The 288,358-nt window shown below is 39.9% G+C and overlaps 3 protein-coding genes across 3 annotated transcripts; all 3 read right to left on the reverse strand.

Annotated features, from left to right (window-relative positions):
* Positions 1 to 14,709: 14,709 nt before the first annotated feature.
* Positions 14,710 to 50,814, reverse strand: FAM83D (family with sequence similarity 83 member D). Its single transcript, XM_001381674.4, has 4 exons — positions 50,203 to 50,814; positions 21,129 to 21,296; positions 18,752 to 18,876; positions 14,710 to 16,228 (listed from the first exon to the last, which is right to left on the reverse strand). The coding sequence occupies exons 1-4, from the start codon at positions 50,671 to 50,673 to the stop codon at positions 15,226 to 15,228; spliced, it is 1,767 nt and encodes a 588-aa protein (XP_001381711.2). The 5' UTR covers positions 50,674 to 50,814; the 3' UTR covers positions 14,710 to 15,225.
* Positions 50,815 to 55,524: 4,710 nt separating this feature from the next.
* Positions 55,525 to 215,411, reverse strand: PPP1R16B (protein phosphatase 1 regulatory subunit 16B). Its single transcript, XM_001381679.4, has 11 exons — positions 214,516 to 215,411; positions 180,837 to 181,205; positions 86,730 to 86,800; positions 80,766 to 80,911; positions 73,882 to 73,985; positions 71,977 to 72,101; positions 68,630 to 68,755; positions 67,325 to 67,400; positions 66,454 to 66,583; positions 66,173 to 66,344; positions 55,525 to 62,505 (listed from the first exon to the last, which is right to left on the reverse strand). The coding sequence occupies exons 2-11, from the start codon at positions 181,138 to 181,140 to the stop codon at positions 61,918 to 61,920; spliced, it is 1,842 nt and encodes a 613-aa protein (XP_001381716.3). The 5' UTR covers positions 181,141 to 181,205; positions 214,516 to 215,411; the 3' UTR covers positions 55,525 to 61,917.
* Positions 215,412 to 234,087: 18,676 nt separating this feature from the next.
* Positions 234,088 to 276,140, reverse strand: ACTR5 (actin related protein 5). The gene is made up of 9 exons (XM_056811914.1): positions 273,845 to 276,140; positions 271,637 to 271,866; positions 268,065 to 268,234; positions 257,071 to 257,288; positions 255,841 to 256,023; positions 246,720 to 246,836; positions 241,852 to 241,991; positions 237,979 to 238,111; positions 234,088 to 234,726 (listed from the first exon to the last, which is right to left on the reverse strand). The coding sequence occupies exons 1-9, from the start codon at positions 274,214 to 274,216 to the stop codon at positions 234,469 to 234,471; spliced, it is 1,821 nt and encodes a 606-aa protein (XP_056667892.1). The 5' UTR covers positions 274,217 to 276,140; the 3' UTR covers positions 234,088 to 234,468.
* Positions 276,141 to 288,358: the final 12,218 nt, after the last annotated feature.

The raw sequence follows: 288,358 nt of genomic DNA on the forward strand, positions 1-288,358 counted from the left end.
ACTTAGTCGCTAAGACATTGTGTTAATCACTGGAGACATAAAAAAAATAACCTAAATGTAAAACAAAAGTCACAGTCTTCTAGGCTCTTAATAAGGAACTCATTCTATTAAAGAGGGCAACATGTAAAATAACAACATACATACAAAACATACAAGGTAACAGAGTGGAAAGAAAAGGGAGGGAAGGGGTGGAATGGACAACTGAAAAGAAAGGCTTGCAAAAGGTAGGATTTTTACTGTTTCTTGAAGGAAACTAGCAAAGTTAGAAGATGGTAGCATTTGAAACGGTCGATGTTTCTTATTGAAGGAACTCCAAATAGGCTGCTGTACTTGAATCACAGAGTACCTGGAGGGAACAAAGAGCACAAGACTAGAAGGGTAGAAAGTGTAAATCTTGAAATTTCTCAGACTTGTGAATGTTAAAAATTTCCACATTGGGGAATTCTCCATTGGAACAATTCCCTACTGGGAACATTCCACATTTGGATGTGAGAACTCTACTTGGATCAGAAATGGGAGGACCTCTACTCCACCCATACTTAGGACTGCTTTAGGGGAAAAAACTCCTCGATAAACAATGAGGGTACTTGGGCCCATACTTACAGTAAGGCAAAAAGTTCTTTAAGCCATGCCTATTTTTAGAAGTAATACAAAGGGGTGCTTAGTAACTATTAAAGGTCAGGCAACTTGTAAACTTGCCAGGAGCAAAGAGGTGAAAACTTATTCAGAAGTTTTTTCTGGTACAAACTTACTAAAGGGATTAGTCGACCCAGCAGTGTTTTTAGAATGGGTTGTCCTTTGGAAAACGTCTACTGTGATTGGTAGATGTAAGGATTTAGGGGAGGTGACATAGGAGAAAACCCCCTATATAAGAAAAAGCAGAATCTCTTATGAGGATGGCTTGAGGAGATCTCTTGAGAGAGGCTCTGGAGAAGGGAAGCTCTTGGAGGACAATCTCTAAGGAGGTCTTGCTGGAGCTCCTCTGAGGGCACTCTGTCCCTCTGGAGGCTCTTGAGAGAGGCCCTTTGAGGAGGACTCTGGCTGGAACTCTCTCTGGTGAAGTCAGCTGAGATGGAGCTGGCCTGGTGTCACTAGAATCCTTGCTTAGACAGACCTTGTGGTGAGTGATAAAAGACTGACTGACTGATCTCTCTCTCTTAAGACTCAGGTCTAGGCCATGTTATTTCCTTTTTCTCTCTTTCTTAAATTACTCATTGTATTATTAATTAAAAATCTCTATAAAACCCAGTTGACTTGGGTATATTCATAATTGGGAATATTTCCCTGGCGACCACCTTATATATTGATTTAAAAACAAGACACTGTAGTGAAACATATTTTCTGCCGTCACAATTTACTCATCCACTCTTTTACTCACTACAGTTTATGACCCCAACTCTTTTAACTGCCACAGTTTATGGCAGTCAAATATTTTAAATATCACAAAAGGGACCCGGTTGTGAAGGGTTTTAAATATCATAGAGGATCCTGGAGCCACCAGAGTTTAATGAGTGGGAGAATGTCATTGTCAATTCTAAAGTTGGGGGGGGGGGACTTCAGTTATTTTGAGGAGGCTGGATTAGACTGAGGAGACAACAAAAAGGCCAGTTTGACTAGACAATGGAGCATATTAGGAATAATGGGAAATCAGGTGGGTGGCAGAATTTGAAGGGCTTTAAATGTCAAAGAGAGTAGTTTGTATTTTATCCCAAAGCAATAGTATACGAGCAGCGATCAGGAACCAAAGTCTAATATGAGATTTCATTGTAAAATCCAGTCTTTGCAATATGTTGCATCTCTCTCCTCCACTATAGGAAACCTTTGAAGTTGCTTGAGCAGGAGAATCACAGGCTCATGATTCATGTCTTAGAAAGATCAGTGTAATAGCTATGTTGAAATAGATTGGAAAGAAGACTTGGAGGCAGGAAAGTTAATGCAAAAATCCAGATGAGACTGTTTGTTGGTAGGTAGAGTTGTATTATAAAGGGAGGTTAATTTGTAACTGAGGGGTTCAGACTTTCAGTATTGAGAGGGGAAAAAGAGGAGAGACCCCCCCTTCTCAAATCAGGGTTCAGGGGAGACAGCTGATGTTTAGGGTTGGCTCAGAGAGAAGAGAGGGGGTTTGAAGATTTTCCCCCTTCTGTTTTCCCTCCTTAACTAAAGCTGCTCTCCCAGATTCTCTCTTGTCCCTCTTGTACCCCCTCCACTACTTGAGACCAAAGGGTCTCCCCTTGATCAGTTCACTTACACTTGTTCACAGCTTGGGGAACAGATAACTATTTTAATGTCCACTCAATCAGGATAATACAAAGGAATAACTGGCAGGGAAGAATAGGAAAGGAATGTGGGGAAAAGGGGACCCTGGCTCTATCTAAAACCCTTTTCCTCAATACATGTAACAAGAATATTCATAGCTGTGCCTCTTTGTGGCGGCAAAAAATTGGAAAATGAGGGGATGCCCTTCAATTGGGGAATGGCTGAACAAATTGTGGTATATGTTGATGATGGAACATTATTGCGCTCAAGGGAATGATGAACTGGAGGAATTCCATGGGAACTGGAACAACCTCCAGGAAGTGATGCAGAGTGAAAGGAGCAAAACCAGGAGAACATTGTACACAGAGACTGATACATTGTGGTACAATTGAATGTAATGGACTTTTCCATTAGTGGCAATGCAGTGATCCTGAACAACTTGGAGGGATCTAGGAGAAAGAACATTATCCACATTCAAAGGAAAAACCGTGGGAATAGAAACACTGAAGAAAAACAATTGCTTGATTACATGGGTGGAAGGGGATATGATTGGAGATATAGTCCCTAAATGAACATTCTAGTGCAAACATCAACAGCATGGAAACAGGTTCTGATCAAGGACACATGTAATACCCAGTGGAATTGCACATTGGTTATGGGAAGGGCGGGGGAGAGGAGGGAGGAATAGAATATGATTTTTGTAACCAAGGAATAATGTTTGAAATTGACCAAATAAATTTTTTTTAAAAAAGGCAACTAAAAAAAATTTTTTTAAAGCCCTCATATTTGGGTTTAACAACAACAACAACAATAATAATAAAAAAATAAAACCCTTTTCCTCCCTTCTCAAGTTTGGGGGGAAATCAGGCCTTGGCAGCCTGAGCCCCCTGACAGAAAGTCAGGTTGACTCACCCTGGGTTTGGCCCTTTGGCCTCAGTTCAGACTCAGGGCAACAGGAGCCAAAGTAAAGTCCAACAGAGATTTAAAATATCTTTCTCAGGCTTCCTCTTCAGAAAGTCCCTTCAATTGGGAAGTGTTGGAGAGAAAGATTTCCAGTCACCAACAGAAAAAGTGGGTAACCCTTGGGAGAAAGTCTTTTCCCACCTTCTGTCTTTGGTTTCTCAAGACTGAGAGAGTAACTCCTCTCCCAGCCAGAATCTTCTCCTCCTCCAGATTCCAATCCCCTGGGGTCCCTCCTCCATAGAGGTGATCAGTTTCACACATTCTTCAGAATGGCACTTTTTCTTTTGTGCTAGCCTCTGTCACAGTGTGAACTGATTTAACCATGCTTACCACAGTGTGTTGGGTCTGGGGCAATACAAAGAGTGACCTGACCCACAGAATTTGCCAGGGTATCATTGTCTTACAACCTAGTACTATAGAATTTCAATCCAACATCCTTGGGTAATGGGAAATACTTATTGGATCAAAATACAAAACAAAACATGTAATACTGAAAAGTCCATAAACTTCTTCAAACTGACTCCCTAAAGGGGCCTATGACAAAAAAAAAAAGTTTAAGAAGTTTTAGTATAAATGGATTTTTTGTTGTTGTTGTTTTGCTGGGTTATTATTCTATGATATCTCAGATAATCATCTTTCTGGTCTAGTCTCTTTAATGCTAAAATCAACCTACAAATTTCAATTAGCTAATTTAAAAGGAGGAAGTGGTAGGGATTCTTTAATTATTATTTTAAAATAAGGATCTCCTAATAAAATTATTCTGTTTGTGTATTCATATCCCTTCTCTGCTCATTTCTGAGATATAAATGTTCACACCAAAAATTTAACAATTGGTTCTTCTAGTCTTTAAAAGTCAGCTCCAGCACATCATTGGTGCTATGCACTTCTCAAAAGCATTAAGCTGTTAAAAATCTCTCAAGACTTCTGTTGGAATGGAGAGACCATTAGACCTGAAGTTGAAACCTGTTTGAATCACCATCTGACACTTAATAGGTATGTGAATAGCCAAGTCAGTTGACCTCTTCAAGTCACAATTCAGTTCAACAAGTATTTATCAGTACTACCAAATGTAGAGGCATTTGTTCTATACTCTGAAGATAACAAAACAAAGTTGTCTGTCTGCCCACAAGGAACTTAGATTCTCTTGGAGGGATTTAGTATGTACTCAAGTAAATACAAAGTATATATAAAATAGTACACAAAATTTCTAGATAGAGATTAATTATTAGGGGTCAGGTAGGAATATTTCCAAGGAACTGAGGTCATTTTACCCATAGTTCACCTTGGTCTGCCTGCTTTATCCAAGATTCCTTCTGTTTGCCCACTGTGGGGAGTAAAAGCCACAATGTAAATGAAATGCTAATGATATGGTAAGCACCTCAGAATAACTTCTGGATACTTTTGCTGGATTCTGTACAGACTCCAAAGGAGGGCAGTGATTGTGGAAAGGGATCCTTGTTTGAACCTAGTCCTGTGTGACTAGGAAACTATACTAGCTGTTTGGAGATCCCCAACCAAAGACCTAGGTCAGTGATGGTAAACCTTTTAGAGATGGAGTGCTGGACCAGCCCCCAATTCCCCCCCAGAGGCCATGTGCCATGCCCCTTCCCCCAAACAAGTGTCAGGTCCACCCTGCCCCCCTTACCCCACACAGGGAGGGAGAAAGCATGAAAGCATTCCCATTGGACAGCTAGGCAGAGGGCCAGGTGAAGTGAAGAATGTCCTCAGTGAGTGTAGAGAGGGGGAGGGGAGCCACCAGATTTCTCTGCTCCCCTCCAGCTCTGCTGCCTGTGAGCACCCCCTTACCCCCTGTGCATTCCCACTGGCTGCTGGGCAGAGGGGCGGGGATGTGAAAAATTGTCATCAGATATGGTGGAGAGGGAGAGGGGAGCAACTCCACTCGAGTCCCTCTGCCTTTCTAGTAACCAACTCTGAGGGAAGAGGGGGTAGCTGCACACAGAGAGAGCATACTGTGTGCCATCTTTGGCACCTATGCCATAGGTTCACCATCATTGACCTAGGTTTTATCTAAAGACTGATGTGAATTTTTTCATAATTGTAAATCTAAGCAACCTATATATCTTATTTGAAAGGTAGCCTCATACTAATCAACTAATTATTGTTTCTATGTTCTTTTGATTGTTTATAGCTCCTTGGCATGGTTTGTAGGACATTTCAGCCCACATCAGTTTTATTCCTTTAATTAGTAACCTTCCATCCCAGTATAATTAATATAGTATTTAATATTTTGAAAATTAATATGCAACTTAATCAGTTAATATATCTTATATAAAATATGTTTCAATGATTACAGAAATACTTTGATATGGCAAAACTCAGTCATTTAGTAGAAAAAGTATTGTTATAAGAATGAAGAGGGCGTAACTAGGGGACTTAGTGGATTGAGAGTCAGCCTCACAGATGGGAGGTCCTGCTTTCAGATCTGATCTCAGATACTTCCTAGCTATGTGACCCTGGGCAAGTTACTTAACCCCCATTGCCTAAGCCTCTACCACTCTTCTGCCTTGGAACCAATACACACTATTGATTCTAAAACAGAAGGTAAGAATAAAAAAAAAAGAATAAAGAAATCCACACTCTAGACCACTCTTATACTTCTTAAACAGGAATGTGAACTTATTATTTCTAAACTCAAGCACACTCAATTATAAAACAGTAATAATTATCCTATTTACTTCAAAGTATTGTTTTGGGAAAATATATGTGAAAGCTGTGTGATTAAAGTGCTAAGTGGACTTCACTCTAAATTTGTAGATTTTGTATTTGAAATTACACTGCTAAAATAAGGTGTCATATTAAAAAAAACTGTAGATATTTATGTAGCTTTTTAAGACTTGCAAAGCACTTCATATATATACATTGTGAACTTTAAATTACTCCACCCTACTTAGATCTTACTTTATGATGAAGATAAAATTGTAATCTCCTGATTGAACAATGAAGGTACTTAGTTCTTTATAGTGAAGCTAGAACTTTAAGCTAAGTCTATTTTTAGATCTTACTACAAAAAGGTGTTAAGTAACTATAAAGGGTAAATTAATCACAAAAAAGGTTAAGTAACTAACAAAAGGCAAACTTAACAAAGAAGTGTTAAGTAACTCAAAAGATATAATCTAATCAAAGAAGATGAGAACTAAAGAATGGGCAGTCCTGGAGAAAAGCCTCTGATGTGATTGGTAGATGTGAAAATTTAGAGGAGGTGACACAAGAGTAAAAGGTCTATATATTTGGCTCACTTCCTCTCTCTGGGACCTTTGGCAGCGGAGAGGTGGCTGGTAGCAGTGTGCTGGGCCTTTCAGCATCTTGACATGGCTACAGCTATTGTCCGGTTCAGTGGTGAGTTTCTGGCTGAGTTTTCCTTCTTTACTTTCCAAACTTTATCCTCTTAGAAGCCTCTAATCTCCTTCAGAGACCTAGTGGCAGAGATCTTGAACTCCCCTTGGCACAGGCCAGGCGGGAGAAATCCTATACCCTCTTCCCTCTTTCTCCTTAAATCCTTCCCTCTATATTAATTAAAATTACCATAAATTTCCAGACTGACTTGGGTATTTTATTTGGGAATTTTTCCCTGGCGACCAATTAATTTAGATTTTAAGTCACAACCCTAAAATTATCATTACAACATATATATATATATATGTATATACATATATATATATGTATGTATGTTTTCTTATGTGATCCTCCCAATGCCATAGGAATAATTGATAGTCCCAATATACAGATATCAAAATTAAGACCCAGAGAGGTTAAATGACTTGCCCAAAGACAGCTAACTGATGGCAGAGGTCAAATTTGAACCCATTTAGTATTATAAAATCATTTAGTATTAAGACTATCTTAATTGAGGTGAGGTGAGAAGGCAGCTAGGTGGCTCAGTTGTTTGGGAGCCAGTTCCTAAAATAGGAGGTCCTGGGTTCAATTTCAACCTCAAATACTTTTTTAGCTGTATAACACTGGGCAAGTCACTTAATCCCCATTGCCTAATGTTATGGGTAATATTGATATTGTATGGGGTTTGGATATTGAGAGCTGATTGATACTGATCAGGTGGTAGATATAGGCTAAAGCTGGTAGGATAATCCAGTTAAATGCTATGGATGAACTGGCTAGACTAGCTTAATCCAACACTTATTTATTTATAATTATGAGGAGAGGCAGGGACAGGATAAAGGAGGTAGGAATAAAGCAGGAAATATCTTACCCTAATACTAATATTTCTAACTAAAACCCAGTACCCAAACTGCCCCTCAGTGGGTATCTTCTTTATCTACCAAAGTAGACACTACACTTTCATACACTGACTATAGATTAAATTCTATCTTATTAACCTATTTTAAAACTATGAACTTCAATTTAAAATAACTCCTTAAAATATCTATGAAAATCCACAAGTTGCCTTAACTAACTCTCAGATATGGCAGAAATTGCTCACCTGTCAGCCTCTCCCAGCAGGGAACCAGCCACTGAGGCTGTTCTAGTGAGAGGAAACTGAGCCCCATTCTGGCAGCTTTTATCTCTCTGGGAGAAAAGCTCTCACTCCAACCAACTTTCTTCAGCTTCACAGATGTTCATCCAACTTCTCAAAATTAACTCTCACAGAAATCACTCAAAGAATAGTCTCAGAGAAAATCTCCAGCAACCTGCTCAAGAAAGGGGGTTCAAGAGAAAGGCTATGAGTTCTGTAACTGCCTTCCCAATACGAAAATTTTCTTAAAGAGCCCTTGGTGATTTTCTCCCTGGCCTTGCCTCAAAGGGGACAGGGCAAAAATCCTTGCTCTGGTCTACAGCTCTGCCTCTAATTAGACTAGATAGCTAATTAATAACTAATTATAATCAAACATTGGCTCTTAATGCTCTTTTGCCTTGAAACCAATACACAATCTTGATTCTAAGATGGAAGGTAAAGGTTTTAAAATAAAATAATAGTCATAATATCTTGGTGAAATAACATATTAAAATGAGTTGAGGACTGAAATTTGAGAATCTCTTCATTTTAGAGATCAGAGATCCTTAGCCCTGGAAAAGACCTTAGAAATTACCTGATCCAACAGTATTTTACTGATTAAAAAAAAAAAAAGACCCAGAAAGGTCATGTAACTTGCCTGTAACTAGCCAGAATAAAGTTGAGAACCCAGGTGTCCGGACTTCCATTTTAGTCTTTGTTTCACACCATCCCCTATTACCTGACAAATACTTATTTTTACCTTTTATTTCCTTCTAAATATACTTGTTCCTCATGCTCCCTTCCCCCTTGTTTGTAGAGTAATGACTAAAGTGGTGAGGCAACTCCAAACCATTTTACATGGTTGACATCATGAAAAAATTAGAGGAACAAGAAATAAATTTAGATCTATGGATAGGGAAACAGATTATGACCAAACAAGGGATCATGGAATATAAAGTGGACAATTTTTATTATATAAAAATTTAAAATTATTGCAAAACAAAAGCAATGCAATTAGAACTAGAAGGGGGCACAGCTTTCTGAGAAAAAAAATGTTTCTAGCAAGTCTCTCTGATAAAGGTCTCATTTCTTTCTTTCTTTCTTTTTTTTTTTAAACCCTTACCTTCCATCTTGGAGTCAATACTGTGTATTGGCTCCAAGGCAGAAGAGTGGTAAGGGCTAGGCAATGGGGGTCAAGTGACTTGCTCAGGGTCACACAGTTAGGAAGTGTCTGAGGCCAAATTTGAACCAGGACCTTGTCTCTAGGCCTGGCTCTCAATCCACTGAACTTTACAGCTGCCCCCAATAAAAGTCTCATTTCTAAGATATATAAGGAATTGGTTCAAATGTAAAAGAATGAGAGCCATCCCTCAACTAACAAATAAATTGTCAAAGGATATAAATAGGCAGTTTTCAAGAGAAGAAATCCAAGATGTAACTAGCCATATGAAAAAATGCTTCAAATCACTAGTAATCAGAAAACTGCAAATTAAAGCAACTCTGTTATTCTACCTTATGCTCATCAGATTGTCAGATTGTCAATGTTGATAAAAAAAAAAGGAAGATGATACTTGTTAGAGGAGTGATGGGAAAGCAGGCATATTGCAATGTAGAAGAACAAATTGGTACAGCCATTCTGGAAAGTAACTTGGCACTATGCCCCAAAGCAGGGGTCCCCAAACTATGGCCTGCGGGCCACATGCATCCCCCTGAGGCCATTTATCTGGCCCTCATCACACTTCCAGAAGGGGCACCTCTTTCATTGGTGGTCAGTGAGAGGAGCACTGTATGTGGTGGTGCCTCAAAGCGTGGCATTGCTCACATACAGTACTACTTCCAGTGACATAATCTTTTGCGGGGCACCTTGTTCTGAGAGTAACTGAATAAGAACGAGGCACCACACAAAGGATTATGTGGCTGCACAATGGAAGACGTCAGCATGGTGAGCGGTGGGGAGGGGATTCCGCATTGTGTATACTGCTGCCCAGTATAGTGGTGGCAGTGATGGGCCTGTGCAAGGTGGGACAGGCCCATCACAGTCAGCACTGCAGCCTCTGCTATCCCAGACAGCAATATACAGATTTGTTTAGTTTTTTTTTTTTTTAATAGTTTGGCCCTCCAATGGTCTGAGGGACAGTGAATTGGCCCCCTGTGTAAAAAGTTTGGGGACCCTGCCCCAAAGGTTACTATACTGGGTACTACCAGACTAAATACTAGAAGTACCACTATTAGCCTAAAGAGATCAAAGAAAGAGAAAAAAGGATCTATATCTATATGTTCATTAGAAAAAGGAGAAATACGATTTCAAATCCATTCTTAGACACTGTGTGACTCTGCACTTAACCGCTATCTGCCTCAGTTTCCTCACCTGTAAAATGGAGGTAATAATAGCACCTACCTCACAGTTATGAGGATACAGTAAGATCATATTTTCAATGTCCTTTACAAACCTTAAAGTACTATATAAATGCTAAATATAGCAATTATATTCAAAGATTTTGAAGCAGCTCTCTTTTGATAAAGAACTGAAAACTAAGTGGATTCCCATCGATTAGGGAATAGCAGAATTAAGTATGGTATATCAATATAATAGAATTCTCTTGTACCATAAGAAATGAGAGGGGAAAAAAGAAATAATGAAATGAAAGAACGGTTTCAAAAAAATCTAGGGAAGTATTGTATAGACTGATGAAGAGTAAAATGACCAGAATCAGGAGAATTTAAAACAATAAAAGTACTATGAAGATGACCAACTTTGAAAGACTTAAGAACTCTAATCATTGCAATGAACAACCACTATTCCAGAGTACTAATGAAGCATGCTACTTACCACTTCCTGAAAGAGAGGTAATGAACTTAGGGTATAAGATGAGACACATTTTTGGAGTATGGCCAATGGGAATTTGTTTTGCCTGACTATTCAGATTTATTATGAGTTTTGTTTTTTTTCCCCCAGTGAGGGATAGAGGGAGAGAGAAGTTTTTCATTCATTGAAAATGTTTAAATTAAAAAAAAAAAAACTTTGCTATGTCTAAATAAATGGCAAAACTCTCTTTTGGGAGATATGATCATCTATCCATCCTCCTTGACATATAAACCCCTGTAAGAGAAATATATTCAGGTTAATCACTTCTCTAAACACTTAGTTGGCAATATTCATAACTTCCCAAGAGGGGCCCATCATTATAGATCAGTAATGGCAAACCTATGGCATGCCTGCCAAAAAGGGCACACAGAACCTTCTCTGTGGACACACCTGCAGTCACCCTCCAGAGTTCGTTACTAGAAAGCCAGAGGGACTTGTGGTGGAGCTGATCCCCTCCTCCTCTCCATGTGCTTGAGGACATTCCTTCACTTCCCCCACCCCTCTGCCCAGCAGCTCAATGGGAGCACATCCTCCCTCCCCTGTCTGGGGCAAGGGGAGGTCCAGGAAGATGGGGGGCAGTACTCAGTCTTTGGAGGCAACAGGGCATGGCACTTGATCTCTGTGGGGTGTGAGCATGGCACTTGGTCTGGGGGCTGGGATGGGGACATGGTCCAGCACTCCATCTCTAAAAGGCTCACCATCACTGGTATAGATGATAAGAATATCTGCCAAGGCAATGCAGAGCTAGAATAGATACCAAAGGACCATCCTACGAGCAAAACTATGAATGATAAAAAATGGATGCAAGGTCTCAAAGTGACGATCCCAAAGAAAGAAACAAGAAATGATACCTCAAATTCCCATCAAAGTGCTAGAAGGTCCAAAGTAGTTATTAAAAATTGAGGTTCAGAAATAGCAGCCCAAAGTGAAATATACATTAAAGAAATGACCATTTAGATACATTCTGCATCTGTTTATAGATGTGGTATCATGTATCAGCTTATAATGATATAAACTTGGGAACCTCCCCCAGAGAAATGAATCTGTTGGAGCCAATGGTAGCCACATTTCAACCATGCTACAATCAACAAGTTGTAGAGCATATGCTTTTGTGGATATTGCAGAATCAAAATGGAACCAAGAGTTTTTAAGTGTGTTCATGGGATGTTTCCATTCTAAAGCAAACAATATTTTACTAGTGAGTAGCTCTCAAAGGTAGGAGGTATTGATTACTTTGCTCACCTTGTTCAGTTTGATAAATGCTTGCCTGTTGCTCAAACAGATTTCAAGAGGGAAGAGATTTAGAGGTAATTAAGTGCAATATCATCATTTTTCAAGTAAAGAAATTGAACTCCCAAAAGGCACTATGAACCACCCTCAAGACATCAACCTAAATTGACTAAGTCAAAAATTTTAAGTGTCTTTTTAATATCTTCATTTATACCGAGAGGCAAACTCGTGATGTAGGTATAAGAGCACTAATTTTATTTCCAAAAGACCTAGAGTTTTAAGTCCCAATTCCAGAACTTATTAGCTTTGTGATTTTAATAGGTTAAAATTTCTTCTAGTTTCAATTTCTGTAAAATGGGGATAATACATTTCAAAGTTGTTGTGAGGAAAGTATTTGGTAGCCTTTAAAGTGCTCTTAGAAATATATATATATATATATATATATATATATATATATATATATATATATATAATTACAATGTCATAATGAGAGCCTGGGTGCCACAGGAAAAAAAACTTAAGTTTTGTTAAAATACTTTTCCATAGCCTATTTCTTTAAGGACTATAGGCATGTGATCATTTAAAAATTTTAAGAATTTATAGTCTTGCACTAACTATGGCATTCTCAAGGAAGCTCGAAGATTCATTTAGAAGATAACAAGAACCAATCTATCATTTACGTACTTGACAGAATCTCAGAGTTGGAAGGCATCTAGCCCACCTAGTTCAACATAAACTTGAACATTTAACATACAAGTACAGAGAAAAGCCGAGGACAATTGACAAGAATCTTCTCTACAATCTCATAAACAGACTCTTCTTTAGACCTTAGCAATAGACCAATTCCCTGTATATATGTTCACTACCTTCTTTCTATGTGGGAGTAAAGGAAACCCACAGCCCTCTTTCATCCCAGTCTAATAGAACCAATGGTCAGCCATGGCCTTAGATCTTCTACTCAGGTTTCAGGACTTGTTAGTAAAAAATTTGATTTTTTTGGTAGGTGAATATAGCATATGAAATTATCTACAAAACTCCAAAATTATTGAAAAACATGAGTGATGACTTTTATAGATTAAAACATTTTGTTTGGAGCACCTACATAACTCAGTGGAATGAGAACCAGGCCTGGAGATGGGAGGTCCTGGGTTCAAACTTGGCTTCAGATGTTTCCTAGCTGCATGACCCTGGGCAAGTCACTTGACCCCCATGCCTAGCCCTTACCACTCTTCTGCCTTGGAACCAATACTTAGTATTGATTCTAAGACAGAAGATAAGGGTTTAAAAAGTACCTATGCATTTGTCATTTTGTATTTTGTTCCAAGACTCTATAAATGACACTACTTTCCTATTGATAAATACTTAACCCAGAAGAGGGGCTCAGTAACTGTGGAAATGAAATTTTCGGTTCATTCACAATGTGACACTCTTGAGGATGTGGTTGAGTTTCAGATATGGATTAGTTTGAACATTATCTCAGTAGCAGGAAAAGCACCTCATAAAAACAAATTGTTCATCACAAAAAATTTGTTGTTGGTCTTGTGATCTCATTGATGAAGGCATTTCCTACAATGATGATTGCAACCATTATCATCCCTACCCACCTGGCAGGACTCCTGTATTTAACTTCCCACAATTTCTCCATAAGGGGTCCACCTAACATGCCAGAGGCCTTATATTGTAGATCTCTTGATCTTGCATGGATGCCAGTTGAGCCCAAGAGCTATTCATCTCTTCTCTCTTGTGTTTGCTACAAGATAAAATAACATTTTTTTCCAGACATACATTTCTGAAGAATGTATGGGAAAAAAAATCTCAAAATGTTCTAATGTTTCAGTAGCATTTTCTACGAATGGGAAGGAGTATAATATCATTGCTGTAGGTAAAGGAGGAAGTGAACATTTATGTCTCTTCTTCCTTTTTTTGTCTATCTAGTAGAATGATACTAGCCACCCCCCAAAAAATAAAAACAAGATTCCACAGCCATACCAATCATGATTAGCAGGGTGTAGAAACCAGTTGCATTGCCTACCACTGAAATAGGAATCTAGGATAATTGTCGGTGTCCTCGGCTTCCCCTTATACCTGAATGTAAATTGCTCAATCTGGATGTAACCAGTACACCCTTCTGATGAAGTGGTGCCTCCAGAGCCACTAGAGTTCAAGTCAGGTCTTAGTCCAGGAAAGGACAGTGAGCCCTCGCTGGCCAGGGAAAGGAAGCAAAAGGGAAACCTCAGACTCTTGTAAATTCAGTGTAGGAATCTAAAACCCAAAGAACCAAAGTGCACACACCTGCTTCATTTTCCTGGCAGGCTTTTGAGTTAAACAGCTTGCATATAGTTTTATAAGAGCTTATCTGGAGAGTGGTTTTAATCCTCCATTTCCTAAGGCTAATAAAGACCTTACCGTCATCTTTTACATTTTCTTATGACTATGGTAATGATAGCTCTCCAGGGTTTGGAACTCTTTACACATGAACTTTTATTTGAACCTCACAACTACCCCATGCTATTATTAGCCCCACTTAACAAATAAGGAAATGGAGGCTTGGAGAAGAGAATTGAATTATCCACGGTCACATGCCAGTATGTGTCTGAGGTGGGAATCAAACACAGGTTTTTCAGCATTCTATCCAGTATGCTATGCTGCCCGTCTTCTCTTTTGAACCTCCAGCCTACATTAGAATTCTCAGTTTATTTCCCCTTCACTAGCAACAAGTTTATTCATTAGTTACCTAATTGTTCATCAACTCATGAGATAGCCCCCTAATATTAAATGTATAGTTTCATTCTTAAAAATCTATGGCAAGGCTTTAGTTCTATATAAGCGTGCTCTTACAACAATGACTGATATGGATGTAAGTGTGCTTTGTGTAAAAATAAAAATAAAAAAAATTAAAATCTATGGCAAAGTAATCAAATACAAGTTGTATCCACATGAATATTTATTGATTTTTTTGAATACTTATTTAATGCTAAGATACTACAGTAATAAAGAAAAAATCATTCTAACCAAAGGAACAGTTTTTTCCCCTTAATAAGAGCATTAGATGTGTAATAAAAGCATTTAGTGTCTACAATAAACTAGAATAGTTATGCAACTATGCAAGGAAAATCCCTATGTGCATTTCTATACCTTGCAACCCCCTAAAGAGTAACCCTTAAAAAAATAATGTTCCGAGAGCAATCCGACAGAGTCAAAATAAAGTTATCAGCATTATTTAAAATAATGCATGCTATAAAGGATTCAAAGAAAACAAGCTAGCTAAATCTTATGCTTTACAAAGTAAAGGAAGGCTCTTTGGCATAGAAGGCATTTTCCGTCAAAAACACTGAGATGTTAGCAGCCTGCAGGAAGAGGGCCCCAGTGACAGGATGGGCAGCACTGCTGGCAAGAGCTCATTATGGCATCATACCCAAAGTCAGCTAACAGGAAGCCTCAGTCACCGGTACGAAGGGTACAGCGCAATATCCCGAATGCCAAGTAAATTGTTGCCACCCCCCAGTGGTGTCGTGGTGTGACTCCCAGGATTACAGCCCAGATATCTTTCGGCCAAAATTGTTCTCCTGGATAGCAAGGTCAGCATGTGATTGAGCCGGGACCGGATGCCGGTAAAGTGAAATGCTCTCTCTTTATTTAAGTTTCTGAAAGAGTCCCTCAGGCATGCTCCCCGGTGGGGGTTGCCAGAGTATTTGGGATACCCAGGATGCAGAAACTCGGTAGCCCTGGTGGAGGAATGGGAGCCAACAGAGCTTGCCACAGAGCCTTGGGAAGACAAAGAAGAAAAGGACTTCAGGCTGGAAGATGTAGATGGCGCAGTGGACATTTTAGATGCCGGGGATACATCTTTTGAGCGGGTCCCCTGAGAAAAAGGAGGTTCTCCAGGCTCGCCTACAGTCTGGGTGGTGATAGACTTTGAGAAGACCACCGTCTGGGAGCCGGTCACTCGGGTAGCAGTCACGGTTTGGGTGCTGCTACACTCTGTCGGGATGCGGGTTTGGGTCCCCACGTGATACGCCCTTATCGCCGGCATCTGCTCCCACGGCTCCGTTTGGGTGGAGACGTCACTTGCCTTTATGAACTCTAACTCAGCCTCTTGACTTAGGCAGTCCTCCTCGCTGATGGTGGAAGTCTCGGGATCATAGCAGTTGTTCTCCATCTTCTCTTCTGCGGGTACCTCTGAGTCCACGGCCTTGTCCGGAGTGCTGGAGAGTCTGGCCAGCCGCTTCCTCAGGAGGTTTCCCAGCGTGAGTTCCTTAGGCGAGGATTTTCTGTTGATCAGGTGGTCAAACTTGTCGCTGCTCCTGCACACGGAGAGGAGCTTGGAACTGATTGGCTTTGACTGGGCATAGAGGATCCGGAACTCTAAGTCAAAATGTTCAACCACCTGGCCTGACAGAATCACTAAGTTGCTGCTATTTAATTTGCCATCGGTCCAGGTAAAGCTAAAGAGTAAAAAAAGAAAAAAATCATTGAAAACAATTCAGTTAACTTTTATGTCTTAAGGTATGATTGTCAGTGGATTCTGCTATTAAAGTTTTGGTGGTATCAAGATCACCAGAAATTTAAATTTAACTCAGGTATGGATACAACTATAGAAACATATAGATAAAATCAGTTTTGACTATGAAATACAGTAATGGCTTTTTTTAAAACCCTTACCTGCTATCTTAGAACCAATACTATGTATTGGTTCTAAGGCAGAAGCACAGTAAAGACTAGGTAGTGGGGGTTAAGTGACTTGCCCAGGGTCACATAGCTAGGAAGTGTCTGAGGCCAGAGTTGAACCTGGGACCCCTCATCAATGCCTTTTTTTATAAACAAAAATATGAGAACTCATGCTTCTAAGAAAATGTTTTCCCCTTATACATCATTTTTGGCTTAAATGCCATATTTCAATTTTATCATGCCATATGTTTTCATAAGATTAAGAGCTTAAAGGAACTCTAGAGATCATGTAGTCCAGCTCTTCCATTTTACAGATGAAGAAACGAAGGCCCAAAGAGGTTAAATAATTTGTTCAAGGTGCATCTAGCTAATATGGGAGAACTGGGATTTGAACTCAATGCCTCTGACTTCTAACTTATCTCTAACACCTTTCTGGTTGTTCTTAAAACCCCAAAACTTCATAAAGGTCCAAAGTTTCCTATCACTGCAGAAATAAAAACAGAACATTCGACAGATCATGAAGGCAATTTCCAAAGAGAAATTCCAGAAAGACTTTGAGCATTGGCAATAATATATAGCTCTCTTTAAGTGTTATCCTGACAGGATAACACTCATGTGCTTTGCCACAATAATCGATACTCAAGTAGAAAGGTGGTCAAAAATCACTGCTGGAGCAGTCGCTGAAAGGTAAATGATTTTTATCTCCAACTTCTTTCTGTAACTTTGTTGTTGTTCAGTCATTTCAGTTGTACCTGACTTTTTGTGATCCCCATCTAGGTTTTTCTTGGCAAACTTAATGGAGTTATTTGCCATTTCCTCCTCTAGATCATTTGACAGATGAGGAAACCGAGGCAGAGTTAAGTGACTTGCCCAGGGTCACACAATTAGTAAGTATCTGAGGCAGCACCCTATACTGATAAAACTTTAAAATGAGGACAACGGGGATAAGCCCAACATCATACAGCAGATAAGTATCTGAGGTTAATGTCTTCTTCATGATTGTGGGCCCAGCACCTTATCCATTGTGCCACCCAGCTTTCCTTCACAGCTGCCCCTCAAAGCTCAGCCCCTAAATGCTGAATAGGCAAGCCAATGCTTCTGTTTTACAGCTAATGGTGGCTTTGAAAACTCTATCTAGTTATATAAGAAGCAAAATTGTTCCTACTATGTTCTCTCCTTGCTCTGTTCCCACTTTCGTAAAGGCTCAACCCGATCTCCTGAATTCCTCATCCCTGAGCACATCTCGATAATAAGAAATTCGATTCAATGGGAACAAGATTTAGAAAACAAAGGGCAAACACGAAAAGCGCTAAACAGCCCAAGTTGGCTTTTTATTCAAACTCTTTGCTTACCTTCCCATTAGAGTTACTAAGAGTTTGAGGTAAATAAGGGATCCAAAAGGCCAAAGGGGAAGTGTTGGGAGCACATGCAAGCATGGATGCTCAACTGCCCATCAGAAAGTATACTAGACCCTCACTGAGTGATCTTGGGGCCAATCACAACTTCTGGGCCTCAATTCCCCAAACTATAAAGAGGATGTGGAGGGAGAGCAGAACATATGATAAAAATAGCCGTCTTTAAAAATCAAAGCTTCCATATGGTAGACAAAGTACCAAAGATGAAGTCTAACTCCTCAGTGTGGCATGGGTGTAACCCTCGGGTCACAAAGTATCTACTCACAGTGTACAATCTCTGGCAAGTTTTCTATCAAGCTAAAAGTAGTCTGAGTATTGACCTTGTGATGGGCCAAATGTCTTCTGTCCTAGGTCCAACCTAAGTATGGGAAGGTATAGAAGCAGAAGGCTGACCATCAGGGGAGGTTGTATTTGGGGCCACATCAATTCACAAAACTCTAAGGTGTGGAAGGGCACCAAGCTGTATTAGTAAAGTTATTAACCACTCTCAACAAAACTGCAGGGTTTTTTCTAAAACTTTTTTTTTCCATTGCAGGAGCAGAGGATTGGGATGGGGGTGGATCAGACTCATGACGTTGGTATAGAAGAATCTGGTGAAGAAATTCCCTTTCTCAAAATAAATCTGTAACATACAGTTTTAGTAAGTTTTCTGGGCAGTTATGTAGTCAATGTGTGCCAGCGGCAAGATTTGAAACTAGACCTTCCAGATTCTAAGGTCAATATTCTCTATGCTACTCCATGCTGTCTCTGTGTCCTAGAACTAAATAAAGTCATTTCATTGAATGAAAGTAACTAGACGGAGGAAAAACAAACATATTTGAAAAACAAACAAACAAATCTTTAATTCAGAAGAATTTGTAGTTAACTCAAGAGTTTGACACTTACCCATAAGAGCCGGTTGCCACTCTAATGCCATCAATTAACATGAACTTTTCATGGATCTTCCCAACAATTTTAGTGCCTGACCTTGTATAGTATATATTTCCAGTAATAGTTCGAACTGTCATAAGCTTTTTTAAAGAGAAAAAGGAATAAAATCTTAATAAAACTTAGTAAGCACTATTATCCAATGATATAAAACAAGATTCATTAATAGTTGCCGGTAAGGCCTACTTGTTGGCAGATAAATGGCGGGTAACTACCTACACTCACCTGGTATAACTGCCAATCTACACTCCAGGATCAAATCTAATCTCTCACTCATATTGCCATGTGCCACCTAGATTCTCCATCTAGAATAGTGGTGTCAAACTCAAATAGAAACAGGGCCACTAAATTGTACAGAAAGATCCCTGCATACTGAATATTGCCTTAGAAAATCACATTTTGACATTATCTATCTTCTGTTGTATTTTTATTTATTTTTTGTTAAATATTTCCCAATTATATTAAAAAAAAACCCAAAACCAAAACTCTTCCCTTCTGTCTTAGAATTGATACTAAGGATTGATTCTAAGGCAGAACAGTAAGCATGAAATAGTTAAGTGACTTGTCCAGGGTCACATAGCCAGGAAGTATCTGAGGCCACATTTGAATCCAAGACCTCCCATCTCCAGGTCTGGGTCTCTATCCACTGGGCCACCTTTCCTTCTTCCTTCACCAAATTACATTTTAAATTGGTTATAGCAATACTTGGAAGTGTTGTGGACTGCATTCTAATGTTTCAGACCATTCTCTTAATACTCTTATTTCTTAAGTCTACTTGTAAAGCACTCAAACAAGGTATTAGAACTTTTGTATATCTGCTTCATCATTAACAAAAAGCCCAACCCCAAAATTAATTTTGGAACAGATTTTTTTGGTAAATATGGAAAAACTTTTAGAAAAAGCTAAAAATAAATAATAGAAAGTCATCATTTGGGAGCCCTTTCCTACCTTCCTCTCCCAAGCGGCAAAGTTAATTCAATACCATGTATACTCCTTTGAATCCTATCTACACTGACAAAAGAAATTTACTATAATATAGCTGTGAGTTGCCTACCACTAAGGTACAGCAGCACAGAGGTCTGCTCCATAAAGAAAATGGCATGAGCAATGTGGTGCAGAATAGAGTTTTCAATTCTATTAGCTAATGCTACACTTGTCCTCATCAGCTGCAATGTTGCCAAAAGAACCTTAAAGATGGGGCTGGCACTGCTGTAAATTGTAGATTTGATCATGGTCTTTCCAACAGCATTATTTTCTTATTTTCAGACTTGATGTCAATTTCCTTTCAAGCTGTGTGTCTGGGATTATCTGCTTGGCTGAGTAAAAGGACTGGAAATTTAAGACTTTCATTAACACTTTAATGGCAACACAGGCAATCAAAACCGTTTTAATAGTCTATTCTTAGTTTCTTTATCATAGAAGAGGGATATGGGGAAGCAGAATGAACCTGAGTTCCTGTAAAAAAAATGCTCCAAAAACTGCAAAGAGAATTATTTAATAAAAAGCAGTTATATTTGGGTCTTAAGTAGTAAACAACAGATGCCAGCCAAAAGCTAACTTTACTAAATTCCAAGTGCTCATGTATTATACAACTGTTGCTCTAACTTTATTTATTTTGCTGGCAATAAGATTTTTTCTGAGAAACATATGGCATAGTGAATAAAGGTATGGCCTCCAAATCAGGAAGATCTGGGTTCCAGTCTCACCTCTGATGTGTACTATTTCTATCACTCTGGGCAAGTCAAAACTTCTCTGATCCCGAGAAACTCCAAGACTATACGCTGTAGAATGAACAAGTAGCAATTTCTCTTGGTATAGGGAGTTTCCTCATTAGGAGCTTGCTGTATTAATAAAATCACAGGTCTGGGCCAATGTCCTTTTCCATTAACATCATGAGATGAATATAGTTATAATTAATGTTAAATTCAAAATCAGGTCTTGGATGTTTACTGGCTGTGTGACTCTGGACAAGTCACTTAACTTTCACCTGCCTCAGCTTCCCCATCTATAAAACGAGAATAATAATAGCACCTATCTCCCAGGGTTGTCGTGGGGATAAAAAGAGTTAATAGTGTTTTGTAAACCTTGCCACATATATTTTGAAATTGAAACATGCATTAAACTTTAATCATGCTCAGAATAAGGGGGGAAATCCTCAAATTTCACATGAAATTAGAAGTCTATTGAATGTAGAAACAAGTAGCTTACAGGACAATGGCTCACTAAAATAGCTATAGTATTAATCCATCTCCAAGCCAATAAATCAATAAAATAAATGAATAAATGTAATCAGTGACAATCTATTCTCCCTCAACATAGATACTTTGGTACAAACCTTTTCCTGTTCAGGATGAACTCTTAGATTCACACACATGTCCAGGAAGTGACGGATCAGAGCCTGGTCCAAAAGAATATACACGGCCACTCCTTGCTTCCTACATACTTCCTGTAGGTCTCTGAAGATGTCAATATCTGTGAATGACTCCATAACCACAGCAATAACCTATGGCAAGGGGGAAAAGAGAGGGAACAGAACTGTTACTTCACAGCAAGAGAGATGTACACTTAGTTGCCAAGACTGAATCTCCTAAATGAGAGCAGATGGAGAAGACTTTAACCCCACTACCCACCCACCAGCATTATCTATTTCCTCTTCCCAATTTCCTAATCCCAGTATCTCCCTTGCAATTCATTTATTAAATATGTTCAAACCATTCTGATCTTCATAGACAATTATTGGATGGTCTAGGTTATCCTTCAATTTTCTTTTTACTTCCAGATTTCCCCAAATGTAATTTATGGCCTCCACCTCCAGTTCTAATAGATGCCTTCTGAAAGCCTTGCAAACTGGATTCGACTTTGACTCCCTTCCCAAAACCACTCTCTCCAAAGTCGTCATGTCAAATCCATCAACCTTTCTTTAGTTCTCATCCTCTTTGAACTCTGTGGCATTTAACATTGTCAACTTGATTAGACTTTTCCCTTCTTTGACTACTGTGACATCACATTTTACTGTTTGTCCTTTTCCCTCTCCAATATTCTTTTTTCACTTCCTTTGCTGGCTCTTCTCCTTTCTTCCAATCTTCCACTTGGGATGCTCCCCAAGGGCCTGACTCTTCCTTCTCTGCATTTGCTCCTTGATTTAGTGCATCCTTTATCAGAAGTAACATCCTTTTAGAAACCTGGGCTTCATTTCCATCCCATTCATCTCTATGCAATGACATCAACTGTACAGAGAGGCAAAATGGTAAAAGAACACTACATTTAGAGTCAAAAGTCCAAGGCTCAAATTACAAGTAGCTCTACCATTGAACTATGTAACCTTAGTCAAATTATTTCCCTTCTCTGAACTTGTTTCCTCCTCTAAAATAAGAAGAGTGGACTAGATGATGTCTAAGGTCCTTTCCAGCTCTAAATCCCAAGATCACCTCTAAGAGGATGACTTCTCTATAGGGTCACAGATTTAGAACTTGAAAGGAAACTCAAAGGTCATCAAGGCCAATCTCACTTAACAGATGAGGAAATTGAGGCCCAAGGAGGTTAAGTAACTTGCCCAGGATCACAGTAAGTAGTACCTAAGGTTAGATTCAAAACCAGATCAACCAGAAACTGTAAACCTTATAAAGGTACATATCATCATTTGTCTATCTTTGCATTAGCCCAGCACTCAGCAAAGTATTCAGTCCAGAATATGTATAAAATATATCTGTATAGTTGGCTTCTAACATAGAAATTCAGCTGGTTCATGAGTAGCATATATAATTCTCTAATTTGGGATTTGGCCCACCCCATCTCCCAAGAGGACAATGATTTACACTTTTGTGGGAAGCAAGAGGAGGATTATAGCTCAGTACTCACTCCTTCACCCCCATTTCCCCCCTTCTAAGATGCATATAAGGCTAGAATTATATCTACCTATAATACCTGTAAATTTTAGGGTCCAAATTAGTTAAAAATCACAGCCCATAGTAGCTGGGGGCAGCTGTCTATACAGAGACTGGAGGTCCTAGGTTCAAATCAGGCCTCAGACACTTCCCAGATGTGTGACCCTGGGCAAGTCACTTAACCCCCATTGCCTAGCTCTTACCTCTCTTCTGCCTTGGAACCAATACATAGTATTGATTCCAAGACAGAAGGTAAGGGTTTAAAAAAAAATCATAATGGCTTTCCCTGGTTGCTTTTAAGGGTAGGTTAACACTTAGCTTAAACTCTTGCCAGTTCAGCTATGTCCCACAAGATGCTGGTTACACAAGAAGACAATCATGGATAGCTAGATAAATCTCTGTCAAAGAAGCAATAAACAAGTCAAAGAAGATATGTGGATTAAAGGAAGTGACAGAATTCAGAGACACAAATTAGTTTTTCAGAATGAGACCAGATCTAGGTTCAACCAAGGAAAGATGTCAAAGTGGAGAATCTGTTCTTAGCAATCGTAAGGGAAGGAAGGAAATAGGCATTTATAATATGCCTACTGTGTGCCAGGCATTATGCCAAACAGTTTACAAATATTATCTCATTTGATTCTCACAACAACTCTGCAAGGTAGGTGCTTATTATTTCTATTTCTCTTTTACATTTGAGAAAAAAAAGCTGAACAAAAGTTTAAGAGACTTTCCCAGCACCACACAACTAGAAAGTATCTGAGATTAATTGAATTTGAACTCAGGTCTTCCTGACATCAGACCCATTCCTCAATCTGTTGGACCACCCAGTTTTCTACATTTACAGGTACTTAGAATCAAGGGACCAATTGGGATCTGACTTCCTTATGTCTCCAGTGCTGGGGAGATCTCCCATTTGCCATTCAAAAATTTGTGCTTGCCTCTCTCTACCTCTCTCCCACCTCCCAGTAATGTGAATTTCAGAATCCAAAGAAGCCCCTTCTCCACTTGTACACAGTGCCATGGACTCAGAGATCTCTCAGCCGATTTGGAGTCATCTTTCTCCCTCCCATTCCTATCACCTGCAAAGTACACAGTGCCAAAGGGCTGTCTATCAGGGAACCGTCTACCCTGCCTGGCTAAGGATTTAAACAGTCGCCCGACTAGACAGAGGAGTAACACACATCTTGATTTGATTGGAGACATATCCTAAGAAACACCTCAATAAACTTCCTTATTAAGTACATTGTATGCAAAGTTAGATTATAGATTGCTAACAGAAGGTATGTATTCTTTGACTCTGATACTATTACATGAACAAGGATTACTCCATTTGACCAGTTTTACATCCTCTCCACATTGTCTGTATTTACATTATTGTGGTCATGTGTATTTTTTTGGCTCTTTATTCACCTTGCCTCACTTCATACAAGTCTTCCCATGTTTCTTGGAATTCTTCATAGTCATCATTCCTTATGGCATAGTAATATTCCATTACATTTACATAATATAGTTTGTTCAGCCACTCCTTATTCCCTGGGCACATATTTTGTTTCCATCTTTTTTGTTACTACAAGTATTGCTCCTATGAATATTTTTACTGGTTGGTTTCTTTCTTTAAACTTTAACAGTATCATTAAAAAAAAGATTTAAAACACGAACTTCCAAATAAATATATTCTTCCCTTTCACCCTTACTCAAACCATCTCTTATAACAATGAATTTAAAAAGGGGGGGGCTAATTTAAAACTAACCAAAATAATGAGTCATTACTGATGTTACATATCCATAGACACCCCCCTTTTGTAAATAAGGAAAGTGGATTGCTTTCTCCCCTATTCTATGCAGCAGCCTGGCTTTGTTATTAATTTCATAGCATCCAATTTGGATTTTTGTTGTTCTTTCAGTTTACATAATTATAATCAGCATTTCTGTTTCTATTTATTTGCCTTTGTCAGTTCATGTACATCTTCCCACATTTCTCTGTTCATGGTCATTTGTTCTTGGGGCACAGTAATTTTGCATTTCAATCATATACCACAATTTATTAGCCATTGCCAATTGATGGGTATCTACTTTGTTTCCAGTTCTTTCTTACTAAAGGAAAAAAGTGCCATTATACATATTTTGGCAGATATGAAACTTTTCCTTTTACCTCTGACTTCTTTGAATAAGGTATAGACATCAGGATAAATTCCAATTGTTTTTCAGAATTAGCAAACCAATTCACAGATCCAATATTATCATATGTGAACATAAGAGTCATATCTGTCAATAATCTCTTTGGGCAGATAGTTTCTAGCAAAAGACTTCTGGATGGAAAAGCAGATGAACAATCTGATTAATTTAACTTTTCTTGCATAATTCCAAATTAATTTCCAAAATAGTTAAACCAATTCATAGTTTTATATGCATGTTGGGGGGGGGGGGAGAAGAAAAAGGCTAACAGAACAGGTGGGGGGGCAGCTGGGTGACTCTGTGGATTGAGAGCCAGACCCAGATCCAGAGATGGGAGGTCCTGGGTTCAAATCTACCCTCAGATACTTCCCAGCTGTGTGACCCTGGGCAAGTGCCTTAACCCCCATTGCCTAGCCCTTACCACTCTTCTGCCTTGGAACCAATACACAGTACTGATTCTAAGACAAAAGGTAAGGGTTTAAAAAAAAAAAAAAAGAACAGGTCCTAGACCTGTGGTTTTAGCCACAGGGTATTCCTAGCATAGAAACTCCTTTTAGACATACAGGAGATAATTTGTCCTTAGAGAAAGGATTTGCTTTTTTGTTTGTTTTTTTAAATAACCCTTACCTTCCATCTTGGAATCAACACTGTTCCAAGGCAAGAGTGGTAAGGGTTAGGCAATGGGGGTTAAGGCACTTGCCTAGGGACACACAGCTAGTAAGTGTCTACAGTCACATTTGAACCCAGGACCTCCCATCTTTGGGCCTAACTCTCAGTCCACTGAGCTACCTAGTTGCCCCCTAGAGAAAGGATTTGAATACTGAGAGATTAAAAGTTTTGCCACAAATCAGAACCTGACCCAATTCTGCCAAATCTTGCCCTAGAGTTGGAAAATGTTAGAGGCAGGAGTTGAACTTGGGCCTTCCTGACTCCTGGGTTATCTACTGTACTCTGCTGCTTCTCCAGAGGGGATATGTTAACTATCCCCCTATGTTAACTAGACTTAGCACTGATCCTGAAGTTATTAGTCACGTCCTTTGGGGCCGCCACAGGAACAATACCTGGTGGCATACGATTACTTTCCAACAAGGCTGTGTAGGTGCTGCTTACATGCCAAACACCCTTACAAGTCCATACAAAGAAAGCTAACTACTTGCCTAAAGCCAAAGAAAGACTTAATGCTGCATTTTCAGTACAGTCATTGGAAGCTGTAGGTCTTGGCTGCTTGTCTTACCAATTTGCTAGCAAAAACAGAGGCCTTTTGTCTACTTTGGCCATGTGCCTAGAGTTTCTTGCTCTGCCCAGGTCTGGGAAAATCGAGCATTCTCTTCAGTCATCTTCCTCCTCACTACCTCTTCCTAACTGGACAGTTCCCTAAAAAGCAGTGGTTCTAGCAAAATAGAAGCCAGGACTTAGAAATGTGTGAGTAGGAAATGGGATCATATTGTTAAATTGGGAACAACTTCTCAAGTTTCCAATTGCAGCCTTTAAATATCTATTATGGGATCAAAGTAAGGACCAAATGTCAAAATTCTGCAATCTCTTATTTCCTACCTCCTCACTTAACTACTCCACCACCTCTCTAATTCTCCTGTGATGCTATCTAACCAGATCTTCTTATCCAGTTAATAAATGCTTGCTGAATTGACTTAAAGAACACAGGTATGTTATTCCTGGATCACTGCCTTAAAACACTACCATAAAAAGCTTTATTCTTTTTAAAAAATACCTTGGAATTGGGCCTTGCAGTACCAACATCTTTACATCACTTGAATCTCTTGGATGTCATTCACCCATGATCTTTTGAAAAGGTAAATCAAGTTCCATTGCACTTGGTCATAGGTTTTTCTGCACCCTCCCCCCCCCAAGCAAGGAAGGGACCTGAGTGGCTTCGGATTCTAATCTTGTAAGAATAACTGATTTCCTCAAAGTGAAATAACTGCCAAGTTTCGAAATGAACTGGGAAATAGTGGGGCTTCTCTAAAAGTGATCTAAGGAGAAGTGCAAATTCTTTCGAAATCAAATATTGACATGTCATTTAATAGAACAATGGCATGAGTAATGCCATCATGTTAAATTAAGCATTAGATTCTTGCTCATTATTAATTTCATTGACTTCATAAATGTTACACCCTCTCCCATTTGGACTGTGAAAAAAACAGATCTAAAAGTCAGCCCACACACTCCACTGGGACTCTTTGGGGGTCTTAAAAGATTTCTTCTTTCGCCATTTTCTCCTTAAAACCTAAGCATGAAGATGTCTAACTGAGTGGCAAATTCTAGTCTTAGAGATTCTACTCATTAGAAAGTGATCTATTTCTCACGAGGGGTGGTGTTATTTGCTGGTTGTCTAGCTAGATACCTATGAGATAACTCATGCCTGACCAGGATATGAAATAAACTTGGCCCGGTGTTTGTAGAACCTTGATAAAAAAAAAAAAAATCTTTATTTCCCTACAGCCTCCCAACCCTATCATGTGCTCTTAGGAATATCTGGTCATATTGCTTCAAACTGTTTGACTAAAACCACATGAGAAATTCTAGGCTAGAATGAAAATCAGACATAATTCCCACTACCTGAGGTCTGACAAAGACTAAGGAAGAGAAGGAAAAGGAATGCTCCACCCTAAAGAGTCTAGCACATGCCGCACCCCACTCTGAGAATACACTCCATTTTCCCATTTGCTCATACAAGCTAGAACCCGTTCTTTTAGGTCACAGAATCATAAAATGTTACAGCTGGAAGGAACCCTAAAGATCATTTAGTCCAACTCCTATTTTGCAGATGAAGGATTGGGATTTTACGATTTCTCTAGAAAAAGAAACAGATTTACAAACATCCGTCAAGATATAACTAAAATTGGCTGAACTATTTACTGATCTATTTTTAGATTTGATTTTAGATCTATTTTAGATCAAGGACTCAAGAAGGCCTTGATTTTTTATATGTTTAACAATGAAATCTGAGACTATTGTTTTCTTGTTTGTTTCGAGGTGAAAGTTAAGGATTCTGACCTTTATTTCTAAATTACAGTAAGTTCCCCTTATCAGAAGTTTCACATTCTGTGGTTTGAGTTAACTGCAATCAAACCAAAGTGCTGGAGATCCTCTTGTGAAGGGCTAGAAGTCTACCTGTGGCAGCAATCTGCCCCAGCAGAAATCTCTTCTGCTTCCACTTTCACTTTTTAAAGGTTTTTTCGGGGGGGAAAAGAGGGGACTCTTAGATGGGAGGAACCACATAGAGGTCAGAAAATGTGAGGTTTCTGCCATCCAAGGTAGAAACATATCCTCCTTGGAGAATGCAGGGGCCCTACTGTAATTATTGGATAACTCTCACTTCAACCCAGATGAAGAGATCAGATGATCGAAAGAGTTACAGCCTTACACTAGAAATCAGAAACTACAGAGTACTGCAATATTGCCGTGGGTTTTTAAAATTTGTATTTAGTTAGTCAATTTAGAACATTTTTCTTACTTACAAGAATCATATTCTTTCCCTCCCCTCCTTGGATAATGTTCTTTCTCATAGATCCCTCCAAGTTGTTCAGGGACATTACACCACCACTAATGGAGAAGTCCATTACATTGGATTGTACCACAGTGTATCAGTCTCTGTGTACAATGTTCTCCTGGTTCTGCTCCTCTCGCTCTGCATCACTTCCTGGAGGTTGTTCCAGTCTCCATGGAATTCCTCCACTTTATTATTCCTTTGAGCACAATAGTATTCCATCACCAACAGATACCACAATTTGTCCAGCCATTCCCCAATTGATGGGCATCCCCTCATTTTACAATTTTTGGCCACCACAAAGAGCGCAGCTATGAATATTCTTGTACAAGTCTTTTCCCCATTATCTCTTTGGGGTACAAACCCAGCAGTGCTATGGCTGGATCAAAGGGCAGACAGTCTTTTATCACTCTTTGGGCATAGTTCCAAATTGCCCTCCAGAATGGTTGGACCAATTCACAACTCCACCAGCAGTGTATTAATGTCCCAATTTTGCCACATTCCCTCCAACATTTATCACTTTCCTTTGCTGTCATGTTAGCCAATCTGCTGGGTGTGAGGTGATACCGCAGAGCTGTTTTGATTGGCATCTCACTGATTATCAGAGATTTAGAACACTTTTTCATGTGCTTATTAATACTTTTGATTTCATCCTGTGAAAACTGCCTATTCATGTCCCATGACCATTTGTTGATTGGGGAATGGCTTGATTTTTTGTAAATTTGACTTAGTTCTTATATATTTGGGAAGTTAAACTTTGTCAGAGAGTTTTGTTATAAAAATGTTCTCCCAGTTTGTTGCTTTCCTTCTAATTTTGGTTGCATTGGTTTTGTTTGTACAAAAACATCTTAATTTGATATAATCAATGTCATTCATTTTACATTTTGCAATGTTCTCTATCTTTTGCTTGGTCTTAAATTCCTTCCTTTCCTGCAGATCTGACAGGTATACTATACTAATCTATGTTCGTCTAATTTATTTATGATTTCGCTCTTTACATTTAAGTCATTTACCCATTCTGAATTTATCTTGGTGTACAGTGTGAAATGTTAATCTAAACCCAATCTCTCCTATGCCGTTTTCCAATTTTCCCAGCGATTTTTGTCAAATAGTGGATTTTTGTCCCAAAAGCTGGGATCTTGGGGCTTGTCATAGACTGTCTTGCTGAGGTCACTTACCCCAAGTCTATTCCACTGATCCTCCTTTCTGTCTCTTAGCCAGTACCATATTGTTTTGATGACCACTGCTTTATAATATAGTGTGAGATCTGGGACTGCAAGGCCACCTTCCTTCACATTTTTTTTTCATTATTTCCCTGGATATTCTTGATCAATTGTCTCTTTTAAAAAATATTTTGTTTTACCTCTGACAAAGGTATAATTACTCAAATTTATAAAGAGGTAAATCAATTGTAGAAAAAAATCAAGCCATTCTCCAATTGATAAATGGGCAAGGGATATGAATAGGCAATTTTCAGATAAAGAAATCAAAACTATTAATAAGCATATGAAAAAAGTGTTCTAAATCTCTTATAATCAGAGAGATGCAAATCAAAACAACTCTGAGGTATCACCTCACACCTAGCAGATTGGCTAACATGACAGCTATGGAAAGTAATGAATGCTGGAGGGGATGCGGCAAAGTTGGGACATTAATGCATTGCTGGTGGAGTTGTGAATTGATCCAACCATTCTGGAGGGCAATTTGGAACTATGCCCAAAGGGTGCTAAAAGACTGCCCTTTGATCCAGCCATCGCACTGCTGGGTTTGTACCCCAAAGAGATAATAAGGAAAAAGACTTGTACAAGAATATTCATAGCTGCACTCTTTGTGGTGGCAAAAAAATTGTAAAATGAGGGGATGCCCTTCAATTGGGGAATCGCTGAACAAATTGTGGTATATGTTGGTGATAGAATACTATTGTGCTCAAAGGAATAATAAAGTGGAGGAATTCCATGGAGACTGGAACAACCTCCAGAAAGTGATGCAGAGTGAAAGGAGCAGAACCAGGAGAACATTATACACAGAGACTGATATAGTGTGGTACAATTGAATGTAATGGACTTCTCCATTAGTGGCAATGCAGTGATCCTGAACAATCTGGAGGGATCTATGAGAAAAACCACTATTCATATTCAGAGGAAAAACTGTGGGAGTAGAAACACAGAAGAAAAACAACTGCTTGATTACATGGGTCGAAGGGATATGATTGGGGATGTAGACTCTAAATGAACATCCTAGTGCAAACACCAACAGCATGAAAATAGGTTCTGATCAAGGACACAAGTAATATCCAGTGGAATTGAGTGCTAGCTATGGGAAGGGGTGGGGGAGGAAGGGAGGGAAAGAATGATTCTTGTAATCAAGGAATAATGTTCTAAATTGACTAATTTAAAAAATTTTCTCAAAAAAAAATATTTTGTTTTAAAGGTGTTGGAAACCACCTTGTCATCATCTATTTCAACTTGCTTTCCTCAAAAATGAAATTAAGCCAGAAGAAGTGAACCATATACAGTAAATGGCATCTGTAGATCTTGAAAGTGGAACTTCTGAATGATCAGGGCTCTGATGTATGATTCCTGAACCTCAGTCTGTCCCCAAAACACTTTCAGGGGCCATAAAGTCAAAACTATTTTCATAATAATACTGAGATGTTATTTGCCTTTTATAATATTCTTTCCTTTCCAATTATATATCTGTGCAAGGCTAAATTTCTTCACATACTTCAACCAAAGACCGACTGAAGAAACAATTATGACAACCCAGGTGTTTTCTATTAAGCTAGATATTAAAGAGATTTTTTTAAAAATGTGTCAAAGGATGCTATTCTTCTCAATCATTTTTTTTAATTTTGGAAGTTCTTTTCATAAATGTATACTTGTGTTGATCTGTAACTTACTGTTTTTAACTGAATAATTATTTTAAAATTTTACCAGTTTGGGGGCAGCTAGGGGGAACAGTAGATAGAGTATCAGGACTGGAGTTGGGAGGATATGGGTTAAAATGTGACTTCAGACACCAACTAGCCGTGTGATACTGAGCAAGTCACTTAACCTCAACTGCCTAGCTCTTAGCACTCTTCTACCTTGGAATTGACATTTTGTATTGATTCTAAAATGGAAGGGAAAGGTTTAAAAATAAATAAATAAATAAAAATGTACCAGTTTCATTTCTAAGATGAATAAAGCATATAAATCAAAAGCTCTTCAGGGTCTTTAATATTTTTAAGACTGTTAAAAAAGGGTCCTGCAGCCAAAAAGTTTGAGAACCTCTACCCTATGCCAAGATGCTTATAGCATATTGGTGCCCATTGAATTATTTCAGTCGTGTCTAACATACAACTATTATATGAGTGAAAAAATGGGTCTGACAAGTTCAAAACTGGTTTCTGAATTAATGAACATACATACCTACCATCTGTATTAGTACCATGACAATTACAGAAATATTTGCTTTGTATGTATTTTTATACAGTTCATGCCTCCTAAGAGAAATATAAACTCCTTGAAGGCAAAGACTGGTTTTATTTTTTTGTAATACTACTATTACTACTTATTAATACTAAAATGAATTACTATTAGTAATACTACCAATTGTATTACTACCAATATACTTGAAAGTATAGTGTGTGAGGGAGCAGCTAGATGGCTCAGTAGATAGAGAGCCAGGCCTGGAATCAGGGGGTCCTGGGTTCGGATTTGGTCTCAGACATATCCTAGCTGTGTGACCCTAGGTAGTAGGTCACTTAACCCCTATTGCCTGACCCTTATCACTCTTCTACCTTGAAACCAATACTTATAATCGATTCTAGGCAAGAATTAAAAAAAAAAAAGTATATATATAGTCTGTGCAATATTAGTACATAGTAGGAGCTTAATAAAGGTGTGTTGAATTTAAAAAATCATTCTGGGCTCCGTTCAAGGGATATATTACTTAAATCCAATGTTATGGGTGTTTAAATTATTCTAAATCCAATTCTTTCTCAGGTTATTGTTGACAGGAAGTCTGTGTCAGTCATTTTCTACTTCAGTGCCTCAGTTTCCCCTCCCACCTCATAACTTTAAAACAAGTATATATACAAATACACTTGGAATTCTGCCATAGGAAGGTGTTTAGTCAAAGGTAGAACATTAATTTGTGTCCTACACTCAACATCCTGTGATATGGAATGCTACCTGTTGACTAACCAGGGCCCCAAATTCTATTTCCTTAACTTACCAAAGTTTACTTGCCCAGGAGCTTTCCTTTTGACATTTAACATATGAAATACATACAAAGGGCAGATGAGGAGGAAGGAATCACAGAATCTTAGGCATGAGAAGTAGCAACGTCAGGATGTGTGTGGTTGGGGAGCAAGGTTTTAGTCAGTTCAACTGCCCACTTACTGGAGGAATCCCTTTTATAGCATCCCTGATAAATGATTGTTCAGAATCTCTCTGAACCCTTCTAGGGACAAAGAGGTCATTGTCTCAGATTGTGGCCATTCTGATAGCTATATTTGTTATAAAACTCTTCCCTAAAATAGGTATCAAGTGATAACATTTGTACAACCCAGTGGAATTGCTTGTTGGCTCTGGGAGGAAGAGGGGAGGGAGAGAACATGAATCATGTAAACACGGAAAAATATTAAAAAAATAAAAATTGGGGGAAAAAAATCTTCCCTTTGTCAATTTCTCTCCTAAAACATGGCACTTCTTATAACTAAAATCTAAGATCCTCCAAATGGGGTTTTACTGCCCAAGGCAGAGTTTTGTCCAGCTATTACCTCCATGGCCTGGGATCTGTATGCCAATTACTGAAGTTCACTTGTTACTTGAAGAGAACGAAAAACTCAGTTTTAATTTCTGTGCTTTTTACCTTGGGCTTCTAATGTATTATTTGTGAAATTGTCTGTCTTTGGAGTTAAGGCACTAGAAAAACCTTTTCCCACAGAGAAGCTTCGTAACTTTGTGGATCTGCAACAAAGCCTCTCCATTATACCTTTCACAAAATTTCTCTAATCAGCTTTATACAAATGACAAGTCCAATATCTTGGTGAAGGGCTGACAGCCTCAGTTCAAATAGGGTGGTACAACCTCACTCCAGGAAGGCACAAGCTACTCAGTGGGTGGAGGATTAAACAAATTGCTGGCTTAATAAGAGAGGCTGACAGTGCATGAATACATTTCCCTTAAATTATTCCAGCATAAAGTATATAGGTGGGATGGGGCTTTTTAGAACAGGAAAATATATGTGTAGCAAAGGGTTTTTTTTTTTAAACCTGCAATTTCTATTTATTTTTAATGTCAATAATATGGAAACACAAAGCTGAGGCAACGTGGCTTATAGGAAAAGAAAAATCAGGGCCTAGGTTCAAATCCTGACTCCACCTGAATGCCTTTAGGCAAAATTACTTTACCTCAGTTTCTAAAATGAGGTTAGACTAGATTATCCTTGAGACCCCTTCCAGCCCTCAATTCTATGGTCCTACGATCAACCCAGAAGCTGGTTCTTTCTAATTATTATCTTCTTCTCTACTACCACCATACCACAGCATACAATATTTGCCTTCTTTCCCACCAAATTCAATAGAGATCAAAATTCTTTGGAACTTCATGTCCAAATATTTTCTCATATTTCCTGAAATGTTTTTTTGTTCATGAATAGGAAAATACTGGGAAGAGGAGTCTCTTTCTAGTCTATGATCTAGGATCACTTGGGCTAAAACTGGAAATATAAGGTCAATTCCCATGAAACCTAACCTATTCCATGTAGATCTGTTTTTGAAGAAATCTACTCTCAGGTCACACAAGTCCAGACCACAACCATGAGAGATTTGAGGACAATGCTCTGGGCTAGGAAGATATCATGGAACAATAGCTAACATTTATATAGATCTTGGTAAAACATTTTATTTTTTAATGAGCATCTACTTTATTTTGAGGTCTTTAATACCAAAAAAAAGTGCTGCTATAAATACTTTGGAATATATGTGATTGGTCTCCCTTTTTATCTTTGACATTTTTTGTTTATTATCCTAGTAATGTGATTTCTAGGGTCAAAGACTGCGTACATTTCATTTATTTTTTTTGTTGTTGGCAAAACATTTTAAATATGTCTTCATTTTAGCTTCACAACTATCCTATGAAATATATACTAGTGGTATTATTATCTCCATTTTACAGATGAGGAAAATGAGGCCAAACATGCTAAGTGTCTTGCCCATACACATGCATGTTCTGAACCTGGGTCTTCCTATTCCTTCATGCCATGATGCATCCAAATCACCCCAGCACAACAGAACTCCAGGAGAAAAGATTAAGCCAAGGATGGAGCCAGGAACTGGGGTCTATTTAACCCCTAGCTAAGCCAGACTCTGAGGCTCCTGCTTGGCTTCACTCATTTCAATGTCAGAAAAGCTTAGAAATGACCTGGTCTCTGGTGGGAAGAAAAAGTACTATTTATCAGAACAACAATGCCTGGGGTCATCTCAGTGTTCGCTCCCAAACCCAGCTGTATCCCAGCATTGCTCAATAGCTTTTCATCAATCACCAGCCAGCAAGCAGTTAAACAGATGCTCAATAAGTAGGTGTTGATAATGATGATGACAACCTACTGGCACCTATAATCTCAGTCCTGTTGGGAGGATAAAAGGTCCCTTCCCTTAAAAAGCTTAAAAATTAAATCATTTTATCCATTAAATAAATCAGTGAAATAAGTGAGATTGATCTTCACATCTCTTAATTCTTCTAGGTCTTTAAAGATCATTCCTCCCCCCAGCCCCACCCCCTTAGGCCAGATCTTCTACTTTTTTATACAAATAGGGGGTACACTTTATTTTTTGACGGCTCTACACCAAGGCCAAGTTTTGGCACAGCCTACCCAAACTGGAAAGGCTTCAAGTAGAGGTTGGGTGGTAGATTATATGTCCATCCTCTGAGGACCAGCCGAGTGAGTGACTGGCAGAGAGATTTGTGTCCAAACTGAACACAGGGGCCCCAGCATCTCTTAAATACCATTCACTGAGTTGTACAGGAGTTATAATCTTGTCCAAGGAGGAAGTATCCACGGAGACTCATGATTCCTCATAGATCCTTGAAATACTCCAGTTGGGACAAGTACCTAAAAAAAAAGGTGACTGGGAAATGTAAATGGAATCTTGTCTATAGGAATCAAAGAGCAATCGAGTAGGTACGTGAATATCGAACACAATGGGAGGGAAAAAAGATGGGGATGATGGCTAGGAACTGTATAAGAGCTTTGGGGAATAGACAAGTAGCGAATCACCAATGAATTGTAGATTTAGATTGTAGTTTTTGTAAATTGTACAAAATAGTAAGTTTTGTAGAAACAAAAATAATGGTTATATTTCAGTTCAGTAGTTAACCTTACCATCGTGATGCCATCTCAAGTGAATCACTTGAGATCTCTAGGAATATTTTATTCAAAGAGTAACTAATAACTATGCTCAAATCCTGTTTTTGTGGTTTAGAGGATCAGTTGTGTAACTTATAGGAGGCCTCCAACAAGATTCCTCAATAGCTACTCAACTGGTCTGTACTCTTGCTTACAGCAGTAGATAACTTGCTCATCAATAATTATCACTCCTACTAACCCTTAAATTATCAAAAGGATCCTAGATGCTGAGGTCATAACAAAAGGGCCCCTTTTGAAGAGGAGCACGTGGCTTCAGTCAGACAGCTAAAGACTGACCACATGGACATGATGAGTTCAGATGTCACCCTTCCCCCCCCTCCCCAGGATTCCAGTGTTCCAATAGTTAGTTAGGGACCTACATAACCAATACATCATTAGAATACAGGGCTTCCATTCAGGGTTCCCTAAGTGGTAGGCACCCTGAACTTAGATCTCTACTTACATGATGAGAAATATATTTTTGTGCAACAAATACAATAACTTTGCTGTAATTCAATTGAGCAAAATACAAATGTACTCTGTGCCAAGAGCTAGAGATACAAAGACAAGAATGCCCTCAAGGAACTCTTTGGAGGAGGGAGAAAGAAGGAGGAAATGGGAATGGCACAATCCATGCACATTTAAGCATAAGGAAAATTGAGGAAGGAGAGGATGCTGACAACTTGTGGAAAGAGGGAAATCATGGAAGCTTTCACACAGTAGCATTTGATCCAAATCTTGAAGGAAGGCAAGGACTCTAAGAGGTGAAGATGAACAAGGAACTCCTTGAAGAAGTGGTTTGTGCAAATACACAGAGGAGGCAAGAGATGGGAGGTTTAAAGTGAAGAACTTATAGTAATGGCCAAAACAAATCTGCAAAAGGAAATAGTGTGAAATAGGGATAGAAGGGTAGGATGGAGTCAAACTGTGAAGGGTTTTAAATGCCAGACTATAATCTGCATTTACTTAAGGGCACTGGGGAGCCATTGTCCATGAGATATGTTGCTTGAGGGGAAAGATATTCAAAGTAGAGATTCATGAATACATTCTGGTTTGCATTTCACCAAGGGGATGGACCAAAATAAGGGGTGAAAATAACAGGAAGAATTCTGTTTCACTCTTGTTTAGGTTTGTTTGTACAGGTATGACAGATCACCTCTTTCTTAGATAATTCTCTGATGTTTTCTTACCGTAGCCCTGTATATAGTTCACTGGGGATATATGACTAGATGATAGAGACTGTTTTCTATCAGACTTCCTTCTTTAAGATTATACCATTTCAGGGGGCAGCTGGGTGGCTCGGTGGATTAAGAGACAGGCCTAGAGACGGGAGGTCCTAGGTTCAAATTTGACCTCAGACACTTCCCAGCTGTGTGACCCTGGGCAAGTCACTTGACCCCCATTGCCTAGCCCTTACCACTCTTCTGCCTTGGAACCAATACACAGTGTTGACTCCAAGACTGAAGGTAAGAGTTAAAAAAAAAAGGATTATACCATTTCAAACTGTTAGTTTATACTCTAATTCTATCAAGAGCATATAAATATGAGGGAATTCTCACATAACTCGGTTACTTCCTTTTTAAATTTCATTGCAGGGTAAGGTGGCCTATTTTTCTTCTGGCCTTGATCTCATCCTTCCTATCCCTCCTCCTCCCAAACTACAGGACTAGACTTTTATCTTTGATCTACATTCAGCCAGACATCCATAAAAGAAATTTTGCATTTCTAGCACACTTTTCTCAAGGGAGGAAAGAATGGTATTAATTTCATTAAACTGGTCCCAAGGTTTCTGAACACTAACAACTGGAGGTAGAGACATAGGGAAACACTGGAAGGTGACTGCACCTGGCCTGAGCCTTAAAGGAAGACAAGAGATGGATGAGGAAGAAGTACATTTGCTAGATGGTTTGTGTAGATGCAGAGGCAAAAGATGGAGTGTCCAAACTGTGAGGAACAGGAATATGACTCCTTGCTCATCTTCATCTTTTAGAATCCTTATCTTCCTTCAAGTTTTGCCTAAAAAGGAGGCTCATTTCTCAAGACTATATAATGCATAAAAGCCAAAGCTGTTTGCCAGTTTAGTTCGATTCCACAAGCACTTTTTAAGGTACCTACAACATGCCAACCTCTGTGTTAGGCACTGGAGGCACTGAGGCAAAAAGAACAAACAAAAAAGTTAACCAGTCTCTGACCTCCAGGAATATACATATTACTTCCTAACAGTTCCACTAAGGCTGGCCCAATTTAGTCAATGAAGCTGGCACTCAAATGCTTCTTCTGATTCCAAGCCTAAGCTTATTCTACCACACCTAAGGACCCTAAAGAATGAATTAAGATTTTAAAGAAACAGAAGGTAAGGCTATAAATGTCAGGCAAAAGAAACAAAAGTGTGGCATTGGGAATAAACAGTGTATTTGAAAGATGTGAGAAGACCTATATTTGTCTAGAATAGGCAATACGGGTGGAGAGGCAGGGAGGGGTTATATTATGGAGAGCCTTGAATGTCAGGGCAAAGTTTGGACTTTATGTTCAGAGCAACAAGAGGGAGATGAACACAAGTTCTCAAACAGGAAAAGCAACTTAATGAAAACAGCATTTTTAGTTGGCTGGACTGACAAGGATACAGGATCTGGGATAGAGACTGGAAAACTCTTGCAATACTGCACATAACTATAAATTTTCTTTACAAGGTTCTAATCACGTGTTTCCTTTACAGGGAATCCAAAATATCCTCTTTTTAGGTCACTGTATTCCACATTTAAGCATTTTTCAAAAGAAAAAACAAATGTCACCAATGACTTTACAAAGTTTTCCACTTCCTTCTTCTCCACGGTCTACATTCTTTCTATTTCTAGTTTTTCAGTAATTGACTGGCATCTTCCCATGCATCAAAAAACCAAACCAAACCAAAAAATAAACCTCTTAACTATACAAACAAAAATGAGGATAAACAGGGTATGTATGGGGTTTAAGAGGTGATTAGAGGAGAAAAGACTTGAGATAAAAATAATCAATATGCTACCAAAAGAACAAAATAGATTTTTGTATAGTCATCCAACTTCCTGTCCAAAATCTATTATAACAATAAAATCCTGATATTTACATAGCACCTTTTAGTTTACAAAACTTCTACACATAGTTTCTCATTTGATCCTCATAACTTTATGAAGAAGCCTCCTGGTATCCCTTTGGTAGTTAATAGAGATGCTTCAATGTGACAACAAATTTCATAGAGATTCCTGTCTTAGGTACAATGATTTTATTGATATTGGACAGAGAAATCTTGCAATCTTAAAAACCACTTGTTTGTCTTGGACCCAACATGAGAAATTATGTAATATTTTCCTCTAGCATGTAAGCCACAAAACTATAAATGTAACCTGATAAGATCAGGGCTTTTATTTCTGACACTTTACTAATCCTAAGAATGAGAAGTTGAGGCAACCTTAAAATCCTCTAGTGAAGAGAGAGTGGTTTTCTATGTGAAATATGGACTGGAGGGACCAAGTCATCATAAGAGGGAATAAACTGCCACTCAGTTAACATTCTCAGCCCCATTGATGCCTTTAGAAAACAGCTGTGGAAGCTGAACAGAATAATTGTGGTTTGAATAAGAAGGATAGAATTTGAGATTCTGCTACTTGTACTACTTCTCTCACTGTTTATACTATTGAGTATCAAATGAGATCACACAGAGTGCTTTCTAACCAAACACTACGTGAAATCATGATTTACAGCATTATCATATTTTATCTCCTCTATGAAGCTGTCTCTGATTTAGAAGGGAGAAGTGATTTATGCTAAATAAGTATTATTTCTTTAATTTAAAATATTACATTTTAAGCACCTTCCATATGAAATGGACAACAAGGATCCAAAGAAATATGGACAGCGGCACTAGGCAGGTAGTACCTCTCTCATGTGCCTCACAAAATAGCCCAGGTCTGGTAAAACAACAAAAATTAAACCACCCAACTAGGCGACTACAGATACTCCTCTTCCCAAGTAGCTGCCCCTAACAGCAATTTATTTCCCTCCACAACGCTTCCCTTCATTCTCATTGTTTTAATCCCATGATACTAAGGCAACTACCTTCCTGTTAATCCCACACACACCTTGTTTCAGTGCCAAGTGAGTACAGAGTCTGCAGAGGCAAAGGAAAAGGAAAGAGCAAGTCCTGGACGCCAATACACTTTCTCCCCTTCCACAGACCATTACCATTTTTGAGAGATAGACTCCTCAGCACTGTTCCTCCATTTCTGCTCCAGTACTTCTTTTCCTGAATATGAATCCATAGATCACCCCCAAATTCTAATACCATCAATGAAATATCCAGGGTTGCCTGAATCCAATTTCAAACAGAGATGAACCTTAAAGTCTGTCCAACTTGAGTGTCAATGACTCTATAGTTGTAGAGGGTCATCCCTTTTAACATTCTTCCAATTGCAATTATCCTTTTCACAAAAATCATACTGGAGAGTCATAATGGATACACTGATTTAGAAATAAAGGGTGAGACCATAAACAAATTAAAGAAGCATGGAATAGTTTTACCTGTTGGACCCATGGATAAGGGAAGAATTTATGTAAAATAGATAATACTGATGACATTAAATTTAAAAGAGTTTGCACAAACAAAACCAAAGCAAAAAAGGTTGGAAGGAAAACAAATAGACAAAAAAATTTATAGCAAGTATCTCTGGCAAAGGTTTCATTTCTCAAATATATAAAGAGCTAAGTCAAATTTATAAGAATACAAAAAAGCATTCCCCAATTGACAAATGGTCAAAGGATATAAACAGACAATTCTCAAATGAAGAAAGGAAAACTATCTTTAGTTATATGAAAAAATGCTCCAAAACCAATATAGAGAAATGCAAATTAAAACAACTCTGAGGTATCACCTTGCATCTATTAGATTGGCTACTAGGACAAAAAAGGAAAATGACAAATGTTGGAGATGTGGAAAAATTGGAACACTAATACAATGTTGGTGGAGTTGTGAACTGATATAACCATGATGGAGAGCAATTTGGAACTGTACCCAAAGGACTATAAAATTATTCATACCCTTTGAACTAGCAATATTACAACTAGGTCTGTCATCCAAAGAGATCAAAGATAGGGGAAAGGAATCTACTTGTATGAAAATATTTATAGTAACTCTTTGTGTGGTGGCAAAGAACTGGAAACTGAAGGGATTACCCCATTGGGGAATGGCTGAACAAGTTAGAGTATATCATTATAATGGAATACTATTTTGCAATTAAAAATGATGAATAAGATATTCATAAAAACCTGGAAAGACTTATATGAAGTGGGTAGAACCTGGCAAACATTGGGTACAGGAACAGCAATAAAGTACAACAATCAACTGTGAATGACAACTATCATCAGCAAAGCAAGGATCCAGGACAACTCCAAGGGACTCATGACATAAAAGACTGTCAACTGAAATAGGAAGAACTAATAATCTCAATGCAGATTGAAACATACTATTCTTCACTTTATTTCCTCCATGAATTTTTCTCTAGAGTAAGTGATATGTGTCTTTCATAATGTAACAAACAGAAATATGTATTATGATAACATATGTACACAACTTATATTCCCTGCTGTCTTGGGGAGGCTGAAGGGGTTTGGAGGGAGTGTGAGAATATGGATCACAAAATATCAGAAAACTATTACTAAAATTTGTATTAACATGTAATCTAGAAAAAAAAATTTAATTAAAAACAAAACAAAAACAAAAACACCTCACCATACAGAATGGCTGACCAGCCTCTGCTCTAGCACAGGGAGCTCACTTCCTCAAAATAAGGTACTTTCCCCACCACCAAATAGTTCTAATTGGGTGGGTGGGTGGGGCACGTGGGACTGGAAGAGAACCACATAGGGAGAAATGGATTCATTATTTCAAATTAAAATCTTTCTGTATTTTGTTTTTAAAATTATGGTAGAAAGCTGGCAGCAGATAGTTATATTTGAAAATAAATGTGATATAAAATAAAAAGTATTATCTTAAAGAAAAAAGAAAAGATTCCACATGTTAATAGAAACTTTTTTGTGGGGACAAAGCACTGGAAATTAAGATAATGCTCATCATTTGGGAAATGACTGAATTCTTATTGTGCTATTAAGAAACGACGATAGGGATGGTTTCAGAGAAACTTGGGAAGACATATGAATTTATGCAGAATGAAAGGAACAGAAACACAGGTGGACAATTAAAAAAATAACAACATTGTAAAGACAAACAACTTTGAAAAATTTAGAACTCTGGTCAACACAATGACCAGCCAAGATGCCAAAGGTACTTTGATGACACATTCTTTACCTCCTGACATTCAAGATGCAGAATGTGGAATCTCTTTGGGTATAGTCAGCATAGGAATTAGTTTTGGGTGACTATGCTTTGTTGTTGAAAGACTGTGTTTTTTTTTTCTTTTATTTCTAAATGAAGGTGAAGGTTGGGGATGTAGGGAGAGAAAGCAGATGTGTTAGGATGAAAAAAAATTAAAACCCCAAAAGGTGTTAATAAAACTTTACTTAAAAAAAAAAATTTGGCCCTATAACTTCAGTCTACTGTTCTTACTCCTGCCCTATAGAGAAACAGAAAATAACCTCAATTCCACTTTTATATTGTAGTCCTTCAAATATTTGAGAATGGTTATCAGTTGTCCACCACCTTCCATCCCTACCCCCAAGTCTTCTTCAGGTTTTTCTAGGCTGTCTCTATGGACACAATGAAAGCCTAGAGTAAGGAAGACCTGAGTTCAAATGCAGCCTCAGATACTTACTAGCTGGATGACCTTGGGCAAGTCATCTAACCTGTTTGCTTCAGTTTTCTCAACACTAAAATGAGGATAATAATGGTACCTACATTCTAAGGTTGTTTGTGAGGATCAAATGAGAGTATATTTATAAAGCATTTAGCACATTAACTGGCACATAATAGGTGCTCTATAAATATTTGCTATTATTATGCTATGTTTTTTAGTGTATCAGCATTCTCATTAAACATCCCAAAGGGACCACAATATTCTAGATCTGCTCTAGATACTACATTTCTAGTGGCCTTTCTACCTTATACATATTATTACTATGTGCTTTCTCATGTATTTTCCCATTTAAGCCTCCAAAGATTGGGAGAGCTTTTCTACCACCCAGTTGGCTAGTTCATTTTCTAAAACCTTAGCTTTTCTTCTAATTGCTGTCAAGTTTTCTACCACTCACTGTTCATGAATTTGACTTAAAACAACAACACACTTAAACAACTGACTAGGTTTATCCATGCTAAATTTTGTCTTACTGGTCTAGGTCCTTGGTTCTCGTCTTTTGTGAGTACACTGAATCCCGATTCTGTTATTCAGTGTACCATTTTTCCCTTCCAAATTCCTAACATCTCTAAAATCTAACTAGGATCAAGATTTAGTGCTAAAAGGGACTTTAAAGGTCATCCATGAAACTGATCCCTGCAGGCAGCCTATTGACTTGGAAAACCACAAATTAACATTATCTAGAGTATAATAAATTATTCTATGTCTGTGGCATTCCCTATTCTACCAGTTTAAAAACCGGATTATCAAAGGAAATAGGTTATTTTGGAATGTCCTGCTTTTTGTAGGCCTCTCTTTATGTCCCAAATGTTCATTTTGAAAATGACGACATTGCTCTATCTCTGGTTCTTCTATATCTAGCCCACATGGGCTCAATACAGCTGTAGCAGATATTTTGACAGGATCGTTCTCTAAGCTCTAAAACTCTCTATTCCCCCTCCCACCCAAAGAGATTATAAACTTCTTATAGGTCGAGGACAAAAGCCTAATGATCTTCTGTGGTGCCTAACTCAAAGCTGGGCACACAGCTGGCTTTTGTTAATTGCTGAATAGGGTCCAAAGTATAAATAGATGAGTTCTGAAAAGGACACAGAGAAGGCAAATGTGAAGCTGGGAAGAACAAGGGGGACGGGAGACTCCCTGTGTGCCAGTACCTTGTAAGGAATAGAAAGGTTTGGGGCATATGTTGTACCTGCCAGCCTCCCATCTGGGCATCCCGTGGGTTCATGCGCCTGCATGTAGGACTAGGGGATCTTTGACCACTAGTCAAGGTCAGAGCTGTGCTATCTGGATCCATGAAATAACTTTTCATGTGCTCAGCTAATGAGAACAAAAACCCAACTCATCAATAACCAAATGGGAATCATGGCTTTGGTTTTACCGGATGGAAGGAATGAGTTCAATTACATGTAAGTACCTGCTTCTGGACACTCTTGAAGGGAGCCACACAACTGTACAAACTGAACTGGCCACATACTCGTGCTATTCATGTTATCTACCTCACTGCTACATGGCAATCCTATGATTTTTCTCCAACTGATTTTATTTTTTTTTTAGTAGGGATCAGGAAAGTAGAAGATGGTTCAGACCTGAGATTTTATTCCTATAGGGGAACTCTCAGTGAGGAAATCCCTTTACTGATTATATTATTAACTGCCTTATATGTTACAAATCTTAAATAATTATTCAGAGTTCTGAGAGGTTAAATGCTTCGGTGATTAATTTCTATCAATCACATTTGTTACAATAGCTATCCTAAATCCTCCCCCCACTCCCCTTAAGCCTTTTGTACTACCTCTTCTCACTCCCTCCATGCAGAAGATCTGGCCTCCTACTGAGAAAAGAGGCTGGCCATCCTTATAGACTGCCTCTCCTCCCCAAATCTATAATTCAAACCCTTATGTCATCTCTCACTCTCCCTTCCTTTGCTCCAGTCTCTGACAAAGTGCCATTTCTTTTTATCTGTGCCAACTCCTTTACCTGGGCCCTGAAGCCTGTCCCCTCTAAGAGTTTACCTCTTCAGTCCTACCCATTGCTCTAATCCATTTCTCTTTCTATAAGGCTCTTTTGTTTCTATTTATAATATATCTGGGTCTTTCCTATCCTTAACAACTTCATAACATCCATTAGCCATCCCTACTCATTGTTTCTTCTTTCTCTCTCATTTCTCAACTCTTTGCAGGGTGGTTTCTGACCTGACCACTCATTTAAAACTGTTTCCAATCAAGGATATCCAGGGAAATAATGAAAAAAAAAATATGAAGGAAAGTGGCCTAGCAGTACCAGATCTCAAGTCATACTATAAAGCAGCGGTCATCAAAACAATTTGGTACTGGCTAAGAGACAGAAAGGAGGATCAGTGGAATAGACTTGAGGTAAGTGTCCTCAGTAAGCCAATCTATGACAAACCTAATGATCCCAGCTTTTGGGACCCAAATTGGAAGACAGTATGGGAGAGATTGGATTTGGATCAACACCTCACACCCTACACCAAGATAAACTCAGAATGGGCGAATGATTTGAACATAAAGAAGGAAACTATAAGTAAATTAGGTGAATACAGAATAGTATACATGTCAGATCTTTGGGAAAGGAAAGATTTTAAGTCCAAGCAAGAGTTAGAAAAAAAAATCACAAAATGTAAAATAAATAATTTTGATTACATTAAACTAAAAAGGTTTTTGTACAAACAAAACTAATGCAACCAAAATTGGAAGGGAAACAACAAATTGGGGAAAAAAATCTTCATAACAAAAACTTCTGACAAAGGTTTAATTACTCAAATTTATAAAGGCCTAAACTAAATCAATTGTACAAATAATCAAGCCATTCTCCAATTGAAAAATGGGCAAGGGACATGAATAGGCAATTTTCAGATAAAGAAATCAAAACGATTAATAACCACATGAAAAAGTGTTCTAAATCTCTTATAATCAGAGAAATGCAAATCAAAACAACTCTGAGGTATCACCTCACACCTAGCAGATTGGCTAACATGATAGCAAAGGAAAGTAATGAATGCTGGAGGGGATGTGGCAAAGTCAGGACATTAATGCATTGATGGTGGAGTTGTGAATTGATCCAACCATTCTGGAGGGCAATTTGGAACTATGCCCAAAGGGTGCTAAAAGACTGCCTGCCCTTTGATCCAGCCATAGCACTGTTGGGTTTGTACCCCAAAGAGATAATAAGGAAAAAGACATGTGTAAGAATATTCATAGCTGCACTCTTTGTGGTGGCAAAAAATTGGAAAATGAGGGGATGCCCATCAATTGGAGAATGGCTGAACAAATTGTGGTATATGATGGTGAGAGAATACTATTGTGCCCAAAGGAATAATGAATTGGAGGAACTCCATGGGAACTGGAATGACCTCCAGGAATTGATGCAGAGTGAAAGGAGCAGAACCAGGAGAACATTGTACACAGAGACTAATACACTGTGGCACAATCGAATGAAATGGACTTCTCTACTAGCAGCAATGCAATGATCCAGGACAATTCTGAGAGCCTTAGGAGAAAGAACACTATCCACATCCAGAGGAAGAACTGTGGGAGTAGAAACACAGAAGAAAAACAACTGCTTGATTACATGGGTCAATGGAGATATGATTGGGGATGTAAATGATCATCCTCATGCAAACATCGACAACATGGAAATAGGTTTTGACCAAGGACACATGTAAAACCCAGTGGAATTGCACCAGTTATGGGAAGGGGTTGGGGGAGGGAAGGGAAAGACTATGAGTCTTATAAGCAAGGAATAATGTTGTAAATTGACTAAATAAAATTTTCCAAAAAAAAAAAGTAAATTAAAAAAATAAAACTGTTTCCAAGATTATCACTGATATATTAATCTATAAATCCCATGTTCTTTTTTCAGTCTTCATTCTTCTCACCCTCAGCTTTGAGTACTATTATCCACTACGTAAGAGCAACTAGGTGGTGCAATGGATAGAGCACTGGCCTGGAGTCAGAAATCCTGAGTTCAATTCTAGCCTCAAATATTAGTTGTGTGACCCTAGGCAAGTCATTTAATCATGTTTGTCTCAGTCTTCTCTGTAAAAGAAGTTGGAGAAGGAAATGGCAAACCACTTCTATTATCTTTGCCAAGAAAACCCCAGATGGGGACATGAGTCAGACAGGACAGAACAATAATAAAACCACAACCTCCTCTGGGACATTGTCTCCTGTTCAGCTTTTTGAAACTGCATTCTCTCAGTTCTCCAACTATCTCTCTGATTGTTCCATCTTAGACTCTGGGGCTGGATCAAATAAAAGTCATGGGTGTTCCCCAAGAATGCATCCTGGGCCCTATTTTCTTCTCTCTTTATAAAATCTCTCTCTTGGTTACTTGATTGACTCTCATAGGTCCAGTGATCATCTTTAGGCAGGTGACTCTTTGATCCATATATCTGGATCTAATCTTTCTCTTAAACTTTAGTCCTAAAGCACAAACTGTTAGATATCTCTTAACCAAATGTTCTACGGGCACCTTGAACTCAATCTGTCCACAACAGAACCCAATATATTACTCCTTTTTAAAGCAACATCCCTTAAGTCAAAACTTTCCTGTTCCTGTTGAGGACATTAGCATTCTTTCAGTTACCCAATTTCTTAAGGTGAGGCTCATCTTTGATTTTTTCCTCCTTCCTTATACCCCACACCTAGTCATTTACCAACTCTTGTCAAATCTATCTCTAACTATATCTCCTCTACCCTTCCTCTTCTCTCTACTTCCTGGCCCTCAACCCTAGCTCAGGTTATCATCACTTTTCACTTGTATTTACTGCAATGGTCTCATAATTAGGCACTAACTCCCAAGTTCTTCTCTTGTCATTCTGTATTCCACACATCTGCCAAAATAGCTTTCCTTAAAGCAGGCAGGACCACACTCCATTGAGATGCCTTTTAGATAAGAACCCAAGGGATTTTCTGAAAATGAAAACCTCAAGAAACAAAACTCTGAGAGCTCATGATGCTCTTGCTAAAAAAGACTGGCAAGTCTGAGCACAAGCTCTCATTTGAACTGGCAGGTTAGTTCTTGTTCACAAAGAGCAGGGAGGGCACCCAAAATCCTGCCACAGAGCTTGGTCTAACCTTAAGGAAAGAAAGACTCACTAAGAAATGGTAACCTTGCAAGTTTAATGGGCAGAGAGGGAACAGCTCACTTCTCCCATCCTCTAATTGTTAGCCTGTTTAGCCCCTAAAGAGCATAACATCAATGATACTAGGGAAGAGACAGAACTCTGAAGTCACGTCTGGCTACTGCAAATCACATAAAATACACAGATTCTATGGAAGGCAGGAAAATAGCCCTCAAGAAGCAGGAGGAAATACTAAAAAGAATACTGGATTTGGAATCTAAAGATTTGGGTCCAAATCCTACCTTATTAGCTATATGATGACAGGAAAACAGATTCAGAGCTGAAAGGGATCTTAGTAATACAGCCCAACTCCCTAATTTCAGAGAGGAGGAAAATAAAGCCCAGGGAGTTTAAGCAACTTACCTAAGGTCACACAGGTAGTAAGTGGCACAGGTGAGAGAACTGCAGACTTTTTTTTCTTTTTAATTGACTAATTTTATTTAATTAATTAATTTCGAATAGTTTTTCCATGGTTACATGATTCATGTTCTTTCCCTCCACTCCAGTAGCCAATGCGTAATTCCACTGGGTTTTACATGTGTCAGTGATCAAGATCTATTTCCATATTATTGATTAACTGCATCATTTAGAGTCTACATCCCCAATCATATCCCCATCAACTTGTGAGAACTGCAGGCTTTTAACGACGATTTTACAAACAAGTCTCAGAAGCCTAGGTATAGTTAGATATCCAATTTATAGGTAAGAGTCCTATGTACTTACATATTTTAAACTTGACCAATATTTCCATTTACCCAGGATCCTGCTTCACATTCCCCCTTCCCTCCATAGAAGACATGAAGTTAGTAGGAACAGTTGCCTAGGAAGGACTCAGGCCATTCTTGGTGACAAACTCAATTCACTGATTTTCACCAGGGTCTAGGCAAAATTGCAAAGTTTTAACTCTTTTCCCTCTCAAAGCTCCTTTTTTTTGTAGCTTTCTTTCCCATCTCCTGCTACCCTTTGCCCCTTCTCCCTGATTGCCTTCAGGTTACCACAAGTCTCTTACCAATACCTCCCCCCTTCAGTTGAACAAAGCAATTAATATAAATATGTCATCATCTGATAAACAGAGGAGGGTGTGTGTGTGAATTGAGTTGTCCAGGTAGATATCTAACTGATGGAAATAGGATGGTTGTATAGGGAAGGGCTGGGGAAAAAAAAAGGCCCTTTCCCTTCCTCTCTTTTGCCTCATTTTCCAAAGTGGAAATTTTTCTTTTATTTTTTTAAATCCCTACCTTCTGCTTTACAACTAATACTAAATATTGGTCTCAAGGTAGAAGAGCAGTAAGGAGTAAGCAGTTAAGCTAAGTTACTTGTCCAGGGTCACACAGCCCTGAAATATCTGAGGCTACCCTGTGCATGAAAGTTATGGAAACAGCTTTCATCTATCTGGCAGAAGCCCCCCTATTTTTTGAGAAAACTAGTATAGTAACATCATTCATTCTATTAAAGTAAGTTTTACTTTTTTAAATGAAATATCATCAATACTTAATGATGGTTCCCTATCTCTAGACCCAGGAACCCAAGTTATTACCAGATATCCTCATTTCAAGTTTATCTTTGTATCCTCAGCACGCAGCACAGTACCCATCACATAACAACACTTAAATGCCCAATGATAGATTGGGGTTTGAAGGAGAATGTGTTAGAATGGTTGGAATTGGGTTTTACTTAAATAGCTAAAAAGGTAAGAGACCCAGTTTTTCCCATAGGTTCTTCTTCTCCATGACCCTATCACCACAGGGAACAAGGACAGGCCCTTGAAAGGGCACATCAGTGGTCTAGAAGTAGAAAGTAATGTTAACCTCTATTCACTTAGGGGAAGCAGCAGTTATTAGGGGCTGCAGAAGAATCACACTTTCCCTGAGGGAATCAGTGTCCTCCCAAAATCTGGTTCTATTGAAGAGTGACCAGAAATTAACTGAACGCAAGAGCCAAAAATCTCCATGAGTCCCGCAGGGAATTCCAAAACCCAGAGTGGGAGCAAAGAGTGACAGCTGGAATATTACCAATACATGTATACAAGTGCTATACAGTTTTTGAAGTGTTTTTCTCACCAACTCTGTGGGGATGGTATTATTGTAAATATTAGTCCTCTCTTACAAGTGAAGTAATTGAGGCTCGGAGAGGTTGTGATTTGCTAAAGGTAAATGTCTAAGACCGGATTCGAACCCGAGTCTCTCATGACTGCAATGTTCTGCAATTTTCCTCTGTCTCAAGCCTCTCATCAACCATTCGTGAACATAAATAAGGTGTAGGGAGCAAAAGCAAAGCCCCAAAGGCCAGAATTCCTGAAAGAACCCCTGAGGTATTAGTCCTCGGATTCTTACAGGAATGACTCAAGCCCAGGTAACTGCTTCTGTAGCCCTAGACCTCAGTTTCCCTTCGTGTAAAGAAAATCACTACTTCCAGCTTTACTCTAGCCCAGTGGCCCGAGACGACGGGGCTGGAGGGCTCACCTCCTTGGCCGAACGGATCTGCTTGCGCACCGCGTCCTTGCAGCCGTATGGCGAGTCCTGGAAGCAGGGTTGGAAATGCGCCTCCACCCGAGTGGCACCGCGGTACGCGCCACGGTAGAAGGCGGGCCAACCCAGCTCCAGAATCGGCGGCTCGATGTCTGACTGCTCGGGAAAATAGGTGAGCGAGGAGCAATCCTGGGATGAACTGAAGGACTCGTCAGCAGCGCTATCTTCCCCCCGGGCTCTGGGCCGCTCGGCAGACTGGAGGATGCCCTGGATCTCCTCCTCTGAGAGGAAGCAGGTAACGTTCTCCCGCCGCAAAAAAGTGAGGAAGGCATCGCGGCCCCCAGCCACCAGCTCCTCCACCGCCAGCCGCTGTGACTCGCTATACAGCTCGGGCAGATTGGGGGGGCCGCGCGGGGACAGACATGAAGCGACCAGGTCATCCAGGAACTCGGATGGAGACGCCATGGCAGGCCAGCCGGTAGAAGAAAGGGGGAACCGTCAGGGACCAAGCCAGGGTAGCGTAGCGACACCCGGTCCACATTTTATAAGGGGGATTTAAATTCAAACTTGGCCCGACCATTGGTTAAGGAAAACCCCGCCCAGAGCGCTGCAGCAAAGCCCCGCCCACAAGGAGCCCGCGACTGGTTCGCCAGTTTTAAACTTTGCTCTTACTTAGTCTGCGCGTGTGAAGGGGCGGGCACAAGGCGGGGCCTGGCCCCGCCTGCAAACGGTTCCGGGCTGGGAGTCCATACTTAGGGCGTTCTAAAGGCTGGTTTTGGGGTCGGCCCGTGAAGTGTAGGGCTTACTCCTTAAGTTTGGCTTGGCCTACTTTTGTCCTGTGCGGGAGGAAAGTGTGTAGAGGAGACAACCTCTGCGCTTGGAACCCAGAGGACCAGGCTCTATTTGGGCCAGTAGCTGACCCTCTCCTGCAAGCCCCCAGAAATTGGGCTCCAACTAACACTGAGCTATCGCTCCGGAGAGGTTACTCTCGGAGCTCCCGGCATCCCTGGGCTCGTCCCAGAGAGTGGCTCTGGGGCGCCCCCTGCTGATTCCAAGGTGAGTCTTCAGTTCTTGCCCAACCTAAGTAGGAAAGGACGCGCTCATTGTCAGCGTGAGTGTCCCTTAGGATCCTCATCTGCACAAACTGGATATATGGAGTTACATCTTTAGTGGACAAAGACGTATTCAGAGGACGATTCGAAGACATACACCACTCCTAACTAATAATAAGTGACATTTATATGGCGCTTTAAAGTCTGCAAAGCACCATGGGAAGGAATCAGAGAGATAACTACAGAATAACAAAGAAGGGGTCTTGAAAACCCTCTGATCCGGTAGCGCAGAGCCAGATCCGGAGTCAGGAGGACCTGGGTTCAAATTTGACTTCAGACACTTCCTAGCTGGGTGATTATGGGCAAGTCACTTAACTCCGAGTGAAGGATTAGTACTGCTAAGTTCCTCAAATCAGGGAGTGTCAGGGGGTCCTAAGGAGTCATGACAAACATTCGGAGGTCGAGAAGGGATGAGGGGAATGAGAGGCGGTGAGGATGACAGGAATCAGGAGGGCCACTGAAGCTGGTAACAATTAGAGGCTGGGTTTACTGATCACAGAGTTTTATAGAGAAAGTGATGCAGGCTAAGGGATTAGGGAAGCTTTTTACATGGACAACGGTTGGTAATGCTTTACAACCTTAGTACAATAACTTAGTTTACCTCGCCGAAGCTTAGACTGAGAGTTCTATAGGATAATAAATCTCAAATATGTAACCATCTAGCCCAGATTCTCAGGGAAGTACAGTGGGTTTGTCAAGAACAGCCAGTTATTACCAAGTACAGTAGAGGGGGAGTTGGAAAGGAGGGGTTTGGGGGCCTCATCTGAGGAGTGATTCTTACCAGACCTTGGCTTTGATTTTACTGGAGTCCACTCACTACTGGGGGCTACAAGGGAGGACTTGTCCTGCTGCTAGCATTCAAGGCTCTCCTCAATCTAGCCCCAACCTTAACTCTTACAATTCTTCCCATACTCTGCATTCCAGCCAAACGGAACTATTCTTTATCCTTGTTTAGATATAGAGTTGAGGAGACCCAAGAAGTCACTGAGTCCCATCCTTTCATTTTACAAATAAGGAAACAGGCTGGAGAGAGGTTGAATAGCTGCAGAACCAGGATTTAACACAGGTTCTGAGTTTGTGTTGAGCACTCTTCCCACCTCACCCTACATTAATGCTCATACCTGAATGGAAGTCTTCTTACCTGGGCCAGCTGAAATCTGGATCTTCATTCAAAACAAACTCAAGTAATCAAGTAATGTGGAAGAACCAAGAGTATAGTCCATCCTACCTCTGATATACTCCTGAAACCAGCTCCCTTCCTCCCTCCCTCCCTCCCTTCCTCCCTCCCTCCCTTCCTCCCTTCCTTCCTTCCTTCCACCCTCCCTCTCTTCCTTCCTTCCTTCCTTCCTTCCTTCCTTCCTTCCTTCCTTCCTTCCTTCCTTCCTTCCTTCCTTCCTTCCTTCCTTCCTTCCTTCCTTCTTTCCTTCCTACTTAATTTAGATGGGGTGCTCATACACTACAGAGCTCCAGATATAAGCAGGGTTACCCCATATGTATATTAGTCATGAGGACATCATTGTCTCTTATAGGTGAAGTTCCCTTCTGGCTATGACATATGCATGTTCTCCACAAACGTTTTTTTTCTATTATGTTTAGACCCTTTGCTAAGCGCTGTGTGGGAATACAAAAAACTTTAATACAGTCCCTGTTCTACAGAGAATATTCTGACATGTTCACAGCTAAGTGTAAATGTGGTGTGTGATAGTATAGAGAAGAAATTTAGAGCTCAATGCAAATTTGAGGAAGAGAATAGTGGGAGAATCTGAGGTGACTTCATAGAGGAAATTGCACAAGCAATTGAAGAAAAGAATTCTGAAGAATAGAGATGAGGAGGGAGCGTTTTCCAGGGTGGCCTGTGTAAATGCACAGAAGTGGCATTGAGGTCAGGGACGTGCAGGGTCTATGAAATAAACCAAAAATGTAGGTGGAGGAAGACTGTAGGACCTAAGTAGACCGACTGACCTGGTCAGACCTGCATGATAGGAATAATATTTTGGCAGCTGTTTGAAGAATGGATGGGAAAGAAAAAAGGCAGGGAGGCTAATTAGAAAGCTGTTACAATAAATATAGGTAAGAGATGGCAAATGCTTTAAACTAGGGTGGTGGCCTGAGTGGAGAGAAGTGAACATTTTCAAGAGATGTAAAGGTCAAACAGCATGATTTGGTAACTGAAAAGATGTGGGGGCTGAAAGAGAAGAGTCAAAGCTGAGTCTCAAGTTGTGACACTGGCTCCTGGGAGTTTGGTAGTGGCATTAGGAGAAACAGAGGGGCTGGAAGGGCCAGTTTTAGGGGAGAAGATGGTGAACTCAGTTGTAGACACACTGAGTCTGAGATGCTGTTGGATATCCAAGTGATGTTCAGCAGGCAGAGGTAGATGGGGATTGAATTGAAATGAAAGCGAGATTAGGACTAGTTATATAAATTTGGGAGTCATATCAATGAATCTCAGATTCATGGACATAGATGGGAGAGTATGTAGATATAAAGGGTACAGGACAATGCTTTGGGGGATGGCTAGATGGTATAGTAGATAAAGTGCCAGGCCTGGAGTCAGGGAGATCTGAGTTTGAATTCAGGTCCAAATACATTTTCTGTGTATTTGTTTATCTGTATGACCCCAGGCAAGTCACTTGACCTGTATTTGACTCAGTTACTTTATCTGTAAAATGAGGATAATAATAGTACCTACCTCAAAGGGGTGTTGTTGACAGCATCAATTGAGATAATAATTGTAAATTGCTTAGCATAGTGCCAGACACATAGTAAATGCTATGTAAATGAGAGAAGGAAGAAGAACCAGCAAAAGAGATTGGAAATGAGCAGTCAGGCAGGTGGGAGAATTTCAGGAGACCAATGTCACAGAAGACAAAGGAGAAAGTAACCAGTAAGACGAGAGGGTCAATAGCATAAAATGTCTTAGAAAAATCATGGAGGATAAGAATGGGGAAATAACTATCGGATTTAGCCATTTAAAAGGTACTGTTGAATTTTTGGGGAAAAGTCTCAGTAGAGCAATGGGGTCAGATGATAGATTGTAAGTGGTTGATAAGTAAATAGTGAGGAAGTAGAGGCAAGGGGTATAGATTTCCTTTTCTTGGAGTTTCACTGTTAAAAGTGGGGCAGAGATAAGTTCAGAGCAGGAACTAGCCTGGGACAACTTGGGCCTTGCCCCTCAAGAGTGTGGAAATTTAGGAGATCCCTTCCATTGCACTTTCACTGCAAAATGAAATAATTGAGTTTATTGCTAGCTAACAAGAACAATTATCTCAAATTGGAAGGCTTCCAGCTGGCTTCTCCCAGATTTCATCCCAGAGGGATGCCCCTTTGACTTCCTTAGCAATAGCCTTCCAATTGGGGTCCTTGGTGATATTGGCACTATAGGAGTGTCCTGGAGTCTGTTCCACCAATGGGCCATGTTTCCTGAGCTCCTACTTCCCTCTTCCTTCCTCATTTGCCACAGGCTGGTGTTATGGAACTTGCTAGGGTACCAGAATTTTGGATTTCAGATCAGCACAGGATCAGCTTGGAAGGCCTGGGTGGGGATGGACAGGATCGAGGGAATGTTTTTTTAAGGATAGGGGAGACCAGAGTAAGTTTATAGATAATAGAGAAAGAATAGATCATAGGGAAGGAGGAGATTGATAGGTAGAAACTGAAGATGAAAGAGAGGAAAATGAAAAGGAAATCATTCTACCAGAATTTCTCCCAGTTTTGAGGACCCCTAAAGCCTCATTTTATTTTGCATTACAAACCACCATAAATAATGAATCCTCCAGGTGGAGAGAGCAGCTGGCTAAATTGGCAAGTAGAATAGAGGCTTTTTAAGAAGACGGACTATTTTGTCTTTGTGCCCCCATCTCCTGAGACCTGGCCTTATACATAGTATTCTTTTATGTTTGTTGACTTGAGTTATGTTGCTTTTAATCCATTCCTTGATGCAAGGAAGGAACACTAGAATTCACCGAAGCCCCACTTTTGGTCCATGAGGCCCAAGAAAAATGACTTGAGTATGAATCACCAGATGTTCTATCAGTTGTCACTGGTTGTGAAGAGGTGGGTGAGTGGGAACAGTGAAAGCTAGAAGGCCTCCCTCTCCAACCATCTGCCAATTTGTCCCTTTAGTGCCCTCCCTCAATGAGTTCCCAAATCCATCTCAGGCCAACTGAGGAGACTTCACCCTCTGAAATGAAGTGACAATGACAGGTGTTATTAAAAGAAATTTAATAGTTTTAATTAAAAAAATCCATGTCCTGTGAAGGACACTGCCTTTTAGAAGCTGCTTTTGTCACAGGTCCCCATCTGACATGCACAGTGCCCTGGGGACCAGACACACTGTCTCCATATAGTGAGAAACCACCAGTTAGACTTCAAGGTATAACATTAAGCCACCTTCATACAATATCAAAGATTGGTGGTTGTCTTTAAAAAATGTTTTAAATATATTACTCTGTTGATTACCAATTTTTTTTACACAAAGTTGCTAATGCAATATACAGTGTTCATACAATTATTTTTTCAAATAAAATACATTTTGTTAAGTGTTTTATATACATCAGTGGCTTCAGGCCTGGTGAATTATTTATTGCAGGGGGCTAGGTATCTTCCAACTCTACCTGGATGCTCATATCCACACCCTGCCAAACACTGCTCAATATGCCTCTCTATAATAGGTATATTGTACTCCTGGAGTCCATTTCTGCACTCACACTCCTGTTAGAAAGGCTTCTGTGGTTTCTACATCAGGCCTAATTTCACTGCTTGTGTAGTAGCTCCATTCTTGTACTTAGATGTTTACTGGATGCCAAAGGAGTGAGGAATAGGCTTGATTATAGATGATGAAAAATTAAATAAGATACCCCTCTAGTATCTTATAGGGGTAGCCCTTGTATAAATATTCCTTGGACGATTCTGAAAAATACCATCATGTTCTGCAACAAATCTAGTAGGAGGGGAAATCTGGAAATGATATATATAGTTTAATTTTGTACATAGCAAACTAAAAAGAAAAAAAGGTTCACATTAAAAAATTATGGCTTAAAACCATTGATTTTGGTCAACCAATTGGCAATACTATTTTTTTCTTCTAGTGAAACAAAATTCAAATTTAACAAATGCTTATTAAGTGTCTACTCTGTGCCCAGCACTGCATGGGGGAGATAGATATAAAGATAAATAAGATGAGGTACCTGCCCTCATGGAGCTCACAATCTAGTATTAAGTTCTAAGGTCTTAGTAGTTGACTTAGGACTCCATGAACAGTTCACATAACTGCCAGCACTAAACCCAAGGCCTTAGTGGCTGGTAGTCTGTGACTGTGACCTTGACAAACTCTCTCAGTCTAGCTCCTGGCCAGATGAGAGCTCATCTGTCATGGGTTAAGGGGTGTTAGAGAAAGGCAGATTGTTTCTATTTCTCAGTTATCTGCTCTAAAACAAATGGTTTATAAATGTTTTATAGCAGATAACTGAGAATAAGAAACAACTTGTCTCATATATATATCAGCATGGATAATCTATAAATCTCTTTTGGCTTTGGGGTATTCTTTTTGCACCTATGGTTGGATGTGGGTGTTTCTGGTATTGGGAGAACTCACGATTTCACAATTCAAAGTAAATAATGGCGCCAGTGCTGTAACTTGGAAGGATCTGGTAAACTGTCCAACTTCTCCATCCTTCCCCCCATTCCTTACTCCAGGAGAGGAGGCAGAGTCATTTCTCTGATGACAGGAGATGCATCCTTGGCAAAGATGAAGAAACCTTTGTTCAAACTCCTGCTAAGTCATATTAAACAAAGATCCTCTGTGTTAACAGGAGCAAGAGACGGTGTAGGCAAGAATTTAGGATCATACTTTTAGAACTAGAAGGGGCTTTTGAGGTCATCTGGGACAAGGGCCTCATGTTACAGAGGAGGGAACTGAGGCCTAGAGAGGTTAAGTGACTTGCCCAAGGCCACACAGGTAGTAAATGTCAGAGATGGGATTCGAAATCAGGTCCTGTGACTCCAAGTTGGAAATCTCCTTCCAGAGCTGGCTGCCATCGTTGAACTCTTAGGTACTGTTCTGATCCAGACACTGTCATGCCGAACCCACTCTAGGAGGCAGCAATGGTTTTCCTTGTCAAGCTTGAGTTGACTAGCTCAACATTGATTCTAACGTGTGAGAAACAAAAGGAGAATGGAGAGAGAGAAAGCCAAATTGACTCAGGTGAGGCATTTGTGAGTCTGGGGCTGCAGCTCTGGTTGGCTACGACATAAAGAAGTCCTCCATTTGGGAAGAGTCCAGCAATACAATGAGCGCAGAAATCTGTGAGGCTTCCCAATTGGGGCAGAACTGAAATGATGACACATTGGGTGGTTCCCAATAAGGCCACATTTAAAGTTAGGCAAGCCTCATCCACCTGCAGCCATGGCTTGGTATCTCTTTGAGCACAGCAGTGTTCTTTGTTGTATGCCCTACAACAGGAAGTTCATCAGAGAGCCCATCTGTGGGCTCCTATCTCCCGATAGGCAAAGGCTCTGGGTATTGATTTGCCCAGCTTCCAGGGAGACAACAGGGCTCTGAGTGGCTCCATTGTGTTCAAGGGTTTCTACTTTGCATTGATTAGGCACAAGAAAAAACTAGGCTTGGGGGTCCTTTGACTCACCTGGCTTTTTGCTAGCATCACATCCCCCTCCTTCCTGACACACTTATACCAGAAGCTGGACAGGGACACTTCCTCTACTAATGCCCTTGAAAGAAGGAGGTCCTTAATCCCTGATGGAAAGGATAGGGTTCAGAGCTCTTCCTCTTCAGGGAATTAGTGTTGTCCCATGGCAAGGGCACACTGGAGAAGGGCCCATAATAGCTGCCCAGAAGTAGATGTAGGAGGTAAGGTCATTGTTCTCTCCACCCCACAGTCTGGCAGAACCTTTCCTGTGCTCCCCAACTTAAGATTCAGCCATAGCCTCTTTCCTATCAAAGGACAGGCACTTCTGCAAGTCCCCCTGGAGAGTGGGGGCCAAGGAGACCCTTGGAGAGCCTCCACTGCACACCCAGGGACATCTTACATGAGAGGCACTGGACTAGTCTCAGACCAGGGAGTCTAGAAGTGGACACATAGGATAGCTATGCCTTAGAGACCCTACACATTCAGGACTAAAATCATCCCTGGCAGCTACAAATAGAGGTCAGATAGGGTTAACTCCTGTCTCTCTGCTACTATACATTTTGCCGCCTTCTCACCCAGCATGGAGGTCAGTCTGGATCGAGGCCATCTGTCCATTCTTCAAGACTAGTCTGCAATGAATAGTATCATGAAGCCATCGATTTTGGGTTAATCCCTTTCCTCTGGCCACCTGGATACTTAAATTAATGCCACTCTGCCCCGTCTGTTCTAAACCACAAACCACAAAGGTAAAACTGATGAATCCCAACTTGTGGGATAGCTGTGGCTATCGCCTCTGCCTCGTCTTTCTTTGAGATGCCCACTCCAAGCTAGTCTCTTTGGGGTCAGGGTGCTACCCACCTCCCTGGAGTAGCAAGTTGTCAGAAACCCCGAGTTCTCCCTATCCAGCTCTGACTTGCTGAAAGGCTTTTGCCAGCCCCTGACTTCTACCTCCACCTTTGTGTCTCTGCCTCAGGTTCCTGAAGACACGGTCTCGGCTTCTGGAGTAGTCTGGGTTGTAAGGGCCAGCTAAATCATGATGGCTAAGGGCTGTTAACACAGAAAACACAATGCAAAGCCTCTGGGCCTCGCTGTTTCATGTCCAGGCTGCATATAGGGATGTGTTGGCATACTTGCACACATGCTTATACACCTCTGGAACAGCTTCTTTCTCTTCCTTTTTTTTCCCCGGAGCACAGGACTCCCCATCTTTGCCAGGCTGAATGTGAAGCAGCCATTCATTGCAGATGGCAGGGCTAATCAGCTTGAAATTTTGACCTGCTTGGTTTTTTTTCCCTCACCTGGAACAGTTAGCTCCTCTTTAGGCAGCCTGGCGGGCCTCTGTTCCAGAAGACTCGCCATATTGATGTTAGTCTGTGGGTTAGACACCCAAACAGCTTAGCCCACTAGCCTCAGCCCCTGCACTGCCACTACCCCATGGCCTGGAACTGATCTTTAGTAAAACGCTAGTGCATTGGCTTGCAGAGAAATTTGTTCACTGACTCAGGAAATGATGGTATCTTAAATCCGGAAGGACTCTTAGAGGACCTGAGGCCCAACCTGAGTCTAATGAGGAATCCACTCTACGACATCTCCAACAAGTTGTTCTGTGTCCCCTGTTTGAACACCTCTAGTAATGGGAACCCTACCACATTCCACCTTTATATCACTCTCACTTATGGAAAGGGGAAGCTATAAAGGGATAAAGGTACTTGTTCCTCAAACCCTGGAAACTAGGACTTGGACACCTCCACAGAGCTAAAAAGAGGTAGTTTTAGGATAAATAAGTCTTTCCTGCTTACAGAGTAGAAAGGAACCTTGTAAAAGTCCTTGTCTCCTAACCCCCAAGGGTTGACTGAGATTGCCTATACAAACAGAGGCATAGCTGACCCTCACATCAGGGAGAATAATCAAGAGAAAGAAGTATGGACTGGATGGATTGTGGAAATGATGTTGGGGTGATTTCCCTCCATTTTTGAAGCCCAGATTCCTTTGGGACACAGGCAACCTAGCAACTCCAGCTCTGCAACTAGGTAAGTCCCTTGTTGCCTTCCTGCATGCTGTACTTCCTGAAGAGCCACTGAATAAATGGCCTTGTCAGTCATATGCACCACACTTGCCTCCTACCCACCTCCTGCCACCTTCAATGAGAGCCAAACACTTTTCTACTGGGATGAATACCATCAGTCCTGCCAGAGACTCCATCCGTGCAGAACAGTGAGTGTCTGTGTCTCCCCAACACCCTCCATATCCCATGCTTATGGTTCCCTAGGAAGGAAGCTCTGTCCCCAGAATGCATGGGCCCCAAAGTAAAGCATTTCAGAGTCTTGTATTGACCATTTACCCCAACCAGGGACCCCATTTTTGTTACCAGCACCCGAAGGGCTGGGGACATCAATATTTGTCCTTTTAAAAAACTAAAGGGGTTAGTTGGGTGCTTTAAACTGAATCTCACTCCTACAGTGATTTTTTAAAAATAAATTGGCAACATAAGCTCCTATTTCCCTAGGCCGGAGTGTGGTGAGGCAGAGAACTCAGTAACCAAAAATTGGTCCCCGAGTTTCCTGAGATCCAAGTATCAAGAGCTGGAAGGAATCTTGGAGATTGTCTAGTTTATCCCATTCATTTTATAGATGAGGAAACAAGTCCAGAGAATTTCACCAACTTGTCTACGGTTACACGGGTAATAGAGCCAAGATTCAAGGTCCTCCAAATACAAATCCCAAATGCAAAACCTTACACAACTGTGCCTTTTTCTAATACCGTACCCAGCCCTTGGCAGACAGGAGCAATATGAGCTGTCCCTGACTGGAGACAAATATAATTTCCCCTCGGTTTTTAATAGTCTCCAAAGATTTTCTTTCTTTTAAAATGTTGACTTTGTAGCTCTAACTAGCAAAATTCAATGGGAAGTTTAAAAGACCTAATGAGATTGGAACAACCTAGTTTAGTATCTCTGACATTAGACTCTCAGGGGGCCAGTACCAGTCTTAATGGAATTAACAGGGGACCTTCTCTGGGCAGTTTCTGTTATCTCACCCTCATGGATTTTTACCTGCCTTGGAACAATACACAGAAAAGAGCCCCTACTGCCAGCAGACCCTGACCATGGTTATGAAACCTGGCCATTCATCTAGTCGCTCAACAAACACCAAGCATCTACTGTGGGCGTGGTGCTGGATTAGGTGGCTATTAGTCCTCAACTTCCAAGATGGCTCAGGGTGGTTGCTTTGATTTTATTAAGGGGTATTCCTAGGGACACCCCACGAGACACGAACACCCTCAGTCACCGCCGCTGAACGTAACCGTGGACTCATCCATAGGTAGGGCCTTGCCTCCGTCTGGAGTTGGACCTCTCTCCTGCCACGTCTCGAGCTGCGGTTTGGAAAGCAGCTCCCACCTTGAACCATCTGTGGCTGTCCCGCTCGCATCCCGGGGCAGCACCGGTTACTCACAGATGAAAGTGAGCAGCTACATTCCCAGGGCCCAGCTGGACATGCTCCTTCCTGTTTACAGCCACCCACCTTGGTCTTTGGCACAAAGGGGAGCACAAATGGTTTGTGCATGTGTGTGTGTGTATGCACGAGTGAGATGTGTAGGCGTTCCGACACTAGGACAGGCAGGTGCTCCACAGGATTCCTCATGCCACATGTCAGACATCTGGCAGTCACTCATCTGAGGCTAATAACTGGGACTCTTCATTGCAGAATGGTGATAAGGGCAGTCAGTCCAAGGTAAGCCCTCAGGGGTGGGCAGTTCAGAGTGACCAGGATTGAGGACAACTGTGGAAAAATCTTCCTCTCAGGAAAAGGAGAATCCACCTCGTTCTATCTGCTTTCCATCCCACGTGGCTGCCCCTTGGGTACTCATCCCAGGTCAGGCTCAGGAATGCCCAGTGCCTTGACCATGACCAGGTCCTTCTCCCTCCTGGGTCCAGGGGCACGGCTGCAGCAGGACTAAGAAATCCGGCAACAGCCCCGGACTTTCTCCTCCATCTCCTCCATTGGAGCCTTGAACTTTAGGAGAGGGGGGTCCCCACTGGCCACCGTGTAATATACAGAAGTCCCATTGGCACTGTAAGGAGAAGTTCTTGTTCCGATCAGGGGGGTCTTGCTCTCACTGCTGCCCTCCCCCACCCCTGCCACCCCACCACCTAGGTGGGGGTTCAGAAAGGGGTGGCTGAGGAGCTTGGCCGCTGCCCTCTGCCGCTTCAGCTCTGACAGCGTCTGGTGGCTGGATTCTTTGTATACATTCCAGGGCTGCGGCATGTCCCGGAGGCCAGGGCTGCCATAGGGCAGAGATGCACTCAGGCTGTAGTCTGGGACCTCGTGCACCTTCCAGATGTCGCCATTGGCTAGAGAGTATTGGTGGGTGGTGGCCGGAGCCCGGAGTCCATTCTGGATGGGCATGTCCCCATTAGACAAAGAGTATGGGTAAGGGCTGACTGGACCCCGGAGGCCATTCTGCATGGGCAGGTCTGTGTTCCCCAGTGTGCTTTTGGTCATAAATTCAGAAAGAAGCAGTGGCTTTTCCAGCATGGTGTTCTGTGAACAAGGGAGGAAATTACCAAGCGTTAGTATCATCCAATTCTGAAGAGGCTTTGAACAAAATGGGATTTAACTCTACTATTGCTCCTACATGCTGGGAAATGATGAACAAATGATGAATTAAGTCCTGATGCTATGCAAAGAACTGTGCTGAACGATGAGGGATACAAATCACAAAGTACGACGGTATCTCGACTTCACTTTGAATCGGGGAGGCTCAGCCAAGGCTCTACAAGCCCACCAGTATCTTTAGGAAAACTAATCACAAACACCCCAGAGAACAGAGAGCCCAGGCAGCTCGGTAGATTCAGGGTGACTGCCCAGCTCTGTGAGCTTCTCGGCTTTTAGTCAATTAGAAATGCCCAAAGAAAAATTCCACAAAGAATCATTTTAGGAGACTATTCTTTGCCTTAGAGAAGTGCTCTCCATTCATCTAAAGATCTCGTGCTGGATGGCACCTGAGAGTGTCTAGCTAACTCCATCATCAACAGAAGCCCAGAGAGGGGAGATGATTTGCTGAAGATGTCAAAGATAGTAAATATGAGTCTTGAATCCAGGTCCTTTGACTTTAGGGTGATATACTTTCTCCTATATCCGTTTCCTAAATGTTACCCTGGAACAAACTGACTAATAATGAGAAATACCAGATGGTCAGGCCAAAATGGGACTCTGAGAATAAATTAGTGGAATGGACACTGGATTTGATTTTGGAGGACCTGGGCTCAGATTCCAACTTTGCCAACTTTGCTGGCTGTGTGACCTTGTACACATCACAGAACCTTTTTGGGTCATTTTCTTCATCTTCAACATAAAGGAGGTGTACTTGAGGTATTATTAAAGGGTTATCCTTTCTCACATTTTTGGTTTTTAAGATTTCTTATACTCTAAAAAGAGCTATTATTTATATGAATTATAGCTATCAACATTTACCATATTAGAAATTTAAATGGATACATTTTAGAAATATTTATTCATTTAAAAATAATAAGCCCATTACAAGTTAACGTAAATATTTTTATAAAAATAAAATTTCCAAAACAAAAAATGTAGTGACCAAAAGGGCATTGTTTTCCATATTTGGTCTCTTTAATTTCTAGCTTATTAAAAGACAACTGGATTCTCATAGCTGCTTCTGTAGTCAGTTTGTTATGATACGTTTTTTTTAAATTGAGTATATAAAGAAAATCTGGCCTCACCTGGATATGTAGATGGAAAAGAGGTGTATTTTAATAGACAAATAACATCTTAGTACTATGAGGAAAATAGTTTTGACCTCAGGAACCACTTATAGAGTCTTGAGGATGCCCCAGAGATCCTGAGAGCACAAATTAGGGAACCACTCTATTAGATGATCCTTAAGCTCTCTTCTAGCTCTAAATTTATGATCTTATAACCTTATTAATTTTTGTCAAATATGATCTGGCATGGCCTAGTAGACAGAAAGTCAAGAAGTCAGAAATCTGGGGGCAACTAGGTAGTCCAGTGAATCAAGCACCAAGCCCAGAGTCGAGGACCTGGGTTCAAATGCGGCTTCAGACACTTCCTAGCTGTATGACCCTGAGCAAATTATTTCACTCCAATTGCCTAGCTCTTGATGCTTTTCTGTCTTAGAATCAATACTAAGACAAAAGACAAGGATTTAGGGGAGAAAAAAGACAAATTTTGGATTCAAGTTTCCTCTGACACCCACTGCACTCTGGGGCAAATCACTTAACTCCCAAGTACCTCAGTCTCTAGGACTCTAAGTGGAACCCATTCCTCCTGGGGAATTCTCATCATAAGTTGAGTCCAAGGGGGGAAAGATTCAATCTGAAAATGTTTGGTCTAAAGGTAGATCTTCTATAGAGGGTCCATGGGAGCATATGGACATGGAAGGAGTGCCATTAACACTGATAAAAGTACCCAAGCCAGTGAAATTTCAGACCTTCCACCATGTAAAAGTAAAAGCTTGTTAGCACACATCTCTTTCGGAAACAACAAATTACGACATTTTCCAAACTGTTCTACCTAGCTTCAGTGAGATAGGACTAGGAAGAGACAGAACTAGGTTTCCTTAAGAAAAATGGCAATACCCAGAATATTTTCCCTTCTAAAATGTTAAATGTGAAATTATATATACCAAAAATGCTTATTACATGTTGCTTCTCCCTCACCAAAGAATGTCTTTAATTTCCTTTATTTTGCTCTAAATTTCTAAATTGGGAAAAGCCTATGGACTAAAAAGAGAAAGCAAGAATGGCTCAACACCTAGAGAAGCCATATTGTAGGGCAGACAGCAGGGGGCGCTGTCCTCCTGCATTTGCACACCTTCCAGGTGGTTGGTCTGTGTCCTAAGTCCAGCAAACCAAAGCCTGGAGATTCATTTGCCCTGTCAGAGCTTAGTTTTTTTATGTTTATGGTATCCTACCTAAGTAGATTATCCAGAGCAGAGCCCTGTGGAGACCCCCTGTCCCTTATACTCTTCCCAATTCCTCCAACAACTTCCCAGAGCCAATGATCATTGAAATTAGTGTTGGAAGAAATCTGTCTTCTCAGATTGGCAGTCTCAGGTGTCCTAAATTTTACTAAAGGGTGATACGTGCCCATTAACCAGCTCAAACTCATCCCCCTTCATCCGCCTCAGGTCTCGGCCCTTATTCTCAGCCCTTTACCCTCCATTTTCTTCATAGACCATTATCTCTAGTTATTATTATTGTATATTAATTTTTAAGCTTACACGATGTTACATATCATCTGCAAACAATTCTTGTCTCACTTTTCTGTTTGTATCCCTAGTGCTTGACACCCAGCATTAGTAAAGGCTTTCTCATTCATTCATTCATTCATTCACCCATCTATCACTCACCCTCATTCTGCCTCTCTCTAACTTTCTCATTCTATTTCTCTATTCCTCCTCTCACCCTTACCTTTGGGCACCCTGCTCCTGTCCTTTTATCCCTTATCCTCCTGGCCTTATCTATATCATTTTCTCATCCTTTGTCCTCTCTCTTCCTCAGTCTCACTCTAGTCCTCACAAACCATCCTTACCCATCTTCCATCTCTCACCCTGATTCTCCATCCATTTATCTTTTACTTTCACCATCTACCCTTCACCCTTCATCTTTTATCACTTAACTCTTCCCTTCCATCCATTACCACTCCAATTACTTTTTTAAAAACCCTCACCTTCTGTCTTAGAATCAATACTGTGTATTGGCTCCAAGGCAGAAGAGTGGTAAGGGCTAGGCAATGGGAGTCAAGTGACTTGCCCAGGGTCACACAGCTAGGAAGTGGCTGAGGTCACATTTGAACCTAGGACCTCCCATCTCCAGGCCTGGCTATAAATCCACTGAGCTACATAGTTATCACCACCAATTAGCTTTAAAAGGAAACTGGAAAAGAAGCCAGGAGAGCAGTAAATTGAAAAAAAAAATGGATTAAGGACGATTCAGAGTAGTTCTTCTATCGGAGAGTCCCAGGACCATCAGGTAAAAGTTATAGGGAGTCGGAATTTCTCTCTAACCCTCTAATCATGGTATAGTTGTCATGAGGAAATAGCTCCCCATGCCTGGAAATGTTCGAGCAACTATCAGGAACAGTACAAGAGGGCATCCAGGCAAGAGCGCTGAGTGCATACTTTCTAGGGTCTCCTCTAACACAAAGGCTCCAGGACAGTTCTCCTCACCGGGTCCTTGTTCTCTTGATCCGAACGGGTCTCTCTGACATCCCCGCTGTAGATGGAGTTTCTCTGCTCCTCAGCAGCGGAGGCCCTCTGCTGCCACACAATGGCCTCTTCCTCATACTCCTTCCGGTACAAGTTGGTCCTATCCGAGAGGCTCGCCCGTCTTACCACCTTCCTGAGGAGACAGAGAGAGAGCCCCTAGCCCTGGAACGCTGGGAGGGTAAGATGAAGGGTGTGAGCCCCCACAGGCAGTCCCCGCTGTGCCCAATCAGGGCCCCACTCACCCTCGACTCCCTGCACTGGACGTTCGCCGACTCAGGGAGGACTTGTGCCTCAGCTGAGACTTCATGATCACGTCGTGCTTGTGCTTCAGCTCCAGCAGCAACACCTTGAACTCCTCTTCCTCACAGAGGTCTAGAGGAAAACCAGTGAGAGTCAGGCTGGGCACAAGGGATGGACCTTGAAAAAGCTAAGGGACCAATTGCTCAATGAAGGAAAGGGGTGACAGCAATGAGACCTGGAATACATTCCTGTAGAAGCATTCTGGGGCAGGCAGGGACTACAAAGGGAGGAAAGAATGTTGGACTTTGAGTTACTCAAAGACCTTGATTCAGATCTTAGCTTTGCCTTCTTTGTTGTGTGATCCTGTGCCACTCACATAGCTTCTTTATTTTTTTAAACCTGTAAAATGGGTATAATGATACATGTAATAGCTGCTACCTCAAAGATTATTATGAATATGAAATAAGATCATACACATAAATTTTTAAGTTTTGTTTCTCTCCCTCTTTATAGAAAGCATTTTAAAACCACAAATACAATGAAAATGCCAGTTATCATTATTTAAAGGCAGTTTGATATAAATGGAAAGGATTAAAGTCTAAGTTCAATCTCAGCAATGCTACTGGTGTGACCTAGGTTTCTTAGGCCTTTCCAGGTTTCCCATCTGTCAAAAGAAGGGGTTGAGGTCTCTTCTAGTCCCTTCCAAATCCTATGTTCTAAGTTCCACTAGATGAAGAGATTAGGAGGCAGAGAAGTAGGAATAAACCATCAGGTAACCAGGACCCTCCAGAACTGACAGCATTTAAGGGGAGGGCAACAAAGAGTCCATATGATCCCAGAATGAAAGAAAAAGAAGAGCTAAGAGAATCTGACCTATTGGCATCTCATCCATGGATGTCCGAGCACTGAGACTGGCTCCATGAGACACCAACAGCTCTGCCATCTGCATCTGAAACAAAGAGACAAAGCCACACTGACAGCCAATTCCAAGAGCTTTCCCAAAGACCACACATGGGGCAAAATCCTGGGCACACAGAAGGGACCCATGGGAGTCTTACATTGTGACCAGGGCTTGTCCCCCTCTGGAAAACTTCTCCTCTCCCTTTTCTGCCCAGGGATCAATGCATTTTAAACAAGGATCTAATGAAGAAACACTGCTTACTCCAAAGAAATAAGGGAAGAGTAGAATGTCAACCAGGATAGACAGTGTCAGAGTAGGGGATGGTGCATAGGGAAGTTATTCTTCATAGAACTCTTTAAATTCTCCCTAAGCTGCCACCTACCCTTAGCTAGACCTTCTTAAGAGCAGATAGGGGACTCGGGGATTGAGAGCCAGGCCTGGAGAAGAGAAGTCCTAGGTTCAGAGCTGGCCACAGACACAGACACATCCTAACTGTGTGACCCTGGATAAGTCACTTGACTTCCATTGATTAGTCCTTATTACTCTTCTGCCTTGGAACCAAAACATAGTATTGACTCTAAGATGGAAGGCAAGAGTCTTTTTAAAAAATGCAACAAATTTGAGACTGAAGAGTTAGAGAATTGTTGCTCTGTAGAATTCTGAGTGCTGACTTCCAAGTGAGGAAAAAGGATCCAATCATAAACTATCACCAAGGAATAATCGACCATATTTTGGGAATACAGAATGGGGGGTGGGAATGAGAAGGTTCCCCTCCATATCCTTTCAGCCACTGGGACATAGTAGGTGTGTTTGAGGGAGGGGAGTCAGTTTGCCTGCCAGTTTTGGTGTGTGTCTTAAATGCTGTTACTACTGGAGGTCTAGGACAGAGTGGGCATCAACACCAGGCAGAACTCTCCAGATCCCTGAAACTCCACCATTTATTTTTACTTTTATCCTTCCAATACATTTAAAAATTAACAAATGTCTGCATGTAAAATATGTTTCCTCTAGTTTCATTTAGCCAGATGGCATTTCTTTAAGACACAGATATATTGAGTAGAACTGAACATGCTCAAAAATTCAGTCCCTACTACATTGGGATAATGGGAAATTGAGAGAGAAAAGTAGACATTTAAAGGTTGATAGAAGCTGTTAACAGTGGTATAAACATCCATTTCCATTACAAACATTAGTTTCCAGTGGACTTGATTGGAGGGGACCTAAGGATGAGGGGCCATTAATTCCCACCATGCAACAAGGAGAGTTGGGGGATGTACCTGGCCCCAGAAAGCAGCAGCATGGAGAGGCTCCCAGCCATCCCAGTCCTTGACGTCCACTCGTACTCCTTGGTCAAGAAGGAGCTCTGCTGCATGAAGGAATCCATTGGCCCCAGCAATGTGCAGCTAAAGGAAAAGGGAAAAATTTATGGATTATTGGGCCTTGAAACACTTTAAGGAGAACATGACATCACAGTTTCAAGGATTCTTAAGTGTACCATCATATCATTTGCAAAGAGTGATAGTTTAGTTTCCTCTCTGCCTACTTTAATTCCTTCTATTTCTTTTTCTTTTCTAATTGCTACCACTAGCGTTTCTAGTACAATATTAATCAGGAACAGGTGGCATGGTGAAGCATTGCTGACCTCAAGATATTAGTGGGTAGGGGACCAGAGACCCCAATGAAAGAACCTAGTTCTCTGGCCCCAGAGGTAGAGGAGCCAGGTCATAGGAATTGAAACCCAAGCAAAGATGTCGGGGTTGCAGACAGTGAATGGCCAGATGGCAGATGGCAGAGCCAGAACAAAGTGACTCATCATTGGGAACCAGGGCCAGATAAGAGAAAAGGCCCAGGACGACTGAGGGGGAGAAGAGCAAGTCAGATCCTGGACTGGGTAATGGAGCAGTGGGGACTAGAGAACACTAACCATGTTGAATGAAGGCTGCTGCTTTTGCCTCTGCTCAGAGCAAGAGCTAAGAACAGAAGTGGGCTAGACTAAGCAGGAAGATGAGCCAACTTGTACAGAGATATGGAAGTAAAAATCTTGGCTATTCCCTCATTGGAAGGGGATGTCATCAGAATACAATTTTGTGACAGTTCTCCTGTAAAGCTCCATTGTGAAGATTTTGGGCTCTCAAGGGCCAGTTAGCATGGAGCAAGTGGAACTTTGCTTCAGGGTGCCAATATCTGCAAAGATAGGGAGACATACTTCTTCCCTGAAGGACGGACATTCCTAACATCTTTCTCTGAATTGTGGCAATGCATGTGACAACCAGCCCTAGACTACCATTTCAGGGTCTTTTTTAAAAAAATTCTTACCATCCATCTTAGAATCAATGTTGTGCATTTGTTCCAAGGTAGACAGGTGGTAAGAGCTAGGCAATGGGGGCTAAGTGACTTGCCCAGGGTCACACAGCTAGGAAATGTCTGAAGCCAGATTTGAATCTATAACCTCCCTTCTCTAGGACTGGCTCTCAATCTACCAGGCCATCTAGGTGCCCTTCACCTCAGAGTCTTATAGCATCCTTCTTCGGTGTCCACTTTCCCTAAGCCCTGTAGAGGGACAAGGGCTGGGCAGTCCAGAGGAAGGACCACAGCTCTCCCAATCCAGCTGTACTTGCAGGTCTTTATCACTGCCACACCCTTCCTTTCCCCAAATGCATTTTCCATAGGCACAGTTAAAACAATTAAGAGGATGCCAGTAGAACATATACTCTAGAAAGTCCTATCAAGATCAAAAAGCTTCTAGTAGTGAGCCTAGCAACAGATTATATGTCTGTCATTTGATAATCAGCCTAGCTAAGAGAGGTCACTACCAGGTTGAGAAGGCTGAATTTATTTGGCAATAGAAACTCAGAACTCTACTAAGGCCTAGAAGGGTTTTACCCCAGCTGGCATCATTGATAAAACATGGTTTTTGAATGTTGAAGTATGAACTATTTGGGCACATGTTTCTCTTCTCCCTTTCCCCAATAGATTGGAAGCTTCTCGAGCACAGGGTCTGTGCCATATTTAGCTTTGTATGTCAGCAGTGAGGGGCCCTTCCCTATCTTATAGCCCATTAAAATGCTAAAGGGCTTGGTGGAGGTAAGGCCATGGGGTGCTCTTCTCTCCTGTTAATGCCCTTTCCCCTTCTTGGCTGCTGAGCCCCCTATCCCCATCACATGTCTGTGAGAAGGAACCCAGATCCCAAGGACCACTCATTTCCTCCCAGTGGTGATTGACAAGGTCCTTGGAGTAGACATATCTGTTCATACCACTTAGACAAGTAACATATCCCAAACTACAATCCTTACCATCAGATGGAGTCCAAGCAGGGCTAAGGTCCTCTGGACCTCACCTTCTGCCCTGCTGTTATTACCTCCAGATTGCTGGGCACTGACATCTGACCTGCTGATGTACCCTAAGGACACCCAGACCTTGCCATTCACCCTGCTGCAATATTCATAGGATTTTTGGTCCTTTTCATCCTGCTCTGCATTTGAACCCTCTTTGTGTTATCTCTCCTAGTTAGCTCGAGCCCTCCAGAGCAGGGACTGTTCTCAATTTTTTATTTGTGTCCAAAGCACAAAGCACAGTATTTCTGCATAGTAAGCACTTAATAAATGCTTTTTCATTCATTCACTGATTCGGGACCTAGTACAGCATCTCACACATACGAATGTTTAATAAATATTTGTTGTTTGTTGATTCAGCATGTCTCTCACCCAAAAGCTTCATGCTTTCATGTTAGTGGCTGAGATGAGACAGGACGGCTGCCTGAATTGTTCACACTGTAGGAGGAGATGCTGTGGAGGTTTGGGTTGACATTCCCTGTGAGCTCGAAGAGAAAGGGCTTGTACACATATCGTGCCAGCAAACACTTCAAAGCCCAGTGTGACTGGTGCTTCTCTTATGTGGGCAGGAGCTACCCCACAGTGCCAACAGCTTCCCTGCCTGGGCATCAGACCTTTGAATGCACTTTCATTTCAATTATCTTATCTAACCTTCACACCTTTCCTGTGCAGGAAATAAAGAGGATAATAGGATTTATAACTGGAAGAGAATTCAACTCTCTAATCTTACAGATGAAGAGACTGAAGCCCAAAGAGAAGGAGTGACCTTCCCAGAGCTAATGCCCAAGCTGGGATTTGCATTCAGACCCATAAGGAAACTGAGGAATGAGAAACAGGATGCTACTGTGGAATGAGAACTATTCTAGGAATCAAGAAGCCTCAGACCTAATTGCAGCTTTACCACTAATTAATTAGCTGTGTGACTTTGTTTATTTTACATCCCCTCTCTGGGCCTCTGCTTGCCTTATCTGTGATATGAGGAAACTGGACTACAAGATCTTTGAAATCCCTTCCAGATCAAAATATTCTATGAATACATAACTTAATCCAACCAAAGTCATGCAACCTAAGATTATTTTTGGCTTCCCTGCTGAGAGCATTGTAAAATGCTTTGTATCTGTATAGAGAGAGTTCATCTCACATTACAAAATCCTCCTGTTATGCATGGCCCTGGCATCAGCCATTGTGGCCAGCATGGGCTGTAGTTTTCGGGATCCTGATGGCCCCAGTCCAGGACTGCCACTAGTAGAGACAGATGGGGCTCCAGCTTGGGCTGAAACAAATCTGCTCACCAGTGTGGCTCCCTGAGCATCAGTCCAGTCCAGGTCCTGACCTGCCGCAATCATACAGTGGATGTCAGTGATCATTTGTTGTTCAGGAGCTGCCCGCATCTCATTGATTTTCTCTTGAGTGATGCCTGAGAGAGAAAACCAACAACAGACATATTAAAAATGTTCTAAATCACCAGGAAACAGAGAAATGTAAATTAAAGAAGATCAGATTGGTTTAAAAAATGGTACTGTGGGAAGGGCAAGAGTACTAGAGTATTTAGATACTCTAATATAGTGTTGGTGGAGCTACAAATTGGTCTTGTCCTTCTGGTAAGTAATTTAGAACTATATCACGAAATTTCTAAGCTGTGTATACCTTTTGACGCATTGACACCACTACTAAGCGAGAGAGAGAGAGAGAGAGAGAGAGAGAGAGAGAGAGAGAGAGAGAGAGAAATAGAGAGAGAGAGAGAGAATGAGAGAGAGAATGAGAGAGAGAGAGAGAGAGAGAGAGAGAGAGAGAGAGAGAGAGAGAAATAGAGGGAGAGAACCAATATGTATGATATGTATAAAAATATTCCTAGCTGATCTTTTTGTGGTGGCAAAGAACTGGAGACTAATGGGAGCTCATCAAGTAGGGAATTGCTGAACAAACTATGGCATATGAATGTAATGAAATATTATTGCACTGTAAGATGATGAAAGGGAAAATTTCAAAGAAATCTAGAAACATTTGCATAAAGTTGTGCAGAAGGAAGTGAGCAGAAACAGAACAATTTATATAATCATGCCATTAGATAAATGAACACTTCTAAAATACTTAAGAACTTTAAATCGATGCAATGACCAATCATGATGCCAGAGGATCAATCATGAAGAATGCTACCCATCTCCAGTCACAGAGGTGATGGACTCAGGTTGCAGAATGAGATACATTTTTGGATATGATCAATGTGAGGAGCTATTTTGATGCAAGGGTTTTTTTTTTCTTTTATTTGGATGTGGAGCTTTAGGAGGGAGCAAGGGCTACAGATAGGGTTACCAAAATGAAAAGAAAGAAGAAAAGTAAGAAGAGCATTTCAGCATTTTTAAATGCATAGAAGAGAACAGAAGGCAGGTCAGTAGGAAACAAAGGCAAGCAGATCAGATGTAAAAAGAACATGTTGAAACCAACAATATGTGTAAAAAGAAAAACAATTTAGGTGTAATTATACATTTGCAACTTATGTATGATTCTTTTTGCTGTTTTATTTTCTATATGGGTGTGCTTATCATATTTGGAGTTGGTTAAAAAAGTCTAAAAAGAGAAAATCAGGTTCATCCACTATGTCCATTTGATATCTAAACCAAATCAATCTAGCTAGAGAACAAGTAAGAAATCCCAAATGGTCTAGTCTCTCCTCTTATCATTGGTATTATAGTGATTTGTGAATATCCAAGCTAATAATGTCTTGAGCTCACTTTTCATAGTATTTTTTTGTCAATCTTATAACATGCCTAACAACATCCCTAAGAAAGAGATAGCTTAGGGATTATATCCTCACTTTATAGATTAAAAAATGGAGGCCTAGAAAGCTAAAGTTGCATGTTCAGGGTCCTATAGTGTCATCAAAAGAGCCAAGTGGGATTAAAACCCCAATCCTCTAGTTCTGTGTTCTTCATTAATTTGGTTTCTAATTCTCATATAATGCAATTTTTCATTTTAAGGAATCTCTTTATACACACAAACACTAAGCACACACAGGAAAAGACATAAATATAATCACATTCACAATCAAAAATAGACTGGTACCTCCTTCAGGCTCAGAGATCAATGCATTCTAGACTTGTTGCCATTGTATACACATTGCTCTCTTCTCTGTAACCACCCTGCCATATACACAACAAGGGAGCTGAGAAGAATTTCTGCATCTCCCTACTCCTCACCCTGATATGCCATGCAAGTCTCAATCACATCAAGGGTTGGTTCGTCTTCACAGAGGTCATAGGGCATGTTTCCATCTGAGTTGACTGCAAGCAAATCTGCGCCACTGTAAAAAGAAGTTTTCAGATGAGGACCAGATGTTGGGAATTATAAAGGAAAGGCTCAGTTTTCCCTTTAAGCATGCCTTTGCTTCCCTTCTCTCTCCCCATACTCCCCACTTCAGATTTAGGGAAGCAGATCCTAAAGGAGTGGGTCATTTGAAATCTCTCCAAAGACACTGTCTATGATAGACAGCTTTCTTCCTTCTAGCCTTTCCCCTCTCTTAGGAAATAGCTATGGAAGACTGAGAATTTACTCTTACAATAGCCAAAATGAAGCTATAAGGCATCATTAAAAAAAAACAACCTTACCTTCTGCCTTAGAATAAATACTAAATGTTAGTTCGAAAGTAGAAGAGTGGTAAGGCTTAGGCAATAAGGGTTAAGTGACTTGCCCAGGGTCATCCAGCAAGGAAGTATCTAAGGACATATTTGAACCCAGAACCTCTCATCTCCAAGCTGGGCTCCCTATCCATTGAGCCACCTAGCTGCCCCAGAAAGCATCATTTTTAAAGGTTATCATTATTCTTAGTTCTTTATATGTTTCTGAGATGGTTTTTACAATGCTTCACTGGGGCTAATGATTGGCATCTCATAGGTTTGGTTTCTAATGCCCTTAGAAATGGGTAGGGATCAAGCTCCCCATTAGATTCCTTCTTTATTCCATCCAGTACGTACAGGCTAGTTATTGTCTCCAGCACCTCCCCAAGGTAGACCACGTCAAGCCTACCACTCTTCAGTGAAAGGTCTCTCCACTCACTATTATAAGTAATTAAGAATGCTTGTGCTTGGGTTCAGGGTTAGGGACAGAGCAGGATTAGCTGGGGGTGGGAGAAGTTTATATGGGATGTGATCACTTGAACTCTGTGAAGGAAGTTCACCTGGGAGTATGATCAGATTTCCATCTTGCTCAAGGAGTATTGTTATTAGGGAAGTGGCTTGGGTTCTATGGGTGCAGCCACCAGGGGAAGGAAATACTCAGGGATAGTACAATTAGTGTCCTCTAAATTTTAGTGTTCTGAGATCAAGCCTTGGTCTCCCTGCCCTAGTTATGGCATTAATGTTTACCTAAGCTATAAAGAACAGTAGGGTATAATGTTGAAAAGGAATAATGGCGGCAGGTTGGAAGGGCTGAAGTTTGGAACAAAATGTAGTAGGGTAGAAAGAGAACTAGATTTGGAGTAAGAAGATCTAACACCAAATCCCAGTTCTGCTGCTGCTTATCTACTTATGTGACAGTAGGCAAGCTATCTCCCCTCTCTGGGCCTCAGTTTGCTCATCTAAAAATGAGAAGATCCAACTAGAGGAAATATAAAGCTATTCCCAACTCTAAATTTTATGTGCATGTGATGACTGCCAAGGAATCTTGATCAAATGATAGCTGACAAAACATTCAAGGACTGCAACTATGTAAATGAAAAGATCACCCAAATAAAACAGAACTCTGAGTAATTAAAAATCAATAGTGGCTTTGGAGAACTGACAAGGAAACATGGCTCTCTCCCCTGGGCAGGGCATAAAATGGCATCCATTGTTAGATACAGTCACTACTTTTGCTTGATTATTTTTCTTTGTTACAAAGGAATAGGAAGAGGACAGGATCTGTCCAGAGAATGAAAGTGAGGTAAAAACAAAAGGTGTCCATAAAGTTTGGTTTTAAAAAGCAATGTTTGAGAATGGATAATCTGGCAGCACAGGTGATATAAACTTGAATGGATGAATCAAGTTTGGCAGCCACAACCCCTGTACACACACATACACACACACACACACACACACACACACACACACACACACACACACACGTCCATTCAGGCCTTGTGGCAGGTGCATGTGAGAACAGATCCACCCTGCCTAGGTGTATGCTAGAGCCATTCATCATCCTCTTGTCAATGTGACATCTGCCCCATTTTTTGCTCATCCTGCTGTTAAGTGCCTACAGCAACTCAAGGGTTATGCCTCTCTGGGCTGACAGGTCCTCTTGGCACTGGGATTCTGCATGTGCTAGGCAGAAGCACAGAGCAGCAGCTCCAAAGGACATGAGGTTGAGTTCTGTTTCTTTATATCCTTCATAAAAAGCTCTGGATTCTAGAATCTCTTCCTCAGGTGACTGTGAGCAGCTTCTCAGATTAGAATTTCCAAACACTTTCTGGCTAAAAAGCAGCATGGAGTTCACATCATGTGTCCATCTTGTTTCTTTCAGCCTTGACAAATCCAGTGTCATTTTTCAGTCTGTAACCTGGGGAACCTCCACTGCACCCATTCTCCTTTGAGGCCTCATTTTGACATGAAAGATAAGAAGGTGCTTGAAAAAAGGGCCCTGTACATAGATTTATTTATTTAATTGTACCAATTATATGTAATAACAAATTTCCACATAAGTTTTCTGAAGTTATATGATCCAAATTGTCTCCCTCCCTTCTTTCTCCTCCCCTCCCCCCCGGGTCTGGAAAACAATTCAATCTGGGTGAACCTACCAGTAGAGTCCAAGCTCTGGAAAGGCCTTTGGATCTGGACAGATTTCAAGTATGAACTTGGTAGTAGATGATGCACCAGCCATTAAAAAGAGTATAGTCTAGGTGACTCAATGGATTGGGAATGAGGCCTAGAGAGGGGAGGTCCAAGGTTTAAATCTAACCTCCAGTACTCCCTAGATGAGCAACCCTGGGCAAATCACTTGACCCCTATTGCCTAGCCCTTACCACTCTTCTGCCTTGGAAACAATACACAATATCGATTCCAAGATGGAAGGTAAGGGTTTTTAAGGAAAAAAAAGAAAAGAAAAAGTAGAGTTAATTTCATAGAGCATCATCATCACACAAAGATGAATTTGTTCAATTATAACAATTCATAAACAATAGTCTATCAAGGTGTAAAGAGAAGTGGCATCCTCCATTATAATATAAGCTTCTTGAAAACAGCATTGTTTGGGGCATCTAGATGGCTTGGTGGATTGATAGCCAGGTCCAGAGATGGGAGGTCCTGGGTTCAAATCTAGTCTCAGATAGTTCCTAGCTATGTGACCCTGGGCAAGTCACTTAACCCCAGTTGATTAGCCCTTACCACTATTCTGTCTTGGAACAAAAACTTGGTATAGATTCTAAGGAAGAAGGTAAGAGTTAAAAAAAAAAAGGAAATAAGACTGTTTCTCTTCCTCAGTGCCTTTTATAGTATCCACTTTATAGAAAGAACTTAATCAATTCTTGCTGATTGATTCATTGAATAGAGGGAACACCCACATAAAAGAAATCATAATGTCTTTAAGTAACATAGGAATAAAAATCAACCAACCAATCAACAAGCATTTTATTGAATTTACTGTGATAAACACTGTGCTATACCCTAGGGATAAGAAGAAAGGCAAAAACAATCCCTTTCCTCAAAGTGCTACATTCTATTGGGGAGATAACAATGTAAATATAAGATATATCTCCATCACCACCATAATCCCCTGCATGTATATATTATTTTTGAAAATTAATGTTTGGAGAGTTTTGGAGGAGTGTTATTCTAATTGCAGACTAAAGAATCCAAGGCACTTGCAAGAGAAAAGAAAATGTCTACCATGGACAGTTCCTGGATAGTGCCTGGCCTCCTGGGTGAGTCTGAATGACATGCTCTCCTCCGAAAATATGCATGCTTGAATCTGTATGGAAAGGATCTGGCAGAAGCAGGGACTGGTATGTCTGAAATCATCTGAAGATACTAAGAAGCAAGCAGTTCCTTTCTTCTTCTGCTACTGCTGGCAAGCTCGTGTGTCATAGACTGTATTTATTGTAGTCTTTGATTCACAGTGACCAGACTTGGACAATTAGAAATGTCAAATAGGGTTTAGCCAAGAGGCAGGCATTGACTTCCATACACAAGGCGCGATGCCATCTAAGATAATTCACATTTCTAGAAGGGTTTTAAATTTTCCTTTCACTAACAAGTCCTGTGAAATAGTTAGTGAACATATTTTATTTAAAAAATGAAAACACCGAATCATAGAATAACGAGGAGGCTTTAATGATGGTTGTGGAACTAGGAAGCCCCAGAAGTAGGAATGGAAATTGGGTATCCTCACTCTTAGTTCAAACCCCATCTCCCCTTTTTTCCCTGTTATATCATATTGTCTCTCCTTAACATTTTTATGATGAAATAAAAATATGAGTATTGAGAGATTATAGTACTGCTCTGTAATAATAGTAGCAATGCTCTTCACCAAGTTATTGATGATTGTGGTTACAAAACTTAAATCTCTGCATCATGACTGAAATACTTCTCTGAGAGAACCACTCTACATCACTCCAGTGTTGATGATACATCCACTTCCAATAACCCCACAAGTTTGTTTTAGGAAAGAAACAGGGGCTGGGGAGGATGAGTCATAAATGTTGGAACTCACAAGCTGTGAGAAGTCCAGTATTCTGCTGTTTAGAACTTCTGGTTCCATAGGATAAGAAGGTTTTAGAGCTGAAAAGAGGCCTTGAAAGTAGTTCAAACCCTTCATTTGATACAATTTGTATTAATACATTTTATTTTGATATAATGGTCAACCACTCAGTCAGTAACATTTATCAACTGGCTACTATGTACCAAATACTTAAGTGCTGAAGATGAAAAAAGAGGTAAAAGACAAGCTTTGCTCTCAAGGAGCATTGTAGCCACTTCCCAGTTTAAAACCTGCACCATATCATGGTCCTATAAAAATTAAACAAAACTGCCCGATAAGGTGCTTTTTGAATGACACATTATACTACTCATTTTTTAAAGTCCCCAGCTTCTGTCTTACTATCACTTCTAAGATAGAAGGGCAACGAGGGCTAGGCATTTGGGGTTAAAGTGACTTGCCCAGGCTCACACAGCTAGGATATGTCCAAGGCCAATTTCAAACTTAAATCCTCTAGGCTCCAGACCTGGCACTATCCACTGCGTTCACCTAGCTGCCCCTGTATCACACATTTTTGAAGTTTACTATTTCATAACAGAAAGGAAAGATATTGCTTTAGTTTCATTAATTTTCTACCAATAGTGGATCTTATTCAACCTAAATTTTGTTGCTTCCTTGTGCCATCTTCATTCCTATGAGTGGAGTCATTGTGTATATTATTCTTCTGGTCCTGCTTCTTTCTGCATCAGTTCATATATGTTTCACCATTTTTTCTTTGAATTCTTCACAGTCATCACTCCTCATAGTGTAGTAATATTCAATTCCATTTATTGACCACAGTTTATTCAGCCATTTTCTAATAGCTGAGCACATAGGTTGTTTGCAGCTTTCTGCTACTGTAATTAATACTGCTGTGAATATTTTCACACACATGAAACCTTTCTGTCATGAAGTTCTTGAAGTATAAACCCATTGGGACTGCTGAATCAAAGGGTATAAACAGTTTGGCAACTTTTTCTTGCTTAATTCCAAACTATTTCCCAGAGAGGGTGCATTAATTCATAGCTTCATTCACTAGCAAGGAATGATTAGCTCTTCTACTGAACAGTTAAGGAAACTGAGGTCCAAGGGAGAGAAGAGTCTTGCCCAATATCACACATAGTAGCTGAATTCAAATCCAGGTCTCCAAATCTGGAACTTTTATTTTGTCTGTTTTGTGACATATTACAAGCCTCTCAATGGATGCAAGCTGGTTGACACTCAGTGTACACACAAGGTCAGCCTGGCTCACTCACAGGGTGAAATCATATTTGAGAATTTCTGGACAGTATGTTAGGGTGCCTGCTGCTGCCTAGTTTTTTAAAACACAATCTCACTGTCAACACCAAAAAGGGGTATTCTATTGGACTTCAGTAAAAATGGACAAGGGATGATCATTTGCCTTCAACAAGACAATCTGTTGTTGCCATAAAAACACTCTAGGGGGCAGCTGGGTGGCTCAGTGGATTGAGAGTCAGGAGGTCCTAGGTTCAAATCTGAACTCAGACACTTACCAGCTGTGTGACCCTGGACAAGTCACTTAACCCCCATTGCCTTGCCCTTACCACCCTTCTACCTTGGACCCAATACACAGTATTGATTCCAAGACAGAAGGTGAGGGTTTAAAATATATATAAACACTCTAAATCTCTGGAATCTGCAAACTACAAGCCCAAAAACAGTAACACTAAACCACACTCCCAGGCACACATAACACCTTTCTTCTGAGACTCAACATTACTTTACAACCAGTAAGCTTGATCATCGCAGGTGAGAAGGAAAAAATGAGTCAAAGCCTGCTTCTTTATTCAATCATTGCATCAGAACCACAGAATACCAGAGCTGGACAGAACCCATTTAGCCACCAAATTATGGGATCCTGCAAGTCTGTAGTTGGAGTTGGCCTAAGAGGTCATCTGGTTCAGCCTCAGAGTTTTATAAAGGAGGAAAACTAAGGTTCAGAGAAGCCCAGACCTGCTGGAGATCACACAATAAGCAAGGGATAGAGCCAGGGTTCAAGCCTTCTAAATCTTCATAAAAAGGAAGCTTTCTCTCTAGGGCACTAACTATTCTTTCCCTTGATCTCCCAGTCACCATGAGCTTGAGCTACAACAGTGGCCAGGGCTCCCTCTAGGTTCTTTCTGCTGGGAAGAATGTAGGTCAGCTCCCAGTGAACACACAGACCAACATCCTCCTGGAAGTGGTGCAACCCAGAGTTTCCTCCCATTCCCAGAAAATGGAGCAGTGGAGTTGCTGCCCTCCCCACTCTAAGTCCCCCCCCACTCTCCCCCCCCAATCGTAGCCCATGAGCTTATTGTCACATGCCTCTAGAGTAAAGGAAACACCAAGAGGCATTAGACAGAAAGGAGTCACTTACTACTGAATGAGGATTTTGACCAGGTTGATGTGGCCACAGGTGGCAGCAGCATGCAGGGGGGTCCACAGCTCGTTGTCCTTGGAATTCACATTGGCCCCATGGCTCAGCAGAAGCTTGACTATCTCCTCAAAGTTGTCTATGCAGCACTTTGGAGGAGCAGGGGGTGAGGAACACAAAAGCACAAAAAGAAAGTCAGGCCAAGGGAGAGACCAAAGCAGAAACCACAGCGGCCCAGAGATCAACAAATTTTTAGCTTATGGATTTTAGAGTTGGAGGAAGCATTAGACATCAACTTCAATGACCCCATGCCACCCCCTTCTTGTAGGAGAAGAAAATGAGCTTACAAGTAAGACAGAGCATATATAAAACAATTTTGAAATCTTAACATATAATAGAAATGTCTGCTATTATTACTAGGATGTCTTCCTTGAGGCTTTACCAGTACTAAGTAGCAGAACTAGGACTCAAACCCAGGCCCACTGACTCCATATCCAATATTTTTGCTATAATAGCCCAGCTTCACCTCACTTTTGTTCTTCGTTGCATCCAGAATTTACAGGGACCAGATCAAGGGCAGCAGAGCAACAAGAATATGCAGTTTGATGTCAGAAGTCCTGGGTCTTTATTCTGGCTTGTTCACCTGAAAACTACACATCCTTCAGGAAATCCTCTCCCCCATCCTATTTCCACTTTTGTAAAATGAGGGGTCTGGAAGAGATCTCTATGGTCTCTGCCAGCTCTAAATCCTACTATTCTGCCCAAAGGGTTGCCATTCCTCACCCGAGCCTTAGAACCAAGGTAAGGATGGAGAGAGTGTGCTAGGAGGGCCTCTCTTATCCCAAATATCTTCCTTAGCTATTTGTTCTTAAGGTCTGGAAACTAGCCATTATAGTCTTATTCCTTTGAGTCTAGGAAGCTTTTAAAAGGTCTTTCAGAGTCAACTATTAATTTCAATTTGATTAAAAAAACATTTTGTTGTTTATTTGTCTCAGTTGAATCTGATTCTTTATGACCCCAATTGGGCTTCCTTGGCAAAGATATTGGAGTGGTTTGCCATTTCTTTCTCCAACTTATTTGACAGATGAGGAAACTGAGACAAGCAGGATTAAGTGACTTGGCCAGAGTCAGAATTGAACTCAGGAAGATGGGTCTTTCTAACTCCAAGCCTAGCATTCTCTCTATTGCATTACTTAGAATCCCCAGAACAAACACTTATTAAGTACCAACTACATTAAGCTTTGTTGTGGGACATAAAGATGAAAAATAGCATAGTCATTTATCCTTAAAAACCTTATAGCCAAACAGTAAGAATCACACATTAACACAGATAAGTATAATGAAAGTAGAGTATGGTAGGTACCAAAGAGGTTTCTAGAGGGAGAAATCACTTTTGGTTGAGGGGAGCAGGTAGAGAAGACAGAAAGAAGAAAGGAAAGAAGGAAGGAAGGAAGGAAGGAAGGAAGGAAGGAAGGAAGGAAGGAAGGAAGGAAGGAAGGAAGGAAGGAAGGAAGGAAGGAAGGAAGGAAGGAAGGAAGGAAGGAAGGAAGGAAGGAAGAGAGGGAGGGTGGAAGAGAGGGAGGAAGGAAGGTAGGATGGAAGGAATGAAGGAAAGAAGGAAGAAAAGGAGAAAAGAAGGAAGGAACAAACGAAGGAAGGGAGGGAGGGAGGATTTATTAAGAATCTACTATATTGACCTCAGACACTTCCTAGCTGTGTGACCCTGGGCAAATCACTTAACCCCCAATGCCTAGCCCTTATTGCTCTTCTGCCTTGGAACCAATGCATAGTATTGATTCTAAGACAGAAGGGGAAAAAAGAATCTACTATGTGCCAGACACTGAGCTAATAACTCTTTTAAAATATTGTCTCATTTGCTCAATAGCAACCCTGGGGAGGAGATGCTACTATTATCCTTATTTTAAAGTTGAAAAAACCAAGGGAGACAGAGGTTAAGTGACTTGCCCAGGGTCATACAAGAGGCTCAGGCTAGACAGGAACTTGGGTTTTCCTGATCTAAGCCCAGCACTGTATCCTCTGGGAATTATCATTAAATCATTATGAGAATTATTAATAGTAATAACCTCCATGCAATAGTGTGTAGTAGGGAATAGAAAGACTTCCTTGGAATAAGGCCGACCTCGGTTCAAGCCCAGTCTCTGATACAGGCAAGTCATTTAACCTAACAGTAGCCCAGGCAATTCCAAGATTCTAAGTTGTAAATTATTGTTAGTCTGCATGGACAGATGGAGTTTCTTCACCAGGGAGGTCCCTATATTGATGACTCACAAATTGGTTCCATTCCCATCCTCATTCTCATCTCCAGTAAACATTCACACTCCCCTAGCATAACAGCCCGTGAGGTTGGCAGGCCAAGAAATAGCCAACATCTTGCCCTTCCCATGAACCCCTGATGAGACAGAAGAAAGAAGCGTTCACAATAACAGCCAATCCCAGGGCAGGAAGCAGGTCTGGGCCCCTGGCTCTTCCACGTCCCTTCATCAGGGGACAGACTCTGGGCCAGCATATCCAGAAGTTTAGGCCAGGGACCCCTTTCCTGGCTAGGAGCCGTGGAAGCTACCACTGCAACCCAAGCTTACATCATGGGTCCCTCGGTTGGGAAAGTGCATTCTCATGAACAAAAAGCCTTTCTTGTCAGTCTAGGCACTAATTTCTCTGTATATTTGACACTACAACAGGCAGCACCAGGCAGGGGTGAGGGCAGCTGAGAGAAAAAACTCATCTGGGGAGAGAAGGGCAGTCAATGGGCACATTTATCATTGTTGGACAAGCAGAAGTTGGAGAGATGAACTGTCTTCAGATGGCACTTAACAACCCAGCTACTGTTCCCACCCCCACTCCCACCTGCTGTAGTCCCTGTCCCATCCTCCCAGTAAGCTTTTTAACAAGCTAAAGCTAAGGATAAGCACCGAAGGGCTTAGAAGCAAGCAGGAAAACCAGGCATTTCTTTCTTTTTCTTTTTTTAAACCCTCACCTTCTGTCTTGAGTCAATACTGTGTATTGGCTCCAAGGCAGAAGAGTGGTAAGGGCTAGGCACTGGTGGTTAAGTGACTTGCCCAGGGTCACACAGCTGGGAAGTGTCTTGAGGCCAGATTTGAACCCAGGACCTCCCATCTCTAGGCCTGGCTTTCAATCCACTGAGCCACCCAGCTTCCCCACCCCCCCAGGCATTTCTTTTTTTTTCTTTTTAGTTTTTTTTTAAATAATGTTTTATTTGATCATTTCCAAGCATTATTCATTAAAGACAAAGATCATTTTCTTTTCCTCCCCCCTACCCCCATAGTCCAGGCATTTCTAATACTATCACAGTGGCAATTTTTACTGGGATCACAGAAGCAAATAGCAGCTGGTTAGGGAGCAAGACCCCAAGGAGAAAACAGATGTTTGTCTATTCTGGACACAGATTGTCTGTTCCCCTCTCCTGGAACATGTGGTAAACTGAAAACAAAAACAAAAACAAAAAAACACCCCAAAAAACCCAACTCTGGCTCTGGAGTCAGAAGACTTGGGTTCAAATTCCATCTCTGATACCTACTACCTGTGTGACCTGGGGTAAATCCTTTTTAGGACAGCCTCAGTTTCTTCATCTGTAAAATGAAGGGGTTGGCAGGAGAACAATTTATACAATAATAATCACATTGTACGGAGAGGCAACTGTGAAAGCATTAAGAACTCTGATCAATGCACTGTCCAACCATGATTCAAGAAGACCAGTGGTGAAGGATGCTACCTACCTCCTGTGAAAGAGGCGATGGACTCAGGTTACATACTGAGACACATTTTTTTGGATATGGCCAATGTGAGATTTTGTTTTGCTTGACTATATACTTTTTTTACAAGAATTGTTCTTTTCTTTTTTCAATCAGAGGTGGGAGTGGGAGGAAAAGAAAAGATGTTTTATTAATTTTTAAAAATACAGACAATATTTTTAAAATTAGAGTTTTGGACTAGATGGTTTCTGAAGTCCCTTCCAGTTCTGAATCTAACATCCTATAATGGCACTGTAATGAGTCTCTCCTGGGAAATAAGGGTTACTGAAGGTCCCACTGAAAGGGGTCACAGAGAATGGACAGCTTCCTCAGTTACGGTGATGCTGGCTAGAGAAGACAAGAGGAAGACACAGGAAGACAAGAGTTGATAGAGATTAGACACACCAAATCTCAGAATTGGGTTAAGGCTGTACATAGGGTTTATTCTCTCACACAATCCCATGCGTGTACACACACACACACACACACACACACACACACGCCCTTATCTTCCACCCTGTCATGTCTATTCTTCCCTCAAACGTAAACCTTGGTGCAGAACATGCTGCTCCATGAAATATAGTTATAGTTTCCCAAAGCTGTTTTGTGCACCTAGAATGAGCCTGTCAGTGCCCTGGACACAAATGAAAGAAAGTCCTTTCAGACTGAGTTTTAAAACTGCCAGAACATAAGGAAGTAACACACTAGGAGATACACACAGTCTTTCCCATTCCCAAAGGGCTGGACAGGCTCTCTTTAAAGTCTTCTTAGCTCGAGCTGAAGGACTTGGGCTGTGATACTCCTTACCACTTCATTGGTAAAATGAGGGGATTAGACTAGATGACTCCCAAAGTCTTTTCCATCTCTAAATCTAAGATCCTATGATGTTGCCACTGGGCAAAGTATTAAAAAACCACAAAGTTTCAAGTTGGCCAGAATATTGAGTAGCCTAAAGGAATGTTGTATGAGATGAAGATAGAAGAAATCGGACTAGATTGGGGGGCATTGAATGCCAGGATAAGTTATACATTCTTTGGTAGGGAATTGGGAAATATCATATGATCCCATCACCTGAGGTATGTCATTATCCACAAATAGAGATGATAAGCTGGGGCAATAGATTGCTGCCCCAGCTATTCACTAGCTAGAAGCTAATATACCCATTTAAAGGCAAACTCTCAGAAGCCACTGTTCAAGTGGTTGATTTTTTTTTGAATAGCCTTAAAATGGAAAACTCATTAATATCTAGTCACCTGAACAACTGGGAATGACTTAGCTATTCTCAGCAATACAATGATCCAAGACATTCCCAAAGGGCTTAACATGAAAAATGCAATCCACTGCCAGAGAAATAATGGAGTCTGAATACAGATTGAAACCAACCACTCTTCATTTTATTTTCTTTATCGTTTTGTGTTTAAGTGTATGTGTGGGTCTGTGGATTCTTCCACAACATGCTGAATATGGAAATATGTTTTATATAATCACACACATATAACAAATATCAAATTGTTTATTGTCTCAGGGAGGGAGAAGAGAGGAGGGGAAGGAAGGAGACAATGGGGAACTCAAAATGTTAGAAAATGAATAATGGGGAAGTTAGGTGGATGAGTGGATAAAGAGCCAGGCCTAGAGGCAGGAGATCCCTGGTTCAAATCTGGCCTCAGACACTTCCTTTGAGATTTTGTCTTTAAATTGGTATATTAGCTTCCAGCTAGTGAATAGCTGGGGCAGCAATCTAATGCCTCAGCTGGCCTTCAAAGCACTAGTATCATCTCCATTTGTGGGTGATGACAGACTTCAGGTGACAGTATCTTGGGCAAGTCACTTAACCCTAATTGCCTCGCCATTACTGCTCTTCTGACTTGGAACCAATACTTAGTAATTGATTCTAATCAGAAAATAGGGGTTTGAAAAAAAAAAGAGAAAAGAGAAAGAATGCCAAAAATTGTTTTTACATGTAAGTGGGAGGGGGGCGGATAAAGCATTATTGAAGGGGAAAAACTCTAATCATCATAATAAATTAGGACATATGCTTTAGTCCTGGAAATGGCCCTAAGTGACTAGCTGGAATGTGAAATAAAAAGGAAATCCTGGGTCCTCCAGAGTTTCTAGGATTGGAAATTAGAAGAGGGGATGCTTTCCCTGCCTCTCTCCTTTGCCAAGACACCAGGGTCTGGTATGCCTAGGCTCTCACCTGATGCAGTGCAGTGAGTCCATCCTCGTTGCATAGGTCAGGACTTATCTTGCTCTTCAGAAAGTAGCGCACTGCAAAACAAAGGATGGTGAGAGATGAGCCTCTTGTGTCTGAGGTAGGCTATGCCACTTGCCTGCCCTTTGTTTTTTCCCTTCAGTTTTTGTTGCTTTTCTTTTTGTTATTATTATACCATTTCTTTCTTTGTTTCTTTCTTCCTTCCTCTTCCTTCCTTCCTTCCTTCCTTCCTTCCTTCCTTCCTTCCTCCCTCTCCTCCCTCCCTTCCTTCCTTCCTCCCTCCCTCCCTCCCTCCCTCCCTCCCTCCCTTCCTTCCTTCCTTCCTTCCTTCCTTCCTTCCTTCCTTCCTTCCTTCCTTCCTTCCTTCCTTCCTTCCTTTCTTCCTTTCTTTCTTTCTTTCTTTCTTTCTTTCTTTCTTTCTTTCTTTCTTTCTTTCTTTCTTTCTTTCTTTCTTTCTTTCTTTCTTTCTTTCTTTCTTTCTTTCTTTCTTTCTTTCTTTCTTTCTTTCTTTCTTTCTTTCTTTCTTTCCCTTACCTTCTGTCTTAGAATCAATACTAAATATTGATTCCAAGGCAGAACTGCCCTAAGGGCTAGGCAATGGGGGTTTGAACTCAGGACCTCCCCTCTCCAAGCCTGGCTCTCAATCCACTGACCCACCTGGCTGCCCCCTCACCATACTTCTTTTACAAACTTAAAAGCCAAACTCTTAAGTTTTTTCTCTAGAAAACAGTAAAGTTGGAATAAATTGTTGACTATGTAAATCCAGGCAAGATATTTCACCTTTCTAGCCTCTATTTCCTCATCTGTAGAATGGGAATAATAACATATTCCTGTTGAATAGGGTTATTGTAAGATGTTGCTGTAAAGCACCATAAACCTGAGAGCTCTTTCTACTACTTATTCTTGTATCTCCTTCAACAAACACTTGCTTGCCCAGTATATGTGCAAAGGTGCTGTTGAAGATACAAAATTTGGATAAGACATGATCTCCACCTTCATGGAGTTCACATTTTACTTTAAAGATTAGACACAAGGGGCAGTTAGAGAAGTAGCACAGTGGACAGATTACCAGGCCTCACCCTGGGTTCAAATCTGGTCTCAGATACTTCCTAGCTGGATGACCCTGGCCAAGTCACTTAACCTCTTTGCCTAGCCCTTGCCCTTCTGGATTAGAGCTGATACTAAGATAGAAAGTAAGTGTTTGAGAAAAATAATTTAAAAATTAAGATAAGACCCAAGTACAGATAACTCAACACCTAACATTACATAAGAATATGAGAGAGGTCTAAAGATGAAGGAAGGGATCAAGGAAGATACTGCACTAGAACCCCAGTAGGAAGGATCCTCCCCTGAGGGCTCCTCAATTTGGCCCACAGAGTAAGATATTTAACTTTTTTGTGCCTCCTTTCCTTACCTATAGAGTCAGGACTTCTTGCACTAGATCAAGAATTCTTAACTTGGGGTCCAAGAACTTGCTTTAAACATATTTAGGTAACAATTTTAATATATCTGGCTTTCTTTGTAATCTCATGCATTTTATTTTATGCATTTGGAGATATTTTTCTGAGAAGGGGTCCATGCAAAGAAGGTAAAGAACATGGAGAAAGGCATGGCTAGCTGACTAAGGTCCCTTCCAGCCCTGAAACTGCATCTTCTGGTCTAAAGTCCCTTCCACCTCGGGCATTCTGTGACGTCAAGGATAGCTGATTTTCCCTGGAGGCTTCTCCCCCCAGTGATTTGGGTTACAGACCCCGGACAGAGGATTTCAACATCCAGGGAAAACCTGCTGGCGCCCTTGCTGGAGGAGTCCTCACTCCTGCATGCCTGTGCCTGAGGTTCTAGACAGAGCCTCAGGTTCATGTGGACTGCATCAGGCTGGGCAGAAGCAGAGACCCCGATGTCATTAAGATCCAATACTAGGGGCAGCTGGTGGCTCAGCAGATAGAAAGCTACACCTAGAGATGGGAGGTCCTAGGTTCAATTGTGACCCCAGAAACTTCCTAGTGTGTGACCCTGGGCAAGTCACTTAACTCCCATTGCCTAGCCCTCACTGCTCTTCTGCCTTAGAACCAAAACATAGTGTTTATTTTAAGATAAAAGGTAAGAGTTAAAAAAAAAAAGATCCAATACTGAACTTGAGACTTAGGGACACAGAGTGAAAGCCTTCCCCACCCTGCTCTTGCTTTGATCCCACCTTTCTGAAGATTCTCCAAATAGAGAGAAAAATTAATTAGAATTCTTGGGTAGTAGGGAATGGCCATGATCCAATGCCCAAAGGCAGAAGGAGCTAACACATAACCCTCTGTTGAACACCAAAGCCCTTGAAGGAAGCAACTGTGGGAACTTCAGTCTTCCTAAACCACCTTTAGGCATCACCCAAAGGTATGGTAGATAGGTCAGACCAGGGATCAGGAAGACTCATCGGCCTGAATTCGAATTTGGCCCCAGACACTTACTGGCTGTGTGACCCTGGGCAGGTCACTTAATCCTGTTTGCCTCAGTTTCCTCACCTATAAATGAGCTGGAGAAGAAAATGGCAAAGCACTCTAGTATCTTTGACAAGAAAGCCCCAAGTGAGGTCACATAGAGTTCATGCAACTGAAACCGCTCAACAACAAAGGACTCTAAAAGACCTGAAACTCCCGTTCACATGTTCCCTGAAGGCTTACAAATCACTTTTCAAGCAACAACTCTACAAGGTGGGTAGGACAAGTATCATTCCCATTTTATTGAGGGGAAAGTTGAGGGTTAGAAGTGGTCAGGTGGCCTATCTAATGTGACAAGACTAGTCATTGTTGAAACAGAGATTCCAATCTAAGTCTCTCTTGAATCCAAGTCAAGTAGGTGATGTAAGTATCTTTATTTCTACTCTATAGGTAAGGAAACTGAGGCTTATATTCACTTGGTCATGGTCCCACAGCTAGTAGCTAGTACTAGGCCTTTGGAAGCCTTTTCCTATAAGCTGATAACATGTACCAAACTCTGGAGCAAATTCAATTTAATTCAAACCAATTGTTTGACCAAACCAAACATTGTTTAAGCATGCACGCTATGTTTGGAGCACTGTTCTAAGCGTGTAGGCAAAAACCACTTAGGTGCTTGTCCTCAAGGAGTTGATATCCTGTTGAGAGCAGAGACAAAGCATGTACACAACCAAGTAAAATAAAATTAAAAGGAAGAGGAGGGGCAGAGAGGGGGCTCAGTGGATTAGGAGTTAGGCCTGAAGTCCAGAGGACTTGGATTCAAATCTGTCTCACACTTCTCAACTGTGTGACCCCAGGCAAGTCACTTAGTCCTAATTGCCTAGTTATTGCCCTTCTGTGTTGGGATATTGATCTTAACATCTGAGACATAAGGTAAGGGTTTAAAAAAAAGGATGATAGAGGATGAATCCTGTGTATATCCATCATACTACATAACATAGAAGCTAAAATGAAAAAAAGGAGGCTACTTGATGAGACACTCTTTTGTTCACAGGGGGAAAAAAATCCAAGTAAAAAGCCAGTATTTTAAAAATCACTTCCAGTATGCTCTGCTCAGTTAATAAGCAAAAGGCCTAACCTAACTGCCCTGCTGTTAGAAAGTAAACTTGACCTCATAGTTATAAATGAGACAGGTGGGACCCAGGCCTGGGCAAAGGTTCCAAAGAGGCATGTTTTATTCAAAGGAAGAGAATAGGTGAAAGGGGTGGGAATTGCATGATTTATGAAAAAATACACTTGTGTGAAGCAAACAGGAACCAGAGAGGGGATAGTAGATACATGGTGGAAAGCATTTAGGTAAAGAAAAATGGAAGGAGATATTCTCATTAGAGTATGTTACAATACCATTGGGGACAGAATAAGGAGTAAAAGGGGGAGTTTGGGAGACAGATCAGAGACCTGACAGGTTATGTTAATAATAAGGAGCCTCAATTATTCAGATGTTCTGAATCTTTTCTCTCTGACTTCCTCTCCTGAGTCTCTCTCTTTCCTCCTCAGTCTTTCAGTCTTTGTCTCTCCTCCCCTCCCCTCTCCTTTCTTCTCCTCTCCTCTCCTCAGTTTTTCTGTCTCTCTCTGTCCACACACATATACACACAAATTGGAGCAGCTAATAACAAATTGACTTGCCTTAATGGCTATTTCATCCTTCCCAAAGTGAAGGAAACCAACTTGGGGGAATTCCCAGTTGAATTTGATTCTTACAGAGAGGAACTGATCACTAGGGTGAAATTGATAGGAATCATGGTGGAGGAGGGAACAAGAAGGAAGTAATCATTCCTTTTTACAATTTGTGATTGAGGAGAGAAAAATCAGGGATCGTATGGAATGCACCCTAGATTTTTAAAAGCAGATTTCAATGGGTTTAGAGGAATGATAGACAGGGTCCATAGAATTAAAATTCTACATGATAAGTTGGTCCAGGAAAGGTAAGGCACTGTTGAGGATGAAATTTTGAAGACAGAAAGGAAAACCATCCTAATGAGGAAAAACGGGAGTTATCTGAAAAATAGACACATACACACACACCTCCTTGAATCCTGGGAAATTTCTATAACAGATTATTTTAAACCCTTACTTTCTGTGTTTCTAATAGCTCTAAGACAAAAAAAAAAGCTAATATCTATAACTGGCTACATAAAGAGAGACATAACTTGTAAGGAGAAGAGGATCTTGCTGTACTCTACCCTGATAAGACCACATCTGGAGTATGAATGAATAAAAATAATTATTTATTTATTGTTTACTATGTGCCAGGCACATAAAGTGGCCCTTATTGTGAGGGAAAACTCTCTCTGTGCACAAATGATCCCATTCCATCCCACCTTCTTCAGCAGAGAGCTCCTCTCTTTTATTCCTGCTCTCTTGGTTATCTTTGGTCCCTACCAGGCTACTGGCTGCTTCCTTACCAATTAAAGATGTGTTCACATCTTTCCCTTCCTGAAGAAACCCTCACTTGATTCACTAGCTAAGGTCCCAAATCTCTTCTACTTTTTCTGGTGAAACTTCTTGGAGCCTCCATCACATTGGGTGCTTCCATTTCCTTTCCTCTTACTCTTAACTCTCCAGGATGTCTCCTAAGCTCCTCATTCAACCACAACTGATCTCCAAAGTTACCAAGTTTCATTGCTAAACCTAATTACTGGCTTCTTCTCAATCCTCCTCCTTCTTGACCTCTCTGCAGCCTTTGATATTATTGATCACTCTCTTCTCCTTGATATTGTTCTTGGTAGGTTTTCATGATATTGTTCTATCCTGTTCTTCTGCCTGTCTGACCACTCCTGAGTCTTCTTTGCTGAGTCTTAATCCAGGCCATGACTGCTAACAGTGGGTGTCCCACAGGGTCCTACCCTGAGTCCTCTTCTCTTTTTACTCTATTATTTCACTTAACAATCTCATCAGCTCCCATGAATTTAACTATCACCTGTATGCTGACGATTCTCAACTATCTATCCAGTCCTAATCTCTCTCTTGACCTCCAACTACCTACTAGACATCTCAAACTAAATGTCCCATACACAGACTAAAGCTGACCTCATTATTTTTGATCCACAAACCCTCCCCTATTCCTAACTTCCTGAGTACCATAGAGGGTACCATAATCCTCCCGGGTATTTAAGCACACAATTTAGATGTTATTTTCAACTTTTCCTTCTCCTCTCTGCCATATTTAATCTGTTTTCAAGGCCTGTTAATTTTCACAAAATCTCTTGTATATGGGAGCAGCAAGGTGGCTTGGTAAATTGAGAGTTGGGCCTAGAAACAGGTCTTGAGTTCAAATATGGCCTCAGACACTACCTAACTGTGTGACCCTGGGAAAGACCCCCCCCCCCCCCATTACCTAGCCCTTACCACTCTTCTCCCTTGGAACCAATACACAGTAGGGATTCTAAGATGAAAGGTAAGTATATAAAAAATTATTTCTTATATGTGTCCCTTTCTCTCCTTTGACACTACTACCACCCTATTACAGACCCTCTTCACTTCACAACTGGACTATTATAATATGATAGCTCCCTGCCACAAGTTTCTCCCCACTCCAGGCCAACCTCCCATCATCTGTTAATGTGATCATCCTAAATCACAGCTTCTTCCATTTCCCCCGGTTACTCAGTAACTCCAGTAGCTTCCTATCACTTCTAGGATAAAAAAAAATCATCTTTTTGGTTTCCAAGCCCTTCAGAACCTGCCCCAGCCCTCTTTCCAGTCTTCTTACATCTCACTCACCCATAGATACTCTGTGATACAGTAACACCAGCTCCCTGGCTATTCCTCAAGAAATTCTATATCCTGACTCTAAACATGTTCCCTGACTTCTCATGCCCAGAATAATGTCCTTCCTGATCTTTGCTTCCTGGATTTTCTGGTTTCCTTCAATTCTAAACTAAAATCGCATCTTTGACCAGAAGCCTTTCCTGGCCCACCTTCATGCTAGTACTTTCTCTCTATTGATTGTCTCCAATTTTTCCTGTACATGTCACATTTGTATATAGTAGTTTGTATATCATCTCTCTCATTGGACTATGAACTCCTCCACAGCAGGAACCATTTTTTACTTTTCTTTGTATCCCCAGGGCTTAATAAATGTTCACTGATGGACCAAGAGGCACTGTGGTAAGGGCTGCGATTACAAACACAGAGCAAAATCATTTCTGATCTCCAGGAGCTTATATTCTAGTAGGAAAAGACAACACACAATGTCACAAAGATGGTGAGTGGTGTCAGAGAGAAATCAATAGATGCATGTCCTTTCCAGGAGTGGGAGTACTCAATTGAACACTGTTCTAGCGTTCAGTTCTGGGTGCTATCGTTTTTTGGAAGAACATTGATAAACTGGAGAACATCCACAGTAGGGTAACCAGAATGGTGAAGGACACGAAGTTCATATCCTAGGAGGACTAGTGGGAGGGACTAGGGATGGGTGGTGCCAGCATAGTGCCTGGTACATAGAAGGCACCCAAAATGTTTATTGGTTTGGCTTAGATTGGAGAAGGCAAGACATTCAAGACAAGACAGAGTTGTGCTCTGGGGAAGCACGGGGGATAGAGAGCCGGCCCTGGAGTTGGAAGGACTTGGGTTCAGATCTGACCTCAGACTCTTCCTGGTTATAACCCTGGACAAGTCATTTAACCCCAAACCACTTTCCTATCTTAGAATTGATAGGAAGACAGAAGGTAAGGGTAGGAAAAAGTCATAGTTGTGCTCAAGTTTTGAGCTCAGAGAGACCATTATGATCTGTGAGGTGTTTTGTACATATTTTACCATTTGGTCTTAACACTCCCCTATGGGGAAACTAGTTCAGTGTTTCTGTTTTTGTTTTCATTTTCTTAACCTAACTTGTGATTTCTTTGGCTTGGGGAGCTCTGGGTAAGGAAGTCAAATCTACAGACATTATTAAGTACTTATTGTATTCTAGGCATTATGATAAGCACTAGAACTCCCTCTACCAATGTTGATCAGCACCTTCTCTGGAATTCTTAGTCTGCAAGGGTTGTCTGGACACCAAAAGGTTAAGTGACCTGCTCAGAGTCACACAGGAAGGAAGTATGTATGCCCTCGAACCCAGGACTGCCTTACTGAGAGGCTAGCTCTCTCTAAACCACAATCAAGAAGGTCATATTATTATTCCTATTTTTATGGATGAGGAAATTGAGTAGCTAAAAGAACCCAATGAACTGGGCTCAAGTCCTGACTCAGTAGTTACTAGCTATGGGGCCGTGCCCATTATTTACCTCTATGAACCTCAGTTCCCTCATAGAGAAACTTACACCTCCTACCACATAGGATCTCTGTGAGAAAACACTTAGCACTCAATGAGGGCAAGTTAGTAATATGAAGTGAATTACAAAAGATCATAGGGCAAGCAAATGGCCAGCCTGGGTCCCAAATCCCATCCTTGTGACTCCAAACCTAATTGCACTATACTACGGCTACCTCCATCTTCCATGTTCTAATTAGCTCAATGGCCTTGGACCAGGCTGAAAAGACTCAACAGAACATATAAAACTCTGGGGTTATCAGCGGTCAGATGACAGAAACACATCTGCAAAGGCAGCAAAGTCCAGCTCTCTTCAGAGGAGGTCAATAAGAATTATGGGGGTGCAAGAGAAGGGAGCCATGGAGGGACCGGCAAGTCTAAGGAGAACAATACTGGGTGATTAGGCAGCTGATACAGAGCCATTGTGCTGTGGTAGATAGAGTGAGAGACTTAGAATCTAAGGACCTAGATTTAGATCCTGTCTCTGCCACTCACTAGCTCTGGGACTGTGGGAAAGTCTACCTTCTTGAACCTCAGTTTCTTTTTCTGTTAAATGGGATAGAGGTACAATGTGCTGGGTGGCACAGTAGATAGTGTGATAGCATGTGGGGTCTGGAGTCAGGAGGTCTTCCTGAGATCAAATCTGTCCTCAGATACTTCCTAGCTGTGTGACCCAGAGCAAGTCACTTACCCCTGTTTGCCTCACTTTGCTCATCCATAAAATGAGCTAGAGAAGGACATGGCAAATCACTCCATTATCTTTGCTAAGAGAGAGTCAGATGCAACTAAAAAAACTACTGAAAATAATGTGCTACCTATATTGCACTTAGTTTTATGACATTAATTTATTACTTGTAATTATTAATATAAAATTATTAAAATATTACAATAACATTACATTTCAGTTTAAAAATTAGTTTATATTACATATTAGATTAGCTTAAAGAAAGCATCCTATAAACTGTGAAGTACCATAGGAATATAAGTAATTATTCTCCATCCCTGGACTCTCTATAGTCACACTTTGACATTTAAAACAAAACAGAGAAAGGAGCCTAGAACAATGGACAGAACATAAGAGTTTGGGGCTGGAGCATCTCAGTTCAAATCTGGGCCTTGTTGCGTCTTACCTATGTGACATAGGGGAAGTCACTTAACTTTCCTGGGCCTCATTCTCTTCATCCTTTAAAAAATCTGTGTCCTCTAAAGTCCTTTCCTATGATCCTATGATGACAGCCCAGGTGCATGAGCCAGAGTTTGCCAAAGGGAATAATCATACCATCCAGAATGAAAAGAGCACCCCAATTCCACAAATGGAGCAGCTATGCAGTGACTCCAACTAGGAGTGCTCCTGTGATGCAGAGAGGAAGAGACTAGGCCTCTTTAAGTTACAACCACACTAACCAGAACCCAGAGGGCTAGCAAAAACTACACTGAGTGAAAGTTACCAAAGAGAGATTTCACATTTTTATGAAAAATTGTAGGAAGCTGGGCTTCTGGGTAATGTGAGTTAAAGGAAGGAGACACATTTTCTAGTCAAGGTGGACTCTGTAAGTTACAAAAACAAAAAAGTCCCAGGCTCTGGTCACCACACCTCCCACTTCTATAGTGCAGGGATTTGTTAGAGCTTTATTTTCAAGAGGTGCACAATGGGACATGCATCTTCAGACACAGTTCCTGTGTTAATTTGCTTCGCTTGACTGATTTATTTGTTATAAGGGAGAGCTTTTATGCAGGATTGAGGGGAGTTATAGCAGGGGAGATGCAGCAACATTGCTGCAAAATAAAGAAAATATTAAACACTAACAAAACCAGGAGGGGGGCTTCAGGAAGGTCAGAGGGGGCATGAACTTTTAATAATTATTTTACAGAGGTTTATCATTTCACATACAATACTCTTCTGTTCTTTTTTAATTGAAATGTATATGTTTATTGATGCTTAAGTTCATTAGAAAAAAAGACAAAAGTTCTCTAATTTCATTAATGTGAGTGGCATTTTCCAAGACAGCCTCAGTTCTTAGCCCCTCCACATCTCAGAGTTGCTATGGCCAAAAACCAGAATCAGAGGTAATTTCAGAGGTAAGGGGAAAGGACCCATCTGTACCAAAATATTTTTAGCAGCTCCTTTTTGTAGTGGCAAAAAAACTGGAAAGTGAGGGGTTGCCTATCACTTGGGGAATGGATAAACAAGTTGTGGTATATGGTGGTAATGAAATTCTATTGCATCATAAGGAACAATGAACAAAGTGAGCTCAGAAAAACCTGGAAAGACTTTTGTGAACTGATCTAAAGAGAAGTGAGCAGAATCAGGAAAACAATGTATACAGTAGCAGAAATATTATGCAATGATCAACTAACTGTGAAGGACTAAACCATTATCAGCAAAGCAAACCTCCAAGATAACCACAAGGGATCCATGAAGAAAATGCTTTCCACAGCCAAAGAAGGAACTGTTAGAGTGTGAGTACAGATCAAAGCATGCCATCTTCCACTATAATTTCCTCCAAATTTCCATTGCCTCAGGGAGAGGAGTGAAGACAGGAAGAAAATCTGAATTTGAAAATCTCAAAAACATTTTGTCAAAAATGTTGGTGATGTAACATCACATGTAACAAAAATTACATGTAACAAAAATTAAAACATAAAAAACAGTTTAAAAAATAATTTTAAAAAACTGAATCATTGGGGCAGCTAGGCAGCAGAGTGGATAGTGCCAACCTGGAGTCAGGAGGATCTGGGTCCAAATGTGGCCTAAGACACTTCCTCCTTGTATAGCCCTGAGCAAATCACTTAACTCTGTTTGCCCAGCCTGTGCCCTTCTGTCTTAGAGTTGTTTCTAAGACAAAAGGTAAGTATTTTAAAAAAAGAATCATCTTCCAGGAAAACTGTTGATGATCCTAAAAAATTCAGTTACTTTGCTTTTTAAGTGACAATCACTAAATCAAGAAGCATTCATTAACCTCTTACACAATGTCCAGGACCACTGTGTCAGGTGCTGGAGATATACAAAAACGAAACAGCCTGTCCCTTCAAGGGTCAATATTCTACCAATTCAGCTCATATGTGCATTCCCAAGCTGGCCACCATGGCTATCATCCATGAGAGCAGCTCCAGGAGAGCCTGCCATCCCTACTACCACCACCTATATTAACTGACAAGCAAATGACCAGAAAAGATAAGCCCAAGAGTCCTGGGAACTGCAGTTTTTCCCCCTTCCCCACCCCACCAACCTAGCTACCCTATTCTTGCCCCCACTTCCCCCAACTTCACCATCCTAGAAAAATTCTTAACTCCAAAGTGGTTGGACATCAGCAAATGGTACTGCTATGGTTTGAAAAATGGAAAGCTCCTCAGGAGTTCACCTTATTCCTGGTCTATTGCAAAGACCTCCCAACTGGTGTGTCTACCTCAAGTCTCTCCCCAGTACCCGCCAAAGGTACTCCAAATTCTCTAAAGGGATTTTCTTATAGTCTGTCCATGCCACCCCTTTCCCCTACTCAGTCAACTCCAATGGCTCTCTCTTGCCTCCAGGATCAGATATAGAAGTTCTTTCTGGAGCATTTAAAGCATTTTGCAACCTGTGCTCTTCCAATATTTCCAGTCTCTTACTTCCCCTTCAGCAATTGGGTAATCATGGCTTACTTGACCTTCCACCTTCTACATCTGTATCTTGGCACTGGCTGCCCCATATACTGGCATGTTTTCCATCTTTATCTCTAAATTTTAGTTCTACTGGTTTCCTTCAAATCCTATCTTCAGCCTTTCACCATCCCTGATGGTACCTTCCCCTCTGTGCATATTATTCTGTATATATATATATATGTATATATACATATACATATATATACACACACACACATATATATATATTCTGTATGTATTTTGAACATACTGAATGAGTTGCCTGTTGCCTCCCCCATTAGACTATGAGCTATTCGAGGGCAGAGACTATCTTTTGCCTTTTTTATTACCAGCACTTAGCATAGTGCCTGGCACATGGAAAGCTCTTAATAGATGCTTGTTGACTGCCTGTTGACTAGAGAAGATGCATCACCATCTGTGTTGCTGTGGTACCCTAAGGAGCAGTGGGCCTTTTCTCTAAACTTGCAGCTCAAATATACTATTTGAAGTATAAGTTCCATGAGAACAGGTAGGTATTCTCTCTACTTTTCTATTTGTATCCATAGAATTTTGCAAAGATTAAGCACTTATTACATGTTTCTCATTCATTTAATTTCATTAATTAATAAATACTTTGTTCCTATGTGCAAATCTATGTGAAAATGGAAAAATAAATACAAGGCAAATTGAGGGGACACAGGAGACATGCCAACAGATGGAAGGGTTCAGGAAATGTTGGATGTGGTAGATGACATTTGAGCAGAGCCACTGAAACAAGGGATTTTTGTGAGGAGGAGGATGCCTCCCAGGCATGAGGACAGACAGTGTAAAGTCAGGGAGCTGGGAGATAGATGGGATGTTTCAGGTAAGTAATAGCAAGAAGGCTAGTTTGACTGGGCAACAGACACACAGTACATTGGAAGACCTGTGCTTCCTAGCTTGGTAGGACCTGCCAGAGCTCAGGTTTCAGTGGTGATGTCTTTAAGAGCCCAGGGTCACCTTCTGGCCATGATGAGGGATAGCAGGATGACATTAGCAGAGCCATCTTAGACTAAGCCCTTAAAATGGGAGAGTTGAAGTATCACTCTAGACTAGTGATAGCAAACCTTTTAGAATCCAAGTGCCCAAACTACAACCCTCATGCTGCATGTGAGCCACCCCCTTACCCCAGAAAGGGGAGGGATCTATTATGCAGAGGGGTGAGTCATGTGAGAAATGTCCTTCAGGAAAGGGGGAAGGGAGCAGCCCCCTCTGGCACATGTGCCATAGGTTTGCCAACAAAGCTCTAGGCCATTCTATTTGGGACTACAAAGGTTGCCCAGAGAGGAGACAGTTTCTACCTCTCAAAGTCTCATTGGACCTCAGAGCTCTGCTTGATTCTACTCTATAAGCCCCAAGTCTTGGAACCCAAGGACTCATATGTCTGAGGCATGTGCATAGCTAGATGAGTTATCTTGGGTGGCCAATCACTACGACACCAGTCTATCAGAGTCACTCCATCAAGAAAATAACTCCAGAGCATTCTGTCAACTGGATTTTTTGGGAGCCCAAAGTCTGCCCCTGCCCCCTGAGAATTCACCCTGAAGAAAGATCCATACTTACCCATTTCAGACTGAACAATAGACTTTAAAGTACTTTATGATCCCAGCTTAGATGGGGTTAGTAGACCCAATCAAATATTAAGTATCTTTTCATTCTTAGAATTTCCCCCCACTGTATCAGGGATCCTTTCCCAAGAAGACTAACACCTGTGCAAGAACTATCCTTTTGGTATCCATTGTAATAGACCACTCCCAGTTACCCTAGCCTCTGGCTACCTATGCCTGCTTACAACCTGTCAGTGTAGGTTTGATATCCTGAGTTCCCCAAAAGGTATACAAGATCCCTGGGTTCTATTATTCTTTGGAGAATCTTCTAGCATGTTGATCCTCCTAAAGATATTTTCCCAGAGTCCCAGGGTTTTGACTCTGTGCAGTTTTTGGTACTTGACTCTGTGATAGTGACTAATTATAATGGACCTATCTCTTTCCTGATTAAAGTCTTTTTTCTGACTAATTTAGTAGTTTTGTGTTTTTCCAAGTTAACAGTTCTGATGTGTGTCAGAAGCAAATTTCTCTCTCTCCAATGTTGCCTTTTTTATGTCATCTTCCAGTGACTTGGAGGTCAAATACCACTGAGTAAATTCAGGTATAGATGAGCCTCAGAAGAGGAAGTTAAAGAACCAACAAACTAAGAAGACAGAAAACAATTCCACAGGCACTACCCCACCTGGGTGGCCCAGGCAAATTAAGAAACTATGATGGTTCCTGTGATGTGATGTGTGAGAGTTAGTGGGTGGAGAAAAAAAGCTTATAAATTTGAACTGGAGGCTAGTCTTGGTCTTTTGTGTGTGGGTGGAGGAAAAGAGGGGCCCCTTGCTAGGTTGTAGCTATGGTGTCTGCAGATTAGAATGGTTAAGTATTTTTCTACCTCTCTCCTATTTTTTTTCTCTCTTTACTACTACTTTTGATTTAATAAAGTTATTAAACTACAAACAGCCTCATAATTTTAAATATTACAGTGAGACCTTCCCTTTACTTTTTTTTAACCATTACCTTTCCTCTTAGAATCAACACGTTTATATTGGTTTCATGGCAGGAGAGTGTCAAGGGCTAGACAATGGGGTAACTTGCCTAAAGTTACACAGCTAGGCAATGTCTGAGGACAGATTTTTAACTTAGGCCCTCCTGTTTCTAGACCTGGCTCTTAATTCACGGAAGCACCTAGCTTCCCACTTCCCTTTCATATTTTAATGTCATAGATCTTAAAAATTGGACTTGTCAAAGAGAATGTTAGCCCTACCCAGGAATCACCACTTTAAAAATATCGATACTCTGTGTGGATATTCATCATCCCATTTAAGTGGGGGACAGGGAAAAGGATGGGAAGAAGGAATCTACATAGGAGCATGGTGGGGAAAGAAGTCTGGAGAGCCTGAGCACTTCCCTAACATGGAGGTTCTAGAAGAAATTGACCAGTTAAAGGAAAAGGGCCTGGAGGAGATCAATAAGGTTAGTGAAGGACCTTGAGTCTAAATATTTAGAGGATTAGCTAAAGCAACTAGAGATATTTTGCCCGGAAAAGACAAGGTTGTGGGGTGGGGCAGTGATAGGTGGACAGGAGGAGGTTATCTGTGCTCAAATATTTGAGTAGATGCCCCATGGAAGAAAGATTAGATTTGCCCTATTTGACCTTAAGGAGCAGAATAGGAGCAACTCATAGAATTTTCAAGGAGGCAAATTGAGGCTTGATGTCAAGAAAAGCTGGCTAAGGATTAGAGCTGTCCAAAAGTGCAATGTGCTACTGTGGGGAGTAAGCATGCGATGGGGTGAGAATAGTAGGGAGTTCTCTCATTGAAGGACTTCAGGAAAAGGCCATTTTGTCTGGACATTTGTCAGTTACATAGCAACTGGATTTTTTCTTTTTAGGTTGTAGGTGGGATAGGCTGAGGTCTCTCAACTCTAAAATTCTGTGATTCTTTCACATTAAGTTTTATTGCTACAATCTTGGGCTGAAAACCCCAAGTGTTTACCCACCAGTGGGTCTATCCCCACCTCAGTCAGCTAACAGGAAGTCCCTGATCACTTCACTTTAGAGATGGGCCTCTTTCTTCATCTCCTCACCATGAGTAAACCAGTGACTCAAGCAGCAGGCTCAGACTCCCCACAGCTCCTCCTACCCTTCCTCCCTCACATGAATAATGCCCACCTACATTGCAGCCCACATCTCTTCAGGGCAGGACAGGCACTTACTCTGGATGCCCCAGGGAGGGAGCAGGGTAAGTATAGGGTCTAATAACAAAACAGAAGGAAGGCTTTTCCTTCAGAAAGACACAGGCTTTTCCTCACTTCAGTTAAAGGTAAAAAAACATGTGGCCTCTGTGATGTGTGGGTTTGGCAAAAAGGGTTTTTTTTTTCCACTCTATTTTGTTTTGTTTTGTGGTATGCCTGTTTGTGTTTTCCTCTTTCAGACTCTCATTATAGGCATTTACCTACACAGATGAGAAATGAAAATAAATGTTGACAGCACCATTCTCTAAAAGTCTCAAAACTAGGGGACACCTAGGTGGCTAGTGGATAGAAAGACAGTTCTGGAGACGGGAGGTCCCAGATTCAAATTTGACCTTAAATACTTCCTAGCTGCAGGGCCTTGGGCAAGATACTTGACCCCCATTGCCTAACCATTATCACTCTTCTGCCTTAGAACTAATACTTAGTATTTAGGAAGGTAAGGGTTTAAAAAAACTCAAAACCCCATGAAATCATTTTCTCTCTAATCCTTATAGGTTTTTTAAAATTGTTGTTATTTAAAATAATTTTAAGGTGACTAGTAGGCAGGCATTGCAACAAGTGGAGAAACCAAGATCCAGGCAGGGCAGTCAGTCAGTCAATAAGTGTTTATTAGGCAGTTACTGTGTGCCAGGCACTGTGCAAAATGCTGAGATGCAAAGACAAGCAAAAAGAAAGGTGGCCCCTGGCCTCTAGGAACTTACATTCTAGTAGGGAGAAGCAGGGGATGAAAGGTACAGGGCAATGGGCATGACAGAGAAACTGGGATTACAACCTGGTGGCAAGTGAAGAAATGGCTGGCCTGGGCAGCCCTAAATAAAAGGAGGGGTTTTCCAACCAGAGGGAGAGACATGAGGGTATTTCTGAGGTGTGAATGCTAAGGCTGAAATGATCTTCCAGGATGAAGAGTTTTCCAGGACATGATGGGGAAGTATAGAAGCCTAGCCTGGTGAGAAGGGAAGAGGTTAGTGCCCAGACTGTCCTCTAAAGAAGACAGGAAAAGGCCTCTGCCTTCTTCCGTTCATACTCTACTCTCACAAGGCCAGACCAAATCAATAACAACCAGTCACTCAGTGAGAAAGATCAGGGAGATATTATTGAGCCCATTTCTAGAGGATGAACTGAGGTTCAGAGGAAGAGTGACTGCTCATAAGTATTAAGAGTCAGCCAAGAAAATGCACAACTCCAGTTTTCTTTCCACCACACCATCTAATTCACCATTATTCAATTTAATTTTACTTGAAAAACATTTATTAAATTTCAGCTATAGTAAAGGCTGGGCAGCTAGATGGTGCAGTGGATAGATTACCAGCCTGAAGTAAATGAGGTCCGAGTTCAAATATGGCACTTTAAACACTTATGAGTTGTGCAGTCCTGGGCAAGTCATTTAACGGTGTTTATTTCCATTTCCTCATATGTTAAAGGAGCTGGAGAAGGAAATGGCAAATGACCACTCCAGTATCTTTCCCAAGAAAACCCCAAATGGGGTCATGAAGAGCCAGACATAACTGAAATGACTGAAAAACATGTTAGAGGCCAATCATCAGATTGCCATAGGAGGACAATTTTTGGTCATAAAACTGAAATAACTACAACACAGATTTTCATCCTGGGCTAGTAAATAATAAAATTATATATCCTTGACATATAAAGAAATGTGAAAACTCAGCCCCCCCCCCAGGACACAAAGAAGGGGGGAAACAGTCCTGCCTTCAATATGTTTACAGTCTATTAGGGTGCTTAGCTTATAGCTTCATAGAAAATTACAGTCTAATCTGATAGAAATACAAAGAAGTATTTCAAAGCCCCTCTTTAAATAGTCCTTTTATTGATTTTTGAGATCAATTTGTGATACAGGAAATTTTCTCTACCAGTGCAGATTTTCAAATAACAATCTGAGTGAGTTCTGCCTGGGGATACTGAAAGGTTAAGTGAGTTTAGGGGGGTCACACAGCCAATACCTGTCAAAGGTGAGACTTGAAACAGGTCTTCCCAACTGATAGATTAGCTATCAATCTAGATAATTCCAGATTATTGTAAACATAAATAAGCCATGTAAAATGAATAAGCCATGGCAATATTCAAATTCACACTGCATATTTCCAATGGGCTGGAACCAGTGACCACATTTGACACATGATAGTAACTTCAAATAGTGTGAATTTGAATAACGCAACCACTCATTCATTATGCCCACTAATACAGGTCTAGCTTTATTCCTTGCTGCCATATAGATGAGCATCATTTTGTCTTGTTCTCTCTTCTCCTCTTCTAACTTTCTACCTAGTATTAATGCATAAGTATGATTGAGATCAAGTGATATGAGAAATTTGAGAAAGTAGAGATCACTTTCCCCTGAGGGGCAGGGAAGCTGGTAAGGAATGGCTTCTTGGAGGAGGCAGCATTTGAGTTAGGCCTTGAAGGAAATGAGAGACCAACTGATAAAGACTGAGGAAGACAGAGAAGAAGTCTATTCCAAACCTGGGGCAATAGTGTGAGAAAAGACACAGAGATGAGGGAAGATGGGGAGAAAAGGAGACAGAGTAGCCTAGAATGACTAGAACAGAGGTAGTGTTGAGGAGAGGACCTGAGATAAGGCACTGGTTCCTAGATGTTGGCAGCTGAAGGTGTTTTACAGTCATCAACCCCAAGACCAGTGATGGTGAACCTATGTCATGGGTGCCAAACATGGCATGCAGAGCACTCTCTGTGGGCACACAGTTGCCCCCCTCCCCTGAATTCATTGCTAGAAAGGCAGAGGGACTTGGGTGGAGCTGCTCCCCTCCCCCTCTCCACTGTGCCTGATGACATTTTTTTCACATCCTCAGCCTCTCTGCCCAGCAGCCAATGGGAGATCATGGGGGTAAGGTGGGCAGCTCATAGACAGCAGAACTGGAGGGGAGCAGAGCACTCAGGCCATTTCCCTTCTCCTTTCTACACTCCCTGAGGACATCCCTCACTTTATCTGCCCCTCTCCCAGCAGCCCAATGGGAGTGCTTTCTCCCTCCCCTGTGAGGGGTAAGAGCCTCCCCCCCTCCCCCCCCCCCAGCACCTGGGGAGGGGAGGTGTGTGGAGGCGGAGCTTGATATTTCATCTCTTAAAGGTTCACCATCACTGCTCTAGACACAGCACCTAGAAAAAGTGAAGGACAGATTCTAGATCCTCCTTACCTCTCAAGGCAATGATATGATGATATATTTGGGGGCAGTACATTTGAAAACTTCAGGAATTTCTGATTTCAATTCTAACTCTTTTCCAGTTTAGTAGATGATTTTAAAGAGTTAATGGGGAGGGGGGCAGCTAGGTAGCACAGTGTATAGAGCACCAGGTTTGGTGACAAGAGGACCTGAGTTCAAATCTGAACTTAGATATTTCCTAGCTGTGTGACCCTGGGCAAATCACTTGATACTATTTGCCTAGGTCTTGCCCTTCTATCTCTGAGTTGTTACTGGAACAGAAAATAAAGGTTAAAAAAATTACTATGGGCAAAAGATTAATTGACAGGGGGCTCAAATTGGTGATTAGCCACTTGGACCTTGGATAGGCTTGCTCTTGGACTTGGGGCCATCACCATACCTAAGGTCAAGTATTTTCTATTTTCTCTGACCTTGGCAGAATATATATCCCAAAAGAGAACTCCGAAGCCCTTCACACCACAATGAAGAGAATTTTAGGAACATTTGAGGTTAAGTAGGCTTTTGTGAGCTAGCCTGGGAACTTCACCACTGTGTTTCACATTGTTTTGAAAGGGAAATGTGTTTCAAGTTCCAAACAACTGGCTTACAAATGAACTTTTGGAACACAACCTGTTCATAAGCTGGGGGCGGGCTGTACAGAGAAAAATTCACTCCAACCCACCAGCCCAGAAATGAATCACAACTGATCTATGAAATCAGTACAGTGTGAACAAAAGGGGGGAAAAAACTGGGTCGGAGGAAAAGGTATATTATATCAAGCCCAAGGCCTCTTGAAATCTCTCACAAAGCCTTACCTCAGCTACTCTAGCCCTTCTCTGCAACCCCAGAGAACTCAGGATCTGAATCACATAATTTGATTACAGATTATATACTGACTTGGATTTGTGTTTTGTGTGTGTGCCCTTCAGGTTTCCAGAGCTCTGAAATTGGGATCTGTGTTACAGCTTTCTATCTCTAGGACCTAGTGTAGTACCTTATATGTAACAGGCATTTACTGAATCTTTGTTAAATTAAATGGAAGTTCTTCTTCTCCCATAATCACATACCCAACACATTGTACCTGGTTCAATGCTGGGCACTCAGAAGTCACAGTTATCAAATTATTGATCACAGTGATCAATTATTAATTAAGAATCAATTTGCCAGACATTGTGCTAGGCAATGGTGATTCAAAGGCAAAAATGAAACAGTTTCTACCCTCAGGGAGTTTATACTCTTCTAGAGTATTATAACATGTAAACAGACTGGATCCTCACTGCTGCTGGACAATCCTACTATGCTTCCCTTATCAATTCACTTTCTCACTTGGCTTTTTCATCCCAACTCAAACCTCCTATAGCTCCCACTCCCCCATTTTTGAAGTTGAGAACATTGCCTCATATTCTACAAAAAGAAATTAAGGCAAACTTCCCATGAGCTCCCTCTTTTCTCCTCTTCCTCATTTCCCATCACTTAGGCACATTATCTTGCTCTCTCCTTCATCCCTGTCTCATGTAATGAAATGGTCTTACTCCTTGCCAAGGCTAACCTCTCTGCTTATTCAAGTGATCCCACTCCACCATGTCCCCTCCATCAAATCACCCCTTTTGTCATCTCCCCTCTTTTACTTATTTTCAACCTCTTCCTCTACTGGCTCATTCCCTAATTACAAATGTGCCCATGTCTTTCCCATCCTGAAGAAACTCCCATTTGATCCCTCCATCCCTGTTATCTTCCTATATCTCTTTGTAGCTAAACTAAAAATTGTCTCCAATAGGGACCTCCACTTTTCTCCTCTCATTCATTTTCTTCTCAATTCCTTACAGTTCTGCTTCTGTCCTTATCATCCACCAAAACTGCTTTCTCCAAAATTTCTACTGATCTCTTACTTGCCAAATCCAATAGCGTTTCCTCAGTCCTCATATTCTCCTTGATCTCTCTACAGTCTTTGACACTATCATTGATCACTCTCTCCTCCTTGATAATCTCTCTCATGGTTTTTAGGACACCACCCTTTCCTGGTCCTTCTACAAGGGAAAATAACCCTCTCAAGATCACAGAGCTAGGATGTGGCTCCCTAAGAAACCAGGTTTCCTATTCTGTAGCCAAATCAATTCAGGAAATAATTATCAAGTTTCTACTGTGTACAGAATATGTTGCAGGTGTTAGAGAAGACAGAAAATTTAGATAAAATGAAAAGTCTTCCTTATCATGAAGCTTGCAATTCAGTAAGGGGATATTACACATATATAGAAAGTTATAATACAAAATATTACATGAGTTGGAAAAAAAAAAGTCTCTTCAGGAGCTGGCCCAAGTTTTTTTTTTTTAATCAGACCTCAGAGAATCAGAAGACCTTATGCATTCCCACCTCCATACTCTTTCTACTGGACAATGAAACACTAGGACTTCACTCAGGAATAATAAACAACAATTAGAAAATGGGAACCAGGCATCTGTTTCAACCCTGGGGAAGAAAAGGAATGGCCAACCCAGAATAATTCTACATTAAATGTGTTCACTGCACACTCTGCTTGGCTCAAACACTGCCTTTGACAGCTGCTCTTTATTTTCTCCCTCAAATACTGCCTGTATTCAAGGGAAGAGGGCTGTTTCATCCCCCACACCCACACCCACAATATTTAATCACTCACCAACTACAAAACCTTCTAAACTCCAGCCAGCAAATCTAACTTAATGACTGTCTCTTTAGCTGCTTCTGGCTGACCCATCTTCCGCTCCCCTAATAGGATCTCACTGATAGAGACGTCAGTCACTGGAGGCCTGGTAGTCTTTTATTGACTCTGGACATGAGATTATGGAGCTTCAGTCTATATTGTGTCCTATGGGGGACAGTGTCTGTGCTCTTTTACCCATGTGGTCATGTGGTCAAAGCAATGGCTTCATCTCTCATGACACCCTGCCTCTCAATCTCCAGACCCTATGTAGGGGATGTCAAAAGTCAGGAAAGTGCTTCTGTTTGATATCTTTCTTCCTCCCTCCCTCTGTCCCTCCATCTTCCTCCTCCTCCTTCTCCTCCTCCTTTTCTCTTTCTCTCTCTCTCTCTGTCTCTCTCTCTGACTCTGTTTCTGTCTCTCTGTCTCTGTCTCTCTCTGTCTCTCTGTCTCTCTCTGTCTTTGTCTGTCTGTCTGTCTGTCTGTCTGTCTCTCTCCCCCCCCCCCCATCTCCTTTCCCCTCCTCAATATATTCCTCTCTGGAACCTGCTTCCCACCAACTTCCTCTGCTCCTGTTTGAATGTTCAGTAGGTTCCATTGCCTCTAAATTAAAATATTATTTCTTTTACTTAACATTTAAAGTCTTTTCTAATCTAACTCCAAGCTACATTTCTAGGCACATTTCACATTACTCCACTTCATGAGGAATTCTATGTTCCAACCTTCATACTTCCTATTCTCTGACCATGCCTTTGTATTAATTATTCCTCATACTTGGAATATACTCTCTCTTTATCTTTGCCTATTACCATGTTGGCCAATTTATGGCATACATGCCGGGATATGCCAAAGGAGGCCACTCCTCTCCCCCTCTCCACATGCACTTGAGGACATTTCTCACATAACCCACCCCTCTTCCCAGTAGCCCAATGGGAATGTTTCTTCCCTTCCTTGTGTAGGGTAAGGGGGTGGCTCACATGGGTGTGAGGTGCAATTTGGGTGCTAGGTCTCTAAAAGGTTTACCATCACTGACCTATTAGAATCTTACACTTCTGTGTAAAATAAGGCATACATCCATTCATTCAGTAAACATTTATTATGTACCTTCTATATGCCAGGCACTGTGCTAAGCACTGGGGATTTAAAAAGAGGCAACAGACAGTCCCAGACCTCAAAGAGCCTGAAGTCTAATGGGGAAGATAATATACAAACAAATACATACAAAGAAAGCTATATACAGGATCAATAGGAAATAGTCAAAAGAGGGAAAGCACTGGAATTAAGAAGTGTTGGAGGAGGCTTCCTGGTTCAAAACAAACTAACCTAGTAGTTTACTATCTGATAAACCAAAGAACCCCAATTAATGGAGTAAGGACTCACTATTTGACAAAAACTTTTGGGGAAACTGGAAAGCAATCTGGCAGAAATTAGGTTTAGATCAATACCTTATACCATATGCCAAGACAAACTCCAAATGTATGTCTGACTTAAATAAAAAATTAGAGGGGCAAAGAAGAAATTACCTTTCAGATCTATAAAGAGAAGAACAGTTTATGACAACAAAAAAAAAAACAGAAAGAATCACAGAAGACAAAATGAACAATTTTGATTACATAATAAACAAAACCAATGCAGCTAAGATTAGAAGGGAAATAGTTGACTGGGGTTGGGGGAGATTCTAGCATCTTTAATGAAGGTCTCATTTCTAAAAAAAAAAAAAGGTCTCATTTCAAGATATATAAGTAATTGATTCAAATTTATAAGACTAAGAATCATTCTCCATCTGATAAATGGTCAAAATATATGAATAAGCAAAGTGAAAAAAAGTCAAGCTATCAATATGAAATATTGTTATGAAACAATGCTCTGAATTATTAAACATCAGAGAAATATGAATTTAAGCAACTCTGAGATTCCAATTCACACACCTCAGGTTGCTGAAGTTGAAAAAAAAAACAAATATTGGAGGGGCTATCGAAAAATGAGCATATTAAAACATTATTGTCAGAGGTGTAAATTTGTATAGGCATTCTGGAAAGCAATTTGGAACCAGGCCCAGGATCCTGCTAAATTGAGCATAGCTTTTGACACAGAAATAGCAGTACTAGGTCAATGCCCCAAAGAGATCAAAGAGGAAAAAAGGCCCATACATATGAAAAAAAAATGTATTGCAGTTCTTTCTATAGTGGCAAAAAAATGGAGAATGACTAAACAAATTATGGTAAATTAATGTAATGGAATATCATTCATTGTTGTATTAGAAATGATGAAAGGGGTAGTTTTGGAGAAACCTGGGAAATTTTATATGAACTGATAAAATGGAAAATGTACAGAACTAGGATAATGATTTTTTCTTTGAAAACCCTGACCTGTTTTAGAATTGATATTAAGTATTATTTCCAACTAAAAACTTATAGACCCCTAGAACTAGCTCTGACAATAGCAACATGAGAATACAGAAACTTGGACAGTACCTGTTCCATCCCAGGGGAAGTGCCTAACTTTAACACAAACATAACAATCAAGAAATAGGCTGAAAAAATGAGTAAACAACAACAAAAAAAACCCTTAAGCATATAATGACACAGAAAATCAAGGGACAAACCCAAGAAAGAAAATAAGATCAAAGCAACTAAGCCTCAAAGAAAAGTGTGAATTGGTCACAATCCCCAAAAGAATTTCTGGAAGAATTCAAAAAGGATTTTTAAAATTAAAAAAGGGAGATAAAAAGAAATTTTGGGAAAATAAATGAGTGATGCTAGAAAATCATTAAAAGAGAGATAATAACTCTATAAAAGAGGCACAAAAATCCACAGAAGAGAACCCCTTAAAAAGCAAAATTTTTCAAATACAAAAAGAGACACAAAAATTCACTAAAGAAAAGAATTTGAAAAGTAAAATTGTCTGAATGGAAAGAAAGGTACAGAAAGAAAACCATCAGCATAATTTACCATATCAATAACAAAATGAACAAAAATGATAAGATTATTTCTATAAATGGAGAAAGACACTTTTGACAAAATACAACACTCATTCCTATTTAAAAATAGCCTATGAAGCATAGGAATAATTTGAACTTTACTTAAAATGATAAGTAATATTCTCAGCAAACTTTATATGTAATGAGAATAAGTTAGAAGCTTCTCCAGTAAGATCAGAGGTAAAGCAAGGATGTCCATTATCATCACCATTATTCAATATTGAACTAGAAATATTGCTTAAAGCAATAAGACAAGAAAAAGAAATGGAAAGAGTTAGAATAGGCAATGAGGAAACAAAATGAATACTCTTTGTAGATGATATAATGATATACTGAGTCAACTAAAATTGAAATAATTAACTTCAACAAAGTTGCAGGATATAAAACAAATTCACATAAATCATTAGCATTTTAACATATTACCAACAAAGTCCAGCATTTAAAGATAGAATAAAATTCCACTTAAAATAACAGTAGACAATAAAATATTTGGAAGTCTATCTGTCAAGACAAATCCAATAATTATATGAACACAATTACAAAACACTTTTCACACAAATAAAGTCAGTCCTAAACAATTGGAAAATATTAATTGCTCATGAATAGGACAAGCCAATATAATAAAAATTATCATTCTACCTAAATTAATTTCCTATTAAGTATCATACCAATAAAATTATCAAAAAATATTTTATAGAAATAGGAAAAATAGTAAAATTTATCTGGAGCAACAAACTGGGAGAACATTTTTATAACAAAACTCTCTGACAAAGGTTCAATTTCCCAAATATATGCAAGAACTAAGTCAAATTTTCAAAAAAAATCAAGTCATACCCCAATCAACAAATGGTCAAGGGACATGAATAGGCAGTTTTCACAGGATGAAATGAAAACTATCAATAAGCATATGAAAAAGTGTTCTAAATGCCTCCTGAGGGGGGCAGAGTCAAGATGGTGGCTTAGAAGCAGCAAAAGTTCAGACCTCTGAAAACCCTTCCTTACTGATCACAAACTGAATGCTCCTAGGGGACTGAAATTCAAACAACAAAAGGACAGAGGCAGGGAACCCTCCTTCTGGACTCAAATCAAAAGGTATGCCCCCCAAAAGCCAGAATCTGAGAACACTCAGGTCTAAGGGGGAGGCAGAGGGAAGGTCCCAGGACCCCACCACCCAACCCAGAGGGCTGAGCCCCCAGCGGCAGTGGGAACCTCTGGGCAGGCAAAGGTGCTGGTTTGGAGGGTCTACCTTGTGAGCAGCGGGAAGCTGGGCTCGGAGCATCTAGCGTGGACAGAGGGGAGGAAGCCAGGAAGAGACTGGGCCAATGGCTGGGTCCTTCCATCTGGCTCCAGTCTCACCAGGAGGTTTTTGCCTCGGGGTACATCTAGACCAATCCAGTTGAACATAATCCCATCAGGACTCCTCAGAGCTTAGGGAGGCCAGGACCCCTCCCCCCTAGAGTGCAGGGCCTCTAGCAAGGACAGGAACCAGTGCAAAGGCACTGGGGAACCTTGTGGACAGCGGAGAAGCAGCTGGAGAGAACTGGAGAGAGCCTGGGCGGCCCAGCCTTCCAGGAGTCTTCGGCCTCAGAGCACATACAGCCCAACCCAGTTGAATTTAATCCGATCAAAAGCCTCCAGAGGACAGGGAAGCTAACATTCCTCTCCTAGAGACTGTACCAAGAGATCTGACAAAGCTCCAAGAGGGGAGACTGACATCCCCCCAAAAAATGAGAGGAGCAAGAGCACAGACAAATATGGGGGGCAAAGAAGGGGTAAACTTGAGCAAACAATAGAAAAAGAAGAAAGAAATTACAATAGACAGCTCCTGCACAGGTAATGAGCAAAGAGCGAAAGAAACAGAGGGGGAGGGATCAGCAAAGGAAAAATCAGAAATCCCAGCAAATTGGATACAGGATTTGGAAGAACTCAAAATGCAATTCAAAACGCAATTAAGAGAGGCTGAAGACAATTAGGAAAATAACTTAAAAACTAAGATAAGTCATCTGGAAACAGAGGCACTTGAACTAAAACAAGAAAATAGTGTCATGAAAGCCAAAATCAACCAGAAGGAAAATGAGGCAAAGGAGATGAAAGATGAGGCAAAGCAGATGAAAGATGAGGTGAAGAAGATGAAAGATGAGAAAAAGGAGATGAAAGATGAGGTAAAGAGGATGAAAGATGGCCTCCAAAGAAAATCAGACCAAAAAGAAAAGAACAACCAAAAAGCCAAGGATGAAATCCAGTCTTTAAGAACCAGAATATAACAACTAGAATCAAGTGACCTCACAAGGCAGCAGGACACTGTAAAACAAAATCAAAAGAATGAAAAAAATTGAGGAAAATAAATGCCTCCTGATTAGAGAAATGCAAATTAAAACAACTCTGAGGTAAAACAACTCTGAGGTACCACTTCATACCTAGCAGATTGACCAATATGACAACAAAGAAAAGTGATAAATGGAGGAGATGTGGCAAAATTGGGAGGCTAATATACTGCTGGTGGAGTTGTGAATTGGCCCAGCCATTCTGGAGGACAATTTGGAACTATGCCCAAAGGGCTTTAAAAAACTGTCTTCCTTTTGATTCAGTCATACCACTACTGGGTTTGTACCCCAAGGAGATAATAAGGAAAAAGATTTGTACAAAAATATTCATAACCTCACTCTTTGTGGTGGCAAAAAAATTGGAAAATGAAGGGGTGTCCATTGATTGGGGAATGGCTGGATATATATTGTATATTGGGTATATATTAGTGATGGAATATTATTGTGCTGAAAGGAGTAAATAAATGGAGGAATTCTATGTGAACTGGAATGACCTCCAGGAACTGATGCATAATGAAAGGAGCAGAACCAGGAGAACATTGTACACAGAGACTGATACATTATGGCACAATCAAATGAATGACTCAGGATAATCCAGAGGAACTTAGGATAAAGAACTCTATCCACATTCAGAGAAAGAACTGTGGGAACAGAAATGCAGAAGAAAAACATATGATTGATCATGTGGTTCAATAGGGATGTGATTAGGGTTTAAATGTTAAAAGATCGTTTTATTGTTTTAGATTTACTCCACCCTGCTTAGTCTTTAGAATTTTAGCAACCAGGAATGTATACACCCCCACTGAAGGATTAAGTGTGGGGGAAGATGGTCTGTGACCTGCATGTGCTAGCAAGTGACAAATCAGAAATGACTGACTGACCCCCAGGACTGTCCTAAGCCAAGTTTAAGCCACCATTGGTACATGTGAGACACAGGAAGTGATGTAAAGAAATGCCTTTATATTTCACAACACTTCCTGTGAGAGGGGCTTTTGTGGCTTTTGCAGACTTGGGTGGAGCTCTGAAGTATGGGTCCTGAGACTGCTTCCCTTAGGCGACCATGTGATGAGTGTTAAGGCTGACTTCCCTTTCTCTTGACCCTTCTAAAGGTTCCAGCCTCCAAAGAGGCCCCTTATCTTAGAGGAGGCCTCTTAACTGGAAGCCAAGCTAGATTTAATCTTCTGGGAAGGCCCCTTGGCTGAAAGGCCTCTGAATTCTCCCTGGCTCAGGCCAGGCCAGAGTAGATCTTTCCCCCTTTCCCTCTTTCTCCTTCTTAATTTCTTCCTTCTATTGTAAATAAACCACCATAAAATTCTATTCTGAATTGAGTATTTCATTGGGATTTAGAATTTAAGTACCTGGCAGCCACTAAATGATATATTCAGTCTCAACCCAAAAATTTACCCTTAACAATTGCAAATATGAAAATAGATTTTGAACAATGATACATGCATAACCCAGTGGAACTGCTTGTCAGCTTTGATGGGGGGAGGGGAAAGTGTGTGTGGGATCATGAATCATGTAACTGTGAAAAATATTCTAAATAAAAATTTAAAAGAAACAAATGAGGAAAAAATTATCTGGAAGAACAAAAGGTCAAGAATATGAAGGGAATCAATAAAAAAATGCAAAGGATGGTACCAGATCTCAAACTGTATTACAAGGGGGATAACCTCAAAAGAACCTGGTACTGTCTAAGAAATAGAGTAGTGGATCAGTGAATTTGAGTAGGTATGCAGTAGTAAATTACTATAGTAACCTAGTGTTTGGTAAATGCAAAAATCCAAGCTTTGGGTTCAAAAATTCACAATGTGAAATAAAAAATCATTGGGAAAACTAAAAAGCAATTTTGCAGAAACTTTGTATAGACCAACATCTCACATCACATACAAAGATAAAGGCAAAATGGGTTTAAGATTTAGATATAAAGGGTGATATCATTAGAAAATTAGGGAAACATGGGTATTTTACCTGCCAGATCTATGGACAAGAAAAATCTATGACCTAACAAAAGATAGAAAGTATTATGAGATGTAAAATGGATAATTTTAATTACATTAAATTAAAAAGATTTTGTACAAACAAAACTAATGTAGCTATGAATAGAAAGAAAGCAGAAAATTGGGTTGGGGGAGGGAATTTTACAGTATGATTCTCTGAACAGCCTCATTTCTCAAATATACAGAAAATTGAGTCATATTTATAATTTGAGTCATTCCCCAATTGCTAAATGGTCAAAGAATATGAACAGGTGGTTTTCAGAATAATTCAAATTTATCTATAACCACATTAAAATGCTCTAAATAATTTCTGATTAGAGAAATGCAAATTAAAACAACTCTGAGTTACCACCTAATACCTATCAGACTGGATAATATGACAAAAAAGGAAAATTATAAATGTTGAAAGCAATGTGGAAGATTTGAGGTATTAATGCACCACTGGTAAAATTGTGAACTGATTCAAGTATTCTGGAGAACAATTTGGAACTGTACCCAAAAGCTATAAAACTGTACATATACTTTCACCCAGCACTATCACAACTGGGTCTATATCCCCAAGAGATCAAAGAAAAAGGAAAAGGACCAATTTGTACAAAAATATTTATAGCAACTCTTTTTGTGGAAGCAAAGAATTGAAAATTGAGGGGATGTCCATCAATTGGGGAATGGATAAATAAATTGTGGTATATGATTGTGATAGAATACTACTGTGCTATAATAAGTGATAAGCAGGATGTTTTCAGAAAAATCTGGAAGGACTTACAGGAACTGATGCAAAGTGAAGTGAAAAGAACCAGGAGAATACTATATATAGTAATAATATTATATGGTGACCAATGAGGAATGACTTAGTTTTTCTCAGAAACACAATGATCCAAGGCAATTTTGAAGGATTTGTGATGAAAAAATGCCATTTATCTCCAGAGAAAGAACTGATATAGAATGAAGGTAGATCTAAGCATACTTTTTAAAACTTTATTTTTCTTGTTGTTTTTTTTTGTTTGTGTTTTCTTTTGCAACATGGCTAACATGGAAATGTTTTACATAACTGAGCATGTATAATCTATATCTAATTGCTTACCATCTCAGGGAATAGGAGGGAAAGAGAAAGAGAGAGAGAATTTGGAACTCAAATTTTTTAAAATTAAAGTTAAAGTTTTTCCAGGTAAATTAAAAAAAAATTAAAAACAATAAAAATAAAATGTCTTACCATATACAACTTTTAACCTACAATAAAGATGTACCTGTTACACCCATGCATAAATATCTAACATTTCAAATTTAAAAAAATATTATTAAGATTTCTAGGAATATTTTATAACTCTGAACTTTTCTTTGTAGATAAGAACCATGGACTACCTCTTTTTTCACCACTAAAACCCTTACCTTCTGTCTTAAAACCATTACTGTGTATTGATTCCAGGACAGAAGCACAGTAAGGGCTGCCCAGGAACTAAGAGACTTATCCAGGGTCACAAATCTGAAACCATATTTGAACTCAGGACCTTTCACCTCCAGGCCTGGCTCTCTGTCCACTGAGTCACCTGCCCCTTAAAAACTACTAATGACTGAGAACTCACTACCTGTTCATTATTTGGACAGCTACAATAGTCAGGAAATTTTCCCCTTTTTTAGAGTCACCTTCCAGGGAGAACCCCTATGTCTTTTTCACATTGGCTACTACCTATCCATGTCTTCTCCATCTTAGACTTGTATAATTAATTTTAATCCAAGAATGAGATTTTACATTTACCTCAATTACATTTCATCTTGTTAGATTCTTCTATTAGATTTGGCCCATCATAATGTCTTTTTAGATCCTGACTCTGTCATTACACATAAGTACCCCTCCCAGTTTTGTGTCATCTTTGGATTTGATGTATGCCATTTACATCTTTCTCCCAGTAATTGGTGGAGTTGGGGAATGTTGGACAGAAGAATATGGGCAAAGGCAGATAGATGCCTTGAATACTTCACTAAAGATTTTTTCCAACTTGATCTCAATTAATTAATCAAGAACTCTGGGTTGATCATTTACCCAATTTCAAATTCACCTCCATAATAATTTATCCCTATGACAATTCACCTTCTCTCATGATAAAATAATAATAATAGGATTTATATAATATCTATTATGTGCTAAGCACTATGCTAAATACTTTGTGAATATGATCTCATTTGATCCTTATAAAAACTCTGCAAGGTAGGTACTATTATTATCCCTATTTTACAGTTAATGAAACTGGGGTTAAATGACTTGGCCAAGGTCACATAGTAAGTGTCTGAGGCAAGATTTAAACACAGAGCTACCTAACTTTAGGCCCATGGTTCTATCTAATCTAGTTGCTTCATCTAGTTCCCATATCTCTCCATGTTGTTCATAAGGCTAACGTAAGATTGTTGTTGGATGCCACACCAAAACCCAAGTATACTATGTATATAGCATTTTCTAATATAGATATTCTAATCTAGATAAAAAGGGAAATTGGGTTCGTCAGGCACATGTAGTGTCTTTCCCACATATATCACCTAATAAATATTTGTTGAACTGATTTGTTCTCAATGACTCTCTATTGGTTCCTACTGCTCACTTTCTGTGAGTATTTCTAAATGCTTACACAGCACCATAATGATGACAATTAAAGGGATGTCCATGAACTAGGGAATGCTAAAGAAGTTGTGGCATATGATTGTGATGGAATACAAATGTGCTATAAAAAATGATCTGCAGCAAAAACATGGAAAGATCTACATGAAATTATGAAAAATGAAACGAGTAGAACCAAGTGAACACTATTTACAACAGAAATATTGTGTGAAGAATAACTTATGCATGTCCATCTCCAGAGAAACAACTGATAAATAGACATAAGTAGGACATAGTTTTATATATACATATAGCTTTTTGTCAAACGATGCCTTCTTGAATGGGAGGAGGGGAAGGAAGGAGGGAGTTAACTGGATATTTTAATATAAAAAATTTTAAATATGCTTTTATACCATTCCAGATTTTTGCTGTGAAATGTTGTGAATCATGTTGGCATATATTTTTTAGTTTCTTTCCCTTGTTTCACAATCAGAACATTTTCTTGTGTATGGTATTGTGGTTCTTTTTTCCTGTTTCATGATTCCTCTAAGATAATCAATCATCAGTGGTTCAACAATTAAATCTTCAAAATCCTTCAGTGCTCTGGGGTGTAATGAATGATCTGGATCAGGGAACTTGAACTCATTTTTTTAAACCCATAACCTTCTGTCTTAGACTCAATACTAAGTATTAGTTACAAGGTAGAACACTAAAGGCTAGGCAATAGGGGATTAAGTGACTTGCCCAACATAGCTAAGAAGTGTCGGAGGCCAGATTTGAACCTAAGACCTTCTGTCTCCAGGCCTGACTCTCTATCTACTGAGCCCCTACTTGAGCTCATTTTAGACAACTTGGTATTTCCAGAACCCAAGACTTGTGGAGTGTGCATGTGTTCTTCAAGAAGGGGAATGCTTCAATAGGGACTGTCAAATAAGCAATAGATCCCTGAGTCTGTACGCATTCATCTTGTGCTCAGTGCCCATCACAACTTAGCATTGCATAATAAATGTTTGTTGACTTGTGATGATATAAATGTAAGCAAAAGGAGATTCCCTGTCCTCAAGGAGCCTATATTCTAATGGAGAAAGATAACACATAGAGAGCTGAAGGGGAGAGACTTGGTCATGATGTCAGAATCTATACAGTGAAACATAGATTCTCTAAGCCCTTCAGCAAAATCAAGGCTATGCTGGTATCATCTTCCTCTGATCCAAGAAAGTACCAGATTTATTTCCCATAAGTCTCCTGATTCTTTTAGAGCCAGGTATGAAACTGTGGTTATACAAGCAACCATGAGCAACTCTTTAACTTTTGCTGAAAACAGCCTTGTCCTCGTTAGGTTTGAAAACATCCTCTGAGCAAATGTAGGGAGTTTTCGAGGCTCTGTGTGACACTCTTTTTTGGTTTTAAAAAAAGTCCCTGAGTTGCTATTCCCAGAGCAAAGCTTGGCTTTCCCTAACATAGCTGTCCTCCCCCTATCACCTCCCCCCCTCCCCAACAAGCTGCTGACAGTCTTGCACTTTCTTGGAAAGATCTTGCAATGAGAGTGAAGAGAGGGTGGCACTAGTTCCTAAGCTCTGAGCCAGACACTATCTTAGATGCTCAAGCCCCAAGGGCCAATCCCAAGTTCTAGCTGAGAAAGTTCAGAATCTGATGAGTTCCCCCCCTCACAGACTCATTCTGCCTCTCCCCATCTGACTCTGCTACTACACCCACACCCGCCAGGCAACATGGCCAGCACCCGAGCCAAATGGGTCCATCTGCGCTCTCTCTCTCTCTCTCTCTCTCTCTCTCTCTCTCTCTCTCTCTCTCTCTCTCTCTCTCTCTCTCTCTCTCTCTCTCTCTCTCTCTCTCTCTTTCTCTCTCTCTCTCTCTCTCTGTCTCTCTGTCTCTCTGTCTCTCTGTCTCTCTGTCTCTCTCTGTCTCTGTCTCTCTCTGTCTCTCTCTGTCTCTCTCTGTCTCTCTCTGTCTCTCTCTGTCTCTGTCTCTGTCTCTCTCTCTCTCTCTCTCTCTCTCTCTCTCTCTCTCTCTCTCTCTGTCTGTCTGTCTCTCTCTCTCTCCCTCTCTCCTGTTCCCCCATCTCTCTCATTGGTATGACACTGCCATACATTCAACTTGATTGCATTTTTTCAGAGGGGAAAAAATGTTCCCAATTCTTGTGAGGTTATTTTGGTGACCTAATATTCTACCAAAAAAGTAAATATTCCTACAATGGGTCTTTTATAGCTTTCAACTCCAAATTAGAGACTTTGGGGAGAATCTTGTCTTCAGAATGTACACACATGGCCAGAAAGAAGGGGATGGAAAGTCTTGGGAAAAGGGAAGCCTTGTCCTTCATAGATTTCTGGGGGCAATGAACAAAGAATAATAATAGTAATAGTAATTATTGGTAATCATTATTAATAATAATAGCTAGCACTTATATAGTGCTTAAATGTTTGCAGAACACTTAACATATATTATCTCATTTGGTCTTCATGAGCATATTGTGGGGTAGGTGTGATTATCATCTCTATTTTATTGATGAGCAAACTGAGGCTGAGAGAAATTGAATTATTTGTACAGAATCACACTAGCTAGTTTTTGAGACTGGATTTGAACTCAGTTCTTCCTATCTCAAAGTTCTGTGCTCTATCCACTCTGTCACATTACTCTCTATCAGGGGTAATGATTCCCCATCTAGACTGTTTGATTAGGGGCTGCCCCAGGTTTTTAATTCTTGCTGGTGTTCCCAAAGCTTCATGTTATTTTATTGATGTTGAGACAACCTTGTTGCTAAGCTGGTTCTCAGATGCTAAGCATGCAATTCTTTGTCACAGAACCCTAGATCTAACCCTGGAAGGGATCTCAGAGACTATTTAATCCACTCCTTTTATTTTACAGCTAAGAAATTTTGCCCAAGGTTTGCCTAAGGTCACACAGTTAATAAGTACCAGAAGCAGGATTTCAACCCAGGTCCTCTGACAAAGAGCCAGTGCTCTTTCTATCTGTGCTGCCTCCCTGTCCTATACTAAAAATCTTTATGATATGAATGGAATTGCTAGATCTAGTCCCAGAGAAATTAAGGTTACTTCTCATTATGAGGCATTGGGACTTTGGATGATGGTGGTGGTGGTGGTGGTAGATGGATGATGGTGGGGGAGATGATGATGATGATGATGATGATGGTGGTGGTGGTGGTGGTGGTGGTGGTGGTGGTGGTGGTGGTAGTGGAGGGGGATAATAGATGATGGTGGGGGAGATGATTATGATGATAGTGGGGATGGTGGAAGTTTAGTATAAAGGTTAGAATACTAGTCAGGAAAAACATCAGTTCAAGTCCTGACTCTCACCCACACTGGACATGTGACCCTGACTAAGTAACTTCTCAGTGTCTCTAAGATTATAAGTTACAGAAGAGTTGCTGATTTGCATTGGTAGAAAAAATTTCCTTACCAAACAGTTCCTTATACAAATTAGATCATAAGTCAAAAATAAGTATTTACATTATCATTTCTAACCTGTATTTCTATATCACTTTAAGTTTTAAATAAAGACTTTTCCTCTAAATGATTATGTGAAAAAGTTATCCAAATTTGCAACAGGAGCTAAACCCAAGACCAGCTTCTCTCTATGCCATAGGGCACTGTAGAATTCTAGGTATAAACAAATTATGAAAGTATTAAAGATGCATTCAATACTTGACTCATTAGCAGTATGCTCATGTACCAGACTTACGGATATATTATTAATATTTCACATAAATGATTTCTGGATCCTTGCATTGAATTGGGACTCAAATCTTGTGGTATTCTGACCCTTCCCCATGCCTGCAGTCTGAAGGTCAAATGAACCTCTGGGCTGGTCACTGGCTACTACACTGTCTTAGCTTCCATCTCTTTCATCTTGTTGTGGTTTAGCAAGCTGATGCTAAATTCTCTACCATGCCACATGTTGATTAACTATCCTCAATTCTCCATTCCTTGAAACTTCAATAAAAATGTTTTCACCTGTAGTTAACTCTCTCATATCATCGGAGGAGCATTCAACAGGCTGGATGCAATGCTGAGGAATCCTGAGTCTTTGTGCTTCATTTCTCTGTCTATGTCCTACCTCCCTTAATCTTTAAACCCTTCCACCTATATTCCTTCAATCCCCAGCTTCCCTTTTAGGTGGTCCACCCACACAAGAATATTTTGTAGCTGCTGGTCAGCTACAGGCACCTTCCCAAAGTCCTCTTTGATCTCTACCCCAGAGTCATGCCCCACTCCCTCCCTATCATAAAACAGGCAAAATGAGAGATTCATAAACTTGAGTTTCTATACCTCACTGTCCCATGTCCTTGTCATTTCATTTTCCTGAGTCTGACTGATAAGCCACAAATCATGTAAATTTTATCCAGGCAATGGCAATACTCCATACAAATTTTCTCAAAGCTGCCCAAATAGCCCTGAAAGGAGCCCATAGGCCACACAGCAGGATCAGCCAGGGGAATCTCTAGAACATGTCAAAAATAGTTGACAGTTATACTATTTGTCACATGGGATGGCTCTGTGGAATGAGGTAAAGGAGAGATAGTGGAGAAAACTATGGTGATGTACAAGAACAAAAATTATCAAATAAAAGTTATTTAACAAGAAAATTGGGAGCTATCTCTCCCTGTGGACCCGCCAATAGGGTAGGCTCTATCCAAGGATACTTGGGCCACGTGTTGGTGTCATGGTTGGAAAATGAGCTAGTAACATCAAACTCCATGAGATCAAAACCTATATCCAAACTTCCTTGCTGTGATTCTCAAAAAGGTCAAACCTACATCTAAGCCACTCACACTTTCCCTTCTCAAACTAAAGCCTCTTAAACTACTCCAGAGCTCCCAACCACCCCTCCTTGTCCACCTCTTGAATTCAGGGAAGATATATCAGTTTGGACCCTGTTCTGGACCTGTCTCCCCAGGTAGTGCTACCAGATGGGAAGGTCAAGTTGAGCATCAAAGCATCATTGGGAATGAGCCACCTGGACTTGTCTCATAAATAAAAGCAGTGGCAGCACTTATTACTTGCTGAACCTCCCAAAATAGTCCCAAGGAGAATTTTTATTCCCACCCCCCTACATAGTCCACTCATCCAAACATTCAGAAATAACCCAAAGGTTGGGAAATGCCCGCCCACATCAGTGAGTTTGTTAAGGTTTAAACCCAGTTTAAGGAGCTGTTCATGGGACTCTGACAGAAAAGCTAATTCTACCCGTTGGTGGCAAATTCCATCAGTGTGCAGGGGAACTATGAGTCAGCCCTAATTAGGAGGTACAGGCTGGAGGATGTGGGCTCCCCACTGACGCAGATGTAGAGGGCAGGCCTATTTTAGACTCAGTGAATACATTTTGAGGAACCTCCTTCTTAATGGTTTAATGCCTACAAATTTAACCTCTGAGGTCAAGACAATGAACATCAGCTCCTAAACCACAGATATTGGGAAATTTGTGAACAAAGAAAAATGCTCTAGGATTCTCCTGCTCAGAAATCATTATCTGAATCTTTAAAGTTATATGAGGAAAAGACTTGAGAGACCCCCATCCCTAAGATGGTTTCTAATTGGTGGGTAGGAGTGTGATAAGTTAGTGGCTGTTGATGCAGGTGCAAGAAAAAAATACATTATCATAAAAAGTTTTTTAAAAATATACAGAAGAGAAAAAAATTCAGAAGATAACACAGTTTTGCTACTGGGTTGTTAAATTTAATATATACTTTAAGGTAATAATAATGAAGAAAGGGAGAGAGGGAAGGGAGTAAAGAGGGAAGGCACCCCAAAGCAGGACTGCCAACAAGTCAGAGCAGACAAACTTCAGGTCCAAGGGATTTGTCAACAGAAGAAAAGAGACTTAAGGATCATCTAATTCAGTCATCTGATGTTACAGGTGGGCAACTGAGGCCCACAGAGGAGAAGTCACTTGTCCAAGATCACACAGCTGGTAATATGGAACAGGGCCAAGATTTCATTTACATCTCCTGACTCTCAATCCCACCCCTTGCTGTCTCCTTTTTGCTGATGAGTTCCATTTTTGACTCAACCCCACTCTTTATACTTTGGCAAGGAACCTTGTTTCTCTTTTCAATTTCCTTTTGGTAATAAATAGCATGTTGAAAAGATTATAAAAGACAGAAAGCATCAACAGTGGAAGAGCTGTGGGAAGACAGACACACTAATAATATCCTGTTGGTGGAGCTATAAATTGGTCCAACCATTCTGGAAAACAATTCAGAATTATGCAAGAAAAGTCACCAACCTGTTTATACCTTTTCACTCAATAATGTAACAGTGCCAATAAAGTCAAAGGTCATGTGTGTATATTATATGTACGTATATAAATGTACATTTATATATACATGTATATAAACTAATATATATATATATATATATATATATATATATATATAGAAAGTATTCATAGCAGCATTTTGGTGGTAGAGCAAAAACAGGAAATAAAGAAGGTGCTGTTATTGATTGAGGAATGGATAAACAAATTGTAGGGCATGAGTGAATGGAATTTTTCACGATAAAAAATAAGAAATTAAAGCAAACATGAGCAGACTTTGGTAAACTGGGACAGAGTGAAGTAAGCTCTGAGAGTTTCCTGGAGATAAGGTACTCTTTTCTCACTTTTATATTTGTCTCTCTAGGGCATGGTACACAGCAGGTACTCAATAGAAGCTCATAAGTGAAGTAGAAGAGCAAGTATACACAATGACTGCGACTATGTAAATGAAAATACCACCAGAAGGCAAAAGAAGTTTCCTTAATTATAAAGACCAATCTCAGTCCTGAAGAATAAATAATGAAATAGACCTCTTTCCTAATGGTAGAGAAGCCTTGGAGGAGTACAGGGTGTTGTATGCACCGCCGATTGAATTGACTTTGCTGAGCTGTTTTTCTTTGTTATAAGAAAAGAGTCCATGGAGGGAGAGGGGAGTGTATCATTCAGGAAAAGACCCAGAAGACATCACTAAAATTTAATAAGTAAATTAGCATATTGGTATCCAGCCCGAGAAGGTTGAAGCCCTACTTCACTTTGCTCTCAGTATGAGATGCAGGCCAAAGAGCCTTGGATTTCACTTGGGTTCCGTTAATTACAAGCTGTCAGACCTTCAATATATCACTTCCCTCTCTGGTCCTCACCTATACAATGAAAGAGTTGCACAGGTGTTCTCTAAGGTCACTTCAACCTCTCTCATTCAGTCAGCAAGTATTTCTTAAGTGTCTAATATGTGCCAGGCATTGTGCTAGGTACAGGGGATACAAAAATGAAGAATGAAAGAATCCAAACTCACTATTCTAATGAGAGACAAGTACATATAAAAATATAGACAGCATAAATATGAAGCATATTTATGTGAGAGTGAGAGTGAGAGAGGGTCATGGAATTTGATTTGACTAACATTTTTAAGGCACCTAACATGCGCTCAAAGAGTTATCAATAGTTATTGAGAGGGGACAGCAAGGTGGCTCAGTGGATTGAGAGCCAGGCCTTCAGATGGGAAGTCCTGGATTCAAATCTGGCCTCAGACACTTCCCAAGCTATGTGACCCTGGGCAAGTCACTTGACCCCCATTGCCTAGCCCTTACCGCTCTTCTGCCTTGGAACCAATACATAGTATTGATTCTAAGGTGCAAGGTAAGGGTTTAAAATAGTTATTGGGGCCTCCATGAAAAAAACGACATAATCTCAGCTTTCAAGGGGCTTATAGTCTAACACAAAAAGGACAAGTACTCAGAATAAGCACTGAGATGTAATGGAATATAATAAGTGTAAAGGAGATGTTCAAGCCAAAAGCTGTAGGAAATCTGAGGAGGGAGAGATCACTTTCACCTTGGAAGCTACACATAGAAGATGACACCTGAGTTGGACCTTGAAAGAAGGGAGAGATTTTGACAGGCCATTTGTGGGGTCAGGAGAAGAGCACATTCCAGGCTTAGAAGACTCAACAAAAGCACAGAAAAGAGAAGGTAGGATAAGCATGGGCGATAGGGCATGACTAAAATGAAAAGTTTGTGAAGGAGCCGAAAGCCAGATTGGGGAAGGCTTTGAACACAGCTAGGTGGCACAGTCATTAAGAGTGTTGGCCCTAGAGTCAGGAATGACCCCAGATACTTCTTAGCTATGTGCCCCTTGGCAAGTCACTAAACCCTGTTTGCCTCAGTTTCTTCATCTATCCAATGAGCTAGAGAAGAGAATAGCAAACCACTCCAGTATCTCTGTCAAGAAAACCCTAAATAAGAATCAGACACAACTGAACAACAGTAATTAGATGTTTATGGGGCAGTGGATAGAATTCCAGTCCTGGAGTCTGAAGGACCTGACCTCAAATCTGGGCTCAGATACTTCCTATAGTTGTGTGACCCTGGGAAAGTCACTTAGCCTCAATTACCTAACCCTTGCCACCCTTCTGTTTTAGAACTGATACTAAGACAGAAGGTGTTTTAAAAACAAGTTTATATTATTTGGTAGACAGTAGAATAATTTAAAGGATTGGGAAAACTTGGGCAGGAGAAAAAAAGCTTTTGAATGGAGACTGCAGGATGGCCTGGGACACATATAACCACAATCTTAAAATATCTGAAGAGTTATCATGTAAGACTGGATTAGGCCAGCTTTGTATGGCCCCAGAAAGTAGAACTGGAAAAAGTGTGGTACAGTGTGTGTGTGTGTGTGTGTGTGTGTGTGTGTGTGTGTGTGTGTGTGTGGTGGGGGGAAGCACAGGCTGTGGAGTCAGAGGACCTGGGTTCAAATCACATCTGATACCTCCTACCTCTTGACCCTGAGCAAACCACTTACTCCCATCCCTGAGCCTCAGTTGTAAAATGTGGGAGCTGGGTTTAGATAGCCTTTGGGGGTTCCTTCCAGCTCTAGGTCTATGATATCAGTGGATGGAAGTGACACAAAGTAGATTCCAGTTTGATATGTGCAAGGAAGAACTATGAACTGAACAACTGGAGCAGGTCTACAATGGCCTGGCTGCCCAGGGAAGTGGTCACCTGTCCTGCCCTGCCCTGGGTGCTCCAGCAAGGGCTCTCCTGGGGAAGCTGCAGAAAGGATTTCTGCCCTGCCGAGGGGCGGCCTATGAAGGTTCTGAGATTCTGTGAGCCTGAAGTTCCAGCTGGGAGGAATAGAAATGACTACCCACCCCCAGCCAGCCTTGATTCCTCTCTCCTTAAGGCAGCTGGCCAGGATGCATGGCTCAAGGCGGCCATGATTTATAGAATGGACAGTAAGAAAGCCCAGGAAAGCACACCCTCTTCCAAAAGCACTTGTCCCTGCCGCCTGTCAGTCAGAATGGACTGAAAACAGCATTTCCTCTTCTTAAGAACACCAACTTCTGAGGTGGAGACACCAAACCGAAAATACAGAGAGAGCATTATTTTTATCCAGATGTCATTTCCTGTTTACCATCTGTGGTATTTGGGGTGGGGGAAGGGATGACCATTTCCTACCTACACTGATCTGAGATCAGATATTATATCAAAACAAAGCAGACTGGAATTCCTAGTGAGGACCCTAGTGTTGCTTCTGTCCTTTCCCCCACACAGTGAGTTTCTTCCTCTGTAAAGTGAGGGGAGGGATGATGGGGCAAGAGGATGGGATTCTTAACCTGACATCTGTGAATTTTAAAAAACATCTATTTTGATAACTATTCTAATATCCTTGGTTTCCTTTATAATCCTATGTATTGTATTTTATAATTTATAATATTTAAAAGCATAATTCTGGGAAAAAGTCCACAGGCTTTACCAGACTGCCAGAAAAATCCATGGCGCCACCTACTCAAGCCTCTTGGCTTTTCTGGCTCCCTTCAAGTCTCAGCTAAAATCTTGCCTTTTACAAGAAGCCTTTCTAGATCTCCCTTAACATCAGTGCATTTGGGACAGCTAGGTGACTCAGTTGATAGAGAACCATGTGAGAAGATGGGAGGTCCTGGGTTCAAATGTGACTTCAGACACTTCCTAACTGTGTAAATCTGGGAAAGCCATTTAACCTCCACTGCCTAGCCTGTGCTGCTCTTCTGCCTTGGAACCACTGCTTAATATTGATTCTAAGATGGAAGGTATGGGTTAAAAAAACAAAACCATTAGTGCCTTCCTTCTGTTAATTATCTCCAATTTGTCTTGTCTACATTTTGTTTTCACATAATTGCATTAGACTAGTGAGCTCCTTGGGAACATTAGACTAGTCAGCTTCTGCCTTTTGCTTTCTTTGTCTCCCCACCACTGAGACTTTGTAGGTGCTCAATAGATGTTTATTGATTGACTCAATGACTGACACAACTTAAGAACTCCTGATCTTAAGGATCTCTCAGGTCCCCTTCAGCTTGGAATCTTGGTCAATTAATTCAACAAGCACCTATTGAGAAGCCTGTGTATAGCCTTGAATTTATCCTTTGCCCCATTCTCCAAGTATCCACTCTGTTTCAAGAAAAAGGATTGGATCTGTCATTTCCTTGATCTGGAGAACTCCCCATAGAGAAAATTCCCTCTACCAATGCAGATCAGCACCTTCCCTGTCTGGAAAGCAATGAGAGGTGATGATTATCCCAGGGTCAGATTGCTAGGAAGTGTCCAAGGTCAGATTTGAGCTCAGCAAAATGTATCTTCTTACCCCAAAGAGATAATAAGGAAAAAGACTTGTACAAGAATATTCATAGCAGCATTCTTTGTGGTGGCCAAAAATTGGAAAATGAGGGGATGCCTTTCAATTGGGGAATGGCTGAACAAATTGTGGTATATGTTGGTGACGGAATACTATTGTGCTCAAAGGAATTAAGTGAAGGAATTCCATGGGGACTGGAACAACCTCCAGGAAGTGATGCAGAGCGAGAGGAGCAGAACCAGGAAAACATTGTACACAGAGACTGATACACTGTGGTACAATCGAAGGTAATGGACTTCTCCATTAGTGTCAATGCAATGTCCCTGAACAATCTGCAGGTATCTAAAAAATACTATCTACAAACAGAGGATAAACTGTGGGAGTAAAAACAAAGAGGAAAAGCAACTGCCTGACTACAGGGGTGGAGGTGATAGGACTGAGGAGAGACTCTAAATGAACACTCTAATACAAATACCAACAACATGGAAATGGGTTAGAAACAGAAACACATGTGATAACCAGTGGAATCATGCATCGGCTATGGGAGAGGTGGGGGGGGGGGGTAAAGAAAATGATCTTTGTTTCCAATGAATAATGTTTGGAAATTACCAAATAAAATAATGTTAAAAAAAATGTGTCTTCTTGTTTCCAGACCCAGCTCTACCCACTGTACCACCAGCCCACCTTCATGTACACAAGGATTGAGAGAAGGGGAATAAGTATTTGTTAAGCACCTACTATGTGCCAGGTACTCTCTAAGCTTTTTAATATATATATATATATGTGTGTGTGTGTGTGTATACATATATATATATACACACACATATATGTATATATAACCCATACCTTCTCTCTTAATATCAATTTTTTTGGAAAATTTTATTTAATTAGTTAATTTAGAATATTTTTTCATGGTTACAAGAATCATGTTCTTTCCCTTCCTTCCCTTCCCCCTCCAGTAGCCGACACACAATTCCACTGGGTTTAAAATGTGTCCTTGATCAAGACTTATTTCCTTATTATTAATATTTGCATTAGAGTGATCACCTAGAGTTTACATCCCCAGTCCTATCCCCATTGACCCATGTGATCAAGCAGTTGTTTTTCTATTGTGTTTCTACTCCCACAGTTTTTCCTCTGAATGTAGATAGCGTCTTAATAGCAATTCTAAGACAGAAGAGTGTCAAGGGCTCAGCAATCAGGGCTAAGTGACTTATCCAAGGTCACACAGCTAGGAAGTGTCGGGACCCCCTGTTTCCAGGCCTGGTGTTCTATCCACTGTTGTTTAAGCTCTTTACAAATACTATCTTTGATGGAAGGAACCAGGCAAGTTAATTCCTTCTTTGAAGGCAGGTCAGAAATTTCTCTCCAGCTTAGAGTCTTAAAGAGTTGTCTTAATTAAGTGACATGTGAAAGCTCACACAAACAGCAGGCATCAGAGGAGGAACTTGAACTCAGACCAACTTTGCTTCAAGGCCAGTTAGTTCTCCCTCTGATATGCCACACTCCCTTCCAGATGCAGAATATCAATAAAAACTAATTTTGTCACTCCATCAGTAAGCTTTGATCCAGTGCCAGGCTAAGTTCTGGGGATACAGAGGAGCTCGGAGAGGGACAGTGAGGGAGCACAGTGGATAGAGGGCAGACCTGAAGTTGGAAGGAGCTGGGTTCAAATGTGGCCTGACTTCCTAGCTGGGTGACCAAGGAGAAGTCACAGCAATTCCCCAGCCCTGTCTGTCTTAAAATTGATATTAAGACAGAAGGTAAGGGTTTAAAAAAAATCAGGAAGAGAAGAGAAGAATACTAGCTTATAATGCATTAAAGCACCTAGGGGACTGCCTTTGGAAGTGGAGGGGTTAGACTGCCACATCATTAGTGGAAAGAGTGGTTTGGGTGCTGGGGCACTCGGGTTCAAATCTCAGCTCTTACTGTTATTACTACTATTGAGCAAACTGATTCCCCTTTCTGGGACTTTGGCACCAAGTCTGATGGATGGCACAGGCTGTACTTGACTTTCCATCCTCGGCCTCCCTTTGCTCCCAGCCTATCCTCAAGCTGAGGGAAATCTCACAGGATAGAGGGCCACCACTTAATCACATAGGGCAAAAGTGAATGGAAACAATTTTGCAGGAGGAGATAGAATTCCTCAGCCTCTTATCTTAGAGAAACAGGCCACTGTGTGTGGAATAAAGAGAGCTGGCTAGGAAAGACACCTGGCATCTCAGGGTCCTGATGCCCACCATTTTCACATCTTCTGGCCTAGGTCCTAGCCAGGCCTTTGAAGGAAAAAAAAACCCAATCCTGCTGATTCTGCCTCTGGAATCTCTTTCACCTCTGACCTCTCTGCAATGGCCCTAGTTGGGATTCTCTTTAGGCCTTGCCTAGGCCGTTGTGTATTGTAACAGGCTCTTCTGACACAGGGATGCCCGGAGGATAGGAAGGCTTTGTAGAGGACACAGCTGTGGCTGACCTGGGAACACAGCCATCCCTGCTTAGTCCTATGCTTAGGACCTCAGGAGAATCGGACTTCTCTTGGGGACATCCATAGCACAGAGTAACAGAGACACAAAGGGGAAAATCATCTAAGGAAATCTAGCTTCCTGGATTCACAAAGAAGTCCCAAAGTACAAACAATTCAATCAGTCAACAAGCAGAGCACTGTATTGGTCCATCCCAATGCCAGCCTCGAGTCCTGATCTCCCTGTTTTCACCTCTTTCTTAGGAAGGACCTCTGAGCAAGAGAGAGTCTGATGCTCCCTTAGGGCCACCTTCTTGCCCCACAGATTAACTGCCTCGTCTTCTTGATTGTAACAACACTAGCTCATCTTTCCCCTCTCTACTCCAGTTTATTCCTCCTTTCATTTATCCTCCACACTGCTCCCAGAAAATTCTTAGACTGCTGGGATGAGCATGTCACAGTTGACTTAAAAATCTTCACTGGCTCCCCAGTGCCTATAAAATGTGGAGTCCTTATGAACCCCTGATTCTAGCATTCAAAGCCCCCCAGAATCTGGCTGCAAATTTCCTTTCCAGCCTTAATCCACACAGCTATCCTTCCTGTTCTCCGTTTTAGCCAAAATGCACAGTTCTCTGTCGTGTTTTCCTCTTGCACTCTTCCCATCTCTAGGCCATTGTTCATGCCAGCCCCAATGCCTTGGAAGGGATGCCCTCTCAGCTCTACCTGCAAGTCTCTCACTTCTTTGAATGCCAAGCTCGGATGCGACCTCCTTCATTAGGCCTTGCCTGACTCTTGCAGTTAAGAAAGGCTTGAATTCAGATTTTAATACACACCAGCTATGGGACTATGCCAAGTAATTTAACCTCTCTGAGTTCCAGACAACTCTCTAAGATATGCTGAGATCTTCCTCAATGAAAGGTTTTCCCATATAGCAGAACTCACAGGTCCTTGGTATTAATCAACAAGTATGTTGTTAGGTATTAGGATTACAAAAATAAAAACTAAATAATCCCTGAATTCAAGGAAGTCACAGTCTTATGGGGTAGAAAACCAATATAGCTATGTACAAGGGAACCTTGAAGGATAAGACACTATTAGCTGGGGCAGCTAGTTGGTTCAGGGGCTAAGGAACCTGGTCTGGAAATGGGTAGTCTTGAGTTCAAATCTAGCCTCAGAAACTTCCTCCTTGTGTGACCCTGGTCAAGTGTAAACCTCAAATTTCCTTAGACTTATAATTGTTGAAAATTTCACCATTGGGATATTTCATACTTGGAAAATTCCTTACTGATAGTCTATTGGAATGGGAACCCCATTGGCATGGGAGGTTCCTTCTCTTCCCTTCTTAAGATTACTTTAGGACAGAAACCCTTTGCTGAACAATGGAAAGGACTTTGACCTATGCTTAAGCATAGAACAGGAATTTCTTTGAGTCTTGATTGATTTTAGAATTGATACAATGGAGATACTTGGAATAAATCTCCACCCTATTCAGTCCTAATAGGATTGAGTAAGGGCTGCAGCCTAGATCAAAATTTAATTATTCCAATCTCTACCATACTCAAGTTAACAGGATTTAGAAAGGGCTGTAACAAAGGAGTAAAGATTTAATCATTTGAAAAATATGACCTTCAACAGACATGTGCAAAAGCCAGAAACCTCTGGGCGGTCCTGGGTTAAGCAAGAGCCTCCATTGACAGGGAAATTGATGAAGAGTGATTGGTAGATGTGAGGACTGAGGGGAGGCAACTTGGATGGTGTCCTTAAAGATAGGAGGGTCTGGAGACTGGAGGGGGTGGAGTTTTTGGTCAGTGTGGTTCCTGGGCTCTGAGGGGAGCTTGCTCTGAAGGAAGCTGAAGGTGGGGGCCTCTGAGACTGTTTCTCCATTTTTGGACACGTGAGTAATAGGGACTGGTCTCTTTTCTTTGCTCCAGCTATCTAAGGGCTTGGGCCTTTTGGCCCAGCCTAAACAGAAGGGGTATTTAAGCCCTATTCCCTTCTCTCTCTATATATATCTCTAATTCCTTTCTTGCTCCTATTGTAATTAAACTCCAAAAAAGGCTGACGGCTGACTTGAGTTTTTCATTTAGGAATTACATAGCTGATTCCTTGGCGACCTTAAATTAATATATATCAGTCTTTTAAAGTGATTCCCTTGTAACACAAGTCACTCAACCCCATCTATCTAGCCCTTATGGCTCTTCTGCCTTAGAACCAATACATAGTATTGATTCTTTTTTATTCTTTTTTTTTCATTTTCATTTTAATTTCCACAGTATTGATTTCAAGACAAAGGTAAGGGTTTAAAAAAAAGAAAAAAGTGGTCCTTCAGTTTTGTCTTCAAAGAAACCAGGGAATCCAAGATACAAGGAGCAAGAGCATGCCAAACTTTGGAGAGTGCCAGGACAAAGGTTCAGAGGTGGACAATAGACCATGATGTGGGGAATAACAAATAGGCCAGTCTGGCTGACCTGTAGACTAAATGGATGGGAGTATTGTGTTAGGAGGCTACAGAGGAGGGAAGGGGCAAGAAAACAAGAGGCATTTCTGCTTGATCCTAAAGCAGAGGTTCTTAATCTGGATTCTGTGAGCTTCTTCCCCACCAATAACCCAATATCTTGATACTGTATATCAATATCTTCCCCACCAATGCCCCAATATAATCAATATTATCGATTTTGTACAAAGGGCTTAGTACTTTAATGAACTTTGTACACTAGCTACTTATTGAGTTATTCTGAAGAGAGGTCTGTAGGCCTCACCAGCCTGCCAAAGGGGTCCAGGTCTTGGCAAGAAAAGATTAAGAACCTCTATTAGAGGTGATGGGAAGCCACTGGAGTCTGTCACGTAAGATGGGGAGGAAGCAGGGAGGGGGTTGCAGGGGCAGCCTCTGCTTTAGGGAAATCATTATGATGGCTCAGAGGTGTGTGGATAGGATCTGAGGCCCGGTAAGAAGAGATGGGGGCACGACGAGTTTGGATAAAGGCTTTGCCAGTGGACAGAAGGGGAAGGCATCAAGAGATGCAGAGATGGACATGACAACATTTGGTAACGGAGAGGATGTGAAGTGAATGAGAGTCAAGGATGGCTACAAGGATGGTAGAAACAGACAATTCCGGGGTCTTTGGTTCGCATTTATGTCGGTCTGCCTGGCATGCCATTATTCGGGTACCCCGCCCCCCTCCCCTCCCCCTCCAATCGCGGGCTTCTTCAGAGAAGGGTCTGTGTTGTAGCTAGGTTTGTGTCCCCAGGGCCCTGCATATTAGATGCTTAATGAACATTTGTTGAAATGGAAAAAAATGAACTGGGAAAACAAATGAATCCAAGGACCATCTGGATGTTATCAGAACAGCCTTCGTCTGGTTTGTCTGCAATATGGAATACCCTGAGAGGCGCAGAGTGCTGTATGGCCGTGCTGAGGCAAACCCCACGATGACTTTGATGAAGAAGTCTCTGAGAAGCGCTGGATTTCCATGGGGGCCCGACACTCCTCTGCTTTGTTGTTGTTCAGTCAGTCGTGTCTGACTCTTTGTGATCCCATTTTGGGGCTTTTTCTTGGCAGATACTAGAGTGGTTTACCATTTCCTTCTCTAGCTCATTTGACAGATGAGGGAATTGAGGCAGAGTTAAAAGCAACTTGTTGGGGGCAACTAGGTGGCTCAATGGTTGGAGAGCCAGGCTTAGAGACAGGAGGTCCTAGGTTCAAATCTGGTCTCACACACTTGCTAGCTGTGTGACCATGGGCAAGTCACTTAACCCCCATTGCCTAGCCTTTACCACCCTTCTGCCTTAGAACCAAAGGTAAGAGTTTGTTAAAAATAAATTAAAATTTTTTAAAGTTAAAAAAATTAAAGTGACTCGCCCAGGGTCACGTAGCTAGCTAGTGTCTGGGGCCAGATTTGTACTCAGGAAAATGTCTCCCTGACTCCAGGCCTGGCTCCTAGCTGCCCTGCAAAAAGAAAAAAAAAAAGAAAAATCTTCTGTAGCTCTCTATCTCTTACCAAGTTCAAACTTCTTAACTTGGCATTCAAGGCTCTCTGGTTTGCTCTAATACCACCTTATCTTTTCATTTATTTTATATTGCTCCTTGCTGTTAGACTATGAGGTCCGGTCCTTGAGGTCAGGGACTATTTTTTGCCTTTCTTTGTATGTATAGGGCTTTAACACAAGGCTTAGCACGTGGCAAGCACTTCATAAATGTTAACTGACTGTGGTACCCTCTCCTGGGCTTTCTTACCTCAAAGACTTTCCTCACATGTTTCCTGCCCCCAAAATGCCTTTCTGTCTCCTCATCCTACTGCATTACCATTTACCCTTTAAAGCCCAATTCAAATGTTGCCTCTGTTGCAAGGCCTTTGAGGATTCCCCATCAATAGCCACCTTCTGGCTCTTGCCTGTGTTGGTATCCAATCCCTCATCTAGACTGCAAGCTCCATGAGGGCAGAGGCCATTCTAGTCCTGTTGCCTCACCTGTAAAGGACGAAGTTAGACTAGAGATGATCTAAATTCTATGATCCCATGCTATATTAGGTGAAAAGATTTGCTCATGGTCACCCAATATAAAAGCCAGGATCTGAAGTATTCCTTTGGATATGGTTCTCTTCCCTATAGTTAGGGAAGGAAGCCCTATAGTTAGGAAGGAAGGAAGGAAGGAAGGAAGGAAGGAAGGAAGGAAGGGAGGAAGGGAGGAAGGGAGGAAGGGAGGAAGGAAGGAAGGAAGGAAGGAAGGAAGGAAGGAAGGAAGGAAGGAAGGAAGGAAGGAAGGAAGGAAGGAAAGTACTGGACATAAGATGTGAGAATTCCAGCCCTTACAGAGTCTACAATATAAAAAGGAAGTTGGAGGCCAAGGATGTTTTGGGCTGGAGAGTCACAGGAATGATAAATGGAATCAAAGAATAATAGATCAAAAGCTCTTTTCAGAAGCATTTGTGGTATTGATTTGATTACAGTTCCTAGAGCAAATGTTAGGTAGGGAAAGGTGCCTGCACAGTGTCAGGGCAGATGATAAGAAGACAGTTGGGTAATTGGGAAACACTAGCTGATAGTCTGCTGCTGGCTAGGTGTGGTAGGCTTCAGGAATTTGGCTAACTCACCTTGACATCCAGACCCCAAGACAAAAATTCCAAATTCAAGGATTAAGTCCCCCAGGGCATGGACTCTGAAAATCAAATGCCCTGGAGGGTATGTTCTCAGGCAAGATGGCAGGGTGGAACACTGGAAGCAAAAAGCATTTCCCATGCTTCCCAGTTGCTTATGATGTCTCCATCCTCAGAAAAACTTGTATTATACTTGCTGTACTCCAACAATAAAATGTAATCACTGAGTGAAAGGATTATTTCCATTTTAGAGTCTCACAGTAAAAGGCATTTAATCCATATGTGTTCAATTAAATTGACTCTCCTTCTCTTCCACCTATCTAAAGTTCATTATTTTTTCAAGTCCTATTTATTTTAGGAAGCTTTCTCTGACCAACCCAGACCGGTGACTGAATTTCTAAAGGACTTGTCTATAGTAATAGTGACACAACTTTTTTCTCTCACATAGCCTACTTAAAAAAACAATTAAGTATTTATCCCCATGTTTATTTACTTACAAGTTATATACATTCTATATTCATAATCACACAAATTATAAAATTTACATAAAAATAAGCATTTTAAAGGATGATGTAAAGATGAAATAATACGAGATTCCAGAGTCAAAGGGGAGGCAATGGAGTTTATTAAGTGGAATAGTTGGCATGGTCAGACCTGCCTTTAAGAATAATCATTTTGTCCTCTATGTGGAAAATGATTTGGAGAAGAGGATATTTGAGGAAGGAAAACCAATTGGGATCCAGTGGTCCAGGTGAAAGATGATGAGGGCCTGAATTAGGGTAAGGAGTAGGTGTGTAGAGAGAAGGGAACAGATGTGAGAAATGTGGAGGCTGAACCAACAAGATTTGACAGCTGATTGGTGGGGGAAGAGCACAGAGTCAAAGATGACACTGATGTCATGAAAACTTAGGTGACTGAAAGGATGAAGGTGTCTTTGACAGTAATAGAGAACTTTCAGGGAAAGATAATATAATAATACCTTCAATCCAGATCACAATCCATCAATGTGTCCTCATCCTTTGTGATTTCCTGGATCCCATCCAAAATGAATGAGGGATGGATGGAGCTCTTATTCACCTCTCCTCCTGCCCCAACTATAAAACCAGATTATTCTTTGAGAGACAAGAGGTGGGGATGGAACTTTCCTAAATGTTACCTGCAGCAGCAGCTATGGGAAAGTTAGATTATAATATTTTATAATCTATTAGTCATAACAAAATGGGGAAGTTGGGAATTTAAGATTCCTCCCAGTTGTTTGTGCTGTCTCCCTCCTCAGAAAATCTTATATTATACCTATATTCCTACAGTAAAATGTAACTTGCATAGTTGTGGTTCAATTGTGTCCAACTCTTCATGATCCTATGAACCATACTTCCATGGGGCTTTCTTGGCAAAGATAATGGAATGGTTTTTCATTTCCTTCTCCAGTGAATTAAGACAAACAGAGGTTAAGTAACTTTCAGCTAGTAAGTATTTGATCCAGATTTGAACTCAGGTCCTCCTGACTTCAGAGGCCCAACTTTCTTCTATCCACGGAGCCTTCTATTTACCTCCTAACTTGCATAGTAAAGAGGGGGAGAGGAGAATGATGACAGGATGAACAGGAGCAATGTGGTTGTGATGGAGAGAAGCCCTCCAAAGGGCAGGATGCTATTGATCTCTTACTGGTCAATCCCATGCCCCTTGGAGTCTGGAGTCAGGCCCCAGGCCCCACTTTGAAGATGACTGGTCCATGCCATACCCCTTGGCATCCTGCTTACAGCCCTACGTCTTGCAGGCTTCACTTCTCCACTAGACTACATTGCACCTAGCACAGGCTGGGAACATAGCAAAGACAAATAAGGGACAAACTTTTGAGTTAGAAAAGGCCTTAAAAATGGCATTATCTAATCAAAGGGGAAAAAAGATCAGCTTTGTGAGGGCAGGAACAGTTTTCCTTCTGTCTTTGTCACCCCAGTATCTGGCATATAGGACAAACTTTAAAAATGCTTGTGTGCCTGCCTTCACGCCCTTCCATCTTACTGAACAGCAGCCCAGAGAGGAAGTCACTTGACATAGCTGATGGGGCCATAGCTGATGTCTGATTAGACAGAATCTAATTTTTTGCCCCTAAATTTCCCCTATAACATGCTACTGGTTGATTGGGATACACCAATGTCACAATTTGCCTTAGGGGACAGAAGGAGGGGAAAGAGTCAAACTGACCAGAGCTTAATCATATAACTAGAACAGAGAAATGCCTTACAATGGAGTTTTCCTGTAATTCCATTTTCACTTTATATTCCTCATAGAAAATCATTATCCTAAATCTTCCCAGGAGCGCAGCAGACCCAGGAAACAGAAACCCACTGGCGACAGCAGAAAGGCAAAAGGTTCATGTTTAGAATGTCAGGCTGTGTGGAAAAGGCAGAGGCTGATCAAATTAACAAAGCCTTATTGGAAAAATAATTTCACTGAAATGTTTCCTGGCAAAATGCCCTTTCCTAAGGGTGGGAACAGCCCACCTGTGGAATGAAGGACCTCAGTTTTATTCTTCATTTTATTTCTGACCAGTCGGTAGACTCCTGGCACTTTCATTTCACCATCCATAAAACCGGAACTGGAGGGCTTTCTGCTCTCTCCTGAATTCACTGCATCTCTGTGACACAGAGGGAGTGTCTCTGTGAAGTAAGAGGGTTCCTCCAGGAAATGGGCTCTATAAATAGAGTCAGATGGTCCAGGGTTATTTTCCATGCACCACACTGCTTCTCTCCCTACAGGGCTACAGAGATCTCATCAGCAAAGTGTACATGAGGACCCTAATGCTCCCAGCAAACTCAGGCTGATGCAGACACATTTACAAAATGAATGGATGGTAGATTTGGAGTTAAAGAGCCATTAGAGATCATCTAGTCTAACCCCTTCATTTTTGCAGATGAAGAAACTAAGATCAAGAGAGTGAAATGACTTGATCAAGGTTAAACAGGTAGGAAGTGACAGAGGCAGGATTTGAACTCTAGTCCTCCAACTCCAAAATCTAGGAATCTTTCCATTTTACCAAGATCCCTCCCTCAGAAGTCAGAGGCATCCTGGATGTAGAAGTATAAGGGTCCCCAAAGAGCATCTAATCCCACCCATTTATTTTTTTAAACTGTGACCAAGAGAGACAATAGCTTGCCCAAAATTATGCAACTAATAAGTTACTTCCCTCTGCTAAATATTTTCTCTTTATTCTGTATGTAACTTGCATTGTATAAATTTGTTTGCATATTGACAATCCCCAATAGATTGTAAGCTCCCTGAGAACAGAGATTGTCTTTTGCCTCTTTTTGTACCCCCAGACACATAATTTTTGTTGTTCAGTTGTTTCAGTCATGTCAGACTCTTTGGGACCCCATTTGGGGATTTCTTGGCAAAAATATTAGAGTGATTGATTCTCCAGTTCATTTTGCAGATAAAGAAACTGAGACCAACGAGGTAAAGTGACTTGCCCGGGGTCATACAACTAGTAAGTGTCTGAAGCTGGAATTGAACTTGGGTGTTCCTGATTCCAGACCCAGTGCTCTATTTTCTATATTACTTTACAAATTTTTAGTGATTGATTGAAGTGGCAGAGCCAGTATTTGAACTCTGGTCTTCTGATTCCAAATCCAGTGCCAATACATATTTTCTTGGACACATCCACACAGTTTCTAGGACATCACTATTACTGAATGTTTTAGGGCAGAGGTAGCATGGTGTAGGTTTCAGTCCTGGCTTTGACACATACTTCCTGTGGGATCTTAGGTTAAGTCATTTCGTTTCTCAGTAACTCTAATACTCAAAACTCTAGACTCTTAGACTATAAGTTAAAAAAAAAAAGTTGACTATCCATAATAGTAGATAAAATTTCCTTGCCGGGGATCTTCCTTCACTAATGAAATCACAGTTCTAGGACAAAAAAAAATATTAAAAATAATATCCCCAATTTTCCTCAATTGGGAAATGGCTGAACAAACTGTGGTATATGATAGAGATAAAATACTATTGTGCTGTAAAGAATGATGAACTGCTTGATTTCTATAAGAATTAGAAAGACCTCCATGGACTGATGAAGAGTGAAATGAGCAGAACCAGAACACTGTACACAGAAAACGAAACATTGTGGGATGAACAAATGTGATAGACTTTGCTATTAAAAGCAATGCAATGATCCAGGACAATTCAGAGAGACTTATGAGAAAGAAAGCTATCCATGTTGAGAGAAAGAACTGTGGGGGTAGAAACACAGAAGAAAAACTTATGATTTCTCACTTGTTTATATGGGTATGTGATTTGGGGTTTTGGTTTTAAAAGATGACTCTATTACAAAAATGAATAATAAGGAAATAGGACTTTAGAGATAATGCATATATAACCCAGTGGAACAGCTTGTGAACACCAGGAGTAGAGAGGGAAGAGGGGAGGGAGACAAGAATTATGTAACCATGGAAATTTTTTAAAAACAAAATTAATAATTAATAATAATATCCCCACTAAAAGGATTCCCACTATATCCTGTTAGAGGTAACAGACAGTGCAAGGTGTGCTACCTGTGTATAATAAGGAGATCTCCTCCTGTGTAACCCTGAGTAGAGGGAACAGGGATCCACCTGCAATTGAACCAAATTTCTGGGTCACAGAGATGTTTCATTACATGGTCTAGTTATACAAGGGAATTTCAAAAATAAGGTGATAATGAAAAAGCACCTGCTCCCCCACTCAGAAGCTGACTCAGGGCCAGCCATGAGCTGGACAGGGCACCAGGAAAGTAGCCTCAGTCTCTGCACAAGGCAGCCACATGAGCATTCCCTAACCCAAAGGTGACAGCGCAGTGTCAGGTATTTATACACAGCAGTGTCTCAAATTTACATTTTCTTACAACAGTTTGTTCTTACTTGGTGAATATTTGGTTACTAAAAGTCTTGCAAAAGCACTGCTCTTTTGAGGCCTAATTCTCTACCTGCTAGATGCTATTAAGGAAGAACTCCCAGATTTTTACTATCTACTGATTTCTGATGCATTTTTGCTTCTGTGTTGGGTCCTTTTTTTTTTTAATCCCTTTTCAAAACAATCCATCACTTTGGCGCCAAGAAACTGAATATTAAAACAAACAAAAGTCTGAGGCAACAATACCTCCCCATTCCAGTTGACCTGGAGCTATTTCTGTCTAGTGGAGGGAAATACTGATGGAAAGAAACAAAGCTAGTACCTTCCTCTCTCCCTCCCTCCCATTGCTAACTTCACACTCAGAGACCAACCAGGAAGACACAAACTGGGCAAAGTCATGGAAGGGACAAAGAGGGGTGAAGAGGAGATAAAGGGCGTAGCCTATTATAAGTTAAGGAACAGAGAGGGTAAGTCATAGGAAAGGCTGAACTGATCACAAAAAAGGTCATTTTTAAGTTTCAGTTTTAAATTAAATTGGTGTAATAAAAGTATACATGGAAATCTTTCCATTTAAAAAATGGAGCAGAGAGGGTAGCTAGGCAGCACAGTGGATAGAAAGCTAGATGGGAGGTCCTGGGTTCAAATTCGACCACTGATGCTTCCTAGCTGTGTAACCCTGGGCAAGTCACTTAACCCTCCTTGCCTAGCCCTTAACATTCTTTTGCCTTGGGACCAATACACAGTATTGATTCTAAGTCAGAAGGTGAGAGTTAAAAAACAAACAAACTAGGAGAGCTTAGAACACTGGACACAGAATGTCAGAGCTTGAAGGGACTGCAGAACATAGGATGTCAGCAATGGAAGGGGCCTTAGAAATCATGTAGCCCAACCCTTTGCTTTACAGATGTGGAAATTAAGCCCTACAAAACTCAAGTGATTTGTCCAAGTTCAGTCAATTAGTGAAACAGTCAACCACATTAACCCAGCTCTCCTGATTTCCTTCAGGAGAATCAAGCACTTACCCAGTGCCCATAAGCCTGCACACCATTTGAGAAAGGGCGGAAAAGCAGCAATGCCTGCTATGTCTGAGATGCCCAGCCTAACTGAAGGTGTTCATCTCCCAAACCCTCTCCCTTGCTGACCATGCAGCCCATCTATCCTTATCCCTCAGCCACAAGAGTAGCTTAGCAACTTCCACCCAGGCGTAGTCAGCAAAGCATTCACTGGAGGCAAGAGGGTGAAACAAACCTGCTATCTATTCCCAATTCTCCTCCACTGAAGATGCCAGAAGAGTCTTGGGCCTAAAGTCAGAATTTCCTGAGCACAAGGAACGAATGAAGAAACCATAGAGAATTCAGGGCATCTTTAAAGAGGCCAAAATTCAATAAATTCAATTCAATATACATTTATTAAATGTCTAATGTGTGCCAGGTCCTGTGGGGCTGGTGGTTAAGGAAAGGTTCAAAAGACCAAAGAAGCCCTAAATCTCAACATTTGGAAGAGACTAGATAGAGATCATTCATCTAGTCTATCTTCCTTCCTCTATATCAGCCCTGACTGCCTCTACCCCAGCACTGTCAGTGATGGGGAACTCACAACTTTACAAAGTTGCCGATTCCATTCGAGAGCACTTGTTCCTCTAATAGCTGAGCCAAAAACTACTTCCCTAAAGCATCCATGAGTTGGTCCTAGTTCTACCCTGTGGAGATGTGAAGAATACAAGTTTAATCTTCCTCCCACACAAGAGTCCTTCAGCTATTTGAAGTCAGTAATCAACTCTCCTACCACCCCTTTAGTCCTCTCTCCAAGTTAAATTTGGCAGTGGGCACATTGATGGGATTAGGTACACATGACTAGAACACAGGCCAGTATAAAAAGCCCAAATGCTCTCTCAACTAGATCTGGAAATGAGCTTCCTCCCTCAGGATGGACACAAGGTCATGTTACTTCTAGTGGGGTTTGCCAAGGGGTTCATGGGGATACTTTAATTAAGCCAGGATGCTTCACCCTGATAGGGAAGTTTCACAGAACCATAGATTCCTCATTAAACCAGTCAATCTTTAACCATCAAAGGGACCCCCTCTGCTGTTACCCTTCTCCCCACAAGACTGAATATTCATGAGATAGCAAAAGCTTGGGCAGAGAAGGGCAAACTGGACTGGGGCAGACCTGCTGCTGATGGAAGCCTCTTTCAGCCTAACCCGTTAATTATCCACTAAGGAAGAAAGGAGTTTGAATGGGTCAGTTTGGCTCAATGCCTGGAGGAGATGGGTAGCCAGCTCAATAACTAAGCTCTGTCCCCATGGATCAGAGCATTTAGAGTTTGAAGGGACCTTTAAAATACTCCAACCCTCTGCAGTTTGAAGACAAGAAAGCTAAGACCTACAAAGATGAAGTAATTTGCTAAAGGTCAAGGCAGCCATTGAGAAGCAGAGCCAGGTGGGAACTCAGGAACTCTAGCCCTAAAGTTAAGGTCTTTTCTCCTTCAAACTACACACAGAGAAACATGGATAGATCTATAACAAGCTCTACTCAGGGAGGACAGACCAGCCATGGAGGCTCAGTCAATCAGTCAACAAATATGTATTAAGTGTTTCATTTCACCATGCCCAACTCTTCATGGCCTCATGGGCCATGATGGTGCATTTATGGGGTTTTCTTGGCAAAGATGCCAGAGAGGTTTGTCATTCCCTTTTTCAATGGGTTTCAGCAAACAGAGGTTAAGTAACTTGCCCATGATCACATAGTAAGTGTCTCAGGCTGGATTTGATCTCAGATTTTCTTAACTCCAGGACTCTTACTCCATATCCTCTGTCATCTGGCCACCCAGTGTATAAGGTAAATGGAAAGCTAATCTCAAAGGGTTCGATGGCATAGTGCATGGTATGAGGAAGAGTCATCTCCTTGAGTTCAAATCTAACTACAGACACCAGCTGTTTGACCCAATTCGTTTCAATTTTTGTCAAATGAACTGGAGAAGGAAATGGTAGACCACTCCAGTGTCTTTGCCAAGAAAACCCCAAAAGAGATCACAAAGAGTTGGACACAACTGAAATGACTGAACAACAATCTCAAAGAGAAGGCACTAATGGTGACAGAAGGGACCAGAGGGTGGCAACTAAGCTGAGTCTTGAAGACCACCAGGAAGTGGAAGAGAGGGGGACAGTTAGTGAGAAGGTATGCAATTGGAAAAAAAGGAAGAATAGTACAAAAGCCAATGTCACTGGATCATAAAGTGGAGGAGGAGGACTAAAGTGTAAAGAAGATAGGAAGGACCAGGTTATGATGTCTTAAACCACAAACATAGGTCTTCAGATTTAATCCTGTAGATAATGGAGTTTATTAAGTGTGTGTGGAAAGGAGGGGGAGTCAGGGTGAAGTGGTCAGAGCTAAGTTTTAGGAAAAGCCTCTTAGTGGGAAATGGAATAGAGATGGAGGAGGCAAGGCAGAAAGATCAGTTAGAAGGCCAAAGCTATCACCCAGGTGAGGAGGGCCTGTATCAGGATTAGAGAAAGGGTTAAGGCAAGTAACCAACACAGAGCCTTGCCAATAATGAGAGCTTAATCTTTGTGATGTCATTTTAGGGGCAAAGATACTGGTTTGCCATTTCCTTCTCCAACTCATTTGACAAATGAGTTGACAACTCATTTAACAAAACTAAGGCAAAAAGAGTTAAATAACTTGTCTAGGGTCACATAGCCAGTAAGTGTTTCAATTCTGAGGCTAGAATTAAACTCAAGTCTTCCTGACTCCAGGCTAAACACAATCCATTGGGCTACTTATCCATCCCAGCCCTGGCCAAGAACTTGATAATTTGACTTCCAACCTGGTCTGTTCAGTTCTTGAAGGAAGGACCTATCTTTGCCTCTTTGTACTTTTAGAGCTTTTCATAAGGCCTAACATACTTAAAAAAAATTTCAATAACATATAGAAACAATTTTTGATAATTGTTTTCTGATGTTTTAGGATCAGTTTTCTCCCTCCCTCCCTTCCGTACCTTGATATAGATTATACCAGTGCTTATTGCTCAACACATAGTAAGATCTTTCCTAAGTGATAGCTCTCCCAAAAGAGACAGGCAATGTCTGTTTTCAAAGATGGAATGGGATAAGGGATGGGGTTTCTTGGTTATGCATCCTGGGACTGAAACATGGGTCCTTGTTTTGTCAATTAACTTGACCTCGACATTTTCTTCTTAAGTACAGAGTCATCCTGTAGCTTTTCTAAAGGGGAGAAGAGGGGCACACTTATCCCCCATTCCCTCTTTTGTTCTAGAAGCTTGTTTTTCAGTTTAGCATGTAATAATTAAAATTTTAGGAAACTGAGGCAGGTAGAAATTAGTTTCTCTCTGCAAGGAGTATTATATTTTTTGCGGTTTATTGAAGATTAAGGATTAAAGAAAATACAGGATAAGCAAGCATGTGTCTAGGCCCAGGGGCCTAGACAACCTCACCTACATTATGAAAAGAGCCGAGTCTGCTTGCAAGCGGAAACAGGAAAAGAAAAGAGACCCAAAAGCCTTTGCAATCAGGTTAAATACCCCATCTCGTTCTCAGCCCAGGTGAGGTTTTCAGTGAGATTACAAAGCATTCTGGGGAAGTGGAGCAAGGGCTTCTGGGGATTGAAGTCCTGGATTCAAGTCTATTTTTTACAAGCCCCCCACACTCTGCTCAGCTGGGCATTATCTAAATAGCACTTAAAGCAACCACTGCAACAAAAATCCAGGGGCAGAGGAACATCTCTGGAACAACTTTGGAAAATATTTCTGAGGGTAGGAAGCAGGCTTCCTCTGCCCTCCACTCAAGTCCTCCCATCTCTTTATTGTAGCAAGGGGAACTTGAAGTTCTAGAAAGCAAGGTCTATAGAGCATACTCTGATATAGCCTACCGAACTGGACTGGTTTCAAATACAGACTCTGTAATGGATTTCATTCTGTCACTGAAGACCAGCTGAGGGGCAGGTAGGGGACACAGTGGATAAAGAGCCAAAACTGCAGTTGGGAGGACCTGGGTTTGAACCTGGCCTCAAGATACTTCCTAGCTGTATGATCCTGGGCAAGTTACTTAATCCCAACTGCCTAGCCCTTACTGTTTCTTTTGCCTCTTCTACCTCTCTCAACCCCCATCCCTTGGGACTTAGAGGGTCAGAATCCCCTACCCCGGTATTCTGAATGCAGTCCTGAAAGGTGCCCCCCCCCAGGGGCCAGAATTGCACCTTCGCATCCAGGCAGATGGAGGTTCCATTTACTTTGAATTGGGAGGCTGGAGCTGAGCAGGAACTGACATATTTTGAGTTGTGTGTTAAAATAATAAATAAAAAATTTACTTTACAAAAAAGGTGTAATCAAGAGTTAGTATTGATACTAGGACAGAAGGTAAGGACTGGGAAAAAAAGATAAACTCCTTGAGGGAAGGGACTGTTTTTGATTTTCTTTGTATCTTTAGGTTTTAGTGCTTAGTACATTGCCTGGCACACTGTAAATGCTTATTAACAAATACTTATTGATTTGACTTGATTTGATCTTAACAACTAGCCTGTGGAGTAGGTGCTAATATTATTATTATCCTCATTCACCAGATGAAGAAACTGAGGCTCAGAGAAATTAGGTGACTTGCCTAAAATCATACAAATATTGTGTGGAAGATTCAACCTAAGCCTTCCTGATTCCAAGTCAACTCAGTCTCTAAATATAATATAGGCAATAATAATATCTGTCAACGTGAGTCTCAAAAGAGCTAATGTATATAAAACACTCTGCAAACCTTAAGGGCAATGTAAGCAACAACAATTACAAATAATTGTTCACATTACCTCCTTTCTGATCTTGTTATGAGGAGAGCATTCTGTAAACCATAAAATAATGTAGAATGCTATTATGTTATAAAGCTAGCTTTGGCCCATGAAGCCACACAGCCCTTGTGTGGGTCTAAGCACATGGGCTTTGTTGGGGACCACACAAATGAAATCATGGGTCTTTTGAAGTCTTAAAAAGGAAGCAGGACCCAGCAGATTGGGGCTTGGAGGCCATTGTTCCGGGAAGTTGGATGTCATGGGATTTGGTTAATAACACAAGCAAAAAATCCCAGAAAACTAAGCCCAGAAGTAGGTCATTGAAATGAGTAGTCTGCTCTTGGAGAAACATTCACCCTATGAGTCCTTGCATTTGAGGGAAAAGTCTCTTTCTCTACAGGATTACCCTGTTAACCCTTCATGCCAAGGGGCAGAAGAGAACTTAAAAAGGAGAAAGGATTTTTGACAAATTGGAACACAACAAGGAAGGGACTAGAAAGCATCAGCTGGCTCTCTGATCTTATCCCCTCTCATAATCTCTAGGAGACTGCCCCTTCTGTCATCCCCTCTCTCCTTAATTTTTTTTGAACCCTTAATTTCTGTCTTTAGTAACTTGCCTGGGGGTCACACAGCTAGGAAATGTCTGAGGCCGGATTTGAACCTAGATCCTTCCCAACTCCAGGTCTGGGACTCTATCCACTATGCTCCTGGCAGCCCTTCTCTCCCCTTAATTTTTAATTTCTAACCTTGCCTTGAAGCCTAGAGAAGTTAGGTGATTTACCCAAGATCACATAGGAAGTATCAGGGGTAAGATTTGAACATAAAACCCAGTGCTCTTTATTGCCTGTGTTAATTGACTTACCCAAAGTCATATAACAGATTCATGGTAGAACTAGAACCTGGGTCTCCTAATTCCCAGATACATGATAGAATCAGCAGTATTTTATCTGTCTCATTCACTATAGAAATAGAGTGGATAACAAATACATGTTGCCCAGTTATGACATGCCCAAGTGCAAATATCTTGGAAAGGGACAGTGGGTTGGGCTCAGAATTGAACAGGAAGAAGATGGTAGGTGGAAGGTCACATGGGAACCAGAGCTGTGCTTTCAATGATCTCGTTGCTTCCTGCCAGAAAAGCTTGTTTCTTTAACTTCTCTTTTCTCAGTGAATTCTCATTGACTGTGAATCATAGTGTGCCATGATTGCAGAAGAGGCACAGTGCAGGTGACTCAAAAGGCAATGGAATGGCATGGAGTGGGTGTGAGTAGGTTGCAGCACATTGCCAAGGATGACTTGTGCATGGGAAACAACACAAGAGACATTGTCAAGGACATGCATGAAAGGAACAGGAGGTGGGATGGTTACACAGCGCTGAGTAAACAGCCGGAGCACTGCACTGGGTACTCTGGAGATGTTCAAGTACCTGAAGATACCGACATGTTAATTAGGAGAACCCTAATACGTAGGGAAGCACGGTCCAGTCAAAAGCACTCACTATATCCATGTCATTGAGTTTGTATGTCAACAGAGATGTGTGGCTCTCAGGGAAAGAAACAAGATATTAAGTATTTGAGAGAAGCTGGTGGAGGGGAGAAGAAGGTGGGTTGAGGGAGGAATTTACCAAGGTTTGGTTTTTTGGGGGGGGGTATTAAATTTGTATGATTGGGGGCACATAGGTGACTCAGTGGATTGAGAGTCATCTCTTTCTCAAGATGACTAGAAATGAGAGGTCCTGGGTTAAAATCTGGCCTCAGACACTTCCTAGCTGTGTGACCCTGGGCAAGTTATTTAATACCTATTGCCTAGTCCTTCTTGCTCCTCTGCCTCAGAACCAATACGCAGTATTAATTCTAACACAGAAGGTAAGGGTTTAAAAAAAAATTCATATGAGACTGAAAAAAAAAGTCCCTAGATTTGGAAGCAATGAATCCCTGGTTTCCCAGCTCTGTCATTTACTACCTGTGAAACCTCAGGCAACTCACCTAACTCTTTAGCCCTCAGTTTCCTCACCTGTAAAATGAGAGGATTGAACCTCAGATCACTTCAGAGGCCCCTTCTACCTCTAAATCCATGTTCCTATGACTTTCTTTGGGAGCCAGGGACAAGAACAGAACAAGATGAGAAAATATGGTGAGTTTAAAATGTATGTTAGCAGAAAGACAATCCTTGCTGAGGAGACCAAGGATCTCTCTAGGTATTTAAGTATATGTAAAACCAGATATATATTACCATGTTTGGCCATCAAGAGATGATACTTTTTTTTCCCTCTTAATAGGAGCAATTCATAAACTCTACCAAGACATTAAGGAGTTGCAACCAGCAGGGGTGGAGGGGCTGCACTGGGGGTGCCCACATTGATGAAGTCATAGGTTTCTGAAATACTGTTCATGTAGTAGGAAAAAAGTGGATCAAAGGTATCTGCATACACCAAGAAAGGCACTTCCTTTCCTGTGTAGGAGTCCAGCTAATCCCACTCACACAAAGTCCTGGCCTGTTCTCCCTCCCTGCACATGTCAGAGCCTACCCTTGACTCCCCAATTACATGTACACATGGGCTATGGCCATACTGAGCTGAATCTATCCTCGAACAAAGATCTTGTCCCCAGGGAAGAACAGTGTTAGGGAGAGGGATTATGGTTCTCTGTGGTCATTTATAGTGTGTGGTTTGGGTGTGGGGGAGGAGATGGACATTCTTTGTCCATTTGGGATAGGATTTGAATATGAATATGGAGTTAATGTTCTTTATTGCCCCTGTTTAAAAAAACAAAAGGAAGATAATTCTATGGGGAAAGGGTTATTGGGAAATATCTCTTTATAAAGCAAATCAGAGACCCTGATATTTTTCTGGACTTGGGCAAGAGGACTGGGCCATTTTAAAAAACATTTATTATTTATATTAGATGACAAATTCCAAGCTAGAAGGGACCCAATTTGACCCCTTAACCTTGCAAGTGAAAAAAAATAAGCCCCAGAGATCATTTCATTCACCTGGCTCTGAATTTATATCTTGGGCCTTTTAAAATGTCCATCTGATTGAGAATCCAATGTCCCAAGTAATTGATATTCCTAAGGAGTCTCACCATGAGAAGTCAACAGCAGATGCTAATAATCATCAGAAAATCTAAAACACTCTCAGGTTTACAAAGCATTTCCCTTTCACATTTCCTGTAAAGTCGATAGTTTGAGTATAATTATCCTTCTTATTGGATGTTGGTGTTTTGTTGATTAAACTGGTTCTTCATGACTCCATGTGGAGTTTTCTTGGCAAAGATACTGCAGTAGTTTGCCATGTCCTTCCCTGGCTTATTTGACAGATGAAGGAAACTGAGACAAACAGGGTTAAGTGATTTGCTCAGGATCACATAGCTAGTAAGTATCTGAGGCTGGATTTGAACTCAGGTCTTCTTGACTCTAGTCCTAGTGCTCCATCCACTTTGCCACCTAGCTGTCCCACTTCCTCATTGGAAAAAGGGATCCATCAGGATCATAGCTGCTTGTATCTGAGACAACATTCAAACCCCCAACCAGATCTCTTTCCACACCACATTACTCCTACAAAAGTAGACCACTCAGACAATACTCTATCCTGGGAAGCTGAGGTGGCCCTAACAAGCAGGATTTTAGGTCATCTCACTCAAATTTAGGCAGGGGGAGAAAATCCATTTAACTACAAGTGGAATTTTCCATTGGTCAGAAAGAGGACACGCTAATTAAGAGGAAATTGACAATTTCAAAATCCTCTTTCTGATGTTGTTAGTCAGGGAGGGGCCAGGAGCTCTCAAACTGGGTCACTGCAAAGTTATCCTCCACTCCAGTTCAGTTCTAATTTCCCAAAATTCTTATGGAGAGTGGGGTCACTAACAGATGCGTTCAGGCTAAAGGACCCACCAATGGGGTCACATGCAGTTCTTACCAACCATTCTCCAAGCATAGATTTAGAATTCAAAAGGACGGAGGAGAGCATCAAGCCCTTCATTTGAGAGACAAGGAATCTGAAGCCATGGAAGGTTAATTCCCAATTTTGCTCAAGCACACAGGCAATGCTAAAGCAGGATTTGAACATATAGCCTCTAACTCCATAGTCCATTTTTTTCCCCATCTTAGGATACTATCTCCCAATTTCTTTGTTTGAAAAAAAATTTTGACACTTAAAAAACTCCATTACTTTCCAATAACCCTCCCCGCCCATAGAATTATCCTCTGGGGGCAGCTGGGTGGCTCAGTGGATTGAGAGCCAGGCCTAGAGACGGGAGGTCCTAGGCTCAGATTTGGCCTCAGACACTTCCCAGCTGTGTGACCCTGGGCAAGTCACTTGACCCCCGTTGCCTAGCCCTTACCACTCTTCTGTCTTGGAGTCAATACACAGTATTGACTCCAAGATGGAAGGTAAGGGTATAATAAAAAAATAAAAAGAATTATCCTCTGTTTTTTTTTAAGTAATTAAGCATAATAAATTGTCAAGGAAACTAAATATGAAGTAGTATTCAATATTTTGTTTCTGACATCAGATAAGGATGGAATAAGTCACCTTTCGGGGCTCCCTAGAAAGCTCGGTGACACAGTGGATAGAGCAATGGGCCTGGAGACAGCAAGACCCAAAATCAGACCTGGTCTCAGAGACTTACTTTCTGAATGACCCTGGGCAAATCGTAACGTATAACCTCTATCTGCTTCAGTTTCCTCAACAGTAAAATGGATGTTATAAGAGCACCCACCTCCCAGAGTAATTGTGAAGATCCAATAAGAAATTTGTAAAGCACTTAGCATAGTGCCTGACACACAACGGATGTTTAATAAATGTTTGTTTGCTCCCTTCTCTTCCTCCCTCTCTCCCTCTCAATCTCATCCACTCCAGTTCCCCCATTTAAGAGCAGAGTCCAGTCAGGACACCTGGAAGAAGGAGTGCTATAAGCTGGAATGGGGAACAGAACAATTTCGTACACTTGAGACAAAGAAACTCAGGAAGTCATTGGGCAAGACTGATCCTGACACAGCCTCACTGCCCTCACACATAGGACAAGGACAACAAAGGAGGAAGGAAAATACAAGGATAAAAACCATGAGGGGCAGCTAGGTGGCTCAGCAGATAGAGAGCCTAGAGATGGAAGGTCCTGGGTTCAAATGTGACCACAGACACTTCCTAGTTGTGTGACCCTGGAAAAGTCATTTAACTCCCATTGCCAAGCCCTTATCACTCTCCTGTCTTGGAACCAATACCCAGGCTTGATACTAAAAAGGAAAGTAAGGATTTTTTAAAAAAGGATAAACTATGATACAAGTCCAAAATGTGGCAATGAGGACAGAATGTAAGCTTCTAGAAGGCAGAGGCTGTTTGATTTTTGTCTTTGTATCCATTAGATTGTAAACTCCTTGAGGGCAGGGATTGTCTTTGCCTTTCTTACTAGAATTAAGACAAAACTAATTTGGATAATTAACAATAATAACTGGCAGTGTGGCATTGGGGATAGAGGAAGAATTGGGATTAAGTCCTGCCTCTGACCCAGCAGCTTTGTGACCTTGGGTACATCACTTCACCTTGGTACTTCAGGGAACTCTCTAAGATCACTGGTGGTTGTTGTTCAGTCAGTCTGACTCTTCAAGGCCCCATCTGGAGTTTTCTTGGCAAAGATACTGAAACAGTTTGCCATTTCTTTCTCAGCTTATTTGGCAAATGAGGAAACTGAGGCAAACAAGGTTAAAGTGACTTGTCCAAGGCCACACAGCTAGTAAGAGACTGAATTTGAACTCAGGAAGACAAGTCTTTCTGACTCCAGACCTGGAGCTCTATCCATTGTGCCCCCTAGCTACCCAAGATCACAGGTAAAGAATTTCTTCATCTAGGGGTTCTTGCTAATGAAATTGCAGGTCCAGCCCCCATCCCTAACACTTCAAATAGCTCACATTTATATAAAGCATTTTAAGGTTTGAAGAGTGTTTTGTACATATTGCCTAATCTCACTGATATGAGATTGGGATGGATGACACTCTCTATCTCCGATGGGGGGGAAGAGTCCTTTTACTTAATCTGTAAAGAGAAGGCTGGGCACCGTACCCAGAAAGATGCCCAAAGACTGGCAGGAGGGAGATGAATACTAGACATGAAATCACAAATTTCTATCCCTGTTCCCTAGCTGAGTGACCTTAGAACCTAGTCCTTTCTCCTAGAAGAGTAGAAAGGTTCTCTGGGGGAGGGAGGAGTGGCACATTTGCAATTGAAAATGTTATAGAAAACAAACTTCTGCCAGGGTAAAAGTGGGATGCTAAAGAATATTGGTACTACCTACCTCATAGGGCTATTGTGAGGCAAGAACTGTGTGAGCCATTCAGTGCTATAGAAAAGGGAGCTGTTATTATTCCTTAAGAAAGAAGGCCAACAAAATTGCATTTAAACATCCCTTTGACAGCATCATTTCCATAGAAACAATGAATGCTCTCATACAAATTACTCATCTATTTTCCAAGGCATTTACAGAATTTTCTGTGGCATACTTTGATCCATGTGGTGACTGTGTACATGAAGATAAACGATGAAAGGCGCACAGTGTATAGAGAGCCAAGCCTGGGAGTCAGGAATGAACGAGTGAGTGAGTGAATCAAGAATTTTATTAAGCACCTACTATTTGCAGGTACTGTGCAAAGCACTAAGGATATAAATATAAAAATTAAGACAGTTCCTATCCTCAAGGATCTTATATTCTAGTGGGAGAAGTCAATACATAATGGGTGGAGGTAGCCAGAGTGGTTGTGTTTTTGTATTGAAAGACACTGTACTACAGAATGGCACCAGAGACAAAGGACTGGCATACCCCTTGGATTGTGTGTGTTTTTTTTTTTTTTTAATAAACCCTTACCTTCTGTCTTAGAATCCATAGTATCAGTTCTAAGACAGAACAGCAGTAAGGACCAGGCAAATTTAAATCCTTACCTTCCATCTTACACAATACTGTGTATTGATTCCAAGGCAGAAGAGTGGTAAGGGCTAGGCAATGGTGACTTGCCCAGGTTCACACAGTTAGGAAGTGTCTGAGACCAAATTTGAACCCAGGACCTCCCATCTGAAGGTCTGGCTCTCTATCCACTGAGCTATCTAACTGCCCCTGACCAATCCTTGCTAGGAAAAGTATTACTAATTTGCCTTTTCCAGATCAAGACTACATCCAAATCCCACCTCAAACACAAAGTGGTTTATGTTCACTTTGCCTCAAGAAATCCTCCAAGACCATAAATTGCAGAAAAAGTATAGATGTGTTGGTAGTAGAAATTTCCTCACTGGGAATTCCCTATACTCTTGAATCCACAGGTGTGGGCTAAACAAGTTTCTACTTCTAAACTAAAAGTTTCTACTTCTCTTTCCTCTGCAACACAGAGAATTATTATATTAAGTTGTTATTGTGAGGGGCAGCTAGGTAGTGGTAAGAATACCAGGCCAGGAGTCTGGAGGTCTTGGGTTTAAGTCTGGCCTCAGACACTTCCCAGCTGTGTGACCCTGGGCAAGTCACTTAACTCCCATTACCTAGCCCTTACCACTCTTCTGCCTTAGAATCAATACTTCTAAGACAGAATGTAAGGGGATTTTTTTTGTTTTGCTTTGTTTTTTAAGATATCATTGTGAGTATAAGCTTTAAAATCCATGAAGTCGTGTAACTGGAACCCTAGACAAACCATCAGGATACCTGGGTTCCAGTTCCAATCTTCCTTGGAAAAATCATATCTCCTCTGTGGATCTGTTTCTTCACCTCACCCATCTATATTTAAGGTTTACCAAGGTAAAGCGTATAAATATTGTCCTCATTGGACAAATGAGTTGACCAAGGTTTGGAGTCTTTCCCATTGCCACATAGGTAGTACTGGATCTGGAATCAGGAAGTCTTGAGTTCAAAAACAGTCTCAGATATTTACTGCTGTGTGTTCCTGTGCAAGTCATTTAACTTCTCTGTCTGTTTCAGTTTCCTCATCTGTAAAATGAGGATAAGGCTAACACCTATCTCCCAGGGTTGTTATGATGATCAAATGAGATCATATTTTAAAAGTACTTTGCAAACCTTAAGGCACTATGTAAATGCTAACATCTACTTAATAGTCATCAGGCAAGATTTGGTCCTCCTATCTCCAAGTTCATCCTTCTTTCCATTACAGTTGTTCCTCGATATATCAAAGTTCACTTATCACGTCTTCACTGTATTGTGGGTTTAAAAAAAAATTAATTCTGTATCCTGGAGTTACACTTATCGCAGCACACTATGGGCTGATGAAAGGCGACCAACCACAGCACTGTGTTCTGTATCCTGGGTGCTGATTGACTCAGTAACTGTAGGTTAATAAAAGTATGGAAAGGGTCTATAGAAGAGTGAAAAGGGTTTATAAAGCCTTAAAATAGATATAAATAATAAAATAAATATAACATCTCTACTTCATGGATTTTCACTTATCGTGGGGCTCTCTGTAATATAACTCCTGGGGCAGGTGAGGGATCACTGTATACTATTCTGTTTTTCTTTAAAATGGGAGAAATGGAGGGTCTCTGTCTGGACCTCCCGCCACCTAGCTCTAGAATCTATGACTGGATGAATTCAGACTAGATATGACCAAGCAGTATGATAGGCTGAACAGTGACAAAAAGCTGACAGAGAAAATTTCTGATTTCTGACCAAAAAAACAGTTATAGCTTTTATGTGCCTCAATTTTATTTTTTAATTAAAACATTTTATTTTATTGAATTTTATTTTTCTAGTTACATGTAGAAACAATTTTTTACAATCGTTTTCTGACATTTTGTGATTCAGGTTCTTTCTCTCCCTCCCTTCTCACCTCTGCAAAGTGGTAAGTAGTCTGACATAGGTTCTAGCAGTGCTTTCATGAAATACTCTTGCCTCAACTTCTATAGATTGAAAGGGAGAATACATATGAATAAGATAATGAGTCTATAAGACAGGGGATTTGAGATGTGATAAAAATGGTCCATTATTATGATTATTGCTGTTTTTCCAATTTATTACTCAAATTGGGTGGTTGTGATCTTGTTTGAAACCATCTTAGCTTTGTCCAACCACCTCACAAGAACCCAGTATAATGAAGAGTACACCAGACTTTTGAGTGAGGAGGCTTGGATTCAAATTCTGGCTCTGATAGTCAAGGCAGTGACCTCTCTGGGTCTCAGTCTGCCCATATGGGTAAATGGAGACAATAATACTTGTACTAAGAACACAGGCTCGGCTAATGTGTAACAATAGGCAAGTGTCTTGGGTCTTAGTTTGCTCATATGTCAATCATCAGGGTTAGACTACCTGATCCCTAAGTCCTCCCAGCTCAACACCTAGTAATATCATAGGAGCTTGTATTTGTAATTGTCGTGAATATCTTCACAACATTACAGCCCCTTTAATATCTAAGAGGAACTTAGACGGCTAAGAGGCACATACCTGTGGTGGGGCTGAGCTTCCTAGGAAGGGAAAGGAAGGGAAAGGGAAAGGGAAGAGGAAGGGTTAATTAAGCACTTACTAAGATAATGGGCATTGTACTAAGTACTAGAGATACAAATACCAAAAGACAAAAACAAAAAACCAGTCAAGAGAATCACTGTCCTCCGAGACCTTATATTCTAAAAGGGATAAACAGCAAATCTAGGGAATCGATAGCTCAGAGGTGATATTTTGACCTGGGAAATCACAGAGATGATGAGTATAGTCAGAGGACAGTCATTCCCAACTGGTGAGTTTCAGTGGGCTCCAGGCTATGGGACTGTCAGGAGCCTCGGGTGCAGGGGGCACCAGACAAGCCTTACGGATTCTACAACTTCATTGCTCCTCAAGAGCCACAGACTCTTTCTACCCCCCTTCCTTTGGCATGGTTTCTTCCCTGACTGCCCAGGAGCCCAAGGATTCCCAACTCCAGTTCAGGCTTCCGAGAAAGAAGATATGGGTCGGGTTTCAGGTCTAAATGCCCTCATGCCTGGCCTGGACTCCTGAAATAGGAGCCAGGTCACTCCAGGGCAGGGAGCCTACTTCCCAACGGTGAATGGTGTGTGGCTCCTGGGTCCCAGGGGCCCAGTGTCTACAATACTAATAATGCAAGAAACACTTGTTGAGTGCTTGCACACAGGAAAAAAAAAACCCAACTACTCTCAAAACTTATTCTAACAAGAGAGACATGTATACAGAGCTATGATACAATATATATAATAGGTGTGTATTCAGAACCATAATACAAGTTAGAAAGTAACACATGACAAATGCTTAGAGAGTTTAAAAGAGGATCCTTACTCATAGATGGAAGAGTAATGACTTCAATGAACTTAGGTTCTGATATTGAGGGCAATAGGAGACAGGTAGGTGGCTCAGTGGATAGACCACTGGGCCCTAAAGTCATGAAGACCTAAGTTCAAGTCTCAACTCAGACACTTACTAGTTGTGTGACCCTGGACAAGTCCCTTAACCCTGTTTACCTCAGTTTTCTCATCTGTCAAGTGAGCTAGAGAAGAAAATGGAAAACCAATTGGGTATCTTTGCCAAGAAAATCCCATGGAAGTATGGTCCATGGGGTCATGAAGAGTCAGACACAACTGAACAACAAATTATTTTTTATTGTTGTTTTAAATTTTTTTTATCATGCAAAACACATTTCCTTATTGGTCATTGTTGTAAGAGCACACTTATACAAAGTCAAAACCCCCCAATAAAATCATAAATACACTGATGTGAAAGATAATATGCTTTCATCTGCAGCCATACAACTCCAATAGTTCTTTCCCTGGAGGTGGATAACATTCTCCCTTCATAAGTCTTTTAGGATTGCTCCAGATCATTGCATTGCCGAAAGCAGCCCCATTTTCACAATTAACAAATTATTGAGGGAAATGGTTGGAGCAGTTGGAGAAGGGAAACTCATAGGTTTAGCATGATATAGTAGATGGTCTTGGAGGCAGGAAGAAATGGGTTGGAATCCCACCACTGACATACTTCCCAGCTATGTGGCAATGAACACATCACCTCCTCTCTGAGGCTGTTTACTTACATGCAAAATGAAGATAAGAGTAAGCCCTGTTTTTAACTCATGGGGCTTATTATTACCTTATGTCATTTGGTTAAACGACATAAAAAGAAGAAAAGAAGCAGGCAAATGGGAAAAAAATCTTTGCACCAAGTTTCTCTGAAAAAAAAAAGCCTCGTTTCTAAGCTATAAAGGGAACTGATTCTAATTTATAAGAATAAGAGCCATTCTTCAACTGATAAATGGTCAAAGGATTTGAATAGGCAGTTTTCAAAGGAAAAAATTCAAGCTATCAATAACTCACTAAAAATTAGATTAACTGAAGTATGTGAAACAGCTGTAAACTTTAAAGTATACTAACTATATAAATGTCAATTACTGTTATTGCTTCTTTTAATTACCTGATCTGAACAAAAGCTCTCAGCTTTACTCAGAGTGATGGACCCAGTGAGTTAGGATGACAATAAAGCGCCTTCTCCAAGCAGAGAGTCCACATCAGTTCAATCCAATTTATTTCAATTTAGTTCAGTTTGACAGATGTATTTATCAAGTGCCTACCATCACGGAGCCCTGTGCTATAATGTAAGATATATAGTCTGTGCTGTCATTTAGAACATTGCTCACATCTAACCCATCTCTTCAGAGCAGAATAGGAGTAATAATAAAAGCTAACATTTATACAGCACTTTAAAGTATACAAAGAACTTTGCAAATATGATCTCCATTTGTCCATGCAACAACCCTGGGAGGAAGATGTTTTTATGATTACCATCTTACAGAGGAAGCAGAGGTTACAGGCTCTGAGCCGGTAAGTGACTTGCCCAAGATCAAAGAACTATTAAATGGGGGCAGATGGTTGGCTCAGTGGATTGAGAGCCAGGCCTAGAGAGGGGAGGTCTTGGGTTCAAATCTGGCCTCAGACAGGCTCTGAGCCACACAGAGGGTAACTGTCCTCAGACATTCCCTAGCTGTGTGACCCTGGGCAAGTCACTTAACCCCCCATTGCCTAGTCCTTACTATTCTTCTGCCTTAGAACCAATACACAGTATTGATTCTAAGACAAGGTAAAGGTATTAAAAAAAAAACAACTATTAAGTGTCTGAGGTCAAATTTAAACTCAGGTCTTCCTTTCTGATGCTAGGTTCAGTACTCTATCCTCTGTGCTACCTAACCTCCAAATCTCCAAACTTAAGCCCCAGGGTTCATTACTGTTTGTTTCTCAAAGTCTAGAGTTGCCTTCAGTATTATTGCTTTTGTTGTTCCATCATGTCTGACTCTTTGTGACTCCATGTAGCTTTCTGGCCATTTTCTTCTCCAGTGAGTCCCCATTTTACAGATGAGGAACCAAGGCAAACACAGCTGGTGTCTGAGGCCAGACTTGAACTCAGGAAGATGAGCACTCTACCCACTGTGCCATTTAGCTATAGTGTTATATGCACACCTAAAACATCTCTAATTTACCCTTTATATGTCCTTAAGGATCTTTTTATTTATGAGTTTATTCAAATCCCCTTAAACTGAAAGAATAAGATAATGAGTCCAGTGTGGGATCAAACAATAGACTCTTTAAAAAGCACCCCCTCTGTCTAGAACACACTGCTAGGTTCTGTGAGGGAGACAAAGTAGTAATGTATTGTTCCAGATATAGATCATCCCTGAATACGACACCCCAATCAGGAAAGCACTTTGAAAAGAAAATATGTGAGTCTACATCAAAAGAAAACACAAAATTACCATACAGAAATCTGTATACACACACTTACAAAGGTATTTTTCTCTCCATTACTTTAATTCAAAATAATGATTCTTTTTTTATTACCCCTGGTCTTTTTGTCTTCCTCACAAAGTTTAAAAATAACTAAGGCTATAATTATGTCACACTAAAGTTCTGGAAAAAAGATTCAACCTTTATTTGGAACAATGTTGAGACAGGATCTCTGGGGATGGGCACTGAGCCTAATCAGGCTGTTGAGACCCCCAGATGGCAAAACGGGGTGTTCCAAAAGTCTTTGGGGAGTCTGAGGTTACTAAAACTGCTTGAAAGGGGCAGCTGGAGTTGGGAGAACCTCACTCCAGATCTGGTCTTGCCACACTGGACAAGTCCCTTAACCCTGTTTGCTTAGCCCTTGTCCTGTTACTGAGGGTTTAAACACACACACACACACACACACACACACACACACACACACACTACACAGTAACTGAAACATTGTGGAAAGATCAAATGTGATAGACTTTGCTACTAACCGCAACACAATGATCCAGGACAATCTAAGGGACTTAAGGAAAAGAATGTTCTCCACCTATAGAGAAAGAACTGTGGGAGTAGAAATCCAGAAGGAAACCTCATTTATCACTTGTTTATATGGGTACATGATTTGGGGTTTTGGCTTTAAGAGAGAACTGTATTACAAAAATGAATAATAGGGAAATAGATATTGAGTGATATAATACATGTATAGCCAGTGCAATTGCTTGTCAGCTCGGGGAGGAGGAGGAGGGAAGAAGAAAGGAAGAGAACATGAATCATGGAACTTATCTGTAAATTTGTTACTGGAATAAAACAAAGAAAAAATTATTTAAAAGCACACACACACACAAAGACTTTGGGGACATCCTGTATATCTAACAAAACAAAGCTCTTTGTGATGAGGGTCAAATAAAAAATACAAGCAGATAAGGGAGACAGTGTGGTATATTAAATACTAGACCATGAGTCAGGATGGCCTGGGATCAAATCCTATATCTGACACTCAATAGCGGTTTGACTAGAGACAAATTGCTTCCTCATCTGTAAAATGGAGATAATTACTACCTGTAGTACCTATTTCATAGGATTATTGTAAAATTCAAATAAATTAATGTAGGTAAAGTACTTTGCAATTTTTCAAATGCTCTTAATTGGCAGTGAATTATCAAATGCTGCTGGAGCTCAGAAAAGGAGGGGAGCAGAGGCTATCACAGAAGGCTTCCTGAAAAAGGAGGCAGGATTTAGGTTAGTCCTTGAAGAATGAACAGGATTTCCACAAGCTAAAGCAGAAGAAAGAGAGAGCATTCCAAGGCAGGTGAAGACAACAAAGAGGATATCTTAGCTAATAGGAACCTGAGAGATCAAACTAATCCGAGGACTGTAAACTCTGACCAGAGACAAACTAGCATTCCCAAGGGCCAGATGCCAGCAACCAGTTTTTGTTTTACATTTTTTATTTTTTTTAAATGCCCAACCAGCTGGTGTAGGTTGCGTTGGCCCCCGAGTGGCACTTTTCTGACCCCCTGACCTAATTCAAGCCTTTCCATCCCTTTAAAAATGAGGAGGCTAAAGTCTAGAGTGATTAAGCCTAAAGGCAGTCATCTAGTATTTATTAAGTACCTACTGTGTGCTCCAGACTGTGCTAAGCCTCATGGACATGAGGACAAAAAATAGTACATCATCTCAGAGATCACTACACAGAGTTAGAATAGAAACTTAAATCCTAAAATCCAGGAGCCTTTCAACCCTCTCCCTCTACACAGGTGTGCTGAGATAGGCAGGAGACCCATCTGGGCTGGTGCAGAAGTAGGAGGGCATGTAATAAAGAGAAACCCAGAAAGATCAGTTGGAGCCACGCTATCAAAGGCCTGAAACATCAAGCTGAAAAGCATGGATTTTGTCCTGTGGGCAAGGAGAAAACCAGTGAAAATGTAAAGTAAGACTTCCTTTACTTATCCTAAAATGAGACTACATGACAGTTCTAGAAGACGAACTGGATCTGAGAATCAAGAGCCGCTGTTTTGTTTTTAAACCCTTACCTTCTGTCTTAGAATCAATATGAGGTGTCTTCCAAGATAGAAGAGCCACAAGGGCTAAGCAATGGGGGTTAAATGAGTTGCCTAAGATCACACAGCTAGGAAGTGTCAGAGGTCACATTTGAACCCAGGACCTCCCATCTCCAAACTTGGCTCTCTGTCCATTGAGCCACCTACCTTCCCTGACTCTGTTTTTTAAACTTGCCCCTGAAACTTTTCCACCAATGTGGCCATGGATAAGTCACTTTCCTGCTGTCTTATTTCCTCATATCTGTGGAATGAGGATAATAACATGCTACCCTCCTCACAGGATTATTGTGATGAAAGTGCTTTGTAAACTTTAGTGCTCTGGAAATCAACCAAATAAGTGTTTATTGGCCCCAACTATACTCCATATTCCTTGGGGATACAAAAACAAAAGAAGAAATAGTCCCTTACTTCAAAGAGCTTACACTCTATCAAGAGGATGGGGAGTTTAAACAGATAAAATATCTATAAATTTGAGGAAGAAGGGAGTACTAGCCACTAAAGTGATCAGTAAAGCCAATGAGTTATTATTATTATTAATTACTTTCTAGAGAGGTCCCTTCACAATAATTTCTAGGGCTTGTTGAGCAATTCCATCTATTTTCCCCTTTCTGGGCTCATTCCATTTTTATAGATTAAAAAAAAAACAACCTTTACCTTCTGTTTTAGAATCAATAAGGGCTAGGGAATGAGGGTTAAGTGACTTGCCCAGAGTCACACAGCCAGGGAAGTGTCTGCAGCTTGATTTGAACCAAGGACCTCCCTCTCTAGGACTGCCTTTTTAGGCACTGAGCCACCTAGCTGCCCCACTTTTATAGATTTTAATCATACCTTCCCCCTCTTAATCTCTGACACCAGGTGCACAAGAATAAAGAGTGTGGTCCCTGAAATAAGAGGATGTGGGTTCAAATACTACCTCTGGTGCTATTTACTTATGTGACTGTGGCCAAGTCCCTTTGTCTCCCTTGGCTTTAGGTTCCTCATGAATAAAACAAGGAAGTTGAATTGGATGGTCTCTGAGGTCCCTTCCAACTTTATAACTATGATGCTCCCCAGAAGGGGAGGGGGAGGTGACTGATGAGTGAGAAAAGGAAAAAACCATCCAGGTCAGGGAAGTCCCAGTGGAGCTTTGCATCAGCAGCCCTTAGAAGATCAGAGCTATTTCAAAAGAGGAGAATGCCAGTGTCTGGCTACAAAAACTAAACTCTCCAGGGAATGACTTACAGGCAGCAGCCAAGTGAGGGTCAATTGATTTATTCCTAAGGAGCCCAGGCAACCCTCTGGGATCTGACCTCAACCTCACCCTCTTTTCCCACTTTTGGAGGAGCAGAATAAATATTGAGGCCCTGACAGAAGTCCCAGAGGCACTGGCCACAGATTCCCACTGATGACTGGGGAGCCTGATTTCCTTGCCATATTGAATCAGAAGTAGTTTCACCATCCTCTTAAATGACAGCTCTGTCACCGCCTATAACTAGATTAAAAATACATGCACAGGGGGCAGGTAGGTAGCTCAGTGGATTGAGAGCCAGATGGTCTAAAGACAGGAGGTCCTGGCTTTGAATCTAGCCTCAGAAACTTCCCAGCTGTGTGACCCTGGGCAAGTCATTTAACCCCCATTGCCTAGCCCTTACCACTCTTCTGCCTTGGAACCAATACATAATATTGATTCTAAGACAGAAGTCAAGGGTTAAAAAACATACATAACATACACATTTTAATATACATATTTCTGAGATATATTGTCCTATATAGGGACATGACTTTTTATCTATCATCAATCTATCTGAGACGACTGGACCTGGGATCAGGAAAATCTCAGTTGAAATCTGACCTCATGTATTAGTTGTGTGACCCCAGGAAAATCAATTATCTTTTCTGCTTGTCTCAGATTCCTCATCAGTAAAATGGGGATAATAATAGCATCTCCTAGAGTTGTTGTGACAATCAAACAAGATGCCACCAACATTGCTTTACAAACCTTAAAGTGCTGACTTTCTTAGACATGGTTACTATTATTAGTGGATGAAGAGGGGATCGCAGAATCAGGAAGATGTGTGACCCCATGCCAATCCCTCAACCCCTCAGCTCTCTGGGAAGCTCTTGAACATTTTATAAATTGTAGAGAAGGTGCTGATTTTTATTGGCAGAAAAAGTTTCCACTAAGTGTTCCTTACATTGATGAAATCATGGGTCTAAAAAAGAATATGTAAGTCTATATGTATATATATATATGTGTGTGTGTGTATAGATATAGATGTTATTTCTTTGGAGCCTCACAACAATCCTGGAAGGTAGATGCTATTATTATCCCAGATATATGTACATGTATATATGTGTATGAACATATAGATTCAGGTGCGCCATCTTTAGAATGGGCGTGATAATAATGGTACTCTCTACTCTGCTGGGTCATTGTTTTGCAAGTGCTTTTTAGAATCTTAAAGCACTCAGGAGGTAGGAATTAGTATGTGTCTCCACTTATATGACTGTATAATCATAAGAATCAAGAAGGTTTGAGGGTTGTAGAATGAATTATTGATAAGTTGCCATTGCCGTCTAATCCAACCCTTTCTTTTTATCTATTTTTTTTTAAAACTCTCACCTTTTTTTCACTCTCATCAATTCTAAGTCAGAAGAGCAGCAAAGGCTAGGCAATTAGAGTTGAGTGACTTGCTCAGGGTTACATGGCTAGGAAGTATCTAAAGTCAGATTTGAACCCAGGTCCTCCAAATTTCAGGCCTGCTGCTCTCTTCACTATGCTACCTATCTGCCCCTAAACTAAACACATTTTAGAAAGTAAATAACGATTATAGGTCAGAAAAAAATCAGCTTTGTCCACCTGATAAGGTACCCACTCCATGTTGGTTTGGGCTCTGCAATAATTCACCCTTGGAATAGCACTTGTGACATAGTTACTATTAAATAAATATATAAATTCATTACTTGGACCCTCTGTGTAGAAGACATCTAAAAAAGGTAGTTATGTTCAAGTGAAAAGAGAAAACATTTTAGCATCAGAATTAAATGATCTGAGCTGAGTCCTTTGCTCTTTCTGAGCCTCAGTTTCCTCAACTGTGATAAGGTAATAATAAAGTCTATGATGCTTCTCTCATGGCACCATTATAACCAAAGTGCTTTGGAAACTAAAAGGCCCCAGATAAAAATTGAACCCATAGGGCCACAGGTAGAAAGCTGGAAAAGACCTGACAGGTCCAGACCAATGAGTAACCTGAAGCAGAAAGAATTCATGTGACTTGTCCTAGGCTACATAGATAAGATGTAGAATCTGGATTTGGTCTCCGAATCTGCTACTCCAAATTCAACAGTTTCCATTGCACCATGCAGTTAAAATTTTTATTATATTATTATATTATGTAATAATATATTATGATATTATTAATATTATTATAATATTATTCTGGTAACATTGATTAACATATATTTTTGCAGAACAATATTAATATTGGACATCGAACAATATTAATATTGTTCTGCAAATAGCATATGTTAATAAATGTTACCAGAATAATATTACCCCAGAATGAGAGATTTAAAAATCAACAGGCTTGGGCCATCTGGGTGGCTTTCTGGAAAGAGTGCCAGGCCTGGTGTCAGGAGGAGAGGGTTCAAATCTGGTCTCAGAAACTTCCTAGCTGTGTGAAGGACAAGTCACTTAACCTCAACTGCCTACACCTGCAGCTTTTCTGCCTTAAAATTGATACTAAGACAGAAGGTAGAAGTTTAATAAAATTAAAAACCTAAAGGGATTGATATTATTTAGAGGTGGGGTGGGAGGATACAGGTAGAGATAGAAGTAATAAATCTTTTTAACTACAGAAGAAATGATGGCTGCCTCAGTAAATTTCCAAACCCAGCAAATTAGTGTTAAAATGAACGTGACCTTGTTAACTACTTTTACAGGGGAAGAAAATCTTTCAGCAATAGACTTCTCCAGAAGTCAATGGCCCCACTTAAACCTGATGATTTTTTCTTTCTAGACTGTGATTTCATTAGTTAAGGGAACTGCCTGGTGAGGAAATTCTCTCTGCCAATAAAGATCAGCACTTAGTTTATCATTTAGAGAGTTTCTTGGAACCCTGAGACATTAAGTGACTTATCCAGGGTTACAGAGAAAGTATTTGTCAAAGGTCAGACTTAAACCCACTATATTCTGACTTTTAGACTAGCTCCCTATCTATATACTAAGATGCTTTGGTCCAAAAGGTTATTTCAGGAATAAATCTGCCCTCCAAATGACATTTCTTCAGAAAATGTAGGAAAAGTCAAATGTAACCTTCTATGTGAAGTGTTCTCTGATTTAATTCAATAAATATTTATTAAGCACCTACTAGGTGTGCTAGGTCCTCTGCTAAGTTTTGATTCCTCTGGTTAATAAAGACCTTTCCTCTCAGACCACTTCTCTAACTGACAACTATCAAATATTCTTTTTTTTTTTAACCCTGACCTTCCACCTTAGAATCAATACTATGTATTGGTTTTAAGGCAGAAGAGCAGTAAGGGCTAGGCAATGGGGGTCAAGTGACTTGCCCAGGGTCACCCAGCTAGGAAGTGTCTGAGGCCAAATGTGAACCCAGGACCTCCTATTTCTAGACCTGGCTCTCAATCCAGGGAGCCACCCAGCTGCCCTCCCCCACCCCCATTATCAAACGTTCTTTTTTTTTTTTTAAGAATTTGTTTATTTATTTAATTAATTAATTTAGAGTATTTTCCCAAGGTTACATGAATCAAACATTCTTAAGAGTATACTCTGGTCTAGTCATCATACTAGTCAGTCATCAGACAATAAACATTTTATAATTCCGGGGATATAAAAGAAACTCAAAGACATGGTCTCACTCTAACGGGAGGGACAACATGGAAGCAATTATGTACAAAGAAGATGGGCAAGGGGGGAGCTAGGTGGCTCAGTGGACTGAGAGTCAGGCCTAGAGAATGGTAGATTCTGAGTTCAGACCTCCTTAGTGGCCTCAGACACTTCTAGCTGTGTGACCCTGGGCAAGTCCCTTAACCCCCATTGCCTTGCTCTTCTGCCTTGGAACCAATACTCAATACTGATCCTAAGATGGAAGGTAGAAGAAAATGTACAAACAGGGTAGATGGGAGGTGACTTCTAAGAGATGGCACTAACAGGCAGGGATGGGAAATGCTTTTGTAGAAAATGTAGAACTGACTCTACAAGGTCCTGGGAATATGGAAATAATTTCATGTGCTCATTATGTAGTTCCTAAATCATCAGTCCTATATAGAATTTTGAGTTGGAAGGGTCTGGTAGGGTCTTCTTGTCCAAACCCTTCTGGTTGGAGATGAGGGAACTGAGGCACAAGGTCACACAGGGAGTGAGGAGCAGAGGCAGGATTTAAACCTGCATCCTCTGATTCCAAATCGAATTCAATTTCAATTTTCATCATATCACCTCTATGTACTGTAGTTATCTGTATTGGAGGTTTATCTGTAAGCTTCATAAGGACAGGACTTAAGCCTTACCTAAACGTTGTGACTTCTCTGGGATGGAACACAGTGGTCTGCAAACAGCAGGTACTTAATAATTGTTCATTGAATTAACATAATGTGCCTCTTTTCAAGGAAATAAATTTAGAAGCTTAGTGTTATTATGGCTTAATATTTTCCAAGCATCCACAATCAGGAGATGTTTGGGAAATAGTCTTTGAATCAACTTGCTTCCATGTAAGCCCCTCCATAAAGCAATATTCCTACCAGGGAAATGTGGGAGCCTGTTCCGTGAAACTAGCAAGAATAGAAAGGGAAAAGTACTAATGAGCTCAATTAAAGTCCTCCCAGGTCGAGCCTACCTGCCAAAAGGATGGAAGTCACAGCCAGTACAGGGACTACTCGTTCCAGCTTGGCTCGGTTATTAGCAGCTGGCACTGGTACCATCTTGGCACCAGGCACCGAGCAGGAGAAGAGGGAACATTTCTCTCTGCCACTGAGGGATCCATGCCATTTACAACTTTTCATGGGGAACGTAAATGTTGCTTTTTGGAAAGGTACTTTGTTCCCAAACTAACTGATCTTAATTTTAAAGGATGTCATTCCTTTGAAAGAAGACCTCTCCCCAGATTGTCAGTGGAAGAGAACAGTTCAGGATGAGTGTGAGTAACAGGGCATACCTCATCACCAGTGCCAACCTGCACAGGAAACGAGGCACAGAAGGCATGATTGAGCAGGTGAATGAAAAAGAATTGTTCAGTCTTTAGGAGAAAGAGGTAACAGATGGGAGAGGTCAAGCATTGTCCTGGCAGTCTTGGAAATTTCAAAGGACCAGAGGAAGGCCTCCAGTGCACTGGCTTCCACAGAAAGTTTATGGGAGGGGGACAGCTGGGTGATTCAGTGGATTGAGAGCCAGGCCCAGAGATGGGAGGTCCTGGGTTCAAATCTGCCTCAGACACTTCCTAGCTGTGTGACCCTGGGCAAGTCACTTAACCCCCATTGCCTAGCCCTTACCACTCTTCTGCTTTGGAAACAATACACAGTATTGATTCTAACAGAAGGTGAGGGTTTAAAAAAAATAAAAAGAAGAAAGTTTATGGGAAGACATGGGTGAACATGACTCCACAGGAATGAGATGCAAAAGGCTTGGGATCTAGTGGAGGAGAGCCCATGATGATGAGATCATTGATCAATAGGAAAACTGTAGCGAGCAGGTAGCCCAGTGAGAAGGCAACACCCAAAAGATGGAAGATGGGCTCAGTGTTCAGGACATCACAATGATTTGGACCACCAGATCCTAGGAAAAAAACTTAGGATCATAATAACTTGGCAGGGAAGAGGAGGTCAGAGGGAGATTGAGAAACCTCCTAAATGTTTGACTAGCAAGGGAGAAGATTACATTAATGCAGGAAGGTTAGTGAGAGTCATTTATAGAAGCTAATTAGGAGCCCTTTTAAAGAGCTTCTGTAATTGACAAACTGAGTTTTATATTAAAATAGCACATGCAAAAAGCAAATGATTTCTGTGGCCTGGGGAGATAGTATAACCTCATCTGCAAACTCGTCTAAGCCCCTGGAGGCTGACAGCAGTCTGCAGGTGACCCTGTAACCTAGAGCATGGAGTAGACAGTGTCCTAAGGGGCAGGATGTGGGGGGGGTGTTGGAGAAGGGCCAAAGGCCCCCATAATACCACCCCCTCATTTGTCACTTCCCCATTAGTCCCCCCCTCCACCTCCTTTCAGCCTCCCTGGCAACACTCCCGCTTGTGTGGGTTGTCAGAAGCACTAAACTGGGAAAGTCAAGGGTTAGATCCCTAAGGAGGATTTGTCTTCTCTCCCAGAACCCCCTCTTGCTCAGGCTTCTGAAGGTTCTATGTTTAGAGGCCAGAAACAAAGGAGGGATTTCCCCTGGTAAGACCGGATTCTGTGATGGCTTTCTCCCAACCTCCCTCTTTGTCTAAGATCAAACCAGCCCCCAAAACTCAGTCCAAGTGTTAGGATACCTAACGTAGTTGACCCAGAAACTCCAGACTCAGAAAGATGTAGCAAAGAGAGGAATAGCTGGGTGGCTCAGTAGATAAAGAGCCAGACCTAGGGATAGAAGATTTTGGGTTCAAATCTGATCTTAGACACTTCCTATGCTATGTCTGGGCAAATCACTTAACCCAAATTGCCTAGCCCTTGCCGCTCTTCTGCCTCGGAACCAATAATTATAAATTCTAAGGCAGAAAGTAAGAGTTTTTAACTTTTTAAAAACCCTCACCTTCCATCTTAGAATCAATAATGGGTAATGGTTCTAAGGCAGAAGAGCGGTAAGGGCTAGGGGGTTAAGTGACTTGCCCAGGGTCACCCAGCTAGGAAGTGTCTGAGGCCACATTTTAACCCAGGACCTCCCATCTCTGGGCCTGGCTCTCAATCCATTGAGCCACCCAGCTACCTCCCTTAATTTTTTTTTTTTTAAGTAAAGAAAGCACTGGATTTGGGGTAAGAAGAGCTAGGTTCAAATCCCATTTCTTCCCGTTAGTACAGCAGCTGTTACTCTGGACAAATGCTTCCTCTGGTCCTTACCTTTTACTGAAGGGGTTGAGTGTGATCATGTGTAAGGGGATGCTGAATTGCTACTTATCCTTTTAAGACTAATGGGAATGTTATCTATTCCAAGGAGGTTACCTTCCCAGAATTGCGAACAACTGTCCTCCCTACCCTAAGCCTCACAGAGAACTTGGTATGCACTTATCATGCAAAATTGCATAGTTACTTCTGGATCTTATCCCTCTACCAGTAGACTCTGAGCTCCATGAGGGCAGGGTTCAGCTTTTATCAAAGCTACAGTGTGGTGAGCACCATAAATGCTTGTTGTATCTCTATTTGTCCCTTTCAATTCTAAACCCAATGATCCTAACACTTGAGCTCATGGTTTCCCAACCTGCTCTCCGGACAGATTCACTGGGTGTCTGGCCCCATTATATTTTGGCTCCGACTTGGTATAGGCTTGCCTTAGTCTTCCTGAGGATCTCCACTGGCTTTTGACTGGCTCAGATTTTGTTGGACTGGCTTATCTCCTTGGGACCTCCCCTTGATAGCCTCATCTGCCTCCCAAGTTATAGTTTAAGGGCTCTGAGAGCCAACTTGTTGGAGGGCTGAAGCCCTTGATATCATTTGTGACCATACCATCCTGTTCTGTCACACACAAGGCACTTCCTTAGCTGTGTGACCCTGGACAAGTCACTTATCCCAAATTGCCTATCCCTTGCCACTCTTCTGCCTTGGAACCAATAGTTATAGATTCTAAGACAGAAAGTAAAGGGTCTTAAAAATAAAAAACTGCACATAGTAGGAGCTCAGTAAGTGCTCACTGATTGATGCTTAGCTTTAGGTTCACCCAGAGCTCTTATACAAGGCTGTGGCCCATTTAGATCCCATTTCTTTTAAGTGCTTTTTAAAAATTTACTGAAATGATCTCTTTGCTCAAGACAAATCTACTTCATCTTTGAAAGGCATATCTCCAGTTGTACTGGTTGTAAAAGCTGTTTGAGTGGCTGGGCTCTACTTTGCAGCACTAGTAAACGGAACACAGAAATCCAAAAAAAAAAATGAGATACGTCCAACACAAGATCGGTGGTCATTCCTTTTTCCCAGGGGATTTTAATAATTTACTTAGTAACTGCCATTTTTTGGGTTTACAAAGTCATTTCCTCAGAATAACCCTGCAAAGTGGGGAATGTAGTATTATGAATCTCATTTGACCCAAAGAGAAACTGAGGCTCTAGGAAAAGTAGTAATTTGCCCAGGTCACAGCACTAGTGCCAAAGTTGAGATTTCAAGCCAGGTTTCTTGTGTCCCAGTACAGGACTCTTAACATTGGCCCTTTCTATTTCTCTGGGTTGCTCAAACTCTTATCCCAGTGATGGTCTTGGGCTGCATTGACCTTGCTCTTATTTTCTGAATGGCATCATGCAGCATGGGCAGCTGCTGAACATGCTAATGACACCGTCATGATCTAGTAGGGGCCTATTTTCCCCAAGATGTCTGTGTAACTCATTAGAAATGAGTCCAATCTCACCAAGCATACAGAAATGAAATTACATTCCACTGAATCCAATGGCATCCCCAGAACCAGTGAAGGTGAACCAGGTGAGAATTTTGCATCTTTCATTTTCTATTTGGTATCAAAGGGAATAAGCATGGGTGATAATGGAATACCTGGATAGAATTCTTCATGGTGGAAAAAAACTGGAAACACAAATGCTGATCACAACTTGGGAAAGGGCTAAACACACAGGAATGTAACAGGGTTTTATTGCATAGTTTTTTTCAATGCTGAATATGAAGAATTTGGAGACACAGGAAGACTTGAATGACGTGATGGAGAGTGAAGTTAACAGAACCAGTAAAGATACATACATACGCATGCATGCTTATGTATCCAGAGAGATGCAGATATAATGACCACAATAAAAAACCAAACTGTAAAACATTTTTTTAAGAAGTCAAATAGTGATGAAGTGTAATGAATAATTTAAAGAAATAATAAGGAAACCCATATTCTGCCTAAAGGAAATGTGGTACCAGGGAAAGAATGCTGGTTTGGGAGTCAGAGGGTCTGGGTTCAAATCTTGACTCTGGCCTTTACCATAGTGGCCTTGGGCAAGTCCCTTCAATAAGTGAGTCTCAGTTTGTTCTTATGTGAAATGGGGGAGAGGGTTGAACTAGCTGAGGCCCCATCTAGGTCTAAAACTCTTTCAGTAGAGAAGAAGGAACTATACCAGCACATTCTGTCAGATGCAGTTGTTGGACTCTGTTTAGAAGTACTTTCCTTCATTATGAAGAAAGGATCTTGATGGGAGTAAGGGACGGAAAGTGGAAATAACTGAGGTGTAAAAACAAAAGGTACTAATTAAACTTTAAAAAGAAAATGAAATGAAAAAAAAAGAAAAAGAACAGGATGCCCTGAGCAGTCTCATTCCTTGCCAGTTTTTAGTTCAAAGTCCTATTCCTTGGTGACTCTTGTGAATTTTCAAAGGAAGAGTAATTGGTTGGTAATTTGGAAGATCTGATTTTTCTTTCTTCTTTAAAGATATTCTTTGATTTTTTTTTCCAACTCCATTGGAATATACTTGTTTCTGGTTTTTTAAAAACCCTTCAGACAACTTTGCAGCATCTCCAGATGGGATCCAAAGAGACAGGGTCATCCCACCTTAGTTGCAAATCCTTATTTCCCACATAATTCTCCAATTACTATTCATGTTAAGTTTCTTAAAGTTTACAAAGTGCCTTATAAACATTATCTTATTTGAACCTTATACTATCCTGGTGAGATACACATTATTATGCCCATTTTAGAAATTAGAAATCTGAAACTCAGGTAAGATGATTTGCCCATGATCGCCCAGTGGCAGAGATAGGAGCCCATCTGATATTCCAAAGAATTTGGGAAGATCAATGTAAAGCAAAAAGGGTTGTTTTTTTTTTTAACCTAAAACCAGTGTTTGACCAATAACCAGTTTGTTCACTCATCTGTGTCTTTTTCAACTCCCACTGGTTAATGGGTCTTAGCTTTGTTTGACATTCACATCTTTCTCTTTATCCTTAACTATCGCCCATGAAGTGAATCAGGGTGCTTTCCATTTTCCAAATGAAGAAATGGGAGATTCAGAGAAATTAACAGATTTGCATGAAGTCACAAAACAACTAATTGGTAACTCATAATCCTTGGTAGAGCCTACTGGGCCTCTCTGCTATTCTCTATTAGTCATTTCCTTTTTTTTTTAAATATCTTTTTAAACCCTTACCTTCCATCCTAGAATCAATACTACTTATTGATTCCAAGGTAGAAGAGCTGTAAGGGTTAGTTGATTGGGGTTAAGTGAATTACCCAGGGTCACATAGCTAGGAAGTGTCTGAGGGCAGTAATTGTTTCCTTTTACATAAAATAGCCAGTCTGTATCTTTCTCTGTCATATCAACTCCTATTTCTATAACATTTTGTGGATTACTGAGCACTTTGCTCACAACAAAATCTAGTGATGCCCCCTAAAAAACTGTTCATGCTAATTTTCACGTATTTGTTAGGGAAGCCTAAAAGAGGAATGGATTCTGACTGTGGGGAGTAAAACTGATTATAGGGATGTCACCTCAGTTCTAGGGAGAAATAATATCTCAGGTGTGACATAGTGGACAGAATTTTATCTAGCTCTAGAATCAGAAGGTCATGGTTCAAGTCACAATCCTCTAACTTTTATCAGCAGTGTGACCAGTGACAAATTATCTCATCTTTCTAGACCTTATTTTTCCTCATTTTGAAAAATGGGAGAAAGGCACTGATTAGGAATGCTAACAAATTATGATATGTGAATATAATAGAATATTACCACACCTTAAGAAACAGTGAAAGCAAAAAGAATTCAGAGAAGCATAGAAAGACATGAACATGTGATGCAGACTAAAGTAAGGGCAGGAGATTCAACAGGCTCCATGTTAGACAAACTGGACATGCTCAAAGGCCTGGGACATAAACAAAACTAGGGAAAAAGTATACACAGTGTAATACAACATAACAAAAAACTTAAACCAAATGCTGAGTAAGAGCAATGACCAAGCTTGATTCCAAAGAAAAGATGAGAAAAATGCATCTCTCTCCCATCTTTGTAGATGGAAGAAGCAACGGATATGGAATATTGCCCATACGAGTAGATTCCATTAATGTATTTATTAGTTTTACACTACTGGTTTTTTTTTCTTCTTTCTTTTTCAGATAAAGTGCCTCAACTCCTGGAGGTTTCTCAGTGTTCTTGAGGAAAAGGGATGAGAGAGAAGGTTTCAAGTGCCCCTCCATCTTTTAGCTCATTTGGCTCTGCTCTTCCTGAGTGCCAAGTCCCCAACATTCTAGTTCTTAGGGATTCTCTAATCCAAGCTTGCCAGGCCTTCCCTGGCTAAAGGTCATTGCCCATGAGATTACCTAGTCCCCTGAGCACAAATGCCCAGGCATCCCTGAGCCTGAATCTATTGCCAGATCTAAAGCCAAATAATTTTCTTTCTCTCCCAAGACTTGGTTCAGATACTCAGCTCCTACCCCAGAGATTAGAAATTATTTACAAATGTTCTTAATTAAGCAATTGAAGGCTCTTTGGAATGTGTCAGGTCCCTAAAACAAATTCACCTCCCCATCCCCCTCTGCCCTTTGGGCTGCAAAGACCAATGCTGCCATGGTCCTGCTGGTTCCTGGGGCATTCAGACACCTTGTCCTGCTCCTAGACCAGAGAGGGCACATCTTGTTCCAATCCTAGATTCTAGCACAAGAGGGCAGGCACATATGTGTGCACACACGCATACAGTCTTAGACTCATTAACAGACTGAGACTATATTGTAGAGGGAGTAGAGCATCTGATCTAAAATCAGAAGGCTTGGGTTCAAATCCCAAGTCTGTTCTTTTCAACTTGAGAGACCTTAGGCAAATTGCTTAATCTCTTGGGTCTTATTTTCTCCTCTGAAAATAGGAGGAAGTTAAACTGTAGGATTTCTAAGGTCCAAGATATCTCTAAATCCTAGAATCCTACATATCCTTTAGGGCAGGAGATAACCTTCTTTGTGTCATGAAGCCCTCTGACAGTTGGGTAAAGCCAATCTCAGATGAATGTTTTTAAATGCATAAATCAAAAACACAGGATTATCCAGAAAACTCTGTTTTAGGGGAAGCACTTTAGATTATAAAAAGGTCCTGATACTTTTACATCTGACCACAGGTTGTCCCTTAGAGAGAATGTAAGCTCCATTGTGTCACATCTATTTTATTTTTGCCTTTAAATTTCCAGGATCTAGCATAAGGTCTGATTACAATAGGCAATTGATAAATGATCGTTGTCTATTGATTTATTGTCAAGCTTTTTTGTTCATGGAGCTTTTTAGGAGAAAAGATCCGGCAGCCCACCCACTTGTCCATGCCAAGTCCAATTCCCCTACTGGCCAGGACTGTTAAGATGATTCACTGAGACAATGTAGAGACATAGGAACCATATAAACAGGAGCTCAAGTCAACATTTTTCTTTCTAGAAAATGGAAGGAATCCTGATGCTAAAGAGACACCAGGGAGAAATATCACATCCATTTGTCAAAAAGCATTTATTAAGCATGTACTACATGACAGGCACTGTTCTAAGTAAACATCATTTCGTTTGATTCGCACAACAACCCTGTGAGGTAAGTGATATTGTCATCCTCATTTTGCTGTTGAAGAGGCAAAGGTTAAATGACTTGTGCAGGGTCATAGAGCCAATAGTATCTGAGAGCAGACCTGAACTCAGGTCTTTTTGACTCTAAGTCCAGTGCTCTATCCACTGTGCAACCAAAGACAAGAGAATTGTGGAAGGGATAGTTAATTTTTTAAAATAGGCTCAATTTGGGAGAAAAGATAAGGATGAAAAGACGGGAAGTCTCAGTGAGCGCAAAGAACAGCTTTAAAAGAATTAAGACAAAAGGAAGAGATGGAAGAACAGGAAATTATTATGAGAAGAGATTTTCATAGTTTAAAAACATAAAGAGGGAAGGAACAGTTACAGTGATAGTGAGGTCGAAGGTAGAACCATCCAACAGTGAAACAATTCTTATCCTTAAGAAACTTCACTAGTTGGGGCCTGAGAATGATTCAACCAATCATCACATTACAAATGTTAAGAGTCCTGGGACAAGCCCAGAGACTGAAGGGGATACCCAGAGACCCAGGATCCTGTCCCCTTCTCTTCTGAGGAGGGGCCAGAGCCAGCCCTGCTGACAACAAAACTCACAGCAGCTATCTGTGCTGGGCCCCTGGCTGGTGGGAAGGTCCCAGGAGGGCTTTCACATCAGGAAGTTGTCTTCTTTGCTTCCTTCTGGGCATCCTAAGGCTTCTCACCATGCAGGCAACTCAGGGATGCCAGCAGGGCAGGCAGTTGTCTCTCTCCCCCTGCCTCATAGCATCAGTACAGCTGGACGTATTCAGGAAAGAGGCAGGTGGAGGACTTAGTGGAAAAATAAACCACTTTCTCTTAACAGATAGATGGGGGATGGGAGGAGTGTTTAACTAAAGCACCTTGAGCATAGAGGTGTAGCCATTTCCCTAATCTCTTGAACAACATGGCTTGAGCAAGGGAACACACTGACCCATGGATCTGCTGATTTGATCCTGCCTGGGACCAAGGCAGAGCCCAAAGAGGAAGAGCTATTCAAAAACCACCCACATGGCCCAAATTGGCATCACTCTCACCCTGCCCCCCCCAACCAGGCCCCATAGGCTGCCGCCTCCAGGCTACAACCTAAATATATCAGCCAGTCAGTGAGCACAGAGCCCCATGCACCCCAAATGGGAAACCAAGGGCTTGGAACAGATGAATATAGCTTATGAGTCTTCCTCATCACTTCTTGGTTCCCTTACTGTCATATCTACATCTCAGCTCCCCTAATATCATATCTGCACCCCCAGATCCTAGGAGCCCTGACTAGGATTTTGTTCATATATGCAGTTTTTTTTTCTTTTCTAGGTCTTAAAGGGCTCATTTAATTACTCCACCATACATTTGGGCAATGCCATGAAAATGACTTCTCAAAGGACTTTCACAGTTGTAATCTCAACTGATTAAATAAATATTGCATCACCCCTGGTGAGGGTGGCAAGGGAGTCATGCTGTAAGGCCATGAGACAGAAGAATGTCACCAAGGAACCTTAGCAGTTCTCAAACTGAACATTGGATAGTATAAAAATTAAATGTATATCTCTAATAATAAAAATATTATATTTTATAAGATTTATTAAGGATCATTAGAAATCAAGGAATACAAAGGATACAAAATAAAAACCACATGCCCATGGCTGATTAGCCATTTAAAATCCCTGTGCTTAACTTAACTTACCACTATACTTGCTGCATCATGCAAGAGAGCATTTTCTATTGAAACTGATTGACTGTATCCTATCACATGTATTGGAGATAATGATCCATTGACAAGTGGATGCTGTTTTTTGGGAACACATTGAATTCCTGAATTTTTTCTTACTTTTATTATTGCTCTTCTTTTATTTTGATTAGAATATTTGATTTTTTCCTCTTTTCTCATTTATTGTACTTAAGGTATATGCAATCAATATTAATTTTTTTATTCTACAGTAACATAACTTAAAATATATATACTTGCTATAATATTAATGCATACCCAAAAAAGCTTTAGATTATAGAAACCTGACAGTTATTGATAAATGTTATGGGACTGTGATTAAATGATTGTGTCTGATTCCCGGAGAAGGGAACAAAAGAGTCACTATACAGTGCCAAGGAGCACAAGATCAACAAGGACCAAACCAATCCATATAGGATTGATGAACTTCTAAGCCAATACAAGAGGACTTGAACCTAGTATGAGACTTGAGGTTGTGACACTTGACATATGTTAAGACGTAGGAGTCCCTTGTATCCACACTCTTTGTGAAATACTCACAGACAAATACCAAAGTTTGGCTATCATCCTGTCTCTTGAGAATGAAGGTAAAACCAAACCAGGGAATGACATTTCCCCATCACACACACACAAAAATCTGGTCCTTTTTTCTCTCTTATAGCATGGCAACTTCCTATAGTCTTGGCTGCAAATGGGTAAGTGAAATATTACTGCATTCTGTCCTACAGACTTGTGGGATAGAAATTACTTTAATTGGACCCTAATACAAGGGCCTAGAAATTTAGAAATTTATTAAAACATAATACAAGGGCCTATTATGAATTTATTCTTGTTTACTCAAAATTTTGTATATGTAGATTTTTTATATTTTGATTCTGATTTTGACTTTTTCTTTCTCCAAAAAAGTTTAATTTTTCTTCCATTTTTTCTTTTATGTTTTTGTTTTTGTTTTTCTTTTGATAATTCACTCACACACCCCATGACTCAACCTTGCATCCTGAGCTGAACTGAGTGTTTCTCAACACTCACTTCAGGGGGGATTACATTTTCATAAAATCCAAGATTTCAAATTTTGTTTGAGAAAGATCTTCAAGGAAAAATGCTTGCTATCTCCTAAAATCCAGAAAATGAACTGTTTGCAGAAAGATGCCTGAAAAACCTACACAACATCAGGAAGATCCAGAATGAACTTGGGGGTGTGGTTGATTGAACTGAAGGTTGATTGAACATTTATTTTGAATGTACACTCTTATGCCAAAAGGGGACTGCCCCCTACTTGGTTTTTGTCAATGTGTCCAGCAAAACGTTGGTTTTGCTGTCTCTCTCTCTGTTCTATTTCCCTCTTATCTCTAACTATTGTCATTTCCTCTTAGAAGGTGAAATTTTGTATGCATCTGTAGTTAGAAGATTTTAGAGGTACAAGATGATTAAGTTTAGTGATCAATTGGGGAGACTAATCCCCCAATCATCATCAGGGGGGATTGTGAATTTTAGTTTTACTCCACCCTGCTTAGTCTTTAGAATTCTAGAAAACAGGAATGTATACACCACCACTTAAGGATTAAGTGTGGGGGAGGAAGGTCTATGACCCATGACAAATAAGAAACAACTGACTGACCTCCTGGGCTGTCCTAAGCCAAGTTTAAGCCACCATTGGTACATATGAGACACAGGAAGTGATGTAAAGAGCTGCCTTTATACTTCATGTCACTTCCTGTGAGAGGGACTTTTTTTTGCGGACTTGGCCATGGAACTCGACCCTGGAGGAGCTCAGTGTGAGACCTCAGACTGCTTTTCTTTTAGACATTTTCCCTTCTTTCTTTCTCTCTCTCTCTCTCTCTCTCTCTCTCTCTCTCATTCTTAATTTCTTCCTTCTATTGTAAATAAACTATCATAAAATTCCATTTTGACTTGAGTATTTCATTGGGATTTAGAATTTAAATCCCTGGCAACCAACTAAAAATATAGTCAGTCTCAACCCTAATTTTAACATTAACACTAGTGAATGGAAAGAGTACTGGGTTAGAGTAAGGAGAGATTTTGAGTCAGTTCCAAGTTCTAAAACTTACTAGCTCTGGAAGCCTAGATGAGTCAATTAACCATTCTGAGCCAGCCTCAGATACCTCATCTATAAAATGTGGATGAATGCCACCACATTATCTACTGTATAGGGTTGTCATGAGGAAAAATTTTTGTGAACATTAAAGAATGATGCAAATACCAATTGTTGTGACTATTATTCTTCTTCAAAAGTTAGAGAGGGAATGAGCTGTCTGCTGGGAAGCATCTCAGTCAGAAGTCCACAATGCATAAAACTGAAATGGGACATTGAAAGGAATGTGGAAAAAAAAACAGAAGAAAAAGCTAAAAACTCCCAGCAACAACAAAAAATTTTAAAAACAGAATCTTGTGAGTCCTAAAGATGGTTTACAAATAAAGAAAGGGCAATGGCTTCTCAGCAGGAAAAATGACTATGCAAATCCCCAAAAGAAGGGGCAGGACATGCCTAAATGGTGAGTTTGTTGAGCTAATGCTCAATCCTGGAGCACAAGTAAGCCTCCTGGTGCTCTCTCCAACTGAGGTGACTCCAGCATGTGTTCATTTCATTAGATCTCTACAGACAGCGACCAAGCTGTACATGAAATGAGTTGGAAAGTTGGCTATCCTTAATCAAATGTGTACTTCTAATAATAACATATTTTAAAAATCAGTTCATTCATTGATTTATTCTTTCTATAAGCCTTTAGTAAGAATCTGCCATGTGCCAGACTTGGAATTACAAAGACACAAAAGAAACAGTACCTGTCTTCAAGGAGTTTACATCTTAATGAAGGAGGAAACATGTACAAAGATAAGTAAATATAAAGTAATAAGTGGGGAATGAGAGCTACTATTCTATAAACATGAGTTTCCATTCACAAATGAACTTATTGCTTTTAATAGTAATCATAGAACAAAATAATTACAGCATGAAATATGTTTTCAGGGCTTTAAGATTTATAAATTATTTCTTCACAATAATTAAGTTAATCTGGGGGGTAAATAGAATAAATGTTATCTCCTTTTTACAGATGAGGAACCTGAGGCTCAAAGGGAGCTTGTGACATAAAAGGTAGCACAACTAGGATAAGAGCCAACAGCTTTTATTATATGTTTTTACATGTCTGCATCAGAAATACCTGAGGCTGACTTTGAAAAACTTAAGAACTCCAATTAGTGCAACACTCAGCCATAATTTCCATGGGACCAGTGCTGGAGTATGCTACCTACTTCCTGATAGAGAGGTGATGGTCTCAAGATACCAAAGGAGATGTACATTTTTGGACATGGCCAATGCATGAATTTTGTTTAGCTGGATTATGTATATTCCTTACAAGGATTTTGTTTCTCTTTTTCTCAGTCGGAGAGGAGAAATGGGAGGGAGAGAAAATAAATGTTTAAGTGAAAAAAATAGAATAAATTGCATCCATCTATTGCATATACATATACATACACCCACACATATATACATATATGTATACACATACGTGTGTACATATACATGTGTACATATATATGTTTTTTGGAAACCATTCCCATAGACATGGGATGGAGCTCAGGACAGTTCAGAAAAGCAATCACAACAACCAAGGGAAGAGAACAGACTACAAGGATAATCAAACAGTAATTTCTACTCATATTCTATATTGCTTTAAGACTGACAAAAATGTTTCCGCCTCTATAACTTCAAAGCAAGGATTGAATGGATTATTGTTTCTTAATTTCCCAGATGAGGAAATTGATATTTAAAGAGTTAAAATGACTTGTCTAGGGGCCTAGAAGCTGGCCAGAACTCAACTCCAATCACCATTTTTACCACTCTGCCACACTGCCTCTTCTATTAGGATCTGTGAAGATGACTCCAAGGAGGCTGAACAGAGCTTCTGTCTTAGCCCAAATGGCAGCTTGATGATGTCTCCCATCCAAGATGGCTCCCTAGACGGGAAGGGCTGACTTAAGGAATGGGGACCTGAGATCCTTCTCTCCTCATTCATTCCCTATGGATCACAGAGGCAAACAGAAAGACCCAAGCTCTCCCACTTCCTCCCCAAAGGAAGGCCTGGCAACAGCCATGCCCTTACCTTCCTCAGCATCATTCCTTAAAGAAGCTTCAAGTAATGCCACACTGGCCTCGAAGGACACTTTCTTACGACTGGTAGCACTCCTCTTCTTCTCGTGTTTCCGTTTGCGATGCTGCAGCTCTTTCTCATACTGGGCCCATTTCTTCAGCTGCTGGGCTCGGCGTTTCTGGGCTGCCCTCAGCCTCTCCAAGGTGGGTACCTTCTCCAGCAGTTGAAGCTCAGTCAAGAGGTCTACGTGATTAGCCATCATGTCTCCCCCTACCGAACAGAGCTCTGTGGCCCCTGGGCTCTGCAGGGCTAACATGGTGGTATCCCACGAGCTTGGGGAGAAAGGATCCTCCTGCTGGTCCTCTGTAACATGGTGGGAGCCTGCAGAGGTGAAAAGGAAGAAATGGACATGGATTATCAGAGCAAAAACAACCAGTAATCCCCCAATCCCTCCCAATGGTAATGATCTTTCCACTTGGAACTCACATAGAACTGTTTTCTTTAATCTCTGTAATGATAAAAACAATTCATATTTCAATAGCATTTTAAAGTTAATAAAGCTCTTTACTCATGGAAACCTCGTGAGGTAGGTAGTACAATATTCTTATCACATTTTACAGATGATGGAACTAATAATCAGGGAGCCTTAAAATCACCCAGCAAGCATCAGAGCTAAGATTTGAACTCAGCTCCTCTGTCCCTAAGGTATATCCTTTCTTCTCACTTTCCAGTCTCATGAAAACTCCAGCATTCTTGATTTCCAGTCAAAGTGCTCCTTCTATTTTGCCCTACTCCTTCTCCAAAGCATAAGCTCTATATCCAAATTATCTGTAAATATAACTTATTCCTCCACTCCATGAGGGCAAAGACCTCATTTTAGGTAAACCCCGTATCTTCCCCTAGTCAATGCTGTGGCAACCGTTGAACTGAATGATGTCTTGGAAAAAAGCCAACCACATAATGTGGTTTCTAAAAGAAAAAGTTAACTCCATCTCAGGCTGTACTGAGATAAACAGTGTCCAGATTATTGGAAGTCACAGTTTTCTATGGATAATGCCATAAACAGACATCTTACTTCAAATGAAACAAAAACAAACTAAAGTCAATACAGAGAAAGATAACCAGGAACAGAGAAGTCTGGAAACTATAGCATAAGGAACTTGAAGGAACTGGGAATATTTACCTTGGAGAAGAGAAGAGTAAGGGTGGGCATGATTACAGACTACAATATGAGAAGGATCTGTATGAAGAAGAGTAATTATATTTCATCTCTTACTGACTCCTAAGGGCAGAACTAGAAATAATGGGGATGGAAAGCAGCTAGGGGGTTCCGTGGATTAAGATCCAGGGCTAGAGAGGAGAGGTCCTGGGTTCAAACCTGACCTCAAATACTTCCTAGTTGTGTGACCCTGGACAAGTCAATACCTATCCCTTACCACTCTTCTGCCTTCGAACCAATACATAGTATTGATTCAAAGATAGAAAGTAAGATTTTAAAAAAAATAAAGAAAAAAGGAAGAAAGAATGTGGACAAGATAAGGGTCACCTTGTTATAATGAAGAACTTTCTAACATCTGGAGCTGTCCAACAATGGAATAATTAATTATAGGATTATATACTTAGAGCAAATAGGGACCTTGGAGAACATCAAGTCATACTCCCTCATTTTATAGATAAGGAAACTTGAGGTCCACACAAATAAAGTGACTTTCTAAGGTCATCAATTAGTAAGTATCTGAGGTGGAACTGGAACCCAAGTCTTCCTAACTTCAAGCCCAGTGCTCTATCCATTATTACACAATGCTGCCTTTCAATGAAAATGAGTGGGTTCTCTTAAAATTGGAAAGAATTCAGGAAGATGCTATCAAAGATGCTGTAGAATGGAAATGAAGAGAAGTTGTATTATATGAACTTTATTGTCCCATTTCACTCTGGTATTCTATGCATGTATTTGTGTGGTATAACATTCTGGACTCAGGAAACAATGGGTTCAGTTATCACCTTCAGGACACCAGGCAAGTCATTTAACCCCTCTGGGTCTCAGATTTCTCATTTGTCAAATGGGGATAATGATGGGTGTCATTGTAGTTTATTAAGCCTCAGGTATGTTGTGAAGTTCAAATAAGGCAATGTCTACAGTGACATCAAACTCGAACAGAAGTCGTGCCACTAAATGATATATAAGGAGACTTATAGGTGAATATAATACAATATGGAAAATCACATATTAACATCATCTGTGTTTTATTGTAATTTTAATTATTTTGTTAAATATTTCCCAATTACATTTTAATCTGGTTCAGGCTTCACTTGGGAGTGTTACAGGCCACAAACATACTCCTCATATACATAAAGTACTTTGCAAACCTTAAATATAATTGAAAACACAAATATAACTTTAAATCTTAAATATAAATTTCAACCAAACATATTATTATCAATGTTAGGCATAGGTAGAAAAGTATATAGGAAACAAAGGAGAAATCTTTTGTGCCCTGTAGGACCTCATATTTTCCAAAATGTCCCAAGAGTCACAAAACAGATGTGTGAGGAAAGCAGTGTGGGTATTATTATGATCATGTGACAGATGAGGAAATCAAAACAAAATCTCCCTAAATTCCCCTCTCTAAACTTGAAGTTTGAAAACTGATTTCAATTCTGAATCTACTAGTAGTTCAGTTAGTGAATTCACCTCTCTTGACCTCGCTTTCCTCATCTAGAAAACATGGAGGTTGAATCTGGTGTTCTAAGGTATCTTCCAGTTCCCACTTCCCATGATCTTTGGTCCCAGAGACTTGCCTGAACTCATAAAGAGGTAGAGCAAGAAGGAGAACCTGGGCCCTTGAGTGTCTACCCAGGGCCACAGGCCTCAGAGTGTCCAGCCACAAAGAAAAGCCAAAGCAAAGAAAAAACTCCCAGGGAATTTTATTGTATAAATCTGACTTCCTGCCCTCGGCTAGAAAGTGTCGCTCTCTTGGCCTAGGAAATCAGATTCCTAAAGGGACTTAAGGGAGGTTAAGACATACTCCCAAAGATGATGGAAGACACAACTTCTTATGAGAAAGCAAAAGGGGATGTTGGTTTGTCTTTTCTCTGACTTTGCTGAGCCTCATTAGTGTGTCTTGAGCTCCCAGGCTTGGGTGGTAAGCTCTGTCCCTTGTCAGGTGGCCTACTTTCTGCCAAATACCCAAAAAGGAAAAAAAAATGCAGACACATTTTTCCGCCCCCGTGTGAAAACCCCATTGGTCTAATTAAGGAGCAGTCAGAGTAAAGCTCAAGATGTTATTTCCCCCAGTGATAAGGCACCAAAGTCAGATCTGGAAATCTGTGGTTTAGAAGCCCTGATTTTCATCTCTCTCTTTCTTGTTCTTCTCTACTGTCATGAAGTCGGTACTTCTCCTCCTTGGTGACAGGCCCAATATCTGTCAGAAGTAACATAGTATGTGGAGACAAGGACATGTGAAAGCATGTATTAGCAGCAGCTCCAGTCTCTTCTGTGGCCTCATTCTGTGGGTCCTCTCAGAAACACACACACACACAGGTCTGAGAAGCTCTGGCTAGACAGAGATGACTTCTCATTCATTTATTCATTCATTCATTCAACAACCATTTATTAGAGACACAAGGATGAAAACAAAAAACTGCCTGCCCTCAATAAGCTTACATTCTATTAGGGGAGAATAACACAAACATCTTAGTTAATCACAAAATATACTGAGGGTAATTTTAGAGTGGGAGGATGAACATGGGCAACTGGGAGGCAGGGATAAGGATCAGGGTCCCCCAGGAGGAGGCCCTTGAGTTGAGCCTCAAAGGAAGGGACCCTATAAAGGTGGAGGTGAGGAGGGAGTGGCCACATCCAGGCAGGGGGAGCAGCTTGAGGAAAGACACACAGGTGGGAGATAGCATGCCGAGTATGAGGAAGCAGGAGACCAAAAGCATGCACAGGTTTGGACAAGAACACTGAATGGAGCCAGATGATGAACATTTTTAAATGCCAAAAAAGAGGAATCTGATTCTAGAGGCAATAGGGAACAACCAAGACTTCTTGAACAGGCAGAAGAAAACAGGATAAATTTTGTGTTTAGGACCTTTCAAGATCTTTTCTCTGTGTAAATCAGTGAAAGGTAGTGTGAGATAGTAGGTAGAATGTAGGACTTCGGTTAACAAGACCTTCCTTCAAATCCAAATTCAAATATTTTATATCCATATGACTTCTGGTAAATCACCTAAATTCTGACCCTCAATTTCCTTATCAAAAATAGTAATAAAAAATAATAAATAACACTAACTTGTATTTAAAGGGCAATTTAAAGTTTGCAAAGTGCTATACATATATTATATCACTTGATAAGAATATATCCCTCATCAGGACTACTGTGAAGGGTGAATGAGATAATAATAATTAGTATTTGTATATCACTTTAGAGTTTGCAAAGCATTTTACCAATATTACTTCATTTGATCCTCAATACAATTTTAGGAAATAGATGCTATTATTATCCCAAAATGAGGAAATTGAGGCAGAGGAGATAGGATAGTTTGTTATGCAGCCAGTAAGTGTCTAAATACAGACTTGAACTCAGGTTATGCAGACTCCCAAGCTCTAATCACTGTGCCACCTGGCTACCTCTTTTTAAAATTTATGTTAAGTTCTTCACAAGCCTTAAAGTGTTATGCAATGATCAGCTAGCATGATTTTTGTATTTGGAAAAAGGTTCTTATTTCTGATGGAAAGTATTTTTTCTTTTTTCAAAAGACATTCAAAGGGGAAGTTTGGGGGAATACAGAAGGCCACATTACAGTTCATGTTCGATGACTTTACTTCCTAGAAATGCCCCTCAGTAGTTTCAGAAAATAGGCTGGGGGAAAAGTGAAAGATAAAGAAACACCTTTAATGAGAGTAGGGATGGTAGAGTTCCTTCTCCCAGTAATCAGTTGATTATCAGCCAATTATCAGACTTAAATCAGTACCCTAGTCTGACCCTCCCTTCTCTCCTCTACAGAATGAAAGAAATCAGTTAGGTGACTTCCTCCTCTAAATCCTTTGTATGAACACTGAAAGAGGTGGATGGGTTAAGAGCATTTCACAAGGTATAATTCAAGATAGAGATGGGGCTGTTGTTTCCATAAACAGGAAGGTCTTAAAGCCAAGAACCTCAAGGACCCCAAGAGCTGAGAGTTAGGAGCAAAAAGAGCAAACCAAAACCAATCCTGTGGGGAGACAGAGAATCTGATCTGAAACAAAGAACAAGGTTCCCAACTTTCCTCTTAATGTTGATCTAAAGGTCCCAGTGGGATCCCGGGGCATTATCATTTCCCTAAAGCTGACTCAGACCATCAAAAACTCCTTGGAAAGGCAACCTCTGGGCCTGTAGGGGTACAGAGGAGGACACATGAGGTCCGTGGAGATGACACTACATTCCATCCTTCTAGCTGTTTCAAGATACCACTGGGTAAGTAGGCATCCTTTCCACATCTCCCTTGGTTTCACAGTTTAAACCTTTTCCCTCCTCAGTCCCTGGATCTCAGAAATAAAACAGGCTTTTGTTTCCTTCTCTACCATCCCAATGATACTTTCTCTTTGTCTCTGTCTTTCCCCAAAATTCTCATATCCTTCATGGCCTCCTTTGGAACTGTGTCCTCATATTCTTACTGTGGCAATCTGATTAGATTCCCTGTCTCTCCCACTTTCCCCCGTATCCCTGTGTGAATTGGTTCACAGAAACGAAATGTAGGACCTTAGAATTGGCAAAGATCTCAAAGCCCATCTAGTGTTACCCACTCCTGATCATGAATTGCCTCTACAATATGACCAAATAAGTGTCATCCAGCCTCTGCTCGAAGCCCTTGACTGAAGGGAACTCACTCTCTCCCAAGGCAGCTCATGCTTTTAATCCTTAATTTGTTGTTGTTGTTTAGTCATTTCAGTCATGTCCAACTCTTTGTGGATCCATTTGGGATTTTCTTTATTTACAAAAACTTTTGTTAATCTTATTAAGAAATTTCCTCTTGAGTTTTTCAAAGTTATATAATCCAAATTGTCTCCCTCCTTTCTTCCCTCACCCCTCCCAGAGCTGCCAAGCAATTCAATCTGGGTTATACCTGTATTATCAAGCAAAACATGTCTCCATATTGTTCATTTTTTTGTAAGTGAATAATCTTATAAAACCAAAACCCTAAAGCATATACCATGTGAGGTTTTCTTGACAGAGATACTGGAGTGGTTTGCTATTTCCTTCTCCAGTTTATTTTATAAAGAAAATGAGACACAAAGGACTAAGTAACTTGACCAGGATCACACGGCTAGTAAACGTAAGCATTGGAGGCCACATTTGAACTCAAGGCTTACTGACTCCTATCCACTATACCATCTCACTGCCCCACTTTCTTAATTCTTAGGAAACTTTTCCTGACATCAAGCCTAATAACTCTTTGCAGCTTCTGCTCTTTGTTTTAAATTCTGCCCTCTGGGTCAAGCAGAAGAAACCTAATTCTTCCAAATGACAGCCTCTCCAATACTTGAATTCAGTTATCACATTCAACCACCCATACCCCCTCAAGTCTTTTCTTCTTCAGCTTGAACACTTCTGTCTTTAGAGGTAGGGAGCACTGTCTCTGTGGTTAGAGAACTTGGGCTCCAAATAGCACTTCCACATTCCATTGTACCACACTGCCTTTTCAAGGGGACTAGCTCAAGGCTATGAGAGGTTCATAGAGGACTAGGTTGGCAAAATCGGCTGTAAAAACTTGTCCCTTTGTCACACTCTGCCCTGGACTGATATGTCTCACCACCTGTGTCCCAGGCTCCTGTGTCCATTGGGTCAGACATGGATTGAGGTGTCTAGAGATTGGACACCTGCTCAAGAAAGGAGATGAGACGTAAAGGAAGGGGATGAACCCAGTAGATTCCACTTCTATAACTACAGATAATGGAGGAGAAGGTGAGACTCTGAGCTATAGTAGGGGGATGTGGGCTGAGGTCAAAGGCTACTCCTAGGAAAGATGATACAGTCATAGTTCTAAAGCTGGAAGAGCCAGTCTAACTCCACCCTTTTACAGGAGGACACTGAGGTCCAAGAAAGTTGGGTGACTTGCTTAAGGTGATATTGGAGGTGGGACTTGAACTCAGTTCTCTAATTTCAGAGGGGTATTCTTCCCACTGTCCTATGAATGGAGTTACAGAGGAGGTTAGAAAGTCACAGGGGGATTTTTCAGGGAGGACAAGAAATCAAAATCCAGAATCTGGTCCCTTCCCTTGAGAAAGTTGCAGGGCTTAATGTGGAAATCATAAACGCATATGTTTTTAATGATGATATAGGCATAAACTAGATCAAAGTTTTTTTGCCATCTCAGAAAGGAAGGTGGGAAGGAGAGAACTTGGAACTCAAAATTTTAGAAAACAAATGTTGAAAATTGTTATGACATGTAATTGGGGGAGAGAGAGAATATGATATTAATTTTTTTTTAAAGAAAGTTCCAGGTCTTGAAATAGAAAGGTATCAACTATTAACAAACATTGCCCTTTATAGATACTTCTGTCCAGGATGAAAGGAGTAAACCACATAGGTAGAAACATGGAATAGCAGGATCCTGGATTCAAGTTCCACCTCCAATACTTATTAACTCTTATGATGTGGGCAAATCAGCCAAGTTCTCTAAAACTACAATTTCTTTATTTGTAAAAAGAGGGAGAGAGAATGGGATTGAACTAGGTGCTCACCAGATTTTCTTCCAACCCTGAGTTTATGACCTCCTGGGACTCCCAGTCCTCCCATCTTCAGGTCACTCCACACCCTAAGCCTCAGCACCCTGAGGTTCTGGTTCAGGTGGCTACTCAGTCTGAATACAGTTTAAGGATGCAAGGGTGTTGTTGGGCCAAAGGTCAGGCAAAAGGGAAAAGCCTGGCCTCTTTCAGAGGCACTGCAATGAGATATGGGGGTGGGTAGGAATCTTCTTTTAGCTCATTTATCCTCTGGGATATGAATTCTGCAGTTCTGACTTTTTCCTAATGCCTTGAGAAAAACAGCAAGTTAAGATTAACTCAAACCTGGGGTGATTTTTAAAAAGTGAGTCAGAAAGTCTTTCAGAGTTGATGCTGTCAAAAGAAAATGTTAAGAATTTCATTTTTTTCCTCCCTACAATAAATACTCCTTCTGACTCCCAACAATATTGGCAGCAGTATGGAGGAAGTGCCTAAGCATTTCCACCTCATGCTTCCTGCCCCATTTAGCACAACAGAAAATCTAAAAAACAAACATGAGGACCCCTCCCTCTTCCTTCTGCCTTAGCCTTCACCTTGGACTCACTTTCCCTCTTAAATAGGTTAGAAAATTCTACCTTGTTCCCCTCCACCCCCAAACACATATATTTCTTAGCAGAACAGTATAGCTACTGAGCAGGAAGTTGGCATTTTAGTGGTGAATGTGACAGGTTCTGTGTTAGTTTGCTGTTTGGCAAGTCTGAGTTAGGAATTAACTAACTTGGAAGGGAGAGAAGACTCCTCTGCCTTTAACCACTACAGCACTTATACCACAATCATGTGTCATGAGCTGACAGAAGTGAGACAAGCTGTGACTCTCCTTCATCTAAAAATCCCTCAAAATTCTCTGGAGAATTAAAGTGTTTGATCTATATTCAATCCAGCTACTGCAGTCTATTACAATTACTCAAAGAGCAGAATCATGACCCCCCAAAATGGGATATCTTGCAACAGCTTGTGAGCACCCTTGAACATTAAGCAGGGTGTAAGCCAAACTCTTGTTGCCAGGACCCTTCATTATTTATTCAGTCATTTCTAAGCCTGAGGAATTTTACCTGCAAAAATGCAGAGATGGAAGGCATTAGTAACATTTGTCAACATTGGTTCATATTTCCATCTTAGAAACTGGACCAATAGTTCCTGCGTCACCCTGTTTTGGAAAAAGTAGAAGTACTCACTTCTAGAAATTCCGTATATTCAGTTCTGGATACCCCAATTTAAGATGGGCATTGACCAACTGGTGAGTGTCCAAGGAGGGCAAGCCATTCACATATCATTTGAAGGAAATTAAGATCATGTGATCTCCTTGACTTCTTAAGTTCCAACTAAAATCCCATCTTCTACTGGAAGCAATCCCTAAACCCCTTCAATTCTTAGAGCCTTTCTTCTGTTAATTATTTCTTGTTTATCCTGTAGAGAGCTTGCTTTGGATATATTTGTTTGAATGTTATCTCCCTCATTAGATTGTGAACTCCTTGAGGACAGGAGCAGTCTTTTGCCTCTTTTAAGAAGCCAAGTAGCTTAGCACAGTGCCTGGCAATTAATGGGTGCTAATTTAATAATAGATTGATTGAAAAGAGAACACATGATGGCTGTCTTCAAATATTTAAAGAGTTCTTTAATGGCAAAGATGACTTCAATTTATTCTGCTTGGCCTTAGAGAATAAAACTAGGAACAATGGGTGGAATGTATGAGAAAACAGAATCAGGCTCCATGCTAGGAAAATCTTCCTAACAATTAGAGCAGTCCAAAAGTAAAATGGACTAATGCTGGAGGTAGTCAATGCCTTAACCAATGTCTATTAAAACTACAGGTGTTCTTCAAAACAAATCTGAATTTGTCAGGAATATTGCGACTAGGATTTCTGTTTCATTTCCATTCTGGTAGTCCATTCTATGGGGAAGGGAAAGATAAGGGAATAAGCTTTTATTAAGTGCCTACTACGTACCAGGTACTATGCCAGGTGCTTTTTAACAAGTATTATCTCATTTGGCCCTCCACAACAATCCTTGAAGTGCTACTATTATCCCCATTTTACATGTGAGGAAACTGGGACAAACAGAAGTTAAATGACTTGTCTAGGGTCACACAGTTACCCTCTATGAGCACATTTGAACTTGGGTCTTCCTGACTCTAAGCCCAGTATTGTATCCACTGCACCACCAGCTCTTCTGGCCAAGATTCTGTGACTCTGTATGAAGAATGATCTTGGGGTCTTAGGGTACCTGTGGCCACTATCAGGACTCTCTCACTACAACCCCCAACATACTCTGTGTGCTCCTGTCTGTTTATTTTCCTCTGTCCTGTCTCTTGCTCATCTCCCCTTTTCCTCCTCCCTTGAGCCCCTTCACAGGCCCCTACAAATACTTGCCAACTACAATCGAATTGGGACCTTAGGCTAAAGAAATATCTGATGCTAAAAATCAAAGGAAGTTCATTCCAGCCTAACTAGATCAAAGAAGCATTGGTTTTGGAGCTAGAAGGGACTTTAGGGGTCAGCATTTTTCAAGGGAAAGTGAGGAAGATTTTGAATAAGAAGATCTTAAGTCAAAGGCTGATTCTTCCACTTACAGCCTATGTGACTGGGGAGAACTTCACTGATTCATCCATAATAAAAGAGTTGGAGCAGATGACCTCTCAAGCTTCCTTCTGCTCTCAGACTATGTTATAGAGACTAACTTCCTTATTTTATAAATGAGCAAACTGAGGTCTGGAAAGCTTAAGGAATTTGCTCAAAGTCATATAGGTAGTAAGTAGAACAGTCAGATTTATATCCAAACTTTCTGACTCAAACACAAACCTTATAATGCTCCCATTTAATCAAAACCTTTCCTGTTAAGGTGATTTCACCTTCACAGACCATTCTGGGGATATCTCTCTCTTCCATGTCCTTCTATCCATCCCTCTATATCTCTGTAAAAGCCCAAGGGAAGTTTTGATGCCTACCAGAGTAATGGGGGCAAAGGAGTAATGAAAAGTTCCTCAGAGTGGATGCTACCCTTAGCCTCTTCCTAGCCATCCTCTGCTATTAGAAAAAATAAGCACATGGTCCCAGACCCAAGTGCACTAATCAGTGAAGACTTCAATTACAGGAAAGGAAATAAAAACATGGTTGAAAGGTCTTTGCAAAGCCCAAACAATAATAGCAAAGACACACTCTCAGAATTAAAGGTAGATAGATCTTCAGAGACAGAAAATACTGGAACAAAGATGGAAATAGATGTGTAACGTGTAAATCTTGCATTTGAGGTTCAAAAAACCAATGGCACAAATACAAATGAGGAGATCTGTGAGTAGGGAATGGGATATGTTGAGCTCTTTGAAGGTAAAAGACTGAGTATTCTCTTGCAAACCAGAGTAGGAGGAGAGAGCTTGGCTGGTCACTTTTGAACAGTAATCCCTATGAAGTGAACTTCAGCCCCTGAAGTAGCATTGCTTATTAAATCTAGCAGCTTCGTTATCTTTGGAAGAGACTGTGCTTGCCCAGAAGAGTTCATGTTGGCCTCTGAGGCCGCTGTAGTTATACCTAAGACTCTGTGAACTTGCTGATCACATCTTCAGTATACAATGGCCTCCCAACCCTTGGCATTAACCCCAAAGTTGTTGCCACCAGGCCTATATTGAGATTCAAAAATAGCAATATGATGGATGGAAAACCATTTTGGATCTAGCTTCAGGCACTTCCTAGTTGTGTGACCTTGGGCATGTCACTTAACCCCCATTTCCTTGCCTTTACTGCTTTGAAGCCAATACACAGTATTGATGAATATTGATGGAAAAAAAAGGAAAGAAAACCATTTTGGCAAAAGTTCATATGAAGATAACCTAGGGATTTAAGACAATCAAAAACCTAATATAGGCAAGCTGGGCCTTGACACTAACTTACAGTGTGACTTGAACAATTTACCTCCCTCTTATCTGAAAAATGAAGGAGTTAGAGGGGATACTCACTAAAATTCCTTCTAGTTCTGATAGTCTACAAATCCATGAATGGGCTTCTATGAAGGTTGTAGAGGGGACCCCACTATTGGGTGGGAGGTTGAACTAGATTATTTCTAGGATCCCTTTCAAATTCAAGATTCTATATTACTTTAAAATGGGGGCAGAGAGCTCTGTGAAGGTCAGACAAGAACTCAGAGAAAATGGAAAAGGATCATAGATTTAGAGATGGAGGGGTCCTTAATCTTCCATTCCAATTCTTTTGTTTTACACATGAGAAAATTGATGACCAGAGATGGCCAAAGTCACAGAGGGAGTTTGGCAGAGCCAGGATTGAAACTTAGAACTGAATGTTCCACTGTATCACTCCACCAATCAACAGATGCTACAATCTCTCAAGATGGTAACTCTCCCTATTTATTTATTTATTTGTTTGTTTGCTTTAAACCATTTCTTTCTTAGTAACAATTCTAAGGCAGAGGGGCAAAGGCTAAGCAATTGGGGTTAAGCAACAGAGATAGGAAGTGTCTAAAGCCAGATTTGCACCTAGGACCTCCCAACTCCAAGCCTGTTGCTCTAACCACTGTGCTACTCAGAAACCCCTTCTCCCTATTTATTGTTGCTGCATGTCAACATGTATGTGGAACCAGTATGGTCTAGTGGGAAGAGCAATAGATTTGGAGTCAAAGGACCTGAATTTGAGTACTAGTTCTGTCACTTACTGTATAACTTGGGTTTAGCCTTTCTAAGCCTCAGTTTCCCCTGAAGGTTGGACTAGATATAAAATAAAGGATTTAGACTGGGTGATCTCTAAGGGCCCCTCTAGCCTCCTCCAGAAGAGTCTGTGAACAATGGTAGGAAAAAAACAATTGAGAGACTTGGCCAAGAGACCAGTGCTGAAAGGATTATGCTGAGGTGTTCCCTGCATGCCAAGGTAGACACAATAACAAGAGTGGAGTATCAACGTATACCCAACCACAGAAAGGGTGTGCAGGATACACAAAGACAGCTGTGATCTTTGCTGATGATTTTCCCCTCTCTCTTTCTCTGCAAAGACTAATTATGGAGCTAACCAGCCAATCCTCCCTTCCAAATCAAGCTTATGTAATAACTAAGCACAGGGAAATGAGAATCAGATTACCCAGTTTCTTCAGTGGCAGGAATGGTCCCACCCCCTCCCTTGAGGCAGCAAAGAGAGAAAACAGCCAGAGTCCTTTAAATCCCAGAAACCAGTTTCCAAAGAAAGCCTCATCTGTGGCCATTTAAATCCCCAAGGGAAGAAGGGTTTATTAAACAAGGGAAGGCATGGATGTTCAATGACTGGGAATGGGGATATTTATGGAGATGGGTACAATGTGGTAGCCACAGGCCTCTGAGTCTCCTAGCTTAACCTATAGATGAGCAAATTCATTCCTTTTTATTCGGCATTATCAACCTTCCTTTTGGTTGTGCTCTCCAAAGTACTTTGGTCTCCAGCATTGGTGCTGGAGGAAATTTTATACAAGACACAAATGCTTCCCAAAAGTAGTCCAGCTAAATGCCTTTCATTCAGATGACTTAGGGGGTCAGGCCAGTCTGAATGAGAGGAAGAGTCACCCAATACCAATTCACCTAAAACTCCAAAGCAGATTGACCCAAAATCATTGATACCAGCTCGGTGAGTTTAGACTGGGTTTGTGAATGTGTGTGACCTGATCAAAAACCAGTTAAATTAATCAATACTTTTATAGGAAACTATTTTATTAATCTTAATCAGTCCACAAGCATTTATTATATACATTCATATATATATATATATATATATGCCAACACTGTGCTAGGTCCTGGAAATACAGAGAAAGGGCCCCAAGCTAACCAGAGATTACAAATACAAGTTAGGTAAATAGTCTAGTCAGTAAGCATTTATTGTCTTCTATGTGCCAGGTATAGTGCTAAATGATGGGAATACTAAGAAAGGCAAAAGATAGTCCTTGATTTCAAGGAACTCAATTGGCATAGAGTTATGAAAATATTTTTAAAATTCATAGACCACAATGGGCAGCTCAGTGGAAAAGAGCTAGGCCCAGAGACAGGAGGTCCTGGGTTCAAATTTGACCTCAGATTCTTCCTAGCTAGTGACCCTGGGCAAGTCAACCCCAACAGATACTCTAAGCCAGAAAGTAAGGGTTTTATTCATTTATTTTTAAATTCATAGACCCCTGAATTCTATACACTACCAGTAGGTTAAGAACCCCTGATGATCCAACTGGCTCATTTTCTAGAAGAGGCCTACAGAGATTCATTAACTTGCCCTTGGGGTCACAGAGGGGGTACTTTAAAATTTAAAAAGAAGCTAGCTTGGACCCCAAGAAATCTAACTATGGTAAATAGATAAGAATGGTTTGCAATTAGCATACCAAGTGCTAACATGCAAATAGATGCTTGAGAATAGTGTGTTTACTTAAGAATTTTAAACATTCCCCCTAGGATATTGTTTAAGATATTTATATCTATCATCATTATATCTATGAAGAAAACATTCGCTAAGTAAAGGTAAACTTTAAGTAATGCCCTAGCTGAATTATACATTTCTTTGGCTTCCTACCTAAATCATAACAAATTCCAAATTAATGAACTACGTATTGTCTACCCCATTAGACTCTGAGTTCCTTTGAAATCCAAGGCTGACTTTTACCTTTCTGAGTACCTCCAGCATTTAGCATAATCTCTGGCACATAGTAGGTGCTTGTTAACTTGACTTGAATGACTACATACAGAAGGATTACCTCATCTATAGAAGGATGGATTTTTTAAAAGTCACAAAAACTCATTAAAACCATCCAAAAAAGGGTAATTTCTGAATAGGAAAAGACTATATGGCTTTTGAAGAATTGGAGGATAAAAGGATGTTATCTAGCAGAATTTGAGTATAGTTCTACATTGGGCAAAATTTACATTAAATCTTCAAGAAACTAAGTATTTCCTATTTTGCCTTATAATGAGAATGCTACCTTTCCTAGTTTTGACTGCTGGTTTCCTGATTCCTTTAAGACTGGTCTCAAATTCCACATCCTACAAGAGATCCTTCTCCAACCTTGCCTCATTCCACCCCCAGAGCCTTCCAACTAATATTACCTTCAGAATATATATGTGCATAGTTGTTTGTATGTCTTCTCTCTCCCCATTAGAATGTGAGGTCCTTGAGAGCTAGGCCTTGCCTACCAGTCTTGACCTTTTTTTGTATCCCAAGGACTGAGCCCAGAACAAAAAAAGCTCTTAAATAATTCAATGACTTAATAAATTCAGTGATTGACTAATCCCCCCCTTGGTTACTCAAGAAAAGTAATTAATCGGAAAAAAAAAGAGGAAAAGAAATGGGCAGTAGGGCCAGAGGGAATGCCCTGTGCCTCCTACTATATTGTACTGGGTACTACACTACACTTGATAAAGGAAAATCTACTAGGCACAAAGCAAGAGAGAAGGTTCACACAATCATGGCTAGCTGGCACTACCCATCTAGTCTGTGAGTCCAGTTGGCATTCCAGATGTGAAAAGAAAGGATACTTGGATGTAGGGAACAGAGCTCTTGTCCATGTCTACAATAAGACTAAAGAGTTAAGCATTGAGGGATACCAATATCTTGTGGAAAGCCCATCAAGGGAGATGATAAGAGGTTGGGATGCACTGGTCAACAACAGAAAAGAGTGAGACAGGAGAGGAACAAATAGGAACACCCAAAATATGAGAAAGATGGAATTTCCAAAACCAGAGAAAACCACAAAGAAGTACCAAGAGTCTCGGCTGAGATAATGCATGTAAACCACTTTGCAAATCTTCAGAGGAAATAAACATTTATTAGGTGGCTACTATATACCAGACTCCGTGCTAAGCCCTAGAAATAAAGAACTAAATTTAGCTACTATATTACTATGATATGTAACTAGTACTAAATCAGTTACTATCATCAGAGAACGAAATATTTGGAAGCTAATGACTCCAAAAAACATCAAGAAACAATAAAATATATTCAAAAGAATGAAAAAAATAGAAGAAAATGTGATATGTCTCATTGTCAATTTCGTTTCAAAATATGAGGAACCGGAATTCCCAGGGCTCACCCTGGGGATAGTACTTGTGATCCATTTTGCTTCTTTGTCTCTAGTATTCACCCTCTGTTCTCTTGTTCCACTATGGCCAGAGTAGAGTGAGTTTTCATTATCACCCACCAAGATTGTTGCAATAGACTCCTAACAAGCCTTCCCACTTCCACTCTCTCCCCATCTAATCTCTTCCATATTATTGTCAGAATAATCTTTCTTACTCATTAAACTGGCTATATCCCACCTCTGCAAGTCACTTTCCCCCAATTGCCTAGCCCTTACCATTCTTTCTGCCTTGGAACCCATACCTAGTGTTGATTCTAAGATAAAAGGTAAGGGTTTTAAAAAAATATTCAGTAGTTCCCTACTGTTTCCCAAGTAAAGGTCAAACTCTTTTGCCTGGCATCCAAGGCCTACTTCAATCTGGCACCATCCTACTTTTCCAGCCTTGCCTCATATTAGTCTTCTGCATATAATTTATACTCTGGCCAACTGGGCTACTAGCATCCCTCCAATATCTTCGGGGGTCCTTCATCTTTGTGCCTTAGATTAATACATTCTCTATGGCTGAAATATTCTCCCACCATTGAATTCCAAACTTCCTTTGATCTTTCTACTGTGTTTAAACAGGGCACAGAAGTCACAGGATAGATAAATTAAGAGCTGGAAGGAATCTTGGAGATCACCTACCATAACCTCATCTTAAAGATGGAAAGTCCTGAGAGATCCAGTGATTCATTCAGCCTCACTGAATAGCAGATAGCAGAGCTAGAACTGGAAGCAGAACCTAGGACTCCATTTCAGCCTTCTCTCCCCTTGACCACACAGATTCTACAGCCTAACAGCACACTTCATAGTGTAGCTCTAATGCATTGAACAGGTAGCACTGTATAGTATTGTCTATCTGTGGCTTACTTCCAAGCTCAGCTCAAAAAGTGCCTTCCAGATGAGGCTTTTCCTGGTTGCCAGCATCCCTTCCCATTATCTTATATTTATTTTGTAAAAATTTTGTACGTGCTTATACAGATGAATAAATGAATGAGAGAGACACATACATACAGATATATACATATAAATACCACACAATGGAGGAGGCAGAAACACATCTACGATTCCACAGGTAGGAAGTATCTGAGCCCAAATTTGAACCCAAGATTACCCCATCCCTTGCCCCTCACAAATGAATGCATAAATGAAACTGTCCCTGTTATCAAAGATCTTACATTTATGCTTTTATATCTTCAGCACCCAGGACAGAGTAGATATTTAAATTGATTATAGTAATATATACATATATATTTTTAACCTTTCCCTTCTGTCTTAGAATTGATACTAAATACCAGGTCCAAGAGAGAAGAGACAAGGACTAGGTAACTGGAGTTAAGTGACTTGCCCAGGATTCCACAGGTAGGAAGTGTATCAGGCCAAATTTGAACCCAGGATCACTCCATCCCCTGCCTCTCATCCTCTCTAGACCTGGCTTTCTATCCACCAAGCCACCTAGCTGCACTTATAATTATCTACATTTGGGTCACCCTACTGGATAGTAAACTCCAAGAGGACTATGTCTTATCTAAACTTTGTATTTTCTCCCACCTCGAACCACTATCATTCAGCATTTTGTTCTGCACACAGTAAGTATTTAATAAATAATTATGGAACAAATGAATTCTGTAGGCAGGATAAATAACCAATACCGGTAATATCTCTGAAAAGCTAAATATAAACTAGGGATGATAAGTGACTAGACTTGTTTTTTTACCTAAAGAGATTCGTTTTGGGTTCCATCAGAGAATTTCTTTGCAGGCCAAGTCTGCCTGCAGCCCTGGGGCTTCCTAGATGGCTGCAGGTGAGAAGGGTGCTTATCTGAAGAGGTCCAGCCTGTGGAAAGCTAACACCTGCACAAAACACATGTTACAGACAGTTGCTTCCTTTGCGTGGATGCCCACTGAGGCTTGAAAGTAAGAAACAGTCTGTTCATCTTATAACTAAAGCCCAACCCCAAATCTCTGAACTGCTGAACTCAAGAGTTTTTCATGGTTTGTTTACATTTACACTTCTATTAAAAGGAGACAACATAATAAACCATGCAGGGACCTTCATCCTGTCCTTTGCCATCCAGGAGCTTGGGCAGACACCCTACAGCATCTTTTGTGACCAGCCAGAGCCCCAGCTTCTCTCTCAGAAGCCGCCCTGAAACCCATCAGCCTCCCTGAGGAAACCAGCCCCTTCTTCCCACAGGGTAAATGGCTGCTGTCAGAGAGTTTGGGGCAGATTTCTCACTGCTGCTAGGCTCATTAATCTGGGCCTATCATGCTGCTGCAAATGTCAATGGAAAAAAGAACCATTCAATGTGTTTCCTTAATTCCAACCAAAGGGGAAAAAAAACAGGAAGCTTATAAAAGTGGCACCCTGGTCCCTCCCAGTGCATTTCCCTCCACATCTCCCTTCCACCCCCATTAGTCCTCAGAGTTCTAGATGAAAATGAATCCTGTGCCTACCTAGGATTGTAATGTTCAGTCCAGATTTAATCTTTTGGAATCCAGAGACCGTGGCTCCCAAAATACCCACTTATGAAGAAAAGTAGCCTATTTGATCTCAGTTATTCAGGCTGATCAAATTCATCAATCAAACTTCAGAACTCCATGCCTTTCCAGAATCATTCTTCATTTCCCATGGCCAGCCACTAAAAAATTTCAGCTCTAGCCCTAGGGGATGGATTAGGAGTAAAATGGGAGCTGGGGTAGTAGTCCAAGGCCTTCTCTACCCAGCTTCCCTAAATACTAGACAGTGAGGGGACCTGTGATTTCACCGACACAGAGAACTTCCAGATGAGAAAGCTCTTCCTATCAAAGTAGGTCAGCACCTCATAGTCTTGGAGCACTGGTAAGTGACTTGTCCATGGTCTCACAGCCAGTATTTGTCAGAGGCAAAACATGAAGACCAGTTCTCTATCCATCATGCCAAGCTGTCTCTCTCATCCTAGGAGGAGGGAGAGCCACAAGTACCATAGTCTTTCACTAAACTATGTAGGTAGATCTTCATGAGACTTTGAATAGCCCAGGTAAAAATCATCAAAAGCAAGCTTCCAGCCTTGCCTCCAGAGCCTGCCACTATAGGCCATCTCTCTATATATACCTAGTTCATTGACTAGTGCTGATAATTCCCAAGGCCTTCTGGAGACCATAACTCTGTTGCTGTTGCCTAACCCATCAGGGACTCTAATATTGAGAATTCCAAGGACTAAAGCAGACAAATTGAATCGGGGGTGTTCTAACTCTTCAAATCACACCACACAAACACTGTCCCTACATGGTTGCAACTCTACCCCAATTTAATTCTGGGTGGCTTTGGCTATATACTTTCCCTGAAGCTGGAGCAAGGGGGAAGAGGTCATGTCAAATTACAGCAGAAATGAACTACTCTTTATTCCCTCTACCTGATACTGTATTGCATTTCTAGTCCAAATACACATACATGTATTATTGTTGAAAATCTCTTTCCATATTATTATTAGCACTAGGGTGATCATTTAGAGTCTACATCCCCAATTATATCTCCATTGACCCATGTGATCAAGCAGTTATTTTTCTTCCCTGTTCTACTCCCACAATTCTTCCCTGGATGTGGATAGTGTTCTTTCTCATAAGTCCCTCAGAATTGTCCTGGGCCATTGCATTGCGGCTAGTAGAAAAGTCCATTACATTCAACTGTGCCACAGTGTATCAGTCTATGTGTACAATGCTCTCCTGGTTCTGCTCCTCTCGCTCTGCATCACTTCCTGGAGGTTGTTCCAGTCTCCATGGAATTCCTCCAGTTCATTATTCCTTTTAGCATAATAGTATTCCATCACCAACATATACCACGATTTGTTCAGCCATTCCCCTATTAAAGGGCATCCCCTCATTTTCCAATTTTTGGCCACCACAAAGAGCACAGCTATGAATATTCTTGTACAAGTCTTTTTCCTTATTATCTCTTTGGGGTACAAACCCAGCAGTGCTATGGCTGGATCAAAGGGCAGTCTTTTAGCGCCCTTTGGGCAAAGTTCCAAATTGCCCTCCAGAATAGTTAGATCAATTCACAACTCCACCAGCAATGCATTAATGTCCCTACTTTGCCACATCCCCTCCAGCATTCATTATTTTCCATTTGCTGTCATGTTAGCCAATCTGCTAGGTGTGAGGTGATACCTCAGAGTTGTTTTGATTTGCATTTCTCTGATTATAAGAGAACTCCTCTAGTTTTTAAAACACCTAACAACTTAGTTTCATTTTCTCTTTCCAAGCTAATTATATATTTTTCTCCTTCAGGCACCTTGTTTTCCAGTCAAACTGACCTGCTCTATGTTCCCCATACATAACATTCTGTCTCCCATCTCAGTACCTTTGAGCAAGTTGTCTCCTATGCCAATAGTATACTCTCTTCTTATCTCCACCTCCTAGAATTCCTAGCTTCATTTAATGTTCAGCTTAAATGCCAATGCCTACCAAAAATCTATGCCAATTCTTTGACTCTTCCCTCAGAAATGATTCTCTCTCTCTCTCTTGCTCTTACTCGGTATGTATGTATATATATATATATATAATATAGATAAAATCATATATATATATAGTTTTTTTAATTTTTCTATCAAAAATAAAATCTTCTTTGTGATTTTTAAAAGTCCTTTACAACTGGACCACCTCTTACTATCCCTGCCCCCTCACCATGCATATAACATATTCAAACATCCTTGGTGATCCAGTGACAGTGGTTTCCTTATGTTCTTCATACAACACTCCACCTCCTAAATTCATGCATTTTCGCTGGCTGTCCCTCATGCCTAGAATTCTCTCTGTCTTCATCTCTATCTTCTGGCTTCTCTGACTTCCTTCACGTCCAGTTAAAATCTCATATTCTACAATAACTGAAACATTATGGGGCAATCAAATGTAATGGACTTCTCTACTAGCAGCAATGCAATCATCCAGGACTATCAGGAGGGACTTATAAGAAAGAACACTATACACATTGAGAGGAAGAATAGTTGGAGAAAAAGTGCAGAATAAAGCATATGATTTATCACTTCTTTGTATGGGTATAGAATTTGGGATTTTGAATTTAAAAGGCTATTCTATTACAAAAATGAATAATATAAAAATAGGTTTTGAATGATAATACATGTAAAACCAAGTGGAATTGCTTGTCAGCTCTGGGACAGGGAAGGGAAGAAGGGAGGGAGAGAACATGAATCATGTAATCATAGGAAAATATTTCTTAAATATTTTTAAATAATATAAAAAACAATGTGAGAAAAATTTAAATCCCACCTTCTATGAGTAGCCTTTCCTGATCTTCCTTACTTCTAGCCTCTCCTCTCAGTTGATTACCTCTAATTTATCACATATATTGCATATGTGATATATATATGTAAATATATAAGCATGTTCTCTCCCCATTAGACTGTGAGCATTTTGAGGGCAAGACTGGCTTTTGCTTTGATCTTGTCAGTCCATCTCTTCCCTCTGCCTAGCTCAGGCTGGCTCCAACCTCCATAGGCTCAAGACAAGCCCTGCTGACCTCTTCACTGAAGGTCCCAGGAGCAGAGTTCACCTGACATCATTCCTGTCCCTAAAAGGTTTCAGGTTTGAGGACTGTGGGAAGAAGAGGAGGAGGCTTCTCACAAAAGCCACAATGCACCAAGAGGGAGGAACTTCTGAAGGGTGAAACCCTTTGGGAAGAAATATCTAGCTATTCTAAGCATATAAATAGCAACAAAATCTGATTATCAAAGAATAATAATGCTAACTCTTTGCCTAAGCACCAAGTGGGGAGAAGAGGCTGCCACAAAGAGAGAATGCAAAATGCTATAATGGAAGAAAGCAGTCACCATGGGAGTCAAGAGACATGGGTTCAAAACCTGACTGACATCCATTGATTATGTGTTCATAGGCAAATTATTTAAATCCTCTGAGACTCAATTTCCTTATCTATAAAATAGAAATAATAAGTACATTACTTTATCTGGCAGGGCTGTTTGCGAGGAAAATATGCTTTGTAAACTTTAAAGCACTATAGAAATATGAATTATTGTTATTTCATTTTTTTTAAATCCCTACCTTCTGTTTTAGAATCAATACTAAGTCTCAGTTCCAAGGCAGAAGAGTGATAAGGGCTAGGCAACAGGTTAAATGATTTGTCCAGAGTTACACTATTAGGGTCTGAGGCTGGGTTTGAACTCAGGATTTCCTGCTCTAGGCTCTCCAATCCATCCAGTGTACCACCTAGCAAATTATTTGCCCACATCTTTTACCTGCTTCAGACTCTTAGCAGCTATGTGACCCTGGGCAAGTCACTTACTCTGTATCAGTCTCAGTTTCCTTATCTGTGGAATGGAGATAATAATACAACCTACCTTATAGGGTTGTAAGATTCAAATGAAGGTATTTATAAGTGATTATAAATTATGAGTTTATAGTAGTAAAGACTTGGAAACAAAGTAGATGTCTATCAGTTAGAGAATGGCTAAATAAATTGTGATACATTAGTATAATGGAATATTACTGTGTTATAAGAAATTACATATAAAATGTAATGAATAAAGAAAAACTTATGTGGACTGATATGGAATGAAAAAAGCTAAGCCAAAGACCACAATAATGAAAATGGAGAAAACTAACCCCCTAAAACAATAAAAAATTAATGTTATCCTTCTCCTTATGTCTTTGTAGAGGAGGGAATCCAGGGGCTTGGAATACTGAATATATTGTCAGATTTTTTTAATGTATTGATAGGTTTTGCTAATTTTTCCCCATTCTTCATCTTTTTCTTCTTTTAAAAAAAATAACCTTTGTTATTACATTGTATAATTTTCTGGGAGTTAAGGGGGAAATATAGGGGAAATTTTAGGAGATGTAAAAATGAAAAATACCAATAAAATATATTTCCAATAATAAATGTTAGCAATTATTTTTGGATAAAGAACTGTGTGATGCAGTGGTTATTTTTTAAAATGATGAAAAGTGACAGTCCCTGTTTCAGGGAACTTACTGTCTCCTTGGTGGAAAAGGTACAATGGCTATGGTTCAAAACTGAGTAGGACACATGCAAAGGGATGATGGTCAGATAGAGGAACAAGAGAAATTTGAGGAGAAAAAAAGACTTCTATTGAGAGGGCTAGAAGGAAAGGCTTCATGAATTTTGTCTGAGCAAGACCTTAAAGGAAGGAAAGGATCACAAAAAATAGAGGTATGAGGATAACATTCTAAGAGTGGGGAAGAGCCTGGTTAATGGACAAAAATGGCATGTATAGAAGGGTTCGTGAAACCCCCTTGTGTATGACCTTGAATGACAGTCTATGCGATGCACCTGTGTACAGCACTCTGTCTCCTGGACTTCACCTGTCCAGAAAATCCATCTCTCCACTAGTGCCCCCACCAAAACAATGCTGGCTGCCTCAATCACACTGAAAGACTGGAGAACGAAAAAGAAGAACAAGAAATAAAGATGTAAAATCATTGCCCCTCAGGTTGAAGGATTCTTCTTCTACCTCAAAGAACAGGCTTTATTTACCTCTCCATTTGGTCCAAAGACATGGACAATCCCAATGAGTACCAGGAAGACTTGTATGAACTGATGCAGAGGGAAGTAAGCAGAACTAGGAGGACAAATTATACAAACAACATTGTAAAGGCAAACATCTTTGAAAGACTTAATAAATCTGGGCATTGCAGTCATCAATACCATGATTCCAGATGATTGATGGCAAAGCTTGCTCCTCACATCCTGCCTGAAAGGCCATGGACTCAAGATGTAGAATGAGACATCCATTTTAAGATATGCATCATACAGTGACTTATTTTGCTCCCTATATTTGTGAAAATGATGATCTTTTTACTTTTTTATGTTTTTCAATGGCATAGGAAGAAAAGAAAAGAATTCTTTCCAATTACTAATTTTTATTAATTTAATGAACAATTCTTAATAATTAAATACTTAATATAAAAATTTTAAAGTATTCCTAGGACTGCTTTGGGAAATGGAGGAGGGATGGAGGGAGGGAAGGAAAAATAAAAAATCATTTCTACATGTAATTTAAAAAAATAAAAGAAAGTTAGAAATAAGTAGCTTTAGGCAGATGAAGAAATTTTCCTTAGTATCAAAGCTGTCAAACCAGGGCTACCAGGTTTTAGGACCCTAGATTTAGAACTGGAAATTACCATGCCCCTCATTTAACAGATAAGGAAACTGAGACCTAGAGATCATCCAAATTCCTTTAATTGTGGTCACACAGTGAGTGTGATATTTGAACCAAGATCCTCTGGTTCCAAATCCAGGACTCTTTTTACCTATTGGTCTCCTATACTCTGCTACTAGAATGAAAGAGAACATCCACAGGAAAGAGAGATACATAACCAGGTAAAGGAACAATGATGATGCTGGCTTAGGAATTCAATTCATCAGCAATTCAATGAAAATCTTTAAGCATCTACATTTCATAACACACTTGGGATACAAAGAGGAAACTGACTCATATCATGGAAAAGCTGAAGATAGATGAGAGAGAGTGGATACAAGATGGGGAAAGGGTCTGGGATTCACCTTTAGAAGAGAAGGTAGTATGGTATAGTGGGAAGAACCATTCAATCAGAGTTGAAATACCTGGATTAAAAAAAAAAAGAAGCAGCATTACCTGAATTTGAATCCTGTTTCTGCTTCCTGTTGGGACAACTAGGTGGTACAGTGGATGGAACACCAGGCTTGGAGTCAAGGAAACTCACTTTTCTCAGTTTAAATCTGGCCTCAGACACTTACTGGCTGTGTGACCTTGGGCAGGTCACTTAATCCTGTTTGCCTCAGTTTCCTCACCTGTAAATGAGCTGGAGAAGGAAATGGCAAGCTACTCCAGTATCTGTGCCAAGAAAACCCCAAATGGAGTCATAGAGTCAGAAGGGATTGAAAAATGACTGAACAACCAATCTGCTTCCTGCGTATGGTCTAGAACAAATCTTTTCTCCTTTTTCAACCTCAGTTTCCTCCTCTGTAAAGTGAGGTGATTGGACTCAAAGTTCACTTCCAACTCTAGGATCCTATGATCCAGTTGAGTAGTCCCACAAATAGGAGCCCAGGGGTTAAACCTTCCACTCAGCAATTGAGCAAAAACAAGGGAACGAGGTCAGGAAGGCTGGACACAAGCTGTTCAAAGAACCTATGAAGTCAGGTCCTTGGGTCAATACGTGTTTAATCATCCTGAAAAAATACCAACCAAGTAATGCTGAGTTGCAAAACAACAAGTCCTCTTGGCCTCCCTGCTGATATGTCCATACAGGCCTGAAGGTCCAAGCGGTCAGCTCAGACTCCCAAGCCAAGTGGCCTTCACACCCCACAAGGTTTAAGTGAGCCCAGAAATAATATCCACAAAGGGTTAGGGCTCCTGGAAAGCTGATCAATAGGACAAGAAAGCTTCAAAGGCAAAAATAGCCTGTCTTTTGAAAGCGGGTGGTCTAAGAAGTCAGCAGGACAGAGTGTAAAGGATTAAGGGAGCTATGAATAAAAAAGGACAGAGCGTACCCAGACCTAGAACAACAACAGCTAGATAAATGCTGTGATTCCCCAAGAGGATAATACCAAACCGAGCTGCAACTAGGAAATAAAGGCCGACAGGTGCTTTGTGGGTTGTACAAAACACCTGTCCAGGAGCAATTTATTCAGTTCATGCGATATTTTATCCGGGGGTTGGTGAGACTCTGAGGTAAATCTGGGCTCAAAGTTCCAAACCAAATAAAAATGTCTCACCTGGTGCCCACAGATCTCTGATCCCTCTATAAGAGAACTGCTCTCCTCTAACAAAGAGCTGAGAACAAAGATGCTGTCTGGCCCAGAGGTCAAGATCAGAGGAAAAGGCCTCGTTTGGATGAAGAAAATAGCTACAGGTCTATTTATTTTTTGGTACTAAAACCTGAAAACAAGGTAAGTGTCTTTTATTGGGGAATGAGTGAACAAATTATGACATATGAATGTAATGGAATATTATTATGTAAGAAATTACTAAAGGTACAAATTCGGGGAAACTTGGGAGAGCTTATATAAACTGATGCAGATGTGTGAGTGGAACCAATAGAACAATTTGGACAATGACTACAAAAAAATGTAAAGAAAACTTGGAAAGACTTAAAGAACTAATCAATGCAATGAAGTACAATTCCAGAAGACTACTGAAGCTCTCTTCCTGACTCATGACAACAGAGAAATTATGGACTAGAGGTGAGAAATGAGACAGACATTTTCAGACATATAGATTTCTTTTAAAAATATTTAATAAATAATTTATAATATATTTAATAAATATTTTTATTTTTCGAAAGGAAAGGTTTTTATCTGAGATGGGAGACAGAGAGGAAGGGGCAAGAGTAATGCCCTCCTGCCAAAAAAAGAAGAAAAGAAAAAAAACGAAAAAAGCATCAATGAGATACAGTTTTTTATACAGAAAGGAAAAGTAGGAAGAAGTTCACAAGGAGACACACAAGTGTGGCAGTACTAGTATCATCAGGCTAAATGTAATAGATACTTGTAAAAAGCCAAACAAAACAGAGAATGCCTGGTTTCATACACCATCTGCTTTTTTTCTGTTCTTCTTTGTATATGGTAACATTCAAGGCTATGGAGGTGCATAATAAAAAGCAATAATAATAGAGAATTGACACAGGGTCTCTAGGTCTCTGGTCAAATTACAAATTGAAAACCAACTTTTTAGTACTGATTTGGGGGGGGGGATCGAGGGCAGGATGATAGAGAAGGTGGGTGAAGAAAATGGCACTAAATCTGGAGTCAGGAAAACCTGAGTTCAAATCCAGGCTCAGACGCTTACTAGCCATGACTCTGGGCAATCACTGAACCTCTGTGCTTCGGTCTCCTCATTTATAAAATGTGAATCATAAAAAAAGCAACAGTCTCCCAGGATTATTATGAGACTCCAAACCAGCTCATTTTCCAAATGAGGAAAATGAAGTAAACAGGGTTAAGTGACTTGCTTAGGATCACACACTTACACAGGATCACACAGTGAAGCCAGATTTGAACTCAGGAAGATGAGTCTTTCTGACACTAGGCCCAGCACTCTATCCACTGTTCCACCCAAAGTAGATGCTATATAAATGTTTATTTACTCCCCTTCTAAACATATTAATATTGGAATATGCTTGACTTTGATTTAAATTCTCATTGATTTGGTGTTTTGGTTTTATGAGTATTCACTAACAAAAACAAGCAATATGGAAATGTTTTGCATAATAATATATGTATAACCCAGACTGAATTGCTTGCCAGTTCTGGGAGGGGAGAAAGAAGGAGGGCATGGGACAATTTGGTTTATATAACTTCAGAAAACTTGGAGGCAGCTGGGTAGCTCAGTGGATTGAGAGTCAGGCCTAGAGACGGGAAGTCCTGGGTTCAAATTTGACCTCAGACACTTCCCAGCTGTGTGACCCTGGGCAAGTCACTTGACCCCTATTGCCTAGCCCTTAACACTCTTCTGCCTTGGAGCCAATATACAGTATTGACTCCAAGATGGAAGGTAAGTGTTTTAAAAAAAGGAAAAAAAAAAGAAAAGAAAACTTATGAGGAAATTTATTACACATAATTGGTAAAAAAAAATGTAAAGAAGAAAATAAAATGAATTCCCATTGAGGTGTCAACATTTAAATTAGAGTCTTTGCCCTCAAGGGCCTTGTAGTTGTCAAATCAAAATGTAAAAAATTCCATTAAATACTGATATTTTCAAAGACAGAAAATGAATATCACTATATATATGCACACCCAGGTACAGGACTGTGGCTTGAAGTAGATGGGATGATTTTTAATTGACAAGAGAAGAGCTGCTCGTCTCCTTGCTACTTTTTTCTTGCCAAGGAGAATGCTCTTTGGACTAAAAAGCCAGAACAAAATGGCTAATAGGAAGTTGATATCCAAGATAAGTCAAGAGATAGGAAGAGAAGAACTTAACTGTCCTTGCTGAACTCAAGTCACTTGGCCTAGATGAACCATCAGATGTGACTGAGGAAAGACTATGGAGAAGAGAGGATGTATAGACCTGAAGAAGGCAAATTTTCTGATTTTCAAACAAAGGAAAATAAACTTCTAGACCAGGGAGCTTGACTTTGATCCCAGGAGAATGGAAGCACTGACCGACCACAAAGAAGCGACTTAGCTTCATCAAGGATAAGTTCAGTGATCTAATCTGATTTCCTTTTTTTTTTTTAACAGGAATCAAAGGAGATTCCAATCCAATAAGTATTTATTAACACTATAACATGTATTAGTGAAATAATAAAGAAGAAATGAAAAATAATCATTGTCCTCAAGGAGCCTACATTCCCTTCTCAGAGGAGACTGAAGGCAATAGAATTTCCCAGGATTTTAGCATAGTATTTGACAGTGCTTATGCTATTTTCCTGGAAAAGGTAGAGAGATGTGGGGTGCATACCATAACAACTAGCTGGATTCAGAATGAGACAAATTGTCTTGGAAGGACATCACTAGTGATTTTCCAGGGACCTGTTCTTTACTTCCCACTACACCACGACACTTAGGATACAACGATGAAATTGGTTTCACTCCATCATAAAAGGATTCCTGATAAATGGGAGAGAACGGGAGCAGGGATTAGAAAGAGAGGAAGTCCTCAGGTTATAATCATATAGTTTAACATTTTTATCAGTTTCTTGGATGGAGGGATGGATGACTTGTATGTAAGGTCTTTAAGTGACTGCAAACCAGTAGAGATAACTAACATACTAAGTGATAGGATATGAAAATAGCTTGAAAATCTAGACTATCAGGCTCAATTGAATACAATGAAGCAACTAATAAAGATAAGATTTACACTTAAGGTTAAAAATATCAGTTTCACCACTATAAAGTAGGGTAGAGGCACAAACTTGAGGCCCCCCACTCCCAAGTGTCACCCCCTTCTCAGATTAAAATAGGCTGGGGAATATTTAACAAAATAAATAAAAAATACAATACAACATAGACAATTTTAATTTGTGGCTTTCTAAGTCAATACATGGCTGGCATTTAAGTTTGACATCATTCATGTAAGGGAAGCATGGCTAAACAGCCCAAACCACAAACTCAATATGAGCCAACAGGGTGATATGGCAGCCAAGAAAGTGAATGCATTCTTATGCTGCATTAAGAGACTCATAGTGGGGGAAATCTAGGTGGCTCAGTGGATTGAGAGTCAAGTTTAGAGAGGGGAAGTTCTGGGTTCAAATTTGACCTCAAGACACTTCCTAGTTATGTGATCCTGGGCAAGTCACTTAATCCCCATTTCCCAGGCCTGATAGCTCTTCTACCTTAGAACCAATACACAATATTGATTCTAAGATGGAAGGTAAGAGTTTTAAAAAAGAAAGAGACAGCGACAGAGAGAGACTTATGGTGCCCAGAACTAGAAAAGGGAGTCTTATGGTACTCTGCCCCAGCCAAACTCCATTTGAAGCACTGTTCTCAGTAATTGAGGTCATTAATAAACTAGAGGGTTCAGGGGATAGCAACGGAGATGATGAAAAACTTTGAGTCCATGCCATATGAAATTAGGCTGAATTAATTCAGAATGTGTAATATGGTGGAGATACTTGGGGGTGACATGTCCAAGCATTTGAAGCACATCAATATGGAACATTCGACTGCAATTGGCCCCAAACTATATATAAAATTAGAATCAATGGTTGGGGGAGAGAGACAAGTTTTAATAATGAAGCAAAATTTTGGAGAAAAACTTCCTAATAATTAGAGATGTCTACAAATTATGTCTCTCAGAGTAGTAAGCCTCTTCCCAGAAGTCATCAAAAAGGAGATGGATGACCACTTGCCAGATATGGGGTAGATTTGAATTTCCTTTCAATTTCAAGAGTCTACAATTCTATCCATGTCAGGAAGAAATGGGTTGAAGCGAGTTTGAAATCTCCTTGAAAGCAAGCCCCTTTGACATCATTTAGTTCAACTACTGACTTTACAAATGAGGAACTAGAGTCCAGGGGTGGGGAATGATAGGCAGTTAGTAAATACCAGAACTGGGATCTGAACCCTGACTGCTCAGAGGTAATGTGGTATAGAGGAAAGAGTGCTGGATTTGGAATCAGAGGTACTAGGTTCAAGTCCCAGGTCTTCTGCTCACTAAGGGGCAGCTCACTTTTTGCTCTCACCTCAGTTTTCTCACTTGTAAGATGAGAAGTTTGGACTAGATGACCTTTAAGGTTCTTTCCAGGTCTCTGTATGGTCCTATAACTAGATATTCCAGGGTTTTGTTTTATTTTTTTACTATACCAAGTAGCTTATCTTATTCATCTTTGAAATCTTCATAGAATTCAGTTCATGGCCTTGAAAATAGTACAAACTATGTCCAAAAATCACTAAACTGAGTAAATCCTTTGACCCAGAAATATTACTATTAGACATCAAAGAAAGAGGAAATAGACCCATGTGTATAAAAATATCTATAGCACTTCATGACTGTTTTATTGTATGTGTGATAAGTATCTTCTGTCGCTGCATAAACAATATGGAAATATGTATTGCATGAGAGCACTGTATCAGACTATTTACTGCCTGGTAGGGAAGAAGGAAGGGAGGAAGAAAATCTGAATTCTAAAATGTCAGAAAAGAATAGTCAAAAATTGTTTTTATATGTAACTGTGAAAATAAATAAATAGTTTTAACTATCTATAACAGCTCTTTTCATGTCAGGACGAAGAACTGGACACTATATCATTCCTATCAACTGGAGCAATGGCTTAACAAAATGTGATATAAGAATATGTTGTTGTTCAGTCCTGACTCTTTGTGAACCCATTTGGGATTTTCTGGTAGAGATATTGGAGCAGTTTGCCATTTCTTTAGCTCATTTTATGGATGAATAAAGTAAGGCAAACAGTTTAAGTGACTTGACTAGAGTTACATGGCTGGTAAGTGTGTGAAACCAAATTTGAACTTAGGAAGACGAGTCTTTCTGACTCCAGGCCCAGCACTCTAACCACTGTACCACCTAGCTAACCCCATATAAGAATATTCTTGTGTAATACCATTATATTAGGATATTATTGTGCATTAATAAATGATAAGAGACAGTTTCAGAGAAACCTGGAAAGATTTATACAAACTGATACAGAGTAAAGTGTGCAGAACTAGGAGAAAACTTTATACAACAATGTTGTGTAGGAAAAAAAAAATCTTTGAAAGACCTAAACCATGATTCCCAGGGATTAATGATAAAGAATGCTACCCACCAAGTGACAGAAAAGGATAGGAAAGGGCCTCAAGATGTAGGATGAGAGAGAGATATGAATTTGGGGGTATGGCCAATGTAGAATTTTTTTTTTGCTCAACTATGTATCTTTGTTATAAAAGTTTTGTTTTTTTCTTTTTCTTTTCTCAATGGGAATTTGGGGACAGATAAATGTTTATTAATTGAAAAAAAAGAATTTTTAAACATAATAGACACTCCATTTTGAATAAAGGGAAGAGTAGATGAGTAATAGTAAATAAGTAAAATGAAAGTGGACAGGGTCAGAAACAGTTTGATTAATATAGTTTGCAAAATGGGCACAGAATGTGGTAGAAAGGTTTGTGAATGGAAGGAACAAGCCTGTATTATCAGACAGCAAGATCAGATGGAGGTTAGGGGCTGTTGAACCGGTAGATATAGTGAAAAGCTTTGGATTCTGAGTCAAGTATCATAGACTTAGAGCTGGAATGGACCTCACGTGTCACATTTAATCCAACCCTCTCATTTTACAGATAAGGAAACTAAGCATTTTGGCTGCAATAGGGGTGGGCTGGAAGAGATGGCAGGAAGGATTTACTGATATACTATCCTCAGACTACTAAGTATACCATACTATAGTCAGACAGGTAGCCTCCAGCAAGTTTTTTTCCAGAATAGAAATTGTTTTATGCAATTGGTAGACTATATGATCTGAAGATGTCTCTAGTCTTTCCAAAAGGCACCCCTACCCCCATCACTGTCATGCTACAGGGGAGCAATAACATACTAAGCTGAGATCCTCACCAAAAGCTGCAGTCTCTATCCAGCTTTCCCTTGAGCACTCCAGGACAGCCAGCAGTGTAGGTTAAGGGTATTTAACCAAAGCCACCCCCCAGGACTTGGGCAGGGAAGGAGTGCCAGATATTAGGCATGGTCACAGAGACAGATTCACAAGGGCACCTGGTGCAGCCCTACTCCAGTGCAGCTGGCTGGATGCACAGTTAAAAAGGAGAGAAAACAGGGGTGTCATTATTTCAGATGTAATCACATGGTGGTGCTCCCATTAAGCCTTCTCTTTATGTTTTTAAAACCTTTTTATAAAACATTCATCTCTCTTTGCCGGAGGTCACAAACATTTGGGGCATTCAGAGATGGGCACTGGGGAAGGGGGAAGGGCAGATTTTAAGAATTCTATTGACTGCTATCTGTTAACATACATTAAAATACATTCTGATAAGTCTGAAGAGAAAAGCAGTTATGACCACCCCACGTCAGGGGAATGAAAGCCCAAATGGACTACAAGGAGACCTGGCTGTTATCCTCTGGCCACCTGGAAAGGCTCTTTCATCAGAAAAGCAACTTGGCAATTAGAACTTGAATGATGGGAAACCAACAAAGCAGAGGAAAGGAGAGGGATGCAGAGAGAAAGTGGGGTGTCCCAAGTCCCAGGTTCCCATCTGAGGACTAGGCTGACCTTGGCTTTTTGGGTGACCTTGGGAAAATCCCTTCAACCCGACTTCTGGGATGAAGAGATGCAAACATTTCTTTAGGTCCAAGGCTTGATGAAAGCTCACTTTCAGTCCCTACTGAGTATTCATTCATGTTCTTCCTCTTGGGGAGACGGTCTATCTGAGTTCCACAGAGGGGAGACTAAGGCACCTGCAGGCTCAGACCTGCTGTGCTGGGCTGGGGAAAGGATGCATTACCTCTTCTCCCACCCTTACCACCATGCTACTCCGTGAGATTCAGTGAAGGCTCTCAGTTACCAAGGAACAGTTCAGGTCCAAAGCTGGGGTTTTTTAAGGAGGCCCGCGATCATTCACTGAAGATTCAACTCCTGGGAGCCCCTGGGCTTGCCTAGAAAAAGCCTTCGGGTCGGTTTGGATATCAGCCCGTGTGAGTGCAACTAGAAGAGTTATTTCACTGGCCACACACACCGGGTGGGCGAGTGGGCAGGTGGGGGGATGCTCGGGCAAAGGAGCTGCCTTCCCAGGCCCGGAGAGGGCGTACTCGGCGTAGCTCCCTCCAGACCCCTAATCCGCTACCAGTCCCAGAAAACCTGGCCTCAGGGCCAGCAGCTCCCCGCCGAATGGAGATACCCATGGACCCAAAAGGTCGCTACGGAAACGAACCGGAGACAAGACCCGAGGCCCGGCATGACTGTCTCCTCCGCCGCCGCCGGCCCCCCAGATCCACTACGATCTGGGGTTTGGCTCTCGGCAGGCTGGCAGCACACACCTGACTCGGCTCCCCCGAGTGCAGGGAGGGAGGTGTGGAAGGTGGAGCCCTGAATTCCCGGACCCCAGGCCACGTTGTACTCCCAGCTCCTAGCCACTGCCACCTGGGGCTCTCGACACCCAAAAAACAGGCACCCCAGACTCTGGGTCCCAAGAAACCCAGGAGCCCTCCAGCCATCGGAGGAGCACCAAGCCCCGGACCCTGGCCGCGTCCCTGATCCTTCGCTATTTTGGCCCGGCCTCTGGTGTCCTCAACCCCAGCCCCGAGCTCCAGCCTGCAATCCCTGTCACTCCTATTCCTGCCCCCAATCTCTCGGCCCCCCGTAACCCCTGGTTCTGAGCCAGCCCCTCAAAACCATCCGCGGGTGTCCAGAGAGCTTAAGCCAGGCCAAAGAGAGTGAGAGAAGGACCCCTCCTGTAACTCACCCACGTTCAGGAGCCCGGATCGGGGCGGCAGCGGCTGCAACCGGTCCAGGATCCGTCCGGCCCCCGGGGCGGCCCCTTGGCCCTCCGTGCCTGTGGGTCCCTCTTCCCACCGCGGCGGTGGCGGTGGCTGCTACTGCTGCCGCCCTCAGAAGCCGGCTCGGGAGACTGAGCCTCAGCTCCCGCCTCCTCGGCTCCTCCCCCAAGGCGGGTCCTCGGGAGGAGATCGGGGGAGTGGGGCCGCAGTGTCTCCGGGGAAGGGTTAGGACCCGGCCTGGAGGAGTGGGCTAGAACGAGAAGGGGTCTACGGAAAGAGAGTGAAGACGGGGAAGCGCTAGCATAGACAGAGGGGCCTAGGGCGGAAGGGGATGGTCGCAGAAAATAGGGGCTAGGAGAGCAGAGAGCTGTCACAGGAGGGAAGCAGAGCTCTGGGGGCCGGGAAGGTTCGTAGCAGCTAGGGGAACTGGAAACAAACACGTTTCCATCTGCACAAAATAGCGGCCTGGTAGGAAACAGAAACGCGCTGGGGGTGGGGGGTAGGGGGGTGGACTTAAGGTACGAGGTAGGGGGAGGAAAAGGAAGAGGGAGACATTTCAGGGTCTGTACCCATTTGCTGGGTGAGGAAACTGAAGCCTAGAAAGGAGAATTACCTGACTGGTCACCTAGAAATTTAATGGCAGTCAGGATTGGAACTCGGTTCTCCTCAATCTCAAGTAAAAGGCTCTTTCCATTAGCTGCACAAGCCCACCTTTTCCGCATGTGGGAAGATTTTCTGTGAAGCGCAGTAAGAAGGGCAGAGGAACAGGACAAGAGAATTGAAAGAGGACTTCCTCTAAAAGCTCCCAAGGTGGAAACCTCCCTGAAAGCGCCCTCCTCCCCTCTCCAAGAAACTTCTATAGAGAGCAGCCTTGGCCAGTGCCTACCGGCCTCTAAGCCTAAAATGAAAGGGGGCAGCTCACGTGAGGTGGCTTGCAGATAAAGCTCTTATCGTAGCATTTGGACAAGAAGGAAAAGGCTAGAGAGAAGTCAGTATTATCCGCTCCCATCTTCAATCATCAGGGTCTCAAACGAGCTGATTTTCTCTATCTTCACCCTTCCCCTCCCCAAACAATCTAAGCACTCTGTCACAAAATGTCAGCATTGCGAATGGTCTCGGAGAGCATCCTGTACCTCAGCCGGAATACCCCCCACATCCAAAGGTGGTCGGGTAGCCTGCCCTTGAGGGAACCCTGCAGACTTTAGAGGCGGCCCATCCCACTTTGGAAGGGCGAGTGGTTAGAAAGGTTTCCTAATGACACTAAATCTACTTTCTATAGCTTTCCCCTTTGGCTCCTGTGGCAAAGCAGAGTATTTATGCACCTTTGTCTTTATTGGGTCCTCTCTTGCCTGGGCACCTGCCTTTCCACTAAGGTGGATTTTAGGGTTCACTGACAGTGGTTAGTAGAAGAAAATTAGCCAAGCAGTTAGTAGAAAAAGTAGCACAAGAAAATTAGCATTTATTAAAACCATTTCCTAAAATCAGATCTCGTGTGTGCCAAAGTCCAGAAACCATATGCCTGCTCTCTGAAAACTTCCTGCATCTTCAGAAATCCCAGGCTGCAGCTGCCCTAGCCCTCCATGGTGTGGCAGAGGACGGTTAAGGTGCTATAGGGGAATTATCTAGACCTGAATTCAAATCCTAGTTGTGCTATTTAATATTGGTGTGACTCTGAGTAAGCTAAATCAGGTCTCTGACCTGCAATTTCCACCTCTCTAAGGTACATCTCTGAAGACGTATTTGCCTTTCTTTCAGGCCAGTGTAACTCTTATTAAGCCCTCAAGACAAATACCTCTAGAATGATCCTAGGGCCTCAGATGACATTTTTCTTTTAAACCAAGGTGAGCGAACTATTTATAGTGATTTCCTGTTTGCCAAGAAAATAATTTGTTTGATGAGGGAAGAGAGAGGATGTATATGCGTGTGGGCTTCCTATTCTTGCCAACCTCAGAGAGCATCTGAAAGTCCCTATAACTCAGGGGTAGTGCAAAAACTCCTGTGTTGCCTCACTTGTTTAATAATCCAGCAGTTAATTGCATGATTTTTGTCACTGTAATTAGAGAGTAGAACAGGTGGTGAAGCCCTAAAGTGATTTTTTAAAATAACCCAAGAGGACCATTATTTTCTGGGTTTCTATAAAGAGCTATGAGCTGGGAAAGGCCAAACTTTTATGTTTAGAGGTATTCCTGGAGAGACAGTTGCCTGGGTCTCTTCTCAGAACCTCACCATGCATGACAATATTAATCATTTAAAACCTTTGAGGTGTCTTTTAATTAAATTATAAAATGATTCTCAAAACCCACAAAAGGAACAACTTCATAAGTTGAAACACTCCCCAGTATTATAGTACTCACCTGGTGCCCCTTATCAATGAAATCTGCAGAATCATCTGATGTTCTTGCTGAAGAGACTTTCAGAATAAAGGATGTCACTGCTAGAAGGACCCATAGTACACACTATATCCTTAGATGTCATCGAGATCAACCCTTTAACTGTACAGAGGAAGAAAATGAGGCTTAGATAAGTAAAATGACTTGGTCTTCCAATTTCCAATTCATTTCTCTTTCCATCGTACCATATTGTTTCTCACAATCAGCAGGAAGAATGGATCTAGTCCAATCTTCTACCCAAGACAGAAACCCCCTCTATTGAATCCTTCAAGGAAAGGAAGCTCCTTACTTTATGTGGCAACTGGTCTCATTTTTGGACAGTTTCTACTGGACACATTTAGCCTATAAAAGAATCTTAGAGTCATTGGGAGGGATTTTTAGAGGGCATAATAACTCACATCTATGTAATGATTTAAGATTTACAAAGCAATTTCCCTATAGCAACTGAGAGAGGTAGATAGTGGAAGTGTCATTCTCATTTTAGAAAGGAAGAAAAAGAAACAAAGGTTCAAAGATTGTGACTTTATCCAAGGACTCAAAAAAGTAACCACTGTCAAACTTGTATTACAACACTGGTACCTGGGTTTTTCATCACACTGATGAAGTCATGTTCTTTACAGTACATTCTGATGTCCTGCTTAAAATTCAACAATCAGAAATTAACACACTATAGATGGGGTCAGACCAGCACAAACCATAGTGGGACTATTGCTTCTAGCCTTTTGGACACCATATTTCTATTCAGAAAGACTAAGATAGTGTTAGACACGTTATTGTTTGCCTCATATTCAGTTTCAAATCGATTACAATCCTAGGTCTTCTTCAAATGAACTTTTACCATATGGCTGCTCCTCAATGCTACATTTATACATCAATTTTTAAAAAGCCTAAATGCAAAATTTAACATTATCTCTGGTAAATTTATTTGTTTTTTGAAAATTTTATTTGATTAGTCAGTTTAGAACATTTTCCCTTGGTTACAAGAGTCATATTCTTTCCCTTCCCTCCCCCAACCTCCTCCCAAAGCAGACACACAATTCCACTGGGTTTTACATGTGTCCTTAATCAAAACCTATTTCTATGTTGTTGATGTTTGTACTAGGGTGATCGTTTAGGGTCTACATCCCCAAAACATATTCTCTCAACCCATGTGATCAAGCAGTTGTTTTTCTTCAGTGTTTTTTACTCCCTCAGTTTTTCCTTTGAATGTGGATAATGTTTTTTTCCCCTGGATTCCTCCAAGTTGTTCAGGGACATTGCATTGCCACTAATGGAGAAGTCCATTACATTCGATTGTGCCACAGTGTGTCAGTCTCTGTGTACAATGTTCTCCTGGTTCTGCTCCTCTCACTCTGCATCAATTCCTGGATGTCATTCCAGTTCCCATGGAATTCCTCCAGTTCATTATTCGTTTGGGCAGAATAGTATTCTCTCACCATCATATACCACAATTTGTTCAGTCATTCCCCAATTGGAGGGCATTCCCTCATTTTCCAATTTTTGGCCACCACAAAGAGCGCAGCTATGAATATTCTTGTACAAGTCTTTTCCCTTATTATCTCTTTGGGGTACAAACCCAGCAGTGCTATGGCTGAATCAAAGGGCAGACAGTCTTTTATCGCCCTTTGGGCATAGTTCCAAATTGCCCTCCAGAATGGCTGGATCAGTTCACAACTCCACCAGCAATGCGGTAAATTTAAACAAGATTCCAACCTGTTGATATTAAAAAAAAAAAAAAACACTTTATTCTGTCATTTGCTATTAGCTGACCTTTTCATTGGCAGATTTAATAAATATGTCTCTCATTTCTTCATCTAAGTAATCCAGGAGTATTTAGAACAGAAAACAGTCAAGGATGGAGCCCTTTTAACACTCAACTAAGGATTTGATTCCTCCCAGTATCAGATCATTGCGCTAGGGACAACTAAGTGGCTCAGTGCACAGATTGCCAAGAGATGAGAAGTCCTGTATTCAAATATGACCTCAGACACTTCTTAGTGATATGACCCAGGGCAAGTCACTTAAACCCAATTGCCTAGGTCTTGAAGCTCTTCTGCCTTGGAACCTATACTCAGTATCCATTCTAAAACAGAATATATGGATTTTTAAATAATCATTAAAATAAGCAACTATCTTTGGGTGATATTAGTCAGTCATCAGCATCTTTACCTCCTGAGACTATCATTCAATCCATATTTTCCCATCTTAACCACAAAAATATCATAGGAGACTTTGTTATAATCAAAGTATAGCATATTTATAGCATTTTATGATCTACTAACTTCATGATCCTTCCTCATGCATTTGTAGTGATTAAAGTGTTGATAAGCTTTAAAGGGCTATATAAATAGGAATTATTATAATCATTATTATCCAAAGGGGAAAAACACACATGGATATGAGTCTTGAAAGTAGATCTGAAACTAGCATGTAGGTTCATGGAAGGAAAAACAAGTAGACAGAAGAGCAGTATGGTTTATAGTAGAAAAAGAACTGGGCCTGGAAGCAAAAAACCTGGATTTGAATCCCCACTCTGATACTTGTGTGACCATGGCAAATTCATCAGTTTCTCTGGGTCTTAGACCATGTTTGTAAAATTAGGGATTCATTCTAGATCCCTCAGGTCCTAAGGGAAGTCAAAGCCAAAGGAAAAGATCTCATTCATACAAAAATATTTCTAGTAGCATTTTTCCTGGTAGCAGAAAAAAAATTCTGAAATTTGATACCCATTATTTAAGGAAAAGGTGAACAATCTATTGCACATAAATAGAATATAGTTGTCCCATAAGAAATAATGGAGTAGGGCGATAAAAGACTGTCTTCCCTTTGATCCAGCCATAGCACTGCTCGGTTTGTACCCCCAAAGAGATAATAAGGAAAAAGACTTGTACAAGAATATTCATAGCTGCACTCTTTGTGGTGGCCAAAAATTGGAAAACGAGGGGATGTCCGTCAATCGGGGAATGGCTGAACAAATTGTGGTATATGTTGGTGATGGAATACTATTGTGCTAAAAGGAATAATAAAGTGGAGGAATTCCATGGAGACTGGAACAACCTCCAGGAAGTGATGCAGAGCGAGAGGAGCAGAACCAGGAAAACATTGTACACAGAGACTGACACATTGTGGTATGATCGAATGTAATGGACTTCTCCATTAGTGTCAATGCAATGTCCCTGAACAATCTGCAGGGATCTAAAAATTACTATCCACAAGCAGAGGATAAACTGTGGGAGTAAAAACACTGAGGAAAAGCAACTGCTTGACTACAGGGGTTGAGAGGATATGATTGAGGAGAGACTTTAAATGAACACTCTAATGAAAATACCAAGAACATGGAAATGGGTTCGGATCAAGAACACATGTGATACCCAGAAGAATCATGCGCTAGCTATGGGAGGGGTGGCGGGAGGGGGGGAGAAAAAGAAAATTATCTTTGTTTCCAATGAATAATGTTTGAAAATGACCAAATAAAATAATGTTTAAAAGGAAAAAAAATAATTGACATTCCCATAGTGAAAAAAAAAGAAAGAATGAGTATAAAGGATTCAGATAAACTTGAAGCCTAGTATAAACTGATACTAATAAGTAAGCAGACCCAAAAGATCAAGCTTTATACACCCAATAAGCATAATAATGTCTGCTGTGTTAAGATAAATCCAGCCCACATCTTTCTCCTGAGTTCCAACCTTATATCACCAACTGCCTACTGGACATTTCAAACTCAATGTCCTGGAGACAGAAATGAGACTGTATCAGATGGTTCTAAGCCACCAATAGGCTCTGCAAGGAAGGAGAATAACAGGTGAGTTTCTGTTTTGTTTAGTACTATTATAATGCTGAACTGAATTAGAAACAGAGGAAGAAAACAAGCATCAAACCTACCTAAGTGAGGTATGTTTCTATAGGAGGGGGGGGGGGGGGAGGAAGAGTAGAAGGACAAGTAGACAGAGCCAAAAATATCCGTCTGTCCAAGTTTCAGTGTTACTTGAGTAGCTTTGGAGAGCTTCTTACCTTAAATAGCCTAGATAATAAAAATAGATACTCAAGTTATATCAAACAGATAATTTGGTACAACCAAGAAAGAACCACAAAGCTGAAAACATACCCCAGAACCTAGATCAACGATAAAGGGCAAAAAGCTCATATAGACATGAAAAAGACACTTCAAGAGATGACAACAAGCTTCATGAAAGGATGGCATTTAACTAGGTGTTAAAGGGGAAATGAGAGAGACTACAGAAATGAAAGAGAACTTACTCCAGAACTCACTCAGAACAGGGAAAGAAAAAGCTTGGCAAAAACTAGAAATGAGCTCACATAGAGGTCAGAGGAATTTAGCTGCAAAGAATTTAGACATCATCAAGCTTAATCTAATCTTACAGAGAAAAAATTGAAGCTCTGAAGTGATTTGCCCAAGGTTGCACAGGCTAATAATGACAGGTATTCCAGCTTCAAATTCACTTTTCTGGTCTCTACATCTTAGACTGGACCAGAAGAGAGAATAGGATAGATAGAACAGGAAGGCAGGCCACTCTGAATTCCCTGTACCCCAAAGGGCTGAAATGGGCTATTATTAATATGGGCGTAGAGAGATTTCCTAATGTAGACCAAATGGAAAGGAAGGGCAGGAATGGGAAGTCACTGATCAAAAGACTGCTTAATCTTCACACAGACCATTACACCATTGAGGGCTAGAGGTAGAATTTATGCCTAGCACCATCTTCCCTCACTGGGAAAAATATTTTTAATTTATTGAAGGCTTTCATTTTTTATATCATGATCATTTCTGAACATATCCCTTCCTTCTCCCCAACCTAGAAAACCCTTTTAACAAGGATTTAGAAAGAAAAAAAAATAGATTAGACAAACCAATTACCTTGACTACATCTGATAGCATATGCAGTATTCCACATTTATGCCCCCCCCCCCGCCTTCAATGAAAGGAATAAAATACATTGTCTCTATTCTTTTCCATATCTAAGTTTGGTTATTAAAATTACAGATTTCATTGGATTGTCCTTTCTATTTATATTGTTGCAGTTACCATGTTTGTTTTCCTATTTCTTTATGCCACTTCACATCAGTTCACATCTTACCTGAATTTTCTGAGTTCTTCATTTTCATTTTTATTATGGTTCAATAATTTATGCATGATAATTTGTCTGGTTCTTTCCCAATCAATAGGCACACACTTTGTTTTTAATTATATCACCACAAAAATTGCTGCAATGATTATACTATTGGGACCTTTCTTTCTGTCATATCTTTTTTGGGACAGGGATTTCTGGTTGTGAATGTGGTCTTTTTTTTTTTACTCTAATTCTAAATTGATTTCCAAAATTATAGACCATTTTACAACTTCACCAAAAGTGTATTAATGGCTTGCCTTTCTGTAGCCCTTTCAGTTTGGACTAATTACACCTTTTATCATTTTCGCCAATTCTATGGGTAAGTGGAGACCTCAAAGTTGCATTAATTTGTATTTATCTTATTTTTAGTTATCTGAAGGAATCTTTCATATTTAATAGTTTATAATTTTTGAGAACCATTTGTTCTTATCCTTTGATGTCTTATCCATTAGGTAATATGGCTTTTATTCTCATGCATTTGCATTCTCTATAAATCTAGGGTATTAGAGAAGGCTGAAAGATTTTTCTGGGGCATGAAGAGGGCATAAAAATATCTACCACCACAACCTGGCAACTTAGTGACTGAAGATGGAAAGTCTTGGGTTGAAATCTGGCATCAGATCCTAGCTGTGTGACCTTGGACAAGTCACAGTCACTTAACTCCAATTATTTAGCCCTTACCCTTCTTCTGCCTTGGAACTGATATTTGATATTGATTCTAAAACACAAAATAAGAGTTAAAAAAAGAAAGAAATACCTGTCTGTACCCAAGGTGCCCCAGGCCTCCACAGATGCCATCACTAGGATGAAGATAAGAGTAGATAACTTTATTCCATTTAATATGGAGTACCAATGGGTCTTACTATCTACCCTGTCACTGTCTCCTGTGGTCCTCTCTGCCTTACTATCTGCCCCAAGGCTACATTATACTCCCTCCCCTTCCCCTAACCTATTTATATAACCTAAGAATCCCAGACCCTTGCCATCAGTCTTACTGCTGTGCCCTCAGGACATTTGAGCCTTTCCATCTGCCCTGAAACTGATTTTTCTTTTATGTATTTAGTCCCTCCAATTAAAGCATGAATTATTTGAGAAGAGGGACTGCCTTGCTTTTTCTCTCTCTATCCTAGTTCTTAGCATAGGGTTTGGCACATAGTAAGCATTTAATGCTTTTGCTTTCTTTTTTAATTAATTCCTAGTTGACAGTTTTCTTTCTTATTTAACTTCATGTGATGTGTCTATTTCATGTAAACTTTTATAGACTTTTCTATTTCATATAATCAATATAATCAATATTATTTTTTGTGGTCTGGGAGAAGGGTTTCCAATGGAAATGGCAGCCTGGTAGGCAATGGTTTCCCTTGTAAATGAGGGGAGGGCATCTAATATTACTGTGAGCTGCCAGCACATCCCTGTCCCAGAGATAGGGATCTGGGTCTAGAAGGTTGATTTCCCTAATGGAAAGGATATGGCTGAGTTTCCAAAAAAGGAAACAAGGCCAGACTAGGCAATTACAGAGTGGGTTCTAAAACTTAAGGTAAGGGGATGACATATTTGAGGAAGAGGCCTGCTGAGAGGAATGGGGGTCATCAGAAGCCACAGACTTCAGGTGGGCCATAAGGGATGTACATGAAAGATGTTGCTGAAAATTTACATCTAAAAAATCTTCCTAATGACATAGATCCTGGTCTTACTGACACTTGCTTGATTTTTGATACCTAAAGGTCCATATGCAATGTCAAAGCTCTCCTGCATGAGTCTGGTCTAGGGTGACCTCTGCTGAACAACACAACCCAGCACTGGACTCTCCGGTGTCCCAGTGGGTTTCCTCAGACACACTGTGAGGTCCTTGAGGATCTGAACTGCCTTCATGTCCCTCATGCTGCCTGTGGTGATGGAGCACAAAGAAGGCTGGATGTGAGAGCCAAGCGATGGGTGATCAGAGACCCTGGGAGAGATTGGAAGTGATGCCCCAGTCCTGATAGCCAGCCGTGGCAGAGGTGCTGGGCAGAAATAGAGGCAGGCACACTCTTTGTGGTGGTGAAAAATTGAAAAATGAGGGGATGCCCTTCAATTGGGGAATGGCTGAACAAATTGTGATATATGTTGGTGATGGAATACTATTGTGCTAAAAAGGAATAATAAAGTAGAGGAATTCCATGGGGACTGGAACAACATCCAGGAAGTGATGCAGAGTGAGAGGAGCAGAACCAGGAGAACATGGTACACAGAGACTGATGTGTGGCACAATCCAATGTAATGAACTTCTCTACTAGCAGCAATGCAATAACCCAGGACAATTCTGAGGGATTTACAAGAAAGAATACTATCCACATCCAGAGGAAGAACTGTGGGAGCAGAAACACAGAAGAAAAACAACTGCTTGATCACATGGTTCAATGGAGATATGATTGGGGATGTAGGCTCTAAGAGATAATCCTAATGCAAATACTAATAATATGGAAATAGGTCTTGATCAATGATACAGGTAAAATCCTGTGGAACTGCTCATTGGCTACCGTGGGGGTGGGAGGGAGGAAGGGAGGGAAAGAACATGAATCACATAACCATGGGAAAATATTCTACATCAAGTAATTAAATAAATAAACAAACTTTAAAAAAAGAAAAGAAATAGAGGCAGGGGCTGTTGAAGCTCTATAGATACAACCTCTGCCTTGTTCCTTACCACGCTGCCAATTGTGACTGACTTTGTAGTTATCTTGGTCTTGGGACTCTTCGTTTTCTTATTCTAAGAAGCTGTGTAGATGGAGGTCCGAGAACTTCCTGCATGTTGGAAAGGGGAGGGAGGGTGAGAATCATAAAATTACCGGAACTCAGCATCTGAAGAGGCTATAGAGACCATTTTATTTAACCTTGTTTTTTTTAAACCCTTCCCTTGTCTTAGAATCAATCCTAAGTATAAGGGTAAAGGCTAGGCAATGGGGGTTAAATGACGTGCTGGTGTCACAGACCACATTTGAACGCAGGGCCTCCACCTCTTAGGGAGCCACTGAGCTGCCCCTAGTACCTTTATTTTACAAATAAGGAAAATGAAATTCATAGAGAACAAGGTTGTGCCCAAGGTCACACAGGGAGTAGGAGGTAAAATCATAAATTCTAGAGCAGAGGGTTTTCCCAGGAACCCTAAATCACAGCTAAGAAACCAGAAGCAGCGATAGTCCCTTCCTTCCCTTCTCCAGGACTGGGCTGAATAAAGACAAATTAGGTCTAGAAGCTTAAACTCTGGAACCCAAGCTGGCTCCTGAGGCTACGATGCCCACAGAGCTAGTGAGTGCCCTTTAAGTAGACAGAGAGAGAATGAGGCTGCCTGGAGAGGCCCCTCAAGGTGGGCAAACCCTAAGAGGAAGTGGAGCAGAGTGCTCCCTCCTGCCCTCAATACCCCACTAAATGGCCCCCCAGGGAACTAACTTGTTACTCTGAGAACCTGCACCAAGTTCTATTTCCAGCACAAAATTAGGTATGTGTTCGTAGGCACTGACCTGGAAACCAAAACAAGATTACCTCGCCTCGTTTTTTGCAGCAAAAGAAAGAGATCAGGGATCCCTCCCCCTATCCATGCCAACCTTCTTCATAAAGGCTCCCAGCTGGAAGGTGCTGGGAAGGCCCAGTTTCATGACAGCTGAAAAGTTGATGAGCACCTTCTCTACCTATACATTTAAGTCACTTATAAAAGTGTTGCCTGGTCGAGGCCAAGGGTAATTCCCTGTGGTACTATAATGGAGACAAGCTTCCAACATGACATAAATTCATCACTCAATACTCCTTTGGTGACCTTATCAGCTCCCACAGATTCAATTATTACCTCAGATCTAAACATCAGTCCAGTCTTCCACTCTTCCATCTCTAAATGCTTATTGCTCATCTTGAACTGGGCATCTTTCAACGTATGCATATAATAACTGTATTAGATCACTTTTTTGTCTCTTATCTTTTTCCTCAATTACATGTAAAAATTTTTTAAACATTTGCTTTTTAACACTTTGAGTTGCAAATTCTCTCCTTCCCTCCCTTTCTCCTTCCTTGAGAAGACAAGCAGTTTGATACAGATTATACACGTGAAGAGGGTAGCTAGGTGGTAAAGTGGATAGAGCACAGAGCTGGGAGTCAAGAAGACACATCTTCCTGAGTTCAAATGTGACACTAGTTTTGTGCCCCTGGACAAGTCACTTAACTCTGTTTGCCTCAGTTTCTTCATCTATAAAATGAACTGGAAAATAACAAATCACTCCAGTGTCTTTGCCAAGAAAATCCCCAAATGGCATCATAAATAAAAAGACTGAACACACATGTACATTGAAGACATGTAAAATATTTTCCATATTAGCAATGTTGCAAAAGAAAACACAGATCAGATAAAAACCAATACAAATAAAGAAAGTAGGGGGGAAGCTTGCTTCAAGCTGCATTCAGACATCCTCAGTTTTTTCTTTGGAGATTGGATAGCTAAGTTCTTTGGAAATGTCTTGGATCATGGTATTGATGAGAATAATTAAGTCACTCACAGTTGGTCATCGTATCACTCTGCATCAATTCATCTAGGTCTTTCCAGTTTTTTTTTCTGAAACCATCCTGCTCACTAAAAATAAACCAACAATGCCACCCCACTTACCTTCCAACCTAGAATGGATCTAAGTATCAGCTCCAAGGCAGAAAAGTGGTAAGGGCTATGCACCTGGGGTGAAGTGACTTGCCCAAAGTCACATAGCTAGGAAGTATCTGAGGCCAGATTTGAACTCAGGAAGATGAGTCTTCCTGATTTCAGGCCCAGCGCTCCATCAACTGGCACCACCTAGCTGCCTGGCACTTAATAAATTCCTGCTTTTGGATCAGCTTATTCAGCCAATTCCAAATGGTTCAACCCATAGCCTTCTTTCTTGGCCAAAAGAAACCCATTAGAAACCTTGTATAGTCAAGCAAAACAAATTTCTCCCCTGACCATAATCAAAAAAATATGTCAGTCCATACTCTGAAGCCATCATTTTACTAAATAAGAGAGGGAGTACGGTATAGTAGATAAGGAGCCAGGTTCAGAAAGACCTGGTTTCAAGTTCTCCCTCTGGCATATTGGCTGTGTGATCTCAGGCAAATTACTTACCTTCTCAATGCCCTAGGCAACTGTCAAATGAAATCATCGACTCAGTCCAAAAAAAGGTGACAGCATTCCTCCAACATGAACACTACAAAGCAAACTAGGATCTCTGGTACAACTACGCCTAAGCACATGTGTCTCCTATAGAGATTTGGCTAAGAATCAGCCCTGTGGTTTCACTGGTAGAGGGAACTCCCAGGTGAGGAAATTTCTTCCACTGTAGGTGGATGCATTCCCTGTGACTTAGAGAGACCTCTGGAGCAGAGAAGTGACTTGTCCTGGGTCAGCCAGCCATTATGTGTCACAGGCAGCAGACTTAAATCCATTTCCTCTTCCTTCAAGGCTAGCTTTCTATCTGCTATTCACACCGACTTGTATGTCTCATGTGAAAAAAACTAAAAATACAAAATGGAAAAACTGACTGTTTTTCACAAAGAAATCCAATTTCTTTAAGGTTCTAGCTCCCTGATCCCATTTACAGCTTTGCATAAGGTAGAGTATATTTATCTGCTGGTCTCTATTCCTTTGGTCTAACAATATTCGATAAAGCACATTTCCTCTCCTTAGGGCTCTTGATGAAACATTCTAACAACCTCCTAACAGAGAGAGGTGATGGCCTCAGAGCATAGACTTTATTTTATTTTGGTCAAGGCGGGAATTTATTTTGCTTGACTTTGTTTATAATAGGGGTTTTATTTTTCTTTCTTTTTCAAGTGGGAGGGGAGGAAGGAGAGGATAAAGAGATAAAAAGGATAAAGTTTTTGTTGATTAGATGAAAATGAAAATTTAATTAAAGTTTAATTGGGAAAAAATCACATTTCCCTAAGTCTGAAAAATATTAAGGTAATTTTTCTTATATTTAAAAAGGAAAGAGTAAAGTACAAAAAAATGTTCTGTTGCTGATCTGCTCATAACAGTACTTTCTCAGGAGAAAGGGGTTTGTAGAGACATAAATAAAATGTACCTGTAGAGGGGCACGAGTTTTAAAAACATTAAGTTTCTAAGCAAAAAATTATTTTCCTTGCCCATAGTCTTGGGAACTAGAACTTCTTCTGTGCTAATAATAAGAAGCAAACTTTTTTTTTAACCCTTACCTTCTGACTTAGAATCTATGGTATCAGTTCTGAAGAAGAATGGTAAGGACTAGACAATTGGGGTTAAGTGACTTGTCCAGGGTCACACAGCTAAGAAATTATCATAGAATTTAAACTGGAAGAGAATTCTAATGATCCTGGGATCATAAATATAGATTTGGGAGGGAACACAGAGATCTAGTTTAAACCCTCATTTTATGGATGAGGAAATAGGCACCAAAAATGGAAAGTAGCTTTCTGAGGCCAGATTTGAAACCAGGCCCTCCCAGTTTCAGGCCTAGCTCTTTACTCATTGAGTCATCTAGCTGCCCCTAGAACCAAACTACTAAGCTTATTTATTCTTGTTCTCCACAAGGGTAAATTGATGCTAAAATTCAAGTGGCTCTGTCCATGCAACCTGAGAGAAAACACGGTGAAATATAAAGAGCAGTGGATTTGGAGAAGATCAGAATTTGAATCCATCTCTACCATTTACTAACCTGTGATGATCCTTAAGCGAGCTACTGCCCAAAATTTAGTGCCTGTTTCCTCATCCATTAAATGAGGGTTTAAACTAGATTTCTATGATACACATCTAATCTAAATCTATGATTCCATGATTTTTAGGGTTTTCTTCCAGTTTGAAGTCTATGATCCTACTAGACCCAGGGTTTTGCTGGGAACTCTCTTCACTAATCAGAGCTTTAAAAACTAATGTTTTAAAGATAATATGGTAGAGACAAATAGTTAGCTCAGTGGATAGAGAGCCAAGCCTGGAGATGAGAGGACCAAGGGTTCAAATCTGGCCTCAGACACTTTCTAGCAGTGTGATTCTGGGCAAGTCACTTAACCTCACTTATCTCTTTTCTGCCTTAAAACTGTTACTTAGCAAATGTAAGATTGAAAGTAAGGGTTAAAAAAAAAGATAATATGGTAATAAAGTGCCTTGTTCCTTAAGCATACTACAAATGAAGGAGAGGATAAAGAGAAAAAAAGGATAAAGTTTTTGTTGATTAGATGAAAATGAAAATTTAATTAAAGTTTAATTGGGAAAAAATCACATTTCCCTAAGTCTGAAAAATATTACAGTAATTTTCCTTATATTTAAAAAGGAAAGAGTAAAGCACAAGAAAATGTTCTGTTGCTGATCTGCTCATAACAGTACTTTCTCAGGAGAAATCTTTTGGATTTTAACTCCAGAGTAAAACATTTCTTTCAAGCTGATGCCTCGAGCTTCCAAACAATCAAGCAGGAACAAGGATAGAGCTCAGTTTTCCAGCCTATTTAATGCAAATCATAATTAGAATCGTGATATAGACTTTTAGTGCATTACTGAGTTGCCACTGAGACTACACAAAACATACTAATTGTTTCTGCCTTGGTGCTAATAGCAGATGGCAGCTACCTCATAACAACTTCTAAAAAACGCTGTATATCATTTTCTGAATCCCCAAAGTGCACTAAATGTTGCAAGCAAATGCTGCTAGTCAAATAGCTAGGGTCTCAAGCACAATAAGATGTAGGCCATGGAGTCTGAAGAGGATCACCCAATGTCAGCTTTATAAAGTTTTACAGAAAAAGTCTTAGCGAGTGATACTATACGATCTCACCCAACAGCTGGCAACAAGATTGCAAAGAAAGGCCAGAAAGCTTAATCCTTGGCCAATCTTTTTTGACTATCTATGGACAAAGAATGAAAAAAGCAGGCCCAGGAAGGGACTGTTCCCAGAACTCTGCTATTTTCTACATTTTTTTTTCAATAACACTGACAATCTGTTAACTACTGAGTTTCTAATTGCAAAGCTATAATCTCATAATGTTTATGTCTTAGAGGAGAATGCCTGAACACAAGAGATTTGAATAAATTTAAATGCAGTATTTGTCAACAATGTATGATCAAATCTGACAATCTATCCCTCAGCATACTGTCCGATCTCTTTCTTTGCTTTAGCATCCTACATACACTATTGTATGTGATACTTTAAGATGTCTATTAAACAACCGAAAGGTTAAGAGTAAAGGAGCCCACTCTATCGTAGTACTAAGCTGCAGCATGCTTCTTTATAGGATTTTTTATTGACTTTGAGTAATGTGTTTAATAAGAATACATATCGTGCTTAGGGAACATGCATAAAGGGATTTCTAGGTGAGACTGCTTCTACAGGAACCTTGCCTCAGTTCAGGATGCTGTCAGTTGCTTTCCTTTAGAAAAAGACAGGTCCTCTCTGAACTCTTTTGCTAGAATGATGGTACTTGAGAATTAAAAATGACCTCAGAAGTCATCTAGCCAAACTCATATCCAGAAAAGCAACATATCCAAGAACTGGCCAGCTATAGCCTTGGGTATGAGAGCCTGTTATCTCTTTAACCTATTCTCCACTCTCTAACCTAACTCCACTCTTGCAAAGCACTAAGTGTTAGTAAATTTTTTCTTCCAAATCACTTCCTGCCAACTTCCATCCACTATTCCTGGCTTTTTACTTTGGAGTCAAATAGATTGTCAAATATCTCTTCCAAATTATAGCTTTTTGTAGGCTTAAGACAGATATTCTTCCCCATTCCCTATTCCCCGCCCAATTTTCTCTTCCTCAGGAACCATTCCTAGTTCCTTCAGATGTTTTTCATATTACACAGGCTCCAAGTCCTTCATGATCCTGGACTGCCCTCTTCTTGACATTTCATATAACTGCTTAAAAAAAGGTCAAGCTAAAAACTACCAATGCATGCTGAAAAATGTTGACGTGAGGATTCAATAAGTGGAAGGAGTAGAGGGAGAAAAAAAAACCCTCTGTATTTCAGATTGAGAGAGAGAGAGAGAGAGAGAGAGAGAGAGAGAGAGAGAGAGAGAGAGAGAGAGAGAGAGAGAGAGAGAGAGAGAGAGAGAGACCGTGCTGCATTCTACTTCTATTTAATGAAGCTGGTTACATTCAAATTAAACAAAGCAAGGATCATTTTCATAGGATGGGAACTGGTGCTATAAGTGTTCTCATTGGCTGCTTAAATGAAGAAGGGCACAAGCAACAAATCAATAGTTGCTATTTTGAGGCTTCTTAAATTTTAATTGCTTTTGGCTGTTGGAAGGAACTGGGTATAACTGCTCTGTAGAGGAATAACTGGTGCTGCTCTACATATTAAGCTACCAAGAATAATTCAAGATGTTTATATTGCTTCTCATAGAAAAGCTTCTTTGCAATAAAGCAAACATATGTTCATATAAAATGTATTCTGAACATTATTTAAGCAAAAATGAAGTTTACTGACAGTGTAGAGGTCCTCCTCCTTTCATTTATTTGCAAAAATGTGTCATACTCAGCTATAAGGCAGAAAAACAAACCAATTCATTCTGACCCTTCTTCGCAACACCTCCCTCAAAGAATTATTGAATTTTAGATCTTCTCCTACACCTCTACATTGCTAACAGATGATTGCTACCTGCCAGCCTCCTCCACATTTGCATTGAGATGAATTTGAGAGGTAATACAGTAACATTCCAAAAGCATTTCCCAAAATGGCCCACTTCCCCACATGTCTAGATGACCAATTCAACAACTGATCATGTGAATATTTCAATGACAACCAGACATTCTCTAATATACTTAAAATGGTAAAATACCATGGCTTAACCAAGGAATAATGTTCTAAATTGACTAAATAATTAAAAAAAAACACATTAAAAAATACCATGACTTAAGAGAAAGATCAGGTCACTCAGGAAGTATCCAAATGTTGATTCAGCGGCTCCTGTGTGTCAGGTTAAAAAAGCAGTGGTTTCTCAATTCAAAGCCTAGGGCAGGTTTCCCTACAACCTGTCATTAGAAAAGAAAACTTAACTGATTTTTTTTTTATCAGTGTCAGTCTCAGAGAGATAACCACTACAAACTAGGAAAGAGATTTATTAGTGTGATGGCCCAAAGGAAATGAGTCCTGAGGGATGGCATGTCACAAATTGCTAATGGTTAAAAAAAAATTGTTTTTTTTTAATCAATTGGGCCAAAACCACTGTGTGAACAAGTCGGTGCACAAATGAATACAATTCTTAGCAAATAAGTTTTTCCCTTTTGTATGCACATGAATATAGAACATTTTTGCTACTAAAGGTTGTCTAGTTTTAACTCTGTGCACATCCAAGTCCAGTTTCTTCCAGAAAAGCACATGCAACTCATTAGCACTGAATAACAACAAATTCCTTCCTGAAAAACTGCAGCATCAGCTCTGACTAAAGTAAGGACAAACAAAATCAGACCCTGTTCCAGAAGCTAGGCTAAGCAGGATACTTAAATCAACCAAACTTAACAAAGAAATGATTTACAACCATATATTGTAATGTCTTAAATTCTTTTTTAAGATGCATTTGTTACTTTATTACATAAGGTAGTCAAAATTCAACTCTTCCTGGACAAATCATTTAGACTCTCACTGAAACCCACAGGTCCATCTTCCAAAACTGATGTTAAATGAATAAACTTTCAGGAGAGAATTATGTGGGAGAAATTACCTCAGTAGTGGCACAGTATAGTACAAAGGGCACTGGCTCTGACATCAGAGGAATGTGGGTTCAAATCCCACTTCTGATACTTATTACCCATATGACTTTGGGTAAATCATTCACCCTCCCTGAGATTCAGTTTCCTCATCTGTAAAATGCTAGAGGTAGGAGTCAATGGGAGGTCCCTCCAGTTTTAGATCTTATGATGCTTTTGGAGAATAAGGTATTTCAAAAGTCCATTTTCCAAATGTGGCATATTCTATTTTTTATCATTTCTGATAGAAATTCTTGTAAAGTCCATATTTGCTCAAGTGTACCCACTTCTGGGTTTGTCCAAAAGAAGGCATCAATTAATAACCCAGAAATAACCATGGGAACCCCAAAGAATGATCTGTGCCCTACTGCAGTACTTTCAGAGTTATTTCTTTGAGCTGCTCTGCCTCTTCTCTGCCAGCTGTGACTCTCTACTGCTGTCATTCTCGCTGACTGACACCTCTGTCTCCCCACCTCACCCCCACTCCCTGAAATTTTATTTCCTTTCTAATTTGCTGTTAAGAATCTGCTATAGGCTGAGAAAATATATCCCCAAGTTTATCAGAACTGCCATCTAAAATATGAGCAAATAGTTTTTTAATGAATAGCCTCTGAGAGGCTCTGAATAAAATGCACAAACTTTGTGCACAGATCTATGATGGTTTTGGCTGCTCAAGGACCTATTATACTCATTTCTAGTATCAGACTCCTGAGTTCTTCTCTCTGGTCCATTTCTTCCTATTCGGAAAATTAATTCCAAAGCTCCTTTTCAAATGTCCAATAAAGTCTCTAGGGGGGAAAAAAAAAGGGTTCCAAAACTGAAAATATTTTCAGGAAGACCTGGCTCCATAACAATAGTATCTGAACAACTGTTAGAACTTAAAAGAATGTATCCTCATATATATATTTGTATATATATATACAAATATATATATAATCTATCTCAAATTGCTTGTCTTCACATTGAAGGAGGAAGGGAAGAAGGGAGGAAGGAAGAGAATTTGGAAGTCAAAATTTCAAAAAAGAATGTTATCCTGCATCAAGTGGTATTTTTTAAAAACTGGCAAGAAAAAAAGTGATTAGCTATATGGTATTGGGCAAATGATTTCTCCCTCTCTGGGCCTCAATTTTCATATTCATATAAAATGAGAGAATTGGACTATACACTTCCCAGGGACTATTCAAGTCACATATTCTTTTATTCCAAGTGTTTTTATTATATTAAGGTAGTAACTTAAAAAAAAAAAAGAGAAAGATCTCCCTCTGCTGGACATATATGTAATTACTTCAATATTAAAATGAACACTGCAGGTGGCACATTAAGAAAAATATATTTTATTAAAAAAAGATAAAACATAACAATAAACCACATCTTGAACCATTTGTTCCCTCCTACTATATCCTCTGTTTCCATTTGTATATCTGCACAATTCCAGAATCCTTTCCAAAATGGTCAAAAATACCAAGGCGCTGAAAAGTTTCTAGAGTCCATGGAAAAATCAGTGTAGCTCCCAAAGTCAAAAAGCGTTTCCTAATTATTCCCCTAAAGGAGAAGTTGCTATCTTGGATTATCAGGCTGACTGCACAGCAAACAATTCTGTACAGACCCATATTCTGGCACTTTAAGAGTTCATGACACAGAAGCTGTTTCCCTAATGTCGCTTCTGTGGGAGGATTGTGTGTGCAGGAGTCTTGCTATACTTGCTCACAAGGATTGCTTACACTAACTCCGGCTACTTTGCTTGATGCCTGGGCTTCTGATGTTCGTGGAGTCTGTTTTGGAACCCGAATGGGGACATAAATGTTTGAAGCACTATGCTCTTTAAGATATTCTCCCCCTTTTTCTTCATAATCCTTCCGGGTTATCCAGCCTTCCTCACGATTCATATGCTCTAGGGCCCAATCTCGAGCTCCATACCAGGCATCCAATACAGGATTAGAAGCAACCTGGACCTAAAAAAGAAAAACATTCAATCGAGAAAGCTAATTAATTAGGATTACATCAAATCAAAGTCTATGGCTTAGCAAGCTCTAAATTAATACAACTTATTACACAGAACCAGATATATCACAAATAATGTCCCATGAAACCCTAATAACTATACCAAGTCAAATCTTGATTTAAAAAAGAAAAAAATTATCTATATGTAAAACCTTATGCCAACACTTTGCGAATCAATTTGGAAGATATCTGAGGTGAAATTTACCTTACCAAACTCCAATTAACAGAACAAAATAATAAATAAGCAAAAACTCATGGCAGCAGCGCTCAAAACTTTTTGGTCTCGGGACCCCTTTGCACTCTTGAAAATTGCTTAGAATCCCAAAGAGCTTTTGTTTATGTGGGCTATATCTATCGCTCTTAAACATGTTATAAATTAAAACTGATAAAATTTTAAGTCATTTAAAATAATAAAAAACCCATTACATGTTAACATCTTGTATGAAAAATAACTTTAAAAAAGTGAGAACAATGACATTGCTTTATATATATTCTTGGATCTCTAATGTCTGCTTCTGGATTTAGTCTATTGGGATATGTTATTTTGGTTGAAGTATATGAAGAAAATTTAGTTTCAGACAGACATATAACTAGAAAAAGGAAGAATATTTTAATAGGCAAATACTGTCTTAGTATGAAAATAGTTCTGACTTTGTGCACTGCTGAAAGGCTTTATTAGATCCCCTTAGGACAGTAATGGCGAATCTCTTAGAACAGAGTTCCAGGCTCCCCCCCCCCCTCAACCTCTTGCCATACCCTTCTCCACCACCACATGATGGGTATGCCTCCCCCTTACCCTACACAGGGGAGGGAGAAAGCACCCCTATTGGACTGCTGGGTGAAGGAGCTGGTGAAGTGAAGAATGTCCTCAAGGAGTATAGAGATGAGGAGAAGTGGTCTAAGTGCTCCCCTCCCCTCCTACTCTGCTGCCTGTGAGCTGCTGACCTTACCCCATGTGCTCCCACTGGGCTGCTGGGCAGAGGGGCAGGGGATATGAAAAATGTTGTTGGGCACGATAGAGAGGGGGAAGAGAGAAGCTTCACCTATTAATGAACTGGGGGATGGGTGGCTGAGTGCCCACAAAGAATGTTCTGCATGCCATCTTTAGCACCTGTGCCATAAGTTCACCATTACAGCCCTAAAACTTTGAGAACTACTAACTAGGGAAAAAAATTTCAAAACACAGGAATACAAGATTTGACATACTGTCAGTCCCATACCCTGTGTTACTCAATATTCTGATTGGTAGTGTCATATATTTGAATGCAAGCAATAAATATTCCGAATGAAAAATCTGAGAAAATGTGTATGAAATTATGCAGAATTGAATAAGTAGAACCAAGAATATAATTTATATTTTATAACATCAAATCTGTAATAAATGAACAATTCTCAGACTTAAGAACTCTGATTAACACCACAATAGCTGAGGACCAATTATGAAGAATTTTGCCTCCCCCCAGTGACAGAAAGCGTAATAAGCAAAATGAGACACAAATTTTTGGTTGTAGCCAATATAAGAATTAGTTTTGCTTATTATATTATTTGTATTATATTATTATTATATTATATTTATATTATTTGATACCAAGGTTCTGTATTTTTTAAACTCTCCTAAACAAAGAGTGGGGAATAGAAGCAATAAGGAAGAAAAAAGCTTGAGAACCAAAAAAAGTAAAAAATTTAACAACAACAAAAAAGATAGTTCATGGCAGATTAACTTCTCTTTCTCTGAGTGTTATTATACGAATAATTCAAAGGCATGCAATAAAAAAGGTGACCCAGATTTCATCAATATATTTGACAGAATCTATCATGCTATTATATAGAGATATGGTGAAGAGATGAGGGTTAAACAATAGTGTAATTAAGTGAATTTATCTATAAAATTTTGTGAGAATCAAATATGGCAACATGTAAAGAGTTCTGCAAGCATTATATTGCTATACTCATATGAGAGACAAAGAGATCTGCATTGTTGTTATAGAAAGAAAAGGCACCTTTGGTCTTGTACCTACATAACTTTTTTTTAGTTACTTCTCTCCAGGGCACTGAGATATAGTTATGATCAATGAAAAGTGCAAAAAGCTTCAAAACAAAATGATTTGGTTTCTTCTTAATGCCTCTAACATAAAATTTTCTATTCTGTAGTTTAAGGGTTTGAGTATTTTTAAAGAATAATTTTATCTTTATTATATATTATTATAAAAACAGATGAAGGGGCACAGCTGGGTGATTCAGCATATTGAGAGTCAGGCCTAGAGATGAGAAGTATTGGGTTCAAATCTGACCTCAGACACTTCCTGTGTGACCCTGGGGAAGTTATTTAATCCCTACTGCCTAGTCTTTATTGTTCTGCCTTAGAACCAATATACAGTATTAATTCTAAAACAAAAGGTAAGAATTTTATAAAAGATGTATGTACTAATGATGAGTTATATTTCAGTAAACATTAGTATTTTTGGTTATATTTTATACTTTAGAATACTTTAGTATATATACTAAGAATCAGTATATCTAGATTCTAGTACTAGTTGTGACTTCACAAGACAGAGCCAAGAAAAAATAGTCCCATTTGGGCCTTGAAGCTTTACTGGGCCAGTCTCCTGTCCCAATCTGTTTCTTTCTTCCATCTGAATTCTAGACTCACCAGCTCCAGAAGCCTAAATTCAGCCAAGGTCTTAGTAATGTTGGCTATAGAAATTTCAGAAACAGAAGGCAGAGATAAAATTAGGCATGAGTGAAAATGGGTGAGTATGAAATATAACTTTTAAAAATACATTTGTAAAGATTTTATATGTATGTGTGCACATATATGTATATATTGTTTCTCAAAATCCTAAGGAGAATATGGAAGCTAAGGGAGTTACTAAATTTGGCCACAAATACTTAAGCATTAAAACATGGCATACAGAATGACATACCAGATCAAGAACAATAATTATAGAGGGAGAGCAAAAAAAATTGAAGAGAGAAAAGATTTCAAATAAGATACCAATTGACAAGGACTGGATTGTCATAAATGATAAAAGTAATATGTTTATGATAGTGCATATATATTCATGGGAAAATTTTATCAAGATTTAAAAAGTATAGAGATCTTGAAAATCAAAACCAGTGAAAAGGAATGAAAAGTACTTCCCTATCATTACATAATAGCAATAATGCAAGCCCATAAAAGTGTTTTACGATGTAATCTATACCTGAAAAGAAGACTGGAAGGGTCTCATTTCAAGCAGTTCTTTCTCAATCCTAGATTTCATTCCAGGATACATCACATTTCCACCAGTGAGGAAAACATTTTGGACAAGGGCTTCCTGTATTTCTTTAGGATACCTGAAACCAAAAAGTGTTTTAATTCAGATTTCCAAATACATTTTCTTCCAAACATCTGAAAACAAGATGTTTGACTATTAAAACATCTGAATGAAAAGTGAAAAATTGCACCATTCATCATCCAGATACCTTGACTTAAACAATTTCAATCAATCAGATATTTTTATCTATTTAGTTGTTTGGCACTATGTAGAGAATGTAAGCTCCTTGAAAACTGAGACTTTCATTCTTTTTTTAATATCTTCAAATCTAGCACAGGCACATGCTTATTGATTGATAATGCCTTGAACCTGATGGCTAACTTATTTCATTCAATAATATTTGAGTGCCTACAACTTCCTAGGCACTGAATCAATTAATACAACTAAAAAGGGGTGGGAGTGGGGGTGTTTAAGTATTAATGTTATTGAAGTACTACAACTTTGCTATAGCACTATTTGTTATAAAGCAGAGTTTAGATAAATGGAACCTCATCCAAGAAATACCTGGTTAGTGATGTGCCAAAAGGATTCCACTATAATACTATTCCATATAGCATGGAAACAGTAAGAGTCTATTATGCTAGTTTCATTTTTTAAAATATTAAACTTGAAAATGGAAAAAAATTCAAAATAGATTTGCTTATTCATACTAATGAAGGGGTTCACTAAAAGACAGACTCTAAACTGCCACAGAAACTTTCCATGTCTTCAGTTATCTGAGTTTCCTTCTTCTTTCTTCCAATTCCAAATAATTTTTATCTAAAATTTTCATATTACATTCTGTGTAATTTTTTAAGTTATACAAATTTTAGGTGCATAAAAGATCTGTAGAAATTTTTTATAAATACTCATAGAAGAAATCCATCACTATACATAAGATACTTCTAATTTCCTCTATCTCAAATGGTCATCTCCAGATTTAAACTCTTTTAAACCCTTCATTTCTAATATATGCTTTTCTTTAAATATCATTATTTTCAAAGAATGAGGCCTCTCATAAACATAGAGAACTAAACATTTGAATTATATAAATAATACAGTCTCCCAAAGCACACACATTTGTACTTTAATCCATTTATTCTTTATTCCCACAATTATTCTAGTTTATTCCTAGGGGTTTCTAGATAAAGTCTGTGTATATTGTTTGGTGTGATAATTTGGCTGTCCACTTTAAAAATTATGGAAATGTTCTATATTAAAACAAAAATGTAAATTAAAACTGTACATATGTTCATATCAAAAATAAATGTTGCAACAAAATGTTTGATAAATTATAATGCATCAAAATTAAGGGTTTAAAAATAGCTTAGGAAAAGTATCTAATCACAAGACATGAAATTATATGACCTGTATTGCAGCAGAAAGAGTCCTGGAATGTAGAACCAGAAGAAATAGGTTTAAGTTTTGGCTCTGCTATTTACTATCTGTGTGTCATTAAATGAACCATAACATCTCTGGGCCTCAGTTTCTTCATCTACAAAAATTAGCAAATGGGACTAGATGATCTTAGAAGTTCATATGAGATCTAACTCTGTACCCTCCTAAGCACTTCAAATTTTCATTGCTATTTCAAACCACTGTTCTGCAATTATTTCTAAAAGGTAGCAAATTAATGTTTATTAAAGTAATAGATGGAAAATTGAGGCCCAGAGAAGTTAAAGCCTTATTGATTAAACTTAAAATCAACTGTTGGAGTACCCCAGAAATGGATTATTAACTATAAATTATATTTTCAAATTTCTCTAAGGATCACATCTCCTCCTTTTAAGCACTTTGTTGATATAAACAGGATATCTACCATAATGAAGAGTTTTTGCTGCAAAACAGTTTTTCCTCTATCTCCAAAGGAAAAGTAAGTGGGCAAGTTATGGTCAAGGATGTTCCTCACATGATTGAGGAAAGGGGGTTCTTATTATTTAACTACCCCAGTCAATAGATTATCATAAATATCAATCATTAATATCTTTTTTCAACTATTTTAAATACAACAAAACACATTTAATAATAATTTGGTCATCTTTTTATGTACTGATATATCATTGTGTAAAAATGGAGACTTGAATCCAGGACTTCAGAAGTCCTTGCTCCACTTCCCCAGAATGCTTTGTAATCTCACTGAATTCTCACCTGGGCCAAGAGCAAGTTATTATTTAAAGGGTCTCCACCATAGGCAGGGTCTCTTCTTTTCCTGTCTCCGCAGGCAATGATGTGAGTGAAATTGAATTGGGCCTCTTGGTCTACCCGGCATATGCCTTTCTTACTTGTATTTTTTCTTAAATTCTCAACCTTTAATAAAACTCTAAAAATATAATACTCCTTGCAGAGAGAAACAAATTTCTACCTACCTCAGTTTCCCTAAATGTTAACTGTTACAATTGTGAGGTATGATAATTTGATTGTCCACTTTAAAAATTACAGAAATATTCTATATTTAAATAAAAACCTTAAGATAAATATGTTCAGATAAAAAATCAATGCTGCAATAAAATGCTTAATAAACTATGACTCATCAAAATTAAGGATTTTAAAATGTGTAGGAAAAGTATCTAATCATAAAGGACATGAAATTAATATGAACAATATTGCAGCAGAAAGAGTCCTGTATGTAGAACCTGAAGAAATAGGTTTAAGTCTTGGCTCTGCTATTTACTACGTATGTGCCATTAAACAAATCATAACCCTCCAGGCTTTGATAATCAACACTTCCGAAGACCCTTCAAAATCTCGCCCATGGTGTTTCAAAGTCATTATTCAAAGATCAGTTCTTACTGTACTGGCAATATCAAAAATGCTGGTAACAATTCTACTGACATTATGACAGATACCAGATTTTACTATATTTATCTCTATGCAACAGGGAAAGTGTAAATCAGCAATATAAGAAAAAAAACAACACATGCAACTTTGCTCTGATATTTTTCCATCAGTTTCAGGGATGATAAGGTTAAATTCAACCTAGAGCAGTGATGGTGAACCTTTTAGAGATGAAGTGCCTGGCCCCATCTCCACCCCATCTCCCAAGACTGAATGAAGTGCTCCTCCCCAATCAAGTGCTAGGTGCACCCCATCCCCTTTACCCCACACAGGATAAGAAGGAAGTGCTCATATTGGGCTGCTGGGTGGGTGAGGTGAGGAGAGAGGAGTGGATTGGGCATTCTTCTCTGCCACCTGTGAGCCGCCCACCTTACCCCCTGTGCGTTCCCAATGGGCTGCTGGGCAGAGGGGTGGGGGATGTAAAAAAATGTCATCAGGCATGGTGGACAGGGAGAGGGGAGCAGCTCCGCCTGAGTCCCTCTGCCTTTCTAGTAAACAACTTGGGGGGTGAGGTGTGGCTTGAGGGGAGGGCAGCCATGTGCTCACAGAGAGTGCTCTGTGTGTCATCTTGGCACCTGTGCTAAAGATATACCATCACTGACCTAGAGTAAGAGAACAAGGCTTTAGGGAAAGGATAATCAGAATGAACAGTAGTTCAAGTATGTTTGGCTTCATTATTTCAAAACTTTTGTCAGTCCCCAGCTTGGCTCCACCAATACAAAAACACAAATTTAAAGAAGAAATAAAATTGAGTTTTATATAACCTTTTGTTTTAAACACACATAAGATAGATTACTAAATGAAGAAAATCAATGAAAAAACCGGGATGAGACATATCCAAGAAGTTCCTAATACTCAGATATGTGCTTAATCAAATATACCTTAAAATAAAGGCCTCTGGTAAATGGCACAGGAAAAGAAAGACAAACAATATTGTTAACTCACCTATCCAAAACATACTGAATAGTTTCTGCTATCCCAGCCTGTTCTTCTCCTATAAGAGATGGCTGGAAAATGATTTCTGGAGCTCGAATTCTTTCTGTACCAAGAAATAGCTGATGATATTCTGCTAAGTTAAACATGGGCTTTAAAAACAAAATGTGACAAAGCAGGTTACAATAGATTATAATGATTCTTTACAACCTTCTTTAGCCATATTTAAAACTCAGTTTCTTTTTCCAACTTTTCTTTCTGTACAGCTACTATACACAAGGCTCTCTCAGAAGTTTGGGAACAAGGGTATTCAAAAAAGTTAACAGTAAGGTAAGACTTGAGTTAATCTTTTTTTTTTTTTTAAAATATAAACCCTTACCTTCCATCTTGGAATCAATACTGAGTACTACCCAGCTGCCCCCTTGAGTTAATCTTTGAAGAAAGCCCACTCCCACAATGGGCTAGAGAGTGACACCCAATCTAAAAATAAACAAACAAATAAAACCAACAACCCCACCCCAAACAACCCTTCCCCCAACAACCTAATATGACAACTGTAATTCTTATGCAATGATTCCATCCATCAAAAAGATACAAAAGGAGCTTCTGGGTGGCTCAGTGGATTGAGAGCCAGGCCTGGAGATGAGAGATCCTGGCTTCAAATCTGACCTCAGACACTTCCCAATTGTGTGACCCTGGGCAAGTCACTTAACTCCCATTGCCTAGCCCTTAATACTCTTCTACCTTGGAACCAATACACAATATTGATTCTAAGACGAAAGGTAAGGTTAAAAAAAAAAAAAGCCTAGAAAGACGTCTTCTATATACATAGTATATGACCTCTTTACTGAAAGGACAGTGCTTTCTTATTTCTTCTCTAGGACCAAGATTGGTTACTGAAGTTAGAAAGCATATAGTTTTATTTTAGTTTTCTTTTTATTTCATTGCCAAGCCATTATATAACTGTTCTCTTAGTTCTATTTAATCTGCATCATTTCAAAGATTTCCCATATTTCTCTGGAATTCTAGTATTTGTTGTTTCTTCCAATGCAGTATATTTCATTTCATTCATAAGCTGAAATGTATTCTGCCATGCCTCAGTCACAAAGCATGCACTTTTGTTTCATTTTCTTGAGACCTCCTATGAGACTCTTTTGTCCTTTCATAATTCTCCTAGGGGGTCCACACATGCAGGGAGCAGGGAGACAAAGGGGAGATGAAGAGGGGTCTTTCTTTAGCTCTCACCATTGTGTGAAAACTAATGAAGCCTGTCACTGCAATTCTTCCTTGATGCTATAATACTCTCGTACTTACCATGAACGTCTTTTTCCATTGCCCCTTGGATGACCCTTAATGTGAAACTTCCTGCATAAACATTCAGGTAATACTCAAAGCTTACAGTTCTCATTTAGAAGGCAAAGTAATGTTTTTAAGTTAGAAGTGATTAGCCTCCATGATGATGCACTGGTTTAGTGAAAATAGCAGCATTTGTTCTCAACAAGGAATCTTTTACATTTGAATCCTGTGCTATGTCATGGTGGTGGCAAATGCTCTATTACATTTGTCACTTGATGTAATAATCAGAAGGCCAAAGTTATTTTGGTTGTTAACATTTTTCCCAAGGACTCCTATATGATTTTAATTACACATAAGACACCTTATTAAGAGAAGTTCTAAGGTTGTTTTTTTCTTCTGAATCAAATTTTGTTAGTCAATAGATACTTAAGTGCTAAAAAAAGTTTTGTATTCTTAATACCTTTATGTCAATTGAGTAGCTGCAAGGATATATAATGTGCTATAGAATATAATTTATGAAAACTTACTTATCTCTTTCTAAACTCTTCCCTAGATAGACGGGTAGTCTCGAAAAAAAATTTTTGCAAAGATAAGAAAGTAAGAATAAGGGCTAGAAGTTACTAATATTTTCTTGGTCTGTTTGTGGTAAAAATAAGGCCTGAGATTTTCCAAAAAATTAAGTATACTCTGCTCTTTCAGATTTCTTGAGGTCTGATCCTTTAATATCGTCAGAACTATGTCACCTTCAATACTTGGTCTAGTCCAGTAGCTCTTCGCATCTTTGTTTTCTTTACTGTCATGTCTACTTCCTCAAACAATACTTCAGGGACTGTGATATCAGAATATAAATGTGGAAATTCTACTTTCATTAATGAAGTTATTGAAATGTTGACAGATCTTTTTTGTTTTTCATCTGTTTACTGTCCTCCAAGTTTCATCCTTAAACATTCTCACCATACTATGGCTTAGTTTGGTTTCCTATAAGGCTTTCTATAAACTTCCTTCCACTGCATTTGCCTGTTTTATGAGATGACAATCAAATCTTTCACCATCCTCCACAGTAAGAGTTTAAAAATAAGTTTATGTTTTAAATTGCTGGTTACAATATCTCTTCACTTAGCAAGAAGATCAAATGTTTGCTGGCTAATATGGTTTGCAGCCAGCTATTTTGGTCTCTTTGTTGTAGCAATAAATTTATATCTGTTAAACTTTGTCAGGAAATGGTGATATTCTATGTCAATATCTGTTCTTTCATCCATTTTTATTTTGGGGGCGTTAACAATAAATGGCTTATTTAACCAGATCAAGTTGGAGTTGACTCAATCACAAGGCATATCTTCTTGCTTATATTATCTTTTAATCTGGCATTGATTATGATCTTTACTCTAAAGTAAGTTAGTGGTCTGATAGTCACTTGAATCAGCTGTCTTTATACTATCACATTGGTAACAAACTATGTCCTATCTGTTAAAATATAATCATTTCATTTTGCACAACGCCATTTGATATTCACTATGTACATGCTTATGATGAATTACCATCCTAATTTTCTTCCTAAATAAAATATTTCTCATATATAGGGGATGCTTTTATACAGTCTACAAGTCTTTGGCATCTCTGATTTCTTATTCTTGAATCACATTTTCTAACATGTTTTTTACCACCACCCCCAAAACCACCTAGAGACACTGAAGCCAACCAATATTTAAGTAAAAATTCATTTAATTTAAGAGCTTCTCTGGCTCCTCATCCTTTGTAAGTTGTTGGCAAATAAAATTAGACTTATCTTTCTAGTGGTCTCTTTGTAAATAAATTAAGGGTTTAGAAATGTCCAGTGTTCTACAAAATATTTGTATTTCGTTTTCATTACCTCAGATGACGATGCCTTTGTCTCTCCAGGGGGGTGGTCTGTGAAACATCATCTATTTACTTAGATTCCCCCCCCCCCCTTTCTTCCAGGTCAAGAATGATACAACTTGGTTCTTTGAATAATATGAAGACTCACTAGACAAAGACATCACTTTCAGAATACCTACAGCTAAGCTATTATTTACAGACTATATTAAAAGCTACTTATATTTAGCATCCCTTGTTTGCTTTTCCACTAGTCTAGCATCAATACAGAGGCACAAGGAAGTTGTTCAGAACCAAGGGTCACTTTAAATCTTTTGTTTCAGAGATTTTTATATACTAAAGAAAATCATCATCACCAAGCAGTCTGCCTTATCTAATGAAAAGCCTCTCTATAGTTAGCTATGCTGGTTTTTGGAAAACAGATTCAGTTACTAGAACTACTCTTTCTTTTCTTCCAATTGCCTGTAAAAATATTTTTTACTAAAAAATTTTTTTGAGTTCTAAGTTCTTTCCCCTCTTTCTTTCCCCACCCCTGAAGAGACAAACAATTTGATATAGGTTATACAAGTGCAATAATGCAAAACAAATTTTATATTAGGACTGGGACCATTCTTAAAACCTTTCCAACATGGTAGAACAGTCCAAAGATTGTATTTTGCTGGTACAGCTTTCAAGAACTCAGACTTTTCTTAATAACACAATGAAAAATCAGGTGGTCTTGTGAAGGTTCAACTAATTACTCAAAATTTTCCCCATTAAGTCGATACCTAACCCTTGCTCTTCAGACTCAAGTTAGAATAAAAGGGACATCAAGAGATGGATGATATGGTAGACCTTCCTGCTTTGAGGCAGATAAAACTTCCAACTATAGATTTGATTTCAAAGAACTGAATTTCAAAAGCCAGATTATAATTACTAGGTGATATTATCATGTTATTGGTGTCCCCATCAAAAGGCAATGGAAAAACACATGGTGGTTGTATTCAGGATTTATATATAATCAACAATGTTTTCTTGGAGTGATATCTTAACCCCTCTCTGATCAACTCATGCTCCATACAAGATTAGGCACATTTTTCCTTAAAGATAATGAGATTTTTCTTGGTTGGCTCAGAGGACTAAGGGGTTCAGACTGCTGAAATCACTTTCTCATGGCCTCAGTACCTTGTAGTCTGGGAGAGAGAGGGAGATTTGCCTGGTACACCACAACGGGTAACACAAGCAATGGAGCTCTGCTCAGCTGAATCAACTTGAGGTATCCCCAATGTCTACCCCTATAAGTAGATTTCTCCTGCTATGGCTAAGTTAATCTCTTTCTGTTAGTTGCTAACTGATTCTTCATTTTGTTTCAATATTAAACCTAAACTACTAGGAGACTGGCCTAAGTCATGTCCAGCCCAGAACAACTTCTATTCAAGCAGTATAAAAGACACTGAAGACAAGTATGACTGGAAAAAAGTTGGGCTGGCACAAGTAATAAAGAGTGGCCTAAGTATTATAACAGTTGCCCACAAAACAGAAAAAGAATCAGACAAAATGCTTTGGCATAAGGATTTAGAACATCTATAAAGGATTTATGGGAAGAGAAAAATGAAGAATAACACAGGATGAGTATATAAGATACAATTCTTACTAACAAAAAATACCCACGTTGATATGATCACAGATTCTTTAAAGTATTAAAAAATAGATCCCATAAAATGATGACAGATTATATGCTAGAGTCAAACCTGCACAGTAGTAACTGGCTTCTCTACTTCAGGTGTTTCCTCAGAAAACAGAGGTTCGAAATCATTCATGTTTTCAACATCTTCTAGAGATTGTTCAAGTTGCTCCAAGTCAGGTGTCTAAAATAAAAGAGATTCTTTTAGTGAACAAGGGTATTAGCCTTAATTCTAAATGTAACCTGACACAGAAAGGAATATGATCTTATCTGAAAGTTCACAATTTTATATAATGTGAAAAACTTCCTAGGCTTATAAAATGATCTTACATTAATGACCATCTTTTTTTAAAATTTAGAATATTTTCCCATGGTTACATGATTCATGATTTTCTCCTTTCCCCTTGGAGCTAACAAGTAATTCCACTGGGACATGTACCATTGATCAGAACCTATTTCCATGTCATTCATATTTGCAACAGAGTGGTCTTTTAACATTAAAACCCTAATCAGATCCCTACTGAACCACATGATTGATCATATGTTTTTCTTCTGTGTTTCTGTTCCCACAGTTCTTTCTCTGGATGTGGATTGTGTTCTTTCTCATAAGTCCCTCTGGATTGTCCTGGATCATTGCATTGCTGTTAGTAGAGAAGTCTATTGCATTTGATTGTACCATAGTGTATCAGTCTCTGTGTATAATGTTCTCCTGGTTCTGCTCCTTTCATTCTGCATCACTTCCTGGAGGTCGTTCCAGTTCACATGGAGTTCCTCCAGTTCATTATTCCTTTGAGCACAATAGTATTCCATCACCAACAGATACCACAATTTGTTCAGCCATTCCTCAACCAATGAACACCCCCTCATTTTCCAATTTTTTTGCCACCACAAAGAACACAGCTATAAATATTTTTGTAAGTCTTTTTTCCTTATTATCTCTTTGGGGTACAAACACAATAGTGGTATGGCTGGAGCAAAGAGCAGGCAGTCTTTTAGCGCCCTTTGGGCATAGTTCCAAATTGCCCTCCAGGGTCACACAGCTAGGAATTATCTGAGACCAAATTTGAACCCAGGACCTCCCATCTCTGGGTGTGACTCTCAATCCACTGAGTGACCCAGCTGCCTCCCCCAACCCCCCACCCAGAACACTTTTTCAAGTGCTTATTGATAGTTTTGACTTCAACATGTGAAAACTGCCTATTTATGTCCCTTGGCCATTTGTTGATTGGGGAAATTAAACCTTTGTCAGAATTTTGTTATAAAAATGTTCTCCCAGTTTGTTGCTTTCCTTCTAATTTTGGTTGCAATGGTTTTGTTTGTACAAAACCTTTTTAATTTGATATAATCAAAGTCATTCATTTTACATTTTGCCATGTTTTCTATCTCTTGCTTGGTCTTAAATTCCTTCCTTTCCTACAGATCTGACAGGTATACTATTCTATGTTCACTTTATTTATGATTTTCCTCTTTATATTTAAGTCACTTATTCATTTTAAATTTATCTTGAAATAGGGTGTAAGATGTTGATCTAAACCTAATTTTCCCCTTACTGTTTTCCAATTTTCCAAGCAGTTTTTGTCAAATAAGCAAGTTCTTGACCCAAAAGCTGGAATCTTAGGGTTTATCAAACACTAGCTTGCTTTGATCCATCCTTCTGTCTCTTAGCCATATTGTTTTGATAACCACTGCTTTATAGTACAGTTTAAGATCTGGTACTACTAGGCCCCCATACTTCACTTTTTTTTTTCATTATTTCCCTTGAAATTCTTGATCTCTTGTTCTTCCAAATGAACATTGTTATAATTTTTCTAATTCTATAAAAAAGTTTTTTGGTAGTTTGATAGGTATGGCACTGAACAAGAAAATTAATTTGGGCAAGATTATCATTTTTATTATGTTAGTTCATCCTACCCATGAGCAATTAATGGTTTTCCAGTTATTTAGATCTAGTTTTAATTGTGTGGAAAGTGTTCTGTAGTTCGGTTCATATAATTCCCATGTTTGTCTTGGTAGACAAATTCCTAAATATTTTATGTCTAGGGTGATTTTTAAATGGAGTTTCTCTTTCTAATTCCTGTTGCTGAATTTTGTTGGAAATATATATAAATGCTGATGATTTATGTGGGTTTATCTTGCACCCTGCTATAGTTGTTAATTATTTCCACTAGTCTTTTAGTTGATTTTCTAGGATTCTTTAAATATATCATATCATCTGCAAATAGTGATAGTTTAGTTTCCTCATTGCCTACTTTAATCCCTTCAATTTATTTTTCTTGTCTAATTGCTACAGCTAGAGTTTCTAGTACAATATTGAATAAAAGAGGTGTTAATGGGCATTCTTGCTTCACTCCTGATCTTATTAGGAAGGCTTCTAACTTGTCCCCATTGCAGATGACACTTGCTGATGGTTTTTAATATATATTGTTTATTATTTTGAGGAATGGCCCTTCTATTCCTATACTTTCTGGTGTTTTCAATAGGAATGGGTTTTGTATTTTTCTGCATCTATTGAGACAATCATGTGATCTCTGTTGGTTTGATTATTGATATGGTCAATTACATGGATGGTTTTCCTAATATTAAACTATCCTTGCATTCCTGGTATAAATCCCACCTGATCATAGTGGATAATCCTCCTGATAACTTGCTATAGTCTTTTTGCTAGTATTTTATTTAAGATTTTTGTATTTATATTCATTAAAGAGATTGGTCTATAGTTTTCTTTCTCTGTTTTTGATCTACCTGGTTTTGGAATCAGTACCATATTTGTGTCATAAAAGGAATTTGGTAGAATTCCTTCTTTGCTTATGATGCCAAATAGCTTGCATAGTTTTGGGATTAGTTGTTCTTTGAACGTTTGATAGAATTCACTTGTGAATCCATCTGGTCCTGGGGATATTCTTAGGGAATTCTTTGATGGCTTATTCAATTTCTTTTTCTGATATGGGATTATTTAAGTATTCTATTTCTTCTTCTGTTAATCTAGGCAATTTATATTTTTGTAAATATTCATCCATATAACCTAGATTGTCATATTTATTGCCATATAATTGGGCAAAATTGTTTTTAAAAATTGTCTTAATTTCCTCTTCATTAGAGGTGAGGTCTCCCTTTTCATCTTTGATACTATTGGTTTTTTTCTTTCCTTTTCTTTATTAGATTGACCAGTACTTTGTCTATTTTGTTTTTTCAAAGTACCAGCTTCTAGTCTTATTTATTAATTCAATAGTTACTTCACTTTTAATTTGATGTATTTCTCCTTTAATTTTAAGGATCTCTAATTTAGTTTTCATCTGGGGATTTTTAATTTGTTCAACTTTCTAGTTTTTTAATTTGCATGTCCAATTCATTGATCTTTGCCCTCCCTAATTTGTTAATATATGAACTCAAGAATATAAATTTTCCCATAAGTACTGCTTTAGCTGCATCCCATAGATTTTGAAAGGATCTCATCACTTTCATTTTCTTCAATGAAATTATTGTTTCAATGATTTGTTCTTTAACTAATTGATTTTGGGGAATGATATGATTTAATTTCCAATTAATTTTTGATTTGCCTCTCCATGTACCCTTACTAATTATTATATTTATTGCATTATGATCTGAAAAGGTTACATTTAATATTTCTGCTCTTTTGCACTTTTTTGCCATGTTTCTATGCCGTACAACAAAGTCAATCTTTGTGAATGTACCATGTGCTACTGAAAAGAAGGTATATTCCTTTTTGTCCCTATTTATTTTTCTCCACATATCTATTATCTCTAGTTTTTCTAAAATTTCATTCACATCTTTTACCTCTTTCTTATTTTTTTGGTTTGATTTATCTAGATCTGATAGAGGAAGGTTCAGGTCTTCCACTAGCATAGTTTTACTATCTATTTCCTCCTTCAACTCCACTAGTTTCTCCTTTAGAAATTTGGATGTGGGGAAGCTGAGGCTCAGTGGATTGAGTCAGGCCTAGAGATGGGAGGTCCTAGGTTCAAATCTGGCCTCAGACACTTCCTAGCTGTGTGACCCTGGGCAAGTCATTTGACCCCCCATTGCCTAGCCCTTACCACTCTTTTGTCTTAGAATCAATATACTGGATATTGATTCTAAGATGGTATATTGATTCTAAGATGGAAGGTAAGGGTTTAAAAAAAAAAATTTGGATGCGATACCATTTGGTGCATACATGTTGATTACTGACATTTCCTCATTGTCTATACTGCCTTTTATCAGGATGTAATTACTTTCCCTATATCTTTTAATCAGTTCTATTTTTATGTTGGCTTTGTCAGATATGCATACATATCATATCATACATATATATGATTCCATGTCACATTTACATATACATTACATCATTATAATCAGCTTATTTATTCACCATTTTTCTGAGTAAATTCCTTCTATCTTCTCTACTACTAAAGTAATTTTTGAGAATTACAGAAATCCTATTTCCATGTAGACATATATAAACATTTTGACCTTAATGAGTCCCTTAAAATTTCTCTTTCTTATTTACCTTTTTGGGCTTCTCTTGTGTCTCATTTTGGACTTCAAATTTTTTTGTTTAGGTTTGGTTTATTCCTCAGGAATGCTTAGAAATCTTCTATCTTATTGAATGTCCATTTTTTCCCCTGGAAGAATATACTCAGTTTTGCTGGATAGGTGACTCTGGGTTGCAAACCCAAATCTTTTGCCTTCCTGAATATCATTTTCCATGCCTTTCGATCCTTTAATGTAGAAGCCACTAAGTCCTGTGGAATACTGATTGTAGCTCCATAGTATTTGAATGGTTTCTTTCTGACTGCTTGAAGTATTTTTTCTTTGGCTTGGTGGCTCTTGAATTTAACTCTTATATTCTTGTAAGCTGTCATTTCATTTGAGGATTCCTTTCTGGACGTGATCTGTGAAATCTTTCAATTTCAATTTTATTTTCTTATTTAAGGATCTCTGGGAAGTTGTCTTTGATAATTTCTTGTAATATATCCAAGGTTTTTTCTTGATCATGGCCTTCAGGTAGTCCAGTAATTTTAAAATCATCTCTCCTAGATCTATTTTTAGTTCAGTTGTTTTTTCAATAAGATATTTGATGGTTTCCTCTGTTTTTTCATTTCTTTGAGTCTGTTTTATTGTTTCTTGATTTCTCATGAAATCATTAGTTTCTAGATGGTCAATTCTGATTTTTAAGACCTGGTTTTCCTCTGTCAGTTTTTAGTTCTCCTTTTTCAATTGGCCCATTTCTTCTTGCATCACTTTCATTTCTCTTCCCCACTTTTCCTCTACCTCTAATAGACTGGTTTTTGAAGTCTTTTTTGAGCTCTTCCAGAATCTGTGTCCAATCCATATTATTCTTTTGAACTTGCCTTTGCTTTCACTGTCCCCTTCTGTGTCTGTACCTTGTTCTTTGTCTTAAGTTCTTTAGAGTTAGGTGCTTTTTTTGTTGTTTGCTCATTTTCCCCTATATGATTATAGGTAGGTTTGGGGGAATGATCTAAAGGTTGAGAGCTCTGAAATCCCCCTCCACCTGCTGATTCAATTGGCCCCTGTGATGCTGATAACTGAAAGACTTGCCTCAGGCTTAGGTGTAAGCTTTGGATTTCACTCTAATCTTGGATCAGGTGGGGACTGATCAAATTCTAGCCTCAGGCTTTGTCTCAAGTTTTTAGCCTCACTGTGTACTTGATCAAGTCAAACACACCCTCGATTGTCCTCATCTTGGAGCTTTAGACAAAAATAGCAGGACTTAGTACTATCATTCACTCCAAGGTGTGAATAAAGTCCTTGTCCCAAGCCTAGACTAGAATTCCCTGGGCTGGGGTTCTGGACTTCTCTACAGGTTTGAAATTTCAAGGGGTATGGGTTGGCTTTTACCAGCAGGATCTCAGGGTCTGGATGTTGGCTCAGGCATAGGTTTCCCGAATCCTGGACAGCAGATGGGGGTGTGGGGGGTGGGGTTGCTCTTTGCTTGCTCTTCCCTTCTTGCTATGGCTTCTTGCTGGGTCTCCTCTCCTCTCACCCTAGTGTCCCAGATGTCAGTTGCCTACCTTTTAGGTTTTTCTTTTCTTGAAAGTTGTTTTACTCTGTGTCCTTGCTGGTTCTTTCACTCCTGTATTCATTTTGTGGTGATATTTTAATTTTGGTTGAGAAGGATTCTCATGGTGGCACAGAGTTGCTGCGGGTTACTTCGCCATCTTGACTCCACCCCCTGGAAGTCCATTAATGAATATCTTAATGAAGGAATCTCAAGACTTTAAGTAATGAACATCACAAAATGGGAGCCTTTGTTCCCAACCTCAATCTACCCCCTCATCATTTATCTAAATCCTATTTATTCTTTAAAATCTAGCAAATCTCACCTTCCTTTGAAAACACTTTTGTGACCACACTAACATTTCAGGAAACATTTTGTGCCAGGGAACCAGTTTGGCATTAAGATTACTTCCACTTATATGCAGAAAATTTGTTACTCTTACACTAGATAAATAAAGAATGACAAGTAAATATTTTGAACCTCTTAAGATGAGTTGAAGAGTTAGCTTTTGTTAATGCATATATGTTTTAGTGAGTTCTGAATTATACCAGTAGTCCAAAAAAGAAAATAATTTAGGGATGATGATTTAGAGTTTATATTTTCTTGTCTCTTTATAAAAAGCACTTACAAGCTCCTACTATAAGCAAAACTCTATCTTGGCCCTAAAAAGAAACTGTCTTCCTATTAGAAAAAAAATGTTAGCAAAAGCAAGTAGGTAAGAAAGCACAAGATATATCAAATAGTGGCTAAACTGAGGTGTTAACAGAGATCAAGCTCACAGACAGCCTCTCAAATATGAAGAATTAAGATAACTGGACAGTATGCCTACCCTAAACTTATGGAGGTGAAACCTATTCATGCTATTAAGATGTCAATATGTTTCAGAAAAACATCTGAAAAACATATGATTTTACTTAATGTTGCAAACCATGGTGGCACAATTATTTTAGAAGTAAAAACTGGAGGGAAAGTGATTGTTCATCAATTAGGGAATGGATGAACAAATTATGGTATATGACTGTAATAGAATTTTATTGCAGCATAAAAAATGATGAATATGAAGAATTCTGAGGAACTCAATAAGATTAATGTGGCGAACTAATGAAAAGTAAACAGAAGCAGGAGAACAATTTACACAGTGGTCACAAAAATTTATAGGAAAACACTGAAAGACCTTTGAATTCTGATCTGTCATTAATTATAATGTCCAAGGCATGAAATAGAAAGCAAGTGAACTATAGATGTGTAACAAGTCATACATTGTAAAGCACAATTTATTGATTTGTTGTATTTCTTTGTTACAAGGGGGTAGTCTATTGGGGAAGCATAGCAGAAAAATCATTGAAAAATGACATGTTTAAAAAAAAGGAGGATCAATACATCTCCCCAAATAGAAAAGAATATAAAGCTTTTTAGAATTATGTATTCAACATCTTTTTCAAATGAATCAGTTTAATAGGTCACACTTAAAAATAATGAACTTAAAAAGGCGAGAATATTGGGTGGAGAGAACTTGAGGTCAGGGAGAAGAGAGAGAAGTCAGTAATAGGCAGTTTGCAGAAAAAGAAATCAAAGCTATTAATAGTCACAAGGAAAAAAATGCTCTAAGTCACTCTTGACTAGCAAAATGCAAACTGAAACAATTCTGAGACATCAGATTAGTCAACATGAAAGAAAAGGAAAATGACAAAACTGGAGAGGACGTGGAACTAATGTACTGTGGGTAGAGTTGTAAATTGGTCCAACCATCTGGAAAACAATTTAAAACTCTGCTCAAAGATCATATCCTTTGACCCAGCAATATCACTATAAGGTCTCTATCCCAAAAGATCAAAGAAAAGAGAAAAGAACTTGTTTGAACAAAAATATTTATAGCAATTTTGTGTGTGTTTTGGAAAAGGACTAGAAATTATAGGGATGTCCACAAACTGGGGAATAGCTGAATAAGTTGTGGTATGTAACAGTGAAGGAATACTATTGTGGTATGAGAAATGATGATGGGGATGGTTTCAGAAAAACTGGGAAGACATATGTGAACTGATACAGTACGAAATGAGTAGAACCAGGAGAACACCACACATAGTAACAGCAATTTTGTAAGGATGATCAACTGCGAAAGATTTAGCCATTCTGATTAATATAATGATCTAAGATAACTCTAAAGGATCATAATGAAAAATGCTATCTTCAGAAAGAGAACTGATGAAGTCCAAGTGCAAATTAAAGCATAATTTTTTCATTTTATTTTTACCACTTTTCTTTTTGCAACATGGCTAAAATGGAAATGTTTTGCAGGATTTCATTTGAATAATTGATATCACTGCTTGCCTTCTCAACTGGTATGGGAAGGAATTTGAAACTCAAAATAAAAAAACAAACACTAAAAATAAATAATACATTAAAAAAAAATAACCTCAAATGAGGAAATCCAGGAATCAGAAGGAAAAAAAAATATGAAAATGAACATGGGCAGAAATAGAATCAATATTTTCATTGAAGCATAGGAAAACCACATGTAAAGAAGAAATAGATGAGCATAAGCATCATATTAAAAGCTAAGCACAAAAACACAATATAATGAGATAAGGGGAAGGCAGAGGAATATAAATTAGTTGCACTTCACTACATCAAACATTTGTTATTTCATTGTTTTGAATAGTCTCCCCACTGATATAATCCAGTTACTTTGTGTCTTAGTGGATGATTGAATAAGTTTTTTGATAAAAAATTAAGTGCTTTTTCTATATTACATAGTAAAATGGTAAGGAAGGATTACTTAGTATCAATGTGGTGACTACAGGTCATACTGCTAGGGTGTGCATATTATTCTTCCATCTCATATACTTTCTTTCTTCCCTGATGCCCTGGCTTTATGAATTAGGGATATTCTAAGTCATTGTTCTTATTATTTGGCTCCAATAATTGCATCTACTTTATAAGGATTCTATTTGGGTTCCTCTCTCAGCTCTCTTACTGGACATGATATTAATATTAATTATATGCAAAAAGGCAAGCAAAGAAAGGGTTGCTTTGCCAAAACAGGATTCAGATGAAAAAAATAAAACTGGTCTCTTTTAAAAAGTGACTTCTTCCTATTATTTGGCACCATTTGACTGGAGGAAGGGCTCAAAAGCAACCCCACTTGTCTTCCCAGGGGCTCTTCATTTACCTCTGATTTGGTATCTACCACATCCACTTCAATATTGACTTCTGCCTGGAGAATTTTCTGCTTAGTTTGTTCCACTGACAAACTCAGTTTTTGTATATATGATTGTAGCTCCTCTGGAGAGTCCATGTTCAATTCTACCAGGGCTTTGTGAAACTGATCCATCTGACCATCTTCTAGAAGTTCCTACAATGATATTGTTTAGAATTTCACTTAGTTGAAGATTAATACTGAATACACTCAGACAAAAGAAAGACAAGGCTTTAAAAATTATAAGTTGGAAAAAATTTTAAAAACTCAAGACCTGGAAAGGATAACTAGCACCTTATATCTGAACATTATATCTACATTATCTAAGACACATGTACTAACTCATTCTCAGGGCCAAGAACATGTTTTCATCACCTTTAGTAACCACACATGGCGTGCACTTCAATACTTTAAGCATCTGTTATTTCACTGGTTTGGGTACTCTCCACTGATATAATCCAGAGTCCCTTTGAGCGTATTAGATGGTTGAATAAGTTGTTAGGCCAAAAAATTCATCACCTGCTGATTGGCCTTCTGGTAATAAACACTTAGGTAGGTTTAACCTCAGATGATAGACACAAAGTATAGCCTGCTGCTGGGCATGATAAATAGAACCTACATATCAGCAAAATTATTTAGTTTGTGATTCAAGTTATTGACTGATGCTGTTATAATGGGGGTCTTGATCTAATTCCCACTGGGACTTATGCCTTTTGTAAAAAGTTTTTCAAATAAACAATGAACAAACTGCAATAAAATGCTAGTGAAAAAGATTTGGGGTTTATCATTAGAGACTCGGGTTTAAGGAGAGCCACATTAAGAAGTTTTACAATCCTCAATAACACACAGACATCTCCCTTAACATTCTCTTATAATTTAAATCCATTTTTTTTTTTGGCCTGAGCAAAGACAGAAAATTTCAATCCCTAATTCACTGCTCATAGTAAACTTTATGTTAGCTTTGGGGATAAAATTGTAGCCCTGTACCTTTTTAATGAAGATCTAACTACATATCACTCAGGACTAAAAATCACTACTTTTAACAATTTTCTCCTGAATATGGCCCATAGCTCTGAAAATCTCTATTTGATTCAGAACACTAAAACGTTGGGACATAAGCCTTGTTGCTCTAAGCTAGGAAATTTCACAGAAGAAGCTCTAGCCTTACTAAGGAACACATGCTAAATATCAATATGCCATTACTTGCACAAAGAGAAGTCTGTCTAGCCGCTCTTGGTCAAGTTGTAGTTTTTCTTCTCGGCGTCGAGCATTAAGTTCCTGAAGCCGCCTCAGCTGCTGCTGCCGTCTCTCCTGCTTCTCTTCAGATGTCAAGGTGCTACCAAGCAACTTACTGGAGAAGGGAAGCTGCATCTTATGAACATTATTTTCATAATATTCAGGAGACCTCCACTTCTGTAATTCTTTTTTAAAATTTTAGAAAATTATTAAAGAGAAATATTACTGTGGATGAACACTATATTGAATATAGCAATACCTATTAGAACATTAGATTAAGAGTAAGGAGATGTGGGTTCTACTTCCAGTTATGTCACTAACTAGCTATGTGACTTTGGATGAGTCACAACCTCTTGGATTTAAGTTTCCACATCTATAAAATGAAAACACACTGGACTACATATTACTAAAAGTCACTTCTAGCTCTACAAAGACACTTTGTTGTCAGAAATTCTATTGTAAATAAAAATAACAAAGGAAGCATGGAGTTATATTATAGGAGGTAGGGAAGGAAAAATACCAAAAAATCAAATACCAACTAAAATAACGTAACAGAAATGAGTAGAAAAAAGGAAAATATTTTCTTAGGCATGGAAGGAAATCTAAATGGAAAGGACCTGTAGAATAGAGTTGTGCTATAGCAAAGTAAAGTCTCAGATGGCAGAACAAGTCTGTGACTTGGATGCTTATGCTCCAACACCCTCTTTTGCTCATTCTCTTCAAGGGGGAATGTGCAGAGATGGGAGAGAGAAATCCACTAGTCACCAAAAATGATTAAATAAGGTTTTTCTTCTGGGTTGACCTAGATGTTTTCGGGGAGTGCTGTTCCCCAAGTCTCTATACTTGCTTCCTGATCCCTAAAATTTCATTAATAAAGAAACAAAATCTTTTATTATATAATTAAAAAAAGAAGTTTGAGAATGCAAATGTTAGGCACTCAGGTAAAGTCATTCATGCTAAAGTTAATCACTAAAAAATGACTGCTGGGGGCAGCTGGGTACCTCAGTAGATTGAGAGCCAGGTCTAGAGGTCCTAGGTTCAAATCTGACCTCAGACACTTCCCAGCTGTGTGACCCTGGGCAAGTCACTTAGCCCCCATTGCCTAGCCCTTACCACTCTTCTGCTTGGAACCAATACAGAGTATTGATTCCAAGATGGAAGGTAAGGGTGAGAAAAAAAAAGAAATGACTGCTATCAGAATCATTTCTGATTCTATAAAAGAAGAGGAAGGCACTAGGAATGTGAAAACCAGAGCAGGAAAGGAATTCAGAAGGGGAAAGTTTAGAAAAGACAAATTGATCTGCAACTTGGCTTTACCCTTGAGTATTCTGGATAGAAAAAAAGTGTACATGTAGATTATGCTGGGTGTACCCATGAAAGAATACAACTTACTGAAAACAATGATACCAAGTCTGTTTCTAGAATTTGGGGGGTTGACTTGTTTTCATAATGGTAGTCTTCCACTAAAATATAAATGTAACACCTCATTATGATATCATTGACACAGGGAATGACTGAGCGACTAGGTGGCACAAAACAGAATGCTGAGCTTGGAGTCAAAAAGATCTAAGTTCAAATCTAGCCTCAAACACTAGCAAGTCATTTAACCTCTATCTCCTAAGTTTCCTTAACTGTAAGAACAAGAATAAAATATCACCTCCCAGAGTTGTTGTTAGGACAAAATAAGATAGTATTTGTAAAGTGCTTACCATAGTGCCTGGAATATAGGCACTATATAAATGCCAGCTATTGTTGTTATACAAAGGTTATCCAGCAATATACAAGCTCCAATATATAATACCATGCAGCATATATATCAAGTACAGCTCCAGTGACTGATTTAGCCACAATCAAAATCACTTAGGTAAGCTCTGAGAAGTTCATCAATATGTTGGCCAGAGTGATGAATATTTTCGCTATAACCCACAAGGTCCATTTAAGTACCCAGGGGGTTTCAGTACACACTAGTGGATAGAATATTTAGACTGATGAAATTACAGATTGTTTTACTGAAAGTACGAATGAGTCTTATTATAAAACATTCTATTCCCAGAAAATTTGTTGACTGAGATTTTACTGTCCTATTTTCCATGATTTACTCTCTTGTGAAATTCTATCCAGAATGTTTTAACTTTATTTTAAATTATGTATCCCATCTTCAAATACTGTTATGGGTATAATCTTGGAAAAAAGTTTGATGTAATAAAGCAGAGTGCTAAACTCTAACCAAAAATCTCTCTTGGAGTCTGGAAGATCTGGCTTCAAACCCAGTCTCAAATACTTAACAGGAGCTATGCCACTGAAAAGGTCACTTAACCTGTCTGAGGCTAGTGGCCTCAACTACAAAACAAATAATAATGGGGTTTATTTCATAGGGTGATCAAGAGGACTGAATGAGATAATATAAACACAACATTTTGTGTATATTTAATGTGATTTATTACCTTATAAATATCTCTAATAATAACTTTATAAGTAAAATATGAAAATAATATATCACATTTCCCTGAAGCAGTTAAGTACTCTAAGATACTAATGAGCTAGGAATAAGGAAGATCATACAAACTGATCAATCTTTTATCATAATTTATCATTCAAGCCACTAGATTAGAATCTACAAAATCATGAGATTCTAAGAGATGACCATATTAGTGGTCCTTCTATAGTAGGAAATGGTGCCCCTTTGAGCTCTAACTTTCCAGGATACTATAAATAAGATGTGGGGTCAACTTCCCAGTTTGTCATTTACAACTTTTATAACCTGGTGCAAGTTTCACCTCACTTCTCTATGTTGTTTCCTCATTTATAAAATAAACAGGTAGAACTTGGCCTGAATGACATCTAAGGTCATAAATTCTATGATCTCTTTCTAAACATTTACTGAACGAGGTGCCAATCTCACAAGGGTGTCAAAAGGCTCAGATATATAATATAATACATATACTCTAAAAATTTTAACACAAATGTCAGTTTTATTTCTATTGTTATTATGTACTAGCATTATGCTAGTTCCTATGAAGAATTTTTTAAAGAGATCAGACATGACTCCTGTCATTAAAAAACTTAGAGTTCTTACAACATGAAACAATTTCTAGACCCTAAATAAAAAGTACTTGTATTTTTTTTTTAAACTCTTACCTTTCATCTTAAAATCAGTGTATAGGTTCCAAGGCAGAAGAATGATAAGGGCTAGGCAATGGGAGTTAAGTGATTTGCCCTTGGCCACAGAACTAGGAAGTGTCTGAGGTCAGATTTCCAAAAAGTATTTTTAACTCAAAAAGGATCACAAATAACATTTTCTAATCATGGATTGTGGACCTACAAAACAAAACTATTCCACACAAAAGGGCCTAGGTTCAAATCTGATCTCAGATGCTTCCTTGCTGTGTGATCCTGGGCAAGCTCTCTGTCTGTCTATCCCTCTCCTTCTTCCCTCTCCATCTCTCACATCCACCCCTACAGGCCCTATAACCAAGAATCACAAATGATTCAAAGATTAACCAATAATAATTTCTATGACATTACAACTAAAAACACAACAGTGTCCTAACATTTGAGTAAATAATGATATCCAGAGCTAAAATGCAATGCTGCTGTCATATTTTGTCTAGATTTCTAAAAGTCAAATGAAATTAAATAACAGACTAAATCTGTTCACCTACACTAGGTATAATGTACTCAAATTATAACATACTCTGGGGTAGGTTAGTATGTAAAAAAGTATTAAAAAATTTCAGAAAAATGCCACTATATTCAAATATAAATATAAAAATTACCTCAAAGATGAATGTAAATAACTTTTGGATTATCTACACTGCTGGAGGCCATCATACCCCAACCATTTCACAAGGTCATGGTCCAAGGAAGGAAGGTCAGCAAAGCAGACCCCAGAATGAGGGCCCCCCTACTGATTCCCCTTTGTGACTTCTTTCCCTAAATTTTCCCCACTAGTGGACTTGTTATGATTATTATTCTCTCCCCAATACAGGAGAAATAACATGAGATCAAATACTTATAGGATCAATAAATATATACCCTACTTTAAGACCCCTAGGTTATTACCCCCAAAAGATTGCAATTACAGAATAAAAGCCCAAAGATTACTGACCATGACCCCTCCTTTCTCAAGCACATGATACGCTCCAAGGCCCTACAACATAATGAATCTTGTCCTATAGTTACCACTCTCAAATGAATTTATTGGAACAGAAGCCAAATAGCATCTCTAGGCATCTCAAAATAACACAAGAAAAACAGAACTTGTAAATTGAGGAAAACCCCAAAATTGGTCTGCCTAAAGTCCTCACACCTAGATACAAATATGTTTTGTTGTTCATCTCCCAAGCAATTATAATGGATAGTGAAAACTGACCAAAAGCACAATGATCCTCTCAGCAGGTCAAGGGGTACTAACCTATAAATGGCTTTATTCACATTAATCATATCTATCACAGAGTGTTATTTAGGTGATTTGATAATATCCAATCAAACTGTAGAATGTCACATACATAGAGAATTGATTATGTGTGTGTACCAAAAACCTATATAATAAACATACCATGATACCATGGCAGAGCACTGTGATACCTGTGTACGTGGGTTGAATGCATGGTGTATCTCACCTCATTTATCCGACTGTGACACCAGACCTGGGCAGGCAACCCTGGGTCCTCAGAGAGGCTGCTGGACGGACCTCAAGACTACACTCTTCTCCTCTCCATTAACAAAGATAATTAAATAGGACTCAGGAAAAAACAAACATACATGCGAAAAAATCCTGAAACCCAACTAAGCATATATCAATATAATAAGGACTCTGATCTCCAGAAGTCTTATTGGTCTGACTGCTAAAATTTAAACAAACAAACAAATAAAAAAATAAATAAAAATGAGCAAGCAAAAAAGAAATAACCCAACTACCGATTAGCTATTATGGGGACAGAAAAGATTTTGGTTCAAACTCAGAGAACACTACAAAAACAGCAAAGAAATACAATAAATGGCCAAAAGTTCAAAAAGAACTTTTGGAAAAGCTTTCAAAAGACTTCAAAAACCAAATGAGAGAGGTGGAGGAAAAGTTAGATAAAAATAAAAGCAGTGAAAGAAAATCAAGAAAATTATTTTAAAAAACCACTGCCCACATGGAAAAAGAGATCTGGAAACTTACAAAAGAAAATAATGTACTGAGAACTAGAACTGGATAAGAAGCAGCAAATTATTTCCTAAGAAAACATGGAATAATAAAGTAAAATCAAACGGATGAAATAATAGAAGAGAATATGAAACGTCTTATCATAAAAACACCTAAGATGGAAAACAGACCAAGAAAAGAGAGACAATAAAAATACTTAGACTCCTGGAAAGTTATGATAAAAAAAAGAATTTAGATACCATACTCCAATAAATCATCATGGAAAACATCATAAATTCTAGAAACAGAGAGTAAAAAAGAAATTACTGATCACTACTTCAAAGAGACCCAAAGATGAAAATGCACAGAAACATCATTGCTAAGTTCCATAGCTCCCAGTTTAGGATAAAATACTACAAGCAACAAGATAAAAAAAAAAAAACCCAACAATTTAAATACTGTGGAACTGTAGTCAAAATAACACAAAACTTAGCAGCCACTACATTAAAAGAATTCAGAACACAGAACAAAAGAACAGGGCTTACAACCAAGAATGACATATCCAGCAAAGGTGAGCAAAATTATAAAAGAACAAAACTGGGACATTTAGTAAACTAAAGGAATTTCAACTATTTCTGGAGAAAAACCTAGAACTCAGCAGAAAATCTGATCTAGAAGAAACATACACAAAGGTAACAAAAGACTAATAATCATAAACAACCCAAAAAGTCAAATTCTTTGAGTTTGGTATGGGAAAATGTCATCTATGGCCCCCAGGAATGGCATCATTACCTGGGTATTTTGAAGGGATGAGTATGGATGAAAGGCTCCAGCTCAAGAGAGAATGTATGGAAAGTATGGTAGCAGAAGAGACCAGGAGATAGGGAGGAATGGCTATCTCATCTGGAGGAGGAATGAGAGGAGGAACTGCCACAGAGAAGGGAATGAGGAGAATGGAAGGCTGAGAGTACTAGAACCCAAGTCTCATCAGACCTGGAATAAAGGGAAAATAACACAATTGGGAAGATAAGTTTTGTTTGTTTGTTTTTTAACATACAGAGAAACAGGAGGGAAGGGGGATGGGAGAAGGGAGGGACTAGGAAATTTCCTTGGGGAACAAAAGGAAAAAGAGAAAGAAGGGTGGGTTAAGAGAAAGGAGGACAAAGGGATAAGAAAAGGGAGAGAAGGGAGGGATACTTAAGAGGGGAGTACATATCAAGAGGTAGTGGAGTAAGGTGAGGGGAAAATGGAATCAAGAAGGAGGAGGGTCCAGCTCAGGGATGAGAAAGGGATTTGGGAAATGGTGGAATGAACAGGAATTAAAAGGTAAGGGGGAAGTGATAAAGGAGTGGCCTTTGAAAAGCTGGGCCAATTTGGAACTAGGAGGGCAAGGAGAGAGGACAAGGGACAATTTTTGAGAAGAGATGTGAATAGGAGAGATATTGTTCAAAAGAAATTGAACATCTGAGGAAGGATACGACAGAAAGAAAGGTAAATGGGGACATAAAGTGAGGAGGAACAAAGTAAAATGCATAACCAGGAACTTTGGCATTGGGTAGAATGGGATGAATTCACACATGGGAAGAAAATGGATAGCAGAAAGGACAAAAACCAGGACCTGACAATATATTTTCTATAAGAAATACATTGAAAATGAGACATAAAGTGAAGATTAGAGGCTGGAGCAGAATATACTATGCCTCAGTTGATCTAGAGAAGGTAGGGGTAGCAATCATGATCTCTGACAGAATTGGGGCTAAAATAAATATAATTAAAAGGCATGAAAAAGATAACTATATTATGTTGGGAGGGTATTATGGATAATGAAGCATTATCAATATTAGACTTTTATGTACTCAAGTGTTACAGCACTCAAATATTTAAAGGAAAAACTAATTAATATATATAGAGAGAAACAGATAAAATAATAATAGTGATACTTTAATTTTCTCCTCTTAATTTTCATTATTGTTTAATATAAATCTTAGCCCTAATATTTTAGTCATTTCAAAATTCTTTATTTTTTATTATATACTTAGTAACCACCAACAAAAAACATTTAACTAAACAAATGCATAAAAAATTATGTGCATAACCACAAACTCCACATTGTTTATAATTTGTTTAAAATATGTAAGTTGTATATGTATGCTAATATAAACATCCTCTGCTTTTGAGTTCCCTTTGGATTCATTTTACTTGGATACTTTTTTCTCTTGATTTTATGACTTATGGGGAAAAAGTATGGAGAGTATGGGGAATTTTGCAGTGACCTACAAAATACTTATATTTGTACTTCTGCCACAGTTAAAGTAATTGTTTTCAGGGCTCAAAGGGCATCTTCCCACTCATCCAGACTCACAACCTATGTGTCTCTCTCTTTCTCATCTGCCATATGCAAGATTCAATCTACTGCCAAGTACTGTTGATTCTACCTTTGCCATAATCTCTCACAGACACTTCTCTCCTGTGATGCTGTCAACTATTCAGGTGCAGGCCCTCAACATACTATGCATGATCAATTGCAAAAGTCTTCTGCTTGACCTCTCTAACTCAAGATTTCCCCTGTGATCATTTATCAAAGTTTTCTTTCTAAAGTACTGGCACTCCCCTTTCAATAAAACTCCAGTGGCTCTCTATTGCCTCCAAGATCAAACTGAAAATTCACTTTGGGTTTTAAAGTCCTTCATATCCTGCTTCTTTTCTACCTTTATATCTTCTACCTTACTTTCCTCCTCTGTACTCTGATCCAGTGAATTAACCTTCTTGCTATTACTCACACAAAACACTCCCTGCCCCAACTCTATATATTTTCACTGACTGTCTCACATGCCTAGAATGCTCTGCCCTTCTCATTTATGTCTTCTTGGTTCCCCAATTTCCTTAAAGTTTCAGCTAAAAACCCATTTTCTGCAACAACCTTTCCCTAGACTTCTTTAATGTGTCTTACCTCTAAGATAATATTAATTTTTGTCCTGTATTGTATATGTCTTGTTTCTATATAGTTGTTTCTATGTTATCTCCCTACCATGTCTCAGATTGTGAGCTCCTTGAGGGCAGGAGCTGTTTTTACCTTTCTTTGTAAACCAAGCACTTAGTAACACCTGGCATGTAGTAGGCACTTAAAAAATGCTTGTTGACTTGATTTGGTCTCCTTCCTTCTTTCAGTCATTCATTCAACCTACTATGTTAGGCATTTGGTATACAAAGACAAATATAACAACAGATCCTGTCTTCAAGGAGCTCTCATTGTACTGGAACCTAACAACATGTATAGATAAATATACAAAATAATATTGGGGGAGGGCCCTAATAACTTGAGGGGAGCAGGTAACATCTCAGGTATTAATTAGACTTTGAAGTGGGTCTGAAGGGAATGAAGATTTTTAAAAGGACAAGGTAAGGAAGAAAGGATTCCAGGCATGTGGTCAATCTGTTCAAAGGCAGAGACGGTACATGGTATGTCTGGAGAATAGCTAATAGGACAGTTTGGCTGGAATTTGAAGTTTATGAAGTACAGTAATATTCAATAATCCTGGAAAGGTTGACAAATGTCAGACTGAAAGATTCTAAGTGGCAGAGGTAGCCATATGTTAAATCTTACAGAAAATAGAGAACTATTTGTAACTTGAACAAGAGAATGGCACTCTTGGCTGAAAGGACACCATACCCTACATGCGAGTGAGTGACCCTTCCAGTGTCCTGAAAAATGCTATAGTCAAAAAGAGTATCTGCTGATCCACTAATGGCTGTACACAGGGGAAAAATCCTTCCATTGTTCCTTCTTTTACTGATAACAATGTGTCCAGAGCTTTTTGAAAAGGAATTTCATCAGATACCAACAAAAACATATCAGGAAAATGGAGACACCTGGAGGATGCTCACCAGACTTCCCAAACCATTTGTCAATTAGGACCAAGGCGAGTTCAGGATAGAGCCCACCAGGCAACACTGGCTGGTTGGGGCCACTTGTTTCAAGACCCCAAGTGAAAGAATAAATTACAAAATTACAATTCATTGCTATAGAAATAAAAAGTTATCTAGGAAGTTAAGTGGCAAGGAAATTTTTAACTGGGAAAAGACTAAATTTGTATATATTAGCTACAGACAGGAAACTAGACCATTGGTGTGAAAATGTTTAAGCAAATAATTAATTGCCCTAGCTCCTACAAATAATGCTTTTAAAAAAAGGTGTGCTTATTTTCATCTATACTTTAAGAGAGTTGTTAGGAAACAAGAATTAGGAGACATAACTTTTGGGTAAATATGGCTGCAGCTTAGACGCAGGAATCTACTTCTCCTCAATACCTACCAATACAGACCACCTCAAAGGGACAAAAAAACCAAATTTGTATGAACGAAGGGCGCAGCGTTGAAGGTACATGGGATTTGGGCATTTCCACACTATAAGGAGCTGAAATAGCTTCCACCAAAACACGAGCTGATTTACCCTTCCCCACCCCTCCTACAGAGCCAGTGCACTAGATTCGGAGCCAGCACATGCTAGAATCAGTGAGCAAGCCAGGGGCACCTCTAGGTCCTTGGCAGCTGACTAAGACCACCAAAGGCCTACCCCTGAGAGCAGCTAGACTTGAGACCCCAACAGGGGGAAGAACGCCGACCTTGGGCATGGAGATAGTGCAGAGAAGTCTGCAAACAGTATAAGTTTCAGAATCTTGAGAGGTGGCCTTGGGCAAAAACTATGATCCTTAGCTCCATACACACAGAGAGCCTGCCCTCCTCACTCAGACTTCTGACTGGAAAGGGAAGGAAAAACCAGCATAGTGATGGCAAAAAATCAACTTCCCAACACTAAGAACAAGAAGACTTTGATCCTGGATAATTTTTATGGAGGAAAAATCCATACTGCAGAGGAAATAGCAGAAGAGGACCTTCAAATAAATGCATCCAAACCTTCCAAAAACAATGGAAACTAGCAACAAACTCTTGAAGAATTTAAATTGGAACTTATCAAAAAGATGGAAGAATATTGGCAAGAAAAGTGGGAAATAGTTCAAAAAAGAAAATAACAGCTTAAAAGACAGGAACTCCCAATTGGAGAAAGCAGCCCAGAAATCAAATGAAATTATAAATAAATTAGAGACCAAAATTAAACAGCTGGAAGCCATGAAAAGCAGAATAGACCAAACCGAAAAGAAAAATCAAAAGATTATAGCAGAAAACCAAAGAACAAAATTGGGCAATTAGAAGCCAACGATCTCTAAAACAGCAAGAATAAAGAAAAAATCAAAAGATTGAAAAAATAGAAGGAAACATGAAATATCTCACTGAGAAGATGGCTGACCAAGAAAACAGGTCAAGAAAAGACAATTTGAGAATCACTGGTCTACCTGAAAACCCAGAAATAAACAGAAACCGTAACATCATACTACAAGAAATTATCCAAGAAAACTGCCCTGATGTTCTTGAACAAGAGGGCAAAATAGACACTGAAAGAGTTCATAGAACACCCTCTACACTAAATCCTCAATTCCCCCAGGAATATAATTCCCAAATTTAAGAGCTTCCAAGCTAAGGAAAAATTTTTACAAGAAGCCAAAAAGAGACAATTCAAATATCAAGGAGTACCAATCAGAATCACACAAGATCTGGCAGCATCCACACTAAAGGACCACAAGGCTTGGAATATGATATTCAGAAAGAAACAAGAATTAGAAATATGTGATATGAATCCCTATCATGTTTTAGGACTCTGATTTTATATTTAAAAAAAGAAAGTAAGCACTCATATAAAATTGCCAGAATCCATCTATGTAGCAAATATTAAAAATAATAGAGATGGAATAAATCATAAGAATTATATCATTACCTTCTACATAATCTTCAGCAATGTAGCTATGCTCGTGCAAGATTTCCTCCATTCGGCTAAGAGTGATGGCTGCTAAATGTCCAGGATATTTCAATTGGAGAAGACGTTGAAGGTATGCAGCTGCTTGGCTTCCTCCAAGATTGATTCGTTTACAGTTTTTGGCATCCAACCTATGGCCCAATCCACAGAAATAACACTGAGCTGTTCAACAACAAGGAATAAAAAAATAACAATACAACTTTGGGCAGGGTTAAGCAACTTTAAGACATTAACCCTAAAGTATTATAGGGAGCCTGTTTTCACATTTGTCTACTTTTAGCAAGAAAGACCTCGAAGGCTATCTAGGCCAGCCTCCCTAACAAAACATAAATCATTCCTAAAATTTCCTTCAAAAATATTTAATCAAGTCTTTAGACAAACTTACTACATATGTAAGTGAACTCTATCAAATTGTTCTCTTTCTTCTGAGTCTTCAAATATTCAAAGACAATTATGTTTGCCTTTTTGTCTTCTCTTTAGCTTATCCCAACTAGCTCAAGTATTTTATATTACATTATTTCCAGTTCCCTTGTCATCTTGGTCCTTCTTCTCTAGATATGCTTTAGCTATTCAATGCCCCTTTTAAAATGTGGAATCCATAAATGAACTCAGTAGTTCAAGTATCATCTGATCAGAATAGGCCTTTTTCTTCCCTTAATCCCCAAGTTATTATTTTATGAAGATAACTGATAGATTGCATTTTAAGGTTTATGAAGCATTTTACAGAAATATCACATTTGATTCTCACATTTTTGAGATGAAGAAACTGGGGCTTCTAGAAGTCAAGCACCTTGTTCAGGCACATAGCCAATATCTAAAAGTGGGGGTTTAACTTCAGATTTCTCCTGATTATGAGTCTAGTACAGTTTCCACTGCCTCACACTGTATCTTAATGAATGAACCCTAATGTTTTTGTTTTGTTTTTTGTTTAAACAACCTTATAGAACTGTAGAGATCACAGGACTACATATTTAGTATAAGAGTGACATTGGAAGCTATCAATTGTTTCCCCTCATATCTATTTTACAGATGAAGGTGTTGGAATTAAATGACTTGCCCCAATCGAAAAAGTCCCAAGTAGTAAATCTAGACTATGAATCCAGATACTTTGACTCTAAATCCATTGTACCATATTGCCCACATGTTGGCTCATTATAAGTTTAAGAGGCACTCAGATGATGAGCTGCTACCAAGACTATGCCTAGGTAAATAATTTTTTTTAAGCATGTGAGACCAGATTTGAACTCAGGAAGATGAGTCTTTCTGACTCCAGAGCCAGTACTTTATTCACTTTGCTACCTTTATTAAAGGGAAAGGTCTCTTTAACTCTAGGAGGAAAGGGAGTAATCTAGGAAGGAATGGGATATAGACTTAAATACTTCAGAAATTCAGGAATCTTTTTTTACTATATCTTCTACTTGTTCAAGATTTCTATAAATGCTACTTCAAATTGTTTCAAGGGATAAAGACTCATTTTGGAAGGAATGGGGGCTATTCCAGTTGGGCTTTTCTCTTTCCAAATTAGTAGTAGTTTGCATATAGACTAATGATTATTAAATAGTTATTCCTGGTAGACTGGTACCTAAACACACACAGAACAATGTGAGTATTAATTCTTTTTTCCTACATGAAGAAAAATTAGTATCTTACACAGCAGGTGCTAAACAAATAGAAATAATTCTCTGCATGTTGTCTCTCCCATTAGATTGCTTGCTCCTGAAGGATATGGGCTATTTTTGCCTTTCTTTATGTCCCTGGGTCTTAGCACAGTGCCTTGAAAAGAAGAGGTACTTAGTACATGGTTGAATTTAGTTATTATTATCACAGTCTGCTAGCTGACTCAATACACATATCACAGATATATGTATGTAACATATAATCACTGTTAGGATGTAAGAGGCACCAAATCCTCTCTCCGTATTTCCCCTATGGCCTAGAACAAAGTTCAATATAGGGTATGTATTTAATAATTCTTGGTTGAATGAGAAGCAGCTAGTAGCTCAGTGGACAGAGTCAGTGTGGAGATGGGAGGTCCTGGGTTCAAATTTGACCTCAGATTCTTCCTCACTATGTGACCCTAGGCAGGTCACTTAACTCCAATGGTCTAATCCTTACTCTCTTCTGCCTTTTTTCAATATCAATACATTTTTTATTTTAAGGTATAAGTTAAAAAACAATTATGGGTTGAATGAATGAAAGAAAATGCCAATGATATTTGACTGCAATATCACACTTTTCATTTGGCAGCAGTATCTATTTTACAATATATAACATGAAAATGTTAAGAATTGATAATTTTCCCCTTCTTTACACTCCACATAGTGTAGGATTTGACTGATGGTTAGTTTTGCTGAATTTTTTATCTTTCCTTTTTATTATTTTTAAAAAGAATTAAAATTCCCTCTATTATCAATTTTTTTTTGTCTTGAGATTCTGTTATATTTATTAGCAGGGAATACTTGTATTTTAAGTGTGCTATTTTTCAAGAATCTCACTATTTTCTTCAAGAAATCTACATGGGACTCACTAATCTGACCTCATTTAAATATGTAAAAAGATTAATAAAAATTATGTACCTGGTTAAGAAAAATGCCACAGGCATCTTAACAGACCAAAACAGCAGATTAACTGAAGCTTCTCTCACCTTTAAATAACCTAATCTGTCTTTGACTAAAGAACAGGTAAACTTTATAAAGTAAATTAAAAACCTAGTCCTAAGGTGTGAATATCTAATAATTACAGAATCACAAAAATGTTATAATAAGAAGGGTCATATAGTCTAACCCTCTTCATTTTATAAACAAGATCCAGAAATATTTATAAATGGGGTCCAGAAATATTCAATGACTTAGCCAAGATCTAGTGACAGCATGGTGATTTAAAAAAATGTGTCTCCTATTTCCCCATCCAATTCTTTTCCCCTTTAAAATATTTTATTCATGCACTTTTTTCAAAAATATCAGTTGTACTACGAAAGAGTATTCTCTCAGCAATTCAACAATCTGGGACAATTCTGAAAGACCTGAGACAATGAATGCTCTCTATCTTCAGAGAAAGAACTATAGATGTCAGATGTATATCAAAGCAAACTATCTTTCACACTAGTTTATTTATGGCTTTCTTTTAGGGTTTTGGTTTTATATGAGTATTCTCTTACAACAATGACCAATATGGAAGTATGTTTTGTATGATAAAACATATATAATCCAGATCAAATTGCTTACCCTCTCTCTCAAAGAGGGGGGTAAGGAAAGGGGGAGAAAATTTGGATCTTATAATTTCAGAAAACATGTTGAAAACTGTTATAATATGCCATTGGAAAAATAAAATATTTTTGAATAAAAAAAAAAAAGAAAAATGTCTTCTGCTTTGAAGCCAATACACAGTACTGATTCTAAGACAGAGGATAAGAGTTTTTTTAAAAAAAAAATGCATATCAGTTGCTTAGAAAGAAGACTACACATGAGAAACATTCTTTCTGCTATACCACACTTCTTTCTTCTTTTCAGAGTCATTCAACTGTGATAACTCACCTTCCTTTTAAGACTGGCAAAATATGAGTACATTGATATCCAGAAGAAACTATTAGGCCACTGGAAACTGAGTTTTTTCTTTTATTGTGGTAGAAACTGTAGAGGCTGTCGATTCCATAAGAAACTTTGGGAATCCCATAGCATTCGAAGAGAAGCTCTGACATCATCTGTCTTGAATATAGCGGATTGCAAACAGCTTCTGTTAAAACTACTGGATGATCAACACAACCCTACGTGGAAATGAAGAGATAAATAAAAGTGATGTCAAAAGATTAATAGTTTTTAAAAGCAGAATTTATATTCCCTAGCTAAGTGTTATATTGGCTTTTGGGTAGTTTTAATCAAACCAATTTAGTGAGACAGAGAAAATTAGCTTCTGTCAATTTGAAACAATTCATTTCCAAACAACACAAGTTACATATTCATATTGTGCAAAGTTATAATTCAAGGCAGAAGAGAGGTAAGGGTTAGGCAAAGGGGGTTAAATGACTTACTCAGGGTCACATATCTAGGCCTGACTCTCAATCCACTGAGCCACCCAACTGCCCCCTACAACTAATATTTTCCGTGGCTGCCTACTGCATAAAGTTCAAACTGGATTTCAGTTTCCCCACAATCTGGACTACAGTATGAATTAGTGAAAAAAACACTAAGTACTTATACTTACTGTGTGCAAAGCACTAGCAAGACCTTCTCTGTCCTCAAAAAGTATGACAAAAGAGCCATGTCAAGATGGTTGGGATATAAAGAGTTACAGAATAGATCAATATAATTCTGGTGTTACTTTTGAATTTGCCAGCACTTTACATAATTCTTTGCACATAATAAGCACTTAAATGCTTTTTTCATTAATTCATTGCTACATACTACAATCCTGAAAAACTATTCTACTAAATATCATTTTTCCATCCCCATGCTTCTACTATGGCAATGTGTAAATAGAAACCACTCCCTAATTTGTCCTACCCCACATTCCATTTTACCTGTGTACTTTGAGTGATGAAGGGGGACAAGAGTAAAAAGATGTGGTGCATTAGGGGAAGGCTCTCTCTCAAGGTTAGGGCTGCAGTAGAACGTGGTCAGAACAGGACTGCTGGTGTCTGCTGAGCGATGGAGGGGCTTGTGCGGTTTCTGGCAGTTTGGCTTGCTTCCTGATTCAGCTTAGGTATTTAGCTAGGTGATATCCTCTGTCTCTTTCCTATATTTTCCCCCCTTTTTAAAATCTCCATTTTTTTTATTACAATGTAATTGTTAAGAACTACTAAAGGACTCCGGACTTGAGAGTTAATTTTGTAAAATGGACCACACTTTTTAAAAAAATTAATATTACATTTAATAATTTTACTTTCATTTATTACATCATCTGTGAATTCCTACTCCTTCTTTAAAACCACCTCAATGACACTTTCTCTTCATGAAATCTTTGAATACCTTAACCCCTTGCCAAGAACAGCACTCAACATAAAAAAGATGCTTAGTGAATAGATGTTTGTTGAACTGAATGCAGAGAAAAAAGTGTGAGATGGGTTTTACATAGGTGGCTCAGTGGATTGAGAGACAGGCCTGGAAATGGGAGGTCCTGGGTTCAGACACTTCCTACCTGTGTGACCCTGGGCAAGTCACTTGACCCCCATTACCTAGTGTTATATTATTGGGAAAAGACTGAGGGGAAATGAAAAACCTAGCCCTTATTTCTCTTTTGCCTTGGAACCAATACACAGTACTCATTCTAAGAGGGAAGATATGGGTTAAAGAAAAGTGTGAGATGACAAAGAAACGGCTGAAAAAAGTATGGATAAAGTGATTGTGATATCTTAAGTATATGAGGCCAACAGAAAGGCATAAAGAGGAGGCATGAAGTAAAGAAGTGGAGATATAAGAAGAATGAATGGAAGAAATTTGTAAAAAAGGAAAATAAAAGACGGTCTGAGAGGGTCATAAAAAAGTGTCAGAGGAGAAGGGAGAGAAAGTCTGAGAAGTGAATAGGAGGGAAGAGGAATAATGGGATGTAAGGAGGAAGTAAGCAGAAGAACGGTGTGTGATGGAAAGAGGCAAGTGTGGGGAACAACTTGGGTTGGGCAGGAGAGGAGTAAGTGGGAGGAGGAAGGAGCCGGGGAGGAACCCAAGGGGCGCGGAAGGGAAGGGGCGTGAGCGGAGGCCGAGGGGCAGGTGCTTGAGGGTTCCCAGGGTCTGGTGAAGCTCCCTCACCTGCGAAGAGACACCGAGGCGCTGAAAGCTGTAGTCAAGCAGCAACTCCTGCAGTTCTAGGTTGACAGGCACATTACGGTCAAAGGGCGAGCGTAGCAGCCAGCGTAGCGGCTCCAGGCTTCCCAGGTCATTGCCCACCTGCGCACCCCCGCCGCGGGCGGCCCCGCGGCTGCGCGCGCATACCGAGCGGAACAAGAGGCGCGGCTCAGGCTCGGCCCCCGGGCACGCCCAGCCCACGCGCGCCTGGAACGAGCCATTGTCCAGCACAAGCGGCACCGGGTGTGGCACTCGCACGGCTGGGGGAGGCTCCAGTACCGGGTCCGGCACCGCGCGAGCATCCCGGAAAGCGTAGACGTTAGAGGCCGCCGCCATCTTGGAACTATCCGCCGGTTCCGTCGCTTTTCCCTTCCCCTGGCGCCGCGTCCGCTTTCGCCTCAGTGCACACGTTCCGGTGTTCGAAAGTTTAGAGAGGAACTGCGGTTGCGTGCTTCGCGGCCCACCATTGGAAGAAAAACCTCGTCTCTGGCCAGCCCCTTTCGCTTATTGAAATCCGCTCCACTAGGGAGCCGGGGATACGCTCTTTATTTACCCTAGAAGCATTCCGGCTCCAGCTGCTACTCTACCTGGTTTGCCCTACGTAAGCTACTACGCCACGTACCTTTCGACACTGTGTCATTGGCTTCTGGGCTGTTCAGCGAAAGGAAACATTCCCTCTGTTGGCTACAGACATTTACTTTGGCTGACTTCCATGCCTGAAAGGTTCTCATCTTTGCCTCCTGGCTTTCCCGATTTCCTTCAAGTCTCAACTAAAATCTCACCTTTCACAAAAAAGCCTTACCGAACCCCTTTTAATTCCAGTGCTTTCCCTCCGTTAATTCTAATTTATCCGTGTATAACTTCTTTCGTATATGTATGTTTGCAAGTTATCTCCCACTTTACATGATAAGTTTCTAGAGGTCAGAGTTTGTCTTTTTTATGCTCAATTCTTAGCACTTAGTAGGGACTTAACATGTATTGCTTTAAATTAAATAGGAAAAAATCGATTGAGGGTGACAATCTTTACTAGAATTCATGCAGAATGGACAGAATTTGGATTTGGCATTTTTTCCACAGATTTTTTTTTGGAAATGAAAACTTTCACTTTAGGATTGAATTTGCCATTTTTGCCTGCTTCCCTAAGACCCAAATGCCATCATCATCATCATTATAGCTAGCTTATATATAGTTATAGTGCTTTAAGGATTACAACATACTTTTATGTCTTATTTAATTTTATCTAGACCTAGTGAATGTGGAAGATTCAACCTATTGCCTTGATTATGATATTTAGTTCCCTGTGATCAAAATATCTTGCTGAAAATCTGAATTTTTTCATGCTCCTCTCAGATGCTTTAATTTTGAGTCAGACAAACAGTTCAAGTTCTGCTAATTACTAGTTCATTGCCTTCTTGTCAGGTCACTTCCCCTCTCTGGACCTCAGTTTTCCCTAAAATAGAAGGAGTAACTTGATCCAAGGTTAGATAGCAAATACTGAAATACAAGGTTCTTGCCCCTTACCCAATGATGTTTATCAAAGAATAAGTGTAACAGGTAGGACTGCCCATTAATGGATTGAGTTTTTAAAAAGGGAAACCAAAGAGTGGAATGATCATTTATTGAAGATGTCTTAGAAATTTATGCTCCAAGTAGGGTTAAACTAGGTGGCCTCACAGAGTTTATGGATCTATAAAATCTGAAGATTGGTTCCCCTCCTTAATTGCTTTATACTTTTGTGAAATGAAATGATCAACAAACCCCATTCAGAAATGAGTCAAATGCTTTTTTTTGGCAGAGACATCACCATATGTTAGAGAACTAAAGTCTCCTGTAGTCTGCTTTTGTGCCAATTTTGTGTTCATCAAGAAATCATGTAGTTCATAACTCATAGACTTTGAGCTGGAAGAGGCCTGGCAAAGTCATCTGTTCAAGGAATCCCTTCATTTTGCTAATGGGGACGCTGAGGCTGTGATTTGTCACTCTCCATTTAGTTAAGTGAACTGTATTATATTCTTTTATCAATGTCATTTTTTCACTACGCTGCTTATAAGCACTTATTGAATTGGAGTGAATTGAATCCATACCATTTCTTCCTTCCAAAACTGCTTCCCTCTGATCTCTTCAAACCTTTTTTGTAGATTGTTTCCTTTATTGTATTTGTATCCCTATTATTGTATTTGTATGCCCCTAACAATGCCTGTTACATAAGTTTAATATATGCTTACTTGATTGGTGTTTCTTTTGAATAAAATATAACTGTGAATTGTATATTACCATCATGTGTCCCACCCCATCACTTTTTAGTGACACCCATGAGATTTATTGTGTATTGAATTTCTAGTTTAGTTGTAACTGGTTTTGTACTCTTTGGGTGTCTGAAGATACATACTGTTTAAACTTTTCCTTGTGAGTTATTACATATGTCCCCCACTAGGTGGCTTTTTTATACATCATATGTTTTCCTCTATATTATCTTTTTTTTTTCCAGTTTTATCTGGGCTCCTCTTTTTCTTAGAATCATTACTTTTTATATATTCCAAGTTAAAAGAGCAACAGAGCTAGACAATAAGTGATTTGCCCTAAGTCACACACTTAGGAAGTATCTGAGGCCAGATTTGACCTAAGACTCTCAATTCACTGAACCACCTAGCTGCCCACTCTGGGCTCTTTTTTGCTCCCCATACTTCCATTTATATTTTGTGTGAGTTTTATGCTATTCCTTGTTTAAATAGAATTAAGATGCGAGTGTTTATTATCCTCATTTTACAGAGAAGGAAATTCAAGAGAGCAGAAGCTAATATACTTTTCAATGGCTTTCTCTTTTTCTTTCCCTTCCTTCCTTCCTTCCTTCCTTCCTTCCTTCCTTCCTTCCTTCCTTCCTTCCTTCCTTCCTTCCTTCCTTCCTCCCTTCCTCCCTTCCTCCCTTCCTCCCTTCCTCCCTTCCTCCCTTCCTTCCTTCCTCCCTCCCTCCCTCCCTCCCTCCCTCCCTCCCTCCCTTCCTTCCTTCCTTCCTCCCTTCCTCCCTTCCTCCCTTCCTTCCTTCCTTCCTCCCTTCCTCCCTTCCTCCCTTCCTTCCTTCCTTCCTTCCTTCCTTCCTTCCTTCCTTCCTTCCTTCCTTCCTTCCTTCCTTCCTTCCTTCCTTCCTTCCTTCCTTCCTTCCTTCCTTCCTTCCTTCCTTCCTTCTTCCCTCCCTTTCTTTTTTTTTCCTCCTTTAATTCCAAATAATCTTACTCTCCAGGTTGACTCTACTCTTAAGGGTTATTGACAATTTTCAAACACAAGAGGGCGTGCAGCTTTCAAACCTTGCTAAAGATACATAAATCTCAAAGCTGGAAATTATCTAGTCTCCCCTTCGTTGACAACTGGGGGAGGTTTTTCCCTGTTCTGTTCCTTGGAAATTTAATTCAATCTCTTTTCTTCCCCAATACACTCACCCCTGACTTATGAACCAAAGCCTAGGACATTCTAACAATACGAGTTCACCGAATATTCCTTAGAGAGGAGGGAACTCTCAAAAGGGCCCGGGGTTAAACGGGCAAATTTGATTCTGGCTTTGTTTTTCCCATCAGTTTCCCAGATGGAAGAAAGTCCTAGAAATGGATAAGGGACAGAAGTCACTGCCAGCTTTCATCTATTTTCCTCCCCAGTAGGTCTGGACCCCTCCTTTAGCCACAGCTTCTGGTCACACCCACAAATGGCCTGGATAGCCCCTCTATAATCTTTCATTGTAGCTAGGGTTGAAGAGCAGCTCCTATGCTTAGATTACTATACTAAACATTCTAGGGGGCAAAGGTGCTGGTGGAGTGGGCTGTGAGCTGAGGGCTTTGCACCATCCCTTCCACTTAGAGATACTGCCAAGCAGAAAGGTCTCAAAAGCCTTATCTTTGTATATCTAAATTCAGAAACAACTCACATGCACAAAATGCTTTACAATGCTTTTTCCTCACAGTACCCTAGGAAAGGAGGTAGTACAAGTATCATTGACCCCATTTTGAAGATGTGGAAAGTGGTTCAGAGGTTAAAGTGACCAGGGACATAGCTTGTCAGGCTTGGAAATTGAATTGGAATCCTGCTTCAGACATTAGCTGTGTAACTGGTCAAGTCACTTAATTTCATTTAACCTGAGTTTTCTAACCTGCAAAGTGGAAATCATTATAGCACTCACTTCACAGAAGACATGTGCTAAAGTGGTAGAGTGCTGGGCCTGGAATCAGGTTAAATTCATCTTCCTGGGTTTAAATCTGACCTTAGACACTAGCTGTGCGACACTGGGCAAGTTAACACTGTTGCCTCAGTTTCCTCATCTGCAAAATGAACTGGAGAAGAAAATGACAGACCACTCTATCTTTGCCAAGAAAATCCTAAATGGGGTCATGAAGAATTGGGTATGACTAAACAATAACACTTTTTAAAAAATCTTTTATGGCCTGGCCTTTTTTAACTCTTCTTTGAGTCCTTCTGAACAGAGTAGTCATTTATCTGCTTCTGCCCACATAAAATCTCTGTGAGCAGCCTTGAAGTAGAAGATTATATAACCTGCTTCATGGATGAGGCAAAAAAAACAAGAGTAAGATGGATATTTTGCTTTGTAAAAAAATATCATTATTTAAATTGCAAAGTTTAAATTCCTTTTGAGAAGAATTTTAGGTAAAGAAGATGCTACCTCTCTGAATCCAGAACTGAACTGTTGGAGAAGCCACCATGAAGAAGCCTCCAGACCACAAGTTACACAAAATTGAACTTTGGGTGTGATTGATTGAACATTTATTTGTATGTATACTTTTATGCCAAAGGGGACTGCCTCCTAACGGCTTTTTGTCAATGTGTTCAGCAATTATTGGTTTTATTCTTTTTTCTCTTATCCTCACACTATTGTAATCTTTTAAGTTTATTATGTTTTTTTTATATTTTATTTGATCATTTCCAAGCATTATTCATTAAAGACATAGATCATTTTCTTTTCTTCCCCCCCCACTCCCCATAGCCAACGCGTAAATCCACTGGGCATTACATGTTTTCTTGATTTGAACCCATTGCTATGTTGATAATATTTGCATTAGAGTGTTCATTTAGAGTCTCTCCTCTGTCATGTTCCCTCGGGGTTTCCACTCCCATAGTTTATCCTTTGCTTATGAATAGTGTTTTTTTCTCCTAGATCCCTGCAAATTGTTCAAGGCCATTACACCGCCACTAATGGAGAAGTCCATTACATTCGATTATACCGAAGTGTATTAGTCTCTGTGTACAATGTTCTCCTGGTTCTGCTCCTCTCGCTCTGCATCACTTCCTGGAGGTTGTTCCATTCTCCATGGAACTCCTCCACTTTATTATTCCTTTTAGCACAATAGTATTCCATCACCAACATATACCACAATTTGCTCAGCCATTCCCCAATTGATGGGCATCCCCTCATTTTCCAGTTTTTGGCCACCACAAAGAGCGTAGCTATGAATATTTTTGTACAAGTCTTTTTGTCCATTATCTCTTTGGGGTACAGACCCAGCAGTGCTATGGCTGGATCAAAGGGCAGATAGTCTTTTAGTGCCCTTTGGGCATAGTTCCAAATTGCCCTCCACAATGGTTGGATCAGTTCACAACTCCACCAGCAATGAATTAATGTCCCTACTTTGCCACATCCCCTCCAGCATTCATTACTTTCCTTTGCTGTTATGTTAGCCAATCTGCTAGGTGTGAGGTGATACCTCAGAGTTGTTTTGATTTGCATCTCTCTGATTATAAGAGATTTAGAACACTTCTTCATGTGCTTATTAATAGTTTTGATTTCTTTATCTGAGAACTGCCTATCCATGTCCCTTGCCCATTTATCAGTTGGAGAGTGGCTTGATTTTTTGTAGAGTTGATTTAGCTCTTTATAAATTTGAGTAATTAAACCTTTGTCAGAGGTTTCTATGAAAATTTTTTCCCAGTTTGTTGTTTCCCTTCTGATTTTAGTTACATTGGTTTTGTTTGTGCAAAAGCTTTTTAATTTGATGTAGTCAAAATTATTTATTTTACATTTTGTGATTCTTTCTATGTCTTGCTTGGTTTTAAAGTCTTTCCCCTCCCAAAGGTCTGACATGTATACTATTCTGTGTTTACCCAATTTACTTATGGTTTCCTTCTTTATGTTTAAGTCATTCACCCATTTTGAATTTATCTTGGTGTAGGGTGTGAGGTGTTGATCTATTCCTAGTCTCTCCCACACTGTCTTCCAATTTTCCCAACAGTTTTTATTGAAGAGTGGATTTTTGTCCCAAAAGCTTGGATCTTTGGGTTTATCGTATACTGTCTTGCTGAGGTCCCTTTCCCCCAGTCTATTCCACGGATCTTCCTTTCTGTTTCTTAGCCAGTACCAAATTGTTTTGATCACTGCTGCTTTGTAATAGAGTTTAAAGTCAGGGACTGCAAGGCCCCCATCATATGTGTTTTTTTTTTCATTATTTCCCTGGATATCCTTGATCTTTTGTTCTTCCAAATGAACTTTGTTATGTTTTTTTCTAAATCAGTGAAGAAGTATTTTGGTAGTTCAATGGGTATGGCACTAAATAGATAAAAGTTTGGTAGGATGGTCATTTTTATTATATTGGCTCGTCCTATCCATGAGCAGTTAATGTTTTTCTAATTGCTCAAGTCTAGTTTTAGTTGTGTGAAGAGTGTTTTGTAGTTGTGTTCATATAGTTCCTGTGTTTGTCTCGGGAGGTAGATTCCTAGGTATTTTATTTTGTCTAAGGTGATTTTGAATGGGATTTCTCTTTCTAGTTCTTGCTGCTGAGCTGTGTTGGAGATATATAGAAAAGCTGATGATTTATGTGGGTTTATTTTGTATCCTGCAACTTTGCTAAAGTTGTTGATTATTTCAATTAGCTTTTTGGTTGAATCTCTAGGATTCTTTAAGTAGACCATCATGTCATCTGCAAAGAGTGATAACTTGGTCTCCTCCTTGCCTATTTTGATGCCTTCAATTTCTTTTTCTTCTCTAATTGCTACTGCTAGTGTTTCTAGTACAATGTCAAATACTAGAGGTGATAATGGGCATCCTTGTTTCACTCCTGATCTTATTGGGAATGCATCTAGTTTATCCCCATTGCAGATGATATTAGCTAATGGTTTTAGATATATACTGTTTATTATTTTTAGGAATGACCCTTCTATTCCTATGCTTTCTAGTGTTTTTAATAGGAATGGGTGTTGTATTTTATCAAATGTTTTTTCTGCGTCTATTGAGATGATCATGTGGTTCTTGCTGGTTTGCTTGTTGATGTGGTCAATTATGTGGATAGTTTTCCTAATATTGAACCAGCCCTGCTTCCCTGGTATAAATCCTACTTGATCATGGTGAATGATCCTTCTGATCACTTGCTGGAGTCTTTTTGCTAGTATCCTATTTAATATTTTTGCATCTATATTCATTAGGGAGATTGGTCTATAGTTTTTTTTCTCTGTTTTTGACTTGCCTGGTTTTGGAATCAGTACCATGTTTGTGTCATAAAAGGAGTTTGGTAGAACTCCCTCTTTGCTTATTATGTCAAATAGTTTGTATAGTATTGGGATTAACTGTTCTCTGAATGTTTGATAGAATTCACTGGTGAATCCATCAGGCCCTGGGGATTTTTTCTTAGGAAGTTCTTTGATGGCTTGTTGGATTTCATTTTCTGATATGGGATTATTTAAGAATTCTATTTCCTCTTCTGTTAGTCTAGGCAGTTTGTATTTTTGTATATATTCATCCATATCCCCTAAATTGGTGTATTTAATGCCATATAATTGGGCAAAGTAATTTCTAATGATTGCCTTAATTTCCTCTTCATCAGAGGTGCTGTCCCCCTTTTCATCTTTAATGCTGTTAATTTGCTTTTCTTCCTTCCTTTTAAAAATTAGATTGAACAGTACTTTGTTCTATTTTGTTTGTTTTTTCAAAGTACCAGCTTCTTGTCTTATTTATTAAATCAATAGTTCTATCACTTTCGATTTTATTAATTTCTCCCTTAATTTTTAGGATTTCTAGTTTGGTTTTCTGCTGGGGTTTTTTAATTTGATCGCTTTTGAGTTTTTTCATTTGCATTTCCAATTGATTGATCTCTGCTCTCCCTAGTTTGTTAATATAAGCATTCAGGGATATGAATTTACCTCTGATTACCGCTTTGGCTGCATCCCAAAAGGTTTGAAAGGATGTCTCGCCATTGTCATTTTACTCGATGAAATTATTAATTGTTTCTATGATTTCTTCTTTAACTAAACGGTTTTGGAGTATCATATTGTTTAATTTCCAATTGGTTTTAGATTTGGTTTTCCATGTACCATTACTAATCATTATTTTTATTGCCTTGTGATCTGAGAAGGCTGCATTCATTATTTCTGCTTTTCTGCATTTGTGTGCTATGTTTCTGTGACCTAATGTATGGTCAATTTTTGTGAATGTGCCATGTGGTGCTGAGAAGAAGGTGTATTTCTTTTTATCCCTATTTATTTTTCTCCATATGCCTATTAATTCTAATTTTTCTAAGATTTCATTCACTTCTTTTACCTCTTTCTTATTTATTTTTTGATTTGATTTATCTAAATTTGATAATGGTTGGTTTAAGTCTCCCACTAATATGGTTTTACTGTCTATTTCTTCCTTCAATTCTCCTAGTTTCTCCATTAGAAATTTGGGTGCTATATTATTTGGTGCATACATGTTGATTAATGATATTTCCTGTCTAAAGTCCCTTTTAACAAAATATAATTACCTTCCCTATCCCTTTTGATCAGGTCTATTTTTGCTTTGGCTTTATCAGATATTATGATTACCACTCCTGCCTTCTTTCTGTCAGTTGAGGCCCAGAAGGTCTTACTCCATCCTTTAATTCTGACCTTGTGGGTGTCTACCCACCTCGTGTGTGTTTCTTGAAGACAACATATGGTAGGGTTTTGGATTCTAATTCATTCTGATATTCGTTTACATTTTATGGGTGAGTTCATCCCATTCACGTTCAAAGTTATGATTGTCATTTGTGGACTCCCTGGCATTTTGATATCCTTCCCTAATTCTAACCTTTCTTCTTTGGTTCTACCTTTTAGTCCAGTGATTTACTTTGAATCAGTCCCCCTTGTCCCCTCCCTTGATGTTTCCCTTTTTAGTCCCTCCCTTTTTTGTTCCCTCCCCCTCCCCCCTCTCTTTCCCTCCCTTTTTGTTTTCCCTCTCCCCCTCACCCCCTTGGTTTTCCCTTCTCCCTACCTTTGTTGGGTAAGATAGAATTCAAGATCCCAATGGATCTAGATGTTTTTCCCTCTCAGAGTTGATTTCCCTGAGATTAAGGTTTAAGTAAAAAACCCTCTCTTCCTCTCCTTCTTATAGGAGTTTTCTTCCCCTCCCCTTCCCATGTGAATCTTTGTGTGAGAAAGATTTTTCTATTTGGTCTTTCTTTACCCCCTATTTATACATTACATTTTCCCCACATGTTAGTATACATAGATTGATAGAAATGTAGTCCTTATAGAAGAGAGTTTGAATAAAGGAAGAAGATAACATTTTTCTCCTTTCCCCTTTCCTTAATATTTACCTTTTCAGGTATTCCTTGCTCTTTGTTTTTCGGTATCAAACTTTCCACAGAGCTCTGGTCTTTTCTTTGCAAAAAGTTGGAAATCTTCTATTTTGTTGAATGCCCATACTTTCCCTTGGAAGTATATAGTCAGTTTTGCTGGATAGCTGATTCTTGGTTGAAGACCCAGCTCTCTTGCCTTTCTGAAGATCATATTCCATGCCTTACAATCATTCAGAGTAGAACTTGCAAGGTCTTGTGTGACCCTGATTGGCATTCCTTTATATCTAAATTGTCTTTTTCTGGCTTCTTGTAGGATTTTTTCTTTTGTTTGAGAGCTTTGGAATTTGGCAATTACATTCCTGGGAGTTGTCTTTTGGGGGTTTAGTGTAGAAGGTGTTCTGTGAGCTCTGTCAGTGGCTGTATTACCCCCTTGTTCTAGAATCTCTGGGCAATTTTCTTTGATTATATCTTGTATCACGATGTTGAGTTTGGTGTTTATTTCTGGCTTTTCTGGAAGTCCAATTATTCTTAAATTATCTCTTCTCCCTCTATTTTCCAAGTCTGTCACCTTGTTGGTGAGATATTTTATGTTCTCTTCTAATTTCTTGGTATTTTGGCTTTGCTTTATTAATTCTTGCTCTTTTACACGATCGTTGTCTTCGAGTTGCCAGATTCTGGCCTTTAAAGTCTGGTTTTCCTTTTCAGTTTGGTCACACCGGTTTTGTAGATGCGTGAATTTCTTTTGCATTATTTCCCACTTTTCCTCCCAGAAAGCTTCCATCTTTTTGGTCATTTCTGATTCAAATTCTTCATGGGTTTGTGGAGAATTTCCATTTCCTTTGGAAGGTTTTGGAGCATTTTCTTCTGTATCATCTTCTATCTCCTCTGTATTTTGTATTTTGGCTCCTTATAATGTGTCCAAAGTCGCCCCTTTCTTCTTATTTTTCTTGGGATTTTGGGGCTTCTGTGGAGTTTGCCATCTCTGAATGGGGAGGATTAGCTTTTCTTATCTCTTTCTGGTGTTCAGAGGCTTTAGTCCTGGGCAGATTGTCGGTTCTATGAGCTTTCCCTGGGTTAAACTGAGTATGCCTTAAGGCAATGACTTTCACTGGAACTGGAATGGAAGGGTCGGACCAGGGGGCCACACTCTCCCCCGGCTCTCTCTGTTTCCCTGCTGCTAAGGTGCCCCTTTGACTGGACTGGGTTGGGTTGCTTTCCGGAAGTTGCCTTCAGAATAGCTGGCCGTGAGGCTGTTTTGTGGGCCCTGAGGGTTGCTGTTGTTTCAGAGGACCCTGCTCTCTGCGGGGGAAGGGGCCACAGCTTCCCGGAGCTCCGAGGGCAGTGACTTTCACTGAGACTTGGATAGCAGGATCCAGCTGGTGAGGCTGTCTTGCCCACCCTGAGGGTTGCTGTTGTTTCAGATGACCCTGCTCTCTGAGCAGGGCGGGGATGCGGCTTCCCAGAGCCTTGGACTCTGTGCTCCTACCCCTTAGGTCTGAGTGATCTCGGGTTCTGGCTTTTTAGGGAGGCCGTACCTTTTGATCCAGGTCCAGGAGGAGGATTCCCAGGGTCTATGCTGTTGATCGTTTTGAATTTCGGCACCTTAGGAGCTTATAGTTTGAGATCAGTCGGGAAGGGTTTCCGGAGATCTGAACTTTAGCTTTCTCTAAGCCGCCATCTTGACCGGAAGTCAAGTTTATTATGTTTTTATGATCCTTTTGGGGGAAAATTAATTTTTCCAAAGATGATCATCCGAGGGAATGTAAAAAATAGACTGGAATACAGAAATACAATCCCCACGAGCCTTTGCTCCACTTCCCCAGAATGCCTTGTAATCTCACCTGGGCCGAGATAGAGAAGGTATTTAAGCTGATTCAAAGGCTTCTGAGAGGTCTCGCTCTTGGCTCTTTTTGGACTTCCGTTTGGGAGCAGGCGCATCTCTTGCGTGATGTGAGGTTATTTTGTCTAGGCCTCTGGCCTAGGTGCATGTTTCTTACTTGTATATTCTTTAATCTTTAACCTTTAATAAACCTCTAAAAAATATAATACTTCTTGCAGAGAGAAACTAATTTCTACCTGCCTCAGATGCCTCAGTCTCCCCGTCTCCCCTAAATTTTAACTGTTACAGCTTATAGAACCTGATAGGAAAGCTGTACAAGTGGAGGTGAAATTTATAGGGTTCCAGAATCCTAAACTTACATTAGGGCAGGAAAGGGAAGAAGAATGGAAGGAAGAGGGAGAAAGTAGAGAACATAATTTTCTGATCTTCTTCATTACCTAGAAAGACAGAAGTGTAAATCTTAGTCCTGCAACTTACTCCCTGGGTGACAAGTCTCTTTCCCTCCCTGACCTGTTTTCCTCATTGGTAAAATGTGAGGCTTGGCCCTTCCAGTTCTAAAATCTACAAGCCTCTAACTGGTAGTATAGCTTTAAGGTCTGTCCCAGTTCTGAATTAATCCCATTATTTTTTAATAACTAACCTCTGTAGGTGAAGATTTTGGTAATATGGCATTGGGAAGTGATTAAGGAGTGGGGAATGGTGTGGGGGGGAGGGAGGCCCAGGTAAGAAGCCTTGGACACAGAATCAGGAAGAGAGAGAGAGAAGGAAACTTTTCCAGTTCCACCACTCTCAAAAAGAAGCCATTCTCAGTCATATTGCTGCAGAGCTGTCCTAGAGAGGCAACTCTAAGGTCAACTTGGTTTCTAAAGCATTTTGAGCTGATGTGGATGGTGTGGTCTGGAAAGTAGCCTCAATTCAGCACCTTCCAAGTCCTAATCTAATTTCATTCAGGACAAAGGAATCAACTAGTTTCCTCTGTAAACTTAGGATTCCTATGATACTTTTCTTTTTAGTCTAGCAGATTGGAGATGGCTACTTTGGGAGGGAATGAGTTTCTCCTCTGATGGAAATATATTGCAGATCCCTGCATTAGAAGATGAGAGACCAACTTTATAGTCTTAACTTGTCACTAAGTCACTGTGTGTCCCTGGAAAAGTCATTAAGCTTTTCTGAACTTTAGCTCCTTCATCAGTGAATTATGCCAAATACTCTCTCTCTAAGGTCCCTTCCAGAGTTATGCATAGCACTCAAATATCTGGCAAGTCTTAATTCCAAAGTGAACAAAGATAAAGGCTTGGATTCCTAATTAACTTTCTCTTACCCACCACCTGGGAAACCAAGAAACTGATTGTTTTCTATTCCATGGTTCCCATGGAGTTAAAGTCTAGGTTCCAGGGACCTTTACAACTCCTTCTTCTTCCTAACTTCCACCCACAAAATTTCAGCTCTGGTGGTAAAAGAAAAGAGAACTCAAGGTCCTAGGCACATGACAGGCTTTGCAAAACTGTGGTCTAGCCATGGAATTCATGATGGCAGCTGGGTAAGAGAATAAGTCCCTTTTGTCACTAAGTGGCTAAAGAACATCAGAGGAGGGGGCAGCTGGGTGGTTCAGTGGATTGAGAGCCAGGCCCAGTAACAGGAGGTCCTGAGTTCAATCTGGCCTCACACTTCCCAGCTGTGTGACCCTGGGCAAGTCACTTAACCCCCATTTCCTAGCCCTTACCACTCTTCTGCCTTAGAACCAATCTAAGGTGGAAGGTAAGGGTTAAAAAAAAAATCAGAGGACACCTCTAAGACTGGTTTAGGAATGGGAGGAGCCCAGGAAGAAGACACTCCTCTCTCAGTAGCAAAGGCAATGATGTAGGACTGGACTGGGAAAGAAGTTGGCTTCTCCTAGATTATGGCCTTCATTCTGAGTTTTTCCTCCCCAGAGAAGGAAATATGAAGACAAGATGGACAGAATTATTTAAACCTGTTTGGCTTCCCCTATCCCAGTAGTTACCCTATAAGAAGGCCTAATTGGGAAAAGAGAGTAATATAGACATACATGAAAAGGGGGGGGGGGGAAAGGTCTTCCAAAGATTTTCTGGTTCTGGCCATTCCTTCCTCTAGTCCATTGTGAACTTTAAATTACTCTACCCTACTTTAGATCTTACTTTATGGTGAAGATAAAGTTGTAATCTCCTGATTGAACAATGAAAGTACTTACTTCTTACTTTATAGTGAAGCTAGAACTTTAAGTTGTCTATTTTTAGATCTTAAAACAAAAAGGTGGTAACTAAAAAGGGTAAATTAATCACAAAAAGGTCAAGTAACTAACAAAAGGTGAAATTAACAAAGAAGTGTTAAGTAACTCTAAAGAGATAATCTAATCAAAGATGAGAACTAAAGAATGGGCATTTAGAGGAGGGGACATAAGAGTAAAAGGTCTATATATTTGGCTCACTTCCTCTCTTCCGGACCTTTTGGCGTTGGCACTGTGCTGGGCCTTTTGGCATTATGATGTGGCTACAAGCTATTGTCCGGTTCAGTGGTGAGTTTCTGACTGAGTTTTTTCTCCTTTACTTTCAAAACTTATCCTCTTAGAAGCCTCTAATCTCCTTCAGAGACCTAGTGTCAGAAATCTTGAACTCCCCCTGGCACAGGCCAGGTGGGAGACCGCCTATACCCTCTTCCCTCTTTCTCCTTAAATCTTTCCCTCTATATTAATTAAAATTACCATAAAATTTCCAGACTGACTTGGGTATTTTATTTGGAATTTTTTCCCTGGTGACCAATTAATTTAGATTTAAGTCACAACCCCTAAAATTAGCTTTACACCATGCCAGGTGTGTCCTGAACCCTTGAGGAAGAAACCTCTAGGAAAGGAACTACTACAGGCCTCCTCATTGCTATAAAGGATGTGGACCCAACATGGGGGGTGGGGCAGAGGAGGGGAGCTCTTCCTGAGTTTCTGTCATCCTTGTCCAAATTCCTACATTCCCATCTACCTAAGAACTGGGCCCTCTCTGAGTCGTCTTTTCTCTCCTGTGGCTGACCCCTCCTGAATAGTCTCTTCCTATGCACCAGGCAATTCAATTCTGCCTCCCCACCCCAGTTCCCAAATTCCAGGAC

This window comes from Monodelphis domestica, chromosome 1 (assembly GCF_027887165.1).
Source record: "Monodelphis domestica isolate mMonDom1 chromosome 1, mMonDom1.pri, whole genome shotgun sequence".
NCBI lineage: Eukaryota > Metazoa > Chordata > Mammalia > Didelphimorphia > Didelphidae > Monodelphis > Monodelphis domestica.

Bases quoted from the DNA above. Each gene is read 5' to 3' on its own strand.
- FAM83D (XM_001381674.4), bottom strand. From the start codon at position 50,673: ATGGCGTCTCCATCCGAGTTCCTGGATGACCTGGTCGCTTCATGTCTG. The intron at 21,297-50,202 runs GTGAGCCCTCCA...CCCTTGCCATAG, and splicing joins AGATCCGTTCGGCCAAGGAG to GTTATTGCTGTGGTTATGGA. The intron at 16,229-18,751 runs GTAAGTGTCAAA...TTTACTCTTTAG, and splicing joins GTGGCAACCGGCTCTTATGG to CTTTACCTGGACCGATGGCA.
- PPP1R16B (XM_001381679.4), bottom strand. From the start codon at position 181,140: ATGTTAGCCCTGCAGAGCCCAGGGGCCACAGAGCTCTGTTCGGTAGGG. The intron at 68,756-71,976 runs GTGAGCAGATTT...CTTTTCCTTTAG, and splicing joins ATGCTCAGGGAGCCACACTG to CTGCACATTGCTGGGGCCAA. The intron at 66,345-66,453 runs GTGAGTGGGGCC...CTGTCTCCTCAG, and splicing joins TCCAGTGCAGGGAGTCGAGG to GAAGGTGGTAAGACGGGCGA.
- ACTR5 (XM_056811914.1), bottom strand. From the start codon at position 274,216: ATGGCGGCGGCCTCTAACGTCTACGCTTTCCGGGATGCTCGCGCGGTG. The intron at 256,024-257,070 runs GTAATGGCATAT...ATATCATTGTAG, and splicing joins ACAGACTTCTCTTTGTGCAA to GAACTTCTAGAAGATGGTCA. The intron at 238,112-241,851 runs GTGAGTTAACAA...TTTTGGTTTCAG, and splicing joins ATTCAGTATGTTTTGGATAG to GTATCCTAAAGAAATACAGG.